The sequence below is a fragment of the Strigops habroptila genome, chromosome 11, assembly GCF_004027225.2.
Source record: "Strigops habroptila isolate Jane chromosome 11, bStrHab1.2.pri, whole genome shotgun sequence".
NCBI classification, from domain to species: domain Eukaryota; kingdom Metazoa; phylum Chordata; class Aves; order Psittaciformes; family Psittacidae; genus Strigops; species Strigops habroptila.
This window is the reverse complement of record NC_046360.1, coordinates 31,739,444-32,027,801: the sequence shown is the minus strand read 5'-3', so window position 1 is coordinate 32,027,801 and position 288,358 is coordinate 31,739,444. Positions and strand designations below refer to the sequence as shown.

General features: G+C 39.7%; 1 protein-coding gene across 1 annotated transcript; it reads left to right on the top strand.

The window, feature by feature from the left end:
- The first annotated feature begins 48,617 nt into the window (after nucleotides 1-48,617).
- On the top strand, nucleotides 48,618-276,238 carry TAFA1 (TAFA chemokine like family member 1). The gene is made up of 5 exons (XM_030501572.2): nucleotides 48,618-49,377; nucleotides 51,454-51,574; nucleotides 223,511-223,651; nucleotides 261,606-261,730; nucleotides 266,471-276,238. The coding sequence occupies exons 2-5, from the start codon at nucleotides 51,457-51,459 to the stop codon at nucleotides 266,486-266,488; spliced, it is 402 nt and encodes a 133-aa protein (XP_030357432.1). The 5' UTR covers nucleotides 48,618-49,377; nucleotides 51,454-51,456; the 3' UTR covers nucleotides 266,489-276,238.
- The last annotated feature ends 12,120 nt before the right edge of the window (nucleotides 276,239-288,358 follow it).

The following is a 288,358-nucleotide window of genomic DNA, read 5'->3' as shown; positions in this document are numbered from 1 at the left end:
ATCTTCAGTGTTTTCTGTAGAGTGGAGATGAGGCGGGTAAGACAGAGTAGAAATTGGATGCTTTGGTACATGACTAAAATCTGTCTGGAACTGGAGGGAAGGAAGGAGAATTTGTTAAGCAGATTTTTTTGTGGATCTACCAACCAGATACTTCAGCCAGACATTGTACAGCAAAAAGGGATACAATTTCTAGTGAATTTGATGCTTTTCTGTAGTACTCAAAGCTTGAATAAGCAAGTTGTCACCTGTAGTTCATAGGAACAGTGAAGAAAATTGGAAGACAAGACTATGACAGGTTGGGGTGTTAGGATTGAATACAGAAAGGGAGGACATCATGTGAGCTGAATTTAAACAGAGTTCAGGCAACTGAGATACAAGCATGTCACCTCCTGATCTCTCTCTCACAAAGGAACTTACGTGGTCAAAATCACCCGGTACGGCAAAAAGGTGCCCTATTACTGCAGACTGGCTTGAAGAGGTACAGTGTTACAACCTTTCTACCTTTCTACTTGGGAAGGCACAGATATAGCAGCTCACATAACCACTGTTCCTATTGCTGCAGTCATTCCTGTATCAAAAATAAATCAAGATTCGTGCTTATCTTTCTGAAGAACAATTTATATTGTAGTGGGAAGGGCACTGTAAATTCGTCATGCTTCAAAGACCTTATCTCTTTGTTTAGGCCATTCTCCTAGGTAAGTAATAAAGGGTATAATGCAGTCCCTGCAGCTTACAAAGTATCTGAGAGCCTGCTTTCCTCGTTGTAGGAAGAGGGCAGTGTTTCTTTCTGTTTTAAGCCTGCTTTTTTAAGAAAAGAAGGGGCAATATGAGCGAAATATCTAAGATGTTAACCTGGAGGAGGGTTTTTATTACATGTAGACATGCTTCAGGTGGGATAAGACAGAAATTCTCAGTCTTGCCCACATAGGGAAATATCAGAACCATAGGCTTAAGGGAAGTATGTATCAACCTTAGGTGCATTTCCTGGCATTTTAATTTTATGTCTATATGAATTTCTGGGTGCTTTGTAGGTAACTGCATCTACCCATCTGATTAACCCTTGGACAACTCTTACAGACAAGAGGATAATTATTTAGAGCAACACTTTGTATCAGGACTCTAGCTTGGCAATGAATGGGTATTGTGTGGATACTAAGATATAGGTCAGACTATACTACTAGATTATGTCAGATTTTAAGAATGCAGGTATATAGCCTCAAAGCATGTGAGTATTCTAAATATTGTGCTGCCTTCCATCTCAGTTTGCCTCATTAGTCATCCAGGGTATTTGGTAATATGAAAGCCTGTCTGATATTCATTTATTTTCCATTTCACTCTTGAACTTCTTCCCCTTTGAAATACAGTGTTAAGAAGAGGTTACTGGCTAGCTTTTCTGTCAGGTGAGCTACCATGCTATTTATACCAATTTATCCTGCACCCCTGTCCATCTAAATCATCCCTGACATAAAGATCACTGTTAAATAGTATGTTTTTGTAAAATGAAAGAGGATAGATTGCTATCTGGCGAAGTGGAACTGAAAGAACATCCCACAGTTATGTGATAATAGCTTCAGAGTGTGTCCTGAGGGCTTCTGAGCCACTGGAGTTCTATCAATTTCAGGATATTGCATACAAGTTCTTAAAATGTGTTATTAGATAGGATTTTATCCTATTACTTCTTATAAATAGAATGTGAAACATCCCACAGAAAGTCACAGTGGAAGGACAGTTAAGGAGGCAGGTGAATACGACTGGAGTCACTATAATACTGATGATGTCCACTTCATTCTAATGGAACCCAGGTTTGTGTAAAACACAGCCATAGCAGTTCACAGGTGGACCTCTCAATTTTGTTGTATGCCAAGTTCATACTCCTTTGACTCTTTCTTGAGATATTTAATCTTGCAATTTAAGGGAAATGAATTTCAGGCCCTGGCTTTTGCATTGCTTTCGAATAACTGTAAAATTGCCCAGGTTCTTTGGAAATTGACCAAGAAACATGAGCTACAACAAACCTTTGGAAAATATTGTTATACGTTCCAGATGCTCTTAGGAGTGTTTCCAACAGCCTTCAGTGATAAAGCCTGGAAACTTTCCAAAGATGGTGAATGCATCTAATTCCCTCTAGGTCCAGTAGCTACTACAACATCCCTTGGAGCCTTGAACCGTAAGCACACTGTACTTTTGATGGTAACTCAGACTTTCCTTTAGCAGATGATCAGAATGTAATCATGTTAGCAGTGAATTTTACATTAAAGCAATCCCAAAAATACTACCAATGACTTTAGGTTTATGAACCACATCTCTCAGAAATGAACCTGAGTAACAGGAATTGTGTAAGAGTCAGATAATCTTTCCAGCTGCAGAGAACTCTGCTGGCAGTTGTTTAAAGCTGTTACTGGAGGGGATGAAAGCAATGCTTTAGCTGTCAAACAGTAATAAATGGGGCTTTTTCTTACACAGCACTTTTTTTCCTTTTTCTTTTTTCTGGCCATCACCTGAGCAACTGGTATTTTAATCCCATGCTGTAATGGTTTACCTCAGTTTTTCTCTTACTGCTTTTCAGCCCTGAGGTGTTTTATTTCATTTCCGTACGTTCCCTAATATTTCCCTGTTATGTATTTCCCATTATGTTGATCACTATTCTTTTCAATTGTTCTTGATCTGAAAGATACAAAGATACTGCAATTGTTTTACCCACACGAGTTTCAGCTTTGATGGGATACAGAGCAGTATTGCTATTTTGTATAATAGGAGTCTTTATATATTAAATCCTTTCCTTTGACCTGTACCATAGAGCATTCAAAATTAATAGCTGTAAAAATATTTAGCTGTGGGCCCATGACTGATTGTGTTCTAGTTGTAACAGCTAACGAAGTCCTCCAGCCAAGGCATAGCTGGGGACAGTAATATCAACTCTGACAGGTGTATCCAGTTGGGCTATCTGTTGGAAAAACCATGAGCAAATATCTGTTTGGCTTCAGAGCTCAGCTAAGCTGTAGCTGCCAACCTGAGGTTTTTCTCACTGGATGGGGCAACCTAGGCAGTTGCACACTTGTACGTGTAAAAGTCCAAACCAGTCTGCAGAGGGTTCAACAGTCATCCGGAGGATTAAAATTGTGTTGCAAGTGCACCTAGACCTTCCAGCTCTCTGCCTGATCCCGGTTGGCTTGTGTTCTCATTCTATTTGCACGGACACCAGAACATCTTATGAAAGACTCCTAAAGATATCCAATTTCCAAGTCAGTACATTAAGTAAACCAATGTCAAGTTATCTAATAGACCAAACAGACAACTACTGAGTCTGAGGTTTTCTCACAAGTTACCCCCACAATGGTGACATCTATGATCCGTGCTACAGCAGAAAAGCTGGGGGCAATGACCTCTTGGTCAGGCAGAACACAACCCATTCTGTCATGTGGGGCAGAGTCCCATGGTTTACATTGACAGTTCAGGGGCTTAAGCATCCATATAGACAAACTTCCAAATTTGTAATCCACACAGGATCCTTTTCAGATCATGGGTTATGATCAGTTTCCTCCTTAAGGATTTTATCTCTGTGGGTCTACATGAGATTGTGAAGAGGATTTCTTGCTCCAGTGCCTTTTCTGGCAGAAACTTCAGGACAATAAGATGATCTGGCTCTAGTCTCATCCAGATGTTATTTTAATCTGTCCTTATAGGAGGACTCTAAAAATCACTGAATGTTAGGAAAAGAAATTACGACAATGTAGCATAACCTTTTAGGGACTTTTACTTTCACCTGCTCCCAATAACTCATTGCTATTTGGATTATTAGGCTTTGCAGCCATGTACTGGGATTTAGGTTTTAAATGTGAACAGGCTTCAAAATAGGGTGTTAGACTGCACCAACAATGTTTTTCATCACACGAACTCTAAATCTTGTGTGTAAAAGTATTTCTTTTTTCTTGCAATTTTTCTTCAGTGTTTGTGGTGACTGTAATGTCACCATCTGTTCAGGAAGAAACAGAATGAGGTGCCAACTCAGATGTGTCAGATAGATTAAAGCCCTGTAATGCTCCAAAATTTCATATTATGTTAAATCTATTTGGTTTCATTTAATATATGTCCATACTGGTTATTGTTTATAGTCAGAATGCCTAACTGTAAGAGTCATTTGTGAGAAGCTCAAGACTGACTGGATGCTTGGGGTGAAATATGGCTCTAGAGAGGGTGAAAACAGGGGTTTTTTCTGACTTCAGTTTGTAAGTTTCTGAAGTTAGCTCTAAAAATTACCTGCTTCTTTTGGGCGTGCTTAATAAAACACTTCAGAAAAGACATTGCCTTAGCAGATCAAGTTGCATTTGGCCTACTCCTGTGTTTCAGCTGTAGTAATCATCAAACTTTGATGCTTCAGTAAGAGCAATGCTATTTTATCCTTGTCTGAGACAGTCTGCCAGAGATGGGTTTATACAACGTATAAGGTCTTATACAATTTTCAAGTCCTTTTTGACTAAACAGTTAATTGTGCATACTTGTTTTATCAAGTGACTTATGAGTGGGTGCTGGCCCCTTTGAAAAATTCATCATAGACAATTTTTTTCTGCAATAACTGTATCTATTATTAATATATTTAGAATAGGAACTATTTAAAGAGGTCTCTTTATGTAAAGGGATATTTGCCAAACAGATTGCACGGGAAGCAATGATTGCAAGATCTATATGCAAGCTGCTTGTTTCTGTAAAAATATCCAACAGGACTGGATGTCCCCTTTGGAAAAAATCAAAACAATCTGGAACCTACAGGGGGAACCAAATCCAACTGCATTTTGACACAATCCTCTTCTGGCATTCAGATCCATTAATCCATATAATCTGCTAGTTTCTAAACTCTTCTACTCATTCAGCATCCACATACGAGATTTCTTCTGCCATGAAGAATCCTTTCCTCTGACAGTGAGGATTAGAATCATAGAATCTCAGAATCATAGAATGGTTTGGGTTGGAAGGGACCTTAAAGATCATCTAATTCCAACCCCCTGCCATGGGCAGGGACACCTTCCACTAGAGCAGGTTGCTCCAAGCCCCATCCAACCTGGCCTTGAACACTGCCAGGGATGGGGCAGCCACAGCTTCTCCAGGCAACCTGTGCCAGTTTGGATATTTCTTCCTAATATCTAATCTCAATCTCCCTTCTGGCAGGTTAAAGCCATTCCCTCTTGTCCTGTCCCTACAGGTCTTTGTAAAAAGCCCCTCTCCAGGTTTCTTGTTGGCCCCTTTAGGCACTGGGAGCTGCTCTAAGGTCTCCCTGGAGCCTGCTCTTCTCCAGGCTGAACAACCCCAGCTCTCTCAGCTGAATGCATTCCTTTGCCAAGGCTCCAGAGTTTGTCACAATATTAAATTTCAAATGACAGAAAAGAATGAAACTGTGGTAATGATGATACTTCCTATTCTGCTCCAAATAGAGTTTCAGCCGGCACACTATGATGTTAAATACATTCTTCTGCCAGCATGGAGCTAGTGCAGCTACTGCAAGTTTAGAAGTAATTGTAGACATCAGAACAGGGCGTGAAGGTCTGACTGAGGAACTGTTCAGCCTTGTGCATATTTTTAGATGGCTGAACATCTCACTTAGTGTAACTTTTAGAAATACTTTTAAGGAGATTTACATAATAGTTCACTTCTGCGTGCAGAAGGAGTATTTCTCAAGATTAATGTTGCAGAAGTTATAAATGATGCTTGTACTGAGTACCTAATGATGACAGCCAGTGAAAAGGTTAGCGTTCAGATTATTCCAAGACTCTTCCCCAGCATGTTTTCTTACCTTGTCTTCTGAATCTGGCCATTGTTGCACAGAAGGATCAGACCTACTATAGGAAAGGCTATTCTGCTTAATACTGACGTAATCAAATGGAAATTGAAAAGACACAAAAAAAGAAATAGGCTCCCATATCTAATGAAGAGAAGCAAAATATTTGCCAGTAAGCACCTCACTAGAAATTGTCATATGTTCTCATTCTCCTTCAATAACCAGTTTGAATTTAAGGTTTAAATTCAAGAAAGAGTTAACAAAATGGCCAAGCACTGAAGAGCCTGAAAATTTGACTAAAATAGCTAGGTAATAAATCTGCTTAATTTCACTCTAACATAAACCAGCCATCAAGTTCATAAATGCAAATAAATGCAGTAATTTTCCTTCGAGCAACTAGGCCAATTTGTGAGAGTGCTATCTGGGTAAGAAATGGATGTATCTTCATAGCAAGAACACGATAGTGAGATAGTTCCTCCTTTTGTGCATATAGCAGATTCAGCTGTGTAAGAAACCTGACATGTACTCTAGGATCGGACATTATTTGAAGACATAGTTGTGTTTTAGAACAATCTGTCTCACTTTTAAGAAGAATCAGTGCAACTGAAATGATCATTCGTTCTAGCTGGATGATAGGGTGAGCCCATTCCTCGTGAGAGGCAGCAGGTGGGATTCAAACAGCTTGTATGGCTTGGAGGGCAGGAATACTCCTGATAGACTGCGTCATGGGAGATTTTGTCAGTTTGGCACAACTCCTCTATTCAAACAAACAAACAAGGAGGAAAAACACAGTAGCAATGCTAATGAAGTGCAAATCTGTATGAGGTGTGGTATTTGAACTTCAATCTGAAATATAAAGCATGCTTCAGTAGTTTACATTAAATGTAATACTTCAAATCCAGATCCTTTAGTATCTCTACAAAATGGAAGTAGGAGATAATAATCTTCAAAATCCCTAAGGCTACTTTTCTTGAGCAATTTTAACTAAGAGCTTAATCAGTACAAGGAAATGGGTGAAAAAGGCTTTAGGCATATATGAGACAATCCAAAACTCATAGTGACAAATCTCATGCAATGGGCAGGATCGCATGATACATACAATGCTGTCAAATTCAGTGTCAAAATACACTGAATGAAACAGAAGCCTCTGGGCATGTGAACTCAAGCATGTAAAGAAGCAAGCAAGTGCTCCTAGAGCAGTTTAGTTTTGTCATAACCTGTTGAGTTTGTTCTTATAGTTCACTTTAGAGAACTTACTTCTTCTTCTGAGAAGGATACTTACACTTGTCTCAGGTACAAAGTAATGGGTGCTTGGAAACTGTAGAGTAATTATAGAGAAGACAAGATCTGAGGTCAGAGCTCTACATTTCTAAATATTTTTGTCTCCTGTCACACTCTCAGTCATCGCTCTATTAGTGGTTGGTACTTAAAACCAGAAGGATCGAATAAAAGTATAATGGTGTAAGCCAGTTGTTCCCTGGTGTGAGAAGGGGGGAATTAATGTTTGACCCCTGTGAGCTGCCTGGTGTATGTCTGTAAGTATGAGATTTAATTAAACAGATGGTAGCATACATTACTGCTTTAGAAATGTGATTAATCATTATGAATGTTCTAGGTCCTTTAAAAGAATGACTAGAGCATCTGGCTATCCACACTGAAGCAGTGTACACCCACCTGACAAGAATCTATCTCCATAACATAGATGATACTTGTGTTTACTTTAAGTACTTTGCATCTTTATGCTTCTGTTGAATGGACAAGTGCTGGCACATTCTTTTAAACAAGACAGATTCATTCTGAAGTTAGACTGCATTTATATTCTACCTACTGTTGAATTTTAGCATCAACAAAAAGCATGAAGCAAAAAAATCCAACCTGTTCCACCAGTTTTCGTGAAGCCTGGAGATGAAATTTGATGTAGACTTTTAGACTGGAAAAAGACAAAGTGCTTTTGCCTGTCATGGGGGTATTTATCTTCACTGAATTGTCACATCAGTTAGGAAATGCACCACTGCAAATCCTGGGCAAGTGCACTAACATTAATCCTAACGTGTTCTAGCTGAAATGCTCACCAACTTATTTCAAAATAGCTCTCATGTTGTACATACATGTGATCCAACTTTATCAGCAGTCAGTGAACAGAAAAGCTGCCTGTCTGAAGTTCTCTGCTTTTCATGTATGCCATCCTAACCCTCTTGACCACAGACCAGGTATCTTAGGAGCATTCCTTCTGCAGGTGCTTGGCAAGTGCCTAACAACTTGCCTGCTTTTCTGAGGGAACACAACATGAACTCAGGAGGAGCTTGCTAATGCTGGTCAGCCTCTTCTGGTAGGTACGTTTCCTTGGATGGCTATAAGCATGGTAATTTATTTGCTTCAAATAGATATTATATTTTTTAGTCCTCTATATTTATCCACATTCTGTCATTTAGTTCCATCTGCTGTTACACAGGAAATTGAGTCTTTATTTTAGAATCCTGTTCTGCAAACTGCTGTCAGCTTGAGGCTTTCAGAGAGTCACAGTGCTTAAAGCTGGACAGGACCCTTGGTTTTAACCTGTTCTCAAAAGTGCACGCCTCTAAATTCATCTGTGTTCTGCAATTGCACATTGCTGGCTGATTTCAAAGTACACAGCAATCGTGCAGGAGATGTTTGGTGCCTTGCAGGATGAGGAGATCCCTGTGTAGCTCTCTGAGGTTCCTCTTCTTGGGAATATTTCAATCACACTCAAAGAAATAAGAGATGAGAACAGGTTGAGTAGCCAGTGTTGCAAAACAAGTAAGACTTAACTGATAACCTAACTGTATAGGTTTCTATAAACCTTTTAATTTGCTGAAAGTCACATTAAGAACCAAAAATACTTGGGCAAGCCAGATTGCTCTGTTTCTCTTGTTCAGCAGATCAGTGGATTAATACTGTCTATCATTTTCATATGACTCTGAAGGGCTTACAGAAATAAACTTACTTCAGAGGATTACCTTCTTCTTTCTATGCATTTATAAACGCCATCTGTTCATATCTGAGAGCTGGGTGTTATGGTAACCCAAGTCTTTTAAACTTGAGCTAATTGCAGAATGCCCATACTCATGGAGTACATATGCATGTGGGTGCAGAATGCTGGCATGAGGATGGTGACAGGGAAAATCCAGAATATGGGAAGCCTTTGAATGGATCTCGCCTGCCACAGTGGTCTAGTTAGAAGCGAGGATGTCCTCTCCTCCACAAGGCCGGGAAGCAAGGAGGGTTACCTGTAGTAGTACAACATGCCCAGAAACCAGGTAACAAGGGCTCTGCTCTTCTGACAGTGTAAATCAGACTTTGGGGAAAAGATGAGGGCAAGGTGGAAGCCTCTGTGCTGAAAATTTCTTTTTCATCTAAACTTTGAGGTGTCTTATGTGTGATTCAGTGTGAAAGTGTCCCCTGTTCAACTCACTCCATCTGCACAAGGAAAAGCTCATGATTATTGCGGCCATGGAGTGAATTTGGATCGTCATGCACACAATTCCCTGTACATTTACTGAACTTCTTAGGTTATTCTTCATAGAAAGTGATTTGGCATGTGTACACAACATTTTATCAAATGGGTTTTGCTCTTAGAAGTGTCTTTCGGCATGTGGCTGTGTAGATCTAATAAAAGTTGCACAAAGTTAGACAAGTACACAGCCTTATTCCCCGTAGTTGACTGTTGTATTAGCTAGTGTCCTGCTACTGTTTTCCTGCTCTGTGCATCCATTAATTATGGATCAATTATTCAATTCTTTAGGAACTCAGGTGATGCCTGGGCTACTGAGTTGTGAAATTAAAGCAATGCCACAGTGAACAGGAAAGAACATGCATTTACTTTAGAACCATCTTCGTACAATATTGATACTCCTAGGACAAAAGTGGTTTTCATCAATCAATAATTAAGACAATTCGTATGAATATCGTTTTCCCCACACTGCTTCTAACTCATCTAGCATAGTGTTTATCAAGACCTTCTTTCTGGGTAACAATCTTTCCACAGTTTTTAATGGCACAATCAAAATCTGAAAGCTAAATGCCTGTTATCACTATAGGCATAATTCACTGCGCTCAGTATCATTTCCTAAATGAAGCACAGCACAATTACCAAAAGAACAACTGCTTTACAAAGTGAATCTGTAGTTCAGTAAAATTTAGCCACTGAGGATCAGCTCAGCAAATAAAGTATTAATTTGCTATTTGACATGCTGGAAAAAGTGTCGAACCAAAATGAGAGCAGTGATTTCTTGGCTGCTGGGACCAGGAGTAGCACTCTCCAACATGTTTTGCAGTGAGTGTCTTGCTTATGATTTCATTTAGATTCCCGTGGTGTTTAGCTGGTTAAGTCAGCTCCTCTTTACCTTTGGGAAGTGAAATTTCTGATGACAAGTCTTTTGTAAGTAAAAATTGTCTGCTTTAGAAAGATGTTCTCTAGTGTAAGAACCTGAATAAAATCGAAACTGAATATTTACACAAAATAAAAATGTGCTAACAAATAAAGATAATGGCCCATTTTTCATTGCCTTACCCCTTGTTCATCACATCAATCAAATTAAGCAGTTAAGCAAATTACAGGAAAAAAATCTAACACACTACAGCTTTTTTGCATAAGCCGGAAAGGGAAATTAAGCTGATATTGTTTTCAGATATCTATCATTTTGCTAAAGTGACAAGTCTTCAAAAAGTACTGCATTCAATGCTCAGCCTCCCTGATATCAACTGCCTTGTGTAAGTTATCTTTAAGAATGCAGTGCAAGGTCACATTTGTATATATAGGTAGGAAGGGTCTGCATATATGTCTCCATCAGGACTGAAACTGGTAGTTATCTTACCAGTTTGTTGCCTGTGATGTATGAAAGGCCACACAGATTGCCACTGGGGCGAGCACAGCTATAACTGTGGCTCCTAGAACTGTGTAAGTACCTTTTAGGTACAGCTTGTGTCATTAACTCTGGGAAGTGTGGCTAGAAAGGTATGTTTGTGATTCAAGCTCATTCAGAAAGAAGAATGATTTTTGGACTTTCTTTTTTGGTTTGGTTTGGGTTTTTTTCCAGGGAGGAGTTCATGACCACCTGTGATGGTAAACATCTTCTCTCATGTGGTCTGTCAAGGTGTGTCAAGGTGTATATAAAATGAAAGCTCAAAGTGTTTCTTTTTTTTTTCCCCTTTTTTATGTTTTAGCATTTTAAATGGCAAGAAAGCTTACTTCAGAGTAGTCACACAGCAATGATTTTTGGGTCATGTAAGAGACTACAATATTGTGCTGTTTTGGCTGGGCTTGTACATATCTTGGGTGACATGGTCTAGGTGTCCCTGCCCATGGCAGGGGGGTTGGAACTAGGTGATCTTAAGGTCCTTTCCAACCCAAACCATTCTATGATTCCATGATTCTGTATGCTTTCGGAAGTTCTTCGTGAGTGAGGAGCAACAGTGTGCACTAGGAATTCAGAGCAACTTTTTGGCATACATGATTTAACGTAGAATTACAATATAGACAAATTTTAAATGGTAAATCTTTAACCTTTGAAAAAGCTGTGTTGGAACATCAGTTTGTTAATTTAGAAATGAAGAGGTAAAGCTTCCCTTAGTTTATTTTGAAAGCTTCAACCTATATATATTTGCCAGTTGCTTCCCCAAAAATACTACTCAGGTGTAACAGCTGCCAAAGGATGGTGAGATGGTGCACTGCTCTGGTGGTTATTCATTCATTGACACACTGCCTGCTTTTGCCACTAGATTTATATGGCCAGGTAAAGAGAGAAAATTCAGACCTGTAGACTAGACAAGAGCATCATAACATGCTATTTCTCCATCTAATAAAAATGTCAGCTTCCTTCATCACTCTTCCTTCTGCCCAAGAAATTCTGCCCTTTGAAGGGCAGGTGTGTTCTATATAGGAAAAATCTAATGAAAAGAGCTCTTTCTTTCCTCTTAATGGAATATTTTTTGATGACAGTCTTATATTATCTGTCTACACTATGTTCAACCCCACTCTCAAGACCAGACTTTTCCGTCATTATTAATGGCCACATTGTGTCCACGTGTGGAGCTCTCGAGAGAGGGGCAGAGCTGGCAGGGATCTGAGCATTTGTTCATTCCTATCGTCTGGCTGGAAGGAACACTAGTGAACTCAAGTCCAGTCCCCTTCAGGTTTTAAGTCCATATCTTCCTGAAATGAATACAGACATCTTCAACTTACCTGTGCCAGAAGGCATAAAGGTCCCATGGATGAGCTTGCCCAAATCCATTCCCAAACCCAGGATTTATCTTGCAGCACAGAATCACCTGAAGCTGATTGTTCAGGAACCAGGGACTGCAGTCTTAGAACAGCTGCATCTCTGGACCTCAGTTCAGCAGTCTTTTTAATGAGACCAGTAATATCAGCTTTAAAAAGCAGCTAGAGCAATTTAGATAAGCTATTTAGTAGAAAGTATTATTAATAGACCTTTTCTGACAGCCAAACGGAGATGACACTTTTCACCGCTATATATTAAATGAGAGTTTTTCCCTTTTTCATGATGAATTGGAGCAGTGTTAGCAACCATGGCAAAAGCATTTCCTGATTGCTTTTTCCTTTCTTTCTAACTTCAGAATACATCACTTCAGGGACTGCGTATCATTTACTGAATTGCTTCTGTTTGCCTCCTCCAGCCGATGCCTGCTTTGTCAGCAGTCTGTGATCCAGCCGATGATATTTTTCACTCCTTGTCTCAGAGGCACGCGGTGCGAAGTCCTGCCCAGATGCTCTTGCATGCCTTTCTGTAAAGTCTAATGATAGAGCTGTTCAACTGAGTGATACTCCTAGCAAGAGGGGCAGGTCTTGAGAAAGAAAATCAGACAAAAGGCAGGCTTGCCTCGGATGTTGAAAACAGTCGGGGGAGAACTTGATTTCAGTTTAAAGGGCACTTCTGCTCTGCCAGTTCTGAAGTGCAGTATGTGGCAATAAGAGATGATTATGCTGCACAATAGCCTGAATATAGTCACTGAAGCAGGGTGAAATTAAAAAATGTTTCTTCATATAAGGCATGATGTAATGATTTCTGTCATGCTTGCAGCCATAAATGAAAATAGCAATTCATTACACACCAAAACTAAGCAAATGGTTGAGGCTTCAGGTAGTACATAAGTAATAAAACCAAAGCCAATCTAAGGACCTGGAGGCTGAGTGCATTTTCTACTTTATTTATTAGTTTTGATCTAGACCAGAATAGACTAGACTAGAAATAACCATCCACCTGCTCTGAGCACCCTGCCAATTATTTCAATCTACAAAACCAAAATGCAATATGAACAGCTCACTGCTTCTAGCAAAGTGCAATACTCACTCAGATATTCCTACTCATCCTTTTCCACCAGCACTTTAATTCACTTCTGTCTCTTTCAGTGCCAGGTCACATAGATGAATATTGCAAGCACTGCTGATAGATGCAATAGCAAAGTATTCTTTTATTTTCTTTTCCTGGTTTTTCAATGAAAAGTAGGGAATTGCTTAAAGTGCAATGAAAACACTTTGCAGTGTCTGGTTTTAGAAGCAGGCTTGTAAATTATTAGGCTTTTGTTCCCTCTTCTGAGTTTTCTTAAGAGACTGCCTTTTCTCTTCTTTTCTGTGCTTAGCTACTTTATGTAATATTTTGACCTAACAACTTCCTCTCTTTGCTCCATTCTACCTTTTAACTTACTAAAACTTGAGAGGATGAGTAGTGATACTGCTTTTAGTAGGAAAAAGGTATATGAAAATCTGCCAGTGTTCTGGCTATTTAACCATCAAGTCCTTATTTCTTTTTGTCTTGCTAGAGGTTAAATTCATGAGTGAATCATACATTATTCTAAAAGGATTAACACCTTAACTGTTAACAGTGAATTTCCTAACAGTGAATTTCACAGGCGTTGCTATTATTTGGATATAGACCAAGAAAACAGTTTGGTTTTCCCAGACACATAAGAGCAATACCGTGTTACAATAGTTGTGAAGCCATAGATGAAATCTTAGCACCCTGGAAATCAATGGCAGAACATTCTAGAGTGCCAGTAACTAGATTTTCAAACAAATCAAGTGCCCAAATCCCTTTGAGAATGTCAATTTACTCACAGGCAATGTCATCTCAATGTACAGATGTGCATTGGGGTTTGGGGTCTGTAAATCTGCTTACAGACTGCAAAGTAACCCCATGGCAGTAAGAGCAGACTTTAGCAAAGGACCACTGAAAGAATTTAAGATACTCTGATGCCCATATCCGTGATCATTCCTTCCCCTCCTGCTGTAAATTTTATTGGTTCATGTCTCATCTGGCTCCCCGCCACTGGGTATAAGACTGCAGACACACATTCACTCATATCTGTGCTGTTTAAAGAGGTTATGCCCCCATCCCACACCCATCTGTCTCCTCCATTCTTGTTCTCTTTTTAGTTTTAATAAGTCAGCTCCAAGTATCCTCCACGTCTTCTAGCTGTCTGTCCAAATCTCACTGCTATTAACAATAGCCACTGAAGGCTGGGTCACAAAGTAGGAAATGAGAAGTTCTTTCACTGAGAATGTCTCAATATTTTTCCTTTTATAATCAAGGAATATAAGTAGAAAAGAATGAGATGTATTTTTTTTTCAGCCCAAAGTCCAAGACAAAAGGTGGATTTTTCATTGGCTTCATGTTGTTGTTATCTTCATTTTTTTTATGTAACAGAAAAAACAGCATGGTGAATGGATGTTGCATTTCACATCTGCTCTGAGTTATGCTGCACAAGGCAGCCCGCCCCTCCTCTAGTGGATCAACAGGATCCCCAGGGATAAGAGCCTCTGTATACCTTTCCCTCTCTTCCCCACTCCTGCATGTATTCCTTAGGCTTTGGTACAATATACATCATATAAGCTCTGAGCTGAATCTTGACATATGTATTTTTTTGTTGTTTCATTTCAGGAGATGTGTTAGCTTGCTACATAAACAAATCTGAAGCTGACTACACCAGACAAATATAATAAAAACTCCTCCCTCCCACTTTTACCATATCTTTGCTGAGTGTTTGCATCCAGGCAAACCAGATAAGTGACTTTCTGAGCTGCAGCCAATGCTGCCCCTTCCCTTCCAGTCCCTCATAAGGCCCTGCTGTAATGCCCAAGGCCTTACTGGCTGCTTCCAATGATCTTGATCTTTGTGCGTGCTGCAGGCTCCTGGTGCCCTGCTCTGCACAGCTCCTTCCTGCTTGCCACATGCTGTATTCCCTGAACCCCCTTTCTGGTCAGGTTTAGTTGCTTCCTCAATCAGGAGCAAGGTTTCCCTTCCTAAGGTGACCCAATGGCAATGCCCTTTCAAAGGATCTTACTGCACTATACTAAGAATAAACAGATGCTGTCTCTCACGGGAAAACTGAAAGCCTTTGCTTAATTAAAAGGTGTTGTATGCCTATTTAATATAAATAAAATTGATTTTTAAGCATAATTCAAAGAGGCCTTTGGTATACTACTCACCTTATATGTTTTATAAAAAGAGTGAAAAGTGCTTCTGCATTTCTAGACTGTTTCCTTCCGTTGTTTTAGTAGCAGCAAACAGTGATGTGTTGCTCCCAAGTACCTTTGTTCGGATGCAAAACCATATTTGAAATGACATCAAGACCTCCTTTAAATACTTGGCAAATAAAAGGAGATAAAATCCAATTTATGGATGCAGATTCTAAAATTCCATGTTCAGTGCCCTTTAAATATTGCAATCCTATATTCTTGAGATTCCTTACAGATATATTATCTGCTTAGAACTGAGTAAAGGTGAACTTTATTAAATAAGTTCATTATAGTAGTATTTCATAGGTTTGGGCTTGCGATTAATGGATAGTAAATTTATACTTTAAGACTAGAAGAACATGATCATATAAATAGTCTTATTGAAGTTAACAGGGCTGTTCTTTGAAGAAGAATGCCATTCAGCAGAACACTTAAATGTATGCATAGCTCTAAGCATATGTTTAAGTTCAAATGAAGTCAATCTATTTGGTTTTAAGAGGACTTGACTGTGCTTAGGTTCCTTGAAACATTTATATTAATATATAGGGTGGCTGCTGTAGTAGCCTTGGGATGTCATTAATGTTTTAAAAACAATAGTCTTTCCAAGCACTCATGACTGTTAGGTAAGAGAACTGTTAGTTGGCAGCCAGCTTAAGGCCTTAAAAACTCTGTCATCTGATACGTTTATTAAACTTTCGGATGTATTTTACAGATGCAAAGAAGAGAATTTAATGGCATAAGAGTTGCTGAAGATCAGTCTCTACTGCCAAATGTTGTAGATAAAAAGTTGCCAGAGTGCCGTTCAGGAATGGTGGTAAGAAAAGAATTTGCTATTTCCATTTTTTTCTGCCTAAACATTCAGAAAAAGAATTTGTGGATTTCCTCTGGAAGTCATTTTCCTTGGGTTATTTTGGACTCATCCTCCCGTCAATAGCATAATAATACCTTATGGAGGGATGCGAAAGAAATCTCGGTGGTCATACTTCTTGGTAGTGGGCACAGCATAGCATGATGATGATGATGATGGAGCATCACTAACACAGCAGCCATGTTCAATGCACTTCCCTTACAGCAGAAAGCTGCACTGTATAAGGGTAGTTTGAAGGAAGAACTTCATATATTATATTTCTGTAACAAAGACATCTAATGTCTTAATTACAAGGAGGTGACAGAGAACTAACAGGAACATTCTACATTATTAAGCAAGGGTATAGAGGTTGAACATGTTTTTTACTCTATACACGTAGGACACTGTATATACAAAGGAAACTTTCAAAGTAAGCATTCCACATTTAAAGCCTTTATCATAGGTAATCTCTCAAGAAATGCAAAACAAACAGCACGCTTAATCCCCCTGCTTCTTGAGTGTATCTGTAGGTTACTTGGCAGCATAAAGCAATCACATGCTCCACAGAGCACCATTTCCCTGATTGAGAGGAAATCACCCCATAATTTTTTTCTCCTGTCGATTTCCAAAATAATTTTTACAAGAGACTAAAAGTCTTACCATATCTGCAGCCACGACTCTTTCCAAAATTGAAGGATACTTCTACCATCCCATTGGTGTCCATAGTCCAATTCATGCCTTGAATTGCCCCCAAACCTACTGACTTCCCTGTAGTAAGGAGTTTCATTGACATCAAAGAGGTGTTATAGTTCCTTTGGCCTTAGGATCCTTTTATCGAAAGTAAGAATAATGAATGAAAGAACAGCAACAATGATGATTGATCCAATCTGTCCCCTTTATATTTGAGCTAGCCTTCCTGGACATCGTTTTACATGGCCGAGATTTGTCATACTTTTGGCAATGATCAGGAACAATCATAAAACTAGAGAGAGGGAAGAAGTGTAAGCATACAACCCAAGAGTCCTTCCTTTCATTTCTCATCTGTAGTACGAACTCTACGATATAACACTTGGTTGGTTGTCTTGAATAACAACATTCTTATTTGCATAAATGAGCTGATAATCTGACTTTTTTCAAGTTCACTTCCACATAAATGCACAAAAGTAGCAGATTCATGTCACTATGTTTTATGCTGGACTCGAAATTGTGCTATTCAGAAGAAATTCAGTAGTGCCTCTTTTTTAAAGCCATGCATAGATACAGATAAATTGAAGATAACAAAAGTTCTTATTTTCCTCTTGGTATTGAGATCTAGTACAATGGGTAAATGTTGATTAAATGTCAGATACACTACACTGGACAGGGCTTTAATCAGTTTTTTCTATATATTCCAAGAAGAGATGCATACTTCAAATTAAAAGCTCTGAAACAACAACAAAAGACAGTAGTGCTCTCGACAATAGGATGTAGAGAAATACCAGAAGTCTTATTCAAACATTTTCAAGCTTTTGTTTGGCAAAGCCATGCAGGACTTAGAAAAGTATAATACCAGAAATGTAAGCTTTTAACATTGCTGTTCTGTTCCAGTGAATGGCCATAAATATCATATTTATAAAGTTTTCTGTTTGTCACTCAAGGATCCAGTCTAAAACCTATGAAGTTTATAATTAGAAATATATTCTGTTCCTTTGTCCAAATTCCAGACTGTACTCCAGAAGTCAAAGTGCAAACTTCCTATCATGAGCATTTACAATAATGACGAAAACTATGCCTTATTAGGCCCAAATTAATGCCTCAATAACTTCAGTTTCTTTAATGCACCTGCACAAGACTAAAACTTATTAATTACATATGGCACCATATGAAGATGGTGCCATTCCACTCTCACCTCTGATCTGGTTCTTAGGAGCTGAGAACAACCAAAATAATTTCTGTCATAATAGTCGGTAGGATAAAGCGACCAGTGTGTGAAAGGAACACAGGGCACAGAAAAAGGTGGTGTTCTTGTATGTTCTTTTCCAACTGGAACCACAATTTGACTCGCAGTTGATACCCTTTTTTTCCAATACAGAAAATTCTCACTGAGCTGGTGTAAGGGAGCTGTGAGCTTATCCTCTGAATATCAATGATTGCAACTGGAGAAATACAAGGAAGCTGTAGTCAACTAGTAGCTGACCAGTGAACAGAGCTGGCCAGTGTTAATCCTTGAAGTACACTGTGGCATGCAAAAATTAGGCAAATGAGATTTCCATTCCTTTCATCAAGCAATATTGCATCCACATGCTCACTGCTGTCAATGTTCAGAGTTGTCGTGGTCTAAATAATCTTGAAACAGAAAGATATAGATACTTGTTTTGGAAGATCACCTAGCTTAATGTTTGTCATGCTAACTGGATCATTTGAACAACATTTGGGAATCAATCTATTGGTTTTTTTAGATTAAAGTTTACAGAAATAATGTAAGGTTGGCCTGTGAGTCTTCTGAGCATTCCTATTTCTTTCATTTTCATCTTATAAATCTCTTCTGTTTTCATCTTAGAGATTTCTTTTGTTTTCAGTTCCTCCTTGAATTAAAAACAAAGTTCCCGTGAATGGAAATTTCCTCTAACAGTTGGTATTTAGAGAAGCGTTTCTCTAGCTGCAGCTTAGCGTGGATGTTAAGGAATAACAGAAACTTTTTAAATTATAGAACTAATTATCTACATGCAGCTGATCAAACACTTTGCACTTCTAGCTGTGAGCACAACTCACCACATCTGTTGGCCTCTCCCTGGGTAAGCCTATGCTGCAATCACTGCTGTGAATGTTATGGAGTGGAGACACACCAAAAGCAGCATTAAACTAACAAGACTTGGATTTGTTAGCACGACAGCACAAAGCTTAGTGGTGGCTTTTTGCCTGGAGTCTTACCCAGTCACTTGCTGGGTGTTGTAGCCAATGGAGAGTTTAGAGGTGCCACAGAGCTGGGCAGCTGCAACTGCTCTCAGCTGTAATGGTTAGTACTGCTGTCTCCTTCACAATCTCTTTCCTCTGCTGGGGGTTTTTAAGTTACTTTAGTTATACAGAAAGCTCACTAGAGCTACAGATTGCATTTAATGTTCTTAGAGGACGAAGGAATGACAGTGGATTGGCACAACATCAAATTGGGAAGAGTCTGGGCAGTCTATAAGATAATTTATCTCTCCATGAGAAAGCTGAGTATCCTTGAGCTGTAGCTAGGTGAATGAGGATATTTATTGACACAGGTACAATGTTCTCTTGAGTACATTGTATTGTGATTATTATTTAATTTTCAAAATATCCTTTTCTCACTTCGATGATGAGGACTCATAGAGTTGCAGAATATAAGCACTATTAATGTAAAATGTACTCACCCTTACTCATTGTGTGGATGGACTGTATGAATACTCTTTCATACAGTCTTTTAGACTACATGAATAATCTTTCTGCAAGCACAGAGATTTCCACATGCAGGAGTGGAAACACTGTAATCCATATGCCTTCGGAAATCCTCCTCTTGTCTTCTGTACAGTCACTAGCTTGTGCTGTATGTCCAGCTTTAGCTATGCATAATAATAGTAATAGAAAGGCATATGATTCAAGTTTGTGTATAGTAACAGTGCTAGGAAGCTGCATGATGCTCCATATTCTCTTTGCAAGCAGAAGTGAAGAAGCAGTTGAATCCTTTTTGTTCAGGCTCCTGCCATTTTTCACCTTTCAGCATCAGCAATTGTCAGCACATTGTTTAAAAATCCCTTGTACTGGTTCTGTTCGCGGCACCTAAAGAGTTTGCTTTCTCTGACTAACAAAAAGCTTCTTTTTATTATTATTTTTCCCCCCACTGAATGAGAGAATAAGGGCGAGCAATTTTTGATTTAACCTCCTGCTGCTGAGTTTTCAAATTTTAAAGTGTTAACAAAAGGGACTGCAGGTTTTCAGTGCTGAAAGCTCTGATTATACTGTAGCACAAATTCATAAAAATCAAACACAGGCAAAGAATAGCAGGCTAGAGATACGTGACTCTAACTGCTGGCCTCCTGTAATAGAAATTGAACTTTCTCAAGAAAACAAGCTGTAAAAAGAGACTGTTTTAGCAAGTCTTAGTCTGTATCCATTTTTGATAGATTTAGTTAACCTACAAGGGAACAACAGTATTGACATATATCACTTTGAAAAATGCCAGCTGAATGAGATATTTTTGTTTCCTGGGTTACATGCTGAAGCCATGTCATTTGTTCTGATTATTTTTTTTCTTTCTCTGCTAACACACTCCATCCCTGTATTTTATGATTATATGTTCACTCTCTGAACTACCCCAGAGATATTGATTACATTTTTTGGTGAGTGAACAGTCTTTCAAACAGCCTACACGAAACTCTCACTTCTTTTCCTATTTACGTAATTGTTTGGACTAGAAATATAATTAGATGAGTAAAATTATTATCCTAAAGAGCCCCTAATCCTGGTAAATAATTTTTGGTGAGAAGACTTCTGGTTCCATTGTTTCCTCAGCTGACTTCACACATGAGAAAGAGTTGCCCCCAAAGGAGAAAACTAATGAGATTAGTTAAATTTGGGTGTTGCCTCTGTGGGTTTTTCCTAAGAATTAATCACTGCCTGGTCCTGTTGCCTTCTGGAAGGATAAGAACATTAAGAGAGGGAACCCTTAGGTTTTTTGAGTCTTTAGTCAAACTACAGATACAGCTGTCTGCTGAGGCAGCTCCTGATGCAGACCCAAGTCTGAGATTTTAAGATTCAGATCTAATAAGATTCAGAGCACGACCAGAAAACCAAACTGATATGGACAGTGTCACCACTGCTTTTACTTACAGCTTGTTTGGTGAGAAGAATTTGGGTCAGGCTTGTCAAGAAAGTCTGTTGTGAACAAAGCTTTTACAACAGAATTGTTCTCTTTTTCTTTCATTCTCTTTTCTTCTGTTTCCTACATGTACAGGGAGCGGACATCTGTGTGGGCTAAATCTGTTCTCATTGCGGTTTGGTGACACCCCATCAAATTTGTGTGCACAAGGTACAAGCACTTTTATGATTCATACAGGGGTGGGTCAGGATGCTGATATGAGCTTACTGCTCGATGCTCCCTTCCCTTCCTGGGAAAGCCATCGCTTGTTATTTAGGAAGGGACTTGATAGTGTTGATAGCAGCTCAGAGCAGCTTTGCTCCCAGGCCAGTGCCAGAAAACAGATGTGTGACGTGCCATATCCTTAACAGATGGACATGCCATATGCCATTAAAGGTGGTTATCCAACTTTCTCTCACGTTGTGAATGAACAGCTCTTCTCTTTTGCATTAAAGCCTTAACAGGCAAAAAACGTGTTAGTTCTTAGGGGAGGTAAGTAACTCAAAGGAAGATTTCCCAGTCGTCTTCCAGTTTCTCAGTGTTGAACAGTGTGTGCCTTTCAAGGGTCTGTCTACCCGAGAGTCTGCTGTGCCCATATTCCGGGCTGCAGGAAGTATCTTCTCTAACTTACAGTCCTGGGATTACACTAATGCATGTCCAAGTCTGAATTAATTTACTTTGCTTTTCCTAAGGCAGGCTTGGAGCCAGGCTAACATGGTCATGGGGCATCTGGAATGGCTTGGCATACATGAGGAGCAAGCTCCCATCTCCACAGAGCAAAGGCAGGGCTTGTAGAAATAAACTTGGATTTATAACTGAACTCCAGCTTCCTGACAGGAAGGAATAGAAAGTTGAACAATGGCCTCAGAACATCTACATACATAATTTATATGCAAGTTAGATATCTCAATCAGGTGGGACACTTCCAGGCAATGCTTCTTGAGTATTTAGGGACTGAACCGCTCCTGTGTTTTAGACTCACACTTGGCTATGGACACAAGTGATGCTATGGCAGTGTGGTTAAGTGGTTTGATGAACAATTGTATAGGTTCTCTTTGATATGCATGAGGAAAAATTATTGACATACCACTAGTCACTTGTGGCCTTAACAACAGAACTGAGATGAGCCAGGTTTTATCATTTTAAGGTATAAACTGTATCACATAAGGGACTAAACCCATTTTTGGTGAATGGCTGAAAGTGTTTAGAACGGTAAAATGTTGCAATTATACTGAAAAGCATAGCTTTTATAAAAGAATTTGTTCTTAGAAGACTAGCTTCCACTGAGGAGCATAGAATTTTGCTGGAAATGTGATAAAGCAAGACTTTCAAAGCTGAATGGCATATTGGTTTGATTACTTCAGATGAATGACTGGGCTTTGGGCTGGTTGGTATTTTAGGTGAAGATGCCACCAAATGGGAGTTGAGAGGAAAAGATTTGGTGAAAGTCTTCATGGGTAAAGTCTTCTTAGACCCAACCAGCTCCAGAGGGTAGTTGTTTTTCTGTCCTAAGTTATTTAAGTTATTTAGAGCCCCAAAATGCAGGAAAACTACAATGAATGGGTTTGATTTGGAAAGTCTACAGCATCATGTGGGACAATGGCCACAATAAAACCTACATAGACTGAATAATGCAGAATCAATACACAAACAGAAGTGTGTGACAGGGGTTGCTATGGCATCTCCCTTATTTAATAAAGGAATAAATAAAGGAATGGAAAACTCCATAAATGGTCTCAGCACAAATTAGAGCTGTTCATAATGACTCTAATCTATGCAGTAGCATTTCTGAAAAATTAATTATCTTCCTCCATAAGCAAGAATGGGGTTTTTTGATCATGCTTTAATTTGTCTAAATTTATGCCAATTCAAGTTGAACTGTCCCTGAAGCTTCACTTGGGGAGCAGGGAAGTTATGAATAGAGAGATCTGTACATGTGCTTTGTTCATATGCCGTTGGCTGGTTTGTGCTGGAAGTGTAAGAAGACAGGCATAAAGACACCCCAAAAAGCAGTTCCTTGGAGAACATGGAGCCAAAATCCACAAGAACTTTAATTTTATTACTTAAGCGAGAAGGGACAGTAACAGGATTTACTCAATGTGGCAGAACCAGGCTGAAGGCTGTTGGTCAGCCTACCTGTGAGTCCCAAACTGTCTCCCAGGCCAGGATGCTCCTGAGCCAGGAAACCCACACCTGGATTCCAGATGGAGCTGCCAGATGATTTCCTCATGTGTTTGGAATCAGCGTGTCCAAGGAATTAACAGCATTAGGCAATTTGAGTGTGGAGAGATGAAAGGGCAAGCAAGTTATATCCAATGTATAATTAATCTATGAAGCGAAGATCTGGTTTTGCTTGTCAAACATTGATTTTCTCATTTAACCTTACTAGGATTTGATAATACCACACACATTTGAATAGTTTTGCCTGATATGTAACATTCAGTGTATGTTGTTTAATTAATTGTCATCAATCATGTGGTATAGTTCCTCATCTTGAAAAGGACAGTGCTGAAGCTGTGCATCACATTTTGTAGGTGTTCAGATATGTAATTTATAGACAATGAATATTTTCTTGGTAGCATATATTATTGGTAAAATCTCAGTTGTTCTAGAAACAGTTTCCTAGAAATGAATACCAAAGCAGCATATTATGGTAAAAGAAGAAAAATAGAAAGAAAATTTTGATGAAACTTCTTAAAATGTTTTTTCTTCCCTTCAGAGGTTGACTGGAGGTTTCTCTGTGCTTGAGCATTTGTTACCCCTTAAAATGTATCACACCCACCATATCTCCTACTGTTCCTGAAGAGTGTGTCAACTTTTAAAGGAATAATTTAAAGCTAACTTAACTTTCCTGAGAAGCAGTTTAATGAATAGATGTAACTGATGCCCACTAGTTATCACATTACAGGGTACTTGGTGAATAAATTATCTTTTCCCCCCTAGCATGAAAGAGACCTAATTTGTGGGAATTCATTTGCTAGTCACAAATATCCCTCAAAAAATGGTTGCGAACAGAAGAGTATTTGTTATGTGCAAAAGGACTCCACTTACTTGAGTCACAGGCAAGTTTGTACTTCAAGAACAAAAAGCAAATACCAAATGACAAATGATTAATGTTTGCTTAGGAGAAAATATCATTGTTTACTTGCAAATGCAGCCATTTTTTACAGGCTTGATGTAAAGCCTACCAGTAACCTGAAGGTCTCCCACCTCGTGCAGATCAAGCTGCTGAAGAACGTGTCTTTCCCCAGATTTTTGTGAAATGAGAAAACAACTTATGGAGATATTTAAAAATAGTCAAAAGTAACAGGTACAGACAAGCAAAATAAAGATAATTCAAATAGTTTCAGTTACAACGCAGGAAAACAGAAAAAATACATAAGAAAACACTTTGCCTGGGGAGCTGTGGGCCTGTGTAGCCTCCTGCTTATGAAGGGGACTGCACTTTCCATCACTTGGAGTCACTGAACTGCTGAAGTTAATTAAAAGTATAAATAATTTGCAACAAGAGGACAAATGGGGCTGGGAAAATTATTTGTCCACATATTGATTGCAAGTGCATTTTTCACATTCCTTGTGATGTGATAAATCCCACAGGTGGTAAAGAAATTTAGGCCAGGTCATTAGCAGAAAACTCATGTGCATTGAATTCAGAAGTTCTGAACAGTTCTGTCCTGCCACAGCTCCGCTCTGTAAATCAGCAAACAAAATTTGGCAACTGACTATTTTATTCTCAATAATAAACTATATTTGAAAATGTAATAGATTTGCACAGATACACTTTTCTTTGGCATCATGTCACTAAAGCTAAAAGTTGTTGATTAAATTATTAATTGCTTTTCACTTATCCATTAGGCTGCATTTTTGCCTTTCTGTAAGAAGATATTTAAACACTTTTTGGCCAAAAATATACAATAGAAAAGGTTATAGCCACTCTGATTCACAAGACGATTTTACATGTGCCTCAGGTAGGGAGAAATAAACAATTGTATTCACTATAATATCACTTCATGCAACTTTCTCTGCCACTAGTTAGGCCTTAATATACTTAGAAGGTTGCTCTTCTAATTTGATCTCTGTGAGACTTTGGCTGGAGGCTACTTCTGTGTCCCAGTGATAAAAGAAGACATAAAACAACCCAGTGCCTGATCATTCTCCCTGGCTGTCAGTGAATCATGTTTAATAGCATCTCCATTGCATTTTTGGCCAATTTGCTTGCAATGGCATCCTTTTCCATGGGCTTACTGCTCAGCAGGCCCTGAAGCAATCTATGAATAACTTCCCAACAGATGCTGTTTATGAATTGAAGCAAATGGCTTCCCTGTTTCTCTTTTTTCTCACTTCAATAATTTTCAGTTACATTATGATGAATATTTATAGTCCTATAGCAGTGCATAAAAATGGGAACAAGCAGACCTGTGCATTGTTTCATACGTGAGTGCTGTTCTAATGGGTTTTGGCTCAATGGTTTTAATAATGTTCTGTTGATGGACTGAAAAGAGAATGCAAATTGTAGATCAGTCTCTTCCATTCACTGTTTTAGCAGACTGGGCATTGATGGAAGACTATATTAGGAGCACGTATAGTGCACCTTATCTTCTGGAAATAATATATCCTCTAATACAAGCCTACAATACCTTTCTACTCAGCTTTATTTCCTGTGAGTAATCCCAACTGTATTGTTAAATGCAGGATCTTGCACTACTGCAGCTGGTTGTTACTGGGTGTATTGAGCTTGCATGACAAGGTTTGGGTAGCAGGGCATAGTGCAGGGATGGGCTCCATGAGAAAATGCCAGAAGCTTCCCCCATGTCCAATAGGGCCAATGCCAGCCAGCTCCAAGATGGACCCACCTCTGGCCAAGGCTGAGACCATCAGAGATGATGGTAGCACCTCTGGGATAACATATTTAAGAAAGTGGAAGAGTTACTGAGCAAGAGTAACTGCAGATGGAGAGAGCAGTGAGAATATGTGAGAGAAACAGCGCTGCAGACACCCAGGTCAGCGCAGAAGGAGGGCAGGAGGTGCTCCAGGCTCTAGAGCAGAAATTCCCCTGCAGCCCATGATGCAGACTATGCTGGGGCGGGCTGTGCCTTGAAGCCCGTGGAGGTCCATGGTGGAGCAGATATCTACCTGCAGCCTGTGGAGAACTCCACACTGGAGCAGGGAGATGCCTGAGGGAGGCTGTGTACAAGTGGGAAGCCCACACTGGAGCAGGCTCCTGTTAGGAGCTGTGGCCCCATGGAAAGAGAAGCCCACGTGTTTTAAGATTTGGTTTTATTTTTTCACGACCCTACTTTGATTTGATTGGTAATAATTACTTTCTCCAAGTCGAGTCTGTTTTGCCTGTGTTGGTAATTGTTGAGTGATCTCTCTCTGCCCTTATCTAAACTCATGAGCTTTCCGTGATATTTTCTCTCCCCTTTCCAGCTGAGGTGGGGAATGATCGAGTGGCTTTGGTGGGCACCTGGTGTGCAGCCAGGGTCAACCCACCACACTCGGTTTATCGAGCTCTTGCTGAAATGTCATGTGATTTACAATAAAACTAATGTCTAATGGTAGAAGTAGCCAGTGTTACACATATGTCATTTCTATGAACTAAGTTGGTAAGTACAAAGAAGAAACTGATTTGTGACCCACCATCATTCTGCAACAGAACAGCGCAAAATTCTTGTTCAATCCTAAAAAAGCCACTTTACAACACCTTATAATTCTCTAACAGTTCTTCAATGTTGTTTTGCCAGGAAAAGTGGTTAGATTTACAACTGTAGATGTTTATTTTTTTCCAAGGGAACTGTTCTTGTGTTGTTTCATTCATCTCCAAATGTCTGATCCAGTTGTCATTTCTGTTAAACAATAGAGAGGCTAAAGAAATAATGCTTTTACTATAACAGTAATTCCAAGATTAATAAACCCCTCTAACTTAGTAGATACACTTGTACAAACATCTTGTCTATAAATATATACTAGATACAAAGCATGCATATTTAAATACAAAATATGTCAAATTATTGCATTTTCCACTGCTCTACAATAAATTCATTTGAATGATAAAAATAATTGGAAATGTGGATGAGCACACACATTATTCATCCTGCACATCTTTAACACAACATTTTACTCCCCAGTACAGAATTTGGAAACAATCTGAACAATTTCTTGTATCCTGATGTGATGGTATTCATGTAGATTACAGCTTTTAAAAATCCATTGTAAATAGGGCACACTAAATAAATATGACTGTTGTGCCCATGAAACTCAGATCGTGTGATTTCATCACTTTCAGATTCCCATTAATGAATTAAAAGCATATACCATGTTAAATTATTATCAATTGCTGTCTCAGAAAAGTAAACTGAGACATGCACTGTGTCCTGAGTTCTAGGCCATTAAGTAGCAAAATAATACAATTACAGCCTTACCAACCTATGCTTTTAGAAGCATTTCTTTAACATTCTGAAGCCTCTTCTAAAAGGCACGTATTGTGAAAGGCTGGCATTTCTAATTGACAGGATAATTTGACATTTGAAAGTATGTATTTCATAGAATCATAGAATCATAGAATAGTTAGGGTATTTGTTCCATTTTCCATCAAATCAATAACTTGAAGAGTTGTCATGTTGGATTACTGAGGTGGCCAGATTCAGACATCAGGGTCAGGTCTGGCTCCCCACACTGCAAGCTGCTGGGTGGTAGGCACAGACCTGTGGCCATTTGGAGAATTTGGCTCCTGCCTTTTCTCTTTGCCTCGATCTACTCTTCTTCTCTAGTCTGTGCTTTCTGCTGCAAGTCCTTTATAAGTTCTTGGCACTTATTTCTTTTTCTTTTGCACCAGGAGAGTGCAATGTACCAGTGTCTTTCTCACATCTTTGCTAATGTTTTTTCTGGCCTTCTCTAAGCAGTCCTGAGTACAGTATAGAATCATAAACAAGTTCTTCCCTTGAGACTAGATTTAATTAAGAAAGGTATCAAAAACACAGTAATGGAAAGGCCTAATTTGAATTTTTCAGTATCTTCTAAGAATGAAAAAAATGCATTAAAATGTTGACCAGATATTCACAAAAATGTCTTCTTCCTGTCAATCACACACAGTGCTTTTTTATTTAATTATTCCATATAATTTATCTTCACAGTTCCCTCTATAATTCATTTCCACAGCTCCTCGCTTCTTGGACAGGTTATTGATCTAATGTGTACAGAGAAGGTTTTTCAAAGGCAGTCTTTTAATAATAATCACCTATGCGCAAAATCAAGGAGCTCTTTATTGTAAGCAGTAGTAGAAATCTGATCAATGTGAGCATTACAGCACTAGGCCTTAAATTAATTGTTTCAGCTTACACTTTAGGTAACTTCAACATCACTTCAATATCTGGTCCTTTCAGAATTTTATCATGTAGGAAAAATTATCTTCATAAATCACTGTGAGCTAAGAAATTTTGCTGGAGACATAAAACAAAGTAAGTGGTGGGAACAATCTTCCAGTGGAAGCTGGGGATGGAACTAGATACTGGCCCTGATTTCCAGCCTCCATGATAGTGATTTAATATCTCAAAAATAACCAGAGAAAGCAGTGAAAAAGCTCTGCCAAAAGGTTCAACAAAATGCTTATAATGTGTAACAGAAGCGTCACTCCTAAACTGCCATTGGGATGCAGACATAGGTATGCTTAAGAGGAAGATTTGGCCTGTAACTAAGAACTTTTTTCTTTCATTCGCCATAGAAATTCCTGCTGAGGAATATTGCTATCAGTTAAGTTTTCATTAAAGGTTGGTTTTTTTAATCACTGGACTAAGATCAAAAGTGTAGACCCAACACTCCCTTCTCATTAACCTCAATTAAGGGTGGTAAATAGATGCTTTCTCAGATTAGTCATAAAGAATGGATTTTTTAAAAGAAACACTTGAGGTAACATCTAGAGAGTGAACTGTGGGCAGTCAAGCATGAACACAGTTCAGATCACACACTGGTCAGCTTCCCACTGGACCTTGGGGACCATCACTGCCGGTCGTGAATCCCCTTCAGTGACAGGAATAACGGAGCAGGCAGTGTGTCCTAAAGAGACGTGTGGGAAATGGATGAAATGGATGTTCCTTCCAGGAGGAAGAGATACCTATATAAATGCATGTATATTCCTTAGAAGAGGTCTAATGATTTGCATGTAGCTGTGACCAGTTTTCTGTACATTTATACAATTCTAATGCTTAGTGTTTCTAATGAGTTGTTTATTACTGTGGACCTTCAACTTACCACGCAGTGAGCAGGCTATAAATACTGCTTCTATATGAATTATTAATAAAATCAACATCTTTTATCACTTTCTTGCCTGACATAAACTATGATGAGCTGAAAGTCCTACAAATGCTTTTAAGCTCTTTCCCTTCCCACCCCCTGGCACACACGAAGAAAATATTTGCTTTCATACACCAATGGAAGTGCTTTTTCTGTGGCTTGAATAAATTTCCTCAGTCTTTCCATAGTGGATACTAATAACCAAAGTGGCTTTGTTATTACCTAACAAAAGGCTAACATGCTTTATCTTAAAAAAATCATATCTTTCCTATTGTCCTTTTCATCTCAGCCTTGTTTTCTGCTATAGTTAATTATTTTTCTCATAGACGAAATAAACCCCATTAGTACTAACAAGGGAGATTAAGATTAAGGGCTCACAGAGGCTTGGATCTTAATGTTAACATTATTGTGTGAGCAGGAATTTATCAATTTGGGATTAAATATTAATCACCAAAAATGTTTTAGGAGCATGATTCATAGTCAAACCAAAATACCAGAATGTGCATTTGATTCCACAGATCAAGACAGATGTCTTTATCTTAACTCAACGGGAATTGCACTGGAAAATGAAAAGGAGCGTGTCTTTAACAAAGCTGAATTTGAACCATCACATGTGATAATTTCATTTCTGTTTTTTCCTTACTTCTTTGCCATTCTCGGTGTGACATGACTCAAACAAAAATAACAGGATAATATCACAGATGTTCCTTTACACCAATCACTGGTTATTGCTTATCCAAATGATGTTTTAATACAAACACACAACTGCTCCTTCTGCTTTATTGCTGTCAGAATTTTGTTTCAAATTTAATAAATGGAGAAGTGTGAGCAGATGTGTCATTGACAGTTTGCTTTCTTCGCAGGGCTGTGTGGCAAGCTAGAGGATGGTAGTCACATCTGCATCTTTAGAATATTTAATTCTGTGCATTTTCCACCCAGTCTGTCACTCCTCAGTTGGCTGTTGGGGCTCGTGCAAATGGGCTATGGCTCTGCAGTGGATCTGGAAAGCTGCTGCAAGCTCAGAGCTTTGCAGACAGTCAGCACCCATCGCTAGCTCCTGAACCTCAGGTACCTGACTGGCTTCTTGGAAAGCATGAACTCACTTTTCCAACTACAGATGGTCCCTGAAAACCTTATCAATACCTGCATTTATCCCAGATTTTTCCCAGTGTTTGACATAGCACCGTAGCATCCCTAACTGCTGCACCGTTTTGGGTTCAGTTCCAGTCGTGCTCTGGTAAGGCCCGTGGTAAGACTGACTTCCAAAAGGAATCAATGGGAGTCTGCAGCCTCTGGGATGTCTCAGTCATCAGAGAAAGGGCATTTCTTAGCAGGTGGAGGTGTTTAGGGGCATATTGCTGTATGGTGGAATTAGAGCAGGAAAGTTAGCTAGATCCCAGCTAGCACAGATCCCCTATTCTATTGAAATGGGTAGCTTATGATTCTGGGAACCAGGCACAGAGAAATCCCAAGGAAGAAACTATCTTAATATAACAACAGCTGAGGCTGTAAACCACTGTGAAATAAATATACTTTATAAACATAAAGTGAAAAAATAGTCTCTCACATCCATTTTTTATGTGATTTATGTCTTTAATTTATTTAAATCACTGACCCATCAGATGCAGACACAAAATTAGAAATTCGGCAGAAATTTCAACTGTCATAAGGAAATGCTGAGGTTTTATTTGCTCTCCCCCTGTAGCTGCCTCTCCATGTTACAGGAATTTATTTCAAAATGGAGCACAATGAGGAATCATCTTGCCAGAATATTGTTGATCTGCACTTCGGGTACCAGGCTCAATACACTGCAGGCACAGATGTGAAAGAGAAAATTTACTCCCTCTCACCCCAAAATTTTCTGGAGAGTACTTCATTTCAGGTATATAAATCTTTAAGCTTTTCATAGCGGTTTTGTGACCAAATATATGCCACATATTACTTAAGGGATTCTTCAGCAAACCAAGCATGAGTTGGTATCCTTGTATTAATCAGATGGTTATGGTTTGAAAGCTGCTGATACCCATGTCCCATGGCCCAAAGGGGTCCACACACAGCAAGTCTGGTCTGTAAGGTGCTGAAGTGAAGGGTTTCTTCTTTTTTCCCCCTTTCCTTTTTCCCCATTGGTTACAGTGGTATTTGGTTCAAGCTCAATAAATTCAACAACAAGTACCGGATCTTTAGCTGGTGTAAATTTCACACATTTGCTTCTAAAGCAGACGCTGCCTTTCACAGTGGGAATTTTCCTGCTATCTTGGGTATACACAATTTGCAAGTGCTGAACTTGGAGTGTCCAGCTCCATAACTTGGCAAAAGATACTGAGATTTTCCACACTTGGCTGGTGGCCGTACTCTGAACACTACTTTTCTCCTCCTTTTTACTGTCTTCGTTGCTGATTAGTAAAATGATTATTTATACTGATGTTTTCCGGAAGTATGTAGCTAAATTATGCCTGCAGCATTTGAGGAAAATATGGTCCATGTATGAGGACAAGGCCAAAAATTCACAGCATGAAATTTTCTTTAGCCAGCTGTGCTTGATTTCCTTTTAGGAAATGATGGTGTTTGTTTGTAACAATCTGGCCCTTCCTACCAAAATAATCCAACCTCTTTCAATATTGGCCAGGAAACCTACACCCACATATCAATCATTAATTATAGAAAACCTTCCTTGAGCACAGGAAAAAAGGGAGAGTTTTAATTCTCTCCATGATATTGATTTATTTTGTAGCCTCTGGGAAGCCAATCAACCAGCTTGCTCCTGCAGTAGCCACTTATTCAGAATATAGGTGGTACAGGAAGGAAGGGGTGACGGAGCAGAGTGTATCTGAGCACATGGCTTAAATGAAGCACCTCTATAAATTACTCCCTCAATAAAAATCTAGCTTACTTTTTCAGGCTTGGAATTGTACAAGCACTGCCTGGAAAAGCTCTTTTATCCTCCATAGAATAGGGTTAGTTCAACTCATGAGCGTATTTATTCCTTAGGAAGGTATCTTTAAGATTAGGCTCTTTGAAGTGCAACAAAGACAAGTTGCACTATCTAAAGGCTATGACATTATATGTAATAGCTCTTTCTGAAGTCTAGGCATTTAAAATATTTTTAAAGTATTTTTTGTTAATAGATTGAGCCATAAAGATGGGACAATGGCATTCAAATATTTGTTCTTGTTCCACAATTATTACCTTATTACATTATCTATGTCAAGGATAAGATCTCACATTCATGATGCAAATTTTCTGCAAGTGGTTCTTTATAGCTATGCTCAGCTCTGTGCAAAGACAGAGGCTTCTTGAAGGCACATCTGCTGTGTGGCATTCAGTGATGGTTGCAGAAGTGTCTCCCTCAGCATGATAGAACAAGATAATAGAATGAAACTAGGATGATTTCTGCAAGATAAGGATAAGTAACTGCTACCTGTTGTACTCTACCATACTGTACATCATGTGAGTGGTACTATACTATTCTAGGTGTGCCTATGCAACCTCAGGCTAGAGTTATGTGCTATAGCCACTAAGCATGGACCTTAGCAGGACCATATTACTTCTCATATTGCTCATAGCAATAGGAGAAAGAAAAGGCATGCTAGCTTGTCAGTTATGCTAAAAGAACTCAGAAATATTTAACACAGGTTCTAGCTTGAGTTCAAGGATCTTTATAGGTGTAAGGTGGGATACTGGAAAACATACTTTACCCTGTCTTTATCCAGAGGGTGATCAAGAAGTGGCTTGTGAGTCCATTGCTCAACCTGGTTTTCTTCTTTATTGTCTCAGAAGCTTCTCTGACTTTTCCTTCTGAACATGCGCTATTCCCAGTCTTTCTGACAACATTGTCCCTTGCCTGGTCTCATGCTGTTGTGCTGATGGCTTCTTCTAGAGCTCTAACGGTGATGGAAGAAGGCAAACATGGCATGCAGCTATGTCTCTGCAATTGCTATAGCCAAGTTTAGATACAGATTTAATCTCTATCAGACATAGACACTCCCTGCATTTGTTTCTCATTAACAGGATCTCCCTGATAGACAGCGTATGCCAGGTTTTTCTGAGTCCTGGGAAGATAGATGACAACTGTATAATATCAGATCCATCATTATATAAGAGAGAGGGATCTATAAGATGTGATCTACTCTTCGGAAAATCAAGCCTCACTCAAACTTTCTGAACCAATATGAACTAGTAGAGTGATATTATAGCAGACCAGCTCTTCACATTTTCAGCTGTGGTGCTTTTGACTTCAGAAGCTTCAGAAGCTGAATTTACAGTACCATCAAACCACAGCTACAAGAGGAGTCTATAATTCTCTTTCCAGTGTCATCTCTACTGACCTCAAAATGAGACTCACTTTTGCCATTACTCCGTGGATTATGGAGCCCTCTAATGTCAAGAAGCTGCACTGGGTGAAACCTGTCCTCTACAGCCCAGCTCCTCACCTTTGAGCAAGTTGTGGATACTGGCAGATTCGTTGTACTGTGTTGAAATGCAGGATAATATCCTTTATGAATGAGAGACATCTATTATGTATGCTAACTCTACGTACAGACTTCCAACTTGCACTCCTGTTTATCTTCTGATAACTGCTGACTCCAGTGATACTCAATCAGGCCAGAACTCAGCACTGAATCTTTCAGAAACTGATACTTTTCTTGTTATATATGTTTTTACAGCAGTGGTGACATACACCATTCCATCAAGCACTGATTGGAAAATGAGGTAAATAAGCACTCTGTGTTGCATGACAATTTTCTTCACAGAAATAGATACAAAGCGAATTTCTGGAAGAAGCCGGGAAGTTAAAGTTAGAAATTAAATCCTGCCAAACCCTTACATGGTTACCTAAGAAACAAAAAATATGAAGAGAGCCATGCCTTTTAACCTCAAATGTTGTCCAACTGCCAAAAGCAAGAGTAAGCTATATTAATAGTAGAGACTTTAGCATCTAACAATGAGAAAATCTGTAATAATGGCTTAAAAAGCCAGTCTAATTTTCCATGACCCTACATAAGCCTAGTAATACTACTTAGTGTCTACATGAATTTGTTAAACCTTCTCAGCGCTGAGGAAACATGACTTCTTTCAATTTGGATTTGTTTGCATCTGAAACTTTCACATGCTGTAGCTTCCATGGGAGTGACAATAACTTATGTTTGAGGATTAAGAAATGCATTATGTATTCCACATCTCAGTAAAAGTAGCTAAATAGTGTCATCTACCAGATTTCTAAAAGCAATCAAATGCACAGATTCCTGCCCTTTTAAATAAGCAAGCTTGCTTGGATGAAGAGCATTCTGAGTTTCATAATTAAATGAAAAATTAGATGAAAGCAAGGGAGGATATGAGTTGATGCAGCTGGATTGTAACAACAGGGTCATTAATGGTTATTAATGGTAACTGGGATAAACTGTCAGATATCATCCATGTGTAAGTAGGTAGACATGAAAAAATGATGAATAAATGCATCTTAAAGAAAAAGAGTCCTTGGCTGAGACTTTGGTGAACTTGCAAGCTAGGAGAGTTCCTAAAATACAGGAAATTCATTTTAATTTTGGATATATGGTGTTTGAATAAGGAACCCAGCATCACACAATGGCCTGCCATGGAAACTGCGGTGTTATGGTTTTTAGAAGTAAGTTGCAATGAAATGTCCCTTTTGGCTCAGAAGCTTATATTCACCCCTGACTAATTTGATTATGCTGCTTAAGCTGACATACTGATTAAAAGAAAGTCATTCCATTTATTGCTCCTTTTAATCATTAGGTAAACACAATACGGAGTGCTTGGTACATTTGGTAAATATGAAGCAGATCAGTTATTACTCCTCAGGTGCTTATAACACTATCATACTGGATTATCTCCTGTGTTATCAGCACCCCATTCTACCAGACGGCAACTTCTCGAAATTGCAGCATTGTAAACAAGAGGCCTCTGGGCATTTGCTTTTCTCTCTTTCAAATATACGTAATCACTCAGCAATTCCAGGATGGTTACATTATCCTTGGAGCCAAATGACTTTGAACTAGATTTCTTTCCTTAACGACATCAGTCTCCCATGTGCCACTGATATCTGTGGGATTAATACACAAAAAGTTCTCTGCTGGGGCCACATTTTGCCACCCATTTACAGGTTGAGGTGTCTGGAGTGTGTAAAGCCCCCGCAGTAGCTCATGCTCCTACACACAGACTACGTTGTTCTCCAAATGAAAAGTCTGCCCACATCACTGTTCATTTGATGGCTGTGAAAGAATCTTCTCCTGTGTCAATGCTATCACCCCTTGCTGAAGAGGGACGTTTTCGGCTTCCATGTGTGACTGTTTTCAAGGCAGGTGGAGGCACTACAGCAGCAGGGTGGGATTTTGCAGAACACTGATAGAGATCTAGCTCTTCTAAAACAATGGGAGCTTTACTATTGATTTCCATGAGAGTGGAATTAGAGTTCAGCTTTCCAAACCCCTTCTGTGCAAAAAATGCAGAACATATTTGAAAATTTAGGGATGCTCTAATGAGTGAAGCTGACCTAAACTCTGGCGGGCTTCCTCCCTGTCACCTCACTTTTGGCCACGGAGAACCACTCTGTTCCTTGCATTTGTACTGGCACCAGCTGACCTGTAAATCCAGGGAAAGCAACAGACAGGGCACACAGAGATGGAAGGGAAGGCATTATGGCACAGACAGTGTTTTTCCTTGGATGCAGCTGATCCTTTCCCTCAGATTCACAGGAGTACGGAGCCTTGCTATGCTGCCTTGTGGGGGTACCACACAGGAGGATGTGTCTAAATCCTACTAAAATGGATCTTCTGTCATTCTGCAAGAAGCAGCCTCCAAGCGTCCCTTGGGTGGGACTTCTGAAAAGCTCTAACTTTGCAAATTAATATTTTTCCAGGCAGTTCCTGTCATATTTATTATTACAATGACTATTACTACTATTGGCATTTTTGCCTATAGTTGCTCATGCATTTTCACAGAGTGAGGATAAAATTGGAACCCAATTAATTTTTCCAATTCAACTCTCACACCTCTGAAACCCAAAAAATTCTGAAGTTGTCACCAGTCTGCCTATTATTTTGTTTGCTGCTTCCCTCCTGAACAGTGGCATCAGGATGAGCTTATACTTGATACCCTGTTGTCATTTCTCTTTGTTTTCTGTTTGCGAGATGCTGATGGCTCATTGCAAATTGGAGAAGGCTCCCAGGATGTCAGCTGTCTGGAAAAATTGCAGGAGCAGGTTAGCTGGGAATAAAACCTCCCAGAGATGCAGGTTTAATACGTTTGCATGGCTTTGCCTCTTCAGTTTGCAATCACTCTGACTTCAAAGAAGTATTTCACAAGTTCCTACATTCAAAGCATTGTAGAGAAAAGTGTTTGTTCATTCTTCCCATCAGCTGCTCCCAGAAACAGTTGGTAAAGGGGAGAGAGACATTTTATTGTTCTGATTCCTTTAAAGCGGTAACACCTTGCAAATCTGCAGGACAATCATAGGTGCTGTGATTTTTGTGGCATCATCCTTCCTAGCTTGTGTATTCCAGTTTAATACATCTACACAAATGTGATTTTCAGTAAGCATAATTAACATTTTGCCTTCTGAATGCAGTAAGATGCATTTGCTGGTCTGTCTAGAGTCTGAGCCAGGAAGCATTGCTTCTCACTTGATAACATTTTAATGTTCCTGGGAAAGAGTGGTCTATTTGTTAAAGTTTTGTTCAAATAACACCTCAGCCAAAAGTGCTGTATCTCTTTTCACATGAAAGCATAAATTTTCTTCAGTTGTATTTACTTATATGTTTATTATTAAGGACATTGCAAATTGAGAAAAATAAAGGCAAGCAGGCAAACCTGCAGACTGCTGAGCTCGGGGACTCCTGGCCTAATAGGAACATACAGAGAGGTGTAGAGTCTGTTATTAGGATAAAAGTCTGGCCTTGAACAATGACAAAACTCTCCCTGTCTTCGGGAAGATCAGCATTTCTCCAGTGTCTGTCTTGTAAGAGCAGAGGTTCTCCTTCTTTGACTGAACGTTGTTTCTAATTAAGTCGCCATCAAAACTTTCAACCTCATTATGAACTTCATCCATTTTTTCCCTTTAAAACAAACTGAATTTTACAGAAATATTCCAGTTTAGACAAAATTGCCATTGAGTAACTACATATTGTGTGTCAAAAAGACAGTAAGACAGTGGCACTGATTTTATGCACTGGTGCTGTAAAAATTTACCCTTCAGGCCTGTGTCCAAGTCTTCTGTTCACTTGATTCATTGTGGATTTTTCCCTTATCAGGTGAGTAGTTTGACCATTTGATTTCATTGTTGGTTTCTTTCCAGATGCCAGAAGTACTGAGTATTTAAATATATATCTGAAGTTCAGCAGGAAATTGAAAATTGATTCTCTACAGCAGTTATCTGAGATATGGTTTAAGTTCTCGCTTCAAGTTAGCCAGAGCAAAGAGCTGGAGCAGTCTCAGGGGGATGCCAGCTTGACAAATATTCTGGAGCACTTTCTGTGCCATCTTTGAAGAGAAATTCAGAAATGATGCATTTGTTTAAACTAGTCTGCTGTTTGCTATGGGCTCTACTAAAACAGCACAGAGGGTAAGAAGAGAACAAAAATTGGTTTGAATTACTTGGTTAATATGCAGGCACCTTTTAGTGGAGACATAAGTGAAGAATTGTCAATATGGTGATGATCAGATTCTGACTCCTCATGATTATCTTTAGCTGTGCAATTGCATGGCCACGGGCTGTAGTCACAGCTCAGCTTTCTGGCGCTGGATCTTATAGATGCAGAAATAAAGGAGGTGGCTTCTGCCCAAAGTATTAACCCATAGATCGCAGCAGGAGGCAGCGGGATGGACAAGACAAAAAGGAGGACACACGATGACAGACCATTGCTGGAGCTTGGATATCCATAGAGGCAGACATCTGGTGCATGGATAGCTGACACATACACTGCTAACTGATGTTGAAGACTTGTGGCTTGACTTCTACTATGAAGCTGAATTTAATCTCCTTTAGTTTTCCAAACAGTTCCCAAGGCTGCTGAGTACAGCTGAAGCAGAGGAGTGCGCAACAGTAGAGCTAAGTGCTTCCTGGAAAGGTAAGTGGCATGACATAAAGTCATACTTTTACTAATGCTTCTAGGAACTTGATATACTAACAGAGATGTATAGATTCAAAATGGTAACCTTTGTCATTCTGAGTCATATATAAATACATGGTTGAAACAGCAATTCCGTGCAGAGATTAGTGTTGTTTTTCTCAGCAAAATCAATGAAACTAATCTTGAGTAAAATATTTGCAAGAATATAAAAGTGGCTTAGACACTTTTCTGCCTAAGCTTAAACTTGCTTCAGCAGCACCTCCAGTGGTCGCCTATTAAATGCTACTTGGACTCCAGAAGCTGTGGTATGTGAGAGAGCTCGAACACCTTTTTATGCTCTGGCAGGAGACTGAGTGCAATAATGATTCACTATTACAGGACAGTGTTAGTTCAATACAGATTGATTTGGTTCTGTATCTTTTTGTTCAAAATGCATTTCACACAAATGGGTCTGGAGTGTTCAAACTTCCTAAATCATAATTCCACCAAAGTTCTGGAATAAATAAAATATACTGGAATTAGAAATAAATCAGCAGATTCTCTGTTCAGCAGCAGCAATAAATCCTTCCTCTATCACAGCATACACTGTTTACATTTGCCTAGGGGCTCTAAAACATTATGAGATGAAATGATTTTCCTGTTCCTTGGTGTCTGGCTGCCATAGAATTTAAGTGTTTCATGAATTTAATTGTGAAGAGAACAGTTTAACATTTTTCAGCCCCCTGTGGGGAAATGGAAGGAGGAGCCAAGTGGATATTATGCTGGCTGGAAAATGATTTATATTTAAAATTCAGCTATGATGACTGTATCAGGTGAGATTGAGAAGGCCAGCAAATGACCCCATGTCCATTAAAGAGCCATGCAAACTGTCAAAAGAAGGATTCGATATCATAAGTAGGGCCTAGCACTCTGCTTGTGGTAGAATTTTATTCCAGATTGCATAAATATCTGTATTTATGAAACATTAAGCCAATTTTCAGCATTTTCCTGAAAATCTATTAGTTGCTTTCAGGCTTTTTGAAAGATATTATATTTCATTGCATGCGAATTCATCTGTCATACTTTGAAGAGAGTGTTTATATCTCTAGCAACTAAAAGCTTGTAAAAAGGCAGTTGCAACCTTTTGCTGGAGCAGAGATAGATAGAAGAAACAAAAACTACTACTGTTCCTTAGATGTAAAAAGAATTCTTTTTTTCAATGGAAAAGATCTTCCTGGCTTACCTTGATTACTGAGATCAAGGAAAACATATAACTTAAGTCTATCAAACCATTTTTGTACTATTTAGGGAATGCGAGGAATGCTGTATGAGCTGGAAAAAAGTCAAAACTAGTAGTTTGCGCCTCCTTCAAACATACACCCCTTTATATTTTCATTTTCCAATCCCTATTTTCTTTTCTTGGTCCTCTTTTATGCACTTTCATGCTTTGCCAGCAATATGTGAAGGATTTCTGTGCCATTGTGTATGCTCTTATTCTGACTTCTCTGCTTGGTGCACAGAAGTCAGGGTGTGACATGAACAACAATTTGATGTACAGAGCCTACGATGCCAAAAGAGTCTAGTATTTTATTCAGAAGCAAATGACAACAAAATCTTTGAGAACCTGAGAAGAAGGTGGGGTGGTAAAAGGGATGTGTGGGAGAAGAGGAATGTAAAAACAGGATCAAAGCAGATATATTTCAGTTGGCATGTGATAACATATTCCACAGTTTCCTAGAGTGAAATTTGTAGCTTCCAATATATTTTAGTGATGGATCCCGCACTGCAAACTTCACCTAAATTATCCCTTATAAATTTTGTTTCTAACCAAAAATAAATAGAATTAAATATCATCTTATAAATTTTGCTAATGTGCTTGCTAGTGAAGCAAGATCAGCAGTAAGAAAAAGCGTACTGCTGACAGTTTCAGTGAAGAACAGAATCAGTCAAGTATAATGTTCATCATTCCTTATTTACTATGATAATTAGATCCCGACATTCTGCACTGTGATGTGCATGGCTTGCTTTGTACAAGATGTTACCCACGTTATTTATTTGGGAGTTGTCTTTTTCCCTTGCCACCAACTTAATACACTTGCTTTTAGTATACACACACTGGAAATGAGTGCTTCAGAAATTCCTGATGGGCCCCGCACCTCTCTAGGTGCACAGCAGATGACACGGAGACGAATGAATCTGCTCCCAGGGACACCACTGCATGAAGAATTGCCCTTGTTCATTAAAGCAAATGCCTGGATGCGCATTCAATTGATGTTCTTTATCACTGAAAATTAGCAATGGTGTGAATGGGTCTCTTGAACTTTGTAACTACAGTCAGGGTTAAGAATGACAGAATCTGAACCTTGGGAATTGGAAGAAATAAAAGAGTAAACCTGAAAACTGAACAGACTGGAGACTGGATCCTGCATCTCTCTTAGGGTGGAACTGCGCATTAGCAGATGGCAGCCTAAAAACAATATGTGCTGAGAGAGCTCAGGATGTATGGCAAGATTTTCAACACCTACGCAAGCATTCAAAAGAATATTGTCTGTCAGGGGTGATGTAGGAATTTACAAGTTGCTTTTGTGTGGATTTCTGGAGCTATTATCTACATATGATCAGCTTGGAGATGTTGGAGGCAAATTCAAGGCAAATTTTTACAAAATGGAATATAAGAGCTAGTCACAATATTAATCCATATGTTTTGATGTGAGCACATAAACACATATAAAACAGACCAGACCCTTATTATTGGTGGATCATGCAGCTAGGTTGCTTGTGAGAGGCAGCAGAAAATTGCAACTGAAGAGCAAATCATGATCTTGCCATCTGCCTGGAAGGAATTATTATATAGGGTTTGCTGTCAATCAACCAACCTGTTTTGAAGCAAAGGCAGAACAGTATATGATTTTTTTCTCCATGCTCATTTCATGCACTAATTCCTTGCTCAGAAACGAACCATTTCCAGCACTAGTACAGCACAGGGGTCTCTGGCTGCAGCCCAGCCCTGCAAACAAGTAGATGAGGTGTGGAAGAGAGTGCCTAGAGTGCTATTCTTAAACAGCGACAAAGCCCATAGCTGTGACAAGGAATTAAATCTGAAGATCTTCTGTTTGTTAAAGTGATGGCATCAGGGAAGTATTGGCTGTTGTGTATCACATACTCATGACGATTCTCACTTTTTTTGTGTGTTCCAGTCAAAGAACTTTCCCCAATCTCTTGTTTCCACAAAAGGTGCCTTTGGTGTTGCTTTCTAGCTTTTTTGGGTTGGTTATTTTGTTTTTGATTTTCATGAACATAGCTAAAGTCAGAAATTGTCTCTGCTTGCTTCATCTATTCAAAGATTTTCCTACAAAGTCTAGGATCTAGATTGCACACTAGTGGTGTTTCATCCATAACCAAATTTCCCTGTGTAGCACCTCTAACCTGAGGATCTCCAAGCATACTAAAATAGGTGTGTTGAAGCCACTCTGTGCCCCTGCAGAATCCAGGGCATTTTAGAGGTAATATACTAATGTATAATTTAAGACTATATAGTGGCTGCATTATAAGAGTTCACACTGCAGGGGATAAGTAGCAAAGAAACCTGTCAATTTGTTAATGTTTTTTTCCACCACTGGCTTTCTTTGTGATAAAGTGGAAGCAAATACACAGGTTTACAAATAAGCTATTTGGTCAATCCCCTGGTGTAATATAAGAGCTGAGATTTCCTCTGCAGCTGAGGCCAATGCAGAGTTAGTAGACTTCAAAGTGCTATTTTCAGGGTAGCACCTGGAGTTATAAAGACCAGAAGTGCTGCACTGCAGAGCTGAATTGGCTCCTTGCATTTGCCTTTTGCAGAGGTACCAGCCAAAGCTTTCTTTCTAAAATAAGATGTTTCTGAGCACAAGGTGCTGTGTTGTGCCAGGATGTGCATTTGATGTGTACTGGAGCACCCAGACATTTCACAGCCAGGAGGGGCATTAAGCTCAGAGCTGAGCTCCATGCTTCCCTAGCACACAGCACAACCACCCTGGCATGTTTCCCAAATCAGCCTGATTGTGCCTTGTCACTGGGATTTACTCTAACCAAAACATACTTTGCACCTGATAGTCTTTTTGAGCTGTGCTAGGCTGTGAACCCTTAAAAGGCTCAGGTGGCTTAAGTTTGTAACAATTGCCAATCTGGAGAAGGAGGTGAGATGTGTGGGATTGGGTCATGGTGGTGTTTGCTCCAGAAGTGGAGGATGCAGCTGAAAATATAGAAGTAAGTTTCTGAGTTGGGGGAGATAGAAACAGGAGCTAAACCTGGTTGTGAGTTCTTATTATTGCTTAAGGTTGGTGCTTTGGAACTAGACTATTGGGGTTGAAGGAGTGGGTTCCTGTTTGTGTTCATGGGGTGTTGGGGAGGTTCTTTCCCTTTATGGTGGTGTGAGGGGTTGGGGGTAGCCAGGAAAGGGAAGGTGTGTTTTTGAGCTTTGATCTTTGTGGTAGCATTTTTGCTATGGTTTCTGCCTACTTTTTCTACTATTTTCCCTATGCCAGGAGGAGGTGGGAGGCTGGCTGGGTTGGGGGAGAGTCTGCCACAGTGCAGCTGGGAAGGAGATGTGATATCAAGATGGGGGTGACTTGCTGCAGTGCTATAGGGAGGAATTTATTTCCTAGATAGCTCTGTTTCTATGATGATGTCTGAAATATGCTAACTTGGACAGAAGAGGTTTATTTTAGCTGCTGTTGAAGCCTCCTTTTTTTTTTTATTACTTATGGATAATGGAGATCTATTGTTTGTTAAGTTTAACTGAAAGATAAGAACATAGCAAGCATAGAGGGAGTGAAAACAGCCCAGCAACCATGTCTGAACTCACCATAGTGAATTTGCTTCCCAGAGTGTCTCAATTGTTTTGCTTCTTTCGGATTTGTTTTATTTATGTCGTGACTATTGAAAACGCTTGTACTTTCACCTCAAAATTGACTTTTCAGCAGAGAAAGTAAGCACTAAACCTATGCTTGAGGACTGATATACTGCAACTGTTAAATTAAATACACAGTGTCCTCTCTGACTGTAGATATACCAATTTTCAGTTCATGCACTTTGGCTCATGATTTGTCTCCTGTAGGTGGGTCTTGGTGTGTAATGTGGTTTTAGCTCATCTGGAAAGGCAACTGCAAACTGACAGTAGTAATAGTTTGTTTTGAAACGAGGAGGATTTCAACAGTATTTCAAGTAATGGGCTCAACTAGACTAGTATGAGAATGCCTGGGCTGAAGGCTCTTGAGTTTGTGCTAAGTAGAAGTTAAGTATCAATGAGGAGAGTCTGGATTTCCGGATCAGGATGATCTCTCCAATTAATAGATATCTGATAAAGGCTAACAATATCACTACTTGACAAGAACACCATGGCTGTTTTAACTTGGATTTCTTTGCTTTTTGGTATGTCAATCGAAACTAAACAAACAACTTGTCTCTATGATGTGAAGGTTATGTTTTATGTTTATATTTTGAATATATCGAGTGCTATTGAAGTTTTGTTACATGATAACAATGTACTGCACAGATGATTTGGTTAATCCTTAGCAAGTACTGATATTGTTGGCTAATGGCAAGTTTCAGATAAGGGTTGAGATTTTTTTCTGTGCGTTGTCCTACATACTTTAAAAATAACTGGGACAAACTTTTGATATAAACTTGCTTGACAAATATAGATGTGTTCTTTTCCCCCCTCCCTTTTCTCCTCTCTTAGGCATGGAAAAACTGCAAGAAGCAGAGTCATTGCCTCCCAAATACAGTAATTGCAGAGACCAGACATCCCTTTGACAAACAATAACAGCATCTTTAAGGTAGGCTGGGAAAAAGACCTGTGAAAATCTTTCCTTTTGTGCTCTGTTCTCACTTCTCCTTGCTTTTGTCAATATGCAGACTTGTTATTTAAATCTTTACCGTTTTTCAGTATGAGCTACTTATAGTGCTGTTGTGGTTGGTTTTGTTTTGTGGCTTTTCTAATGGCCGTGGCTATGCCATCATCTTGCTGGTTGGATCTTCCCTGTGCATTTTGGAGTGGGGGGTGGCTGACAAAACCAAGGCTGGTGTGGTAGCAAGGAGAGAGATACTGTGGTGATGTGGCATCAGATAACAAGGTGGGAAGGAGCCATCAGGTTTAGTAAGCAGAGCTTCTCCACTAAGTGCGTTGTGCTGTTCCCTGGTGCTGCTGCCTCCTTGGCTGGTGTTCCAATATCTACATAGCTGCGCTGTGCTGGAAATGGAGCAAATTTCCCACGATCCCGTACTTGAGGTAGGACAAAAACTGTATGAGCCAGCCCCTGGGCTCCCATGGGAAATAGTTTCCACGCACATGTTGTTCAGCTCTGCTTCTTCAGGCTTATGGTGTGTGTCGTCTTTGTGTTTGGCCTGCAGAGGCTGTGGTCACAGGCAGAAAAATAGCCAAGTATTTCTTTTGAAGTGTTTCTTTCATGAAAAAATGATGTAACCTTCTAGCTGAGCTTTTCATGGTCAGCGTGGTTGCCTCTAGACAAATCAGCGCATCTTGTTTTGCCACTGGGAAAGCTAAAGGAGAAAGCCTGACAATACAGGCTACAGGATTTAATGCTGTTGGAGAAGTCCTAAGAAGGAAAGAAAATAGGTTCAGTTCAGTCACTGAGATTGGACCAGACTTTCTTTAAGAGATGAAGAAAAGTGGTGGGCACTGAGGGGAGTCTCAGGGCAAGGAGAGTTTTCCTGGCTGTATATTGAAAGCGTTAGAAAGGAAGCAGATCAGCGTGAGCATTTGGCTGAGCACTGTAAACTGTCAAACATTGATGCACTTCTATGCACTGAACGTGGCATGTAAGTGTTTGTCTGGGCAAAGCTGATTTCTAGGAAACCCATAGATCTATGTGCTCTTCCTTGTTCCGAAAGAATCGTGCTTTAATGCTTGTGCTCCCTGTACCACTGGGGAAAGAAATCAAGAGCTGGAAACACATAGGGAGGCTTAGGGCTCTGGATGAAGGTTGCTGCTTGGCTTGTTTTACTTTGGGCTTCGTGGTTGCTGTTCAGGCAACATGTAGGCAGATCAATCAATCTTCACATGCTCAGCTGCTGGCTTTCCATGTGGGCTGGTTTTCAATGGAAGACAAGCTGTGGGCAGGCTACAGGGCCAAGCAAAGCTTCTGTTCTCATACTTTAAAAGAACTTCCACAAATCTTGTGGGCATAAGACAAAAGAAGGTCCATAACTTGGCTTTCAGCGGAGGGAAGGTAAAACTTGCTGTTAGGCTACACTTGGCTCGTCTAGGGCAGGAACATGTAGGTGCTGAGGAGCTGCAATGTGCACTGCCTATTGCCGAGGCAGCAGCCAAGTCTGAGTTTGGCTTTATAGGAAAGAGCTTTGTAGGGTGGGTGGAAGCAGCTGGAGGGGATGGAGAACACAGTCTGTGAAAAGCAAAGCTTCATTGTCCCGGGAGCACTAGAGCTAATGAGCTTTGCATTTCAAAGGTGATGAGCCTTCTTTAGACCCTGCAAAATAGCGCCTGGGATTTGTCTTGTTAAATCTCTACATGGGGAAGAGGCGCCTATGGAGGAGGAGGGAGGCAGAGGAGGCAGCATGCAGAAAGCAGAGGCCAGAGGCCCTTATTTGGGTGCAAGTACCAATCTGCTGTCTGTATGAGTCTGCCTGAGTTGCATATGCTCTCCTCTTCTGTGTGCACAGAGAATTGTGATAAATAGAGGTTCAGGCAGTGAGGAGGATTTATTTTTATTTGCCTATTTTTGTCATTCAGTTGGCATCTCTAGATGAATGGTGGAACCAGGAGGAAAAGGCTATTCTCCTTGTGAATATAGTCATCTTGTGTGAGGCAGTCTGTCTCAAAGACAGTTTGATGCCTGCTGACCCCTTGCAAACTACCTTCACCTTGAAAAGATCATGCTGGTGTAATGGTCTGTTTTTGGCAATCCTGCCAGCAACCCCATGGAGTCTTTCAATCGGAGCTGTGGATAGGCAGTTTTACATTCTCTCTGACTGGGAGAACTCAGGTCCTAGTCTCTGTCCTTCTGGCTGCCACCATGCACAAGAGTGGAGGTGCAAGGACCTCCTTTTGAGGTCACCTCCCATCAGCATAGACCACATAACCCGAAGTCTATTCTGCCCTTCTGCAGAGCCTGGATGCATCCTGCCCCAGTGCTGGCAGGAGCTGCTATTGCAAAGGATGGTTGACCCAACCTTTGGCCCCATCTCCTTTCATTCTAGAGACAAACTACTTTCAGCCTTCTCTTTCCATGAGAAAGGATTCTGAAGTCTGCAGACTGTTCACTAGTGTCTTATTTTTCCTTCTGTTTTCTCTTTCCAATGTGTCAGTGTTAGTAGCCCTGCATTCAACACATGGGCACATGTAAGGCATCATTCCCTTCCTGTCAAAGCTAGTGACTCCTGAAATGGGGAGGCTAAAGTAAAGCCCCAAAGCATCAGGTGAAGATGACACTGTGCCCAGCTCAAAGCAGGGTAAGAGGAGCTGTTTCATGTCTCATTGGTCCACTGAAACTTAAAATTGGCAGCAAGGACATCAAAGCAGGTGTGAAGATGCTTCAGCAAGATTTGCCTGTCTGATGCTTAGAGGCAGGACAGGGAAGAGATGGCAAGCACAGCCTGTTTAATATTCTCTTCTGTTCCTCTGATCTCCCCCTTACCCTGCAGAAGCAACACGTCCCATGTTTCTGCAGAGCTTGTCCTGAGCAATAGCAGCATCTGTCACGGGTTACAGTGGCATTAGCCTCATGGAGCTGGGAGTTAGCAGTGCTTGGCAGAGTGACAGTTCTGCTGTACCTTACATAAATCTGTATCTTGCATAAATCTGTCTCTGCCTACTCTGCCAAGGTGTGTGGTCACAATTTGTCTGATTCCTCCTGCTGTCCACGAGGCCTTTCAGTTTCCTAGAAGATTTTATTTGCTTCTTGAGGCCTCTCTTTCCTCACACTTTCCCGCTCCCTAACTTTTCCCTCATAGTTTCCCCATGAGTCCTAGAAGGAACGTATGTTGTTAAACAGGTATTATTGTAAAGTAAATTCTCATCACCTGCCCCTCTGAAGTGCTGCAGAAAGCTTCCCAAAGAGGTTCCTTGCTCACAGTACTTCATGGTACTTGGTGTACATTGGTTGCCTCTCATCAGCTTCCTTGGACACTACTTTCTAAGGGCAGAAAGTAGCAGCAACTGCCCCTGTTCTTGGCCTTCTTCCAGTGTGTAGGAAATTCTTGAGGAACACAAGAAAACCTTTATTAAATGGAACATATCCCAAGCCATGCTTGTGCCATGTGTTCTCATACAAAGCACCTAGAAAACAAACGTTGGCCTCTTGAAAGCATCTCTGATCACCACGGGGCTCACCCTGAGCCACGCTCTTCATCGCAGCACTACACAGGGACCTGATGAGCTCCCTGCTGCAGTGATGGCCTGTGGAGGGGCCACTCGCCAGTGCTCTCCTATGTCACTTTGTCACACACACTCTACCCCCAATTGCTTTATTGCTTTAATGCTATAATAAAGAGCTGCTTTGAGCACTGCCAGAGAGCAGTGTAATGTTCCTGTCCGTCTGCAGGGCCAATCTCTTAGTATGTATTACCCAATAAAATGCAGTGGCTCCAAAGGAGTGTATGGTCTGTCAGGTAAACTCATTGCACCTCTTGGTGAGAGACTCCACTGAGATATATGTGCTTACATGCTGAGAAGGAGGTACTGAGAGTAAGGCTATTATTGCTGTTATTATTTACTAGGGTTTGGAGTCTGGAACTCGTAAGCAGGGAACATAGTACGTTCTTTTACTGCAGGTTATCAGTGGAGGAAAAAAGTCTCCCACATTGTGTTACAGCTTGTACCCTGGGCTCTTAAAATGGAAGTTTCTGTTTTGTCTCTAAGCCTGCCTTCTTTTGTAGGCAGAGCAGGGAGCTGTAATACAAGTGGATAGTATGTATTAAGTCTATGCAATGGCTCTTTAAAAAATAATTACATATGGTACAGGAGGGAGAGGAAACTATTCCATTCCTGTAAATAGCCACTTAAGATGTGGATAATAAATGTGATAAATAATGTGGCATATTTGAGATTTACCCCTTAGGAGGAGTAAATTAGAGCTCTTCTCTCCATTGTCTGCCGAGATGAATCAGAAATGGAGTTGGAAGGAAAGATTTCGGAGTTTTGGCAAGGTGTTGGAAAGCCCATGGGAGCATGTCGGAGTCTGCTGCCCTACCCTGCCTCTCCCGTGTGTTTTGTTGCACTTTCCCTTCACCACCCCTCCCCGTTCAGTCTCATTTGCCTCTTGCGAGTAAGTGCAAGAACAACGCCCGGGGAATAAAGCCTCTGCCGGCAGAATTCACGCATCTTCCAGATAGCTCATTGGGTGTTTAGTCCTTCGCCTTCCCACCAGCGCTCTGCCACCCTCCTCTGCCCATTCATACCTGCTCCTCGCAGACGAAACCAGCTGCTCTTGTATGCAAAGTCTGAGTGCCGGTGTTTAAACGCAGCTCCGGCTGCTAAGCCCTGGCGATGAGCGGAGTGCCAGGCTGGGGCTTCCGCTGAGGGGCTGTGTCGCTTTAAGGCATGTGATACTTTCCCGAGCAGGCATGTATTGAAATAGGCTCCGGTACTTACAGCACCGTATAGCAGTGTACGTACAGCTGCCTTACTCTGCACTGCCTGCGCTGGAGTGAGGCTGCTCTGTCCTTAAACACAAACTGCTTCTCGTCCTTAAGTATCCTGGAAGCTGCATATTATCTCAAGATCACTTCAAAGGTCTCATCAGGCAGAAGGTGATGCTAGGAGATGATTTAAAGGTGAAAATGAGAAGGTTTCCACCCCTCAAACCTTGGCCACTTTTCTGACGGCAGAGTCTGAGAGCTCAGATGTCTCCTTTACTCTGGAAACAGGATTTGTAACGAAAAAGATTCTTCTTTTTTTTTTTTTTTTTTAATCCTGATAAAGAAGATTATTGGGAAGCTATTAAAAACCCCTTATTGTGATACAGATGGATTTAAAAAAGTGTTAGATCTTTCCGATGAACACTAATAGAGTGCTCTGCTCTTGGTTGGATTACTCAGGTAAGGAGCTTCTTTAGGATTTAAGATTCAGAAAGCAGATCTGGAACTCATCAGATAATAAGTGGAGGAATACTCACTGCTATGTTTCTTTACTAGTGATAAGATGATCTGTGTGTAAAAGTGTATGTGATAGCAGTTTGCTGACAAGCGCATGAAGAAATGCTTGTTAGAAATGCTGAGGTTTGAGCGAAGGTAGCTTGAAATATGTAGTTTGAGAGATTTTTATTTAAAATAACAAAAAAAGACAGGGAGCTAATAATAAAGCTTGAGTGGGTTGAGTAAGTCTGCTGTCCATGTGGCTGAGAATATGATGCTGGAGGAAAGACACAGGAGCATTTAGCAGGCTGTAGAAGTTTGGCTTTGCTTTGCTGTTTTTTAAAGTTCAGCTTAAATAAACTGAATACCTGAAATGTCCCTATGCGAGAGTCGCCTTTCCCTCTTCCCTTGTATAAAAAGCATTGGAGCACCAAATATGACAAGAAGGCATTAATTCCTGAAGACATGGGAAGCCTACTGGGAGCTCCCTGATCTGAGGGGATTGAATCTATTTTGCAAGATAAATAGGTCTAAAAAGAGAGGAGGAAAAGTACCCTGTATACTGCAAAGTAAACAGTTGGAAATGAAATTAATTATACTCTAAGCAGTGTTTCAAACACTCGGTACAGAGAAAGGAAGAGCCTCATGCTGATAGAATAATGTTTTGGTATTTTCTAATAATTGTCAGTTTATGTGGTTCTCTTCAACCAATTAGACTAAAAAGCCTCCCGAAGACTATATGCTGCTTTAAAATCGAGGCAAAAGACTATTTTATATGCATATAGTTTATTACCACTGTATTTCACTACTTAATATTGTTAATCTCCTTAATGCAGAAAGCCCCCTGATATAGCACATAAAGACTTCTTATTGTTTTAATTTTTGTGTAAAGACAGGATTTTTCTCTGTGAGATTTAATCTTTCAGAGTCTTTCTTGCTCTGTGAAAATGATGTTCAGCTGATTGGATTATTAGATAGAAACCGGCATCCTGTCATTGGCTGAATAAGAAGAGTGCCTGAAGTTTGATTAATTTGGCAATATGAAATGCAGCAGAAGGTGTTGTTAAGGGAACTGGACGATGTGTAGCGTAGCTGAGCCTTGTAAAACTCTGGATCCTCGCAGGCATTGAGAAAGAGCTGTTGAAGTTAAAAAGTAAAAGGGAAATTTAGACAGTTAGTACAATAATGAATACAAGCATGAAACCCACGGTTGTCTATGGTGCATGTCAAAGTGTGCCAGCACCAGGAGAAAAAGAAATTGCTCTTTTCTTTTGCAATAGGAATATTGTTAAAATTTTGACACAATCTGCTTTGTGTAAAGATCAGATTTTCTATACAGTATATCTGAATTTCAGTCTGGCCATACTCCAGTCCCTTTACATGCACAGGTCAAACAAAAGGAAGCTGATTTCATCTGGGGATTAGAACAATTCTGAGAAACAATTATTTTGTTTAGCAGACAGCATCACGATTAAAAATTAATGATTGTAAAAGTAAAAAACAATCAACTGTTACCTTCTGGGCCAGTATTTGCCTTCCATTCTTGGGGATGGAGAGTTTTTGAAATGCATCTCAGCTATCTGAGGATGTTTTATGCCTATCTGTAATGTATTGAAAATAGTTTTGATACTGGCTGGGCATCATCTTTTTTCAGCTTCCTGTGATTTTATTTGTATTGTTATTTTTTAACTCCCTTGTAAATTCAGCTATGGAGCAGTGTGGGAATGTTTTCCAGCCTTCTACTTACATTGGTTTTTTTTAGTCCTCAGATCATTACAGTTTTGTTTTTTGCCACTGAATGATTAAAGTTATCCAGGCTCCTGTGTTGACATCTTGTTACCTCAGCCATCCTTTTTGGGCATGACCTTTGTTGTATGACAAGTGTATCCTGCAGGGGGGAATAATAACTAAGAGACAGAAAATATTTAGGCAAAAGGCATGAAAAGGAAAAACAACTGAAAAATACTGTTGTAATGGAAGCTGACTATTCTGTGTGCTGTAAGGCATTGGATAATAATGTCTGTCTAATATTTTGTTTAGAGAATGGCAGTGGTCTCTGCAATGTCCTGGGTCCTGTATTTGTGGATAAGTGCCTGTGCAATGCTGCTCTGTCAGGGGTCCCTCCATCACACTTTCCAGCAGCATCACCTGCACAGACCAGGTAGGACTGAGATCAGCTGTGGGATGCCGTAAGATTGCAGGCGCGCTGCCCATGCTCTTGTCTGTCTTGATAAATGATTGAATAATCATGAAATCCTTTTAATCTTATAACTTTTATAAGTTGCTTGCCTTCATATTGTACAGCATCTTGTTTTGGTTGGTCTAACGTGTTGTGGTTTGCCAGTATGATGTTGGAATATTCATCCTTTAACATCATCTTCCAATAACTTCCCAGTGCGGGAATCCTATTTTGGATAACCATGAAGTTTCTCTGTCTCTTTCTCTGTCCTTTTTTCTATCTTTGCTTCTCCCCATTTCGTGCAGTTCTGGAATGGTTTTATAACTCGGAAAGACATTGTTGCAGGTTGGATAACTTTGCAGTTATCTGACCCAAACTGGACATGGGTTTGTTACTTAAAATACTGGCACCAAATCTCACTCATAGTCACTAGGGTTTACTGGAGGTCAGGCATTTGCCTTGGCATAAACGAGAGACACAGTTACTCTAAGGTTCTCAAGTTTACCTATAAAAATTGATGGGCTTGCAGAAGTGCAGCCCAGAGGAGAATTTGGGACTGTCTTCCAGTGCAGTTAAATGCCTGTAAAGTCTGTAATAAATAAATCCCACAGGTTAGCAGCAGAGATTGCAGCTCACTTTGACGGTTGTGATCCACAGAGGCTGCACATTAGGAGTTTTATTGTGTTTTTATTAATATAGATGGATCGTGTAACTTTTTCAACTGATAATTGTCCTTGGAAGAATATCTTGCTATGTTAAAAATTGAGGAGTCGTCATATTCTGGCACAGTATTATCATCTGGTTAAAATTAGATGGTCCAAGAATGTTAACAAATTTGGTTCCAAAGAGGTGTGGGAGAAGTTTTAAGAGCTTTAGAAACGAAAGATGAAAAATGTTAACTCGGCGGTGATGAATCATTAAACAAAGTGGCAACTAATACTTTAATGGGTTTAAAACTAATGACATACCGTCAAAGATGGACAGTCTTGAACTGCAAGTCTTTAGCACCCTTAAGGACTCAAAGTTTTCCCGACTACTTTCATTGTCCAAAAGTCATAGGTATTGGCATTGTCTTGCTTTCTTGTAATAAAATGTGTAGTATAGAGGAATAGGTAGCTATACTAAAGCATCACCTTAACTAATTGTGTTATCTTTACTAGCTGGCACTAGTTTACTAGTTTACTAGCTGTCACAAAAAATGTTTGAGAGCATTTAAAGTTTGAATGGTGAGGTTCAGGACTTGCAGAGAAATGAGTGAAATATTTATTACAATCCAATTGTAAGTAATGCTGTAGTTATTTGAGTCTGTCCACCAGTGAAGGAAACAGGAAGAACCAGCCCAGCTAAACAGATAGGTAAAAGGAAAATGTAATCTTGTTTTGTACAATCAGTTGAAACAAGTGACATTATGAGAAAAAATGAGAGCTGGGCAGATTCAGAGCTCTGCACATTTGCGTAAGCTTGAAAAATCACCTTTTTTATGAAGCAAGAACAGCAAGACACTGGATGCATACCAAGCGTTGAGGAAATGTGAAAAATGACAAAATCTTTCACTCAGAGATGTGATACAGATAGAGTGAAGGTTTTACAGCTGCCTCATCACCTACTTAGAAACAGCCAAGCTTTCCCTCCTGCAAGCCATTCTCAGGCAGCTTCTCCGCACCCTACGTGAATAAGATTGATGGTGTTCTGATCCCAGGCAGCCAATTTCAGCCCCTCAAGACATAATCCACTACATTGACAGATGAGTGGAATTTGACATGATGTTCACCTCAGATTCAGCTTGTGCTGCACCTGGGAAGTACCAGCCAGTGAGCATCCTTTAGGGGAAACTATTAGAGATTTTGGACAATTTCTGCTGTCACAACAGAAAGTCAAGACAGTGGGTTTTTTACAAGGCCGTGAATTTGCAGTCTGCCAACTGAGTGTGAGAGGTTGTACACAAAAAGGGATGGAAATATGTTAAGTAGCAAACTGATTTTAATGTATTCAACTGCAGTCTCTGAGCACACCCTATTTTTCATATTTATAATATTAGGAATGCGTCATTTACTTTTAGTTAGTCACTGTGTAAGTAAGACTAAAATGTTCAGCCAAATAAAAGTGAATAAAAAATGGATGCAGATGAGCCAGCGCATAATTTCTGTAATATTTGGTATATGAAATTTCAACTTATTGAATCATGGCAAGTGTAGCTGTAATCAATAGCATGCTCAGCATACCTTTTCTTTCAGTGTGTGATCTTCCATAGATAATGAGGTGCTCTAAAATAAGAGTATTTGAGCTGTTCAGCTCCATCTTGGGGCTACTTTGGTACAAGATAATTAAAAAGGCAGGTTCCACCTTGTCTTGAGCTTCTCATACTTTACAAATAGAGTCTCACTGAGCACAGGAAGGTGCAGGTAAAAGATAAAATCCTCATAGAGTATACTTAGCATAATAAACTTGAACTGAGCTCAAGATTGGCACAGTGCATATACCCATCTGTACTACTGCGCTTAATCCAGTTTTGAAACCCTGGAAATCAAGGGCGATATATAAAGTGGTTAGTTTGTCATCAGAGATTTCTGAACTTGGTTTTTCCTCAATCTTACTTAAGCAAGTGTCTGAATGAGTTGAAATGGATTCCTACACACTTCAGAAATCACAATCATAAAGCTTAAAGCTTCCTTTCAGTGTAGTGTAATTGTTCAGTTTTATAATTCAGTACTTCCTTATTCAGTTAGACGACTTAGTGCAAGGTATGAACCTGAAAACAAATGTGATAAACCTCTTTAAGTGACAGTATTTGTAATTGACTGTAGCTTTATTTTCTGTGAAATGTTGGCAGTCGGGCACAGATAGTAAGGGCATAGTAAATATTGCTTGAATGTAAGATGGGTGATGCTGTGTTATTTGTACTTGTTCATTCTTTCTTGTCTCAGTCACACAATGAAAAGTTTGAATGCTGCTGTTAAGTGCCTTGAAGTATGGGTGGCTGTTCCTTTTGTCTCTTATGGGTGAGGTGGGCAGGGTAGATCTTCAGGCTTCTCCTCTGGGATCTGGAAGAGACCTTTGGAATAAGCTAGCCAAACACCACTGCAGTGTAATTCTCCTTGGGTAATACACATGGCTTTCTGCAGGATTTTATGACTATATTTCATTTTCATGAAAATTATGTTAGTCAAGGGATGTGTGAAAGCATTCACAAGAAAAAACTTTATGTGGAAACAAATCTCCATCTTTTTTCAAGCGTGTCGTTTCTATGTGATTTAATAAGAAACAGTGGTAATGAGAAGAAATTCACATTGGCTATTTTAGGCTCTAAGATACATACAGTTGTAGAACTGTTGAATTGGCCTGAGGGTTAGAGTGGACAGGTTATGATTTGTAGAGTTAGCTAAGTGTCTGTGATAGTCCATTGATCATCTGATTGACAGGATTGACCCTGGCCAGAGGTAAGAAGTAGATGCTGACATTTGGTTAAGATAACAAAATATTAACAAAGTAAAGAATTCAAGTTTAACAAATAAAAAATAACCGGCAGCCTTTCAATCATACCATTCTTAGCAAATTTTCTGGCTTTGTTCCACAATGAGGGATGTTTTGCCTCTGGTGAGGACTATCGGGTAGTATTGAATCACACTGGACAACACTGGCCATGTGTTGCTTAAAAATACAGGATTCACTTGTAAGTTTGTGAAAAAATAATTAGGTACACATTAAGGATGAAAGGTTAGTTTTGCATACAGTGTAAAGATGTGAGGCAGACACAAGCAGAAACATGCACCTACTGTAGCAATACTGACATTTGCAGATATGTTAATTAAAAATAGGTCTATTCAGAGGAAGAAATCATGGACTGATTCAAGGCTGGAATTGTGTCTACTAAACATGAAGTACCTTTTGTTATGACAGTAGTTAATGATGTACCCATTAAAAATCATCTCAAGAAGTGATTCTCTATACTTCATATAAGGAAGAAAATCGGTCTCGAAGCAATTCTATGCAAACTAACAAGCAACATCAACCCAAAGATGCTCTGAGCATGTTTCTCAGTAGACAGCATTTTGCAGAAACTCAAGTCTGTGGCTATGAGCAAAAAATGTCTTCGTTCTGATCTTGGCCTTCCCACTGATTTTTATAGCCTTGGGGGAAACTGCATGTTTTCACACTTCAAAAGGTCTGCTATTTTCACATGCTCTATATATGTGGCTACTAAGTTCAAAACAGCCTGGGAAGAATGTTGGTCTGGAACTAATTCCTCAGGAGAGTGTAAATAAAATATGTCTTTACTTTGTAGAACAATTGAGATTTGGTAGATGAATTCAACGGGATTTTTGCTCTTGGTATTTATAGAAGCAAGTGTAGGACTAGATAATATATAAATGTGTACAGTTTCCATGGTTAGCAAGTATTCCATTAATTGTACAGTGTGAAGGCAAACTGTTGCCTTCAGTACACAATGTCCAAACTGCTATGCAACAACTTAGCCAATATCCAGCAGATCATGTCATAGGGATAAAAGCTGGCAAGTGGTGTTTCTTCCTGTGTTAATTAAAATGAACAAACTTACAAGCTCCAAGGCCTGGTTCAGATTTCATTTATACCAGTAAATGCACAGGAAGTATGATATGTATCTTGGTTTGTTCATGATCAGAAAAACCTACGCACAGTGAGCTATTCCAGTCACTCACTGGAAATCATCTCTCTTGTGAGACCTTTCTGTTCTATACCTCTGGCCTTCACAGTCTGTTCTTGAAAATGGGAAACTGCCAACTTCTAAGTAAAGAAATCCAGGTTGGAGGTACCTAGTGTGTTCCTGATCATGTTCATAATATATTTGGATCTATGTGGAGAGACATTCATATGAATTTTGTGTAGGCAGAGAACTGGTGTAATGAAATCAACACTTAAGGATGAGGTAGGATTACTGGCAGCATGATAGTGATGAACTGCCTACTGTGCTTATGTGATGCACTTGTTTACAGTGTGTGTATATATATATACAGTATACAGTTTGTCACAAGTATTGCACCCTTATTTTTATTCTATTTATTCTGAAATGTTGAACCTCCAAAAGGAGAAACAACGTGGGTATAGACTATTTGCAGCCAGAGAGATAGCTATGGTTTTGGTGGGTTTGTTGTTTAGCTGTTTTTCTCCTGAGATCTGTAAGATGTTACTGTTAATAGGTCCTGCTTCTTAGGTAAAGGGAAAAGGCTAGATAGGCATTGCCAAGGAGCAATCACTGCTCAATGGAGGGTCAAAGGCAAGGGGACACCTCTCTTCTCGCAGCTCGGTTGCAGGTGGAGGAAAGCTGTCACCAGCCATGCTGCTGAATGTGATGCCTTGTTACTTCTGATCCAGGGAGATGAAGCAACCTGAGGGGGGAGCAGGTGTTGCAGCTCGATGGACTGTGAAGAACAGCATGGCCAAGATGTGCAGTGGGGCAGGGAGCAGACTGCTGTGCCCAGCGTGGCTCCATGGGAGCTGCGGGAAGCATGGCCGTGTTCCCTGTGATCACCCTCACAACACACCTTGTGTGGAAGAGCAATGGCAAGGCGCTAACAGCGGTGTTTCAAGAGAAAGGATGTGCTGTCTGTTCTGGCAGTGTCTGTGCTCTGGTCTGGTCCCCCCTCCTCTCCATGCTCCTTCCCCATCCCGTGCCACTTCAGCTCTCCTTCAGGCCTCTCTGCAGGCAGCCACAGAGGCAGGTGTAAAGCATGTCCCTCTCTGCATGGCAGAAGCTGCTCTGGGCAAAGAGGCACCAAAAAGTGCCTCTTGCTGTGACAGCCCCAGCAGGCACCTTCTCCTCCCACACCCGTGTGCTGAGCCTCCATCTCCAAGTGCAGCCTTGGGGCCTTGGTGAGTCATGAAGGGACCTTTCAGTGCACTGCACTATTTGTAGCTTGCTGTCATGGTATTAACGACTGTGAGAATTCATACTATGGTGGTTAAGTCCCAAGGAAGATTTCGCACCTACAAATATAAACCCCAAAGGCAAACTGCGTCGCTCTCAGCTGAAGTATTTCTGCTGATAACATCAGAAACCTGCCTTTAATGATTAGCCTGCTTTAGTCCAAGGCTCATTTATATTTTAAAAGGCAATATCCAAGTGCATTTCCTCATAAGATAGATGTGTTTTCTCCCATTAAGTTTCATATTGTTTTATCCTATCCTGCCTATAATCTTTACATTTCCTTTTGAATGTTTTCTTTTCCACTCTGCTGTGAAATCAACCTTTGCTGTGAGCAAGATTTATTTTCCTGATGGGATTCAGTATTTTTGCTATTTTCAGATGCTCTGTACAGAGCAGTTCTCTCCAGTTAAACTTATTTTTTTTGCATGAGAGCGGTGCTGGAGTATTCTTTTCGTTGCACTCTAGGAAGGGACCATGAGGACTGCAGCACAGTTGGACTCTTAAATTCATGGCATTCAGTCAATGATGCACGATGGGGAATTGGGGGTGTAAATTAAGCTGAATGAAGTTACAAAGCCCCATGTATGTATCTGTGACTCATATTTCTATGCTCTATTTAGAAGATTGTTATCTGACATCTCTCTTGCCTTCTGTATTGCTTTCAGAACAACAGTTTTCCCCTTCACAGGGGGTGAAGAAAGCAGTCCTGCCCTTCTTGAAAGGTCATTTCAGTGACAGCAGGTGCAGGATCACTGTTGCTATCATGATAACCGATAGTTGTGTCATAGTGTTCTATTGTAATCCTTATTTTTACTTTGAGAGAACAACTTTTCTTGGAACTGAATTGATGGCAGGAATCAAGGATCTTGTTAGTTCTTTTCTGATGTGAAAGTCATTCTTTGAGAACCACCAATTGAAGTGCAGTGCTTGGGCAATCTGTTACCTGAGATGGCTGAATTTCCTTCTGCCAGGGCGCTCTCATTGCTGTGCCTTGTCTTTGAGCTACAAGCAATCTGGGAATAGTCTGCTCTACAGTAGCAGCTCCCACCAACAGCCACTTGTGCTGAGTGCTTTTTAAAGTTGTGCATAAGCATTTCTTTTATGAGCTGTGAAGTTTTATTTGTATATCATGCACCTTACCTCTCACTAAATGAATGGGCAAGTAAAAGCCACTTAGATGGTGATCCTTGTTTCTTGATTGTTAGGAGAGCTGCTGGTTGAGATCAAAATCTATTCAATCTGTTAAATCTACATTTAATCTGTTCTTAATCATGATCCAGAACTCCTATGGGATTAATTCTGGTCTCTGTAGATGACAAATCTGAATTGAGAACCTTCATTATGAATCCATTAAACAATGAGCTTCATAACTTCTTGGTAACTTCTGTAGGTACCTTCTGTACAAGTGAAAGCTATATTGACAGATAACTTGAGCAGGAAACTCCTATGAATATTGGTTTATTTGAAAGTGGGAAGCTGGAATTGTGATTTCCTACATTGTAAATAATGTCACCAGTCAACAAGCTCTATAGATTGGCCTGAGCACAGGCAAGAGCCTCCGGATCTTAACTGCACACACGGATAAAACTTTACTATCTTTTCCTTTTAGTGTCCTCATTAATGTACTCAAAAACTGCCGTTAAATATTTCTGGCATGCAAAGCTTCAGTGTAATTCTACTGTATTGTTGAGGACTTATTAATTATAATCTTTTCTTGCAGAGTCTGTTTATATTTGATCATGACATTAATTGGTTGCCAAAACAAACTGGAGTTAATTGTGTTTAATTAAGTGGTTGGGAGCAGGCAAGGAGAGTTTATTTGGAAATGTTGCTTTCATTGATTTATATGTTTATTTTTTAAAGGAACATGAATAAATGAAGGGAACCTGTTGTGTTTAGCACCTTTTTTCCTACCTGAGTCATCAACAACAGTTGTGACTGAACAAACTCAAGACTGGAAAAGTATCTGTGTTATATGTGTTTTCCTATACAAACCTATTAAAAAGTAACTTTCACATTCTGAATGTCAATAAAACCTAAAACTAAACAGAACTGAGATCAAGTAACATTGAAACTAGCAGTGAGGTAGTGTTCAGAACAAAGCATTTTTAAATGCAGTTCAGAGAAGAACTTAGTTTAATTTCAGATTGGCTGAAGGTTCTTTGCATAAGGAAAGTAGGGCAAAATACACTAAAATATTTTCTATAAAAATATATTAAAATATGTAGTTGTATTTCTAGGATATTGTAATTTGTATATTTTCTAGCATGTGTTTCAAAATCAACCGATTTTACAGTTCAGAAGTGTTTGAACACCAGCCTATTTCATGTTTTAATGCTAAAATCAGAACTGAGTGGGAAATTCTGAGGACTTAATGTGGGGTTTATTTGAGGCATCAGTTTCCTAAGTTGAAACTGGAATTTAAAAAAAAAAAAAAAGTTTATCTTTTTGCCTTCCTCGTTTCTGCCTTGATATTCCACACTGAGGGAAGAAGTTATCTGCATAAGGTTCCTGTTATCCCAGTGGCTACCCAAAACAGCTCATCATCCTGATAAATGAATAAATCCTGTCTGGAAGCATATATTCAGATATGCTGTTGGCTGTCTCTTTCCTGAAAGAAATCAAGCCCTTACAGGCTTGAAATCCAATACCAGTGCAAACATGAGGAAGGTCTTGTGTGTCCTTCAAGCTGGTACTAGCCTTGTTTAGGTTTGCAGCATTAAAGGAGGTGTGTAATGTTTTCAGAAGTTGGCTTTTTACCCCAAAATCTCTGCTGTTTTATTAAAAGGCATTTCCTTATCTAAAAAAGGAAATGGTTAAATAATTGCTTGACTCATAAGCTATCAGGGCTACACTAACACTGTTTGGTGTGAATATCATTAACTCGAGTTCTTCCTTGTTACTTGCATAGGATGCTTTCAAATTTGGGTGGTCAGTCAGCCAGAAGTCACTGTTTTGTATTAAAACAAACTCAAGGCGTGTGGTGAAGACACAAGAGGTTTTTGAGCTTGTGATTGGTTTCAGTGTACCGGGGCAAGATCCAACAGAGCATGATTGTGTCAAAGCTGGCTCCCACATCTGAAGTGTAATTATTTCTGTAGTAATATTTTGGTGAGACTTTAAAATACAGCTTCCCTCCAGCCCAGGCAATTAGAAACTGTCTTTCCATGGCTGAAACCTCAGTGCTTTCTCCAAGTCAGCTGCCTGGGTGGTGTTTGTTTTAAATTTGTTTTGAGTTTCTCCAACAAATAAATGACTCCTTTAGTTCTAATTTAGTTTCCACTTGGTATTTCTATTATCTTTTTCTAGTTGGCAGGCAAGGAAATCAGATGTGTGTCAAATGAAACCATTTGTCATGGATTAGTGCATGCAAATACCTTGATAACAGCAATAGACGAAAGCTGGCGGGTGTCTGAATGCTAACTTTTTGGAAGAGAAAATTAACAAAGCCAAAATACCACTGACAGTCCCTAAATGAGGTTATTCAATGCCTAAGAGCAAGGAAACACTCTTCTGTCCCCTCCCTTGGCATTCTGGAGACAGAATAATGCACAGTGGACCCTGCGAAGTGGAGATGTGTCCATAGCTCTCCCAGTACTACGCAGTGTCAGGACCTTCCCTCTGGCTATTAAAACCCATCTGCATTGACAGGAGAGGAAAGGCATGGGACTCAGCTAGACAAAAGCAGAGAAGACCATTAATGATACTCCAATGTGTATATTCAAGTTTGTCACAGTATACTGGGAATCAGAAATGCTTCCAGTCAGGATACTGAAGTGAACCATGTCAAGGTGGAATGTATATTCCTCAGTGTCCTGGTGGGAAATGTTTGGCACTTCATTTTTTTCTCTGAGGACAGAATTGGTTAATTGTTTAATGCTGATCTCATAGTGTTGATAACATGCTGAATAGAACGAGTTTACAGTGGTTATTAGGTATCTATCTCATGCTTGTGATTGTTACTCCCATTTCTTTATGAGCCTAGTTTGATTCTTTTGAGTCTTAAAAGGCATGTGTGGACTCTGCCAAGTTCCCCAGTCAAAGATGTGAGGGGGAGCTGGCACACAGTTATGAGAAGGGAATTTTGAGATGCCCTGGCTGGGAGCAGGCTGTGGACAATGAGCATCCTTTGGGTATCTGCATGTTGTATTGTCCATCCTTCCCAAACCACCCTTAGGAGAGCACCAGACACAGAGGCTGTAATTTAGTGCAAGGTCCACAATGTAGCCAGATTACCTGCTGGTTTAGGTAGGTTTTTACCCCTTTTCAATCTCTTTCCCCCACTGTTTAGCCTATCTCTGGCAGTTTTTTCTCCCTTCCTTTAAATCACTTTTTCTTTTAAATCTTTCCTTATGTAAGGTATTATGGCTTTCATCTTTAGCAGAGGCTCTCTGAACCTCCTCTTAAAGTCAGTGCACCTTGATGTCATGTTTGAGCAACAAAATGCTACTTGATTTCATCCCAATTAGGACACCACTGTCATTTTGATGAAATAGTCCCAACCATTGCTATTTGAAAAGAATCAAAATGGAACCATTCAATAAAAAGATTTGAAATGCTAAAATACGTTTTCCACTTTCTGATATTCGCACTGTATTTTAAGTATTTTCTATCAAAACCTGGAGAAATATAATTTATAACCTTTTTCACCCATAAGAAAAACTATTTCTGTTAATCAGAGTTTTCCAGGGGCAAAAATTTTATAGATACTTTGTCCCTGTCTCTGCAACAGACTGTATGTAAGACAGTATACTATAATGGTTTCTGGTTTTTGTTTCTCCCCTTTACTTTTCCTTATGCTTTGGTTTTTGTGTATTTGTACTGGAAGGAGACCTTCTTCCCTTACACCCCCAAAGTTTCTCCCTGTTCTGATGCTGTGGTGTTGTCAAGACACCCTGTTTGGGATGATGTTACCACAGGCTCCAGCATGTTGGTCAGACTGGGTGATGCAGGCTCTGGAAAGTAAACTCTTGACTGGGCAGGACTGGTCCTGAAAATGAACAAATGCTGGTGATAAAAATAGGCACCAAGTAGAGGAAAGGGATTTCTGCTTTCGCTGTGAACTACTAGATGGTTTCCCAGTAAAAAGCAATTCCTTGACTGTTTAGATTGTACTTGAACTGGCTTTTGTACAGTTTTGAACAGTTTTGAATTTGAACAATTTGAACAGTTGCTGTACACTGTTTTGTGATGATGTACCTTTATGAGCAGTGTGGTATCAAGCAGTTCTTTGGTATAAGTCATACTCCTTTGAGGTTCAGGCTATGCAAGTTCCCCCTAAATTCTGTTCTTGTGTAAGTTGGATTATCTGCTTATGTTTTTATTTTTGTTTTTACTCTATCAAAGGAAATCGTGTAATCTGTAGTGTCTAGGGAAGGAAACAAAATAAAAAGCAGTATCACGTTTATAGTGAAGCTCTTCTGATGATGATTGTGTGTCTTTAATATGCGGCTCCCTACATCTGAGGAGCTGTGCTCTTTTAGAGGTGAGAAAAGGTTATCCCTTAGTCCTGACAGAATCTGTGAATCAAAGTCTGCTAGGGGAAATTCATATAGAGTTTAGAATGTAAACCTGCTTTTAAATGTAACTATAGCAAAATAATTTTCTCTGAATAATACATGTGCATTGTCTGAATTACAGAGGTCCTACTGTAAGCTGTGTCCTGTCTCCTTTTAAAGTGCTTTAATGTCCAGGTTTCCCATAGGAATGAAGCAAAAATATGAACAAAACTCAAAAATGCCTTTGTCAGGAGTGATTATTTCATATTCTGATAGCATGTACAGATCTGAGAACATCAGTATTTTCTGTAAAGAGAATTGTTTTACAGGACACCCAATCAACACCTACCTTTGATTCTTTTCTTTCTTTTTGAGCCCAACCCCTGTGCAGTCTGTACACAGCATCCAGCAGTGGAATAGATTATCTGAGAGATCACCGTTATAAGCATGTTTAGGGCAGCTGAGGTGCAAACAAGTGAGGTTTTGTTATTCTGTTCCTCACATAGCCTCTTAAAGTGAGGTTGGTGGCTGCCAGACACCATCCTCCCAGCTGGTACACGGAGCAGGCATCCCATCCTTAGTACTCTGTTCTTTGGCAAGGCCTGGTGTGGCAAGTACAAGTGCTGCTGCGAGCTGGGTGATGGATCATGGAGGCTCTGAGCTCGTTCTTTTCATGAAATCAAGTGCTTTGCTGTAAGCCAACTTCACGCCGGCTTAAACTTTCATGGTGGTTAAGCTATAATCTATCAGACTGCCCCAGCTGTGAGGTGTAAAGAGCCTTCACATTCACTTACTGTTACTCAATTGACAAACAAGTTGTACCGCTGTAGTGAATTTTTCCCGTGTCCATGCTCTCAGCTGAATCACAGGCTCAGTGCAGGCAGGCAGTGAGGCATTTGCTTCAAATGTGGAACTTCCCACTTCTTACTTAATTGCCTCCTTTAAGAGATGAGAAGGTTGGGCTTGTCTTTGGACAAAAAGGCTTCCGTTTTCAGCGTCTTTCTCACTTGAAGGCTACACTTCCCACCAGAGTTATGTGATGCTTCCAATCTTACACAGGCAATGTGATGACTCTGCTTAACTCAAAAAGCATATTTTTTTTGTAAAGCCTGACTTGCAAATCTTGTTAACTGCATGCTGTTATCTCAGTATACTTGCAGGCCAGCTAAAGCAGCATTAAAACTTGTGGCAAGATAGATCAGCTTTTTTAATAGGGAAAAGAAATTCAGACTATTTAATTTGCTACAATTGGAATAAACTAAATTTCTTTGTTGCTTGTGAAGACAGATTGCTCTGGGGAGGCACCTAGAAGATCAGTCCCAAATGGACTGTGCTCTGTGGGTTCCTAGATGGAAAATCACTTGTGAATAATGTTTGGCCCAGCCAAAGGTATGGGAGCACTTGTTAGGGCTATGATGCTGTTAGGGTCCTGCATCTCCTTGCCCACTAATGCCCCTTTTCTGGCTGCTGCTGTGGAGTTTTGAGCCACCTGCAGAAGTTTTGCTTCTTGCTTGCTGGGACCTAGAAAACCTCCAAGCTGGGGAAAGGTCTCTGTTATTTACCTCTGTTTTGGCAACACAAGCTCAGAGGTGGTACAGCTATTTACCAGTATTGTTATGTTTCCTGTCAGGACTTAATTCCAGCAGGATTCTTGTGTCCCATATTGGGGTCACCTGGCTGGGCTGGGTTGTCCTGGCAAGGGATCCTCTTGCACAGGATCCTTTTCCTTTTGTGCAATGAAAAGGCAACTGAGCTTCCTCTGATGTCCACTGCCTGGCCTGCAGAGGGTATCTAGAGGCTCTTTAGGCCTTCAGAATCAAACTAGGTCTTGATTCTATCTGTATTGACTGTAAAAATGTTCATTTTAACCTCTTTTAAGTGCTTAAGGAATTGTAGCAAACCTTATTTTCTATTATGACAGTTGCTTATTTATTTTTATAGGCTGAAGGAGTACAGGGTAACACTCCATGTTTTGTGAAGCATTCTTTCTTTTGCTGTGTGACTTAAAGCAGTGTAAATAATTGAAGTTTTCTGATTTGACAGCCAGAGCAAGATATCAAGTGTTGGTTTGGTGCAGCATTTACATTTTGAAATTAGTTTAGAAATGGGAAAGAAAACAAAAACTGAAACAATTTGTTTTATTTCTAAACACTGAAAGAAAAGCAAGGAAAAGGCCAGATTAATAAAAAAAATCTAGAGAAGACACTACTTCTTTTCATAAACAGATTTAAATCAGAGTATCTCTAATCAGAAGCTATGTTCTGCTGTAGGGGTTAACCCTTCATCTTTCTCCCCAAAGTAGAGCTGGGATGTTAACATATTGCTTGTAGGGAGAGTAACTTCAGAACCTCTTGAGCTTTCCATTTTGGATAAAAAGTTAGGTAGTCGGGAGAGCAGAGATGGGACATGAGGGGTTTTTTTCTCATGTGCCTTGAGAGGGCGAAAAAGTCGGCCAATTGCTCAGTGTCCATGGCTAAACGCAGTGTTTTCGATAAGGTGGAATGAGCTGCCAAAAAGTGAGGTGATGGAAGAGTCAGTGCCACCAAAACTGAGTGCACAGCTCTCCTGAGCTCGTGGGGGCTTTCAGGAGGTGGTGACAGATGCCAGTCATTAGGAATTAAATGCATGTGTAAAGGGAGATTTTAACAAGCAAAAGATGGGTGTTTTAAAAACAACTTGCTGCAAAGCTTAACCTCTGGGAAGGGCATACTTTGGTTTTCCTTTTCTTTCAGCAGAAAAAGATGAAATACTGCCCACTAACTCTGTGTGGTGCAGATGGCATATATTTTCTGCCATTCTTCTGCTGTGTTTGAACATAAGGCTTGAACTGTGGCTTCTTTCTCTCTGCATTTTGGAGGAGGCCAAGGCTGCACCCCATGGCCTCTGTTCATCTCTTCAGAAAGAAGCAGAAGCCCAGGGGGAGAGAAGGCAAAGCTTTGATGTTTGTCTGGGGTGATGTTGAGGTCTTTTGCTGACTTCTGAGTCATCTCAAGATCTTTGCTAATTTAATGAGCCAATTTCACTTGTCAAGGTGACAGTTATCCATGTCAGAGACCAATACACATCTGTAGCAGTTATTTTGCTGTCCTTGAAAAAATAGGCTGGAATGTCACTGTTTTGAGAGATCCTTCTGTTTTATTGTATTTTTTTTTAATTGAGGCTTAGTATTAGAAATGTGTTTCTTTAAGTGATAGCATCTGCTTTTGTCTTTTTAATGTAAACTCTGCTCTGCTTTGCAAAGCACCACTGTTCTCTTCCAAAGAAAAAGTGATCATTTATCAGCATTGAAGCTCTGTGTGCTCTCTCTAATATTAATCATTGAATCAGCAGTTGTTTAAACTTATATCTACTTGTGCCTTTTTCATTACAATTTCTTGGGAAGGTGGTGGGATTGTGGTGGCATTTTTAAGTGGCCATATTGGATTTAAGTAAGACTAATTACAGTGAATGCATTGGAGATTATGTGACAGAGGAGAATTTTAGTGAAATCTATAGACTTGTCAAAAAAATAAATCTTCTGATAGGAACATACCAGTTTTAGCAGGACCCAAATTTCAGTAAAACAGAACAAAAGAGAGGTTGAGGTTTTATGGACAGTATGAGCAGTGGTATGGTGCCCTGAACATTTCTGTGGAAGCTGCTGCAGATGGAGGCGTTGAATCTCAATCTTTCACTCAGCTGTTGAGTTTGTCTGAATCTTCCCTTTCCTCAGGAGAAAGTCTGATTCAACCAGTGAGACAGTTGTTCAGCACACAGGGACCTGACAGCATGACCTGGCAGCAGCATAGCAAGTGGATTGGGTTTGCATTGCAAGGTTTGGGTAGTGAGGGGGCTATAAGGGTGGCTTCTGTGAGAAACTGTTTGAAATTCCCCCATGTCTGAGAGAGCCAATGCCAGCCAGCTCCAGGACAGACCCGCTGCTGGCCAAGGCCAAGCCCATTAGCAACAGTGGTGATGCCTCTGGGATAGGTAGGAGGTAGGAAGGGGAAAAAGTTATTGAACAAGAGCAACTGCACATTGGAGAGAGGAGTGAGACTATGAGAGACAGTCCTGCACACCCCAGCATCAGTGAGGAAGAAGGGGAGCAGGTGCTCCAGGGGAGTGATCGAGTGGCTTTGGTGGGCACCTGGTGTTAGCCCACCACAGCAATGATAGCTTTTCACCAGCCCAAACTTCTTTCCAAAGCCTTGTGATTTTGTGAAAGTAGCAGCCTAATTCTGTGTGATGTCTTTTCACGTTGTTACCCAGCTCAGTAGATGATCTGTAGCTGTCAAATCTTGCAGAGCCCCAACTTTCTGCCAGCAGAAATAGAATGGGGTGTAAAACACTTAGAATAGGTTTTGACAGCCCTTCATGTGGAATAGAAAGTGTAGATTCGTTTCATAGCTGACAAAGAACTGATTATTTATGTTTCTTAGAAAACAACTAAGAATGTCTAAGAATCTTTTTTTACCATTATGGATGACTTTCCTCATATTTTCACATCATTCTTTTTGAATCATGACCAACTGAGATTAAACAACAAAAGGCCCCAGAGATCTGTCATTTTCTGCAATGATTTACGTAGGATGGTACCCATAAATTATGGAGGCAGCTACTGAATACTGTGAATGAACAAGTACTTGTGATGTAGTTTTGAGAAACATCCTGCGAATTGTATCTGGAGAAGATAATGGTCCCGTTTCATAAAAAGCTGCTTAACATTTTCAGGACGCTTTGCCATGAAGCAAAGGTGGTGTTTGTTTATTTTTAACATAAACCCATGAGGTTTTTTTGCTGGATTATATCACTCTCTGCCTGTCTCATTTCTTTTACGGTGTCATCTAAATTTCAAAAGAATAAAAATGCACCTCTTGTAACAGTAAAAGGATGAAGTTTTTTTCATATTTCTCTGGTGCTCTGAATACTTTGACACCTGCAATATAACTTTTTCAGTAATTAATTCACCCCAGCTTTGGACACTTTCTTTTGTCTGAAACATCTCCCTCTTCTGAAATGGGAAATTTTGGAAAGATGCTGTAAGAAAAGGAGGCTTAATTTAGCTCTGCTGCCAAGTCTCCTTATTTATGGCTGCTATTATTTTATATATTTCCTTCCATTATTCCTTGAGGAAGGTGGCAATGGATCATCTCCCAAAATTATAATGTTGGATATGCATATGGCCAGATATCTTTGTTCTCAGTTGTGCAGGCATATTTACATACAAGCCTCTACCTCACCTCATCGTGTGGTGCAGAAACCCATTTTTAGTGTGCAGAGCTGGATTCTGCACTCACTTTCTTCACAGAACATTGTTCTTTGCCCTTCCCTTATTTATCTTAAAGTAGTCCATAGTGTGGATGTTCAAAGCAGCAAGGTCTTGGTCACTCTTGTGGATAAGTGATGTTTCCCATCAGCTTACCAGGTCTTGCAGTCAGTTGTTCAAATAGTCACAAGGGATTTGGATTTGGCTGTGTTTCGATTGGGTCTTGATGAAGACTGAAATGTTTTGAGCTTTGCTATTGTGGAGAACATCTTTCCTCATTGTGCAAATGCCAGTCTGGAACGAGATGCTTCCCCCAGGACCATGGCTTGTCATGGGCCAAAGTAGTAATGGGAATAGAATTGTAAAGGGCAGTGGAAAATCCCTGCGATGCCATGCCTAGGGGAAATTAATGTTGCTGCCTTCTTCAGACTGCTTTTCCCCACAGAGCATTTCTGCAGCTTCCCTAATAGCAGTAAAGATATCTGTTTGCAGCTGCAGAAGCAAGATGTGTCAATAGCTGCCCTGGGTAGGGCAGCAGCAGCAGCAGCAGCAATGTCACTGCAATGCAGGCAGCTCACCACACATTAATGTTCAGTGTTTCCTGTCCGTGCACCCCTAGGCCAGCCTGGCTTTGCCTGTCCTCAGCACTCCTGGGCTTGGAGTGGTGCTGGAGAGCTGTGGTCCTGGTGGATTGGACTATCTACATGTCTCCTACTACTGCAAGGCACAGGGCTTGTGTTGCTCTCTTTAGTTTACATGCACTTGAGATTTGCTTTTTTCTTCCTGTCAGTGAAAACCTAAAGAAATCATTCCATGGGTTGGAAATACTTATCAAATTCCCTGATTTTTCATTATCTGCCTACCCCAAAAAAGAAGATAACGCCCTTCTAATATTTTTTGACTTTAACTATCTATGCTCTGGTAGCCACAGTTAGGCAGGCCTCAGTGCTTGTGTTTTCTAAATGCAGTATTTAATCATAAAGGATAAATGTATGAAACCTGGGAACAATATCAATTATCCTATCCTTCTCTGGAAACACTCTTATTACATTTTGAATTATTTTAACAGATTTGAATGTATATAAACAAACTCAAGTGCAGAAAATGCCCAAACTGTCATTAAGTTTGCCATGACTCTTTCTGTCAATATTTAATATTTGGGTAAGTGCAACTCATATTGTAAACAAAAAAAACCAAACCATGCTAAGTTGGTGGAAGGTAATGTTTGTATGAATACATATCCATACCTTTACTGCAAGCCAACTCATTTCCCACTTTACATTCCCCACTTTCATATGGATTTCTTTCATGGGGATTTTGGGCACTATCCACTTGTGTATGTGTGGTACGATTTGGAAGCTTCAAATCCATAAAATAAACCCACTTGGTGAACATCTAGTAAATAACACCCAGGAGCTTATAGTTTGTTCACCTTTGTCATAGGTCGTCATTTGGATTTACAGCTGTTTGCCACCCTGGTGGGCAGAGGGGTAAATGTCATAGAATCATAGAATGGTTTGGGTTGGAAGGGACCTTAAAGATCATCCAGTTCCAACACCCTGCTATGGGCAGGGACACCTTCCACTGGACCAGGTTGCTCCAAGCCCCTGTGTCCAACCTGGCCTTGAACACTGCCAGGGATGGGGCAGCCACAGCTTATCTGAGCAACCTGTGCCAGTGCCTCACCACCCTCACAGGGAAGAATTTTTTCCTAATACCTAATATAAATCTCCCTTCTAAATGTCTAATCTAAATGTACTCTCCTCCATGAGCCTCCAGCCTGGCAGCACTGGTGTGTTATGTTCAGAGCCCAGGAGTGGGAGGATGCTCATGGCCTCCCTGGAAGGGACTGGTGTCTCACTTCTCCTGTAGTTGCCTGGCTGCCCTGTGCTGCAGCTGCCTTCTGAGATGGGGTGTAAAGACCTGGTAGTTAGCAGTGAGTGGGGATTTGAGGTAGTAACAGGTTTTCTTTACAATAAGCTTGCCAAACATTTTGGTTTCATCACACTTTTTCTGACAGTGATGGATATATTAATTAGCATTTTTATCACATAATACTTTGTTGCCTTAAAATGTCAAATGGTGAGCACATTTGTAGATTAGGTTTCACTATTAGTGCTTTTCCAGGAATTATATATAGATATACTTTCTTTATTGCCAATATTAAATCATCTGTTCTTTATTCATTTTTCCCCTGCCACCAAAAACACACAGACACCACAGCATCTCACCCAGCTGTTAGTATTTGAAGATGTTTTCTCTTTAGATCTCTTCTATAGTATATAATATGGAGGAGTAGAGGATGTAAAGGTTTAATCAGTATGCTTTTCTGTAACTTCATTTATATTTATTATTTTTTTCGAGGAGGGGAACTTCCCCATGCATAAGGAGAAAAAGAGGTTGACTATGAGACACTGTTCTTAATGGCAGCAATGAGAGTGTTCTGTGATTTGGGATGCCAGAATAAGTCTGCTGGGAAATGGATTAGTAGGCCAGGAGAGGGTATTGTGATCAAAGTGCATAATAAATTAATTTACCTCACACTCCTGCAATTTATCACATAGATATCACCTCTACACATGAAAAGATACATGAGTATGGATGCAATATTGCTCTAGTACTGATATCTTATTCCAGAACTTAAATTATTTAACACTCCTGCTTTAACCTTCTTGAAATATTAAAACCCTGCAATCCCTTAGATTTGCTTTTGTTTCAACTGTAACATCACCTTTTTGACTCATTATGACACCAGTTCATAATTGCAGCCCAGATGGGTCTTTGGTCATTTGTATAGAAAGCAAAACTGGTTTTGACTGGTAAAATGCTAAGCAATTTCATCATGGACAAGGACACATTATAAAGAAGGAGGAATTACAGATTCACTGACATCAGGAGCTCTTTTAAAAAGAACTTTTCATTTGCTTACTCTTTGCAACATTTGGCTTGCAGTCATTTCCCATCTATGTAGCAGTTCTGAGTGATTTTTCAAGTTGCAGGAGTTATGCTTCACAATTAGACTTGGCTGGTAAACAGTTCATTAAAAATATCTAGTTCAAAGCAAGATGAAGCAAGTCTTTCAGAGGTTTTGATGGAGAATGGAATAAAATAAAGATTCAGTTATTGTTGCAGGGCCTCTAGATTTGGTGGTGGTGGTGCAATGAGGCTGAGCACAGGAAGTGCGGTTATGTCCTTGCCTAATTTATGGGTGTTACGAGTCCTTGCTTGCTACTCATGGTCCAGGAAAGTCTTCTGGCAAGGCTGTTCTGGTCTGTCTCTGCCTTTGACCAAGAACTGCCTTGCTCCTGAGCAGCTTTCCTTACTGCCAAGTGGCTCTCCTCCTCCAAGACTTTCTGCTGTACAGAATATGTGCTATCAGATTACAACAAATTTACTCCCAAAGATGTCCCAATTAGCAAAACTCAGTGTGCTTAATTCAATTAAGCTGAGGTGATCAGTGCTGCTTGTGGAGCTGCAAGCAGAGTGTCTCAGAAGAGAGGGTTTGCTCCTCTCCTGCTGTCCCACATCCTCTGTCATGCTCGGCTCCTGTCTGCAGAGCCACCAGCTTCTTTAGCTGGAATTCATTTATTGCCTGGGTTCCTCTAATTAATTACTTATCTCCAGGTTTTTAAAAGATCTGCTAATTGGTGTATGTAGCTGTCTGTTTTCCCCTAAAGTCTGAAACCATTTAATGTACATCTTATCGAAGTGTACAATCAGCTAAATTAATACTAATTACAATTTCTAAGACTCATGAATTCATTTTCCAAAGAGAGAAAAGTTTTGATGGTTATTTATGGGTAGAGGTCATGAATATCACTGTGGTAATCTTTTGATTGCTAACACCTGATAACTCAGATTGCTTCTTCCTAAAGTACTTTCGGTTCAATTAATTTGTTTTTACTGTTGGATCTAACACATTCTGCTGTAGTAAATCACCTGCTAATGAAACTACATCTTGTTTTAAATCAGTTCAGACTTGCTTGTGAATGTTTGTTCTTGTTAGACTTCTATTCGAGGAAAAATGTGTACCTGAAAATCATTATGGGAAATTAAAATAAAACCCACAATTATTCAGATATTTCAGTTGACTTGAAATTACTGATGTGAAATATTTTAACCTTTAATTTTCTTGAGATTTTGATGCCAACATGAGTGGGTTTGGCCATCCTTCGTGTAATCTTCTCTAAATGTTTCTTGGAGATCATAGTGCTCAGAGCCTTTATCTTTGGTATGAAAATATAATGCACTTCAGACATTGAGGCAGATACGCTAGGAGTGCTCTTTTCATCTGGCAGTGATGCCAGATGAGTCCAGGCTCTCTTAGCGTGGCTGCACAAAACAAGGCAGAGTCAATCAGCTGAGATCAGGCGCAAGGAAGTGTGCAGGAGAGCAAGTGAAACCACGAGGGTGGCAGCGTTTCTGAAAGCTTCTTGAATGATGAGGTGATGTAAACATTGGAGCTCAGACTCCAGCAAGAAACTGGCAAGAAAAAGGTGATGGAAGAAGTTGCTACTCAGAAAGAAAGAGGAAATCTTTCCAAAACAGGCAGTCAGCTCTCAGCTGAGTTTCCATCATAGTGTTACTCCATCCGCAGATCCCAGGCACCAAGTAAGACCACACTGATTCAGTGGCGTTTTACAAGCGTTGCTCAGAAGACTTGAGGCAGTAGATAACTCTGTTCTAGGGTCATATAAAAGTACCTTTAGACCCTTTTACAAAGTAAGAATCATTGATGGCTCATGTGGGGGATTTCAGAGGAGCTAAGTGATCCAGAATAGAAAGGAGTAAATGGTCTATCAAGACACTTGATCTTAACCAGTGCAAAATAAATCTCTTCCACTGAGGTAGAAAATTTGTTGTGACAGTTCTTGTTCAGGTCTACAACAGTGAGCAGTACATAACTAGGTCTGCAGGTGACAAAGTATTCAGGTAGTCAAAAGGGAAGAAAGGTGAAGCAATCTTAGATAAGAGGAGGCCAAAGCTACAGAACCACTTCGCAATGTGTTATTCTAATTGCAAATCATCAATATGCTGGGATTCAAAAAACAGATTAGAGACTTGAATGTTTACTGAAAATATCTGTAGATATATTCAGATACACTTTTTGGTTATAACTCTCATTTTAACAGTAGAAGCTTGCTATTCACCTATTCACCTCTTAACTTGATGTCTCTAGTGCAAATCCTAGTCATGCTGGCACTAATATCTGCACCTGTCTCCCAGATGTCCATGACATCTGGCTCGTAAGTCTGAAGCAATATAGCTAAATAAAACTCTTATCATGGCTAAAGAAGGACTCATCATTGTGTCAAATCTGTTTTCAGTATTGTCCACTGTAAATAATTCCATCCTGTCTGTAACATGAGTGTCATCTTCAACTCCTCAGTTTGTGTCATCCTGGCCACCTCTGAATCATGCTGCATGAGCTATCTAAGATGCAATCATTCAAGTTTATATGTGCAGGCGGAAGTCTTAAGGCTCTTGTCTTGTGCCCTGAGTATTTCCACCTTCATTCGTCTGTTTTTAGAAAGTTATACTGTACTAGTGTTTATCTGAAATAAGGTATAGACTGTCCTTAGCCTGTACCTTGTCTTCCCTTTGTCCTGGCATTCCCTTTGCTACTGCATCAATTGTAAACTACTTGTTTAGATTTTTTTTTTAATAGCCTTTTTTGTCTATTCCCAGCAGATTTTTCTGTGTTTATTACCCTGTACAGGCTTTCCTGTGTACCAGGTTTGCATATTGTTCATTCACATAGCACTTGATGTTCTCATTTCAAAATACCAAGCCACTTCAGTGTTAACTGCTGTTGGGATCCTAGATTAGATGTGGCAATTGGTCTGATATAATAAATTCCCTGTAAATGCAGAAAGAAAAACTTTCTTTAGATATCCTAAGTACAGATCTTTTAAGATAGATAAACAGATAAATTATTCTTAAACTTGGGTGACTGTATCTGGTCTACGAAGGCACCTTCTAGGACATACTGGTTTAGGTGCCCAAATGCAGGTTTGTCTTACTGTGATTTTCAGCCATGTGTTTTCAGGCATCTAGTTTAAAAGATCCAGGTGCATGAGGCTTTCATTTCAGTGGGTGTTAGTCCTCTGAATATTCCTTCTCTCACAAAAAGAAGATTCCAGGCGTATTCACAAAATGCAAAAGAAAACGGATGTGTCCTAACTGGAGCTTGTACTAGCTCCAGAGCCAACATAGCTGCACCAGGGTGTACTAGTTTGAACCAATTGCTGTATTCATCTGGTACCCTGCTTCCCTAGCTGGGCTAGTCTCTGTGCTGCTCCAGCACCATGCATGTGTTGATTGCAAATCTACCCTCTGTGCTCAGGTGTCCACTGTGGACTAGCTTTAAGCTATAATTTCAGTTTAGTTGCTTATAAGACCAAAATCCAATATTTTAAAGATTATCTTAATTACACACATTTGTGCTGTTTCTTTTTTCAATAATCTAGCAATCGTCCACAACAATTATTAAAAGGTGTAGCTAAACTTTAATATGGATTGAATCACTTATACATGTGACTCTGCACAATATGGAGTGCCCCTGGTTTATTAATCTGAACCAAACTGTGCTGCTCTGAAAGAAGGAACATACTATTAAAGTGAAGTATATGTGTATAGCCAGGCTATTGCCTTACAAATAGTGGTGATAAACCTGAGGCTTAGGTACTCTTGAAAATATGCCCTATGGAGAATTACATGCATTTGTTTATAATAAGTCAGAAACTTGGAACAGGATTTTTGCTGTTTGTAGCCCATGGCCTGTCAGCAGTCAGCAAACACTTGATCGGCATCTAAACCCAGTGTTAGGGCCTCAAGGATGACCTTCAATAGAGGGGAGCAATCAGACAGTTTTAACTTCCAGATTACTGAGTGGGGCTAATGGATGCATGGCAACACCAATTCCATAAAAACTATTCTTGTTCCTTGTGGGCTCCTTGGAATCCTTATATCGATTGCATCTCTGCCCTAAAAAAAATGTATAGGCAGTGTGAAAGAAAGCTATTTTGGCTTGAGGGGTTGCGAGAACACTGTCACAGAATACATAGTGATTTAAATGTGATATTCCAAAAAGAGGACAAGATATTGTGCTCATCTCCACTGAAATAATGGTTAATAACTGTGTTCTGTTTTTGAGGAAGTAAATGTGGAGCAGGGAATTCCCTCAGGGTTGAGGAGTTTAGATTGCTCCAGTCAACAGTATGTATAATACCATCAGTGATACTTATTAAACGCAACTCTGAAAAGGAGAAGCTAAGTGGGTACTCAGTACTTCAGTAGCTCAGCTGCTAGCTTGTACATAGAGCATGCTCACAAATTATCCCTTATTTATCGAGGACTGCTTATTTAACAGATGAAGGGACTTAGGCCTGGTGTAGAGCAAGCAAGTTCTGGTTTCAAGCCTGGCTGTCAGCCGGTGTTATGAGTCAGTGACCTGCTCTTGGATTCAGAGGCCACAAAACAAATCATTTCCTTTGCAGCACTGGGATATGGGGTCCTGCTTTTCCCTCTCTAGGTTTATTACACCTCTTTTGTAGCATAGCTCAAGCTTGTGTAGTGACCTAGAACTAATTACTATTCCCGAAAATACATATTTTTATTGGGGTAAAATACTAGTAAATATGCCATATAGTAATTATACTTAGACAAAAATTATTTGTCTAAGTCAATTTGATACATGATGTCTTTTAATGCTTTTCACAAGACTTATACTATGAAGAATGGTAAATAACTGGAAATGAATTGTTTAAATCTGTTTAGTGCTCTTGATTCCCTTTGGTCTGTCTCTCTCCTGTTTTTCACACTTTGCTTTTTACAAGGTGGAGATCTTAAGTTTTACCCCTTTTTAGTGTGATTTGACTGTACTTCTTCTCCAGTAATTTTTTTGGTAAGCTATTAGTTTTCTAGCTCCCAAATTGTCTGACACTGTGGCTGAACTATCAGTTTTTCCCAACCTGACCTTGTTTACTTTAGACACATCTTGGAAAAGGTACAGCTACTGTTATGACTTCAAATGGAATTGCATATGTCTCGTTAACTTTCTTACAATGTAATGATTTTCCCCATTAAAAAAAAAAAAAACAACAAACAAACTGAACAAAATAAATCAGTTGAAATACAGTTCAACAAATCAAAATAACAATTAATGTTGGCCTTCGAAGTGAAGCAGGGGGAGTTAATGCCGGTATTCCCTCTAGAGATTCAATCCTACTTTTCTTCCTTTGCTAATACCAACAAAGTGGAAGCAGCTTGGGCAGATTTGTGTGGGGAGGTGTAAAAATTGTGGGAGTGTGGAAATAGCAAAATAAATTTATCCTCATCCCACTGCAGTGTGTCATTGCAGCTGTTTATTTCAGTAGTTGTTCCACATGAAATACCAAAGCAGGGTCAGCTTCTCCGCTGCCTCAAACTGGCTGCAGTATATGGATATTTTCAGGTAATGTAATCAACAACAGACCTGTATTGCCATGTGTGCAAAATTCAGGTTCTGCTTCTTCATCAGTTGATAAAAAACAGTGCCAGGAACTATGTCGGTCAACAACAGAAAGTGATGTTCCTTTGTTAAGGAGCTTGAGGTTGAAGGGTGCTCTTGCAGCACAGGCTTGGAAACCAGTATCCTTTCAGTTTTTTCCCCATGTCCACATTCCTGAGGGGAGCAGTGGGATAAATGCTGAAAAGGATTCCCCGCTTTCTCAGCTACCTTCTCCCTCTCACTGGGAAAGTGCCATAGTAAGTCCTCTATTTTAAAAACAAGAGGTGACTCTAGGAGTGTTGCTGTTGCAGTTGACTGTATAGGGGGTGAGGTCTAACACCACACTGATGAGCCAGTGTCCCTGCCTTTGCAGGGCTGTGTATTTTGGCTCTGGTAAAAATTAAAGCCATTATCTCTTCCCCAGGTCTCCTATGGCACCTGTGAGTTGTTGCGTTGGAAAGCGACTTCACCATCTGCTCCCAACTTCTCATTGTACCTGGCCAGAGACAAACTTTTAGCTGAGGTTTGACTCTGGGTAGAAAGGGGAGAAGAGACTTTGGTCAATTAAATGTACAGATTCTTTGGTATTTATTAAAGCCTAGTAACTCTGAAATTTAAATAGAAAAATAGCAGTTGCAAATGCAAATTTTCCCTAAAGTTCAGCTGCTTCTATATGAGATTCTGGTGCTCCTATACTTAGAAATGCTTAACATAAATTATGACCTAATTAACATTTGCATGGTAATCTAGACTTCCTACAGCTTATTCTGCTAATTAACACATGACAAATGATCAAGAATTAATATCTCATTGAAACACAACTTGTCCGAGAGACCGTTAATGCTGTAGAGAACATTCCATTCCCCTATAGCTTTATACCTGAAAAGCATTCTAAGACTTACATAAATTTAGCTACTAAAATTATTTGTTATTAGAAAAATTAATGCAATAAAGATGGCTTCAAGAATACATGTCCTGACATGAGCAACTGGGCTAACTAGGGTTTGGGGTACTTTGGATTCTTTTGTACCGCCCCACTGGACTTCAATCTGCTTCAAGCAGGTTGAAACCAGTATAAAATCCATGTGCTGTTCTGTTCTTGTTTGTTTGTAATGTGATAGTACTAAAGGGTAATATCCATTCTGTGCAATGCAGTGCTATGAGCGGACCTCCAGGTAAGCTCCAAGCAGCCCAATATCAGTACAGAGCACAGCACATTGGCATGCAGAGATACCAGCTTGGGTCCTTAGCTGCTATTGCCTCATTTGCTCTGCGTTTCATGTTTTCCCCTTTTTAACGCTGCAGAATATCCTTGTGGTTATTGCAGCTGCAGTAGGGCCAGGCTTCCAGCACCCTCAGTGGGACACACCTCCTTGTCCCACTTAGAGTTTCTCATCTTAAATGGGTGGCAAAGTATGGCTAAAACAGAGCTTACTCTTCAGAAAAACTCCTTTCCTCAGATCCACACGAAAAGGAAGAGAGCCTAAAGACTTCAGTAAATGTGTATAGGCTAAGCGTAATTAACAAATAATAATTAACTGCTAACTCGTGGAACCAAGAAATGGATGTTTTGAATCAAGGTTGTAATTAGGGTTACTTCATCAATGCAGCACAAAAATCCAATGAGCTCATTCCTTGAGTTCAAAGTGATTAAGAACTGGCCATTCTTGCCATGTTTTTTCAAGCTTTTCTATTTCTGAGCACTGCTTACCCAAAATTTGAATACAGCTGTGTCTCCTTGGGCTGAAACAGGAACTTTGATTACTCTTAAAAAAACCCCAACAAATAAACGCAACAAAAAAACAAATCGAAAAGAATCAGATGAAAACAGATTTTCCTCTGCTTGTATTCCTATGTAAATAATACCACTTAAAGCAATAGGTATCATTTTGCAGAAATGTCTCATCTTCATTTTTTGGTCATCAGAAACATCTCTAAGACACCATTTGCTCCATTTCTTTTGGATAATATATCATCATTTGTTCACTAAGCAATAAATCCTTAGTGATTAATCAAAATGCCTGTTGGCTTCAGAAGGAGTCTCAACTGCTTGCAAAATAGAGGATCTGCTCTCTAAGGAAAGAGCAGAAAACATGCACATATTAGACTAACATTTGCTTTGTTTTAAAGTCAAATTAATTTTGTGTTGCCTGAAGCCAAGAAGGAACTTAATCATATATATAGAGTCTGTAATAAATCCTGCTTGACATATGGTATTTCCCTATGAGCTTCCAAAAAGGAGGGGGATGCAGCAGGTATGTTGTTCAGGGACAAAGGCCTGGTATTTCTGGAGCATCAGTTGAACTCCGACATTTTGTATTTGCTTTTGTACTCTAATTGTGTGTGCTTTTCTTGGAAAGAGCTCGTAACTCAATTCTGTTGCACATGGCTGCTTGGCACTATTCTCAGACAGAGGCACAATGCAGAAACGTGTATCTGTAAAACCTGTTTCATGAATTGTCAGAGAGCTCATCTCAGTGTAGAAAGTCAGTGTCTAAGGTTTGAGCTTGTGTCCATCATTTTACAAAAACTTGAATACTTCTTATAAATCACCCAGAACACTTTTAATTCAACCCAGAGCAATAAAGATATTTGGGTCTATACGTTACCAGTTGTGAGGTTATGAATATCTATCTTAACAGTTCAACATGCTTAAACATCTTCAAATTAAGAGTGAATTTGTCAGGACTATAATAATGAGGAATAGCATGATCAGCCTGGGGAGTCTGTTTTATTCCCTACCAAATGAAAAACACAATGCAAGAATATAGGTGTTTTGGACAAAAGGGGAGTGACTAGGCTTATATCTGAATGGTGGTGTTACCTAGCATATTATCTCAATGATCAAATAAGTTATTCTCTCATTCCCTTCTTGGGAGAGTCCTTAGTGAGTACTGGATGTAACCCAATGTGTAATTAAACATTATTGCTTTAATATTATAACGATCTAAGTATTAGCAGAGTCATATCTGAATCTTCTTGTAAGGGTGTTAGAAGAGTTTCCTTTGTCCAAAGATGGGAGTTCACATAGAAATTGGTAATATTGATCTGCCAACAGCGATATATTTTACAACTGAGTCTGAAGCATATCATCCCTTTGAAGGTCTCTTGTTTAACTATTTTACTTTGTTCCAGTTATTTTTTATGTTCTGGCATTGATGTCTACAATGCTAAGAGAAGTAAATGAAAAACCCTTCAGAAATCTAGCAGTTCATGCTTGTTTACATTCTTCTGTTCTACATCAGAGATACTCAAACACATTTGACCCTGACAAAAGGCTTCCTTTAAGGCTTTTGATTCACTGTGACATGTTATGTGTGTCTGCATTATGCAGGTGGCATCATGGCATTTGTCCTCTACCATACAGCTTGAGGAGAAAAGTAATAACACAAAATTTCATGTCAATCAGTTCATCCGTAGGTGGCCTTTCAGTGCTCCCAAAACCCTGAAGTGCGTAATTTCCCCCATGTAACTTCATAGGAAACAATAGAAGATTTCTAGTGTAAGACTTGTTTCTAATTCAAAATATAGTGCTGTGTTGTATGTTTTCTTCAACTAATAACGAAACTGACTCTTGAGTTCGGAGAAACTTTGCATCTCTTCTAAAACTGCAAATTTGCTACTGTTTTTCCAGGACAATCCTCTTGAATTTCTGTTTCCTTGAAATCTCAAGGTCTTGTTGGGATCTTGAATTTGCAACAGTCTCTGAACCTTCATGATTTGCATATTTAAATGATGTTTCAGTGTTTCCCAAGAAGGGACAGCACCTATGGCAGGACGCAGCTGGGATGGGCCATCTGCGTGAGCTCCAGGCTGCTCTGGGTGCAGGACCATATTGATGCTGATGATGTTCTAAAGGCCTATAATATTCCCTACTTGGATTCTACATTTTGGATAAATCCACATTTGCCTAGGCTTTTGTTGCATCATATAATTAAAGCAATCTGATTCTTGAAATGGCATGACACTGAAAGCCAGAGGCTCACTTTTATAAAGTAGTTTCCTTTGAATTCAAAAGAAAACATCTTTAATGACTTTGATCTATGACCAAAGATCAAAAGGTTGGGATGCAGGAGAGATTGCGTATTACCCATGGATCTGGGAATGGCAGAAATGTCAGTCAGGCTCCTCATTGTTTTGTAGTAGAGCAATTTTATGTCCTCAGTGGTCTTACATCCTCTAAATATAGAGTGGTTTCACTTGTATCCCTTAGCTTCTTGACTTTGAACTTCTGGAGGGTGACTGTAACTTGTGAATAATTCTTGGCTTATGTAGTTATTTTGAATTAAACAGCCTCTGATCCATACAGGTTACTCAGGTTTTTTTTTCCAGAATTTGGGGAGTTGAGTGTCTTGGCACAATTTTATTTCTTCTACACAACAAACATCAATGTCTTGTTTCTGAATTTTGTTCTAGTTCCATTAGATCTGCAGGTGAAATCACAGCCCTGCTTCAGAAAAGGCTTTACTTCTTTCCAGTTGTTTGAAGAGAAAACCGTTTGCAAATAAACAGCGAGTCATTAACTGTGTTCTCTAAGAAATACTGGTCAGTGCAGTAAGGAAGGAACTGCTCTTGCAATTTGGCTGTCTAAATGCAATTAAATGCTGCTAGATTTGCCATAACAAACTGCTAAATTGTCACTGTCATCTACTGAAAGAGACACCTCAAGCTATTGAGGGCAGTGTTCATTTCCTCCTCACAGATAAGGGATCTGTCCGGCTGTCAAGTGTCAGTCGTCATCAGGCAATGCTGCTATGTGCCTGGACTTTAGAGTGTGCAGAATGGTTAGTGCTTCGATGGCATTTTTACTTATGCTTCTGCTTGGGTTTGCTGTTCTGGGGGTGCATTTGAATTTTCAGCTTCCCAAAGGATGGCTTCAGGTTGTAATGGGTGGGGGTAGTTGCTCAGGGAAAGAGCAGAGTGGGAGCAGTCATTTTAAATGGGTAAAAATTTGGGTTGGGATATGTATGTGAGACAGGTCACAGGTCAGTTCCCTGGCCGTTGTGAAGGAACAAGCTGCGGTTTTGTCATTTTGGGTCTGGCTGCATGAACTGGCAATCACAAGGTGGTTCTGTTTTCTCCACTCAAACTTACGCAGACCATCACGGTCACAGCAAAGGTTAAAGTGAAGGAGAGGAAAGTGTCTTTTTATTTGTTGAGTTAGCAATGAATTCATTATGAGATAGTCTTTTCTTGCTGAGAATAGAGGCCTTAGAACTTGAATTTGGTCTGTCTTTAGCATTGAACTCTGTTACTTGTTTTACCTTTGTTGCTTTTCATTTGCTTTTTGAAATGCGAAGAGCCCACCAGAGGCTGTTTTCAGCATTAATTAGTTGGCATAATTTGAGATGCTGAAGAAACTCATGGTAGTTCAGACACTTTATTTTGGGCTACTGCCTCTCTTACTGATTGATGTTCCTTTTTCCTCACATACTAATTTAGTGGGTAAAAAAATCACCCCCTTTTCAGTTTGTTGAACTGGCTCTTCTTTGTTTCCTCTCATCCAAAGCATCTGGAGCTCTTGGAAGCAGCTGCCTGTGTGCCAGGTTACTACCAAGGCAAAGCGACTGTGCACTGATGCACACATACATTTTTCTGATGTGTTTAGTTATATTGGTGATGGAAGGCAATATTTGGGCCACTGGAGCTGGTATTTACATTTAAAGCTGAACAGTCAGTTTGGTGCTGGTTTGGAAATGGGAGGTTGCCCGTCCATAGACTCAGCACGAGTGTTGGAGAGCCCTTCTGCTCGTAATGACCGTGAAGGGATTGCTTTGCTGTGAGTCATCCAGTCATATAATCAAAATGTTTATAGCGTCTGTGTCTTGGCAAGGCTGTCTGCGGTGCCCCAAACACAAATCTATCAAGCAGATTGTTGCAGAGCAGCCATGTGTATTAACTCTATTTATCAGATAATTAATTTCGGTAGCTGGGAGAAGGGATGACCATAATTTACAATGCAATTGAGGGCCACGTGGAAGAAAGAACAATGCTGTAATATTGTGGGCTGTAAATAGAAATTCTAAAATACCCCTTAGTACTTCAGTTGAATATACTAAATGCCTTAGGCAACCTTCTAACCAGAAGGTCATGATAGCAGTTGAGTCTGGTTCATGTCCTGCTTCTTGCACGACAGGACTAATTTCCTCTTGAAAGTGTTTGGGGTTTTTTTTGTTTGGTACTTTTGGGTTTGTTTGTGGTTTTTTGGTTGGTTTTGGTTTGGTTGGTTTTGATTTTGGTTTGTTGGTTTTTGGTTTGTTTTTGGTTTGCTGTCTAAGGTTTTCTTTGTATTTTAGTATTGCAGATATCTCAAGAGGTGATATTACTGGTTCTCTGGCAGCAGTCACTTTAATGTTTTCAAATGCTAAGGTGTTTATAGGCCAGCAAAAGATTTGAAAATCATTTTAAACCAAACATCCTGGTTAGAGTAGGAGATGTAGAATTAAATTGTCCCAGACAGGACCTGTACCCTGTGAACATGTAATTAGCCCCACTGCTTTTTTCTGGATGCATTTCGTTGCCAAATGCCCTACTAGTGCCTGCTCATGACTTTCATAGAATCGTTTGGGTTGGAAAGGACCTTAATATCATCTAGTTCCAACCCCCCTGCCATGGGCAGGGACACCTCACACTAGACTATGTCACCCAAGGCTCTGTCCAGCCTGATTTGGAACACTGCCGGGGATAGAGCATTTACTTTACCTCTGTTTTCTTGCTCCTTTCCAGAGGAGGAGGAGCAGACATCATCTGTATCTTCTCCAGAGCGCATGGAGTGCTTCTGTCTTCTGCCCCATAGCAGCAGCGTGGATCTGAGGCGCATGGACAGGAAGCACATTTATCCTGGCTCTTTCCTTATTTCCTTAGTATCGTCAGACTGAGTACTCACATTTGACAAAATGTGTACAACATGCAAAGCTTCACCTAATGTTTTTCATCATTGGGGTGACTTCTGTTTATCACTAGTTCAATAATTATTGATATTACATTTCCTACAAAGCAGGTAACAGCTTTTACAATTTATTCTCCCTCCTTGCCATTGTCCTCCATTTCCCACAGTATCTAGCTAGAGGGGAGAAAACCAAAATGAGCATTCAGTTTTATTTTCCAGTTCAGGATCCCTTTCATTCCTGCAAGCAAAGCGCAGGTCGCACTGCAAGCACTAGATAAATGGCTCATTTTACCTCATCACCAAGTGAACTGTTCTTGCTCACTTGGTTTTTTTTCTGCTGTTACAACATGTTTAGTGTTGTTCCATTTGCAGCATTTGTAACAAGTTCCAGTCTGATGACCTCCAGCAATCCTCTCAGCAATGCTTGCCAGTGATATGTTGTTATAGCAGAAGAAGGGATGGGCAAATTTCTTTCACTGCTGCATGACTCTTTTCAGAAACGCCAGTACCTTTGGAATATACTTCATTGTTACTTTGCCTTTTATCTTGGGTAGCTATGATCAGTTGTACTAACTGTTGTGAACAGGCAAGAGGAGGCAAGGCTTACACTAGTTGGTCTGTTAGCACAGAGGAGCTGGCTGTGCTGTAAGACATGTCCTAGGAAGGAGCAGCTGAGAGGGATGCCCTGGGCTCGGAGGTGCTGGGGCTCAGCTTGTGCCATGTCCAGGCTGACTCTTGCCTCTTCCCCTTCTTGAATGGTGTGTGCCTGCAGCCACCCTCTTCCAACAGGATACGAGGACTGGGGCTGGTTAAAATATGGGATTTAAATTTTTAAAGTGCTTTTGTTTTCCCATTTTTCTATTTACCATTTTTTGATTTCCAATTCTATTTCCCATTTTTTCTATTCGTTAATTTGGCAGCACTTTTTTAGGAGTAGAGGTTCAATATTTCAACTCATCTTTCATGTTGTGTCTTCTTTCATGTTGTTTTATAGCCTTGCATTGATCAAATCACAGTACCCTTTATCTAGAGCAAAGTGTCTGCTTTGAGGTGCTATGTAGGGTAAGTTTGACACTTGTACAAGAAAATCATACAGTAAGGCATATTAATAGTGAAGCAGTGCAGGATGATACTACCATCACATTGGAAAATGTGAGAATAAGAACAGCCATGTATATTATAAAATATATCAGATTATTTTAATACTCTGCTTAAAAAAACCCTAGATTTCATTAAAAAAAAAAATCAGAATATATTATATTCCACAATATCTTTGTTGAAGTTGGTATTGAAATTAATAGAGTTTGTAGTAAAAATATCTCTCTTTTTGACAAAGACCAGCACTTGGATCTAGGACCCTACAAACAAACTACAGTGTAAGGGAGAAAAGGCCCTTCATGGTCCTTACTAAAAACTAGTAGATTGGTGCTAAACACACTTTTTATTCTTGCTAGCTCTTTCTCAATCAGTCTCTATTGTGGGAGAGAGGGAAGGAAGAGCTATTCTTTCCTAAAGCCCTTTCATGATGATCTGAAATCCAAGACACAATCAAATCCTAATATACTAGAAAAGTGGGTGGTAGATGTCAACCTAAATAGATGAGATGAATTATTAATGTGCATATTTTTGAGATTGACAATAATCAGTTGAAGAGGACAAATCTATTGTGATAAGCAGTGTGCCTTCAGACAGCACCAAATGGAGGGGCTGGGGCCCCTCAATTTAGAGAGAAGATTATTGAAGGGGACATGGACATGCCTTGCCGAATCACAGCCTCAGGAGAAGCAACCAATGGGGAGCTGTGAATGAGCAGGAAACTGGTTTTAAAAGGACATTTGTACCCAATTCGGGGCTGTAGGTGCTGGCGAAGGACAAGGGCATGGCATGGCACAAAGAGGAGGAGGCTGCCATGCTCCCCCAAACAATACCTAATTGCTGCTGTGGGAGAGAGAACACTGACCCACAGAGTGATTCCTTTGCTAATATGTAGTCAAAAGTCCTCAGTCTTTACTTATTTTCCTGCCTTTTCCATATACTCTGGGAAGGGAGAGGGACATACGAATTTAAGCTGAGAGAGGGGTCTGCCTTGGCTGTTTTCTCAAGTCCTAGGAAAGTACCATTATAGTGGTAATGTGGGGAAAAGAATCCTATCCTGATTTTTCCAACTCTTCTCCCTTGCCAGGGACCACACAGACTCAGCTCTGGTCATCACCAGAAGCCAGATTGTTGCTTTTGAAGAACTGAGTGAAATGTCAATGATATGGACAAATACATTTGAGATTAGTTTGCAATGTGCTTAGCTTGTTTCCAGAGTTGCTTAATCTCAGATTATCCAATATAAAACATTAATTTTCTGTTTAGCTTTCGTTCCTCTTGGTATCCTATGTCCAAGCTTTCTGCAAGGTATGCAGCTTTTTAGGCTGTAATGCTATCATGATAAATGCATGCATAATGTATTAAACCTATTCATAAGCAAATACTGGATGATATTTGTAACCAAGCCAGTCTTTTCACCTCAATTTATATTGATCTTTAAGCCCGATTTCCACCTTTCCCATTAGTTTTTTTTGAACCATTGATCTTAATTTTGTCCTTTCGAACTGTAAGAATGACTGAAGTGATGCTATTAGGTTGCTCTTCAGAGAGCTGATCGTGACAGTGGCAGCTTTCATTTCAGGTCTGCAGGAATCTTCAGGTATGTGACTGATGTTCCCCAATTATTTTAATCTCTCAGATCAATTTAAAAAATCAAAAGGAGCAGTTAATCCAAAAGCTCTTATCACCCCCAAAATGAGAAAAGCATACAATGGAGGCATGGTGGCAGAGCAGACACCTCTGCTGCATTTTAGATCTTCTTATTTTAAATTACATGGAAGCAACAGCTTTACGCTTTGATCAGAAACACGAAGGTTAATGTGACTGAACACTATCACACTTGTAGGGTTGTTATTAATTTTACCTGCAGCCTGAGAAGGGTCTCTTTGGCAAGATACCCTCTAAATCCCAAGGCTGCATTTACTGTCTTAGAGGTGAGATTCTTTGATGTTTGCACATGTTTTCTAGTTTGGTACGTATGGCTTTAAGAACCATATGAAATATTTATGTGTTGTGCAACTGGTGCTGTTTAGTTACTATTGGATACCTGTTGTGGTACAAGGCTTGAATTGGAATTACACAAAGTCTGAATCGCAAGATGCAAAACAAACCTCTGAAAACAACCCCATTTTGTTAAAGAATCCAATACTTTGAGGCTGAAGGAAATTCCTAATTCTGTCCATTTCCAGAGGGATTGTGCTTTTGTCTGAATTTGCTGTATCAGGAGAGATATGAATGCCTGGCAACATATTTTGTGAGAACAGTAAGAATGCATCTTGGCTGGTGTAATATATATTCTTAGATCTACTCCACAGGGAAGGGCAGGTCAAAAGGACCAACCTGCTGGCTTTTAGCTGAGTCTCTCGCAATTTGGTTATCAGTTAACTGATGAAGAACCACACTCTGCAGGATGCAAGATAATTTTTATGAAGGGGTGATTACCTTCATTCTCCCCTGGGAGCTGAAAATACCGAGCATCTCACATGTTATGCTCAGCACTTTGCAGGACTGGCTCTACAGGTGACATAAGTATATTAGGATTAATTTTAGAGGCAAAGACCCACAGAAAGAGGCTAAACCCTATGTCACTGAGATGATTATCTCAGCCCTGCAGCTGTCCTACAGCACCTGCTTAACTTCTTGGTCTTTTGTGGACATTGGAAACAGGGACACAGCTACATAAATATCTGTGGGTACCTAAAGATACAGAAAGATGCTACCAAAAGTCTCCCTGTGTCTCCTTATTAGCAAAGGTTTTACTGTTGCAAATCTGGCCCTTGGGTTGTGGCTCTTTTCTAAACCTGTCCAAGCCCTACCTGAAGTAATCTGCTTTTGTGGCAGTGGTTTGAGTTAAATTTATGTTTTCTTTGCCAGTTATTTATTTATTTATTTATTTATTTTTAATACTGTGAATTATTTCCTGCCAACCCTAAGGTGGTGTTTTTCTTTGGAGCCTTGCAAGATTGACAGGCTTGTTGGCGTTTGATGGATATGTACAACTGTCAGTGCAGCTTGCTTGTTCAGGGATGAAGAGACTCTTAATAATGATAAATAGTTAATAATATTGGCTTTTAAGGTCTACTATCTGGAATTAAAAATCTTATGAAAGGTTTTACATGCTTTCAAGTTGTGGTCATTTAGTGCCTTTGTAATTTTACATGCTAGAAATCTAACAGCTCTCCCCTTTGTGCCTGTTAGATACAGAACCACAGTTGTCTGACTTCACAGTTGTTAGAATGAAACTGCAAAAATTGCTAGATCTCTCCTAAGAATTTGCTTAACGATTTATTTTCAGCTGTATTACTTAGTGATTCTAATCTTTGTTTCAATTACGTTAAATGTGTTGATAATATGATACCTGGGTACAGATATAAACCAAAATTACATATATGTAAATGTAATAGATCTACCTCCTTATCTGATGCAGAAATATTTCCATGGGTATTAGTTGTGTATACAAAGTAATATTCCTGCATAGTTTTCAAAACCAATTAATGGTATTACAATGCACATCTTTGGTCACCTACTCTACGGACTCTTCCCAAACTTGTTTGTTGTGCAATAATGCTGGATAGTCTCAGCCTTTTTCACCTGAGCTGCCATATTTAAATCAAGATGCCCTGGAAAAGGTCTCTGGTATCTCTCTGTGTGGAACAGCAGGTGGAATCCGTCTGAGAGGTGCAAGATAGATTGCTTCTGGGTTCACTTTTTGATCTATCAGAGGGCTGAGGTGCAGCATCCGGTGTCCCTGCTGTATTAGCAGATGGAAACAGGTTCCCAGAATGAGAAGTCATTCCCAAAGAGTCTTTAAGATGGGTGTCACACTACCCCGGTACTAAATTAGACAAGGTGTTTAGTTGAAGCAAAAGAGAAAATGACCACAGTTAACTTCAAGCACTCTAGTTATTTTCACGTTGAAGTGTATTGCTCATGGTAGTGTGGATTTAAGGTACTCCCAGGAGTTCGCAGACATCTCTTTTTAGGATGACCTTCAGAAGTTCCTCGGGAGTTTACGATCTGCAGTGGAGACATGCCCAATGAGCACCAATTAAATATTTATACCACAACATAATATTGCACAGATACAGTGGTCACCATTAACTTTTCAGAACTTGTTTACAGATGCTGTAGTCTCACCACAGTTATTTGCTAATTCAGGCATATGCACAAACAAATGGTACCTCAGATAACTCTAACTGTTGGAGAAAACACTGAATTTTTAATTGAGCACTGTATCTATATGTGGCAGGTATTTTTACTAAATAATTAGTACGAAAAGTTCCAGCTGAGAATAGCAATCTGTTGTACAAATGTGTATAGAAATCTGGCCAAGTACTATTACAGTAGAAGTGAGCTGCTATTCACAAGACCTTTGAAGATTGTTGGGTTAATGAAGGTATCTGCTAATTGAAGGTAAACTGAGGGCATTCATTCACAGACTGTGGAGTGTAGGATGTGAATTTAGTTAACAGTAGCATTACTCCAGTCATGTTAAAACAGAAATAATGCAAGGTTGGAAGAAGTTACTTTAAAGCTAGTAAGTGATATATCCTTACCTAGTTTCTTCTCACTTTAGATTCAGAGTTAAATTCAATTTACAGTCCTGTGCTTGTAGTGGAAATGATGTTTCTTTTAAGATGCAGTGACTCCTGTGCTTAAAGGGTACAGCTTAATAAAGCACAGCTTTGCTTTGAAATGTCTCTTGTCACAACTAAACACTTCGGAAATTTTTGAACAAACATCAGATGAACTCAATGTAATTGGTACTGGTGTGTTGAATATAAAGTACCTTACTCTTTTGGATATGTTTCACTTTACATTCATTTCAAGGTATTGGGTTATTCTGCATGTAGAAAATGTGATGAATGACATCACTAGTGGCAATAATTAAATGTGCTAGTAAGTGCATTTGCTGTGCTACTATGTAAACTTTGTTCAGGTTGGATAGACTCAATCAGCACATACTTTGCTGAGCACTGATCAGATTCAAGATTTTGGCTACTTCCTGTTATATATTCTGGCCAATGGAGAGATCACATCCAGCCTAGTGATAAGTTGCGGATATACAAGTCTCATCTATTTTGACTCTGATTTAGTCCTCCCTCCAGGTTTCTCAACAATATGGGTATGGGATCACTCACAGTATCTCCTCTTGATTTCTGCTCTGTCAGTGGGACTGACTCCAGCTCTTACTGTTGCTGGATGCTGTAAAGGTAAATGCCTGAACTCTTTTGAGGTGCTCTCATACTTTGGGAGCAAGAAACACTGCATATATCCTGTCCGTATGTCTACCTGCAAAGATATATGCCAGTTCAGTGTTAATACTAAATTGCCTTTGGTTTAATAATTCATACGTATAAGTAGCTGTTATTATTTCTGGCTATATGGCTTCCAGGTGAGAGCTGGGTCACAGTAGAAGAGCTCAGGTCCACCCACACTGCCCAGACAGGTATGTCCATAAGTGGGCAGAGGGTATGGCAAGACAGGTAAAAGGAGATAGAATGTGGCTGAGAAAGGGCTAAAAAATAATAGCAGAAAGATAAGATAAGCAAAACAAATCAAACCAACACACAGAGAAGTGGAAAGAAGATATAGCACCCTAGAGGCAGGGACATAAAAACTGAAATTAAATTAACTTGCTATAAAGTATTACACCTGGAATATCCCTACTATCTAGTCAAAGAAAGAAGCAATGTTGCAAGGAAGGCCAGCGTTGTTACTGAAAAGGAGAAACAAAGAAAAGCCCAGGGTCCTGAAAAGGAAAGCCATGGCATGAATACCTTCAAGTACTTCTCTGTTGTAACTCAGGGATGATACCGCCTGTGCCTTCAGAATATAATTCAGAAGATGTTTTCTTTTTTTTCCTTTTTTTATGTATCTTGTAACTAAGAGGTTCCCGCTCTGCATGCTTACCTTTAGCTGCTCTTTTCTGTTCCCTCACCCGTGGGATTTGTCATCCACAGTCCCAGTCTTTAAAAAGCTGTTGAGGGCAAGTACCTTTGTGGACGCACGTGGCCTCTAGTGAGGGCAGGCAGAGACTTATGATGAGGGAGAATTCTTTCCAGATTGCAGATCCTGTGTGCACGACAGGACAACTTAAACTTTCTTTGAAAATGGAGACATTATAAAGGGACTGTAGGCCAGCTTCTATATCCCTTCTCTACTGTGCCACTGCTCTGCTTCCCAAGAAAGACCTGTTCTTTGTTTTTCCTCCCTGATACGTAGTATAAACAGAGTGCACATAAACCACACGCACTCCCTTTCTCAGGAGTATCTTTCCTTAGGGACAGACAAAAATAACAGTGAAAAGAAACGCTACCCATGTTACCGAAGGTATGTCACAGCCCCAGGAAAGATGCAATCCTGGTAACTGTGTGTTTGCTGACTTTAGTCTAACTGATGTGGGGAAGGTGTAACATAAATTCCAGTGCTGCCCCTTCTGTTCCTGGTTATGTATTTTTGTTGCTGACCTGTGTTATTCTGCTGCTGGGGTGAAAGCCATGCTCTGCCCTGGGTGCAGAAAGGCAGCCAGAACAGGGCTCTCTGTTAAAGCTGAATGAATTTCTCTCCTTTGCAATTAATCACTTGGTTCTCTGAGAATAATACAAATTATGTGTGTTTGCATTAAAAAAACCTTCTCCTGACAGTGCTGTTTAGAAATATGTCCAATGTTCGAAGTCACTGGTTGGGAAACCCTCCTTTTCTGAGATCTTTTCTTGCTACAAGACTGTATCAAAAGCTGGCATCTTAACATGTAACTAATTTGCTTATAGCCAGTCAAATGATGAGTTTAGCTGAATTCTTTTCCCTCATAACTGGCAGCATAAGTTAACATCTACCTTTTCTTCCTACACAAACCTGACACCACACAAGTGTCTTCTGACTAGGTGTATGTACATTAAAAATACAGCTTCTTAAATAAGCTGTTATCTAAAAAGCAGTAAAATCTGCTGCTTGTAGAGTTTCAGAATACTTATTTTAAAACTCTTGATCAGTCAGCATCTGGGTTACAAGCATCTGAAGGATTTGCTTCAATAAAAGTTGTTCTTGGAAAAATTGCAATGGAAAAGTGACACCTTCAGCAGTCCTACTCCTGGGATGTGTTCAGGATCATCTCTGCTGAGGATGGCCACAAAAGGATAAAATAAGTTTATGCAGCTCAAAGTCATACCTTTTCTTTCCTGTACAGCCATCAGGAATGGGGCAGAAATGCTTCACTCAGTCTAATTACTCCAAACAAGCATGCCTGGAGTGGACAAGATTGCAGGTATATTAGGAAGGGAAATCAATGCTGGTGCTATAAGAGAAGCCAAGCACTTGGTACGTTTTTCAGCTCAGAAGGTGCATTTGTGGAGTTTGAATCTGGGAGGTTTCTCAGACTGTTCCTGCCTGGAAATTACTGACTAGTGAGGTGGAAGTCCAAAACAAGAGTAATTTTCATTTGTCAGAGCTTTGAAATTAGTTTGTTTATCCTCTCTGTACATTTCTGGCTCTTTTAGAGGGCTAGGGAGAGGCACACACAGAAGAATAATTAGTTTGCAGTGCATAGAGCATTTACATGGTGGAAGGAGGCAAACGAATGCTTCAGGGAGGATGTGGGATGCACCTTAACTAGCCTGCGTGTCGCATGTTAATGATAAAGGTGGCCCACGCCTGGCAAAGGGTATTAAATGCCCATCATTGCAGAGAGATCAGGTAGTCGCACTGCAGTTTGCTACAGTAAATCACCCGGTAAATGAGAAGCAAGCAGGTAAGCAGGATTTACACAGCACTGGTATGTCATCCTTTTACATGAATAGGCACTTAAGATGTTTGGTGTGGTTATGTCTTGTTCCCCTGGGAGGCTGTAGTCATTTTTTGTGGGGGTAGTTTAGTTGAGCTCTGAGGAGGTTTGTCTGTGCTCTTTGTTTTATGGCACAGCGAAAGCTGCTGATCTACGTTAGCCTGTCTTCACTTGCTGTTGAGCAAGCTGTTGCAAGTGCTTGCTGTCGAGCTGCATGGTACCTCTGTTTCCCCAGCAACTCCGTTAATTCATTTAAATCTCTCTCAAAGAGTAACTTTTGCTGTCTACCTTAGGATGGGGAATTGCAGGGGAATTACAAAATCAATGTACAAAACAAACCTGAACTAAATTTAGAAACACCTCTGAAAACAATGTGTGTTTGTGTTCCTTATCTAAGAAAGATTTGCTTTTTGCATTGTTTGCTTTGTTCTTCCTACATCTATTTCTTTATCCAGCATATCAAACATAGGAAAAAATGCCAAAGCTACTAATGTGTGAGTTTATGTATATATTTTGGTGTGTGATAGGTCCCTGTTGTTTTCTTCATCTAGCTATTTCTGAAGAGTAGATCCCAGTTCCTGTAGTGTATAAGCTGTATGGCATGTTTAATGTGCCATATAATGGCCACAAATAATGGATATTTAGGAAGTACAGAGAATACTTTGAAGAGGTGGATTCTGTTTGGCTGGACATAGTGCTGGATGGAGATGCAATCCCCAAGTCCAGCCAGGATGATGTGCCTAGTTACAGCAGAAATAGGGATGTCTGAATCAATTTTGTTAGTGATTAACTTAACTAGAGGATAAAAATTGCAATTCAGGGAAACTCTGATGTTTGGTGGATGCACAGTTAAGTGCTCTGCCTTTCGCTCTGGTTTAGAAAACATTGGTACTGAGATGATAAGTTTCCTCCACAGTGCTAAACTCCCACAGCCTGCCCAGTTTGATTCCTTAGCACTCTAAATAAAACCCCCAGGACGCTGGCAGAGTGTTGAAATTTCTTTGGAACTCAGGGAAATATGAAAAATAATGAGAAAATAATGGGCATTAGCCTTTAATCAGTTGGCACAAACCCTTAAAAATCAAATCCTTTCCCTTTCCAGACTGTGTAACAAAGCCTCTTGGGTTGCAAGAGCTCTTCCAGTCCAGACCTTCTCGAGGGCTCAATTAGAACCAGGCTGTGAAGATGCAGAGATGCCTTCTCGTGCTGCGCAGATCCCGGGCCTTGTGCTGTCCATGTTTACTTCCCAGACACTGGAGAGCAGTGCCCAGGACACAATCCTCAGTTTCACACCCTGTCCCAGAGCAAGTGGCATTTGCCAACTTTTCCAGTGTCAGTCACGGCTGCTCTGCATTTCACAGGCGTTTCCAATGAAAGCAGTGTGGGGTGGGCTGAACTGGTCTCGCTGACAGGGAAAGCTGGGCCGTGTTGTCTCTGCATCCCCTGTCTGCTTCTAAGAGATGAAAATTAAACTTCCAATAGCGTATCAGCCCTGAGAAAGTTGTGCACAAGCTTATTGCCTGTAGTCAACTTGGGGGCCAACTTCACCCTGCGTTTCTTCGTAGCCCAAGGATGTCAACTCTGTGCTTTCCCTGAGCTATGGGGATTCAAAGGAAAAATAAGATAAAGAAAACTGCTTTGATTTTTATATTTTTGCTACCACCACTGAACAGCATATAATTAGTCTTTCTTTTACATATTAAAGCTAGTCTGATGATGCAATATCCATTATAGCTCTAAAAGCTTAATCTTAAACAGAGCAAAAAACCCCAAACCCCAGAGGAGTATCATATGCATGGAAATTAGCATAGGATTTTTTTCCTCTTCAGAGGAATGCCTGAGCGCATGGATGCTGAGAGGATGTGACTCACGCAGAATGAGAACGAGTTGTTCTTCAGGCTCTTGATATAGTGCCTGGGATATCAAATCAAGTCCAAGCCCTGATTTGAAAGTTCCTTGGAGGACTATTTTTTAATTGGATGCAAACTACTTTTAATGATGGAAGGATACCTCTTTTTGGTGTTATAGGAAAAAAGAGAGAGCAATTTTATATAAGGAATAACATACTCCAGGGCATGCAGTTGTAAACAGGTAGACGTATTTCCTGATTGCTGGATTCACAGCTGAAGCATGGTGTATAGACTATATAGGCTACATGCTGCATCTCAAACAGTGCTCAGTCCTATTTATGCTGTTACTGGCATCCATCTCAGGACAGAAGTATTTTGCCATGTTTATCCTAAGGAAAGACTAGTTCTCCCTCGAGTTTCCTCTGTCAGCGCATGTGAAGAATACATGTGAAGAACTGACTGGCTCTCAATTCTTTTCCCTTTGTTGGACCCAAATTTTTAGCTTACTGGCTGTGATGCACATTTCACCTCTGCATACACTCATTACCTCCCTTGTTACTACAGTGTGGAAGTCTTGGCACCACCGTAGGGGGAATGGCGTAATTCATTTGTGACTTATTCCTGTGCAACTCTTCTACTTAGTGGTTTTAACTATATGATGTTTTGGGTTAGCTTTTCTTTAGTGCCAAGGTGCTATAGGAGATGCTACCTTCCATCCTGTACTGCGTTAGAGTGCAGGCAAAGCAATCTTTCCACCCACCAGTAGTAACCAACATATGCAGTTTGTCACGTAACTCATGGGTAATTGTTACTCTTAGAAATCAGGTTGTGCTGTTGGGTTTTTTTTTTTTCCCCTCTTAACCACCTGAATAGTACCTTATACACACCAATATTTGGAACGCCCCTCCTTTTTCACTGGTCATAAGCATCAATTTGAATTGCAGAGCACTGGTTTTGAAAGGCAAAAAAATAACGCTTTATCTTTGACTTGTTCCTTTTCCCTTTATTCAGAAATAATTAATAAACAACTACCTGGCTATTTAAATAACCTTTCATTCCAATAACTTAATTATTTATCTACCACAACTTCATTATTTAACGTTAACAGAAGTGTTTTGTTTTGCAAAATCCCAGTGCTCTTTCTACTCATTGCTGCTGTTCTATCTGATACCAGCTGATTTTCCATCTTTGTTTTTATGGTATGAGTGAGTTTAATATTCTGCCCTATGCTTTCTGTGCCCTGGATGTCCTCACAGAATTGGTACTGAGCAGCTAGGGAAGGCAACATTTTAATTTGCTTCTCAGTAATCTTCCTTTGAAGGCAAGCCCTAAAACAATTATTTTGGTGCTAAAGGTCTTGGAAACTTCATTTGACTATTCAATAAACAAAGACCTGATCGCAGGGTTGACTGCATCCATATGATTTTTCATATTCTCTACAGGTTCTTGTAGCCACACATCCATGTCTGCACCTAAACACCTTTCAAGTATGTATTATGCAGCATTGTTGATATCTGGTACGTATTTTTCTTCTTGCCTGCTCCTTGGGAAGGGAAATGTGAGTTGCAGTGTGCCCAGGTGTTTGTTTGGTTTATGCAATATGCACATTTCTCTGAGTTTGTTCAACTCAAGTGAATGCTCTTGAAAAAGAGATGTTGAAGGGCCTGTAATTCCTGTTTCAAACTAGGAACTCTCAGCATTCTGTGCACATAAGCTGAATTCTCTGTTCAGCATTTCTTTTCCACACAATTAAGTCCTGAAACGTGGGTTCCAATCTACCCACACCATGTGCTGGTGTGTGCTGCAACCACAATGGAGCTCAGTTTTGTCAGGAGAGCAGCGCATGCTAGTGTCTATTGGGTGGGCTCTCCAGAGCATTGTGGCCATGTCACAGAAACACCCTATTGTTTATCCTGTTTACTGGGGAAACTAGTTACAATACTACGCTGATACGGGTATGTAATTTCTAGTCTAATCAGTTTGGTGGGCACTGGGTACTGCGGCTTCACATCCTAATGTAGGTGGTTGAAGGGGAACTGGGCTATCCAAGAAGGACTTTGAGCCTTTCTGGGGATATTGCTGTAGGAAACAGAAGACTAACCCAATTTAGTTACAATGAAAGCTAAAGGGCTTGTTGCGGCTTTCTGTCCTGGATGGGATTTCTCTAATCAGATCTTTCTGTCCAGGATCCTTGAACCACATGCAGACCTGACAAGGTAGGACCAGGCAGGGTCTAGAGCTGTCAACTGTGCCACCAAGGGGGACTGTGAGCAGCCTTTGAGTGTGCAGACACTTGTAGCCTTGGGCTTCTTCACTCTCATAACCACTGTGCAACTCTTGTCAAGGCAGTAGGACCCTTGAATCTTATTACATACTGGCTACAAAGGGGAACTCTAACAAATTTCATTATTTCCTCATGGAGAATCAAATAGACCTCATATTAATTGCGACAGTGCTTCACATTTTCCATTAGTATATGCTGTATCATTCTTTCATGTCAGTAATTCTTTGTTCAGTCTGCCTCGCTGCAGGAATATATTAAGAATCCTTAATTTAGCCCAGATTTAGACATGCTTATGCATGATGATTTTTCATTTATTGTTGCAGAATGAACATTGCAGAGCAAGCAGGAGGCTAACCATTTAACACCAAGTGTCTTATTAATCAGCTTTTGTTTATTTAATTTAATAAGCAGCTTTCGATAGCTGTTAGAGTCTGCTTGTGTATTTAATTTAAGCAGCACTTACTGAACTCCTTGGGTCTTTGAAACATATGACTTTGGCCTTCCTGATACTTCACTGCTGTATGATGGCCTTTGGTTCTCAGAAAGTTTGTTTCATTTTTCCTTCTTTTTCTTCTGAAAACACAGTAAGCACTTTCTCATTAAGATGCCAGGGAGCTGAAACTTCCACACTGCTTTCCACTTAATTTTGGCAGGTATGTGTAGGTACACAAAAGCCAGGCAACTGCTTGCCTTTTGGCATTAAAACCCAGAGAAGCAAATGCTAGAAACTCCTGCCTTTGAGTTCTGTCTGGTCCTTTGGGAAGTTATGGAACCTTCTTACTATCATCCTCTCCTTGCTGACAAAAATTATCACATTTCTGCTTTGAACAAGTCCCAGGCTGTTTCAAACCCACTACTGTAGGAGGTGAGGACCAGAATCCATGTCGTAGACCACTCTCTGGCATTCCTCTAGTCACATCAGTCTGGGTTTTCTTGTAAGTTTGTTCTTAGAGCCATTTAAAATGCTTCCCAGCATGTAACATGCTTCATTGCTGTGCCTGGCGCTGCAAACCTGTCTCCTTAGGGATCTGGAGTCCAGGAGATGATTGTCACTCTGGTCCCACTCCTCAAAATTCACCTGGGACAGAAACCAGAGACCTGCAGGGTAACAGGGCGGTGGGAAGCCTTCCTCTAGTTTCATTTGCATTTCATGTAATCATTATTTATTAATTAATCTGGTTTTCTTTTTCTGAACGAGAAGAATGCCATGTGGTTTTGTTTCTTCCATTAGTTCAATCATGTCACATTAACAGGATGGGTTTGCATGTACAGCCTGTCATTCCAAGTGGCCTTGGGCATTTTTTTCATGGATCCAGTAACTGATGCTGGACCTTGCTGTATGTAATGAAATATCAAAAATTCTCCTTAATATCTAGTGCAACTTGATTCAATAACATTTTGATAAATTGAGGACATAATATTACTGAAATTAATTCACATACATGTGAATTCCATGGTGGGGAAAAAAAAAGGGATATAAAAAAACCCTTCTGTTACCAATGATAGTCATATTTGTGCATTCTAGCAGCACTAGATTGACATGGAGACTATGTATTAAATTGACATGTATATGCCTAATTCTATTCACTGTGCTGTGGGCTACAATACAGTGTTTTGAAAGACTGTTCAGGATTATATCTCTAACTTCAGGACTCCTTGCGCAAATGATTTAAATACTGAGGGGTGGGGAAGGGAGTTTCAGAAAAATGGATAATTGTAATCATCTTGGGGAAATATATATTGACAACATTAATGTTTAACTATTTGATAAACCCTTTGAAGAAAGATACTGTCTGCTGGAACTGGCAGATCCCAGTGTAATCTGAGAAATAGGGATTGATACCTGACTGCAGAGTGCTGCATGTCCTTGGCTGTAGTCTCCATTACTGCAGCCCCTGTAAGTAGCCCTCATTATGCCAGTCTAATACCTAAACAGGAAGGTGAGGGACAGTTATTCAGTGCAGAAAAGCTAAAAAATCCAACTCAAAACAATAACAAAAACCTCCAAACCTGATACACAACTTGTTGTATTGGCTATTAAGAAAATCTAACACCCACAATTCCATGCTTGGCAGAAAGCCACAGGCATGGTCCAGTTTGATTTTCAAAAGCATGGGTATGCAAATAATTAACAAAGCCAGCTTTTATACCCAATTTAAAGGGAAAGAAGGGAGAAGAGCTTTGAAGCACATATTTCAATTTCTCTTGCTGGTGTTTCCCCCCCCATGCATTCATTGATTTTTAGAGGCTGTTGAGTAGTTCTGTTGTAGTCATTAGGATCCTAATTCTTTTACGTACTTATTAAGCACTAAATTGCTTGCTTGTGCCAGTTCTTAGCAATTCATTGTCCTGAAATAAAGAGAGAAAGAGCAAAGATTGGCATCTGAGTTGTTGTTTTTCCTATTGTGTTATCTGGCAGAACAGTAAAATCAGCATTTTACAACCTCTTCTGCACTGTAATTGGAATGTAAGGTATCTCTAGTAATGATGGAAATCTCATCTAAATGGGAATACTTAAGTGTCTGCTCGCATGTTTTTTGTTTTTTGTTTTTTTGTGGTTTTTTTTTTTTTTTTTTTTTTTTTTAATCCTTCAGGAACAGGCATTCATATAAAATTCTTTGTACCCAGCTCCCTTTATTTCCAGATTTCCAAAGAAAAAGACCACTGTGCTTAGGATGTAATATTCCAATAACTGTGGGACCTTGACATGTTTCCAGATAGTATCTGAAGCAAAGACCTTAAACATTAATGTGGGAGACAACTCTTCATTCCTTAGGGAGGCATAAGCACAAACCCAAATGCTGCTGTGTGCAGTAGACACAGCAAGTACAGCAGTGATGTTTTCAGCACAGATAATGCTGAAGTGGGACGTTATCCCTCTGCCAAGTCTTGGGTACCTTGGCTTTCCACAGAACAAGTGGCCATCTGCAAATTAATCTGAAATGGCTCTGCATTGTAATGGAGTAGCTGATATGCAGAGACATCAGTAAGCACTCATTGACAGAAGAGATCTTTGATAAAAGTCAAAATAGTCCCTGGCGAGAAATCAAAAGCTCAGGTTGGAGGAAGAATCAGCTTCGTACAGCAAAAGGGGACACCAAGCTCTCTGCATGGGGTGACAGGCAAGAACCAATCTTGAAAAGAGCCAGGGCCTGTTATCCTCTAGTGACCCGAAGTGATGTTGGCATGAAGAAGTATTAAATGGCAGTGAAGGCAGAGGAAAGATACTCCTTTTAAGTGAGAAATGAGTCATTTGAGAAATGAGTTGCTTTTATTTTTTTATTTAATATCTTTTCTCCCTATTAGCTGGATATCAGCTCTGAGAATGTGCTATTTGGGCTGCTGGGGATTCATCAGCAGTATTTCAAGTTTGTGTATCGGCTTCACAGACTTAGTAGAAAGTCATGGGAGAATGCAAACCAGGAAATCTTTAATTATGTGTAACTTATTGGTTCATTTCCGTGAGTATTGCTCAATAATCTTATTTCCACAACACTAAATGTGTGTATGCCTTGTATTTTCATTGTACTTATTCACTGAATAACTGTTATATGTAGAAAAGTGCTTTCCTTGCTAGCATTGTGGTGTCATGTCTTTGGCTCTATTATGCCAGTGAGAGTATTTACTACTGCCAGTTCAAAAAATAACCTGTAAGCTGCTGCTCCCTGCCTATTTCCTGTATTGGGCTGTTTTACCTCAGACATGCATAGAACTCCCTCGAGAGCTTTGCCTATCCTCTGCATTTCTGGAGCCCATCCCTGCTGTTTCTGATCACCTGCCATACAAAACTGCCACATGAATCAAATTGCCTTCTCTCTCCTGGTGATACCTCCATAGTCACTACCTGGTAGGACACAGAGTGCTGCTCCAGGCTCAGTCCTTCCCTCTTTGCTTTTCTTCTCATTCTCCCTCTGCCTCTTTTATTTCTCTTACAATTTTTTTTTTCCTCAATGCTGTTTCTTTTCCTTGTTCCCATCCCTTTCTGTCCTCTAAGGCAAACAATCGTGTTTCACCTGCCCTGACGTTTGCTCTCCCAGTGATAACCATCCTTCTTTCCTCACCCTCCTACTCTCCTCCTTTTTCCTGGCATTCCAATTTCTTTCCAGGGCGATAGCTGACGAATAGGTTTATAGCACTTTACCCAAACTTAGACAAAATGAATGTGCAGTGATTTCTGTTCATAGCAGCTTGTTTCAGTTTACTTCAAAACTGCTCTTACACTCCACCATGGTGGAAGCAGCACAGAAAAAAACCTCTTTCTATTGCCGAAAAACCCACCCAAGGTGTTTTGCTGGCTGATCCCTGGTGGCTGTGGTTAACCAGATGTGGGAGCATGTGGGCAGGCTCTAAGGACAGTGCTGTAGTTCACAGCAACTCCACTATCTGCTGCTTCTTCAACTGGTTTGTTTTCAAAGAGGCACTTTCCTTCTGACTTGACCCTCTGGCTTGGTCTTACCACTCTTTCTCTCTTCTGCCTCTAAATGGAGTTTGCACCATCTGGACCTTCCCCCTCTTAGTGAATGGAATTTGTAAATATTGTGATGAGGTTTCTGGTTGGTTTCCTCATGATTTCCTTCTTTTAGGAAGAGCGTAGAATTGGCAGAGCAGTTGCCTCATGGATATTAACAAAGCTGCCCTCCTCAGCACCTCTCTTGCCCTGTCTTATCTGCCTCAATTTGTGTGCTCGAACTGGGATGGCTTCCTCTGTGTCTGTGCAGACATTACAACATTGTATAAAAATAGTAGAGAATAATGCTGTTGGCTCCTCCTCACCGTGGTTTGATTTCCTTTATTTTAAGTGTAGCTCATTAAGACTGTAGTTCATTCCTTTTCTATCTCTTATTATCCATTATTTTGCAGCTTAGATACCATCCTGCTGCTGATTTTCTTTAACCTCAGTGGCTCACTGCAGCTCTAATAGTGTCTTACTCTCTTTCTGGATACTACTGGGGGCTCATCTCTGACAGCAGCCAAGCCTTTAACACTCTGTGATCATATAAATCAGCCTGATATACCTGATTTTTATTGCTACTGATGAAATTCCATGTCTTCATTTGTAATGATAAAATATATATTTGTACCCCCACCCAGTGATGTTTATTTCTCACATCACTCAGCTTGATGTAGAGGGCAACAGTTTTGTCTATAACTCTGGTTGTGAGGCGAATATAGAAGACACCTATAGGACACTGGATTGTTTGCAGAGGGATGGATTAGCCCAGCTAGACTCACTGGCTGAGTCCGATGAATGGGCTTTATGCCTCCTTCAGCACTAAGTATTTATGGCTTCACTGAGCTGGTCTAACTGCATTGAGGGTTTTAAAATAAGTATCATTGCCTTCAGCTTAATTAATTAAATTTTATAATTGTGCTTTCCCTTTACTGCTGTATGAGGTAATAACTGGTGCTTTAATTGGGGTAATTCAAGAAAAAATCATCTTGTTCTTATTACTGGGTTCTGTGCTTTGTCTGTTTATTTAAGGTTTCCTTGACACAATACTGTGATGTTAAATGGCTTAAGACTGTGGGAAAGCATCTGCTGTATACAACACAGGAAGGATGCTGCAAGTCCTGAGTGATGTGGCTGCTGGGTCAGGCCTGACTTTCTAACAGCCCTTTAGTTGGCAATGCTGGATTTCATACCACTACAGGGAACCCATACACACCAAATTCCTTTTAGGATTAGATTGCAGGATGAGGTCTATGGGTCATTTAAGCCTGGTCCCAGTTTGTAATGACTTTATTGTTCTTCTGAAATGGATATTGGAGAAGAGAAATGGGCCCATCAGGCGTTTTATGATCATAGGGCATATATACCACGATCCAATGCTTGTGTAGTCTGTTTAATAGAAGAAAACACAGCAAAAAGATCCATTTGAATGGTTTTAAGATCATAATCTCTCTAAGCATTGTCATTATTTTCCAGAGGTGTTTCCTAAATGGCAATTGCTGCTTTGGGAACAGGCCGTTGAGAGTTTGTGGATATTTGGCAGTGACTGGAGTCAAGAGGCTTTAGGGCTTTTCCACATGGGAAAATTTACTGGTGTAATTACACCAGTGTAACTACACGGCTCTAATTGTACCAGTGTAAATACCCCATGTTTTCCAGGATGAGGGTTACTTCTTGTTTATTGTGGTTCCATCGTGACATGCTTTGGGTAAAAGAGAGCAAAATTTGGCAGGTGCGTTAACCCTTGCCAGAGGGCTGGAGCTCAGGCTGTGCCAGGCCCCAGCAAGTTGTCAACGAAGGGGCATCCCATCATGTGCCATACCAACAGCATGTGGATTTATGTCCCAACACCATAGTAAAATTAGGAAGGCTGTGTTGCATGGCCCAGCGGGATTATTTTGTCCACGGGCTGTGCTTCAGCCAGCTCCGTGGTAGCTGTTATCCTACTATTCTGCTGAATAATAGAAAGGAGCTACGTAGCAGTGACATGTCTCTTCTTGTACCACAGATTCTGGAAAGGGATGGAGCAACATGTACTTTCAGCAAGATGATGTTACAGTGTATTATTCAACAACTGAGGAATGGGAGTCTTGAGAAATGTAAAAGCAGCATGCTCAGTGTGTATTGCCCAGACTCAGGGCTTGGCTTTGAGGCTCAGTAAGTTAAAGAGTAGAGGAGGCAATGCAGGTGAGGGGGGATTAATTTGCTGCAGCTTTTGTGCAAGGTGTGATTAAAAGTATTAGGACTTTTTGTGTAACCACTATTATTTGAAAAGGCAAAACTCTAATTTTGGAGTTGTGTGTTTGGGACAAAGAAATGTTGCTTCTTTCTGCAAGTCAGCATCACTTGCCAGCTGGAACCTGCCTAAAAATGTTTCTCTTTGAATTTGCAATTATTAATTTTGATTAAATAAAAATGAGTGACCTCATTTTGTTTTAAGTACACATTTTGCAATATTTCTGATAGCATGGGAAAGAGCATACTACGCACTTAAAAACTACTGCTCATTAATTAGCTTCTTTGATCCTAAGAGTGAAAACATCCCACCTATGCTACAAGGTGGCTTGCAGTCTTTGGTAAAAAGGCTTTTGCTGTAAAAGTCTATCCTCTCTGCTGTGTTCCACAAATAATCTTTTTTTTTTTCCCTTTTAGTAGGAGTGAAATATGAGTTCTTTTTCTTTTCCCAACTTGCTAAAAATGTGTGATAACAAGTTGACTTCAGTGGGAGTTTTGCATGGGTAAAAGCTGAAGGATCAATCCCCATATTGTATGTGATTTTGCCCTAGTAATTATTCTTCAGTTGAACAGCTTCTCCATGGCAACTGCTTCAAATAAATCTTGTATCTTCACCTATTTTTAAAAAAAGGACTTATTAGGATGTATGCTTTAATTTTTTTTTTTTCCCCCACCCTAAAAAGAGAGACAGGAAAAGAAACAGGGACAAGTAGAAGCATACAGGATATGGCCAAAGATGTCCATTCTTCCACCCTCATCCCTCTGTTTTCTCTGCCGTAAGAGGAGAAAAAGGAAAAAACATATAGAATTAAAAATAAATTCACTTCCTTGTCTTTCCACGTCCCGTTTCTGAACCTCTGAGACACTATGATGCTGACTTGATCAATCATCCCACATTCACCCTGACAGTTTCTTAACATAAACTTTCTTCTTCCCTCTTTTTTATCAGCCATAGTCTGCTTTCAGTCTGGCAATTAATTGTTCTCCTTCTCCTGTCCTCAGAACTGCATTTGTGTCAGAAGGCTCAGCTTGAAGGTCATAGCCTGTTAGCTGATTGCTTTGTTTTGCATGTTTTGCGCCCGTTTACTTAAAAAGGTGAAGGGAGCAAAATATTCTATGGCTGGATATTCTCTTTCATAATGGGCTCATCTCATAGACCATTGGTGATGCGTCCAGAAGCAGTTCTAATCCTAAAAAAAAAAAAAGGGACTTCTCTAATCTTTTGCCAGAGACTAGTCAGTAATACAGTAGTCAGGAAAACCATCCAATTATTCTAAACTTAATTTTCTGTTTTCATTTTTGTCTTGCAACTGTTCTTTCTAACAAAGCTCCAAGAGCAAGGGTTTTGTAAGAAATTATCTTCTCTTTATAGTTTTATATTGTTGGATGTCACTATCAACTGAAATAATACAGCCTTTTGAAAGATCTGTTTCTTTGATTCATTTCCAAACGTGGGGTTATTGTTGCACGCTTGACATGGAATTTTGTATTCAGTTCCTTATGCTTTGTTGCATTTTAAAGGCTAATAGGATAAAATGAGGCCCTCTCTTTTCTGCTGAACACATGAATATGGAAACTGGCAGACAAGTTTACCTGTCCCAGTGATATGATTTTTGAAACACTGCTGACTGATTTTCATGCTGCAGGTTTTCATACATGGCTTTTTTTAAACTGATATATAAAGCCATGTTACATTTGCTTCACCTGAAAACCCATGTAATGTGGCATACAAAAGATGTTATCTAATTGGTTTCAGCAGGATGACATCCTGTGAGAGCTATTTTGTCATTTTTAAGGTTGCTTCTAAAGGTTTTTGCAGCTTAAGTCTAATTTTAAAATCACTGCTCTTGTGGTAAAGATCGTCTAATGCTGTTGATTTTTAGCTGGTTTTTGGCAAATCCAGGATGATTGGCACTGGCCCTGAGTTTGCCTTCTGTAGCTACTCTCATTCTCCCTGCAATGCACATTGCTTTTAGAGTTCCAGTCTATATTATGACCCAATAAAGAGTTTTATTTGCAGAACTAAGATGGCAACAAACCATGGCGAAAGGTGGGAAGAATTTGCTGGAGGATGAGAAAAATGATAAATGAGCTTTCTCATTTAACCTGATTTATCACTGTACCCTGAGTCACAATACTCATGCATGTCAGCAGGTGCTGCTCAGCTTTCTTCTTTTCTTTGCAGCTCCCTGTCAAAAAGAGGGCTCATCAGGCAGCATCCATAAGTTTGCTGGTACACTATAAAGCATTGCCTTTTGCTGTTTTCTGACAATCAAAGTAGAGTGAGTGGTTAATAAAGCTAAACTAGTATTTTTCAGTCAAAGTGTTGACAGCCATTTTGCAAATGCCACCTTAGCTCTGACATCTTGGGAAACAGCTTAATAATTAACGTTACAGTGGAGATTTAACTGTCTGGCAGTTCTCACTATCACCAAAACAACACACAAACTCACTAGATGTAGTAGCCGTACCTCAGGTGGGCTGGACATCAGGCACTGAAGAGCAGCTGTCATGTTTGATACAGTGCCATCAGATGGAAGAAATCCTAACTGAATCTTAAACAGGATGCATCTATTAAGTTTTCATTGCATATATTTGGCTTGAACAGCTACAACACCAATTTGATTGTCTTTTGTTGGCATTAAAAAATTAACCCAGTAATGAGAAAATGAAATAAATATAACATGTCTGGGCTGTAATAGCAATTAAATGGTATACTGTCAGGCTGGGAGAATAATTTGACTCTAAAAAGCTGTGAGACACAATTTCTTGTTACCCTCAGTTCTGCACTACCTGTTTTGTCACTTAGTCTGATACCAGAGTAATTAATTCCAAAGAGCTATCTTTGAAAAACAAATAGCACTGACTTCCTGCTGAAAACTACAGATAGCGCTCTACAGGGAGAATAAAGAATAAACAATAGTTTATATTTATCACAGAAATTTGCACCATTCTGTTTAATTGAGAAATATCTAAATTCTTCAAGTACTCTCCCATTAGTGAGTTCATATGTATACTTAATGGGTAAAAGCTGGTGTGATTTGGTACCATTCATCACTGGTTGTACCAGTCTTTTGGCCAACAAACCAAAAATGATAGGGGGCTCTCTGCAATGTACCTCATTACTAAACTATTAATAATAAAAGCCCCAAACAACTAAAACAAAACACAAACCTAATCTCTACATTTTACACCTTAATGTGTTTCCACAGACCAAAGTGAAATGCTTACTAGTATCTTGTGGACCACCAGAGAAAGCTGGGACAGTAGGTGGGATCCTCGCTGTGTCCATTGAATGCCCTTGCTGAGAGTGCACAATTTCCATGCGCAATGCATTTCAGCCAGGATCAGTTTCCCCACGTGGCAATGAGAAAAACCTTTCTGCTGAAGCAATAAAATGAGTGATGTTGCTGGGTTTTATTACAGCTAGGTCTTAAAACATCCATTTATCCCGATCATCCATCCCATGCAGATTTTAGACAAAGTGATATCTTCTCCATGAGTCTCCTGAGCTTGCTTCTCTCCCTGAGGCCGGGCTCCTTTAGTGCTTGTATTTTCCTCAGGACACCCATCTCTTTGCTTGTGTAAGCAGGATAGTGAATGAAGTATTCTTTGGTGGGGAATTCAGCAAGTTTATTGTTTCATTTATTGCTGGATTTGGATTTTGAGCGGAGAGTGAAGCAGAGGGACTGCACATTGAATGCTGAAGGGAAGAATAAACACTGCACAGTCTGCATCTCTGGCTGAACTACATACTGATTTGGGCAGGGTCCTGAGGAGCAGGGGACGTGGAGTTATGTACAACTTGTGCACAGGATTAATGTTGTAGGATTAAAGCTGACAGCAGATTGGATCCTGCTTTCTACAAACTTCACTTTGTAACTTTAGCATTCTTCTCAGTCATTTGTGTCATTATTGCTTATGAAAGAATATCTTCAGAGACTTTCTGGCAACTTTCCTGGCACAAATCATTCTAGTCAAAACCTTTTCTATCCAAACTAGATCTTGCATGTTCTGTATTACAAGAACTACGCTTCCTGATCTCCACTGACACCAGGATGTGGCTATCCAAATGATGGAGAAATTACTGTGTGTCAAATCAAGAGCCAGGGCACAAGGGAGAAGAATAGGGCATGATTTTCATGGTTGGAGGCAAAAGGAGAAAAGGTTGTTATTCCTACCTTGCTCTCAGATAATAACATGTCACCTGCTGTATAAGTTTCTGTAGGTCAGTTTCTTCTTTCTTTCCCCTTAAAGCTGTTTGTATTTGCAATGTACAGCTACTTGAAAAGTGGTATTATTTAAGATAATATGGCAAGTGGATCTCTGTCAGTTGTTCAAATAGCAAGAGATATAAACAAGGAGGCTAAAAATACTTTTCCCATGTCATCTTCTTGTCACAATTAACATTTAGTAAACGAGGTATTAGGTCTTTCCTCAGGTCTGAGCATCCCAGTTCTTATTACAATTTAATGGCACTAGGGCACCAGACTAGATGGGAAAGCTAATTTATCAGGAATCCAGTTTACAAGTTTAAGACTTTAAAAAGAGAAAGCAGAGCTTTGTATGTGTTAATACCCTCTAAACTTAAAAATGCCTGTTAAATATGGTAAACCTAACACATGCTTCTGTCAAATTATATTTCTGTATGGAAGGTATATGAGCAGATTACAGCTGAATGCTTTTCTCAAGGTATGTTTGTTTAATCTCCATCACAATGTAACTGCAAAGTCTGCTGTCTACGTATGTTTTGTTATGTTTGTATCCTATGCTCAGATTTAGGTAGCACATAAGTGAAATTGTCATTTATTAAGCAGTTATAATTAGCCCAATTTTCAAGTGTCTATTAGAATGCAAAAGGAGTCAGGACATTTATCCTTCAGACTCATGCTTTGGAGATATAAATATATATGTAATATCTAGTAAAGAAGTTTTGCTTGCTGGCTGGACTTTCAGGTCATGCTGAATTTACACTTGTGTAATCTTTTCTGAGGGGAAGAGCCTTTGCTTATATCTTTGAAGGGATGTGAGATAATGGACTTTTACACTGAGACATTTGAATTTCCAGAAAAGCTTTTACTGACCAAGAGCAATGCCCTGGGCACTCCTGTGGCTTGGATAAAATTAATTGGTGAAAAGGCATTCTACATTTAGTGAAAATGAAAAAACAATATTTTGATAACTTTAGAGACTTCCTTCCTTCCTAAAAATTACCATTTCAGCATGCTGAGGAAGGTATACCATTATGTTGGTACACTGAAATAAATCTCAGAGAAATGTATTAACAGGCAAGGCAATGTAGTCGTGGATGTGGGTTAAATTATATGGTTGTGATTATAGATATGGAGGAGAAATCCATGAGGTGAATTCTACATGTATCTGTGCATGCCAAGTTAAACCTTTACAAAATACTGGCAAAAGGAGGAATAGTGTGTGCTGTGAAGTCAGAGTTGAAAAATAGTCCTGTGAGCTGCCTCCTTTTTGGTTAATGAAGACAGAGGAATCTTTGTAACATATAGAAAATCAGGACTCTGTAATGTGTTGATTATCCTCCCATTAAACATTATCCCGAACATAGAAATAGAATATAAGCTAGCTTTATGGGGGAAATATTGACTAGACAGCCTGCTAACACAGAGATTGATTTTATTATTTAGGAAGGCAGAATATTAGGATACATGAGTGTTTCTTTTTTTAAACAAGATGCTATGCTGTCAGTGGTGAAATATTACTGCAGGAGAGTTTTCTTTTTATACACAGTGGTAAGAAGTATGGCTTCCTTTCTCGGCACTTCAGCCACAGATGCTATCAGCTAGACCATCTGTGGTGACAGATTTGTGTTATATCACTTAGAACCTAAGCGAAGCTGGTAAAGCCTCCTACTACAGGGTATAAGTAGCTCCTGCTAAGGCTGGGATGTATTACAATTCTGTCTTTCTTTGGGGGGTAGAGGAGTGGGAGGATTATGTGGATAGAGGCTCACAATAGCTTTCAATCATGTCCTCACCAGGTCTTGAAATGCTGGTGTGGATCTTCTGGGGCAGTGTCTACACAAAGCTCCTTCCTCTGTGTCCTCACATAGGATAGATCTGGACTCTTCTAGGTCACTCTGAGTCACTAGCAAACCTAACCAATCTGTAGAGGTCCAGGGGACATTAAATCTAACCTTAGAGAAAGTCTATGTACGTGGTACTTACCAGGCTCTTGTGTGGCCCATATCTCCTCTAGAGGAATGACACTGCAAAAAGCACAATGCTTCCTCAAGGTAACATTGTCTTGGAGATGGTGATGGTTTGGGTCATGGTAGGTTTCTTCCTGCCTAGCTGTAATTTTGCCTTATCATCTTCAAAATGTTCTTAATTGCTGTTCTGAGATTTCTCAAGGGGATGACAAGCTTTGATGAACATTGTTGTTAGCAAGTGACCATGCTGACCATGAACAACACTGTTTTAGCACTGCTAGGACCACTACGCCACACCAGGGACAGAGTTTTCCAACTATGACTATGCAATAAAGGGATGTTGATAGCGTGAGGTGCCACGCTGCTTTTCTATGCAGTGAGATGTGGTACAGGTAGGTCTTTTGGCAAAAACATTGCGGAAAGCTTTGCTGAGCCAAGAATGGAAACCTTCAGTCTTCACATCTGTGACTGTCCAGTTGAAGGTATTTGGTGATATATTAGACTGGAAAGATATTCTTTTCATGTGTCCATAAGCACAAAAGAAATGTGGTTTTAGACTGAGGAACAATTTTTGCTGCCAAGAACATTGCAATATCCTTGATCTACGTTCGGAAACAGTGGGCCATACTCAGAAACCAAATGAGCACAATAGGGCTTAACCGTATGAAAACTCTTCACATATCTTGTGCTGAGAATTACAGGTTCGTCAGCCCACAGTGTTATCCACTCATTCCTCGTCTCAAATTCTAACAAGTAACAACAAAGCTAAAGGAGTTGAGCATCCTTATGGGAGTTTGCATTTCATGATCTCAAGTTCCTCACCTACAAGGCGGAAGAGATGATCCATTTGGTTCTGTAAGAGAACTGGCCATGACTTCTTTCGGTAATAGAACCCATAAAACAACCGAAAATAAAATGATGGCATTCTACAAAATCTAAGTGATAACAAACACCTACTTGTCAGTATAAATTTGCAAAACTGTCCTTCCGTTCTTTTAAAATAAAATCCTACAGATAACTTATACTTTAAATCCAGCAAAGACATTTTCAAACAGATGATGTGAGGAAATTGTTTTTTATCTTTGTCTTTGGAAATTTAGGCTTGCTACATTGCCACATTAATTTTGCAGAGGGGAATCATACCAGTGGTTTTCTGGGTACTCTGCCCGCACACAGTGCAGCCAGCTAAAATTTTCCACTTGGTAAGATAAATACTGAAAGAGTCATAAAATGAACAGCCCTTTTTTGTGAAGTCAAGTATTTCCTGAAGGATAAATCCGTAGTCAGTTAAGTCATTAGTTTGAAGACATAGCTTACATGTGGTAGCTTATTGGCATCTTAGGTGTTCCTACCCCTTTTCTTAATTTGTCTCCTTTTTATTTTTTCGTTTATCCTTCCTCCCTTTTTTTATCCCTCTGAGCATTTGGACCCCAGCTTTACAAAGACTTAGAGTAATGCACCCGGACTAGCTGTATTGATTGCAGTGGTTACTGCATGTATGACATCTGCAGTTGCTGTACTGCCTCTGAGCAAAATCTCCAATCAAGTTTTCTTCCTCCTTCTTCAGAAAGTCCCAAAACACTACTGCAGGGTTGAGGGCATAAAAAGATGTTTCTGAGCCTGTCTTTTAGGCATGGTAACACAAAGGGCACGCAAAACATGGGTCATGCTCTGATTTTGTCAGCTGGCTTGCCAGCTAGACCCCTGCAGACCCAGGCCCAGGCATGTGTTGTCAGGAGGGTAGGCAGGCAGTGGGTTTGCTACACTTATACTTAAGGCAAAGGATCTCCTGTGTGTGAAGTTATGCAGGCATCGAACTGCTCCTCCATGAGGATCTACAGGTGCACCAGAGTAGGAAATAACCTTGCCCTAGACCCAACACCCTGAAACCCGTCTCTGAATAACACTGCAAGAAGATAGATCTGGAAGCCTTGGACCCTGTCACCAACCTCTAGTCTATTTTAGGCACCTGCTTCTCACCAAAATCTGCTGGGTCTTGGTGCTGAAAAACTTTGGAGGATTTGAATAAAACTGCTTAGTGTAATAAAAAGATGAGATCAACCAGTGTGCCACTGAGAAACAGATGAAATTATTTTTTTCCCTTTTTGATTTCCCAAAAATACTCCTTGCTTTTAAAACTGTGACCTGACTATCAGGCATTTTAAAGCAAAACGAAACTAGCAACACAGACTGCTGCATGTAATTGTTTTTTTTACATAGCAAAAGTATTGCCTAGAACAGATGTGTATTATTAAAAAAAGAAACTGTGATTGGTTTTTCTTCAGGATTATTGATGTCCCTTTAACTGGGCTTTTTTCTTTATTAGGCATTTGTCAGGAAGGTTTGTCATATGTATGCCCATAGTAGGATTAAGCTAAGCTGAGACACAGCAGATTTCTTCACTTAACAGGTTTTCTTGGTTTTTTGCAGTCTTCAGTATAATTAACTAGTTGCTCACTAGCTCTCTGCCCTCCTGTCCCCCATGTGAAGTGAGGGAGCTTTGTCGTGTCTTTGCAGTACCTTGGCACTCTAGAAACACAGCTTTGTGATAAAGTCAAGTCAGGTTTCCTTGTCCATCCTGTTGGGGAGCCTTTCTACAAAGGCCTTGAGCTCCTGAGCACTTTCTTGATGCCATCATCCAAAATCCTGCCTTAGCAGAGGTTCAGTGGTGTCTGTGTTTGTCTGATCCTCTGGCCAACAGATGGGTGCAGGATGGTGGGTCTCAGGAGGTCTGCTTGAGTTTGTCTACAAAACTGAACACCATTCCATACTGAACACTCTATCTGCCAGCTTGCACACAAACATATTTTCTTCCCAGTAACCCTTCATACAGCTAAAGTGATTGATACTGGAATCTAGCTGTCCCTGACCCCTATATTCAGTATGTTGTTGACTGGACAACACATAGCCTTGGTAATATATTGCTACAGGGGGTGTTACAAACAGATAAACAGAGAGTTGAAGCATGGGCTCTTGTCAATTGGAAAGCATCATCCAGCCTAGATGCCTCTGGGCATCATCTAAACTCCTGCTCACAGCAGGACAGGTAAAGCATACCTCTCATGAGATTCTCCAGTCAAGGACTGAATAATGCATGCTGTATGAGGTCCTAACAAGGTCTGTGGGTGAAATTAAAATTAAATGTAGGCAGAAGTTACTGCAATAGAAAAGGTCTTGCCAAAAAAGAGATCATCGCTGTGCTGCATGTAAGAGGAGAGACAGAAGAAAACCAAGATCTTTGGCACAAATTCTGCTACTATGTCCTTGTCATGTCCTTGAAGCCAGAAAATCCACCTACCATATAACTTGGGTCAGAACCCTGTTCTGCAGCAGACATGATGATTCTTCTGCAAAGAAGAATACTTTATTAACGATATGTTTAAGTTATGACAGCTATCAGCCATTCATGAACTTTTATTGACAGTTAAATAGAACCTGAATGATTTGGGGTTTTGGCTGTCATTCAGGGGTGCTTTTGCTTTCAGGTCTGTCTCAACCTGAAAGCATGTAATTTGTTTCATTTGTGGTGCTGCATAGGAAATGAACCTAGGTCTCTAGTGCTCAAAGGCAAATGCAGTAATCATCTGCATGACTTGATTCCTTATTCCGGTAATATGAAAATTGTCAATTATGGATGAATTATGGGTGCTACTGATACCTGTAATTTGGTTCTGCAGTTTTGTAAACATATGCAGCTGCATTTAATTGTATTTTACTAGTCATGTAATTCATTAAGGTGCACCTGCAGTCACCTAAGATACAGATATTAATGAACTGAAAAGCTGTATTTCATTGTCTGCTGTTTATATTGACATCTTACAACTGTTTGTTTTTAATCACGTATCTGTGTATCTGAGATGCTGATACTGAAAAAATGAAATTATTGTGAAATAGACAACATAGCTAGGTGCTGTATTTTAACTTCCTGAAAGGACTTGCTAAGTAATTAATTTAAATAATTGCTTTTCCATGCAAAGCCCAAGACTGGAGGAAAGCTGTAGAATTGATTTTTGCAACAGTTATTGTGGCAAAGATGAATCGTTATCTAACTGATTCCAGGGATGTGAGCTGCTGTAGCCCTTACTCTGTATTTCCACACTTGAGTGGTGATGGATGGTGTTCAGCTCTGCCAAAATACAGTACCTGTACCTTTCATCTCCCATTCTAATCTCCTGGAGAAGTTACCTTCAGGTTTGGGAACACACTTAAAATAAACATTATATTTTGCACAAATGTGTTTAATATGCATAGCCTTCTCTTCTCTTCTGCTTCTAGATATTCCTATCATTTAGATTAAATCAAAAAACAAGTAGGTATATTGGCCATGTAACCAGTATTTGTTTCAGTGCATTTTGCGGGATGTGCAGGTAGAGCACTGAGAATCAGATGATACAGGTCATGCCCCTGATTCCCTTTTTTCTCCTTCTTTCAGCATGTCTCATTTTGCCTATTACAGGGTAAAAAAATGTTGTTATGGTAGAAGCCTATGGTTTCAGCAGGTCTGGGATAAACTGGCTCCATAGGGAATTGTCATAACTTTGCTGCACAGCATAAAGGTGGAAAAGAAGGCAATACAGAGCGCTTCAGTTACTGTCTGCATTGCTGGGAACATTGCTCCTTGGCTGCTGGCTGTATGGGAGCGCACGGAGAAGAGTGATGAGCCCATTATCTGCAAGCTGCTTAGGGGAAATTCAAACCTCTCCATCAGTACGAGACATACTCTGCTAACCTCTCAGTGTTGGTCTTTGCCTGTTCCTGCTTTCTGTATGAGCCGTCTCTTATCTCTGACAAAGTACAAGTCAGATACCTTCTTTCTGTCGTTACTTTCTCCTTGAACAGAGTTTCAGTTTTCCTTTTTCCCTCTACCCTACCTCAATGGATTGTCCCCAGTCCACCATAGCATTACATGCATGAAAGAAGCCACACCACTAAAGTTAAATAGCATAGTGGCTAAACAGAATATAATTAATAACTCTGAGAAAGATGTAGACTTGGTTACTACGGGTTACAAATGTTGTAGTTCCCATCCCTGAATCAAACGTATTGTATTTCATGAGAAAAAGCCTCTTGGCCTTGAAGAACACATTGGTTGGCTGAGGATCTTTCTTTCCTACAATTAACATTAATTTGTATATTCTATTTTCAGTGAAATATTTTTTGTTAGAAAATTTTCCCAGCTCTAGCTATTAGAACACACTTTCTGCCTCACATCAAGTTGGTCATCCGCTCTGTAATGTAGCTTCTGGGACAAAAATAGAGTGAATCCTTTCCATACATCTTGACATTTTCAAGGATGTGTAAAATTTGCGTTGCAGGTTGGGGAGAAGGTGTGTTAATTCAGTATTTCAGAAGTTTCTGTGATCAGAGTGAGTATGATGACATTATGCTAAGACATATTTTCTGTCCTTATCATGACATGCTGTGATACAGGCTTTTGCAGTTGCAATATTTGTCACAAAATGGACTAATCCCATCATTCAGATGATATACTTTGTTGCTTGGCAGCTTTTAACTTCACAGTGAGGGTTATTGTAAGAGCAAGCTAAATACTCTTCAGCCTATCTAGGTTATTAAGTACTACCAAATATCCCACCTTCATTTCTGGAGGTGCTTATAGATACAGTTTTCTGCTAGGATAATGTCGAGCAAGAAGATGAACTTGAATTTGAATAACAAGACTTGCATAAGAGGACATAGGCTCCTCAGATGCAAGAGGCAGCTATCAAGACAGATGCCTTCAATTAGAAGAAATTAAGGATTAATGTTGTAAATAACTTCCAAAAAACATAGGAGTTGCTGGAGTGAATAATCTGATTATGTCTGTCCTGACATCTGTGCAAGTGTTGGAGTGTCCAACAGTAGGAACATTTGCACGGCAACAATCAAAGTACTCATGATGTTCTTATGCTAGAGTCTGAAAACAGATGAAAAAGTTAACTGCATGTTCCTTCTGTTTCTTTGTTATGCTCATTAAGAACATTGCAGACAAATGAAGGGGAAAGTAAAGAAAAAGGAACCGCCATTGTTGGCGAGAGGACTGGGAGATAAGGAAAGGTGGACAGGCGTTTATTGTACATTAGATTAGGGAGGGTATTATTCACTGGTGGAAATACTGTTCAGAAATCTGAGTTAATATGGCAACTTGGCTATTTTATGATACTGTTCTACTGACAGTTTTGAAATGAGGTATTAAAGTACAACTGAAATGTAGACAAATGTTAACAGTAGGCTACATTTTGAAATCACTTTATTCAAACTATTCTTTCCAAGGAAGTATAGAATAGATGAAGCATAGTTCCATTAAATTAATGTGTCTGTTGAGTCATTTTGAAGTCCTCTTTCTGCATAATAACAGGATTTGTAAGGATAATGAGGTGCCCAAATCTCACAGGTTGGTTTATCTACTAGGCCTTGCACTTCAGCCAGTTCCAGTTAGGGTCATTTTCTGCCTTAGATTCAGATGAAATCTCCTCCAAAGCTTGGCTTTCACTGGCCTTTGGAGATGTTCTTTGCACTATTGACATCTTATTCACTTCACTGTGTGAAGGAACAAGATTTAGCTCTTATCTCTGCCTATACACATCATTTAAAGTTTTCTTTAAATGAGATACTCTTCCAAGTACATAGGAAGATCTAATAATCTAAGTATAATATCGACTAATCTAAGTACATAGATACCTAGATTAGATGTAACATATCTCAGTCATTAAATGGTTCCTTGTCTTGCTGCAAGTCGTGCAATGTTGGGGAATGGCTCAATTAATATTGAGTTTGCAAACCTATTGATTTTGCTCTGCTTTCCCCTCTGTCAAGCAGTGGACGCTAGTTATGACAGCACCTATCTCTCTTTTTATGAGAAAGTTCTAGGCATAGCAACAAACTTCAGAAATTAATGGCTTTATGACAAACACATGCTTGTATGATTGCATTCACTTTGATCATTGATTTGTGTACAGTCTGAAGTGTTAGAAGAGAGGTGTATCCAACTCTCAGTTGACCAGTAAGTGCCATATCTAATTGATTCTTTTGTACCAAGTGGAAATTGAGTTTTCTTTGCTCAGAAAGATACCTATTTCTGGAGTTTGCTACCATTTAAAACACTTCTGTTTATGCTCACGATTGCTGTTGCTACATAGCATTGTCATTTGCTTTTTGCTGTTAATTTCTGAGCACACTGAACTAATAAGTTAGTTTATAACCTTAATGCTTGTTTGTATAATTGGTTCTTGCTACGTTGAACACTTACTCTTATATATCAGGTCTTTTATTGCTGAACTCCGCTCAAACCCTTCCGTGAGGTAGGCTTATCCAGACCATGGAATTGCTCAGTACACAACACGGGTATTTCAGTATTTGGTATCCTACAATACGTATCAAGGATAGTTACTCCAAACTCAGTTTGTCTTGGACAAGAACAGAACCATGATTATTTCTGGCATCAATAGAAGGCCAAAGGCTACAAAAATTGGAATTATTTTCTCCTTTTTAATAGTACTGGCAATTTCAAGGTGCTATAAGATACACCTTTTGCTAACTTTCAGCTTCCTGCTATCCACTGGTGATTTCTGAATGGCTCTTGGGACAGAATCCGCAGTATGAAGCACACAATGGCTGTGTATTAAACACAACTTTAATTTAAAAATAAGTGTGGGATAGTTCGTAGTTTAATTGGTTTGTGGCTTTATCTGTCTTGAGAAGGTTGGAAAAGGGTATATAAACCATCCTCCGTTCTGCAGCTTGCTTAAACCTTCAATCCTGGAGAGTAGACAAGGAGATGGTGGGTAGCTCCAAGGGCTTGGTAACACCTTGGCTCAGCTCTCCCACTCACTGGGTCAAAATAGCTGAGCTAGCACCTGTGTGCGGGGAGGCTATAATTTAGTCCTGTTATAGGCCAGTGGTAAATCACTACCCTTTCCCTCCCACGGGGAGTAGGTGATTGTGATTCAGAGATGCATCTCTGAGTCAGGTGGCCTCCCAGGGCTCATCGTGGGATGTTTGGTCCTGGTTTAGCGTGCAACAATGCAGAAGAGTTGATGCTCACCAAAACATTGCTGGAGAGGGATAATTGCATCCAGTTTGAGGAGGAACTGCTTTGCCTTTTGGCTCCTTCTAACCAGTGTCCCATCAGCCCTGCAGTGATAAAGAAATGTTTAACATCCTGAAGTTAAAATTTTACATCCACTCTTTCCAACTGTTTGCTTTGTGAAGAATCTGTTATAATGCACAGGAATGTAATCATAGTAAAGAATGTGCACCTGTGGAGATGTTATAAATGTCTTCTCAAGCCTGCATTTCAAAAGCACTACCAAAGATGAAGGAAGAATCTGAAATAGTTGAGGTAGTAGGAATTTTCTGGCAAATGACTTTCCAAAAGAAAATATCTTTCTTCCCAAATCTGAAAATGCCCATCATGAAAAATATCAGCTTAATACAAATTGATGGGGAAAAGAAAATTGAAAGTTTTCTCTGTTGTATCGCTGAAGGCTCTCCTGAAGGACCGTAGTGTTACTGTCACTGCCCATCTGCTGGAGAGAAGTAAAAGGACTCTCTACTTTCTGGTCATCTAAGCACCCTGGCCAAACCAGAAAAGTCTAGTCAATGGCTTTGTTCTGAATGTGTCATGGGTTATTCTGCTATATCCAGGCTTCCAAGTTCTTTTTCCTAGCATAGCAGCAAATGTTCAAGCACAAGCAGAAATGGTTGTAGTACTGCAGCGGAAGCCTGCTGTGAGTGAAGATGTGTTTCCTCTGCATGTTGCTCTTTGATGAGGGTTGTTTCTTAACACAATCTATTTCTGATATTCTTAGCAAAGATAATGATATATTCTTGTTTCTGACCACTTCTGCTTCAAGAATGGCAAACAGACATGAATAAGGTGACACATTTAGAATGCACGCAAATATCAGAAATTTCTTCTTTCTCGTTTACTGGGCCCAGTTATTCTTGAAGTGTTCCTAGACAGCGCCTGGTTTGCTTGAAGAGGACAACAATACTGTTACTTGAATATATTACTAGTGAACACTTTATTAGCTAAAATGAAAGTGTACTGAAAAAACTTCCTTAAGCAGGAGTGAACGCAAATGAGAGATTCATGATTTTGATGTCTTAACAGTAAGTGACTCAGACTTGTATAAGGTACCTTCTAGTCTGTTCTTTTGTGCGCTTATGTCATGACAGATACTCATGTCTTGTTCTCTTTGTAAAGTGGCTGTGGTACTTGTGAAAAGGCTGTCATCACTGCCAGAGGGAGAGAAATGCTGCGTGAAAAGTGGCAGTGAAAGTTTTCCTGCTCCGCAAGTGTCGTTGTCTTGACTTTTTAGGAGCCATCTAGTTGAATAAAAGTAGTACCTTAACTGTTACAGGCATTCAAACAAAACTGACTGTGAACATCTCTTCCAGCTCCAAGTATAGCATAGTTTTTCACTGGAACTGTTTTTTCAACCAGTATTTCCTGACCATCCCCAAGCATCATTGAGCACTGTCTCTGCAAGCCAGGGCTGTTCTCTGGAGGAACACTTGCACACAAAGCCAGGGAAGTCTCTTCCATCACTTAAAGATTCTTGGTGAGAATTATGGTCACCCCCATCTGCTAGTGTCCCAGAAAGAATGGCTTGCACCTCTGAAATTATCTGATTGTTGATGGAGTAACAGTACTGTTGGCTAAAGGTGGTGTTGGTGAGGGGATCTGGTGGTGTTCCCACAGCTATGTTGTGTCAGGACTGCTGACTTCGCAAATGATTGCACAGGGGATCTGTGCAACCCCCTTGCAGATGATTTGACAGATGTTTCCAACTTTTCTTACCCAAGGAAATTATTTTTACCCTCTTCTGTTAGCTGTGAATGAATTCTGTAGTTCTAATCTTAAAATTCATGTTGAACATTAGACTAAAATTTCCAGGTAATGCAATTGTTTCATGTGAGATCATTCCACTTCATAAGGGTCCCTTCTGATGGTCTGGAAATAACGTTATAAACCAGGAAGACTCCAGAAACACTAATGCAACATCATCGCTAGAATTGTGTTATCTAAAAAATACTTGAAGTGCCTTTCTGCTGTGTACTGTGTCCAGAATCAAAATGAGGAAAGACAAATTTTTAAGATAAATTGGTTTGTGAAAAATTTATGTGCACTTTACTAGTGCAGGCAGGATGTAATCTGTTTTGTATTGAATCTGCTTGAAAAAAACCCCACAATGATAATGAGATTTTTTTAAAGGCACTTTTAAATTCATGCTGGCAAAAGACAAATAGTCATGACTTTTAATTTCTATAAACTTAACAGCTGGGGACAAAATAAAGCGTTATTAACTTAAAGGGTGTAAAGAAGTTGCTTTTGTTTCAAGGACAAAATGTTATTCTATTCTCAGTGTTATTCATCTAAACTGTCTGTCTGATCTCTCTACTGGTACAACCAGGCCAGTGAGTGATTTTATTTATGCTGCTTTTACTGTTAGTAGTGAGAGAAGAGGGGCTGCAAATATCTCCTGTGATGTCCATGTTCCCCTTGCTTGGTAATGCCTGTAAAAACATTGGTTATGAAAGAATTATGCTTCAGAACAAGTTTCTCTGCTACTAAATGGGATATTCCTCATATTTAAACCAGAAAATGTATTAGAAATTAATGAGAATCTTCTTAACCTCATTTTATTGTTTGGAAAAATATTATTTGTCTCTTCTATCATGACATAGAATGATAAAGACATTTGTCCTTGTCAAACTGTGTTCTTACAATAATTTTAATTATTGAAATGTAATTTACTGTTATCAAAACATGAATAACCTTTATTTTTCTTTGTCACTATATGTCTTATAACTAAGAAGTAATTGGTAATCTTTTGGGGTTTCTTTGTTGTTGTTGTTGTTTTGTTTGTTTTAATTTTGATTATAGTGTAATGGTAATTCAAAGACCAACCACATCAACCACATTTTCTTGGTATACTTATGTGCCTGCTGTTTCTTTTGCCTCTTGAATTCAATTCCATTTATGTCAGTGATTTGTTTTTCACTGTGAATATCTTTGTTTTCCACCTGCAGACTCCTCCTGTGTTTTCTCAGACTTCACTGTTGAAGTTATAGAGTATATTGTGTTAATAGTAAACCACAAGTTCATGTTTACATAGCAAGGGGTTTCCCTTGAGTCCTGAGTCTTTACTAACAGATTTGTCATAGAGGTGAAGGGCACAACCTCTGTGTTTAGGAAATCAATAGCAGTTGCCATTTCCATTAAGGAGCCTTGGCTGAAGTTGTTCTATCTTGCCTATTGCACTGCTGTCAGTATATGCTTTCGCTTTTCATGGCCCAAAGCTAAAAACAGGGGCAGACCAAAAAAGGTAGAGGTTTTTTATCAAATAAGCATAGCCTTTCCATAGTATTGGGAAGGACTGATCTGAAGATGGCTTGAGCACACAGGGAATACAGGAAAACTAGTGCGAGTAAATGTTATAAAAGGGTATACTTTACATGCTCAGCTAAACCCTAACAGTGGAACAAAGTATAGTTTGACCTAGTGTAGAAAAAATGAGCAGAAATGCCAAAATAAAAAAGAAATTAAAAGAAAAACAAAAAACCAACAACAAAGAAAGATGGATCCTTCTGCAGGGAAGATTTCTTAGTACATTATAGGGGTAGCAGACTCATGCCTCTGTTCAGTAGCTGTTGAGCAGCATCTGATAGTATTCCCAGGCATCTGGAAGAATGACTAGTGTTTGAAATAACTGTAGGTGGAACAGTTATAAAGTCACATGCCAGTTTAGGAGCAAATGTATTTCTGCCATTGTTTAACTACCAAATTATGGCTTCCCTCAGGGGCTGACTTGGATTATAGCCTTTTATTGGTGCCCTTGCTGCTGTCCTTTTTCATTACTTCTGATCATTAAGACACATTTTGTTGCTGCTTACCTTTGAAGCACAGGAATGCTTGCGAATGCACCAGCATGATGATGTCATTACAAAATGAACTTATGTCACTGTAAATTCTGGGGAGAAAGTGATCTGAAGCCAACCATAAATACTGCCGAAGTCAGCATGTGACATTACGAAACACGTTTTTCATTATTTTGGATTGGCACATCCCAGCTGGCATTAACCATTTCCTCTAGGCACGAGTGTAATTTAAAAGAGGTTAAACTGCACACAACAAGGATAAACTCCTCTTTTCCTCCCAGAGTCCTATTCAAAGCTTATCTGCTTAATACCAGTGTTTGTACCCTCTTCTCTCACTCTAACATCAACTTGATTAGACTCTGAAGTCTCCATGGTAGGACTAGAGAGATGCTCACTCTATGGAGGCACCATCAGCCATGCTCCTCAAGACTCTGCTGGAGCACTGAGGCTGTGGGAGTCCAGTCCATGCGTAGAATCATAGGATCATAGAATAGTTAGGGTTGGAAAGGACCGTAAGATCATCTAGTTCCAGCCCCCCTGCCATGTGCGGGGACACCACACGCTAAACCATGTCACTCAAGACTCTGTCCAACCTGGCCAATGCATACTTGTCTAGAGCATCCAACAACCAGTTAACAACAGGAAAAGACTCGTCCCCCGTCATAGAGCTAAATTTGCAGCAACCACAGTGGTGTGGAAGTGATCTAGAGGAAAATTTGGTAGCCCTGCTTGTGTGTTATCATATTTCTGCCTGCAGGAGAGCCACTGTGCTATTGCTAGGTCTTATGCACTTATGCACTTATGTCTGAAATGCACTCTCCAGTGTATTTCAAATACTCTACATTTAAATACTGACCACCAGCAGAATGATGGCAGTGTTGAATGCTGTACTCACAGATTGGATAATCTTAGAGAAGTTACACTTCTATTAAAATTATTAAAGGGGCATCTGATAGCAATGTTTCAGTTAAGGCTTATTAAACACTCTTCATTTTATGCTCCATTTTCAGGAATTTATAATTTTGCTATAAAAATTCACTCAACCTTGAAACTTGGCATCCATGGTTTCATTCCAGAAGGTATTTTTAAAGACACAAAAGCAAAAATATCCCTATTCTGGCAATGGCTTAAATGGATATTAACTTTTAATCCTGCTGCACAGCACAGTGGGAAGTTGAAAAAAAAAAAAACCACCTGCTAAAATTACTGCTTAAAAAAATAGAAAAAAGAGCCTTTGCAGCAATACATATAACTTAGATTATCCACTGTAATCTTGATCTTTTGAATGTGATCAGGTACATTTTGAGGGTTGCTCCCCAGTGTCAGAGGGAGCTGCTGAGGTGCAGGTACATCTTCACTGTACTTCTTGCAGGGGCTGGAGGCACTTGCTCCCTCTTAGAAGGGCCCATGCCAGTGAGAGAAGGCCTTTATCAATAGGGAGAATGCCCAAGCACAGGCAGTCCTGAAAGCAGTGTGAACTAACAATTTTAGCAAATGAGCTTCAACTTTGAGGAGTGGGAAGTCTTTTGTTATGTGAATACTTGGGGGTTTTATAAGGTTAGCAATGGGCACAGTTGCGCTGAGTTTGAGTGGTCTGGAGAACTACTGGAAACAACTTTCTAATTGTTAAGTCTTGGAATAAATTGCTTAAGGTCATTGTAGGGTCTCCATCACCAGATGTCGAACTGGACAGGCGGGGCTAGGCGTGTGTCAGTAACATTTCAGGGGCAGTTAATTCTGCCTTAGAGCAGAGGGAGAGATGGACTCTCTCACATACCCTCCAGACCATTTTTCACTCATTTTTCATCATAAATTTGCTATATATTTGTCATTAGTGCTTCTTCTTCCTTTTCCTATTTTACTATTTCAAGGTGAGTGCTTTACAGTTGTCTTTAGAGGGTCCTTATTTCTTAATGCAGAGCAAAGTTTTTTGTTCTCAGCAAAGGTCTCCATTTTCCTGTCCTTTTTGCCTAAAACATCTGAGCCTGGTGTCTTCTTGATTTCATTGGCATTTAAACTGCTTGACATCTTTAGCCCTCAAGGATGCTCTGAGCTGTAAAGACTCCTTGCTGAAACTGCTGTTCTGGAGTTATAGGTGATGTACGATTGGTTGGCTGCTTCATGCACTAAAGAAATCAAGCAGCGTGTAGCTTCTCCCATTAAAAATTAACACTCTGCAGTAGGCAGTAAAGACTTTAAATGTTTTGTTGTTAAGGAGCAAATAATGGAAAAACACCACCTTTTTGTTAAAGAATGAAGGTTGCTTCAAGTTAGGAGCTTTCTCTTCTTATGTGGCTCTCACCACCTTGACTCTGGCAACTGGAGAATGATGTCTGTGAACGTGTGATCGTGCATGTGGGTTGCTCTGATATTATTTTACCATTCATAATCACAGTGCTTTCACCTGAAATAGCCAATGTGTGTATGCTGTATGTTAAGAGATGGATAAGTACCTGTGTGATTTGATAGTACTTTGGGTATCCTTTCATATACTTTGTGTGCATGTAAAGCTTCACATGGCTGCAGATGGCTAATTTGAAAAGGGGCCTGTGGGAAATTTGGCATAGAGTGCATTTGCTAATGCAAATAACAATAATTCATGTGGGAAAGAGTGGAATGATCATTAAAATTGAGCACTGGTTCCAAAACTTCCCAGGCATCCATGAATATCCTGAGTTAAGAGGCTAAGCTCATGGAGAGGGAAACTGGGGATTTGGTAGTCATTTGAGGTTATGTGAAGATGTCAATGTGGGATGTCAGTGTTCGTGTCTATTTTACCCACTCAGTCTGTAACAGATTTGTCTGATGCACGGGGTTCTGTTGCCCTGTTGTAGCTGTCTCAAGCTGTTCTTTGCTCTGCAAAACAGTGATAACTTGAAGCCTGAGAAATGTCCGTAGAGTGAGATGCACTGATTGGAGCAGACCTGTGGAAAGCAGGCACGTTTTGTCTCTCTGCCTGAAATGGCATAATGTTTTTGGCAAGGACCACAGTAAAAGAAATAAGAGGGGGCATTCTGTCCAGCCAACTGTCACTGCTCACGTCTACCTCCCCTCCGCCTATCTGGTACATCAGCCCTCTTTCAATTGAACCATCTAAATGCTAAATAGCAGGGCTGTTGCATATCTGTAGCTGTGCAGCGCTCTTTTGTTATGCTTCATGCTGTTATCAGATGAGAAAGAAAAATAGTTACTAAGTAATTGAAGATTTAGGAAAACTGAAGCCATGCAAATAAGAGGGCAAAATATAACGTTGTAAGAATGAAGCATTTGTCTGAGGAAGCTCTCTGGAGTAATGTAAAATGAAGCCTATCTATCAAACAGGGTTGCTTATCTATTAAGCAGATGAGATGCCTTCATCTCATCTGGGATGTGGCAGGGGCTTTACTGGGTATAAAAGCTGGTGCTCACAGTCTCTGTCTAATCGAGAGTAATTGCAGTAAGCTAGTGGTATAATAAAGACTAGTTAGAATAAATGCTACTAATGACAATAACACGTGTTAAAATTGATACGATGATTGTTGAGTATTATTGGGTAATTGATAGTTTTAATTTTAATTTCCCAAAAGAAACTACCTGTTGTCAGCCATTCACTTGTCCAGTACAGTGCAAAAATAGTTAGCTAAGACAGACACCTGTATCCAGACTCTGGTTGCTTTACCCATGTTGCACTAGCCTCTTTAAAGTGTGTCCACAGCCTCCAACATGCATCCTCTGTGGAAAGAAAAGTGCAATGTCACTTTGAGACAGATCCGTGGGGTTTAGACCAACTTTCCATTTCCTCAGTTAATTACCAATATAATCTCCAGATAATCTCTTCTGAAGTCTATGAAGATTGGCTGCCTTTGAATTCAGAGGACACTGGGTCTTTTTGGATCGTAGCCATAGATTAAACTTCTTCAAAGTGGAGGTAGCTGTACTTTCCTGCTGTTGATTGAAACATGGCGCTGAACACTTCTGAAGTTGGATAACCCCTCCAGAAATGCAAACAATTGCTGGCCTCCCTGTGTCCTCCCAGCTCAGAGGTGCCAAATCCCATTATAACTCATTTCTGTGCAGTCAGTCAATCATAGCCTTGTTGTTCAATGTGTAAAAGGATTTTCCAGTTATGCTAGGAATGCTTTATCAATAGGTAATCACACATTATTAAACAGCTATTTCCACCAAAGTTGCAAAATTGTGTCCATAATTGTATTGTTATGCATTGTTATTGCATAACCCTAAATAGGAGAATTTTCTAACTATGTTTTTTAAACTACCTTCATCGTGACTGAATTCTTGCATCTCCCATGACAGGAGAAATCTCCCATCTGCAGGAGACTTACCACCATCATTTGCACATCTCTGCTATCTTCAGGCCCAGGCATTTTGGCTCTGCAGAGCATCTGCCTACAAAAACGCTCACCAGGTTTGTCTGATGGTATCTCTGTGAGCTTTATAGAGGATCAGAGAAGAAAATTACATATTCTCCTGTGGTAGGGGGAAGATTTCTTTGAATGAACAAATTTACCCTATCCTGCAGGCTTTCCTTCTGTATCACCCACATCACCTCTCCAGTTCTGTGCAGGTATACATTATCTAAGGAGCCATTTGCCTACTTCGTGTGTATGGCTGGGATTCTGGACTCTAAGGAACTAACTTGAGTTTTGTGAACCACATAAACATTCCAGCCTGTGCTGGGCTGTCCCTCAGTAGCCTCTAAGATCTGTTTTGACCCTGCCCTTCTGACTATGCACTTCTGATCTCAATGAGCTCACTAAAAAACTGCTAGGATCTGAAAGCATAAATCCATTTTGTGGAGCTATTGGAGAATAAAACCACTAATTTTTAAAAAAACATTTAATAACTTATGAGACAGTAAGAAAATCAGATGCTTAATATATGCTTTCCTGTAGGGCATCATTTTAAATTACATTTTGCTTTTGAATGGGCCTTAGACTTCCAAACTATTTCGCATCAAAAAAATGCAGATACCTGCATAGGCATGTTGGTGAGGTTTTTCTCTGGTTTAAGATCAGGTCTCTAGCAGCAAGTCTGTAATTTAATTTGGTGATGTTTATTTACAAACTAATCCGTAGCCATATCTCAATGTAACTCAGTAAATGTCTGTGTGGTTTCAACACAAGATGTGACCCATCGCTCACATATCCATACAGTAATTTCCCATGAGCTCAGCAGAAATCATTCCATCTCCCAGTGGACATACAGCACCATTTTCTATTGTACTTGAAATTTCTTGGCTTATGAGTATTGCATTGCTCTCCCTCCCCAGACACACAAAGTCATTCTAGTTTCTGGTAACAAGTTTTTGATCAGGTTTTCTTTGTACTCTCAGCTTTTGAAAGCCCACCATTGGGGTAAATATCCCTTTCATCTTAATGTAGCTTTCTCCTCCCCTTTTTTCTCTGAAAACATCTGAAATTGGTAAGGAAAAAAGTTGCAGTGCAAACAAAATTTGCTTGTTTAGTTTGAAATTGTAAATCCCCTTTTTAAAAATTCTCCTTACAGTGAAGGAAAAAAAAAAAAAACCCATCAACAACAAAACTCTCCAAACCCAGTTTTTTTAATCTTGTGACATTAAAATCTGGAATTTCTACTTATGAAGAATAAGACAGCTCTTTCGTTCACCAGCTGTATGTGTTTTATAAATGTCAGGCTTAGTTTTGAATGAATGAATGAATGTGTGCATGCAAATATAACTGCATACTTAAATATGTGCCATAAAACCATCTGAAAAGACAGAGTAGGGGTTCACACTCTCCAGGTAAAGCGAATGGTATGAGATTTGCTTCTGCCCCATTTAGGCCTGTTATTTTAAATGTTATCTGCAAAATACAACTGAAGAGTTTGCTAATCAAATACTGCTGTCTACCACAGTAAAAAAATGTTACTATGGCTAAAATATTTATGGCTATGTGAAATGTGGGGAGGGGGTAAGAAATAGCTTTTAGAGAATGGCAGTGATTTTGGTTTAAGATATAGGAAGCTCGGACTTGGCTTTCTTCTGTGAAATAAGTAGAAAATGGACTTAAATGCGACCTCTGATGCCATGTATTATGAAGTGTTAGAAGTCTTGCCTCTGTGGAATACCACTTGTGACCAGCCACCAATTGGATTTAACTTCATTTACCATCACTCACTGATCGTGCTGGCACTGGAAATGCTTTCCTCAGTGACAGCATTCCAGTACAAAATGCTTAGAAAACGTATAAACAGGCTACCTTTTGTTCTCTCTTCCCTGACTCTGCAATGGAGCATCAATTATCTGCAGTTTGAAGAGTCCATGTGAAACACTGTTTCAGTAACTTGCTGCTGGTAGTACCATATTTGCTATCTTCTCCTGCCATGTTCTTTATTTTCCTAGGGCTGTGAACAGTGTCCAGAAATCCCATGAGCTGGGCCTGTTCTATTAAGGACCATTTTTCTGAGACCAGAAAGAATAAAGGCTGTAGCAAGCAAAGGGCTTTCAACTCAGCTCAGGCAGATGAGCTCTACTGGCACTGGTGCAGCCATGTAAAATGCCACCAGATAAAACTCTAATCCAGAGTAAGGTGTAAAGCCAGACATTTCAGGCAGGGGTGTCACCTGCCTTTATTCTGAAATAAAGACTGTGAGTAATCTTGAGGTTGCCATCTCATGAGAGTGTCATGAGTGGATTTAGTAAGATTTTGGAAAGTAGTCAGTGTGTATGAAGGTATAAAAATCATTTTTTCTTGTGTTGAGCTTGCTGAATGTAAAACCTACCTGCTTCTATCTGGTTTGCTACACAAATCACAGTTTAAAATAGAGTGTATGTTTTACATCTACATATGAGTGTGTGTGTACTCTGAACTTTTTAGAATATATGAATTACCTCCATCTGGTGGTCAGTAAATTCTCAAGAGACAAAGGACCTTCCTGAATTTCCATACTAAACATGATCAGTTCCTGTAATTTATAAGGTGAGCCAGATCCCAGCTGATGTAAACTGGTATAGTCTCAATGAAACAAAAAGAGCAGCTAAGATCAGAGGCAACAGAGAATTCAGCCTGTTTAATAAGCAAGTTTCAGAAATAAACCGTTTATCTATTTTTGCTTTAGAATATTTATTGTGGCAGCATATTTTCAGGCAGCAAAAATAAGCAGCTCCCAAACTTGCTAAAAATATAGAAAAGACTTGAGCGCTGCTAAAAGGTGTTATTTTTACTGTATGTGGTTTATTACTTGCATAATTGCATAAAATAGAAAGCAGTTCACAATGGTATTGTTCATACTTCTGTAATTAAGATTGTATCAGTATTTCAAGAGCGTAATACCCAGTTAGAAAAATGCATGCAATTATAACATTAAATCCTCGGGAAGTAGGTCTTTAGCCAATTTTTATGGGAAAAACACTGCTTCGGTTGGTTACCAGGTAGAGGAGTCCAAAGAAAATGATTCTGGGCTCCAGTGTGGCATCAGGTGTTTTGCATTCCTCACATAATTGAAGCCTAATGTTGAAGTGATGCCTTAACAAACTTAACTAGCAGAAATGCAAATATTGGACCGACTTAGTATGTTCTACTTTTACAATGTATTAATTGCTGTAAATATGCAAAGGTATGCAATTAAAAGAGCAAATGAGTATTTCTAATTAGGATGGAATGGTAGCACATTTCATCAAAGTAGGACACAGTGTGCTACTTAGCTGTGTATACGTTTTTGCCAATTAGTCAACAAGGGATTCTCGTATGAACAATTGAGCCTATATAATTGGAAAACAAGCACTGAAGCACCAAAGTCCAAAAACAACATTTATATTACCCTGTAACACAACAGGGTACTTTTGGCCTTCTTTGTATCTGGGGAAAGGGATAATTCATTGACAAAAACCTGTGCCTGCATGTTGGAATGTGGCTTCCTCCTCACCATCTGCACTGGAGTGTGCTGATGGGGCTGCAAAGATGTGGGGAGAGTCCTACTTACAGTCAGGCAGAGCAATGCACGTGGGACAGGGAAACCAGGTCCTTGAGCAGCCCAGAGGCAGAGCTGCGTTCTAACCTGTTGCATTTGTTCATTCAGATGTGTGTCTCAGCGTGCTGAGCACTGTGGCAAGTGTCCATGGTACGTTGCAGTGTAACACTGAGGATTGGAGCCTGGCTTTCCTGGCAGTCCCAGCAGTGTGTTACAACTAGCTTATTCTCAGTGGCAGAATACCACACAAACGTGTTACCAGCACTTTCCTAGAAAGCATTTAGAAACAGGTCTAAGCTGGAAATGTAATGGAAATACAACTCTTGGCTAAAAAACATCTTTATCTGATCTTTTTGTGGATGTACATGTGGGAGAGGGGCAATTCCATAGGGCAGCCATGTGTGGGATGTGCCAGGGCTGCACATCCGCTTGGACCATGACAAATGACCTGCTAGAGGCTGGGGTAGCCTGAGTGCCATGCCCGGCATAGAGCTCTCAGACACAGATACCGAATTTGTATGCTGAACCTTACACAATGGGGAAGCAAACCAATCTTCTGTATAGTCAAGAATACCGCAGTGAATACTCCACATTTTGGACAAGGCGGCACTCAGAGCAGGAGGAGTTTCTCTTAGTTGACACTAAGCAGCACATACACTCCCATGGGAAGATTTGTGTTTGGCTATTGAGCAAATGAAATACTTGGAATTATCAAGACTAGACCTGTTGGGTTTTTTTTCAGTGGAGGGGAATAGTATTAGAACGGGAATGACTTCTGATCTTGATCTTTGGGGGGGAAGGATACTACTAATAGAAATTGGAACAACAAATATATCAGTCAAGATGTCAGTTCAGACCGATGTGGGGTTTGCAGGACTGTTTATTCTGCCCATCATAGGGAGCTAAAAATCTGAAACTGCTTTGAAAAGCCATTGAAGGGGCAACAGAGCATGAGAAGGATGAGGGCAGGAAAGGTGGAGCACACAGAAAAGACCCCAACCCAAGCGCTCATGGGAGTGAAGATGGGAATGTGCCTCTAGTCTTTGTAATGCTTTTCTGGGTTTGGGGCTGCTCTTGCTTTGCTTTTGGATAAAGTTTCCTTGCATTTGTGAGAGTCTGGGATCTGTGTTATGGATTCAGTAAGTTTAGCGGGTTCATTATGGGGAAGGAAAAGGCATTTCTCCTTTGTATAATAACACAAATGCACTTAGATACAGGCTGTACTTGAACTGATTGACAGCTTCTGTGACAGACAAAATAGAACATTCTGGGTTGCAGAATGAAATAATATAATTCATACTGTACCGAGCAGAATCCTGCCCTGAGCCCTGACCCCTCACAGATATTCTTCCCATAACCTCCTGGAATATTCCCAGAGCCTCTTTCATGGTGAAAGGTAGCTTGCTTAGTTCTCCTATGCTCAGAAGCCGCTGGCCTGTAGCTATAAATAATTACTGACTACTCACACTGCCTGGCACAAAGTTCGGATCTGAACTTTCATTCAGACACCTCTGTGCCTGTTCATGCTTGCTGTACGTGGTAAAAGTTATATTTTCTACATCCACCCCTTTTGCTTCAAGTTAAAGTGATTCTGTAGTCTGGTTGAGATGCTCAGACAGGGAATTAAGATGGGGACTTTTTTGGTGGTGTGGGTTTTTTTTTTTTTTCTTTCTTTTCTCATCTTCTTTTCCTGAGGATAGTTTCTAAAACCTTGGGTTTTTTACAACAGAAAGAGGGGTGTTAGGCACCTAACTCCAGGTCATCAACATGTCTTTAACTCCCTTGCTCTCCATTGTAAATTACAACCAAAGGGTTGAGGTCTGCCTTACAACTGCCTTTCACAGCTTTGTTCAGAAATGAGGGATGTCCCTTGACACCCAGCTGAAGCAGAGGTGAGGATGAGCAAATGAAGGTGGGGAACTGCAGGTCTGTCTGTCCTGAAAGCCTCCAAGTCCTGGCAGCTGCTCCAAGGTGGGACATCGCCCTTCATGCTGTCTTTGCAGGAGGTCAAGCCTATGGTTGCCCAGCCATTAAGGATCCTCCCTGCTGGGCTTAGCTAGAAGGGACCCTCCAGTCAGGTCTCCATTGAGAGTGCGCTTACCACTTCTTAGTAGCATATAAGCTTTTACACACACCCAAGGTACTGCACCTCTGTTTCCTTTAAAAAAGGATCTATTATATATAGCAATGGTAACAAATGCCTCTTGCATTATGGCTGAGTCTGATAGCTTGATAGCTGTACTCACAGACGATGCTTCAGTGGAGCAAACCGTCTTCTCCAGCTTTCAACAAACCTCAAAGAACTTTGCATCTGGTAATTTGCATGTCATTATTTTGGCAGACCTCCTACCCAAAATGCTCTGCATCACTCAAGCTTGCCAGATATTGAGCTTCACATTTTGAGTGAGGGTAACTTTTCTGATGTATTGAAGGTGTTTAGTGTTTTCATTTGACCTCAGCTTTAACTTTTTTACTTGTATTTGTCACTGGAAAGAAAGATGATTAGGAAGATACATGGCACTCTATACTGATTGCAGACAGTGGATCTGCAGCACTGTCAGAGTGGGCAATTGCTGTTAGACCTGTTTGAAGTTTAGTACAGTTTGGATCTCAGGCTCACATCTCTGTCAGCTCTACTTGAATATCTCCTAGCACAATTTCAATATTTACTTCAGGCAGAATAGACAACATCTAGGATTTATGTGGCTGCTCACTGGAGTAAAAAAATAAAGAAGTGATTCTGGGGCTTTGCCTACAAAAGCTTCAACTTTCTGAGCAAAGCCAAATGGGTTTTGGCAGTAAAACATTAGAATGAAAATGGTATAAAGGCTCCTGTAAGTACCAAAAGAACTTGTATTTCTGCAGAATTTGGCATAGTAACATCCTGCATTCCCAGAACTCTCCCTATGTATTCAAAAATAATGAAGTGAAAATAAATTGGGTTTGTGGAGTACATTATATGTGCCAGCAAGCTTGTTTGTGTGTGTCAGAGATAAACGTTTGTGTGCCTATGTGCATGTGGGGTAATTGTTATCTGCTAAGTGGTGTGTGATCCCCCTCCCTCCACAAATTCGCATCTCTACTCTTTGCTGAGAACAGCAAAGAAATACTGGGTATTTCACCAATTCCACTCTTCTTCTGCTTTTCTTTCTTCTATGAATCCTGATTCCTTACCTAGCTAGGAAAAACTTATTAGCATTGGGTTATCCATGAGCCAGCTGATGTGTGTGAGGTAAAGTTGCTCAACACAAGAGTTCTTGCAAGAAGCCACAACACCTTGCTGCTAACTCAGAGCTGCTGATATTATGAATTTCCAAATTCTACTATCTACCTCCATCTCCTATATATAAGTCAAACTTCAGCATACCACGTCTGAAGTCTTCTCTGCTTCTTTTCCTTTCCAATCCTATAATTTTTCCTAAGTAAATTTTGGCTTGTATACTGTATGTTTTTATACCTACATAGTAGTTTCTATATCCAGTTAATTCCTGAGTATCTTACTGGTGTGTGCCAAGGTCAGGGGTACTGCAGGTATGCAGTAAGTCAAACTAACCCTTGAAATGTTGCCAATAAGGTGTATGCACTGTGTATTTATCACTAACCCACTTGCTATCATAAAGCAAGTCCTGGACTTCATCAAATATTTGGATTTACTTTGCATGTCTGCAAAGTCAGTTGTGTATGAAAGTGCTACTACATGTGCACAGAGCATCTTTGTTCGTACGCATTAGTAGTGATGTTTCCCAGGAGCATGTGTATGTGCAAGACATACATAGGGTAATGGTCAGTGAGCAGGAGACTTGGTCTTCCAGGAAAGCCTGCTTGGAGCATATGGCTTGTGGTTCCATAGTGTGGGGGACTCCCAGGCTGGCCCCTCTTTCAGAGTGGCCTTTTAAGGAAGACCAGCCACATTTAACAATGGACTGATCACTGGGAGGTCGTAAAATGTTCATTGCTGGATAAAAAAAGAAAAAAAAAGTAACTTATTAAGAAAAAGGTGTATAATCACTAAGGAAAATTACCTCTGCTCTGGAGTTTTCTATAAATGTATCCTTATACTTGGGAGTTATCTAACATTTTTGTAATTGCTATGCCACTGTGTCTCATATTGCAGTGGAGTAATTCTGCATGTGTAGATGCATATAATGAAGAGGGATAGTTTCATTAATGTCAAAGGAAAACCAAAAGTCTAAAGCACTGGTATACATCGGTTCAGTGTTGTCCTTTCCACATAGTCCTCTCTCCTGTTTTCCAAATAACTCTGAGACAACCCCTTTTGTTTTGTTTTGTTTTGTTTTTAGACACCTTTCTCCCTAAGCACAGTAGTAAAATGTACCTTCCAACACGAATCTTGGTTTGTAAAGACTTTCGTACTTGGATTTCAACATAAATTTTACCTTACGACAGTTGCAGGTTGTCACTGTGCCTAGTCTAGGTATATTATTTCCATACCATTTTGGTGTGGTATTTACTCATACACAAATAAAGCACATATCTAGTGCATATTTTATTACTAATGTAACATTTACAGCACTTTATTGTTAGCATAAAGTAATGGTACACATATAAAAAGCAAATGTTTCAGCATAAATCACTCTAATTGTTCAGCCAGCATGACCATCTCATATAATGTTGCCATTTATCAATCAATATGTCAACATGCCTTGATGCATCAGATGTAAATTATCATCTAAGGTGTCTTTAACTCCTCAAAATGTCATCCATTGAACTGAGCTCATTCAAGTTCACCTTTTAACTTTTTCCCCTGAGATGCTCAGTGTCCATCAAATGTGTGAAGGAGGTCAGAGGTTAATGAATCTTAATTGGTCTTCATTATGTGGTAATATAGCACCTCGAGTGCCTAATTATGCCCTGGTACTGCAGAGCAATGTCATAATGTGAGGATGTAATGAACTAGAAGCCATGCATTTTCATGCACTGTAACACTTCATGACTTGTTATGGTTCTCTGCATTGTCTCCGGTGAGGTATGAAGCTTGGTGCATACCAATGCTGTCAAATTTCTGTTCTGAGAAGTACTTAAAACACATTTGTAAGTATGAAGACTTCTGATTGATTGAATTATGCTGTAAGTCAAGCCCAGTGCTATATAACTTCTGTCATTATAGTAATCTGTGGTTCTTCATTGCCTGTGATGCTAGAAGAGAAATTGTATTCGTTCACTGCAGGTAGGGCAAGGCAAGTTGGAAAAAAAATCTTTCACTCCCAAATTTATGGTGTTAATTTGCCATGTGTTAGTTTTCACATATCATTTGAGAGCAAACAAAGAATTAAAGTAATTCGTTCAGTAATAAAAGTATTTTATTCAGAGTTGTAATTAGGCTATATTATTTTCAGTTTTCCTTTGGAGGATTGGAGGCCATGAGCAGAAAAAGATTGCAGTACTGTTTCATATGTCAGACAGTGTGCTTATGCACTGGCTTTTAGCGAAAATGCATGTAAGGTACTACTGACTTTAGCAGGGCAGCTCAGGATCAAAATATAGTGAAACAGCAGCATGGTTTTGCTACATTGTACCTACTGGCGTTTGTATTTCTGTTTCCTTCCCAAAGTTTACTGTTCTGCATCAGGTGCATTTTACCAGTTTTTTAGCAGTTGTCATTTAAAGAATCACTTTGTCCTCTTAGCAGCCAGGTACTGTGTCTGGTTACTAGAAACAATACTCTAGCAATATAAATGGTAGTAGAGAGCTTGCAAACAGCTCTTTGTAAATAGTTGATAGGTCTGTTCGCTAGCTTGGTTTGGTGTTTTGTTTGGGTTTTGGCTCTTTTTTTGGTTTATATTTTTTAGCCATTGTGGAGCAAACTATTTTTTCTTAATAAAAACAAATCAAGTGTGAACTTAGGTTACCTGATACATTTTGTTCAAATAAAAATGATGGTTTGAATTTCTAAGGATTTTAAGGATTTAAAGCTTTTTTTTTTTTCCTAATATCTGTCATTTTTTAGAATGACTAAACCAGATTTTGATATGAAACAAAAAATCAAAACATTTCATTTTGAACATACTAATTGAGTGCTTCAGCATTAAAAAAGCCAAACATTTATTTTGCCCCAAAGTCTTTATGGACCTTGCCGCGGAAAGGCGACTTTCTGCGTGTAAAGTATTCACTTTTCAATTGTGCGTTTCTTGGATCATTCATTTTTCATAATTTGTTTCTTTTCACCTTCAGAGATTTATGGTTTTTTGTAGGGAGAAACCCAACCATCTTCACTCCTAACACTATCTGTTAGGGGTAAATATTGCTTAACAGTGTGTGTTGTCATTTGCAAAACCAAAACAAATTCACCCCAAAAGATGACAAATGGTAGGGCCACTCTAAACATCGTTGCAGAGAGAGATAACTGTAGTTTGGCTTGAGGATGATTTTTCCTGGTATTGCAAATGGCAGCTAATTTAAAATTGTTTCATAAATAAAAGATTTTCAGTTAGCCAAAGAGCGTTTTCATTTCTAAGCTGAAACTGGTAATTTTCTTGTGGACTTTCAGTTGTTATGAAAGGAAACCTAGTTATACGCTGCTGTCTGTACTGTCAGGTATCCTGCTTTGAATCCAATAACTGAGCTCAACAGCCTCTAAAGGGTATTAACCATCAATATCCTCTCCTCAGCAAGAACTAATCAGTTCCATCTCTCTAGCTTTTGGGATAAAATGAGACTGCCTGGTTGTTGCAGGATTTATAGTATTTAAAGCTGCATTTTATATTCTCTATTTTCATCTGCTTTTGTTTCCATCCCTCTTCACTTTATTTACATAGGACATGTATACTCTGAATGTAACACTACAAATGGTTCAAGAAACCAACCTGCAGGATGTATCTGCCTTAGGAAAGGCTCCAGTGGTTTCACTCAAGAACAGAATCATTCATCTATCTTTATTCCTTATTTTCCGTTTATAAGAACGGCCCCTGGGGCTAAATGGCCATTGGGGAGGCTCTTTGGACACAGCAACGACCAAGTAGTCATCATCTGTCTGGAGGGGCCCATATCTCGTGGCAGCCTGGGCTGCAGTGAAGGCAGACCTCTTTGGTATTCACGGTATTTGATATGGTCAGATGCTTAGGGATGGTGGGCAATGCAGATTTCTGCTGTCACTACGTGAAAACTGTGTCTGCTTTTCCTCTTTTGCGGTCTGTTCTGAATTAAATCCAGCAATGAGCATTGCTGGGTAGCCAGCCTTCGTTTTGCTAAGTTCTTACAGACCATAACACAGTGGGACCCTGGTCCTGTGAGGCTGTCACAGCACTCATGTAATGACGTGTCTATTTTTCATTGCATCAGCTGATAACTTGATTCAGATAAATGATTACATGAAGAAAACAAAAACAAGCCCCCAAAATCTCCAGGCACATGTGGTATATGAAAGCAGATCTCAGCTCCTATTAATTTTTAGGCTGTTAAAAAACACTTTCCTAGAGCATAACAAGTTACCATAGTCCTTAAAATGTGAAATATAATACAAATAACCAGTGGCAGCAAGGGATATATTTGCTGTATGTTCAGGTAGGGTTCATGTGGTGGAGTTCTATGACATTCTGATAGATTTATGACAGTTCAATCAGAAGTACAAGACTCGTGTGCATGTGCTCCATACCCGCAGGGACGCTACAGATTTCAGGACAAGCAACGAGCATTCCAGCAACAGTCACAATTCAGGCCAACAGTGTCTTCACTCTAGATATCAGTAGCAACTTCTAATTATAAAGAAGAAAATGTCAATGCTTTCCCTTTATTACTAACATTGTGGCTGCATTAAATCTGACTTTATTTGACAGGGACTACTCAAAATTATCTCCTACAGAAATGTGATATCAGACAGCAAGAGTATATCTTTGTCAAAACAGCACGTAGTAGCTGCTGTTAGGCAATTTTGCAAATATGGTACCTTCAGGCACATATACTATATTTCATTCTGCATTTACTGATATGACAATTAGCCTTCAGTGTCAAGATAAAAAAAATTATGAATGCAAATATGGCTATTTCTTTTCTTTCAGTTGATTGTATCTGATCACAGCCAGATACTACTTCTCAGAGTGATGAGTTTAAATATATTTTACTCTTTTCTTAAGGAAAAAAAATGGAAATTGACAGCAGAGTACTTAACTGCTGAGATTCATATGCTCACTTTATGTATATATGAAATGTAATTCAAGTAGCTGCAAACATTGACTAATCCAAGAATTCAAGCTTACTTGAGTTTTCTGTAGAGAAGCTTAGATTAGATCAACTTGATGAGTTCTTTTGAGTTGCATATTACAATGTCATAAAAGAGTAACTGAATTCATACCAAATGCATGCTGGGCTCCTGCATTCAGCACCACCAAAGAACAGAATCAGGATTTGCATCTTCTCTTCACAGACAGCAAACGATTATCGGAGGAGTTTTGGAAGATTGTCTCAGCAGCAGAAAAACATGAGAAAGTCTTATTATGGAGACAGTCCTTGCATGTGGATTTTATTATTGTAATTTTCTGAATACGAGCTATTCTTCAGTTCTGCAGCCTGGAGGTGGCTTAAAAAACTTGCTTGGGAATTTCAGTAAGAAATTTGTCATAACAATATCCTGGAAAACTAGTTGGAATTATAAAAACATAGTTAAAATTAGTCACTTTGGAGTCATCTGTCATACAGTTCAGCCCTGAGGAGCTCTGCTGATGTCCTGCGCAGTCTGAGCTTGACCTCCTGCTTCACTTAAACCAAGTGTGTCAGTGAAGGGCAGAGCCCCAGCTCTTTCTGCCCTCCTGCTTGTGATAATGGAGACAGCAGACATTGTTGTGGAAAACAGGCAGTCATGTGCACAGTCTTTGTAATGAGAGCCTTTTGCCTTTGTATCTACACCAAAAACCTAGCTGCATTATTTTTTTGTAGCTTATTACACGAAAAACAGGCATAACAATTGAAGGAGTGCATGTGATAGAGTCAGTACTTAAATAAAGAGAACAATAAATGTTCCTGAGATTATGTTGTTGGCAAAAGAACTGGATGCAGTTAAAAATCCAGCAGATCAGTTCAGTAAGATGAAATTCATTGAAGGAAAAATGCGTTCCAACCACAACAAAAGCTCAAAAGAAAACACCGAGACTGCCACAGCAGGTGTACCTTATACTGCTGGCACTTGTGAGTCCTGCTAGAGAACATTATAGACGTGTGGCAGCAGAGCGTTTGAGTATAAAAGGAGCATAAAGTTGCCTTGGCATTCACATCCAATTTAAAAGAAAAGCACTGCTTGGATATCTAGAAAATATGTATCTTCCAAATATTTCATATGGAGATTGTGGTGCTTATGCTGTTCTAATCAAGAGGACATTCATGGAAGAAACCAGTAAACAGCAGGCTTGAACAAATGCTTTCCCAGCTCCCAAGTAGGAATTATTTTTAATCATAAGACATAAAGCACCCTTTGGAGTAAACCCCTGATCAATGTCTTGCTGTCATGTGAGTTGTTTCATTGATTTCAGTGGAGCTATTAAAGACAAGCATGTGCTTAAGCACTTGGCTGGGTTGAATGATAAAGAAGGTACGTTATTTTTGCAAGGATACCTGACAAAAACTGCACTCCTTTGAAACTTAACTCCCATTTCATAGTTCTGTCATTTAAGAAAACATTAATTCACTGAGAATAAGAATGATGTCATAGAGCTAAACTGCACCAAAACAAAAAATGACTGTTTTCCTTGCAGATAGTTCAACAATGTGCAGTGACCTCCAACAACTTTAATTAAAGACAAAATGCATACAGAAGAAAGCAGTACAAAGATAGAGCTAGGGCTAATAATTTAGTTCAGCATTAAAAGTCAGTAAATCAGTGCACTTCATGAAAAGCAACTGTCAGTCCTTGGCCAAAAACTAAAACATATGATGTTGTGCACTGAAACATTAGGGAAAAAAAAAGAAGGGGAAACTTTTCCTGACTCCTTAGAAGTGGGCATGCAGTTCATGTTTCTTTTAACTACCTGAGGGAATGCATTAATGAGGGAAAAAACCCAACAACAACAAAACCCACTACAAAATCAAAGTCCACTGGGAAGTTAATTGCAGGTATCTGCTTTCCAGATCTCCAGCTGCTTTGGCTGTTTCTATCCAGGACTGCCATCGTTAGCTGCTGCTGACCTCACCCTCTGATACAGTTGTGCAGACTTGCATCAAATTCAAGATACTGTAACCCTGTGTGGCATTCACCTGGGCTGGCTTTCTGGTGATTAATCCAGGGCAGGTGATTATCAGAAAGCAGCCACTGTTCCTTTCACATTAGCTGCAAACCTGCAGAATTTTCATCTCCGTTAAAAAACATGGGGCTAATGGACTTCTCTGCTGCAGGGTTTCATTGTGTCTCTGCCCCTCCAGCTGCTCCTTTCATTGATTGCACCTCAGTCCTCTTTAAAGATTTCTTTGGGGACTTCTTGCTTCCCCCCTAGAGGGGTGGAAAGACTTAAGCTGAGCAAAGGACGCTGTGGGTGTTTAATCTTGACCTTTGCTTATCAGATCTTCTCAGGTGCTAGCCGCAAAGAGCCATAGCAGTAGTACATCTTTCTTGAGTTCATCTGCAAACGTCTTCTGCTGTTGAGGTTTTTCACCTTAAGCAAACGTGTCATTCAAGAAAGTGGTAGGGCATGCAAATGTAGATTGCTTTGTAGGGTTTTCTCCCATTTTCAGGAAAAATCTATGGATTCGTAACCCAAACTCACCTCTGTATTTACATATTTATTGTTGGAAACTCCTGTGAGGTGTGGTGATGGTCAGGACGTAAAACTCTGCCTGGGGTGTGTAAAAGTCACACAAATTCAAAGACGTAAGGAGACGGGTCGGCAGCTCATGCACCAGTGTCTGTTCTGCTTTGGTCCTGGGCAAAGGCTCCTGTAGGTGAAGAGATGTTTGTTTGTGTAGAAGGGGATGGGTACTGCCAAATTAGGGAATTAAACTGTAAGTAATCAAGTTGCCCAAATCATCTCTATGCCTGAGAGTTTCTGTTGAATTCAAGGCATGTTTGCTTGTTGGAAGCTCTCAGTGGAGATACCCTTTCTAGGCATTAATGTAACTGATAGCATCACTTGAGTTGGTGTCAGCTGAAGCGATATTTCTCTTTCCTTCACCTAATAGAGACTGAAAGGGCCCTGAATTAAGGGATTTAGTTGTGTGAAAATATCAGGTATTTAGGAAGGAAAAGGAAGATAGATGTAGGAACCAAAACCACTACAAAATCAACACAGTGTAATTTAAAGATCATGCAGGGTTGGAGCCTGCCCGTGTCAGACCTGTCTTGTCCAGGCTAAACCAGGACACAAGTTTGAAGAAATACTATCAAAAAGCATGGGTGAAGTTTGGGCTTTTATCTATGCTATTGCATTGCTTAGCTACAGATATGCATGACTGAAAATGTTCTAGTATGAACTGGTATTTTCTACAAGGAAGCCTAAAGTATGTAATTTTGAAAACATAGATGGCTTGATTACAGAAAAGTAGATGGAGAGACCTATTAAGAATCAGAGCAGGTAGCAGCACTGTTGAGACTTGCTGTACTCTTTGTTTTATTTACAATGCAAGGTAAATTTGTTTCATTTGAAAGTATCCTTCCCATACAAAGTATTACTGCAAATACCATGACTGAATCTGAATAGCCAATAAAGTCCTTGAAGTATTTATTTGCCCTTTTAATCTATGCATGTAGATTAGAGTTTACAAATTAAAACATTGAAGAAATGTGCTTTATTCAGAAGAAATTTCTGAAATTAAAACACCAAACTGTGTTTTAATGCAACATTTCACTTTTAGTTCCAAGTAATTTTGTTGAAGCTTTACCAATGTAAGGATTCAAAATTGAGCTCACTGATTGCAGACTCACTCCTCTGGTAGGCATAGTGAGCTCAGAGAAAGTCTTCTCACTGTTAGTTTGACATCTGTAGTAGTACCACCACGTTTCTTGTTGAAATGTGTTTCATCTAAACTGTGTCATTTAGCAAGTAAAAAAAGTTTAGTAAGATACAGTAGACGGATGCTGAAATTGGCCTATTAAAGACGCTTTAACAAATGGTGTAATGAAATTCTCTGCAGCTGAGACACTAAACTTAATATGACTCAGAATAGGTAAAGTAAATAGTGACTAAGAGTAAAAGCACTTTATGGAAGATAATTATCATTTAAGTAAGGTACTTTGCAGATGCAAGGAATTTCTGCAATGTACTTCTCTTTCTGCCAGCATTAAAGGTAGTTTCCTCCTGGTAGTGACTCAATGTGGAGCAATTTGTTTCATAACCTGAGAGTTTAAAGGGTAGTTTCGATGTTTGCTAAAATGTTTCAGACTCTTCGTTTTTGTGACGCTTTGAAATAGGCTGTGTATTTATGAATGGTTTTCCCCTGAGTCTTTATTAACTAGCAACCACAAGTCCCCCACATCTTCCAATACAAACTCCTGTGAACAGTAGATTTTCTTGCTGCCTGCATAATATTTTCATATGCTGCAGGAATATTTTCATATGCTTCACAGACTGGTACTTTAGTAAAATTCTGGCTGACTAATAAGCCATATGATTTAAGGTCAGATTTCAAGTGCAGCTTGGAGCAATCCCTTTTTTTGATTACATATAATAGTTGGATGAGTGTACTTGGTCTGGCTGGGTTATAAATAAGTGTCTGTGTTATAAATATGTATCTGTTCCCACTGTGTTGTATGATCTTAGTAGCCTTGTAGCCATGCTTTGATAGCTCTTTGAGAAACATGGAGAATGTTGTCAATGAACCAGGTTTTGATTTCCAGAATCAAATTGACTCTAATCTTGCCACTTTTTTTCTCTCTGATGTGTGTTCAGATCAATGACTCGGAAGTTATCTTCATGTATTAGTGACTCCTTAATTTTATCTGTAGATAATAGTCAACTAAAGGTTCAGAGAAAGGCTGTGTCTGGATTATACATGGTCAAGATCCAAAGCCTAGCCTAATCCAAAGTCAAATGAGGTAAGATTGATGCCTCATGAGATGTTCTTCACAGTCCTTTGAAGTTGTTTTCTTCTGGGCAGACGGACTACTCCTGGGTAGTGCTTCTGCAGGACAAGCTTCCCCAGATGAGGTGGAGGAGGTTGACACACATAAATGATTTTACCTGCTTAAGATGTGTGCTAAAATACTTGAGTCCTGAATCACTTTTTAAGTAGGTGACTAGCTTGATTAATTACTTTTCTGCAATACATATTATTCATGAGCAGTTAGGAAGCCTTTCCACTTCATCACAAAGCACTTTTATTTGGGCAGACATTATTTTTGTGTGATATGCAGCCTATTCAGCAACTGATGGCAATGCCCCATACAAGATTTTTATAAGTGTTGCTCTATGTTTTAGTAGTCAGTACGGTTATTGTAAGGCTGAATGTTGGCAGCGCTTCCGAAACAAATGGCTTTTCAGTGTCCATATTATTTTATCATATCAGTAATAAGCTATTACATGAATATGGAACAAGTTTTATGTGACACAGCAGACAAACAGTATTAATTTCCCATACCATTACATTCTCATCTTGAATTAGCAGAGGTGTGACAGAACCATTTGAAAAAACCCACTGTATTATTATGTCCTGATAAGGAGTTGCTTCAGTTATAAAAAGGATAAATGCACCTTTACTTTTAGATGAGAATCCCTTCTTTACATATCTTTCTCCATCTGTGATGCTGCAGAGGAGAGAGAGACCATGCTATTTAGATACTGGCCAGGTGGCCCACAGAAGTCCTGCAATAGTCACTTGTGCATTTGATTTAAGATCTCTTAGGCTGAACCCCATAACATGGTCACTCAGAGGTCAGTCACTCTTACCCACTGTTTTCACATCCAACTGGTCCAATTTTGTATCACTGCCTCTCATGTGTCTCCGAATGTTTCAGGTTAAGATTAAATTTAGGGTTAGGCAATTTTTTTTCAGAATAAAGTTATTCACACACAGTGGTTGGAGCTGTCCCAAAACCCCTCACTGAGTGGTTAAAATCAAATCTGCTGAGTAGAATATTTCAGGCTAAATCCAGCTGGGAGCTTGGGCTGTCAGCACACAAGGAAAACTTCTGCATTTAAATTAGAGCACAAGGCAGCATGAAGAGGGGGGCCGGGGCTGCCCTGTCCTGCAGGCTGCCCAGGTGAGCATCCTTCAGTCATTGCTCCATGGAGCAACCAGTGCTACTCTGCACATGCTGGTCAGTGATGTTTCCACAGGTCCTGCCCTCATGCAGGTGCCCACTAAAACTGCCACAGTCTTCCTGCATTTTCAGTTTTGCATTTCCTGCACTGCACTGTTACCTCCAGAGCCAGCTTGCGTTGGCACATCTGATTTGCCTTCCACACCATCGCACTTTGCACTTGCCTTTCATTTTCTTATTTCAGTCAATTTCTCCAGTTTATCAAGACTGTTTTTCTAAGCCAGTCCCTGAGAGACTTCCCCTCCTCAACCAGCCTCTTGTCAAGTGCGTGTTTCAGCAGCGGGCTTTCTTTTCTAATACTCACCATGTAAAAAGCAGTACCATTGCCACTGATAACAACTAGTAATCATTACTCTGCAGCCTGCAGAATTTAACGAGTGTTGCACTTCTGCTCTAGAAAGCTATAAACGGGCTTAAAAATCTCCAGAAGGTGTGTAATTATTTATTTAAATGTAGCGGGTTTATCGATTCCTGTGGAATCCAATTTGATTCCATCCCTGTTAAAACCCAGGTGAATAAAGAATGAAGCCTCTTTGATAAATTAATAATTGAATGTAATGAATCATTAATCATGGCTCTTGTTCTGCCTTTGGTGACACAAGGTGCAAAGACCCCAATTAATTCCCTCCCACCCCCATTTCATTCAATGAGCAGTTTCCACACCAAATACAGGTCTATTATAAATCTAGAACAGGAACAATATTAGATAAGCTGTTCCATTTAGCTTGTAGAATGGATTATATACTTGCAGCTTTTGAGGCTTACTGAGCTTATTTCAGGGTGGGGGTTTCAACATACATATCGTCCAGTTTTCAGCAGAAACTTTTCTATTCCACAACTGTGAGTTTCATTACATGCATGCTACCATCGGGTGTGAAGATGTGCATTCATTCACCTCCAAATTACAGATAAAAATCACAAGCATTCTAAAACAATCATTAAAAATATAAATCAGATATTTATGTAGCACAAATAGCTGTGTGGGAAAAAAAACCCTGAAAATCAAGTCTCAAGACATTGTGTAGGGCAGTAATTGGAAGTCATCCATGGTACAAGAAAAATTGGTTTAAGGAAGCATTGCCCGTGTTAGAGGAGAAATCAGCCAAATGCACTGCACTCTGCTGTTTGCTTCCATTTCACCATTACTGTCCACTCTGAAGACCCTATTTAATGCAGCTGCACACATAGCTTTTTCTCACGATCTTACCTTCTTATTGACCCAATGGAGAGAACATAATGTATTTTCTGGAAGATAGAATTACAGACAACACTGGACAAAGCATCAATCCTTCTCTTACCCCAGCCTCAGGTACCTGGTGCCTCACTGGTCTAGTGACCAGCAAAAGCTGCTGGTCAGCGTCATCTCCTTGCCTTAGGAAGTGGCAGCCCTCCTAAGTGTCCTTGATCTTGCCAAAGGATTTTTAAGCAGAAGTACCTCATTCTTAAGATTCTTTTTCTTCCCTGCATTATTTTAAACCAAGATATTCTCTAAAAGGATTTATAACTTACTATTAGAAATCCTCTTCGTTGCGTTTTAGCCCTTTAGGATTCTGTCAGGATTACTGTCGGGATTTTTATCACTAGGGAAATATGGCTTCAGACATTATATCTTAAAAAAATAAATCTGAAGCATAGGCTGTCAATGAAGCAGCCAACGCATTTATATTCTTCTCCAGAATAGCTTGTCTTGTAAACCAGAGGATTCTTTAGCAAGGGGTTTTAATTTTTTATGTGTCAGAACAAAGCAAATTTCTGTCTGAGGAAATCCATCCATATATATGACAACTTGACCATCGTGGCTTACCATTTTGCCACCATGTATCTGCTGTACAGGTTTAACCATGTTTTCACCACATTTTGCTACAGCTGCATTCTTATTCATTCTGGTCCCATACTTAAATATATTCTTAAGTCTAGCTCTTCTCAGCTATTCACTCAGGATTACAAGCATGTGCCAAAGTAAATCAGACAGCCTCTCAAGTGTTTCCCTGCATCAAGGTCTCTCTTCTTGTGTATAGAGGATGAGTAAAGAAGGAATCAGGGACATGAGTTCCTCCTATGATTAGACCCAAGAGGCACCATAGGGTAAAAAGCTTTCAAGCCCTCTACCCTGTGTTTAACTCCAGGCATACAGGTCATGCAGTACACAGGGGGTAAAAACTTGGGTGGGCTTGAATACCAAGGGAACTGTATATTGGACTTTATTTAATGCTATTTTAATTTCATATCAACTAGAAGTATTTAAATTACCTCTAATCTGTTATATCTGAAAAAGTCTAAAAATGCAATAATAGGAATGAAATCCTGTGAGTATGACCTTTCTAGCTTCTTACAGGATTACCCTTAGCAATTCTCCAGTGCTTTCAGAGGTGGGGATGGACAGACCTTTCTGTTTTCCTTTTTGATTTCTAAGAACTTTCTGGATCACCTAACAATGAGTTTGGATTCATTAACAAGTGCACAATACAGAGATTCCTGGGAATGACAGAAAATCCAAGCAATAATAAGTATGATCTGTCCAAGTACTGAGGGCTTTGTCAAGCTGCGACCATATGATGTCCGTGAGCTGCACGCTCATCTTCTTTTTACAGCAGTGTTTAGGATGCTCTCCAGCTCATCTTTATTTTCCTAAAGAGTATGGAGATTTTGGAAAAAAAAAAGTGCTCACAATAAAATACTATTAATTTTTAAACTGATGAGTACAATCCTCACAGCTGGTAGCTCTATGCTATTTACAGCCGAATGATCTGTCTGTTTATATATTTATAACAGGCGAGGCAGTGATTAATGTCTAGGGGGCCGGTGGTGCAGCTTGCCTCTGCAGGCACTTCCATCACAGAGTCCCTCATGCAGAGTCCCTGCTTCCCTTGCCTCACCCAGCCCAGGTCCCCTTTGTCCCTCTGTGAACTACATGTTCTGCTTCTGCTCCACTAAATTATGTAAGTCAAATATCATGCAATAGGATTAAATATGTGTGATCTTTAAAAGAAGTCTGTGTCAGGTAACTTTTATTTCTCTTCTTGGCTTTGACCCTTCTGGCTTTAATCGTCTTTCATTTTCAAGCTCATCTTTGAACCCACAAATGCTCTCCCTGCTAAAGGTGAGATATTGTTTCTAATCACTTGATTTCAAGAGCTGGGCTTTAAAATTATAATACCAGATACTCAAGTTCACGATGAGGACAGGAAAAGTCACCCTTAAAACAAAAGTTAGCCGCATTTCTTCCTTCCTCTTCCACGTCATCCCTGAACCCGCGGTGCAGCCCTGCCGCTGGAGCCAGCTCTCAGCAGCACACCCATCAGGAGCAGGCGCAGGGCAGCTCCTTTCCTGAGTCAAATGGCACAAATACCAAACTTGGCAGCTTGCCTTATGCACATTGTTTGTTTTAGCAGGGGAGCAAACAGTGTAATTGCTCAGATTCCAGGCCCTGACCTCAACTAACCTTAGTTAATTAATTAGATATCGGCACAAGTTATCAAGCCTGTAGGTGAGGAGAAGAAAAAGGTTCTATTTTGAGGCCTACTCTAGGACTTTATTTGCCTTTGCCAGAGGAGGGGAGTTGGGAATGTGCTTTCTATTGCTGTTAAAACAAGACCTGGTGTGGCTCAGATGAGGGCGATGTGAGCAGCAGCGAGGTACAGCTTTGGACAGCACCCATGGACAGGAGTCCATGAAGCTTCTGTCACCTTGGGAAGGCTAATTTCCATGCCCAGGCTTATCTGCAGATCAGCTGAATTGATTTTTTAGAAACTAAACACACATCAAGGCAGAAGAACTGCAGTTGGAATGAGCATCAGATACTATCTCACAGAGGGGCTCGTGGTAGGCTGTCCGGAAGAGGCTGGGTTCTTACTGGGCAGACTGAACCCCAGGTAAAGGATTGTAAATCCCTGTAGGCTCTCCAGACAGTGAGGAGAGAAAGGTCCATCCAGAGGGCAATTCAGGAGGGGGCTTAATTGGACTCAGATCCCTTCTCTTGCTTACAAGAAGTCCCTGGGCTGCCCTCCCCGGAACAGTAGCCCCTGCAAACATTTAGACACGTGCCAAGAGGGAAGTGGAGCAGTCGCAGCAATTGCTTTCATACAGCTTGGGGTGGCTGTAACTCAGCAGGACACAAGCTTGTTTGTCTGCAGCCTCGGATTTGGGATATAACAGCTTCCTCTGGGAAGGGAAACACAGCTCTTGTGAATAATTCATGTTTTTTCCTTAATTATTCAGTAATAGGTGCCCATTCTTTGGTATTGAGATCCCAGATAAAATGCCAACAGTATATTATGTCTCTAAATCTCATTTTCAGGAGTAGTTTAAGGCCAAATTTTCAAGGTTATAAAAGAATCTTAAGATAGAGATAGCAATTTTCAAGACTGGTAATTAAGCCAGGCATCCAATTCCCTAGGAGCACAACCTCTGTTGGCATTTTGTAAATGTATCTTTTGACACCTAATGACCTTGGCATCTTTCTCAAGAACAGAGAATGGAGGGAGTTTGGATGACTTCCTATGGCTTAATTGCAGTGGAAGCTTTTGTTAAGCAGAAAATGCAAAAAAGGTCTTTCAGAATGCTTATTTTGTTAGCTACTCTCTTATGATGCAGCAGAAAAGACAGGTCTTGTAAAAAGCTGAAGTGGCAACCAATCTTGTTATTGTGGGGGTGAAAAAATAAGTAATGCCATGTTTTTCTTCTAGTTCATTCAAAATTTTATGTCTGAGACTATGGTACCAACTTTATATGACATCATTAGAATTAAAATAAATTTACGCTATTCATTTCTTAAAAGACTGAAATGCAGCTGACAAATGCTAGATCTTTTAAGCATAGTCCTCCTAGTTGTATGATGCTACACTTGTTTTGGCAGATCCCCGGCATGATCCCCTCTCTCTGATCCCCTCTCTCTGCTTTCTGTCCTCAAAATGTTTTCTCGATCTGAGCTTTTGACAAGTAGAGAGTGTGGGAGTGTCATGTTTGAGGGCTCCAAATCATTAGAAAGATGCTGAAGTGGAGTAAATAAGCATTCCTGCACTGACCATGGTAGTGTTATGTTTGCTTTGGTTAGTTTTGATCCTGATCCATCTAAGAAAAGATTAAATTTAGATGAATGTTTTAAAGTTTTAATTGAGGGTTTTTTTACATAAATGATCTCTTTTGTAATGAAATATTGCTTTTGATTTATACATGTGCATCTTTTATTTTATAGTCAAATTGATACCAGAAATTATGATAACTTTATAAAGTGATTTAATAAGTAATAGAAAGTAGTGGAATTTGTGATGCTTTGATTTCCGTTAGAGTGGAGCCTGAGCACCTCACTGCTATGGTTCAGCCTGCTAGCTGCCTTGTGCAGGAGGAAATCCTATCCCCTCTGCCTTTTGGGGACAGGCAGGGAGTAGTAGGGTAGCTTTCTGTATTCCCAAGTCCAGCATGGTGAGCTGCTCAGTCCCAGGAGCAGCACGGCCTTGTCAGCAGACATCGAGAGCTGAGTTAGTTCTGATGGTTGGCCGCAGTTTAGAGATCAATGTGTTGGATATTATCTATAATATATGAGGCTCAAGTCTTTAAATGTATTTAGGAACCTACATATGCAAGTGATTTCCTGATGAACTTGCCCAGGGTCACAAGTGAGGACTGTGACCAAATGCTGTAACCCTTTCTAGTCCTCAGAAAGAGAGAGCACAGTTCTGGAAATGGCAAAGTGTGTTGGACTGTGCTGAGATTCTGGGAAAAGAAAAATGTTTCATTTGTAGAAGAGAACAAGAAGAATTCACATAACCCTGACATGAAGATTATCTAGCCCCTGCTGAGCCATATCCCATTTCAAATTCTCATATTATGAACTTGTCACTGATCACTTACAAATAAACTAAAAAATACTAATTATTTACAGGAATTATATGGTAAATGACTGTGCACCACAAATATACTTGCTTAAATGGTAATCTGTTTGTGGATAATTCACAAAAAGGAAAAATGTGATGCTTTATTTATGTCAAATTATTCACTACTGTGACGGGATTTGCTAGTGAAATGCTGATTCTTGCCAGATATTTATAGAGCTGTGTCCAAACTTATTAAATACTTCAAGAAAGAATCATGAGAACATTGCATGGCATAGTTAGTGTTTGTGTGTAAAACATTGCTAATGGTTGATTAGCATGAAGGTTTGGCTCAAAAAAACCAGCTAATATTCTACACTGGTATTAGATTTTCCTAACATAAATTTCAGATTGAACAGCACTGCCTTGCTAACTTGAACTTGGATGTGGAAACGAGGGGAAAGCAAGTGGAATGGCAAAAATAATTGTTTGCTTGGCTCTTGCTTCAGAAGAGCCTTTCACAAACTTCAGCCTTTGCAATAGGATTTTATGGTGCCCAGATAAACAGCAGCAATTCCTGGTAGCTGAATTGCCCTGTGTGTTACTTGACAGCTGTCAATCAATCACTGCTGAAATTTACTTCTTTGTTATATATGTTTTATGGAAAAAAAAGAGACCATTCACACAATCTAAGTGAACTTCATTAGCATAATGATAATAATGTAGCACTTCTAGAGAAAAAAACAGCTTAAGGAAAGTTTAACCTGCCTTTCCAGCCCAGTTTCTGCATGGAATGAGAGTTTTCTAATCAGTGAATGTAATCTAATTTCCTGAATCTCTAGACTGGTAGTGGAAATAGTACAGGGAATAGAGAAGCGATAACTTCATGTGGCTGGTTATTGCCGTTTGAATCTGAGCAGGATGCTTGCAAGATGCATGCAAACTGAGGCTGGCTTCTTCATTTGAGCAGTTCACCTTCTTACTGTTAGTCTTGATTATGTTGGTCGGCTTTTGTCTCAGTTTTACTACATACTCCTGGAGAGTTTGCTGAAGAGGCTTGCCTTGACTCAGCATTTATAATCTACTTGCACAATTCAGTTAATATTATCAGGATGTTCAGAATTAGTACTATAGCATTTTTGTTATATACAGGAGTTTTTGTCACTAGCTATATCAGCAGCATTGAGGCAGTAACAACAATACTGGTGATATCAAAGCCCTGTTCAGATCTGTAGCCATGTAGTCTTCAACTGTAGAGACCCTTGAATTTCAGCTTGTGTGAATTGGTATTTGGTAAAGCTGGATTTTTAAGGCTTTAACTACATCAATCAAACTGTTTGTGACTCTATGCATTGTAGTGAATACAGACCTATGCTGATTTTTCCCAGGTAAAGATGGAAAACCTAGTCCCAGTGCTTTGAAACTGCTTTTCTGACTTTTTACAAGACTCCAAGGGAAAAAGCCTATGATGAGAAGCCCAGGTTTGAAAATGTAGCAGGATTCCTTTTCTGTGGTAGCTAGGGAACAGGCTTGAAAGTCAGGTTTATCCATATATGTACATATATCTGTGCACACTGGAAATGTGTATATGTGTATTTTGAAGCTTTTGAATATATATTTATGTAACTACAAACATATATTTTTGCGTATAGGTTATACATATATATTAAAAAATCAGTTCATGCTAAATCATTTAACAATTCTTAAATGGAGAACCAAAGTTTTCTTCCTTGCACGAGACATAACCTCTATAGTGTGCCAAGTAAAACACCAGTGTTTGTCTGCCAAGGTACTGGAGTTTTTGCTGGTTTAAGGAAGTTATATTTAACTGATTTCATAAGATGTTGTTTAATGAAAATGCTTACTTTCTTTCACACTGGTAATGTTTATTTTTGCCAAACCCTGGCTGGTTTGTTAAATATCACTAAATGATATTTACAAGTTTGCAGTGCTCCCACGGACCAGGTGCAAGGATTTTTATGTCTGTATCTATCTAAATATTACACATATATATATTCTTGATTATACATAATCAAAAGGAGAGATTAATGACAAATTCCCACCTACCCATCATTGGGCACATCACTGCACAAATGTCATCTTGTTTAATCTCTGTACAATTTAATGCTCAGGGAAATGGATTAAGCATTACAGCCCAAAAGACTGAATATCAAGTAGCCGTCAATGAAACTTTCCCACAGATTAAGATTTACACACCTCTGTCATGGACTCATCCCTTTATTTTACCAGAAACTTCATTTTAATTCCCATACAAACCCACAGCTACTGGTGTTTGAATTTCCTCCTCTTTGCAGTCCTGGCCATCTGGAAGAACTTGTGTGTCTATCTCTAGTGCAATAACTCTCCATCTATTTTCAAATATCAGCCATAAATATCTTCCTCCTCTTGCCCACAACCCTTCATTTCTCACCCCATCTGCAGCCACATTTGAAGTGTTGATTTTGCCATTGGGCTAACTAATTGTGGATTGCACTAAAATGGCATTTTCAGCCAATTCCCTTTTTTGTCCTGGATTATAGAGAGCAAATAATTTTAATATGATTTTCCCCAAATTGCCAAGTAAAACTATTTCTGAATTTTCTCATAAAACTGATGTAAATTTAATTGATTACAATATGACAACAGTTAAACAGTAGTCTTGAAGTATTTTCAGATGCCAAAGAGAGTAAACATAACCATTACGTACCTTAGTCTTTACTTCTTCAAAGAACAATATGGATGTTACTAACTGGCATGTTAGCCTGGACTGTCCAGGATCATAATACACATGTACAACTTCATCAGCATTTATTTCTTAGCAAGGTTACAATACATTATGGGATGTACATAGTGGTCAGTGCCACCTCAGAATACCTTAAAGCACACCAATGACCAGTCTGTGAGGTCAGAGTCAAATTTTTCTGCTTAATTCGAAGGCATTTTATATGATCCACAGAACAAGGTATCACATTCACCACATCAGAGAAAAATTCTTAATTCTTGCAGGAAAGTGTAGTTGGTATATCAAACAATGAAGATAAAGTTATGAGAGCAATTCTAATTCAAGCCACGTTGTTGAGTTCAGTCCACCCGAGCACAAAGACTATTTGATTGATAGAAAAAATGTGTGATCTATGTGTCTCTAGGGTGCCATCTTTTCCCATTGTCCCTTTGAGCTTTCAGTTCTGACACAATTGAAAACAAGGGGTCGGGTTACTGCTCAAAACAGAATGATTTTATGCCACTTACTAATGCTGTTTCCTTGTAGGCCAGCCAAAAAAGATGGAAAAGTTTGACATGCTTTTATGTCCCTTGAAATGTGGTACTGAAGACCATATTAGCATACACATATTTGCTCTGTCTCTTTCTTTAATGTACAGCTAACATGTTCTAAAATTAGTCCGAAGCAGATTTCTAATAGAGTAGGAATATGCTTATTTAAAAGATTTCCTGCCTTTATTTCTGACATAAAATAACTGAGCTATATTTTAGATTTAGTTATGAATAGATACAGCTTATTGATAGACAAATGATACGCCTGATGCTTTGCCTTCCTGTTATTTTGACATTTTGCTTGTAATTGGTGATTTTGAAACATGAAAATTAGCAAGATGGAATTATCTGATACAAACAGAATACATTGAATTTTGTGATACTGAAGTGGAACAGAAATATATCCACCACCATTTTTCTCTGTGTGTTTTTTTTTTTTTGTTTTTGGTTTGTTTTTTTTTTTTTGTTTTTTTTTGGTTTTTTTGGTGGGTTTTTTTTTTTTTGGTGTATTTTTTTGTGGCTTTTTTTCCCATAATCATTTCAGGTGGGTGTTTGTGTTTCAGAAACTGCTATTTATTCTGCATAGCTCCTTTTATCTAGAAGAAATGGACTACAAAGTGTTTTATAGACTGTAGTAATTTAACTTATAGTGGTAATATAGGCACAACATGGCAAACAGACCTTCTAACTGGCAGAGGAATTAATTCATGCTGAACATTAAGCACCTCAGTAGTCCCATGATGAAATCCACTTTGAGACTGCTGACAGGCCATTTTAATGTTAATCACATGCTTTTACAACCTTTGCCATATCAAGGACTTTATTTACCAATGCTGGAAAAGTATGCAGCAAAAGAAGGAGAAAATAGGGGAGATGGTAAGAGTTGCTCTTGTGGCATTAATATGTTGAATCCTAACATCCTTGAGCTCATTCAGAATAGTCACATCCCAACTGTTTCCATGTAGCTCCACAGGCAAATAAAATAAAAATGCAACCTGCTGTCAACACAGCAGAAAGGGTTAGAGTCAGCCTTTTCCTTCATGGGAATGTGGTTGTCACCAATCAAGAGGAATAGAGGAAATTCCCTAAAATATCTTTTTATTTAACATAGGTAGGTGAGAAATTGTGTCCTTCAATAAGTGATTGCTTATTGATGGTGTTAAAACTGAAGCACGTTGAGTTTAGTGCTTTGGTGGGCAAATTGAAATATGGTGAATCAGGATAAGATTTCAGGCAGTGTGTGAGATTTGTGCACAATCAGTTGCTGCTGAGAGATTTCTGAATCCTTAAGAGATTTCAGTGATAGAAACAGTTTGGGATCTGTTTTGCATCCTATTGAATGTCTAATGGGAGTTTGGTATTTTTTTCCTATCTGGGCCTTGGATGACAGATTGTCTTCAATTTCTGAAAGAGAAATTCAGTGGTCTTGGCAGTTTCTAACTTGTTTCCTTTTTAATATAAATATATACATTTTTAAGATACAGAGATGAATCTGTTGGGGGGAAAAAATACCCCATAATATTTCTTCTCTTATCATTATGAATACAAGTGCAGGCTAAAAGAAGTATGACAGAAAATGAAGGATGGAGAGATGTGTGCTGACTCTGTGCTGACAGCAGTAAAACTTTCACAGAACACATTGAAACTTCTGTCACTAAAACTATTTTATTGCAGCTGGGAGTAACAAGAACTGCGAGAACTGATCATTAGAGACAATAAAAACAATGCTTATTTCTCCAGATAGGTAAATCACATTTTGAGAGGTAATTGATAAACTAATGCTACACAGTCAGCTGTAAATAAAGCATCCATCCCAAGGATGAAATATATATTTTCTTCAGTCACAATCCTAAACCTCCATCAAAGATCTAATTTCCTCCCTTTAGCAGGGGAAAATACAAACCTTTATCAAACAGTAATCCTTTTAACAGAGATGCCAATTAAAGCTACCCTTTTCTTTATACTATATGGGTTTTTACCATCTGTCTTGCAACTCTGTACTGTAAATAAGAAGGAAAATAAAAGGATTCTCAGTTTATTATAGCTTTAACTGTAGGAAACAAATTTCAAGCATTCCCTTGATGTCAACAAATATCTCTCTTGGCACCCAGTGGAAACATGATTGTACGCTTGCACTTCTGCTGGAATTAATGAGTTTGAGCTTAGTGCTCAGGGTGCAGAGCTGAGAGCCAGGGCCTTGTAACCTATAATCCAGGGCTGGAGAGACTTCTTTTTGCTGAGGGCAAACAGGCCTTTGTAACACCTTTGGCAGACCAGACAGCAACACCTAACTGGAGAGGCAGCAGCTCTGAGAATACACAACAAAAACTGTGGAAGTGGGGGCTGCAAATTGTAGTGTTGCATGGAAATGCACTGTGGTGTTATTAACAGCACTTTGCACTATTGATTAAAGCTTCCTTGGAATAAATCAGTAATTTCTCAAGAGCTACAAAAACACCACGCCGCCTTCTTTGGAAATGCAATGTCTTTCCAGGGTACTCAAGGTATCTTTTACACTTTTCTATGGAATTGTAGAGCAATGTCCTGGATCATATTTCAAAGTAATATCTCCATCCCTCCTTCCTCTATCACGCATACTTAAATGCCTATCCCACTGCTGAAAATAAGAAGCTATGAAAACCAAGCCCATCCAAACTAATAGTAGTTTCAAAATCAAATCAGAGTCACTGCTTCTCAAAGCTGCAGCCTATTTTCAGAATGGTACCATGAAAATAATGCAATACTTTCTTAACATGCTCAAGGACTTTTTCTTTAATGTGTAAACCTATTAAGTATCCCATGACTCCATTTTCTTTGATTTTTAGCTAGTTGTTCATAAGATTATTCCCATGTCCTGTGGGACTAATGTTCTCACAAGTTTTTTGTTCTAGCAACAACCTGATCAGTTGGCCAAGAGGAATCTGTGTGCAGAAAAGCTGCAAGCCTCCAAATTTGCATGAATCATAAACTGTGATTAAAGATGGCATTAAGTGTTATTGAAAGTGGGGTCCGGAGATTTGTTTTTCTTCCTCACTACATTAATTCTGTTTCCCAGAAGTGCCGCTGTTATTTGGCAGTGGCAGAGAGTGGTGGTTTATGGTATGGTGTGGGAGTGAGTGTGGTGGAAAGAACTTAATGGGTGGCCCTTGCTTAGGTTGTGACATTAATATTGTTTTTGATAGATGCATCCTATGGATGCACTGCAGTATGATGAATACTGAAAGCAGCTTATTTTGGCACAGTTCCTATGAAATTATTATAAATTTGCAGACATAGGGGCAGGGAGGGCAGGTTGCATTTGATTGTGTGATCGGGTAGACAACTAAACATATAAAATAACTCCTTTCAAGTAAGATGAAATACCTTTTTTTACCAAAAATGCATATTTTTAACCCTTTTTTTAGATCCAGGAACACAGAAAATATGTGTTGCACCAGGCATTAGCCTGAATGTTAAGGAAAAAAATATTTTTTCCTGCCTGCATGTAATGAGAGACCCAAATACATTTATTCAGGACTTAATTAATAATGTCCTCATCAGTGTTATAAATCTAAACAAAATTACCTTTGTTTTGTCCTGATATTTACTGTTCTTCCAGCTTTGTCTCTGCTGGTTTTATAGATTATTAACTCTGCTTCAGATATATGTTATATAGACCTAACCATCTGTTTCTACAAATTCTATGTAAGTCAGTACCTTCTCCTCTGGGACTGGAGTAGCAATGCTTTAATTCCCCTTTGCATTCAGGAAGTACACGAAAAAGGCTTGCTGTCAAACTACTTCTATCCTTTTAATAACTCCTTTAACTGTCCCATCTCCAGCTTGATGGCTTGTCTTTTATTGCAAAGTGAGCTTTCCTCTTAAAGATAATGATACCCTTTGGTTTCCAAGTACCTAGTAAATTGGTTTCAAGGTGTCTTATGTCTTGTTGAAACATCCACCCTATTCCTTGTACAGCTTCTCTCTTATAAAAGTATCCTTAGCAAGTTTGTGACAGTGATGGAGTTTCCGTGTTACGCTCGTGATCATGTCGTTATTGATAAATAATCTGCGCATCTGCAACACTGAGACGTGTTTCCTGCCATGTATACACACAGAACTCCAATCAACATGTATATCTAACACAGACAAAAGTCTTATTAGTGTAAAAGACATTATTTGCAACATAGAAATTGCTGCTTGAACTATGCTAGATGTTCTTCAGTATAAATTTCAAAGAAATGGGAGAAAAATAAGATAAACTATTCAATGTAAGAGGCAAGGTATTGAAATAAATGAGTCCTATCTATCAGATCATAGTTGCTTTTCCACCACAGGAGCCCAATTGTTGCAAGAAGCCTGAGGAATATTATAAGTTTTTCAGACAAAACCAGTCTGAAATATCAGATCCATATTCTGGTAGAACTGTGCTGCCTTGGAAGCCTGATGGTTTATAAGGATCAATGTCATGTGATCCTAGGTGGCAATAAATGTGAAGATGATACTACGCCAGAATCCATGAATGTGTGTAACTAAAGATAATCAAAACTGTGCTATATTTGTCTTCAGTTCCTTTTCCACTAATGCACTAATCATTCATGGAAAATGTGAACCAGAATATCTCCATGAAAAAAGTACTGTAGAATAAAAAGGATGTCTTCCTATGGAAAAATTAAGCCAACTCACAAAATTTCCAAAAAAGCAGATATCTCCTTCTAAATGTTCTAACTTCCATACAGGACACATAGGTTTTAATTCTGTAAGTATTTCATAACAATTGCTACAAGTGTCAATTCAGATACATGCAAACAGAAGTTGGAAATCCTCTGGCAGAGTACCTGTTCTGGTGAGGGATACTACTGTCTTTTTGGCAAATTTCACCAGATCAGTTAGCACGCATAAGTAGTAATTAATTAGAATAATTTACCATATAAAAAGGACAGTGGCTTTCTTGTGAATGCTCGTGTAATGAATATAAATAATACCATACTGAGATTTTTTTCCATTTTCCTCAGTCCCCCTTCGTGAATACTTTCTTGGAATGATCTACTTGGCCTGTCATTCATATGTTTTTTGAAATAAAGCAATCTTCCTTATGCTAATGCTCAACGTAATTTCTAAGGCCACTTCTTAAATAACTCTGCTGGAGTGACTCCATCTGTGAACTGCATGAGCCTACGTAAAGTAATTCACTGCACATGTAAAAAGAAAGGGAGAGACGTACAGGAAAATTGCAGATAACCTCAGGACTTAGCAGAAGGTCCACTACAATTAAATAAAAGATTTTTCTGAAGGTGACCTTGCAGATGTTCATTTCTTACTCTTGTCAACAGTGGACTGTGATGACAAGGCGGGCAGAAGGTAGTAATGAGACAGTTTGATTGATCAGTGAATGTCAAATTAATTCAGCTGGAAGCTTGCCAAAGCAAAACACAAAACTGCATGGTGGAATAAATAGAAGAGTGGATTTGATGCTTTGACTAGAACAATGCCCTGAAACCACTGAAAAAGATGGCTTGGGCATGGAAAGGTGAAAAAATGTATTCTGTAATGAATTATTTGTCATTCAAAACAAATTTGGTTTTACAACAGGAGATAAAAACTATACGCAAATCTTAGGAGCTTTCCCAAAAGAAGCAGCAATATATTAGAAAAATGTTAGTGGGATAGATGACAAATATTCATTTATCTTCAGGCAATCTGAAAATTCAGCCTCTTAGATTAAAATCAAAGCAACCAGTCTAGAGAATTCAGTAATTTAAAACATGAAGGAAAAAAGAACTTCTTTTACTTCATTTTATATGTACAAGCACGTATCATTTTATAGAGCTTCTTCAGAATCAATCTTGAGAAGATTGGTCTATTAAATATATTTATTTGGATTTGATTGCAATCATTTATGAAATGTTTATGGTCTGCTGTATACAGAGAGGGAAACCCTGGCCTATTGAGTGAGTGGCAAAGCATCTCTGACATCACTAAGTGCTGAGTATTACTGCTACACGTATAAGAAAAAGTTGTCCCTACTGAAATCAGTTTTTTATCTGATAATCAAATATAGTGGCTATTTTCAAACTTACTTAATTCAACCCATTTCACTCCTATTAGTGTGAGAAATAACATTCACCTCCTTAATACTTTTCTTTAGAAAAGGTATCCACATAACTTACACCTCCAAATAGCACATTGCTACTATTGGGCAGCTCCATTTCCAATGTGGCTGCACATCCAGAGAACCTTCTTGCTCCTGAATGTAGGTATTTTGGTGTAACGAGGTTGGAAGGGAAGTAGAGGTGTTATGGAGAGATGAGGGCAAGAAGTAGGAAAACCTCCAACATAGCCATATGAACTATATCATCCCATTCTGCTTTTCCCCAGAGCTCTTTTCTGTGGATGTCCATGCTGTTGTCAGGCCTGTCTTTATTTAAAACCATCTTTCTTTAAAACCAAAAAGCTGGCACAGTAAATGTGAAGACCAACTGCCTGCAAATGAGTTACATCAGCTGCTGGCAGCCTAAAAATTTAAAACTACCTGTTGCTAAATGTTCTTCTTCATAAAATAAGTAGTATTGTCCTATTTACACTGTAGAGGTACTTGTCTCAACTTTGTGATGTGAACATGCATCTTAGAGTGGGAATTTGCTACAATTTCACAGAGGATCAGTATTTATGCTGCAATTGCAAGACATACTTTCGCCAGTGTAGAAAGATGTCTAACTCGGCTTCGTTATTGGCCCTTTATGCATCTGCTGTTCTGCTGAAGGTAGAAGAATTTTTCTTCTAAGTGTGATGCTGATGTTGAAAATACAGAGAGTGCTATTATAGCTAGGGTTACTTCAATTGCTCAGTGTCTCTTAGGAATATTCATGCCATCACACTTATAAATTGATTTCCTTTGGCTATTCTGTGTTCCACTTGTGTTAATTTTCTGTGAAAATTTCTACAGTATGCTTTTATCAACAGAAATATTCATAGAATGACTGTTTCTAAACCAAAGCATATTTGCAAGGGCTGCTCCTGGTGTTTGCTCATTCTGAAATGAGCAAAATTCTGAAATCCTGGTGTAGTCATTCTGAAATCATGGAATGCTCTTGTATGGTTTGTAAGAAATTCTTGTTTTTAAAAATGCCAACTGAAACCAATAGCAGCTCAGGCAAGTAATTTTGCACAAATGTTAACAGAGTTGTAGGGCTGAAGATGTATTTGTTGAACACTAGGAAAGCCTGATGGTAAGGTTCTTTGTGCAGTCACAACTCCACCATCTTCGGTGTATGTAATATAAATCAGGTTTTGTATCTGGAGGGATAGAAGCAAAGTCCTCGAGGTGAGATGCTCATTCTTGTGCCTGTTTGCACCACAGGAACAAGGCAAACCTGGAAGTTTGACACTGCAAAGGCTCAAACACCAAGGCCTCATTCTGCACAGTGCAGAAGGATAAGGGGAGCGTATGCAATGGTGGGACATGGGCACTGCTTGACAAACCTACTGGTGCCAGCACAGTTATTCTGTCACAATAGGACTGCTGTGAGCACATCTGGCCTCATGGCACAGACTGGAAAGTGGATAAGAATAAGACATGGGAATTTTGCCACCAACTTCAGTGGGAAACAGACTGAGGTGTTGTCTTTTTATGCATTCATATGCAGTGATTAATTTTTTAGGGAGTTGGGGACAGCCAGCTGCCACTGAGCTATCTGTTCCTAGGCTCCAACTGTTCGATTACTTCCCAGCTGGAGAAGCCTTTGTCCCCACCTCATCTCTTTGGTCGTTCACATTATTACTTGATAAATATCTCATGACACGATGCTCTGTTTTACCCAGGCCTGCACCTCAGAGACCTCCTTGCAATTTCTGCCATCCCAACCCCAGGAATGTAAGGCATCAATAAAAAAAAATAATGACTTGATGGGACATGAAGTGAGACCTGAAATACCCTTGATATGGCGTGTTCAGTACATTGCAAATCTTCACACACTACAGGGTTTAATGGCTTACTACAGTTCTATTGAACAACTTTTTTCATCTGAGTAGAAATCTGTCATATACAGAGGAACAATTAGTCAACCTGGTTGACAACAGTCTCTTGATCTGATCTATATAATTATACAATGCCCACTAAGTTCTTAGCCCATTCTTTTTCTGCAAGTATAAGTGTATCAAAATACTTGTTTGAGCACTACCTGCCCTTGATGAAAACTGCTGTGTTTTTTTAATAGAGGTCAGCACACCCTGTTAGCACATTATCACAACACCCTGTGGATGAGAAACTTCAATGCAAGACTTTAGGCACCCAGTTTGAATGCCCTGAGTTAAGAGCCTGAGCCTGATTTCTGGTGAGCAGAACCACCTTCAGAAAGTGCCAATTTCTTTCCACCTTATGGGAAGCTCATGAGTCATTTGGGTGCCTGAGCAAAGTGCTTACATTCTCTACACGATTTTGAAGTGGTCTCTAAAACTACACAGCCCATCTTTCCTTTAAAAGCAGACATTTGCACATCAGTAAATCTTACTTGACTTCATTTTGGCACAGAAAAGGTCTCTGTTTTTAGTGATGCAGATTACTTGCGTGTGCAGGGGAAAGCACAATCCTGCTGTTGCACTTTCAAGGATTTCTACAGAAAAGTAATCCCTCAGAGGTTCTGTTGTTTAATTCTCAAGGCAAGAAATCCACTATTTTTCAAAGCAATCAATCTGTTGGTCTGAGTTTGCTCCTCTTGAAGTCTGTCACTGAATTCAATGGGAAGGATCTCAGCCCACCCACTGCCTTGAAATTCCACCTACTCTTTCTTGGAGTAGTGAGAATTAGCTTTTCTCCACTGTGATAATGTTATTTAACACTCAAATTAATTTTCAGTAATATCCTCCTCTAATATTTATTGTACATGTTGAAAACTTTTACTTGATTTTCATTTCCAGATAATGGCCACATGTCTATATGTTAACATTTAGATTTTCCAGCTGATGTACTTCTCTCAGTAATGCAACACTTGAATGCATAGCCTTTACTCTGAACTTTGAAGAGGTATCATAGGGCTGGAATGAACCTAGAAGTTGCTTTAAAAGCCTCTCTCATCTTGAAACAATTCACACAAAAAAACAAGCACAAAACATTTCATTGATTTAAGATTATTTGGCATGTTTGAACAGCTTTCAAAAAAAGCCACATACCTAAATAACTTAATCACATTTCTGTAAGCCTGTGTTGGTGTTTCTGTCATGATTTTTATTAATGTTAAAGAGAAATGGCTTTGATTTTTCCCAAAGGAAATACCAGGTTTTAGTGTGGTGAAAGGACAACCATCTTTTGCTGAGATTTCCATTGCTGTGACTCATTTACTTGTCGTATTCTTCCAGTAATTAGCCTAGATGAGCTCTCTTTTTGCCACTTGGCATTCCCAGTGTGTCTGATGGGGAATGGGGAATCCTGGTGCTTTCTGTTTGCATCAGTTGAAACGAGAAAGGTCTGGGTCGCTCCTGAACACAGACTTTGGCATCGTATCCCACTGTGCAATCAGCCCTGCTCACAGGGCTGGCTGCCTGAGCTCTTCCCTCACCTCCCTGCTAATTAAAGAGTCGAGTCAGAGCAGCTGGGTTTGGTAGTGTTGCGCTTATGCCAGGGATATGGCACCTCAGAAGGGTCACCTTTGGGGAGGGGGAATATTTAAAACCATATGCGAGGAACATGCTACTTTGGAGATTTTGGATACCTCGAGTTTCTAAATTGGTGCTTGGATATGACGAGAGATTACTGCAGCGAGGCTTTTCCCTTCTTCCCAAAATCCTTTGCTGCAACATTTTGCAGTACAATGCATTTTTTAAGTGGAGGGAGAGAAGCATTAAAGATAAGGATTATATTAAGCAAAGTGGACAACCTTGGAGCCAAGCAGCATGACAAGATTGAAGTAGAAGAGCAGAGTCTGATTTTTGGTGTGGGATAATTTAACTTAAGACCATGACTATCACTCACAGTTTTACACATCATAATGAATGCAAGCATGTGGCAAGAACAGTTTGGGAGCATCTGATACATGAAAGCATGAATATGATATTAGGCACTTTTAATTGCTGGATTTTTGGTGTCTCAGGCTCTTTTTAAATAATTTCTATTGTTGTTATTCTTTCTTAAGAAGCTGTAAGGGTGCTCCTTAGCTTTACAGAATGCATTGGACATGGAAATGTAGAAACCGATTGAATTGTTTCTATACTTTATGCTAATAAATGATTTATTTTGTACGACAGCAGCTTTTGTCATACATCTTCCTAATTAAGCTACTTCAAGCACCCTTCTAAGTACAGTGTATGTTGGCTAAGATTCAAGATCTCAGCACAGAGGAGGGTACCAGGGAGCCAATTATGGGTCTCAAACTCACAAACCCCATCTGCCCTAGCCTTGATTTCAATTACACCATCTGAAGGGACAGCTCCAAGTTGCCCCCAGTTGTTCTGTGGCCTCAGAGACTCCCAGCTAGCTGGGAACTGAGAAAATGGAGATTTCTACCCAGTACACACATTGTGAGAGCTTGAGTGTTTCCCCAGTTGGGGCCATATTCTGTCCCGGTGATGGTCTTTTAGTGGTTGGGATGAGTGGGAAGAAATCTCTCCAGACTTCCATGCTCACAACAACGTAATTACAAATGGTTTGAAAGTTTAGTCACAGTACTGCAGAAGTTTCCTTAGGATTTCTAAAGGAATTCTTTAATAAAAGCAGAGAGGAAAAAAAAAAAAAGTGATAGCTTCACTGAATTCAGATGGAGATCTTTGATGTGTTGGTATTCTTGGTAGATTTCTGTCAAAAGCATAAGTTCAGTTGTAATTATTTTTGCCAAAGAAATATTTGAGCTGAAGTGTTGGGGAGGCCAAAACCAATTTTGGGACTGGGGGAGGATTAATTTATATTCTAAATAAAGTAGAAATCTGCAAATATCATATGAAATTTAAAAAAAGAATCTGTTGTCCTTGCTTAAGGAAAATCAAGTAGCTGGTAGGATGCCTTTTTGTAGCTCATTTGCTGGTACTTGAGACGTTTAAACTCACCTGTAAAGGATTCTTGTGAAAAGAGGGGTTGTACTTGAGCAGCTCTGAAAGCAGTGCTAGTGATTTGAAATTGTAAAATTGCTAAAAGGAAATCTTACTGCTGGAAGAGTCAAGGACAAACCTGAAGTTAAAGGGAATTGAGTCAGGGGTTTTTTTGTAAATTATACTCCCAAGCTACTTAATAAGAAAGTTTTAGGGCTGTAAGGAAAAATAACTCCTTGAGCTTGATAACTACCATGTCTGAGATAGTTGGTGAGTGCTTTTATTGTGAATGTGTTTATGTTTTTATGCCTTGTGAGGAGATTCAAAACTTTGATCTAGTTTAACAAAATAAAATCATAGCAGGAACACTTGCGGAAGGTGCAGGGAGGCCACCGGCTACCTTTGTCAGCGGTGGTGGGTCTACTGGAGAGTGTACCTGCACAGTTTTCACAAAAAGCAGCTTTGGTAGCAGTGAAACTTCCAAACAAACATCTCTTTCTGATCTCCAGAAAGCTTCTTTTGGGTAGGGCTCCCAAGTGCCTCATGATACAATTCCCCAGCAGAAACATCTAGGGTTCTGACTGAGTTTGTTCTCTCTAAATACTAACAGATTATCCTTGCCAGAGACACCTTACACTTGAGCTTGGAAATAAGGCATCAAAATATTTTTTCTCTCTCTCTTTCCCCCCCCCCCCCCATTCTTCAATGATGTAAATGAAGGATATTTACGGTAAAATAAATCACCAGTAAAATAAATCACCAGGAGAAGATGCTTTCAGTGCCATAGTGCCCAGTTCTCTACCATTAATATCTACAGGATGATACCCGGGTCTAAAATACAAATGTCAATGAAAAAGAAAATCATGAGAAAAACAGCTTTTTTTTTTTTTTCCCCTTAAGTCACAGAGTTATTGCTTTGCAAAAGCTGTTAGAAAGCTCCTGTGACTACACTCTCTTTTGGAGAAGGGTGTCATGTCTAAAAATGTTGTCACCTTTAGAACACTGTGAAAGTTGGGCAAATTATTTTAGTAAGGTAGGGCTAGAAGTTATAGGTAGAATCACAATGGAAAAGCAACATTTTCTTTATATGGCCAATGCAGAAATCTCAGTATCTCTGGGGAGATTGATAGGAATTATGTGGATGGTGAGATTAGCGTATTAGAGCAAGAAATGCTACTTCGTTAGCTCTCTAATACATTAATAATATTTAACTTTCCTGAGTTTCATAGCCCCTTTCTTTACTGGTTTGTTGTACCTATGCCACCTTTTCCGCAGTCAGCTTTAGCTGCCTTGAGAGATGGAGAAATAGGAAGGCTTTCTTAGGGCAGTGATTGATTGGGGTGAGACTGGGGCTCCTGCAGGAAACGATGGTCACTGCCAGGCCTTTGCCTCAGAAAATGCCACTGAACCACAGCGAAGTTTTCATAAATGGAGAGACTTTCTGGTTCAGGAGAGATGTTGCATTGTGCTGGAAGAACCTGATAGTGGCTCTGGGAGAAAGGGTTAATAAGAGTCGTTTTGGTAGCCAACATAAAATTCAGCTTCTATTGATGGCTTCTTCACTTGGAAAGCACTTTCTTTCTGCAGGGGAAATCACAATAGGTGAAAGTGCAAATAAAGGAGATTTCTTACCCATTCTCCTCTGACTGACCCTAGGCCTCACAATTTGTGCATTGTGGTGTTTTCTCTCCTTTGCTCCATTAGCTGCCCCCGCCAACTCTGATAGCAGTAGATTAACTGCTTCCAGTTCAGGTTGTTTCACAGGCTTTGCTTTAAAGTTTCATCTCACATGTGGAGATTTCCATCCCAGATTCCTCTCATTTATTTATTTATGCATGAAAGCTGCTTCTCAGCAAAAGCACAGACCTGGGTAGGAGGCACAGTGGCATGTCTGATGTTTCCTCTACCTGATAGCAGGATTGCTGGAGGGGCCAAGCCATCACAGCAGATGCAACACACTTCACACAGGGCCAGGAGGTACAAGGGAGAGCTCTGCTCAGGCTTGGGTTTATTTGCAGTCTCTGATTTACAGCATTGACATCCGAGCCTCCTGCTGTGTCATGTCTTGCTTGCCTGTCTGCTTGTAACTGAGACCCAATGAGCATCATGTACTCACACAACTTTGGTAATTATCCCAGATACCTTGGTTCTTACCTCCCAAACCAAGGCTGCCAGTCTCTTTCCTACTACTGACCAGCCAGAATTGCATTGTAAGTCCTTTTCACTGAAGTTTATCTGTTCTGCCTGGCCAGTTTGCTAACAAGGCTCGCTGCCTTTTCTGGGCCTTGACAGGCTGGAGAAAGGTGTTTCATGGCTTGGCTAAGCTCAGAGGCTTAGGGACCTCAGCTGCCAGGGGTCCCTGAGGGTTGCTATCAGTGGCCTCACCTCTTCTGTGAGATGCTTCTTGTGCATATCCAAAATGGGGAGTTTTATCATTGAAAGAAAATGGGTGAGCACTCCTTCATCAACCCTTAAGCATCCTCTTCCCCTTTCTTTCCTTTCTCACAGAACTGCACAAGTAGTGTGTGCCAAGGAAAATAATGAACCTGTATGTGTTTTACTGCTAGTTTCTATCTGTATATACTATGTCAAGTATATCAAAAGTAATGGGATTTATAATACTATTATGGTTCTTATAGTTGGTCATATCTATGGCTGATATTTTTTTTCCCTGAGTTCCCCTGTCCTTTCCTGCACTCTGGTTTGATTTTTTTTTAATGTATCAATCTCTAGGAGTCAGTGTTCTGTCACAATTAGAGTTATTAGATGGCACTGTATATAAAAAGAGGCCAAAGTGACTTGATAGTTATTTCCTTTTTTTTTTTGTTGCTGTAGACTGTAGCTATAGAAAAGCATCATCCACTTGTGGCAGGCAGGCCAGAGCACACCTTATTAGTGTTTAGTATGAGAAAATCCTGGCACGCAGCAGCAAAGGTTAGTTACAGATGTATTTCATGATAGATCTAAAGCTCTCTTATTTTAACGCTTGCTCTAAAGTAAAGCTACTGAACCATGGCTCTGTATTGCAGTACATTAAAATGCAATGATAATTACCCTCATTATGAAAACATCTTCTCATAGCTCTTGCAATACTTGCAATTCAAAAATGTATTAAGGGGGAGTACACTGGGGACTCAATCCACAGAAGCCAGAGGTGAAAGCTAGGAAAGCAAAAGTACGCTTATGGGCAGGAGAGGTGGTGAAGATCTCCCTGACTGAATCCTACTGCAAACTGCTATTTCTCAGATAAGGTCTAATTCAGCATGAGGCTTCCTTTAGTCCTTGCTGGAAACAGCACTTGGTGAGTCCATTTGTCTTAACACAGGTCTGGTATAGGACCGACAAATTAAATGGGGTTTGTGTAGGTGCGTGCTTACCCGGTGTTCCCTCACACAGAGTTTCTGCTTTTAGGAGTTTTGAGGTGACAAAGTGAAAGGTGCTTTAGCTGGAAACAGAACTCATTAAAAGTTAGGTTTGTATCCCTATCCTGTCCGTGTACACAGGGGAAAAAATAATTCTTGTGCATAATGTGTAACCCACAAGATTTGGTTTGAAGAGCTGTATTAGCCTGGAGACAAAAGAGAGAAGCCTTAATTAGAGATAAAACAAGCAGGGTTTCAACCACCCTGAACTTGGTGGGATGCAGAAGAGGCCTTGCAGGAGGAAAACTCCTTGATCTACCAAGTTTCCACAATTACTGCTGCCTAGAAAAGTCGTTTTATTGAGTATGAGAAGAAAAATAGGATATATCTCCCCATCCCAAGCAGTGGCAAGGGTTTCTGCCATGTGCTTCTTAGCAGGGGACAGCAGTTTGATAAGTATCAACATCTGATCCTTACTATTCAGTGGAAAACTTTGCTGATGCATGGATCTCTTACAGTTTGTTGCTCGTTTGTAGCCTCCAGGAGGCATATGAGCAGAAAACCAGTCAGTTGGGTAATAGTTGTAGTTAAAAGAGATGTAAACTTTCAAAGTAGCTGACACTTAGTCATTACACCAAGCTGTCATGCTTGACTGAGCTAACGTTAATTCCGATATCCCATTATATCTGGCTGATATCAGTTTAAAAGATAGCTGCTGTGTTTCTTTAGCAACTTGCATCTGCACTCATAAGAGTATTGATTGTAGTGCACATTTGACAGATGTGAGATGTATTTAAGACAAATCGTGCTGTAGATGTTTTTTTTACTTAAGCTGCTCGATGCTGCATGGGTTCCAGATATATCCTTTTGGATTTCACTGGCAAAGTCCCATGGAATCTGCCTGAGAGGTGCAAGATTGAGGAAATACCTTCTTTTGGGCTATGTTTTTAGTTTCTTAGCATAGATAGCTTTGATTTGGTGCGTAACTACAGATGTGATGGAGAATGGGAGGAAAAGGAGTTTTTTAGGCAACTTCACCATTTTCTTTGAGCATTCACTGCATGCTAAGTTATAGACCTCAGCCAAAGTAAAGTCTAATTATCTGCAGCAGGCTTTGATGGAAGGGCTGAGAGCTGAAGTTTTCTACTCTTTGGGAATAATCTACATATTTAAGAGTAACTTTATCTTGTCTTTCTTGCTGGCATCAAATTGATTTCTCAGTAGTGCATTATATTTTGAAAAACTTGGTAGGTTTCATTAGATACTAAAATCCCAGCTGGTGGAAGCTGCTTGGGAGCTGTAAGGGAGAAGGGAGAAGATCTTGCTCCATAGAAGTGTCAAGTGGGGTGCTCACAGCAGATTTGCTCTTACAGGTGGCTAGAGGACATGTAGTTTCCTTGCTCAACCCTTAAATGATTTTTATTTTCTTTTCCCAAGTATCCCACCCTTTGCTATCTTGTAAGTTAAAATAAGCTTTTCTTAGACAATACATTTTCCATTTCTTCATTTCTGCATGCAGTTTTGAATCAGTCCATTTGCCCACATTGAAGCCTGAGGAAAATGCTGGTGACTGCCCAAGGATAAGAAAGCATAAGAAAAGAATTTTTTTTTTTTCCTAAAAATAAAAAGTAAAATCTAGCAACTTGAAAACCCCAATAAGCCTATTTACTTTTATCTCTGTCTTTAAAATCATGTGGTAGCTTATTGCGTAGCAGAAAAAAAAATTGGGAGCAGGCCCACCAACTTGCATGAGACGTGTGAATAGCAGAATGAAGTGGCAAAAGAATTATTCATAGATTTATTTATCTGTGTTTGCCAAAAAAAAAAAACCAACCCAAATTGTGACTCTGAGGGCTTTCACAGAGACAGGCATGTTGGCATTATGAAAAAAAAAGCCAAAGTTCAACTCTATCAAAAGATTCAGAAGCTGTCATCAGATCAATGTATGCCTTACAGTGTTGCTTGTGAAAATTGTTTCTCAGCTAATATGCTCAAGGACAAGATGTAGTTTGATTTAGCTCTTCCAGGAGTTATTCCTCATTGCTTTGGAAAGCAGTATTTTAAAAATGGGGTAAGGGAGGGTGGTATGGATTTTTATTTATAAAGCTTTGTGAATCACAACGTCAGTCGGCTGTGAGGATGGAAACTCTCCTGCTTTCTTTAGAATATGGATCTCGAAGCTTCTGGTTTATGCCTAATTGAGAATTGTTTTAATGAATTTATGAAAATCAGTCTGCCCTCCAAAATATTTCAGGAGTTGTTTTTGTTTGGGTTAGTGCCTTCTACTGTTTGTTGGTTTCTACACTGTAGTATAGAGGGATTTTGGACTTTTTTATTTTTACCTTTTTTTTGTCAACGTTTGCATTTAATTCATATGCAGATAGACCCTTAACACTGTGTAAATAGATTAGATAGCAAATCTTATCAAATCCTGGGTAGAAAGATGCTGGAGACAACAACCTAGTAGTTCAGTATTCCTGTACTGAGGCATTGTGGAGACCAGCAATTTCTCCCCCCTACCCTAAGCTGATTGACACAGAAAATGCAAATGGTAAATAAATGTTCATGCTAGTTTATTTAAAGAGGTGCACAGGCTTTTGGCGTGCATCCCACAGGTTATTTAATAAGATTTGTGCACAAAGCTCCCACACAGTGCTTACCCCCTGATGGGCAAATATGCATGCTACATGGCTACTTTTAAATGCAGGAGCCTAAGAGCCTAATACCTATTTCTCTATTCAGTCAGCAGTGCCATTATTACTATGGAAGAAGGGGATCTTACATTTTGAAAAGCCACAGTCTTCCTCCCCAGCCCTACCCTGGCAGCAGTAGCTCCAGTGGATCATACACAAAGAATTACTGATGGAAAAGTACCTGCTTTAAAACTTCTCAGGAAAGTACTTACAGAGATGCTTTTGCACAGGAGACCCTACAAAGATTGCTAAAGCAACAGGCAACCATTGAAGGCCAGAGTTTTGTTTTACTCTTGGTCTGAAGGAGATTTGGTCAGAAGGCAAAATAAGGGTGTGCTGCGAGTTGACTTCATTCGTGAAGCTAAGTATTAAAAGAGTCAGGGTCCCAGCTGGCGTGTGCTTAGCTCAAAAAGGGAAGAGATCATGTGAATTTAAAGTGTTTTACAGCATAGCCTTGTGGATGAAATAAAACCAAGGGCAGGATTTCAGCACACCCGTAAATGGATGCTGATAGTGGGAGAGCTGTTTTCAGGGGCAGTGGCAAACATTTTTATCACGGAACAGTTTGGGTTGGAAGGGACTTTAAAGCCCATCCAGTTCCTACCCCCTGCCATGGGCAGGGACACCTTTCACTAGACCAGGTTGCTCTAAGCCCCATCCAACCTGGCCTTGAACACTGACAGGGATGGGGCAGCCACAACTTCTCTGGGCAACCTGTGCCAGCACCTCACTACACAGTGAAGAACTTTTTCCCCAATATCTAATCTATATCTCCCCTCTCTCAGCTTAAAGCAGCTTGAGTGCTTCTGACAGTCTTTTTGCTTGGTTTGCTCCCACAGCTGACAATGTGGCTGTTCTAGCTCAAAGGATGTAATGCAAAATGTATCTCATAACTGGAATGTTTGAAAGATACATCCAGGGTATGCAGGTGAACGTCAGCACAGGGAACCAGAAAGAGCAGGTCCTGTACAGCAATCTTGTTAACCAGTTAAGGTACTGGTAGACTGTTGTATCGGGACTGGGGAAGCCAGATTTGCAGAGCTGTCATTTATAATGTGAAATGCAGAAATAGCAAGCAACTTAAAGGAAACAGCAGAAGAAAAATTCTCTTCTCTCTCTTCTCTTTTCTGTCAGTATGTAGCCTACAGTGGCACAAATCAACATTGATTTTTCTATCTAAACTGAGGTGGATTTCATCTGCCTTTTGCTAAGATATGGAAGTTCCAAAGTGCTCGAGGATGTAAAATAGCATGGAAAATGTGTCTGTGAGAAAATGAAACCCATGGTTTTTATGCCTCTGTTGCCTATAGGTACATGAAACTGTATTTATTTCATTTAGAAAAACTTTGAAATATGTGCTCTATTTGGATAGTGTTGTGTATCAAGAGCATCCATGGAAGTGAGCTGGTTTCACCTCCAGTCCTGGCTTTGTCACATTAACGCAGGCAGTAGTATCCTGAGTCCTTGGAGCTGTGTTTCAGTCCCTCTACCACGAGGCTTTCCCCAGGCATAAGTTCCTAGGACTCTCAAGCCTATGGTGCTGTTGGTTAAAGAAAAAATCAACTTTGGATCGAGCTCAAAGATGGTGAAAGTTACTGGGAGAGAAAAAATTTTCAACTTGTCAAGGGATTTTTTAATAGACACTTCTCCAATGGAAGCTTCACCTTGCTGGTTTAAAGGACATTTGTCCTCCTGATCCTGGTGCTTTTATCATCTAGGGAGAGTAGAAAAGCAGATTTTGTATGACTCAATATAAGCAGATATAAGCAACTGTAAAAAATGCAACCTTAAAGATGTGGGAATCTTTCACTTAGTGTCCTATGCAATGATACGAGGCTGATAGTTGTAATTGTTTATCAGTCTTTAACATGATCGATACGGTAGCTAACCACAGTGCTCTTTTTCAATACCATTGATTGTAACAGCTCTGACTGGCAATCACTTTGTACATTACAGCTGTAGCAACACATTAACATGACTTCTGAATGGCTGAGGAGATTGAGACTCAAAGGATGCTATTCTTCACTGATTTACAGCCCTTACAATAGTCCTGAGGCTACGTGGAATGTAAATCAATGGAGAAGTTGGCCTAGGTGATGAGCTATTCTATTACAGAGAAATATTTCCCTTTTGGTGTATTTACAGCATACTGCACTCAGCTCCTCTGGTGCTACCTCTAGAGTGAAGTAGAGGTGCAATATTTGGATTGAAAATTAAAACCACTATTTGTTCTTTGAACACATTCATTTACAAAGTCATTACTTGTCTTTTTCATAGTGACTGAGTTAGCACAAGTGCACAAACATTAGAAATCCACTCTTGGCAAACTCCATTTTGTCTGATACTAGTTCACTCGTGTACCTTACTTGTATGCTCTGTGCATTGCACTCTTGCACTTGGAGGATTATTCATATGGGTGAGCTGTGAACCCTCTTGACCAGATTGCTGTCCTGAGTATAAATAGTAGTAGTTAATTCCCTACCAAGATGAAGCTGCTGTTGTGCTCTCTCTCAAGCCCTGATCATTAACTGAGCTGAATGAATTAATGGTAGTGCTTCAGTTGTTTATCAACAACTGTTATGCTTCTCCTCAGTCTATGCATGATGCTTGTCTGAATTATTGGCAGGTCTACTAAATAAACGATTAACGCTTCAGGTTATTGAAAGAATACCTTGAAGCACTCTAAATAATGTCTGTGGGAGTCAGTCAAGAAAGAAGTGGACTATCAGCGTTTAGAAACAAAATGCTCCCCTCTCACCCTATCCACTACAATTGGTTTCTGTGCACTGGACAAATCAAAACAATCAGAATAATATTGTGATGCCACTAGCTGACAGGCTGGTTGTAAAAGAAGTTTGTGTATGCGTGGCACTGCCAGGGCCTTGGTTCATACAGCTTATGGTTCATACTTCTTATGAACTTATTATGTATGGTACATACAAGCTTATGTACCCTTCCCTTTGGTATGATGCTGTTCTTCCCTATGTGCCAATATAGTTTTCAAAAGGTCTTCAGGTTTGTCACTGAAAAATGTTATGGTACACATCCCCTCCCTTAGTGCTGGGAGATGCAGGTTTTGCACCACATGCAGGTGTTAGAAGCCTTAATAGGGGGAAAATGGCTTCAATTTTGGTGCTGTTGCCACGAGTCTTAACTGATAATAGAACAAGAAATGAAAAATAGATTTGCCTGCACCATGGATGTCGATATAATCACGATTTCTTTTTACAATGTGCCTTTTCAAAACTGGTCCAAGTCAAAGTTGGAGCCATGGTACTCAGTGGCCCAGAGCGTGAAAAAGCATCTGTCCTACATAAAATAAGTTTTGTTTCTTTTTCTTTGCCCTTTGTACCTCCTCAAATCGCTAATCACAGGCACAGAGACAAAATCTGCCCATGGCTGCATCTATAGACTCCCACTGACTTGTAGTGAGAGATTATACAGTGGGACCTGAGGCTAGAGGTTCTGCCTTAGCTTTATTTTTCATTCTGCTGAAAAACAAAGCAATGGACTAGTCAGAGCTCAGAATTGGAAATTAAAGACGCCAAATGAATTATTTCTGTGTGCCTACAACTTGAAAACAGGTTGTTTTCCTACTTCTTTGTGTTGATGTCTCATGCTGATTGCCTTATTAACAATCTGACACGATCTCCGCTGCTTGAACAACTGAGCAAATTAGGATAGTGCTACATGTGTGCTACTTGAAGGACATGCTTCAGTTCAGATTTCCTTCAGCATCTTGAATCAGTGAAAGCCTAATGAAACTGCTTTATATTTAGTGCTTGCGATGGTGTTTCTGACCTTTTGCACTTTCTCTCCCTTCCTGGATAAGGCACCTGCATTTTGGGCTGACCTGCCATACATGTAAATCACTGTAAGTGGTGAAATGACTTTTTCTTGATTTGACAGAGAGCACTAAGTATTGTGCTTTTGTTCCCTACGCTACTGAATATGAGTTGGCTAACTATTCATACTGTGAGAGCTATTGTATCACGCTGTTAAAACCTAAGGAGCTTTTTATTGGACTTTCATGCTAAATAACTTTAAAGGTACCACCTGGTGGTTTTATATAAATTATAAATGTTTTAAAAATACATCAGAAAAAATACTCTAATAGCATAGTTTCGCACTGCGAAGTCTCACACTACGTAAACTTTCCATTACGGCTATTTATCCCTTCCCCCACCAATGACAGTCTGTTTCGCAGGATTCAATTATAGCTGTTTATTCAGCTCTAATAAAAGATTTCTTTAGATATTTGGTCTTAGACTATTCATTTTTATATTGTAGGTTTGGTAGTAAACACCCACAAATACAATTTTTGTTGCCGTCCCCCAGTAGTGGTTGTTTGTGAAACTTGACATAAAGACCATCACCAAATAAAATCACTGCAGTTTTAGAGAGGAACATGGAGTTTTCCATGAGTTTGATCTTGTTCAGTTTTACTGGGAGCTGTGAAACTAGTAGCTCTGGTACTCAGAACTACTGTGCAAAACAGCTTCTCCTAAAAGCCATTTCCCTGAGAAGCTGCATCACCTTGCACTCACTGCAGGCAAAGAGCATGTACCTACATGGTTAGTGTACCTCTGCTAGCCTGGTGTAACTTGTTAAGCTTCAGTAACTTGACTGTCAGTCTAAAATGCAAGTCACTGGTGCTCCTCAGTGATAAAAGAAATGTCCCAGGGTCACGGAGTGTTTCCTATTTCCCTTTTATGTGGGAGATTTGTTATCCTTCTGCTAAGGATTGTTTCAGAACTGTCTCTGATAATTCCTAGGACCAGAGAAGCTGAAAACCTTGCTGCTTCAGGCAAGGGAGGTGGGCAAGCCCTTTGCCACATGCGGCTCTGCATGCGGATGAGGGCAAACAGCATTGCTTGTCGCCTTACCGCAGGCACGAAGAAGGGGTTTGTATGTAAGGTTCTGTACTGACCCATGCTGACCTGGAGTGAATATTCATGTTGGCAGTTCTGAAGATGGCAGAAAAAACCAGGTTCACAAAATGCACTTGGTGTGCTTGTAGGTGACATGTAACAGTCTATGCTGCTAAGGGTAGCACAAGGATGATGCTCTCCTGTGAGAGGGGCTACATGGGGCCAGTGTTCAGTGTCTCCCCTCCTAAACAGGATTGAAGTACTGCCCACAGGGCAAAAGTTACTTGCCTTTTCAACTTTATTATTATATCTAGGCGATCTTTCTTTCTCTATTTTTCTGCTTTCCTTATTAATGCTGACTTCAGAACAATTCCTTATAAAGAATATAAGGTTTTTCATACAAAAGTCGTCTTGTGTTCTGGGGTTGGGTATATTCAACTGCAGTTCGTAACGGAGCATCAGCAAGGAAAGAGGATACTTGAATCCATCCTTTCCAATGTGGTCCACAGCCTCCAGGTGGAATTTGGCTGGTGATGAAGCCAGATCATTTCTATAGTGCTGAATTTGGTGGCGAAGTCAGTGGTGACCGGTGATAAAACTGGAAGGCAGAGAAAGGCCTACTCCCAAATATTTGTGTATTAATGGCCTAGTTGGTCTTGTCAACTCAACAATAAAGGATATTTGCAAGGTAGCTGGGCATTTGTTTCCAAATAAGGGTTATTCCTAGAATAAGTAGTTAGTTTCTGTACCTTTCTGTACTCTTGACCATCAGCTGTGCTTGGGCTTACAATACACTGCTGCAGATGAAAGTATTATTTTTGATGGCCTTAAAGCTGCTGCCTGGAGTGAGCTGGTATCTGCAAGTGATGCACTGTAACTGTTGACATGGGAAAACTGTTTTGCAATCTAGTACAGCAAAAATTAGTTAAAAAAGCAACCGCAAAACTTGCAAATGTAACAGTCCTGGAAATACTATTTTTCTTTGCCTTCCTATTTATTCATACATTTGTAAATGCCAAAATGTCTTTTATCTGCCCTTTCTCAAGGGCAGTTCCCTGGTGTCATAGTAATTGAAAATTAAGAATTTACAGTATCGTAATTAAATTCTACCCTTTGAACTCTTGTAGACTGTAGCTGCATATTAACAACATCCCACTCAGATCATGAGTGGCAAGAAGTATTTTGAACACCAACTGCTGCAAGATAACATAACAAGCTCTGACAGTTCCCTAATTACCAGACTACCCACTAGTTAAAGACTCTTTAATACTGTAGCAATTCTCTTCTTTGCACATAAGTCAAAAGGTATAACTAATTTGTCCTTTAATTGATAGCTATATTGCTGTTTAAATAAAGGCCATATACTCCCCCAATATGCTTAAGCATGAATTTGTCACCTGTGAACTGAACTTGGAAAATAATTGGAATAACTGTTAAAGCTTCTTGCATTGTTTTGGGGGTCTTTTTTTATCACTTTCTCCAGGAAACTTTTACCTCCAATTTGATCATTAGTCACATTAGTGATCAGCAAATCATATAAAGTGATCCTAAGCAAAGCTGAAATTCAAATACTTCTGTACATGTAAAAGATTCCCACTATGCCATATCTCGCTGCTTATGGCTGAGTTGTAAAATAAATAATTAAGCTTAAAACAAAGATTGCAAAGCCGTGATGTGGGCAGGCATATCACCTGAACAACAGCAGAAGGAACAGAAGCAGAGGTCCTGCCTGCAGTAGAAGACCCCATTTCTAGTCTACAACAAGCAGCTTGCTCCCCACATCGAATGGGTAATGGCACTGCTGAGCTCATCTACTCCAAACTGCACTGAAACTGGGCTGCTGACCAATACCCATTGCCTTCTCTCTGTTTTTCCTGTCGGTGGCTATAATTTAGGAAGAAGAGAGGTTCTGGTGGCTTGCCAGCATGGAAGGAAGAGTGGGAAGGTGATAGGGAAACTGCTGTAGCTAGCTTTTCAGCACAGACACAGAAAGTGAATTCTGGAGGGCTCTGGAGGTGGAGGAGGGTAAAAACAGGATGTCCTGCTCTTAGGAATTTAGTTATTTCCAGAACAGATGAGGACATTTGGAAGATGTGACCAGGACTGCTGTGCAGCCTCTGTGAAGGAGGCAGCTTGCAGAGATCAATACATGTGTCTGCCTGAAAAGCTGCTGGAGGAATGCACATCTCTCCCAGGGCTATTAATGAATATGCTGTGGGTTTCTGAACAACTTCTGCCTTTGTGTTCTTCATCACTTTGTGATTGTGTCATGATTGAAGTCTTTCCTTAAATTGCAGCTAGAGGAGTGGGAGACCACTAATGAGGCTGTTTTTTGGGACATTCCTCATACTGTGTAAATACCCCTCAGAGAGCGTACTATAGGCAAATATAGTAAATGCTGGTTTCATTTCTGCTTTTCTCTTTTGTTCAATACCTGGCATGAATTTAATAGAAATGTTGCCTTCAGTGCATATAAATACAATGTGGTGTTTTGATGATGACTAAGGTTATAAGATTATAGTGTAGGTATGTTATTTAGGTAGCTAAAGATGCAGGCAAGCGCTTCTGAGAGCATCACTGTGTGCCTTGCTCCCATCAAGGCTCCAGCAAGACCAGAGGTTGAAATGAACTCATGTGTCCTAGGTGTACCTTAGGTTTCCACTCCATCCTTTTCCTCTGTCTTTCATGATAGAGAAAACAGACTCAATTGTTTGTATGGATCTTCTTCTTTCAACAATACCGTATCCTTTGCATGTATTCTTTTAATGTATCACAGCTGAATTCAAACTGCTTGCATTCAGTCAGTGAATGGCACAACAGATCTTACAGTACGCATAAAGATTTGAGTTCTCTGAAGCACAAAAAAGGACTCAAAATGTTTTTCAAAAAGAGTTTTTTTTCATGCTTCAGTTTCTCAAAATGGCAGGGCAGAATATTATCAGCCTAGCTAAGAAAAACCTCCCTGTAGTGGAAAAATAGCAGGTTACTCAGAACAAGAAGATGGTGACCTGTGTATAGGTTATTCAAAAGAATCATTAGTTAAAACTTTGAATTATTTTGGCAATCATTTTGTCTTTGTAAGGAATTCCTGGGTCATGCTTTTAATTCTGGCCAAAGCAGAGACTGAGCTGACTGCAACTTGGGACTGCAGCAGTGGGAAAAAATGTAATTGGTAAGAGGAGCAACTGATGAGACCAAAAAAAAAAAAAAAATCATTGTGGCTGTGTGTAACATCTGTCATTAAAATACTTTTAATAAGCTGCATTGCTAGTAGGCAATACCTTTGTATGCTTACTTTTCACTGGAAAGAGAGAGAAATTAGAAGCACAATATAACAGGAGAAGAATGGCTGGCAATCGTTGAGATTGTGGTATATATTCACTCATGCTAAACAGCAAAAAGTCCCCCAAATTCATTCATGAGTGAGTCAAAAGCTAAAATATAGACCTGACACTGTGGAGAGGAAGAGTGGGTGCTCGCTCAAGTAACAGACTTACATGCGCATATTCTGAGATGAATATAATAATAGGAAATATATAGGGAGAGGAATAAACCCCAAAAAGTGATGCACAGTACAATTGCTCACCGCCTGCTGACTGATGCCCAGCCTGTTCCCAAACAGCAGACGGTGGCTCCTGGAAAACTCCTCCCAGTTTCTATACTGAGCATGATGTTCTATGCTATGGAATACCCCTTTGGCTAGTTTGGGTCAGGTGTCCTGTCTCTGCTCCCTCCTAGCTTCTTGTGTCCCTCCTCACTAGCAGAGCATGAGACACTGAAAAGTCCTTCACTTAGGATAAACACTACTTAGCAACAGCTAAAACATTAGTGTGTTATCCATGTTATTATCATCCTAAAGCCAAAACACAGCACTGTATCAGCTACTAGAAAGAAAATTAACTCTATCCCAGCTGAAACCAGGATGTATGTGTGGGACCAGTCCACTGGGCTTGTTACAGAATATTTAATGAAAGTCGTCTTTGCATCTCACAAAAGAAGGAATATTTCTTTATAATCTGTGGCAGAAAGTTTATGTTCTTGTGGTTTTCCCACTACTACTGTGTTTGCTTTGGAACTTTGGAAAGTCCCTTTCCTTCTTGTATGCTACTGTGGGTCATGTGAAACTCCTTATGTGAAAGATATGTTGTCTTAATGCCTTTGTAAGGTGACAAATTGGTCATGGTCTGTCAAAATAGCTCTTGTTGGAACAAAACCAGTAGAACCAGATGGAAGAAGGGGAGTGAGGGGATACCACTGGTTTAATGAAAAACCCAATTCTCTCTGCTTTTCTGGATACAACAACCTGGCTTTTTGTATTGACTGCTGAAATGTGCTGTAATCATGTAAAAGGGACCTCTAGGCAGAAATCTATTTTTTTGTTCCTCTTCTCCTTTGTATTAAGTGAGCTCTTTTGTAATGTTACTTTTTATAGCTTATAATCATGGTAATTATGTTTTGTTGAATCTTTCACAGTAGTCTAACATTTAGTAACATTTATCTCACTGTGCTGAGGCTTGAAATCTTCCCTGCCATCAGATGGTAATATTGTTATATTATTGTGGCAATATGGCAGCTAAGCCGAAGTACAGTTGTTACTTGTTACTGTTGTTACCTTTGGCAAATTACTTCTGGTTATGAGTAGCTGAAATCAGAAGGTCAGTGTTAAGCAAACCGTGAAGAAGATATGAGCAATAGATATGTTTAAATATCCACACAAAGGACATAATTGTTGGGATTGCTAATGCATTGGTCAGCATCCAGCGATCAACAGGGCTCGCTTTCAGCATTATGCTCATTGCAATGATTATTTCTTGTTGAAGATCCCCTCGTGTGCTTTTTCAACAGAATGCACATGTGTCCGAAGCTAACTCAACCAGATAAATTCTCCTAAATACTAATATTAGTACAGTCCTGCCAGTTTATTTCTATAAATGCTGGACTAGACAGCGCTCTAGTATCACCAGATCAATATAAGGAGGTATCTTAAAGGAAAGAAGTTTGGAGAATTAATGCTTTAGTTTCTGTAACATGCTCTGGGAGAGGGAAGTGCATATTCCTTTCTCACCCTGTCATCCGCTAACTTGTTCTCCCACTTCCTGACTAGTATTGCACTGTCAGCTGTAAACAATCACCATTAAACTCAATTGAGGCACTTGAAGACAACAGCCGAACTTACGCCGACTGTTTATTTCTCATTATGTTCCTCCAGCCTGGCTTGCTGTCGTCCTTCCAAGGCAAGATCCTTAGCTGGCAAAAATCAACTGAGTAAATCTATGTCAGTTAGGAAGTACCCTATAATAAATATACGTTTATAAAATGTCTATCGGGTTGTCAAGTGCTTGAGCTAGTTGTTCAGAAGTCACAGATCCTGGATTGTCAGTGGGAGAGGCATTATTCACCCCAGATCATGTCTGCTACTCGTAGCTCAGTAAGTTACAGCATGAACTTATTGTTAACATCAAGCTGGAATAAGATGGATCAAATGACTGATATTTAGATAAAAGCGTTGCTGCTGCTTCTTTTTCTCTTCCTTGTACAACCTTTTCTTAGATGCTCATTACCTAGGAAATGTAGTCACTATGGTCTCTGCCCTAAGGCAAATCCTGTGATACACCCTGAGCACTTAACAGAGAGATACTGCTTCAGCAGGAGAGCAAAGTGCCTTAAATAGGATGACACAACAATGGTTCAGAACAGTATCATTTTGAGCTTTTGTGGGGTTTATGTAGCAGAAATTAAAGCTTTTTGGAGTCATATATCTGTATTTCTATGTGGACCCAAAGAGTCCATGGTGCACGCAGAAGGGCTAGCCAGGGGCAGCTCTTCCTCGCCTTGCAGAGTAGGGCTGACTTGTACTCACAGCAGCACAAGAACTCACAGAGGGATGACTTGACATCTCCTGTAATTTTAAATGATATTTAAACTACTGTAAGAGAAATGGGTTTCAATGAAAGCAGGTTGCCATGGGTGGCGTATGCTGTGTCATGAGTGTTTAAGAGCGAAGAGTAGAGAGGAGTGTCTCATTGCCTTTTGCAGCTCCTTCCAGGCATTGATTGGGATCTTTTTCACCAGGAAGTTCCTCCTCCTCCAGGTTGTTTTGAACTTGTCATCCTTTTTGTCTGGAGGTGCCACCACTTCTCCCTGTAGGCTTTGGTTCCAACTCAGTGAGGAGAGGGAAAGTGAACTTCATGTTCCCTGAAGCTACTGGAAGGAGCAGGGGAGTTGGTGGCATGTGGGCAATAAGATGATCTTTGCAGCAGAGCTCTAAGGAAACACAGCAGAATGAGTCCTGAGATGCAGTGTAACCATGGTAGATGGTTTTTTGCATTTATTTTTGTGTGTTTTTCTTTTCTTTTCTTTTCTTTTCTTTTCTTTTCTTTTCTTTTCTTTTCTTTTCTTTTCTTTTCTTTTCTTTTCTTTTCTTTTCTTTTCTTTTCTTTTCTTTTCTTTTCTTTTCTTTTCTTTTCTTTTCTTTTCTTTTCTTTTTTTCTTTCTTTTCTTTTCCTTTCTTTTCTTTTCTAAGGACATTGTTCTGATACCTTGTTGCTGCTGCTTTCAAAAGAGGCTCATGGTGCCATAGGAAATACAACTTTCTTTCCCCTAGAATAGCTGGCTTGGCATGAAATCTCCCATTGCCATTAAAATCCCCATGCCTCCACATTTTAAAAAAGAGCAGTATGTGCAGCATCTGATTGCAGAGCTTTGTGCTGCGACAAACCCGTAATATAAGAAAAGTCATTATTGATTTGTAGTGCTATTGGAGTTTTTTTGCCTTCCCACTGCTCTCCGTCAGTGCTTCTGTCAAGGAATTGGCTTTTGGGTCCTGGAGTAGGAATGAGCAAGACAAATTCAATACAGGATTTGGGCATCACTGTAAGGCTAGGACAAAATTCAGATTCCTGTGCCTGAAATTGTAACTCTGAAAGCTTATCAAGCTTCTCACTTCTGGGGATACCTAAATGCTTTGGTTTTAACAGCACGCCTCAAGTGACCGGATAAAATATGCCAGTACATTTGGAATCAGGGTCTGGGATTCAGGGCTTTTACCTTTCCAGAGGCAGTTATCAGCTTTCTTGTTCTTTCCACTACCCAGCAGCATCAGGTTGCTCTGCCTATCGTTTAATGATCAGGGTGCTCAGCAGAGGTGGATGATGAGGGCATCTGTGCCTCTGCTTTGCTGGTTGAATACTTTAGCTACAAAACTTCTGTGCAATAAAAATGAAAGCTCCAACACCAACAACTGCATTTTAAAAGCTAAAGGACAGATAGGAGCCCATGTTTTGATGGAAAGGCTGTGGGTACATGTGTTCAGAGAGGGTCCTGGGTGAGACCTTTCCAGAGAAATGAGCTGAGAGTAGGGCATCTGGTGAGTGGGAGTTAAGTCCTGCATTTGACCCACATCTGCTGATGGCTAGCTAGACAAGAGTGCTGATTTCAGATGTTCTGTGCCGCGTATTCCAAGCATGGGATGTTCCATACTCCTTTGGAGGCACTGTGTAAGTGTAGGAGGTGTAGCACCAAAGTACTTTGCTAGATCAGCTCAGAAAATTCAAATATTCTTCATGGATTTTATCTGTCCAAAAAATTCTTCCTCATTTCATGCTTCTAACTGTACTTTTTAAAACATCTGAAAAACATTAACTACCTATGTATCAGTGAAGGACAAATTCAGGTTGAGCATCAGCCATAATTATTTGCTTGTTTTGCTTGAAATGCCATTTTCAGCCAATTTTGCACATTTTACAAATGTCTTCCATGCCAAATCATCCATGGAACGTACAAATCATCTCAATTGTTAAATTCATTAACCTAACAAACTGTGGACTAAAAGCCACATTTAAAGCATGCATCCTAAATAGTATTCTCATTATGTGGAATCAGATTAGTCCCTAATCAAATTTGACTTGGAGCTTGGAGCAAAAGGTAATGGAGTATGACCCCTGATGTAAAACAAGGATAGGTGAAGTAAGTATCTAGCACCACGCTACCTCCATTTTGTGCTATTCCAACTAATTCCATCCTTCCTGAGCATTTTCCTCATTTTGTAAAGGGATTTGTAGTTGTTTAGCTCCTTACCTCAGCTGCTCACGCACACATGACATCTGCTGAGATATTTACAGATATTCTTCCCAGCAGCTTGATGGTTTTGCACATTCATGTCACTGATGTAACTTTAATAGCATGGACCTATAATAATTATCAAGTCTATTATTGTTCTGCCAACAGACCAAGCACTGGTGGGACATTGTGGTTTGAGACACAATACAGACAGGAGAAAGTCTCTGCTTCAAAAAGTTTGCTGTATAAATAGAAAAGGCAGGATGGGGTAGAGCATGCAAAGGGAAGAAGGGAAAAAAGACTAAATGGAGACAAACATCACAGTCAATTATGTCCATCCCAGAAAGAGAGACCAGGAGAGAAACTCACAATAGTAGAGGACATACTGAGAAAGACTGACCACAGCCATTTTATGCATTTGGATAGTGCATTTTCTCCAGGGATTTCCAGCCATGTCTTAAAGATGTTCCTTACAGCACCCTTTGAAACTGTCCCATTTCATGTACCACCATAGGTAATTCTTTCATTTCCAAACGGTGAGTTTGGAAATGAACTAACTACAGCTAACTAAAGCTGTAACTTTAGTTCATGTGATAAGCGAATACCGTACTCCAAAGTTGGTTTAGCTCTTTAGTTGTGTATCAGTAGTAAGGAGGAGGAATGGATTGCATCTACAAAGAAAAAATAACAATTAATAAATCTTTAAAACCCCAAAGTTCTCATATTCAGAAGCCCCAGAGAAGGACTGTCAGATCTTTGGGAAGCAAGAGATAAATACTTCTAACAGTGTGGTCAAGGACATGAGGTGAGGTTACCGCAAAGCAATTTAACAATAAGAGTGTGTGCAATGGTGCTGAGGTCATCGTAACCTGCTCATGTGCTCTCACCAGGCTGATTTGTGATAGAGTTTTAGATATCTCATATTTGTTGCTGTCCGTTTTCAGCATTTAATGCTCTTTCAAGGTCCTATGCATTTTGTCCTGCATTAGTGTAATGTACAGTTTCTTATTCTACATGCTCACTGCAGTTGACTGACAGTGTAAATGTTTGTGAATTTGCAATTGCTTATTCCATTTCTCTATTTATTTTTTTTTTTAATTTTTTGTTATTTCATATAACATTGACTTCAGTATATTAACAAATGCTTCCAAATCCTCTTTGTTCTGGAGGCAGCTTGCATTATTTAACCCAATCAGCAGTTGCAATACAAGGTAATAGCTGTGTTGTGTGATTCTAAAACCAATCTCAGTATGACGTTTGGCGGGTTTGGGTGTGCTGCAGCCACCACAAAGCCATCATTAGTAATCTGGTGCAGAAAGCAGCCTTTGCTAATGAAAAGGTAAGGAATGAGTTAGTACAAATTACAATGGTTTGTAATTTATTATAAATAACTTGCACATAAAACGAAGATCACTTTTTAGCTCCAGAATTAAAAAAGTCAACCATTTGCTTTTCTTATTTGCAGATAATTTCATTTCTTAAGTCTTCTCAAAAACATTGGAGGATAAAAAAAGCTTTTCAGACCAAACTCTTCAGAGAGATCCAGCAAATGAGCAGGGATATCTGGCTTACTTATGGTTCTCCTTTTTAAGCTACAAAAGTTTTAGATTTTTAACTTTTTGGTCCTTTCAAGTAAATGGGAGGTTTGATTTTTGACTTCAATAAGGTCTGTCTTTGTCCTTCTGGAAGAAAATGTGGTTATATAATTTGAACTATATCAAAACCTTTCTACTTGCTAAAATAAAATAACCTGTTTCTGCCAGTTTAGCAATTACCCACAAGTAGTCTTTGCGGTGGTGACTTCTGGAGTGCTGTTTGGTGTCAGTGTCTGGGCAAGAATTTGACTCCAATAAATTGCTTCAAATTGAAAAAAAACACAGAGCAAGCATACCTCAGTAGCTATTCTGCAGCTCATATCACAGCTCCTGAGCAAAATGCATATATATCTGGTTTAGTTGACTTATCTGCTAGAAGAAAACTCAGTGCCTCTCATATGCCAAACCCCTGTGTCATTAGCCTTAGAAATTCCCACCCAAGTCCTCACCTAGTGGACAAGTTGCTGTTTAAATGCACAGAAATCCATGGGAATTAGTTGCATGCGTTGCAAAGGAGAACACACAGCTCCAAATCCCAGCATCAGGGCCTGGAGAACGGCAGATCAGGAGTGCTAATGGGATTTCCTAACAAATACTTGGGCTTCAGTATATGCGCGAAGCATGACAACTGTTCCATCCGTGCAGGCAGACATGGGGTAAGGAATATGTTGTCAAATAAGAAAAGCTGCATTTTGAAGACGCATTTTGTCTGTTTTGAGGGCCCCTTCTTAGGAAATAATTTGAAAAATAGAAGTGCAGTAAGGAAAGGTTTCTCTTCCCTTTGCTCTCCCTTTCTGAGGTGTTAAGAGGGGTTTTTTTACTGCATTCTTTGATAACTAAGCTGGTGCTACCTTTAGATCCTGGACACCACTGGACAACTAATAAATTATTCGAAAAATAGGAGCTAGCTGAGGAGGAAAGAATTTGGGTCAAATCTTATAAATAGCTCCTGATGAAAAATATAGGAACAAGAGAGAACTCAAAACCAGTTCATGGGAAATGCCAAAATGTTTCCTTTCAGCGCTTTAATGATCCAACTTCTTTGCTTTTTGCTTCAAATCAGCAGTTTTTAGGGTTGTTTGGTTGTTTTTTTTCCAAAGAAAAAAAGCTCTACACACTAAAAAAGGAAACAACCCTTTGTTCAGGAATTAAATAAACCAAAACCATAATAAAATACTTTATTTTAGGTTAAATGAAGCATTTCACATTGTGTCTATGCAAAATGCAGAGGTTTTGTTGTTGAAAAAGCATTTACTTTTTGACCTAAACCAATTTCCTTCTCAATCTTGGCATTGTGGGAAACTGAAGAAGCTGTTTTTCTCTCTCCTTCTCCCTGTTCCAGTGTCCTTGAAGCATTACATTTCTTTAGCAGACTTTTTGAGAGTGGACAGGATTTCCTGGAAGCAAATCTGTCTGCGACTAGCAAGAGAATTTCTTCTGCTGAAATATTTTGCATCTGTGTTCTCTCTGAGAAAGCCTGTTGCTGCAGAATACTTTGCAGAGCACTTTGCTTGGACATGCACTCAATGAACAATTATTCCACGTGTTTTTATTATGGCAAATGTAGAATTTAAATTCCTGTAATATTTTATGAGCAGTGGAAAAATATACGTTGCCTTTGGACTGCAGACTTAGGAGTCAAATGATGTGTGCTTGCTAAACCTCCAAAGCTCACAGGTTAGAACTAGTTAATCAGGATTGCTGCAGAACCCCTGCAACTACCTTCATTTCTTTTCCAGCTAAGTTAGCTACTCGATGGAAATTACACCTCTAAAAGCTGCACTGACACTTTCAGTGATGTCCAAATGCTATAAAATTTAGTGCCACACTACGGTATCCTTATCTCTCACGCTGGTAACCTTATTGCTTTCAATAATGTTGAAAAACACTCCAGGACTGTGAAGAGCAAGTTGTTGCGCAGGGATAGAAGGCAAAAATGGAATGTTTTTGCCCAGGGTGCAGCTGTTCAAGTGGTTGTCACATCTATTGCTTTGTCTGCAATAGAGTGAGAAGCCAGGCAATGCCTGTCCTCTGTTCTGCAATATGTAACTTGTATGCTCTGTAAATGGAGGAAAAACAGTGCACATGTAGGACCCCTCTTAAGGTCCTCTTATGATTGCTGAGAGCATCATAAGAGGCAGTAGCAAAGTGGTGGAAAGCAAGGCTAGATAACTAAAAAGAGGGCAGCTGCTCTTGTTGTAGTTACAATATTTGCCTTTTCAATTTCCTGTATGACCTGGGACTGAGTGTGCTGGAGGATGTGGTGCAGGGAAGATAAAGTCACCTGGGGTCCAGCATCAAGCTCACAGCCAGCCCCACCAGGCTCAGGGTCATACCCAGAAGGTCTGACATAAAGATGAATTAGCCCAAAACTCTAAGTGATGTCGATGATGGGGTATCTGTTGCTCTTCACTGGCATAGCTGAACTCTTAAATACGGCCCTAATCATTTTTTTTTTTTTGTGCCATCTACCATTTCTGTTTGAGAAGAGATAGCTTCATAGCTGAAATCAAATTTCTGCCTGCTCTTTGCTGCTTTGCCCTGATTATGTGTATAGGGAGGAAAAGAGAGGAGGGAAAATCTAGACTCTTGTGATGTTATGGGGGGAATGAAATAAATAGCAAAAATGTTCCTGTGAAAAAAAAAATGTGTGGATTTACTGTAAATTAGAGTAAAACATTTTCTAGATGTATGAATGTTATTATCTAGATTGAGAATATTATATGGAAATATCATTTAAGTTTCATGCCCAAGTCCCAGTTTAACTTCCACTAAGTCAATAGAAAAGATTGCAATGTGTTGAATGGAAGTGAGATGTAGGTCTATAAAGGAGGTTTTCTTTTCACAGGGGACATTGCTTTGCTATTTGTACTCTTTGTTTCTTAGGAACATCTCTCAGAGGTACTCCTTCTCTCATTTCTCTCGTCAGAAACATGTGATTAATGATCTCTTTTTAAGCTTTATTATTCAATTCAGTTCACTAATCCAGTACACATGTGCATAGTTCTGAAAACGTGAATTGTCACCACATTCATCCAGGCCGGTATAGGTAGGCTTGCAACTATCCTGGAATCTGACAAATCAAATCGTTTTAATGAACCACAGCAAACAGTTCATGTTGAAACAGCTGTAAGCACAATATGCAAATCATGTTTACTGGTAGCTTATGCTCCAGAGAAATAAGCTTTATATGACTGCTGTATTATTTACAGTAGTTCCAAAATTTAATTTTAGTCAACATTGACAGATGCCATCCATGTTAATACTTGGACTGCTATATATGGAAAATGCTAAACATATGCAGAGATCTCGTGTTTGTGAGTTGATAATGTGGTTGACAAATGGGTTTAACAATATCCACTCATTTCTGAGTAGTCTGCTAAAATTCACCTGAGGTCTGTGGTAACAGAGTGAAGAAGAAGGTCACAGGAATATGAATGAAGAAGAAATAAAGGAATGACTCCAGAGAGCAGTGGGTATAATAAAAGCATGACAGAGGATGATTAATTATATTTTAGAGTCAGATAATTCCCAGAGAATATGTGTACGTGATAAAACTTTCTAACCTTTCAAGTTGTAATTAAATGAGAGGTACACTAATCTGACCAAGTAGAGACTATTCTGTTCCTAAACCAGCACTAATGCACGTATTAAAAATGTGTTACTTTAAGTAAGCAATCCTACCTGGCATGAATGAAGTCAGAGGCATTAAATGCAAAAGACAGAACTGAGATAAAATTAAAAGAAAATTAAAAGAGATTTTGAAATGTGAATTACGATGTGTAAGATGCAAGGAATAGAATTAGTAGGAACAGCTGTTGCTGGAAGATAGGGGTGAAACCCTCCAAGCTTCTCTACCAGCAACAAACTGGTCAAGGGTCTAGAGCACAAGTCTTATGCGGAGCAGCTGACGGAACTGGGGTTGTTCAACCTGGAGAAAAGGAGGCTCAGGGGAGACCTTATCACTCTCTACAACTACCTGCAAAGAGGTTGTAGTGAGGTGGGGGTCTGTCTTTTCTCCGAAGTAACAAGAGATAGAGCAAGAAGAAATGGTCTCAAGTTGTGCCAGGAGAGGTTTAGATTGGATATTAAGAAGAATTTCTTCACTGCAAGGGTTATCAAGAATTGCCAAGGGAAGGATGGTGCAGTCACCATCCCTGGGGGTGTTTGGAAGACGTGTAGATGTGGCATGTAGGGACATGGTTTAGTGGTGGGCTCGGCCGTATTAGGTTAATGGTTGGACTTGAAGATCTTGAAGGTGTTTTCCAACCTCAATGATTCTATGATTCTATAACACAGGGACTTTGTAAACCACATCTGCAGTGGGCCGTCTATTTCCTGAAACACTCAGCTTGTTCCCTGGCGAAAGCTGGTTTCAACTTTTATGCCCTCTATCGCACTTCATGCTGAATCTTGAAGGGGAAAGACTATGAAGTTGGGGTCATGTTGTTCTGAGATGCATGTGCTGGTGATAGACTGGTCTTGGTCTGCCTTTGTAAGAAACTGTTTATTGCCTTTCTTTGTTGTCTGAAAATGTGCTGGGGAAAGTGACCATAGCGAATGACTGTAGGATTTCTGTTGTTGCTTCATTCTGATTTGTTAGGGGTCCTTGAGAGAACAGCACCAGAAGGAGCTCAGTAATCCCTCCCTTTTCCTCCAGCTAATCTTGGAGCTATACCCGTTCCCTGCTGTGGTTTTCTTTCTTTCTCCTTGCTCTTCCCCTGTTGGCCTTCCTGCATGAGACACCACCCATGGGTAACAGTGCTCTCTATCTTGTTTTCCAAGTTGTCTTGCTCATCCTCTGAGCAATGTTTGCTGGAAGCTCAAAGCTATTCCAGCCCTGCTGTCTGGTTATGGCTGAAGGTCATAAAGATAAAGCAGAGATGTTTCTAAGACATTTACAAGAAGTGAAGAGTGTTCTTTTGGGCTTTTCTTCTTATCAAATGCTTGGATTACTTCATTAAGAAATCAGGGTGACTTCTGGTAGTAAAACTCATGGTGAATTAGGGACTCTTTCCGAAAGAAGTAGTTGAAGAATTATGTTGGGTCCTCCATTTCTCTTTCAAATTAATATTAAAATACTAATTTTCTATTGACTTTTTTTAAATGTGTATTAAAATAGGGAGCATTTCATTAAGGTGCTCAATCACACCATAAAACAACCGTAAACAAACCAAATCACAACACCCCCAAAGCTCTGAACAGTTGGATTTGATCAGGAAGATTTCCTTTTTAATAGAATTGGATGTATCACAGAAGCACTAACATACAGCAAACCTTTATATTCATGGTCTGCTTAACACAAGCCTATCATTTGGCATTAAAATCTGTATCTGTGCAATGGTTAAGCACATGTTTAATCATAATGGATTGCGGACCCACTCATTCTAACATTTCTTCAGCTTTCTAAAGCACATTTTTCCTTAAGTTTTAAAATACTAATGCAGTGAGTTATGCTGATTTCACTTTCACCCTGATCTCACATTTTTAATGTTGCAGGCTTGATCAGCAAATTTTAAATCAAAGCATTTCCTCTGGCTTCTTAGATTAAAGTAGAAAAATGCAGCTCAGCTGTTTATATACAAACATGCAGCAGTTATAATGAAAGAATTACCCACAATGCCAGTGTAACTATAGTAACCTGCATTCATAAAGATCTGCATTTAGTGGTGGTTAAAGACAAACACATATTTGTTTCACATAGACAATATCACCCTTGTAATTGAACACAACAGCAAAAAAGGAATGGATGCAAATGTCAGTTAGGTGTGGAGTTTCCTTAAAAAATAAACTCTACCTTTGGTAACAATATGCAGATTCTCAGGCTGCATGTCAGAAGACAGAGTCGTTCAAGGGGTTATTTCAGCACAAAGTCAGCTGAAACCCCAGTTCTCTAACCCTCATCTACAGTAGTATCCCCTGGCAGAAGTCCCATTCTGGCAGAGTACCACTGACTTCAGCAGGATGGTGTGGGACTGATGCTTTCTAATCTGCAGCAACTCCTGCATCTTCATGCTGCTATAAATATAAAAAAGAATCAGGTGTTTGACAGTGGCAGAGCTGTTATTGATTCTAAGCAGTGGAAAAAGAAAACACTAAAAAACAAACAGAAAACAGATAGAGGAAATAAATTTAACGAGTGGATGTACACTGTAATCAAAAGGTCCTCTCTAGTTTTGATACACTTTCAGATGATGTTCTGTTAAAGAGATGTGGGGGTTTTTCAAGTCTATGGCTGATTGCAAGCAAAAATAACTACTGATCAATAAAAACCTCCACTGGGAATGGAACATTGCCTGGAAATGATCTGAGCAAAACTGTCTGGCTTATTGCCTTGCAAGTTTATGTAGCTACTACTTTACATAGCTGTTTCAATTTTTCTTGTATGCAGAAAAGTCACTTTTGGCCTATATCCACCTTTGAAGCTTGGTCGTTTCAGGGAACGTAAGGGTACTAAAGGTGACTGTTTGTTCTACTTTGACTGCTCTTATACTCTGTGCTTTTAGTTTTGTCCAAATATCCCGTACTGAGACTGCAAAGCATTCAAGACACTGACAGTGTGTGGTGGGCAGATAGGAGAAAGGTGGGCAGATAGCAGAAAGAAAAACCAGGCACATTCTGAAGTAGGAGGTACCTGGATGATCCCCCAGGAAAGCCTCACCTCTCCTAAAAAGAAAGCCACATCCATCCTGCAAGCCCCGCGGATCTGACACATAAGTAAAAAATCATTCCCAGCCCCAAACCTGGTGGGGAAAGCACAAGAGGCAGAGACTGTGAATGCATGTCCTCTGTGCCACCTCCTTTGTCAATCCACAGCAGCCCCTCTTCAGCAGCTGCAGCCCTCCACTGATCCTTCAGAGGAAGATAGAAGAAAACCCTCAGCTTTTATCTAGGCAGTTGTTTGGTTTGTAGAAAGCAAGCAACGTAAGTATGAACAGGTTTATTTAAGGTGAGTGATTTCAAGCCTGGAAATACCAATACAATACTGATCAAGGGTTCTTAGGGTTCAGAAAAATTCTGAACCAGTGTTTGTTCCAGATGAACTTAAAGCACCCTATGTTTTCTCACCAGACCCGGTTGTTACAATATTATATTGTTAATGACTGCTGTGAGATTCATGTGTGTGTATTCCTTTGTCCTCAGAGGTTGGTTTTCTATTCCCGTTTAGGAATTGGGTACATGTAAGTTTAAAATCAAGCATTTGTATTGTGGGTTAGTGCAGGTTTTTACCAGAGTTTGGTGTGTCAACCTGTATGATTAACCCAGTTTCTTTAGTGGGCTAACATGTAAGATCATGGTAGCTGGTACCTTACCCATCTTCCTGGTCTGGCTGATGTGGTACCCATTTACTGCCTTAGCTGCCAACATCCCTGATGCAAGGAGGCATTACCTGTACCAAGAAGCTGTGTCCACATTGTCCTTGTGACTTTGACATAAAAAGCAATATAAAGCAGCTTGAAATTAGCTGCATTTTGTTATAGCTGAAAACAAGAACATAATTTCAAATGAGCAGCACAGATCTGTCAGTTGCTATGTTCTTTGCATCTAAAAGTTTAATGTAATTCATTGTACGTGGATGAAGAAAAAAGAGAGAAAATAAGTATGAGTATGTGAAGGGAGAGCTAAGGGTGGAAGTGCCCGGGTCATTAGTACAGTTCTATTGGATCTGAAGTAGAACTGAGACAGTGAGTAAAAATGTGAATGAGTTGTATAAATAGGGAATTGAAAATAGAAAAGTAGGCAACCATATGTTCTCATAATGACATATTCACAACATAGGACAAAAGTTTAAAATCTTGTTCCTAAATCAATAAAGCATAAAAAGTGGCATGCTTTACTCCAGTCAAATAGCTCTTTGAATTTCAATTTCAAATACAGTGAAAACAGGTTGCCATGGCTACTGAGTGTTATTGAATGTCTTCATATCTCTATAATTGCTGAATATTTGTAGACAAACAGTTGAAATGCATCGTTCGCTTTCACTTGAAAACTTGGAACCTAACTAGTTGTTAATGTGAGTCCCCTGGTATGTTCATGAGTAATTGGCTCAACATTAAAATACAATTATATCTACCCAGACAAAAAATCTACTCAAACAGCCATCAAACATATATCAGACCCGAATGCCATTATGCGTTAACATACAGTATATCTTAATTTTACAGAGCTTTCCCCATTTAGATAAATCAAGGGCTGCTAACATGGTTGACGTGATTTCCTGAAGCTTGTCTTTGGGCTGTTTAATCTTTGCTTCCAAAACTTGACAGCTTTCCACAGAGAAAGTGGATCTCTTTAGCATAGCTGCAAAGGTCTTCTGCGTGGAGAGCTACTGGCTTCCTTGGGCTTGTCAAGGACCTGCTATTTTATACCATATCTGCCCATAGCATCTCCCTTTATCTGGTAGGTGGGATCAGAGCCAACAGGCATTGCTTGTGACTTCTTTTTTTCTTTCTTTCTTTTTACATTTGTACTGAAGATTTCAGTTAAACTGTTCGCATGCAAAATGAGATGTGGAATTTCTACTGTCTTCATATATTATGCATATATACTCCACTTGCTTGCTAAATGCAGCACTTCCCACTGTCATAGAACTAGTTGATGTTTAATCCTGCATAAGCAAGAATTGCCCCCAGTGAGGCTAATTTAGACAGTCATAACTTTCAACAACATTACAAACCTCAATTTTTTATTAACTGGTAATCCTCTATAAGTTACCTGCACAGTTTGTGCTTAAGAAAAGCATTCAACTTTCTGTTTTGTTTGATTTGGGCTTTTTTGCCTGTGGCATGTCTTTGAGAGGATCTGGTCCTAAAACTAGAAGGAAAATATTTGCAAAACTAAAATAAATCCTTAATTTCCCTGCTTTTCATCTAATTTAGGAATATAATTAAATGTTAGGAAAACCAAAAGCACTGGTACTCCTGTCTCCCTTTTCTTTTAACTGCATCTTCAGTAGCACATATGTGGGAGTAAATAGGAGGAAGGTGGTCCAGAAAAACAGACTTCATGTTGTATTGAACAGTTGCCTCTGTCATACAGCACCTGGAAAAGAGTTAAGAAAACATAGGATAATAGGGCACAGTTCTTTAAGGTACCAAGAGCTTTAAGCTCAAAATTGTGCAAGTAAATCCCTAAGTAATAAATGTATACGGAAAGCAAACTCAGAGGGAATGTGGAAAATGCTGAAATATTCTCTGGCCCTATTTCGCTTTCGATCCACCAGTACTTGTCCTGTCCTAGGAACTATGTCATTCCTCATACAAAATCTTTGAACCTGTACATATATGTTGCTCACCAGCGCTGAAAGCAATATCGGTTTTGGTAGTTAGCTGGTTCTAGAAAAATGGCAGAACACCAAATTAGAGATCTCTTAAAACTCCTGACAGCACCTCACAATGCAGATGTGGATCAAATTTTGCAGCTTGACATGCAACTAGTTACCAAAAATACAACTTAGACCGTACCTAGTTTTGGAAAATAATTTAACCACATGCTGAAACGTAGGAAATTGTTACCCGCAGCTTGCTTTCTGTTAAAAATAAATAAATAAAGCTAACCTTAAAGTCAGAAAGCTTAATTTATTTCCACTAGCTATACTAAGATTGGTTCAATTTATGTAGTTATCAGGACTTGAGGTCCATATATAATTCAAGGTTACATTTTACTCTATTTACATAGTTCCAATCAACTAGTAGTAGAAAAGAAGTGCAAGTCTTTGGCGTTCCTACCAAAGATCATTATGCCCCTAAAGAGCTCTTGGTTAGTCCTCTAATCACTTAGACATTTTCTGTCAAGCTGTATTTGTCTTTGTTCAGATTCCACTAGATTAAAGGTTCTCTTTCTTGGAGTTTGCTTAACTGTATGAGTGGAATTTCCTTCCCCTTGCACAGCCTTTGGAGAAAGCTTCACACCTTCAGCCTCAGCATAAAATAGCCCAGTCATCCCCTGGTGATACATATCTTATTGCTTCTTTGACTGTAATTCTCTGCTCTTTTTATTTGCAACCTTTTCCATTTCATCACTGAGCCCACCCATACATCTGGTGTGAGGCAAATGGTTCTTCTGTGGAAGAATAATTTATGCAAATAATCTTGTTAATTTTTCTGTAGTTTCTTCACAGTCATGAATTTTCCCTTGTGACCCTGCAGAAAGCAGATTGGGTAGCTCTATGTGTAGTGTGCCTTCCAACTCATAAGCCCGTATCATCCCCTTGTAGCTCTTGAAAGCCACTGGAATATTTTTGTTGGCCTGGTTTTGGCAAAGAGAAACTCAGTCCATTGTACTTGGAGCTGAGCTATGAAGCTCTCACTATTCAGCGCCAATTTGTGCCAATACCAACATTTTGTATGTGTAACTCAGATGAGACTGTGGAAATCTTTTCCCAATTATTGCCAAAAACGCTATACACCTTTCCCTTTTCATAATAAGCAGCCTCTGCTGTATCATTTTAATGAGCACAATTTAAGGTATTTTAAAGTTTTTTTATTGTATTATATACAGTGAATTAGGTGGAGATAGAATTAAATCAAATTATAAACTATCTTTTATGTATATAGATGTCTAACATCTGAACAATGGAAAAAAGAAAATAAAATAGGGAATACATGGGCTTAATCTTTTCAAGATTCATAGACTCAGCAGTTCAAAGATGTTTGAAACTTTTCCCTTTTTTACAGAGTTATTCCATTGACTCAAGGATTTTTGAGGTCGAAAGTGTCACTAGAATTATGTATTCTATTCTCTTGTGTAACATAGGTCACAGGATTTCACCCAGCTGTTTCAGTGCTAAGCCTCATAAACTCTGTTGAATAAGCATATTTACTGAGGCAGAAGTCAATGAACTGGAGAAATGAACTGAGTTCTGCCCTTTCAACCTGGCAAATCCCCTCTGTCCCAGACCACTTTTACTCAAAACACCAATCTTTTTTTTTAAAAGTTATTTACATACATAGAGATTATGTCACTTCTTTACAACTAGCATATAATACATTCTTTATAGAGAAGAAAATGTATCTCATGTACTCCTCTGAATACACATGCGCACACACAGTAGTCTCATGCTACTTTGTCTACTTTGTAAAGTGTCCCTGAGAATAAATAGTATTAGTCCTGGAAACATTTGTAATCCTTCTGTCATGATCATCTCTACATCTGTAATCCATTTATTTCAGCCAGTGGAAACCCTTCAGAAACTTCATAAATGCTATATAGATCAAGTTTAAAAGCGGGAGAAAATTCCAACTTACAGAAGTAACAGTGCTGGAACAAAGAAAGAAATTGTGTGTGGCCTGTGTTTATTTGTATAGTTTTCTGGGAACAAACCTTTGGTAAACTGTTTAGGACATCTGCAGCTCGTCTGCCCACCAGCCTGAAACACTGCAGTAAAAGGCAAAGAGAAAGATTTTACTCTGTAAATATATAGAGCTTCAAACACAGTAGAAAAAAATGTGTTTCTTATCGAAAGTGCTAATCCTGTGACCTGAGAGCTCCTAAACACTTCTGGAAGCCTCAGCATGGTTCCCTAGGTGCCATAGAGGGACACACATCCCCTGTGTGCCTGCTGGCTGCCAGAGCTGCCCAGGATGCCAGTGGCCAACCTGATGCTTTCCAAGAGGGTGAGGAAATCTTTGGACCCTTTGGATCCTACCAAGCCCACTCCATCCAGGGGGATGGTTGTGATTCATTCGGTGCCAGGCTGGGGTTTGAATGGCGTAAGGTGAGGAGCTGCTTCTGTAAGCACACAGTGCAGAAGCTCAAATGTGACTGTTGTGTGACCAGTACAGTGCACTCATGCTGCTGCAGAAAAGCACACACAGGAGCTTTATTTACTTCTAATGCAGAAGGAATGATAGATAACTTGAAAAAGTGTAGTGTATCATCTACACTGCCAAATGTATTGGTTGTGCATGGAGAAACTTGGGGAAAAAAAAGAGAAAATGTAGGCCCTGAACATAGCTATGTCTGTAGAAACTACTGTCAAAACTCTCATTTTCATTAAGTCGGGACAATTTCAGTCCAGGAAGAGCTTGTAAGCTCTTTTGTCCATAAATAAATAGGTACCATACACTTCTCGAGGATATTATTACACAGTGTTACACTATAGCACTGTATGTATGTTTGAGAGATGTGTTTGTCCCTGCGTTATGCCCCAAAGGTTGTAACTGCCCCCTTGCTATATGTCTGCTGCAGTGGCTCATCCTGGAAATAGGGATGTTTGCCACAGCAAACAGGAGTGGTGTCAGTTTAAAGGAGCAATATTTGTTTTGGTGAACTGAAGCTGCCTTGCAAAGGCTGGCAGCGTGCTGTGAATAGCGATCCAGTGCAGGCAGGAGCAGGTCTCCTGAGTGGCTTTCCAGTGTAATGGTGAGGTTCTCTACTGAACTGGCTGCAGTGTGTGAGAGGGAACCAGATCATTCCTTGAACACACAGGCTGAAGTTTAGCTGGTGCTGGAAAAGCTGACGTCAAGTCTAAGCACTATTAAAAAAAAAAAAATCTTCTCTTGCTTTAAGCATAAAATCTTGTTGAAAATAAGATTTTCCATGTCTTAATTGTACTACAGAAAGTGTCTTTCATTCTTCCTATGCTTGAGATAGCAAGGTAATTTCAGAACTGAAACTGATTGTCTCAGACATTCACGACTCAAATATTTAATCTAAAGGGTAAAATTCCCAGAGTATTTGTCTCATCATTCCTTAGTTCTATAGAGAATAAAAGCTTCAACTTTATATGATCTGATATTATTTCCATTATTGGTATTATGCTGGAGGCAAATATCCTTCAAAAAGCAAAATCTACTTCCCCAGTGCTAAGTTGTGCACCACAAAGGCCCAATCTCTCCTCTGCACTGTGTTCTGGAGATGCCTTGTAATCTCCTGAGAATTTAATAACAATTATTTTACTTCTTGTAGTGAAGGGCCTTGAAGACGTAGTATAAAATATTCATCTGAAATCCGATGTATCCAAATTTCAGGGGCAGTTTAGTACTGAAGGATGATTTTTCCACCTAACTGAAGAGTTTAAGTAGTAGTATGCCTTACGTATATGCATCTGTCTACCTCTCCACATGGGTGTGTAAGGACTTTCTTTGGCACCACTCTGATTTTACTATTCTAATATATGCAAAGACTGTGATAAGTAATAGCTTACTCCTAGTAGTTCACACATTTTTGGAGCTCTGCCTCTGGAAACAGGAATAAAAATAAGCATTTGCCTGTGGGGTAAGCAAAGACATCAGATTAATTTTTTTCAATAACCCCTCAAATTCTTTATCTCCTTAATAACCCCTCAAAGATTTTCACATGATCTGAGTCCAATTGCTTCCATCTGAAACCGGTAAGAGCTGCTGAATAAGAACTTTTAAACAGCATGCAGTGTAATATAACAATCTGTAAAATATTCTGCAATTGAAAACAGTGGGTAATATAATGCAACTTATTTGTAACTTATGGAAAAGACCTCTTAATGATATCAAATGCCTGATGTCATTTCTTCAGTTCTTGCTGAGTAGAAATCTCTTTGACTTCATCACCTTAGAGGAGCTGCAGTGTTTTGTCCATCCTGCCTGAGATCACAACACCACGAATATGGATTGCTTTGTATATTTATTGCAATACAAGGGAATATGCTTTGTAATTATGTGTAATGAGGTCTGTACAGCTATGAGGTGTGTGTGTCTGTGCATTAGCCACAGGCACACAGGCAGGAGATGGATACAATTTCTCTACTATTGCTCATTCCTAAACATAAACTGAGATGGTAGCAAAGATTGCTTACTGCAGTTGCACAGAGTGGTTACTGCATCTACAGGAAGAACGTGTGCAAATAAGCGTTTGTGTGACTGAAAGAGTGAGAACTAGAATACATGAGAATTCAGGGACACATGGATGATAATTGTATAATGGTATATACATGGAGCTGTAAGATCAAAGATTAGACTGAAAAATGGAAGTAGACAGGGTCTTTGCATCACTAACATTTGTTGGTTTCTGTATCCAAAATATCTTTGAAAAACATTATTTTCTGCATATAACTCTCACAACTAATTTGTAGATGACACAGTTGGGCTTTGATCAAATGAAGAAACATGGGAACTGAAGTCCAAGAATAAGCAATCATGACTCAGGACTGTGCAACAGACTGAGAAAAGAGAAATCACAACTTGTGCCAAAGAATGAGAGCATTAATGTGTGCTCAGTCAGAATTTTCCATAGAGGTCCAAACCAGGAAAATGAGAAGAATTCATGCTAGATTTTAAACAGTTGCACAGAAAAAAGTAGAACCCCTTCTCTATTATAATACAGAAAGAAAGGTTCCTTTCACAGTGGTTTGAATGGTTGCAATGCAAGTGTTTACACATGAGCTCAATGATCCCCTTGCAGTCAAAAGCTTTGCATGATCTAATGCACTGAATGTGACTGCCAGGCAGCAGATGCTTGACAGTGTTGATAATATCATGTAGATAATACATGACAGCCAAATAAGCAAAATAAGTTTTAGATATATATTGACATGCTAAAACAAAGACCTAAAAGACAATAATAAAGAACAGAAACACCAAATTGTGTTAGAAAAAGGAATCATTTTGCAGGAGATACTGCGTCTAGTTTATGGCAATGTTAGCTTCGTGGACCAGACTGTAAATCATTGAAGCTCTATCAAGTAGACATATCAAGCAATAATACCTGTGATGATCCACATTAGTTGTGGGTCCATTTCAGGATGCTAATTTTGGTATTTGCAAACAGTAGAGAATGGAAAAATAATCCAGTGAGTTATTAACTCTGATACAGTTAATTAACATAAGAGATCATTTCTATCTGGATGTATGTGAAATTAGCATTCACAGGGTGAACCAGGATTATCACCAAAATGTGATACTTTGTTTTAGAAAATGATCTGTATATTCAATTTTTTACCTAACTTGCAAATAGATAGTAAATGTCAGAATATGCCAGATGACATTAAGAAAGCTATTCAGGCAGAGATGGTTTAAAACACTTACTAGTGCCTGCGGTGTTTTTAGATGGAGAGTAGAAGACATCACTCAGTTTCCTCTTGTTTCCTGATAATAACAGCAGGTAAAGGCAGAGCAGTTGTTCGAATGTACCTAAAGCTATCTGCTAACCGCATATATCTTTCAAGATAGTCAGGGACTCCTGAGGAAAATACAATTGAATTTTAAATTCTAAGCTAGCTGAACCTTTATGCATATATATGTTTAAAAATGAGTTTATGTTTATACATATGTCCGTAGATTTTAGAGATGTTCACTCTGAGCATGTGCAAATACATCCTTAAATGGCATTATAATCTCCACTTAAGTACAGCATATGCTGTACTTCAAAGTCAATACATAAAATTTTTCTCATTCTCCTTTATTTGCTTTTTTCAAAGAAGATTGTAGGAGTGAAGTTGCACTCAGTCTCTGATTTTATAGGTGAAAATAGATACTATCATTTAGCATTAATTGATGACCCTTTTATTATCTTCTATTGCCTGGTCTTTTGAACAAACATAATGCAGCCTACTGTTGCATGAAAATTGTAATAATAATGGCTATTTGGTGACTTGAAATAGGTTTCCTCAGCTTCAGCAGAGCTGGTATTTCTCAAATGGTTAGGTAGTTAAGTATTTTACTCTGCATTTTTAGCAGCTATGTGCTGCATTATCTGGCTTCTCAAGGGACAAAGACTTTAGGAAATATCAGTATTCATGAACAATTGTAGGATAGTGCAAGGATTAAAAAAGAATTAGAAGAACAGCAAGAAAGCAGTAGATAAATAATAAGAGGCATAGTCACTAAGAAAATGGGATTGCCACCTGTGATGGGAAGAGTGATGACTAAATATTGTGCTTCACCTCCAAAAAAAACCCACGCAAAAAAAACCCACACAAAAAAACCCCCGCAAAGCCCCAACACAAACAGAAAGGCTCATTCTGATTTTATTTGGTGGATAGGCTCTACAGTGACTGACACCATGTGAACAATGGTGATGAAGCTAAAATATCTAGTTAGTGAAATTACAGAATAATCTCATTAAGTTCCTGGGGATAGGATTGTATTAGTTGTGTGCATGTTGCTGTTAAACATCTTCATGCTCCCCTGGACCATTTCAGAAGCTACTCACGAGGGAGTTTATGGGGCTAGAGAATCAGTGGACCCACTCAGCAGCGAAGCAACTTGCCCATGCTGAGAAACACTAAGAGCTAAAGAGGGTCCCAGCCTCAGGCAGGAGAAGGTCCTGCAGGGAGATTTGAAGTTTATAGGGAACCTTCCAGGCAATGCAGTGCATCAGCCACCTTATGAGACAGGGCTTTTTAACTGGGCTCAAAATAATGAACAGGGTGAGCCTTATAGAAACTGTAATCAAGGTTCTTGTTTCTCTAAGTTAAGATTATTACTTTATTATAATAAAGACTGTTTTTTGGACATTTTCTAAATGAGCTTTAATAGTCATTTTCTTGAGCTGGAAAGCAGTCAAAACAACTGAAAAAACATTCACTTTTTTAACATTTTGCATTACTGCCCAACTCTTGTAGTAAAAGCAAAAATCTCAACCATACAGGCTAAGTGCAGGAATCCAAAAATCAAGTCCTTTCTGAAATTCTGTTTTCTCTCCAAAATAAAACTATCTGCCAAGCAACTTCCAGTCAGTCTTGCTGTGGCAATAACCTTTATCAAATAAATAGATGCACTGTAACTTTATTGACTCATCCAGGTAGGAAACTGCCTCCAGCCAGCCAATCAACCACCCTTTTAAGAAAATACAATAAATTTAAGCATATAGCAGGGAGTTTTTTGGCACTACGATGGCCACAGTAGATCACTGGGAAGAGGTGATACAGTTGTTCATAAAGCAGTTAGTGCTCGGTTAGTGTGGGGTACCCACTACTAAAAATGCTCTTCCCTAGCAATGATCCCACCTTGCAGCCTTTAGAGATGTGGTGGAGCTCTTCATGTAGGGATTTGTATGATTCTACAACATCAGAGCTAGATGATTACATATCGTTATTTCTACTGAAAATTAGATGTTAGGGGTTTAATGAGAAAGATTCCTGGTTGTTCATGACATGTTACTCAAAAAGCTTTTTGGAATTATGATTGTATAATTTTGTCCAAAGATGTAAATACATCATGCAGGACCAAGTGGTTTCAACATTTTATACCTGAAAACCATGCAAGGCTGCCTTTAGTAGAGTAGGTGTTTTTTTTGCTGGATCCCTTCAGCCTCAGCAGCCAGACACAATGATCTGGTGTTGCACGTTCCTTTGAATGTTTTATTTCATCCTTTCTCTTCCTTGAACTATTTTGCTAGAAAATCAAAACAAGAAACCCATCCAATCTTGGAGGTTAACACGCATGGAAAGATAATTCTGTATGGCAAAATTAACTAAAGAAAGACCTGGATTCCTGGCAGTGTGGTGGATAAACTTCAAAGACTTTTTGATGATGTCCTAGTAAATGAATCAGTTACAGTTCAGAACAGGGGAAAAAGGAACAATTCCACCAAACGAATATTCAAATTCCACTTTACCGTCTTGCATTGAAGGCAGATTAATTTTGTGCAGTCCTCATTCCATAAGAAATGCAGTTTTCAGTTTAAATAATTAAGCAGATAGAGTGAACTCCTGTCCACATTTGCCAATTTCTTCAGTGGGACCAGGATTTTGCCATGAGATTTTGTGTAGCATACAGGGACCAAATCTCCTGTCAACTTTATCACTATGAGCTGTCTTGATGAGTTAGGTTTCTTTTCAGCTACATTAATTCCTGAGACGCATCTTAGAGGTACTTCAGCGGATTTTGCTACATATGCTCAAGATAGTTGAGGAAATTCAAAGTGAGGGAGAGCTGAGCCAGAGATGGAAATGTTTGTTTTCTTCAAATTCCTAATGCTACTGAATCATAACTTCAGCTTTTTTTCTTTTTCCATTCCACTTCTGTATGTTATTACCATCTGATTTGTTAATTATAGCTATTGATTCTACTGTGTTATCAAAGAGAGCTTTTCCCTTCTGTTTTACCTGTGAATTATGTTTAGACACCCAATAACTATTTTGATAATAGTAGGTATAGGAATGAAGAAATACCCCCTCACTCCATATGCAACACCTAGCTTGAGACCAAGAAGTTGAAGCTGAGTTGAGTGCTACAGACATTTATCAGTGTTGCTGTTCAGTTAAACTGATGGGCATGTGATTTGCTGCAATCAAAGAAAAAATCAAAATGGAAAGGAGGTAGTTTGTGAAAAGGCCCAAGGATAAGGGCGTTAACCTGTTACCATATTTAGGAAAGGGAATCAACATCTCTTATCCATGGTCTAAAATATATTTTAAAAACCATATACAAGGATGACAGCAATTTGCCTTTTCTCTGGTTGCTTTTTGATGATTGGCATCAAGATTCTAGCAGTGTGGTAAAAAGAGCTTGACATACCCCTTAGTGACATACAGTACCTTGTAGGCATGGATGTTATTCAGCAGAATTGACTTTTTAACACTTCCATACAAACCCACTGATATCAAGTATCTACCTTCCACCACTTCAGATGTAATACACTGACTTCCAACAATGTCCTCAATTCACAACTCTGAAATATTGTCACTCTGGCAATTAAGTTTGTGAAGCTCATGGCAGGAATAGTAAAACACAAAATATGCAGTACACAGTGTTTAATATTGCTTAGCAAAACTGTAAGAGTAGCCTGGTGGAATTATAGATATGTGGGCATGTTTGTGCATGTATTTAATGAACTGAGCTAAAAATATGTTACAGAACATATTTTAATGCTCTGAAAAAAAATACAGAAAAATGTACTGCTCTTCCTTAATGAACACAGATATTCTGTAATAAACCCTATGAGTAAAGCATGGATAACTCTTTATGTCTGCACACAGAGACCACAGTCAGATATGCTCAGCACTGTTGGTTGCAGACCTGGATGGATGCTGATGTGCACAGTTGCCCACCCTGTGCATTCACATCCAGAGTTTATACAGGCTGACATGCACAACCACTGCTAAAAAGTGTGTGTAGTTTGTGGTCTCTGCTTTAATATGAAATTCTTTCATACTGCATATAGACTAGTCTTAAAATTAATGTCTCCTTATCTTTGGGCAGCTGAGACAAAGTGAAGTTAAATAATGCTCATGTAGCAGTGTGTGTACATGTAAGGGTTTCTATGTGCAAGTAATGGAATTATCTTCAGTAATGCATTTAATGTGCTAAATACTTTCAAGTATTTGCAGAGGTACACAGAAATATTTGTTACAGTTGTATCTGACTTTTAATGTTAATCAGTTAGCACTAAGAGATATGTTTACCTTAAATTACATTTACCAAAGGTTTGCGCAACGATTTGGCAAGTTTGGAAAAGTAAGGCATAAAAAGTAGTTTTTTATGAAGCACATGGAAAGACTTAGAAAAGACTGAGACAGTTGACAGTCTTGAGTGATGGAGAACATGACAGTTTCACAGGGACTAAGAAAATTAGATGAATGGGTAGAATAAGGTCAGATGATTTCTAATATTGATAAAAGCAGGAAAAATAAAACAAAATATGTGTACACTGAAGGAAAATCATAAAGGCTAATTTTAGCCTTGGGGCATTATTCTCCCTTTATATTCAGTGGAGGGAGAGGGGCATTTAAAGTTCCACTTAAAGAATCATCTCTGGGCTAAAGGTAGTCATTGTGGATGTCTCTCACAGTACTGGACTCTAATTAAACCTAACTACTCGATTCAAAGACCCGATTCATCTCCTGAGCAGCACATTTTCTCACTCTGTGCTACAGTTAACATGATCCAGCATGTGATTTGGTAACAACATTGTGCTCTGAAAAATGAATAATGGATCTGTGAAGGATCATGTAAGTAAAGAAGTAGGGAAGGTGGAATCTTGATGTTGTCAAGATGTAAACTGTGGAGAGACAAGAGCACCCCGGGGAATGTGTGGTGAATTGTTTCTACAGGATAGCAGAGACTGCACAATAGCGTAACAGGAGTTCAACCCCAAGAGGATAGGAGGAAAATAGAGAAAGAGGCCAAGAATTATTGGAAAGCAGAGTTAGAATAGTCCCAAGGGGGAGTCACCTGTGGCCTCCTACTGCTCTTGTAGTGGTGATGGAAAAATCACCTATTTGGTGAAACTGCAGGGATGATTTATTATGAAAGCATTGGTTGTTGGAAAAAACAGTGTCAAAGTGAAGTAGTTGTGGCCAAACTAGTAACATTGAAATGCTTGCTCCAGCATACAAGGATAAAAATGGGCCGGGCAATACTGGATTGAGTACTGGATTCTTGAATGTCATTATGGATTCCCATCCCTCCCTTCTATGATCAGATCCAAAGCACCAGTGAAAACTCAAAGAGAAGCCACATAATAGGTTAGAGAGACAAGGAAACAGCTGTATATAGGTAAAAATTGACTTAGTAGTACAAGGGACATAAAATAATATGGATACTTTTTCTGGATGATTTGAACATCATGAATTTGCCTAAAATGAAAAATGCTTCCAAAGAGATAGGAGCTCTTATTCCCTGGAATGTAAGTGTGTAAGCAGGCTATATTGTAATTGTCTCATTTAGGGTTGTCTTTATCTTCTTTGAAGCCCTTTGTGTTTCATCTGTCAGAACGAGTGCAGGACAAATGATGGACAGCTGTTCCAACCCAGTTTGTCAGTAGTTATGTTCCAGGTTTGTACACATTTAAGGGCCATTTAGCAGTGAAGCTGGGTTGCATCCTTGAGTGCATCGGAGATTGATCCTTATTTGAAGCCTAAGCACAAAGAAGTTTTGGAAAAGGAGTGGCGAACAGCAGAAATCAAAGAATTGGGGAGTGCTGGTGACAACTTTCACCTTTGCTTCCCTGTGCTGTCCTGTAGCAGTGACACTGGACAAGGCTCCATGAGGCAGGCTGTCAGATGATGAACGAAATGAATAAAACTCTGAGTGTGTGCTTCTGATGGCATTTCATAGCACAAATCTTCTTTTGAGAGAGCACGTCAAAACTGATGTGGTTTTAAGACAAAGATAATACAGGAGATGGAAGCGTGCAAGAGATTTGTTCTGGATAAGAACAGAAAAAATGAAAATGCAAGGCCTGCAATGGGATATGCAATTCCCAATATATAACTTATGTTAGGAATACATGTCCTAAATAACTTGGTCATGGTCTGTGGTGGGTTACTATTTTCAGATGACTAGAAGAATGACTTCTGGGGCATTGGGACCATCTCTGGAAATTTAAAACCAACCATACTTGGTCAGGTCAGGAATCCAGTGTCTTGCTCCAGTGGCAGGCGAAGCACATGCTAAGGCAGAGTATAGGGTTGATAAAAAAATAGGGAGAATTTCCCGCTAGACTTTCCCAATTTTTGGTAGTTTGTGATGTAGGGATTGTGTTTAGTAACCCTGAAAAGAGTTTTCTCCCGTTTGCTTGTCTAACCACTTTGTGAGTTCATGGAAAACCTTCAGTTCATGTGTCTTGTGTGAGAAAGCATCCCTTTTTTGTTTAAATCTTCAACTGCATATTCTGTCATAACTCCTGGATTTGGTAGTGGAAGATGCAGTGAAAACTGACATTTATCAATGCCCTGATTACACGTCATCTCAAACCACATCTCTTGTTCAGCACTCCTAACAATAGTCTTTTTCAGAAAGTCATTCTTATTTTGGTTAGAAACATGCAAGTTTGACTGATATTAATGTCACTGTGAGTTTAATATTTACTTCGGTAATATAAGGTTATATGTAGGTTGGGCAAACCTAATGTCCTTTTATAGGGTTTTGGGGGTTGTGTCAATGAGTTGCAGTTGGCTTTTTTTGTCCTCTGCTATTCAGTTTATATTGCTATTTTACTCGGTTTTATTAATAAGTATTTATTGGTTTCATCATGAATAAAGTCAGATCTAAGGGAAACACCTTCAGGAATAGCAGATGATTTTGGAGGACTTTGTTTTGGTGCCAAAATTAAAGTTTCTGAAAGTTGCCTGTTTTTCAGGATATTTATCTTTAACCTTTTCTAGCACTCAGACCTTTTAGCACATTTCCGTATAGCCACCCCAAATCAGAAGGTATTGTGGAATAACTTGATTTAGATATTCTTTTAGCTAGCAGGGTCAGTGGAGAACTGTCTTGTTCATAGGAATTAAGTGCTAACATTGTACCCAGGCTGAGAGTTGCAGAATTGCTTGTTGTATATCAGACCAGCTGTTCAGAGGACTGCCAGGTGCCCTTATAACTGTCATTTACTATTCCTGAGAGACTAGAAGTGCGTTCAAAAGTTCTTTAAACACAGAATTATGAACCTTTCCTTAAAGATATATGTCATTTCTTCCAGCTTATATTATTTCTTCATGAATTTTGAATGAATTGTAAGCCCTTATTTTTAACACTTCTCTAGTAGTGGTTTCCATACTAAAAATCTCAGACCTCTACAAATAAGAGACGAAGTATTTTCTTTATATAACTTCATTAATTTCAGAGAAATCACAGCAGGATATGTTAGGTCCATTTGCCAGGGAAGCATCATAAAAGGTGTTCTACCTCATGCAAAGGAGTAAGAAATACGTAACACTATTGTGAATCATGCCACAGTGCAATCTGGGGGTGGGACATGATGGCATACAGTCAGCATTAAAGCAATTCCAGAAGTGAAGAGATTAGTGTATTCATCTGCAGCACGAATTTAAGTGCAAAACAATTATCCAAGTCAGAATCCTGTCCCTTTTCTAATGGCTTATATTGGCATGCACCATCATAGTGTTTGGATATCTTCCATGAAGTAACATTCCATAAGGATGTTTCATGAGGAACATAACACTGCTATCTTTTTTGCCTAGAGGATATGAGCTACTTGTATTTTGGTTTTCTTAATTTCAATTCTTATACAGAAGAGTCAGTGGTATCTGGTTTAGCTTTATGGTGGGAAACTGGCTTGAGAGGTTGACTCTTTTGTGACTGTGAATGGCAACTAATTTTACAATCTGATGAAGCTCTTCAATGTTTGCATTTCCTCTTGTGCACACACCAAAGCCACCTGTTAGGAAGCAATGAGTGAGGCTATGATGGATGTCATGGTTTGATAACCAGATTAATAAAACCTAATTCTGTGGAGGGCTTTCAAAAATCCGCAGGGTGTCAGCCAATAATTAGACCCTAGCTCTCTTATGGGACCAGTACAAAGAGCAGCAGATGATACTTCTCAGAAAATAACCTTGATGAGATGGTGTCTGCTAGTTGTGAAGTGCCTGGAGTTTTCTTAAGACACTGTTTCATTCTTACCCAAGGGACTTTGGTGGAAATGGAAGATTTTATTTCGTCTCTTGCTATTGACTTTTGCATCATCTTGACTGCCATCATCTTGCCGAAATGACTTTATTTTCCTCTCTCTCTCCCCCTTCTTTTTTCCTTCATTTTTTTAAATCAATGGCCGAAAGTATCTGGGGATTTTGGTTTAAACGTTCACTTCAAACCTGTATTTCTTCAACAAGTTTCAGTGCAGTTTTACACTTTTCTTTTTCACTATGTTCTAATGCCCTCTCTCTTGAGGATCAGAAAAAAAGCCATAAAACCAAGAGCAGTTGACTGGAAAGCCATATGTTAGATAACTGGCCAGAAGGGAGCAAAGCTATCATCAGTCCATTGTGCTGATGACCATCTGATGAAATTCACAGCATGATAAAAAGAATTTCTTAGCGAGTGAGGGTCAGTGAGTGAGCATCAACAGCTAAGAGCTTGTTTGTCTAGGGCATTGATCAGGGCATATTTTCAATCATCTTAAATATCACCCCTTTTGAAGCAGTCACAATAATTTATTAAGGACACAAAACCTCTAACATAAACAAGGATTAATCTTGGAAGAAAACTAACAGAGACAACAGCTTTGTGCCATTTCTTTTGTTTGTATAATTAATGTTCAACATTAAGTGTTCACTCAGCTGATACATGCATGGTACCAGCAAAGCAAATTCATTCAAACGCAAACAGTTTCTCTTGTATTGTTTTTGTAACTATACGGTACATTTGTTCAGCTCCCTGGTAATACTTTAAGAGCTAATTACTTTGAAAAGTAAACAAGTATGCAAATATACGTCAAGAAGTGCCAATTGGTTGTTTTTGAGGTTTTGGGTTGAAAGAGACCAAAAGGAGAGAACCATGAGCTTGCTGAATTACTGACAGTGCTGTATTTTCTATTGTAGTTCTCTGCAGTAGTTTGTTCTATTGTCAGTCTCTACAATACTTTCTTTATCCAACCTAGTTTAAAAAGAATTGGAGTCAATGCTTCCAAGATCATGCAAATTTTCAGCTGAAACAAGTCAACAAAATAGTGATGGTGGGGAGGAGACCACAAATGCTCAGGAGATTTGATCTGTTTGGAAAGCAGCAAGCAGTGGAATATTAATGCACAAATTGAATAGACCTCACAGGTAGCTCGCCTACATTGGCTGGGGATGGTAGGCTTTTGGTTGCTGCAATGACAACATGAAGGAACAAAGCAGGAAAGATCTGAGGCAACTGCATCCCATTGTGCATCTTTCCTGCCCAGCTTTCTCTTGTGCTGTGCACTGAGCTGAAAAGTCTTGGGATTAAGGATTCCCTTCCTGACTCTGTGCTGCATCTCAGGACCAGGAGCTCAAATGTTACAGGCCAATGTGCTTTCTGCTCCATGACCTCTGCACTGACGCCATTGTCTTCAAGGTAAATGTGCAGGTACTTTCACTTTTCACTTCAGTAGTTGCTAGTTATGCTAGACGTCTTCGTATTCCACTGTGCCAATGAAATATCTGTGCTCACGCACTCCTGCCTGGGTAGAAGAGACGAGGAGCTCATCTTTGCTCCTTGCTGGTCATCATCAGGAGGACAGGAACCACAGTTTCTGGATGCCATGCTGCTGGTACTCCGTGAGGCTATTTCCCAAGCATAACTAGTAAGCGAGAGGACAAAGTTTAAGCCTTCCAGATCTAGCCAGAACCTTAGATTTTTCAATGATATAACTATAGACATAACACTTGGTTATAGACTGGGCAATGTCCAGTAACTCCTCAAAGGCAGATAACAATAACAACAATAATAGTAATAATTACTCATCAGCTTGATATAAGGAAGATCCTGGTTCATGTTTTTAAGGGAGCAGACAGATTATTAAATCCCTCATTCAAATCTTGTTCCCAGCAGCCTCAGCATCCTCTGACATGACAATTATTTAGGACCTAGTGCTATCTCACTGAGCTAGAAAATTTCTAAAAAGACCATCTCCTGGTCTGCGAAAGTCCTTCCATTAGATTTCTTTTCTAGCACAGTTGAGTCACTAGTTTGCCTCTCAGTATGATTCTGTGCTTGCATATCAATCCTTTAAAATGGCCTTTAGTCTAAAATTCTGGTTCCAGTACGGCTGAATACCGTTTATTGACGTAAAGAGAAGTATCCGATCCTGAAAGTATTAACGTACATATTCAGATATTAAAGAGGTGATTTGTCCCACAGGGAATTATACTTTCTAAATAAGAGAAGGGCTATGATGCATGAGGCTGAGAGAAGGTGATTGCAATATCAAAGGAGGAAATGCAATAAATGAACTTTCCAATTATTTCAGTAACTTACCTGCTTGATAGAGTGTGCAGATTACTGCAATTTATTTAGATGAAATTTGTGTAAGCAAAAGTATTTTTCTAGATACACTATGTATCAGAAAAAGAATGTTTTAGATGTTTTCTCTGGATTTCTTTTTCTAGTGATTGAAATAAGAGCCACGTCCTAAAGCTATTATTGTAGCAACATGGATTTTCTGGCTGCATTACTTGTTCACAGATGGTTAGCCTTTGACATGGCAATGAGATTGTTCACTTCTGCAAGATGTTAGCACAGATCAATAAGAAAACTGTCTTACTGAGAAAACACCTGTTTGTCAACCAAGCCTGCCTTAAAGGTATTTCTGATATTACACTGTTGTTTGTTCAGTGGAAAGTCAGTAGTTTCCTGGCTGCAGGGTTTAAATTCCCTTTTTGTTAGTGTGCAGTTTGATAGCAGTAAGGAGAAGAGTACCTTTGGAAAAAAAGGCAAACCCACATCTTTGCAGTGCTGGGTATCTTAGCAGGTTGGGCTTAAAAATGTGTTCCCCTTACCCCTTGTTGGGCCATAGAGGTATTGCAAGTGCTAGTTTAGTTTTCTGTCAAGCAAAAAATCACTTTCACCTTTCAAGTTTTAGAATAACTATTTGGGGGCTGCTTTATCCAGGTTGTGGCTCACAAAAAAACAGGGCCTCTGCCCATTTACTAGTGATATTAAAATATGTGTTTTGACAGATGTCATGGAAGTCCAAAACTCGTAACAAAAAAGATCAGAAAAATTTGAAGGCCAAGGATATACTGTGAGTGGAACTAGAAAAATGTGAACTAATATAGCTGGGGAAAAGAACTATTCAAGTATTAATGCTGGAAAATTGCTAGCTGCTATAGTGGGGATGGAAAAAAATAGGAAAGTGATGGCATTTTCTCCAAGAGCAGAAGGTAATAGTCTCCGTCCTTGTTGAGAGCACTGCTCAAAAGTGCAGAGCACCATTTCAATTAGATATGGCATTCCTCTTCCAGTCTCAGACTGTTGGCTGGATTTTCTATTACATGGCATCTGTCTCTGTTTCTATCTATCCACTGTTTTTCATTCCCTGTCTATCTCCATAGTGCCTGTGTGCCTAAGCAGTAATAGATAAATGCCTGTGTAAAGAAACTGATGCTCAAATATTCTTGAAACTTGATTAACTTGTGTTGGTTTCCTGTGTCTTAGTTAACAGTACTGAAGAGCAGACTAGAGATAAATGCTGGATTGGGAAAACTGGGCAGATTTCCTCTCTTAAATGGAGATAATGACACTCATAATCTTAAGAGCAGAATTTTTATCACTGTTAATAATAATGTTATGGTTATATAGTGGAATTTCAAAAACATCAGTACCAGTTAGGTCGATGATGCAGAGAAGAGCTGTAGACATAATTAAGGTGATGGAGTCAGGCTTACGAAGAAAGATGAAGAGAAGCAGCAAATACACAGCTTGTCTAAGTGGTGATAATGATGATGGGGGATGTGATGACCACCTAAAACATATCTGACATCTGTAAACACAGAATAGGGAATATCTGTGTTCAGTTGGTCATAGCATTACGATTAGGGTTAATGAGGAAAACTGAGCAAAAAAACCACAGGACCTTTTTTTTTTGCTGTTCACCCCAATGGTAGATCACATTAAACGCTAGAATGGTATCTTCAAAGCATCCGCTGTTGCACCAGCATAAGCCCAATTGCTTAAATAATGTGAAAATAAATTGAGAAGATGCTCATGAGTGTGCAGAGGGAAACATTTTAATACTGGGAAAGGATTGGGCAAGATGACCTTTTCTGCTTCTAATTTCCAACACTATTAAAACGAGTTGGCAGAGATGCCCTATTTCTAGTTTGCAGGCATTTCTCTTTTTTTTTCATTTGTAATGAGAACCCAGTTTATATTCCGTATTATCCAAAACTTTCAAGACTGGAAATTCAGGTAGGATTCAGAGTATTAAGGTAGTTTCTCTGGCAGGGCTCACCTGGAGCTGCACACCCTAGATGCACATGAACCCCATGGGATGTCAGTTAAACCTGAGTTATCTGAAGCAAAACATTTGGGGTTGAATGAAATGGTGTTTTTCCAATTAGCTTGAAAATGGACAAGGCTGGACATGCATCAGGACAAGTCTAAGAAGAATCGAGGGAAAGAGAATCACTAGCATGCAGTGCTGCAATTAGCACAGCATCTGCAACATGTCAGACTACCTGTTTCCTTAGGAATTTGCAGTACATGCGTAAGGACACATGCATATATCTTTTTTCTCTTTTCATGATTGCCTTGAAATATATCACTTGGTTTATTTCAGGCTAAAAGGTTTTTAGGGTTTTTTAGTTTGTCTGTTTGGGTTTTTTTTATGTAAGATGTGATCATAAGAGACATAGTTGAAATAATTCCCTATTGCCTTCTCTGTCTTGAAAACTTCAGTTTTCAAGATACTTTCCTCGCTTTGATGAGCATGTGAGTAAGACACAAAGTTTCTTGGCTATAGTACTACATAGGAAAGAAACTGGAAATCATTAGCTGAAAGTAGTTGAGTTATATGAATTATACACCCCCTGAGGCATAGAGATTTTATCTTGAATTTAAATTTTTTGATGCTTGCCAATGAAGTGTCAATGTGTTTCACCAAAGATGTTTTAGGAAAAAAAAAAATCTGTTTAAAAAGCAACTTTTAATTAAAAAAACTGATTCCAAGTTGTCAGAGATACTATTTGGGTGAATACTCATCATTACCAAGGAAAAACAGGAGACAGAAAGCTACGTGCATTTTCTGCCTGGCCTCTTTGGTTCTGCTAACTGCAGAGCTCCCTGCATACTGCTGCTGTTTAACTAATAAAAAAAAAAATTAATATGAATTTCAAGCCAATGCTGTATGTATCACATGTTGCTTTCAGAGGAGGAAATTATTTACTCACTAGACTTCATGTATTTCCACTCAAGTATGTAGCCATTTTTATTCATATTATAAGGGAACAGAGTGAACTGAATTGCACATCTATTCAAAGACACAGTACAAATCTGAACTGGAGACAGATGATCAATTATTAGGAGGTAGTATTGCATTGTGTTGTTCACTAAGAGCTTCAAGAGAGAGAGAAACATTCAATGCAGTAACAAAAAGGGTACTGGAGGCGGAACCAGGATAAATCAGGGTTAGAATTGAATGCTGAGAGCTGGGGCGGAAAGACAGACCAAATCAAGGTGACAGGAAATAAGATACTGCTCATCAACAGAAACAGGGAGGAGAAGGACATCAAAACATGGAGACTCATGGTAAAATTGACAGCTCAAGATAGTGACTGTGGGAAAATGTAGGGGAAAGGAGGTTTGGGGAACGTTTAAAGTAGTTTACAAAAAGACAAGATCAGTCAGACTTGTTTGGTTTGAGATGAATGTTAACAAAACAAAACAAAAAGAAGAAAATAAGTTAGTATGAAATAAAGTACTGCTGCTGTCCTCTGCCTTAAAATTTTGGTGAGCAGGAAGCAACCACCCTCTGCTAAAGCCTCCCCTTGAAGTGGCCACAATGAAGAGTTAAATTTTGAGAACAGTAAGGTTTGAATCCCATGTCATCCTCTGCTTCCTCTCCCTCAGGCATATTTTGGTCCTGACCAGTAGTAAAACAGCTTAATCATGCTTAGATCTGGATGAAATGGATTACTTTGAGAGAGAATTTTTTAACTCATTGATTTATAACCACAGTGTAGTAGTCTGAAAATTAAAATATTGCCGTTCTCATATCCAGTCCGTAACATTTACTAAAGTGTTTGACTGTGCTTAAAGCTAAATGAGGTTCAGTAACGAATGCTATAAATTCCTTAGGCTGGAGACTACCAGGTTCTTCTGCTGTGGATAATGTATGCAGTGTAAAACACTTTCCATGCAAAAAGAACTGATTGCTTCTGTTCCTTCAGTTCTATCCTCTGTCCTTCTGTACCGTTGTACAGTCAGTTCCTGGCAAAGCTATCATTTTCTGCTCAAATGCAGGACCAGCTGCTGGTGGTCACAGTGTGAATGACTCTAGGAATATATGGGGTGGGATAACGTGCATACTTGTCCACAGGAAAATGACAGAGAAATGATTGCTTGACATTGCTTAGCTGCAGCAGAGGATAGAATTTACTGCTGTGGCTCATAGCATCCAGCACCTGTACAGTGACATTTTCCTTCCATATGCTGTAACCTATGGTCATCACTTTGATCCTACCCTAACATCTCAGTTTTACACATTGGCCAAGTCCTTTCAGTCCCTTTCCTCCTTATTATTTTATTTATTGCCATTCTTTGGAAGATTAACGCAGCTTCTGCACTGGTGATAATTCTCTGTATCAGTCTGTCTATAGTATCTCTGCAATCCTAGCTCTTCATCACTGTACATTCTTTATGGATCCCATTACTTTCACCGCCCCTTATCTAACTACTTCGTAAAAACCACCTCACACATTTATAAAGCATGACAAGAGCATTACCATAAACTATGTTACTCTGCTCAGTAAACACATCATAGACTCTCCATAGGCTAATCACCTTAGTGGATAAAACTATCTGGGGATGAATTTATCTGCAGCAATCATATCAAAAGACAAATTGTATAGAACAACATCATTCTGTTTTTCCACAAGAGTTTAAGATCCCTGCATCATTTTGTCTTAACTTACAGCCTGGATTTTAAAGTTGCTTATTGCTCATCGTCTTTGTAATCAGTAGATTAATTTACGAATATTTAACAAAAATCCTAGAAGTATCATGTATCATACGAAACAATAAAGGATGTGTTATAGGTGTAATAAGCAATTTTGGGACTCGTTTGAGGTTGATGGGAAAAGTAATATAGTTTCCTAATTTGGAGAGTAGGCTGAAGATAAAGGCATTTAATGAAAACCACAGGCAGTTTTAGAGCTCCAGAAGCATCAAGGTGTTTGGGGAAAGCCTGTTGGGCAAGAGCGAGACTCTGGCAGGACCAAACAGTGTTCACATGGTTGACATAGAATAATTTCTAAATCCTTTCTTAGTAACTACTTCTCATGCACACTTCTATATTCATTTCTCATCATCAGCTGTGCCTAAATCATATTTCTTATCAGCCTAATTGTTCCATCTGAAAAGAGAGTTATCCTATTTTTCTTTCACTGTGTGTCTTTTCTGAGATTCATTTAACATTCATTCTTTGGATGCCTTTTTCTGGCAGCATTTAGAACGACATTTTGAGGCCCCAAGAACAATATTCTGTACTTCACTCAAATTTTAGGATATTTTCAGCCCTAATTCCACTTTGGATTTTCACTGCACTCTGGCAAAGAACTAGAGATGCCAATATTGGAAATGTTCATTTCTGTTCAGCAGGAGCAATGTTCATTTCTCCACAGCTTTGATACCTAGAAAATTTGTTCTGTGGCAGAATTGTGCAGCTGTAAAGCAATGATCAGAATAGCATAGCAGGTCTCTTTAATCTCTAGCTTATACTGCAGTGTAAGTTATAGGAGGAGCAATGCTTGAATGCAGGCATATTACATCTATTTTGCCCAAGCTGTATTTTTCTTTTTTTTTATCCTCTCTGATATATCAAATATTAAATTTTCCAAACCACCCAAGTGACTAAGGGCAAGATTTCTGAAAAGATACTTCCATATTTTATGCTCAGCCTTACTAGGCCTACATAATTTAGACCAAGAAATCCCATTTACAACTGATATAGACCTTTAGGAGCGTCATATCTCACTGAAAGTCAATGAAATTTGGAGTCATAATGCCTATTACTTTTTGATATGGAACTTATTTCTCAAAAATCACATTTTTTCTCTTCCTGGAATGTTAAAGTCCTGCCTCTTCATATATATCTCTCAATGCTATTCCAGAGCTGTAAATCTCACCAAAACTTCTAATTTCAAACCTCCATTTTTTAAAGTTGCTGCAAGTTGATCTCATTTGAAGTAAAAGAAATCTCATTAAAGGACTGAAGATTCCCACTAAAAGCACATTGGATTCTTGACTGCCTCTTGGGTTGCATATCTGCTTTTTGTAGTTCATCAATACAAGAATCCTAATAGTACCTATTACAATTAACTTTCAATACACCCTGTAAAAAAGCAATCAAACGGACAGAGTATGTGTATGGGTATGTGCAGGCAGCTCTACCCGCCTGCTTTCACTGCTGTCTTGTCAGGAACAGCGTACACGCACAGTAGGTGGGATTTTCTCATAAACTCTGTCATTTTTGTGTATGTGTATACTGTACACGTACACAAAATCATAATTAAAACTACCCGTAACTCTGCTTCAATAGCAGCTAGAAGCAAATTCCTCATCAGCATTCCTCTCCAGCCACTCTTGCCCTGGTGTCCTCTTGAATACCTCAGCCGACACTGGTTATTGCACTGCCATTTGAGATGCAATGTGCCGGAGGCAGTAGCTGCTAGAAGGCTGGCTTGTTTTTCTGGGTACCATTTTTCCTTTGATTCATCTTTAAGAGAGTTTTTTTTTTTTCTTTAATATGCATAAGAATAAGGTCCTGTGCAAATTTCTCAGGAGATCAATTTGCAAGGCTCTTTAGCAGAAAGACCTATTCTCTAGTGTGTTTATTGGTTTGATATGGAAATCCATAAGCCTGCCCTAGATCCACCCACATCTCATACACTGGTGTGCTCTGGGTTTTCTTTGTGAATTCAAGAGTAGAATCCGTACCATTTCTCCTTTACAAAAAAACCCCAAAACTTATTTTTAATTTCTGTGAATAAACCAGTTCTTGAGTATCAGAGTCTATTCTGCGTGTAAGCGTAAGAATCTTTAAATCCCTCAGATAAAAAGCCTCCTGTGGCTGATGGCAGAGACCATTAGTAGAAAACTGTAAAAGACTACAAATCCATGTGCTAATTAGAGCTTTGCATATCGCTGCTTCCCCTATTATACTGAATGGAAAATAAAATACAAATGAAGAAGAAAAGAGAGTTAGTATTCAAATAAAATATTAACATTCTGCTGAACAAAAATATTATTTTCCTCTAGAAATTCTTTTGTTACCTATTTTTGTAGAAAAGTTTAATTTCATGGAAATGGCCTTTTGTGTTGAAACCACTCTTAGAAAATTAGCTTATAGCACCATAAGTAACCAGAGATGCCTGTGCTGAATGCTTGTTGCTTATGAATTCAGACTCCAGAATCTATCAAAACTTTGGATTGTATGAAATGAATTACCAGGTGTATCTGACCTGCTTTGTCGAGCAGTTCTTCTCCAGAAGAACTTTGACCATGTGCAACACAAACCAAGACAATAACATTGCTCAAAATAGGGTCATTGTATTAGCGATACAGGAACTGGGGCCTGAACTGGAATGTTGCACCACCCACCAGGGAAGAGTTCTGTGAGCTCTCAACTGAGCTGTGACCTCCATCAGTACTCTTTTAAGTTACCCAGACATCAGAAGAAGCTCAACAGGACTTTTTAACCACAAGGTGCAAATCCACAGGAAACTAAATTTTGCTAGGCACACTCCTTATGGAACTACTTGTTCTCGTCTTTTGTAAACAAATACTATTTTCTTCAGAGGAGGGGACTCTGTCTCCACAGAACCCTTTCATACCAACAACATTTGAGGAAACAATATCCCAATCTATCCTCAACTTAATGACCCACAGCGGGAATCAGTTGTGTTGGTGTTGTCGCATAGATTCTTCACAAACTCAAAATAATATATATCCCACATAATGAACAATGAAAACACTGAATATTAATGAAAATATAAATAATAATAAATTTAGGAAACAGACGACCACTGCAGTCTACTCTGATTCACTGGGAAAAAAAATCTGGGATATAGCCAGGATGCTTGCAGAGCCCACTGTTACTGTAAGTCCATATATAATAACTAGCCCATTAATCTATTTGTATCAGTTATCATAATGGAAAAGAATTAAGTATGGCTTAATGCTAACTTTTAATCCTTGGGTCCATTTTTTGATAGTACCTTTTAGTCCAGGGGCCAAATTCTGCTGGTAACTTCATTGGAACCAACAGCACTCTGGCAGCCTTAACCTTACAAAAATGAGTAAAAACCCTAAGCCCTGTTTGATTGCTGTGCAACCATTGTCACCCTGTGTACAGAAATGCATCCTGTAAGCTTGATCCTTCTCCTTCTGGAGCAGATACAGAATGTCAGTGGGTTAGATGTCAAACAAAAATTGGAGTGTAATTGCACTGTGATTATGAGGAGTCTTTTATTTTTTCACTTATGAAGTGGCTCGTGGAGTAACGTAGGACTTTGTGTTTCCATCTGTTACATATTCCCGTCAGAAGCAAAAATGTTATTTTGTAAGTAACGTAGTAGTGGCTTATTATTTCTTAAAGTAAAGTATAGTATTTTCCCCTGAGCACAATGTAGTCTGTAGTTCTGGCACATTAGCTGGCATAAACATTTTGATTAAAGCTTATGAATGTATTAATTACACCTGGGAAGTTTCCAAAGCTTATTCAAACTGCAAAGTCTTCAAACTGCAGCCCCCAAATCTGAAGTCTTTTTAGTAAATGTAAAAATGGCTATCACAAGGTTGCCTTTTCTTTCTCTAGGATGTTTGTATACGGACATGAGGTGGCAAGGATGCAGTTTTTTTCACCTATTTGTTTCTGTAAGCATGATTTCAGAAAGTCTTCATGTGTGAAGAATTTTTACTGTCATGTTGTTAAACATTTGCTTGAAGTCTAAAGAACTTCAATTCTGTTTAAAGTTTTCTCTGATCTCCTGAGTCTAGCAACATCTGCATATACTTAAGCATTTATCAGAATAACATATGGGTATGCAACCCTAAACAGGATAACAACACTGGAACATTGACTCTCCAGTAATGTATAAAGCTGTATAAATAAATAGAGCTATCAAAACTAGTAATAGTCCTAATGAACTGCCTGTAAATGGTGATAAAATAGTAAATGGTGATAAAATTGGTCCATATGATTTCCTTTGCTTGTGTTCCCGTGGTGGATTGCTTATGGTGTAACAGGGGGCAGAATCTGACCAGCAAATCTTACAAAGTTTTTTGGGTACCACTATTTTTTTGCAAGAAATACAAACAAGTTCTTACAACAACCTTCAACTGGATTAGGTTGTGTGGTGCACTGACAATGAGATAGAAACAAATGTAGAGGATCTGAGTTCTAAAATCACTGGGCATATGACCCCCAAAAGAAAGGCATCTCTTATCTATCAGCCGTCTGTGCCTCTGCCAAACAACCCAAGAAGTCTCACCTAAGCGGTGCTTTGCTCATGCATTCATGCACGCATGCATTCATTATGACTGACCTGCCCTAGGAAGGTCCATTAAGTGAAACTCATTTCAGGCACAGATGGTCCTGAATAGCTTAATGTCTGTCTGGTGGCCAGAATAAGTGAATTCTTGATGGCCTTAGACTTCTGATCACATACATGCAGCCAAGGAGGAAATGAAAACATGTTTATCATTTTGATAAACAACCTCTCTCATTGCTGCAGGATGCTCCATGTAACTCAGCAGAGTCAAATACTATTAAATTGTCATCACTGTCAAAGAGAGAACGTATAAGTTTTGCTACCTGAGTCATAGTTAATGACTTCCACAATGTATAACACAAATCAGTACTGCTGTTTGCCTTTTTTATGTTTGTTTACCGATAAGTTCAGTCTTGGCTAGAATACAGAGGCGAGTTATAATTTTGAAGTGCGAAATATGCTTTTATTATTAACTCTCAGCTAGAGATATAAAAAAAAAAGAGATGACTGGAAGATGGCTTTTTGGCTTCTGTCTGGCACACACTCAGACCGTATAGGTGATTAGATATTTTAAATCACAGCCACCCACAGTAGGCTTATACTTGCGATAAAATATCTCACTCTGCAGTGTGTTAAGCTCCAGGTGGCTTTATAACATAGACAAAAATGAACATAATTTCTGGAGTTTAGTCTCCTTCAATTAGAGTTAAACAATTTGGAGGAGTAACAAACAGTTGTCCCCGTTTTACAGTGAGAATGATATATTATTTCTGCAGTTTCATATTTTAAGGCTATGCAGAACAAAGACTTCTGGAAAGCTAGAAGACATGAACAAAGTTGGAATGCCACAAATGCCATCTTGAACAGCCCAGCATTCTTCCCAGCAGCCAATTCTGTCCCTCTTGCTTTGATAGGCATGACATTTCCTTCAGGCAAAGTTGAGAGCATCCTGTGAACTGAGTGCTCAGAAACGATCAGCTGTTCTTATTATCAGGTCCTGGTAATGTTTGGTGTGAAGAAGATATAAATTATGTTAGGGCATTTTCATTCATCTCTGAAGCTTCTTGAAGAAAGAGCAAAGCTGTTCCTGATTTGCAAGTTCCTATTCCATTTCCTATCTCTTTTGGATTTTCTTGGGGCAGCAAGGAATTAAGAAAACATAAGCTGTTTTTCTTGCCAGGTGGATAAAGAAGCCACTTCATGAAATGTAACTGTCAACAAAACATTCAGAAGACACTTGCTTGGAGGATTTTAGAGCCCTTTCTTCTCGTTTTAAGATTAATGGTAAATCCCCTATTGACTTGAATGAGTTAGATGAGGCTGTTATTGTGGAAACAAAGCCAGAAGCTTCCTTAGCTCAATAGACCATAAACTTCAAAAAAAGATATTTCTAGGTTTGGTGACGATTCAAACTTTTGCTGCACTCACAGCCTATCAGGTCAATAGTTCATAGTTCTTCAGGGCTACCAGCACTGTAACATCTCACCTGGTCTTCCCATAATCTAGAATCACTGCGAAAAAAATCACTGGCTCAGGAGCAGAAGCCCTCAGATATTGGTATTGCAGCATTTCTTGGTGCCCTCCTACTCACCCCACCCCCCCCCAAATTATAGGAAATAACTAAAAACCACAGAATAAAAAGGTACTTCACATATATATATCCGAATATGTTGAATCTTTTTTCAGTGGAAACTGAAGATTGATTCACATTCCCCTCCCTGCTCTAACTTGTTTCCTCATTTGTAGAGCTGAAATAGAAATTTAAGTTGAAAACACAACCTTACCCCCCAATATATTTCTGATATATATGTATATTTCTGTGGATAGCATAATCAAGAGCATGTTTTTTGAATGACTTTTTTTCCTACTCTCACTGTTTCCATTTGTATTTGTCTGGATACCTCTATCTATGCCCATTTTGTATATGGCTTTTAAAAAGCCTAATGTGTATATGCATGGTTGGTACAATAGATACCAGCAAAACACATTGCATGCAATGCTATCCAGTAGTCATTCATGGGCTAATGAAAAAGCCTGATCGTGCATATCACATTTTCCGGGAAAACTGTGTGCATAACATTCAGAACTTTCTCCATGTGAGATGGATTTTTTACTTCTGTGTCAGCATTGGGAAGGATCTTTTTATTATTGTTATTATTATTTGGATTACAGTTATAGCTCATGCAGATAAAAGTTCCAATTAATGTATTTAACTGTCTAGCAGTAAAAGAAGTGTTTTTTCATTGCTTTTATTGTTTCAATGTTTTCCACTCCTAAACAACTATGCACTTAAATTCTTTGTTGCTGCAGCACCTTGAGCTTCCACGTAACAACTAAAGGTGTTATAAAGCTCATCCACCACAACCCATTATTTCGCATAGTTAACCAAATAAGCAAGAGTAACTGATGTGTTTATTAGTACTCATACAGTAAATTAATAGAGAAAATTAAACATTTAGCTTATTCACAGATATTTACCACGCAGTCTATGTAGTCTAAAATTAGAAATGCTTATTACTGCGTACATTATCTTTATTGTTGAGGTTACAATCAATAAAATCACAAATCTTTCTTCTCTTAGGGCATGACCATAAGATGAATTAAACCAGTGAGAACACTTTCCTTGCTTTCAATATGATTTGAATGGGGGAACAGGGATTTTATCTGAGGAATTACTTCACAGAAAAATACAAGCATTTGGGGCTGAGCTGGTTATCACAATTCCTCTTACTCCTAAGAGACACTTAAAAGACCGTTTGTCAGATGATGGCTTTCTGAATTGTTGGGATCTCTCTTCTGTGTCACCCATTGGCTTTCAAAAAGCTTGTGTCAGCAGGTTGAATGCACCTAATAACTAATACATGAAGCAGCATTTCTCTCCAGACGAGTTAAATATTTACTGCAGAATTGGTCTTGTCTCATGCTTGCAAACTCATCAGTGCTTAACCCCATGACCACGCCACCTAAGCTCGTTTACCCTAATGGAAGTTCACAGGCTTTCATCTACTGACTCACCCTGGAAGGTCAGTGGTTTGAAAGTTTAATATTCTAAATCATTTCCACACTTTATGGAGTTCCTGTTTATTGGTAGTTGAATGCTTAATACTGTGAGTACAACTTACGGCACACCACCGTATGACCTTAGCTACATATAGCCAAGGGAGATTCTCCCTGTCCATCTACCCCAGTGCTTCACAAATGTCACAAATGTCACATTTGTAGAATCACCAGTTAACAGGACTTGCTTCTGAGCAGGGAGATGCCACTGGACTGCCAGACCTTTTCCAGCATCCCTCGTTCACAGTCATATGATTATCAACGTCTCCACACTGCTTATTCTCCAACCTGGCTGCAGGGTTAGGGTAGCATTCAAGAGGTCTCCAGGTTGTTTCAAAAAAAGTGAAAGCCAAAGACAGGAATAACGCTTTTTATGCTATAGTAAAAGCAATGTACAGTTAACATTTCATAGTGGCATAAAGAAAACCTTCTTACACATTGTGTTCTTCAGTAGGCTGTACGTGACGTTTTGTACTAAGTTTAAACAAATCCTGCCAAATTTATGCTGCAGTTTCATAAAGTAGCCAAATATCTGTGGGGAACAGACTAGCATTATAAATACTTGGTGATTATGAGCTGAATACAATTTGAACGGAGGAACTGGAAAATTACTTGGGCCGTGCATTAGCCCACTGTGGCATCTCATCTCCTTGCCCTGCGCTGCTAAGGTGAATGGAAATAATACACTTGACACTTTGTTTCTGTGTATAGCATATGCCACAAACATCAAGTATTCATAAACCCTATGCCACTGTCTATCTGTCTATCGCTCCTTTGTGTTCTCCACCTAATCAAACTATGGCAAATGTTCATAAAGAACAAATACAGACAAATTAAGCCTGGTGATCTTACACACAATGGGAATGTTTCCTGCCTTAAAACTGCCAATTTAGTGAGTGGGGTAGCAAAGCGAAGTGTTGTTGGATCATCCTGTAATTCAGAGAGGCTGATTGTCATTCCCTAAGGGCTGAGTACTGGCATAGAATCAAATATTTGGAATAAAATCTCATTTTTACATGGATTCCTTAGCCTCTGTCCTTGTACAATAGAATATTTGGGGGAAGAGGCCTCCAATATTACAAGCATAAAATCAGCCAACAGTTGTTGCATGTTTTCTGTAATATGTTACTTACATTTCCTCAGGCCCAAACTTTGACACAGTCATTTTTAGGCCAAAAATTCTGCTGATGCCAGAGAAGATTCTAATATAAGACAGGCAAGCTACAGCTACTGTAGAGAGACATTTATCTACATTTCCTATTAAAACTGCACCTGGCTTATGTAGGAGCACACATAATGGGAAAAATAACATTGTAATCCCACCTGTATAGAAGCCGTGCAGACAAAGATAGGAGCATACCTGGGTGCTTTGATTAGCCACTGCTACTCTTCCTAATCAGAGTGTCAATATTGTCTTCTTTTTTTTCTTTTTTTCCTTTTTTTCTTTTTTTTTGCCAGAAGGAGGAACGTGTGAAGTTATAGCAGCACACAGATGCTGTAATAAGAATCGAATTGAGGAAAGATCACAAACAGTAAAATGCTCCTGTCTACCTGGGAAAGTGGCTGGGACTACAAGAAACAGACCTTCCTGTGTCGATGGCAAGTAGCTCCTCCTGTATATATGTCTCTGTTTGTGTACTGTTCGGTAAATAGCTTTAAGTCTATAGCTTATGCATAGGAACTTTGTTGTGTTTTCTGTTTAACATAACAGAAAAATACTATAAGCATAAGCATACATTTACACCTCCTTGTCTGCTACTTTAGTGCATGGTTCTGCACACATGGGTCATGTTAACATTCACTCAAAAAGTGAGACTATAGCATTCAGTACAGGCACTTAGATAAGTATAGCAGATTCTATGGCAAGATCAAGCCCTTAAGAAATAACTAGACACAATTACCCCTTGCATCACTTCACAGGGTTGCCCCTCGTGCCACGGTAGTTTTGGTTCATAAATATTTCAAAGGACAACAGCCATTCTTTTTGATTTAACCAGACATTTGAAAAGTCAGTGGCAAAAAAAAAAAGATAAGTAAATCCTGTGGTCTTGCCCTGTAACAAATACGACAGAAAGCTAGGAGAAAAGAAATCTTTGTCTTTTGAAATCACTGGTGCTGTTGCTTGTCATGGGAATTGTTTGGGTTTTTTTTTTTTCTGAAGGAAAATCACCGTGTTATTTGTGCCTGGGTTTCATATCAGGTCTAGCTCCATGGGGTGTATTCCTCTCTGGGGCTCCCCTGCCACTGTTGCGAAGTAAAACCATGCAGCAGTCAGGGAGAGAGCCGCAGCTTGGAAGCTCTTAACAAAATATAGATCGCATAAAGAAGGCTGGGAGTAAAAGGTACTAATCCCATTAGTTACCCTTCCCAAACAAGCTGCTCCATGTTGCAGAATCCCTCTGTGCAGCAGCTTTGTGAAATGAGTATCTCATAAAAATTCCTCGCTGTCCTTTATGGTAAATGTCTGCTGCTGTTGTTTATATCACCCCACTAGCCAAAGGTGCTTCAAAGAGACAGGTTTTGTTCTGGCTAGAATCGAGGTGGGCTCTGCCCTGGACTCTCTTCATTCTTCCCATTTCTGGATTTCCAGGGGTGGTGGTATAGCTGGGGGTTTTGGAAGCAGCCAAGCTTTTCTCTTCAGGGCTGTCTCTTGGTATTCAGCTTCCCTGCAAGGGAGAGAGAGGGGGCAGCTCTACAAGCAAACATTGGGAAATTTCTTTCTTCTTTCTTTCCTCAATCACATGCTGAAAAGGCACTAGCAAGGTAGCAGGGAATGGTCCAGTTGTAGCCCAATGTGGGGCAGGAGTACTGGTGGGTGGAGGATTGTATAAACAAAGCTCCGAGGCTTGCACATTCAACACCAAAAAGACGAGAGATTGGAGGTGCCTTGGAGGGACGAGAACTTCGTGTTTTCTCAGCAAGTATTTGTGGTGTGTGTGTATCTGGTTTACATATTAAAGACAGAATGAAAATGCTTTATTATTTCAAAAAGGCTTTCAAATTTTTAAATCATGGTGCAATATTTCATACCTTGTTACACTGGGAATGCAATACAGCTTCTGAACTTGTGACTAGAAACACGCTATGAATGCATCTATAAATGATTGCACTTTAATCCACATTCTGTCATTCTGTTATTGCTTGATTACCGTGATAAAAATAAGCTTTTCTTTTTCTGTTAAGCGCACTCATAAAACCACAGGTGAAACCTGCAGCTGGTCTTAACCAAAGCTCAGCTGTACAAGCCTTGAAGAATTTCATGTTCTTCAGCAGGTCATGAAAAACAGAGGCACTGGGTAGAGCAGAGAGACACCGTTAATTCAGATCTCATAATTCTGCTCAGAGAAGGGGAGCTCAAAGTATGCTGTGTTAAGAAAAAAAGTTGGGTGCAGGTGTGGACTGGAGCCTAATTGCTCTGTCAGGATTACAATGAAAAGAAATGTTATTGTGTGGAATTTTGAAAGGAGTAGGGATAAAACAATGGCTAATATAAAGCTAGTCCCATTGAAGTCATTGGTAAGATTCACAGTGACTTCAAAGACAGCAAATGTGAACTACAAAGGAATGTCTTCTGCTTTCAAGTTTAGTTGTTGTAGTCAGCCCATAGCTTCTTTTGTAGATGGCTGGTGCACGGTTCAGAAGTCCAATATGCAGTTTGTAAAAATTAATAAAGGGGCATTTTTTTCTGCTTTTGTTTTATCCCAGACTTTGCTTTGTGACTTTGACATACTGACCTGTTTCAAGTCAAAACTTTGACCTATTTAGTAGTTCTGTTCTTGCTAAAACTCCCAAAACCTCCCATGGGTGTCCCATTAACATCAGTATTTTAACTCACACAAAGATTTGGTATTTGCTGTTTCTTTTGTACATGGGGACATTTCAAATTGCCATCTATGACTTTTTACCTCCTTTACCTACCATATTGAATGGATTAAGACCATTTAATCTCACACTGGGTTTTACACTGTGTATGATTTCAAGCCATAATCTGTTACTAAGAAAGCTTGCTTGGGTCCATTAATTAAAAATCCATGGGTGTTCAGGTACAGCAGTAGACCCCCACCTGAACAGACTGATCATCTTTGAGAGATGACAATGAGTGGGAGATCCCATGTTAGCAGTTTGACTCCCATCTGTGGTTGATTATTACCTTGAGCCATCTCCACCTACAGATGATGGCTGCTTAGTAGTGTGTATAAAACAAGCTGAACCTCAGTCTTGCCCTGTTTATACCATTGACCAAACTGAGACTTAATGGGATCAGAATCAAACTTTTGGTTTCTCAGTCTAATTTCAGCAGCAAAATACCTCATCAGGGCTGGTGCTTTGACAGTTTGAGTTCATGTTACAGAGGAGGGGTCGCATTGCCTTCCACTCCTACCAGCTATTGCTCCAGGACACAGCTGGGCTGTGTGGGTGACACTGTGTGGAGAGCTGGCTTTGTTTTCTATTTAATAGAGAATACAATTATACGTAGGAGTCAGCTTAACCTTTTAAATAAGTATCAGGAGTGATAAATGGTCCTTTTGTCCTCTTGCTGTGAGATCACATCACGGGTAGCACACCACAGGACACCATAGTACACAGAACTAATGTATGCAGCCCTCCTCCTGAATGAGCTGACATTCAGGCTGAGTATGTGTTTTTGTACTATGAAAACTATGAAGTGCAGGAAGTTGCCATGTATTACCAAGCATCACTTCCTCCTAAGTCCAGCAAGCTTGAAAAAGTATAGTGAGGCCAGGCTGTGGCAGCCTCAGAAGTTATAAATTATTCCTTTCTACTCATTCAGTAGACACTCTCCTAAAACCTGCCTCAGTCACCAATGAATTATGTAGTAGCAACAGTGAAAGCAAACAAAAGCCAAATCTTATCATGGAACAGAGATGCCAGTTTCTGTTTCTTTGCCTCTTGTGTTGCACATTTACTTTCATGATTCCCTTCACTACTTCAAGGTCTTTTGGTTTGGTTTTTTTTTGAAGGATGGTTTTGAATAGTCCCTTCCCTTCCTACAATTTATCTTGCATGCCACTTGGCAGTAGCACATACCATGGGCATCAGTCTGTTCAACTTTGTGTCATGGCTGTTATTATTTTCTCCATTTGTCCAAATACATCTCCAGAGCAAGTCCAAATGGATGTGTGCTACAGCAGCTTGGGAGCGTCCCTTTTTCTGGGGAAAGCAATGTCGAGCATGTCTAGGGAGTCCCCAGCCCTCTGCCCTCAGAGCACAGGGGACCTGTACAGCTCAAAGTGTTACTAACCTACCCCACAGTGATGCTGTTGGACACAGCATGTGCACTGGCTGTCTGAAGGTACCACATCAACTCCTGATCTAATACCCTGCCCACACACTTCAGAGACAGTTGGGACCAGCAAAGGGCTTGAATTTGCAGCTCAGACTAGTGCGCAGACCCCTCTAGCTTCACGCTTAGATGGACCCGCTCTCTCTCATTTTCCCGTTACTGCAGGTGCTTTTGTGCGACATACAGGCTGTTTCTGCAAGGGTTTCTTAGCCATACTTCTGAAATCACACCTTCCCTCTCCACTGTTCTTACAAACAGCTTGTCTCCATCGTTTCAAAAGCCCATGAATTTTCCTCCTCCTGCAATAAGACCTGTGGGTCTACGAGGGCATTCAGGTGTCAACACAAATAGCTGGGATTTGTCCCCTTGCTAGCAGTTGCATGGCTAGTACAATTTATCCTGTGGGTTGAGGTTCTATTCCTTTGTTAACTGCTTTCTTATTTTGGTACTGTGGTTATCTAAGAGAGATGTTCCCAGTAATGTCCTTTGCTTCTTTACAGCAATGCTTCTTGCATCTTCCTGGTAGAGTCAGTGTGCACATGACAATTGTCCTCTCAGGTGTCAAGCCCACATCCTTTAGAAAGTCTGTTTGCCTTCGTACATAAGGATCAGTTGCTGGCTCCAAAATTGCAGTTGTTTTTTCTTAAGTTAATTTGCTATTATTCCACATAAAACTAAAACAAACACAACCCCTTCATATATTTCTCTTTTTTAAATAGATATTTGTCTTTTTTAGAATTTTTCACCATTCCCAGTACCTCTTTTACCTTAAGTGGGACAAAGATTTCTTCTATTGCTCATCTTATTCATTACTTCATCTCACTGGTACAGAACAACAAAATGAAATTAATCCAGTATTTCCCTTTCTCCCAAACTATCTTTGGATAACATCACATTTCAAATCATACAATCGTAGCATCATTTAGGTTGGAAAAGACCTTTAAGATCATCAAGTCCAACCATTAACCTAGCACTGCAAAATCCACCACTAAACCATGTCCCTAAGTGCCACATCTACATGTCTTTTAAATACCTCTAGGAATGGTGAGGTAAGCCTGTTCCAGTGCTTGACAGCCCTTTTGTCCTATAATATATGAAATATTAACATGCATGTACATACTTAAGATTTCTATTAGTTTGAGGATTATCCATCACTAGCCACTATGTGACCCTGTGATTTACATCAGACCTCATTAGGACAGCATTAACAAATTAAATAAAAGTCTTAATGACCATTGGGAGCACTGTGACATTTAATGCCTCTGTGTGCCAGCACCTCACAACTCTCCACTCATGCTACTGGATGGTTGATACTGCACATCCTTATTTTTCCATGTGCAATAGTGGGACCAGGGAGAGGACAACATTTATCAGCACATGTTCCCTTTGCTGGCATTTGCTCTCCTTTCTCTCACCCAAGACCTGCAAATGAAAACATCATACCGGGTATGTCACTCCTTGGGCAGACAGTAAATGCAGCCACGCTGTTGACATGAGCAAATTTATTTTATTTTTTAAATTATGAATGTCTACTGTACAGTGAGCATTCATTATTTGAGTGCTGTGTTCCTGCAGTACAGATATGTAGCATATCGCCCCATGAGACCTTGAGCTGGTGCTAAGCCCAAGCATCCTCCCGTGCTACCCCAGCTTGCACTGGCTATGAGATGGGCATGGGAAATACAGAAACTTCCGGTCTTTCCCTGGAGTGAGTGCAGGATTCAAGTCCTGTAGAGTCAAATGAAAGATTCCTATTGACTTTGGGTCAGGTCCTTAGTAAATGCTTTGTTAGATATAATCCTGTATCTATCAGCACTTACATCAAGTGAAAACGGTTCACAGTCACAAAGCCAATAGTTTTCTATTTATCTAATATGTACTTTAGGTGGTATCACTAGAAAGTCTTTTTTTTTCCCCACTCTGAAAATACTTCCAATCAATTCTTATTTCTTGAAAAAAGGGACGAAAAATGCTTTTTGAAATCCAAGGAGTCAGCTTTTCATCCCTCTAGCTGTGCTTCGGCCTAGATAAGAAGAGATCTCAGGGTCCCATACTATTAATGCACTGTCTATATGAATAACGAGCAGGCTTGGTGAATTATTCCACACTCCTGGGAAAATCTATAGTCCTGTCCTTCTGCAGCACCACTGGAACTGAGCAGGAGACTAGTATTTTTTTTTGATTTGGTGAATTCAGATTGCTTCGTTTGTAAGGAGGAAGAAAAATGTTTCTGTTCCCCACTGACACCCATTTAATAAGCTCAAAAAGAAATTCAGTATATCACATGCACTTTAAAAAAGGATATATATATATAGAGAAGCCTAACTGTATAGTGGAGTATTTTAAGACTTTGCTTTTGTCCAGAAACATGAAATGCCCTTGCAGCCACCCTGAAATTACAGCCAGATTCTGAGAGGTGCTGACTTCAGGGGAGGAAAAGCAAAACTGGCAGTGATGAGGCAGAGTAATTAGTTCATTTACCAAGGCACAGCAGCTCTCATTACCAATTTGCCTTCTAATCTGCAGGGCAGAAGCTGAGCGGACCAGAGGGGAGGTATGTGCCTGACCCTGCTGATGGCGGGTGAGCTTTTTTACTGGAGCACAGTAGCATTTCCTGAACCCAGGAGCAACCTGAAGAGAGCAGAGAGGCCATGCTTCTCCCTGAATAAGTATATGTACAAGCATATATATGTGTGTGTATACATATATACATATAGCTGCGCACATGCTTCAGAGTCATCCTGCCATAGGTGGTACATCAATGTAGTGCTGTTCAGACATGTATGTATATTTCCAGTGATTAAGGTACACAGGGGAGAGATATTCAGGGGTCAAATTCACAGCTAACCTGAGCCAACGTCTGCAGCAAGGGCTGCCGAGCCGAGCGCTTTCCATCTCTCAGTGAGGGCTGCATTGTTTGTGCAGCATGCAAACATCTACCAGGCATTAGGGAGAAGCAGATGGATGATCATGTCTTTTTGGTGTGAAGATGGTGCAGCTAATGAGATCGTCTGACTGTGGGTTTATGTGAGTACATCTTCATCTCAGCTATAATTTATCTCCCTACCTATGTCTTATGTTTCTTTCTTTTCCAATTGACATTGCGGTTTCCTGCATAGCGAAGCAACCACCCTTTTTAATATCAAGCCTATAGAATAGCTGACTAATCCACCCCTGATGAAGTACAGAGAGCTCACTTAAATCCCAATTTCCACAAGAAAAACATTTTCTTTTTCTACTTAAGAGGGGGAAAAAGCCATAAGTCATGGCATTGTCTCCATCTGCATGAGGAGTGGTCGTTTTTCCAGGCTCCAGCTGACGGGTTTCAGTGCAGACTCACAGGGAGCAGAGCCCTCGCAGCCAACCAAGGTGTACAAGCCGCAGCCTTATGGTGAAATTAGAGAACGTCATGGCTGCATAGCAGTGTGAAGACATACAGGAACGTATAATTACTTCACCTCCATACAGAGGAAAGTAACGTTTCTCTCAAATACTTGCAATAAGCCCACTAGAGACTAAATGGAAAAACAGTAGGAGTTTTCTCCTCTTAGAGGTAGCTTGAAGTGTTAATCACAGCACTGGAAAGAGCCTGATAAGGGAGTTTGGAGGCACGGAGGGCAGCTGACCACACAAGTGTGCCAGGCACCACAGGGAAACAGAAGCACAAGCTGGGTGGGAAAAGCCAGAGGCAGGACCACGCAGATGAGCCCTGTGAATTCAGGTAGCATAAGGATTGGGCATGCTACCTGGCAAGCATGAAGGACAACCCAGAGAAGGGGTTTTCGTAGCTTTTGCATACACTGATCTACCTCGGTGAGCCCAGAGTAGCCCTGAAGAGGGGCAGCAGCCCTCTGTGACCTATCTGCAAATGTACAGATGGTGGATGTAGGGGCAAAAAAAGCTTCAGGGGTGCTCTCACAACCAGCCAGCATCCAGCAATGCTGAGGGAGAGATCTCCAAATGTCAGGAACTAGATGGAAGAAGCCTTTCCAGGAAGAGATTACAGGGCTGGAATGAGTAGCAATGTGTCAGAGCCAAAAAGCTTTGCTTGAGGGGTAGCACAGAAGTATCTCAGAAGAGTAAGATCTGTATGTCTAGGAGGCATTTGTGCATAAGACACTTGATGTAATCATATCCGCTACACCTACCACAAGTTATGGAGTCTGGTCTGTATCTTCCCTATGTGGCTGCAGCAAGGCAGCAAGCAAAAGAGCTTTGCTACCATTTACTGCATCTATATAGAGTGATGTTGCCAGGTTTTACATGTGTGGTAACTCAGGAGTAACAGGTTTAAACCATTACACCATGCCTTTAAAAAACCACTGGATTTATCTGTGCCTTGTGCGACAAAGCACACGTGTGTGGCCCAAGTACAGCATACAAAATGCATTCAGAGAGTGGTTTGACACCCAGAGACAGATTTTCAGCTGGTGTAAACTGGCTCTTGAAATCCAGAGAGACCTGCTAGTTTCTGCCAAATGATGGCATGGTTAGTTGAGTTTAGGAAAACAAACAGAATGGCAACTGGCTATTAATCCTTGCTCACAGTCTTCAGGGAATATATGGGACCAGCATTCAGCTCATCGGTAGCCAAGAGGAGCTTAGAGAAATGTTAAGGTCAAGTTAGCATCTGTGCTGTATCCCCTTACACCAAATCTTTGCAGTAATTCAGATAATCTGTCTCTGCCAGAAAGACTGTGTTACTAAATGGGTAATTCTGCATAAGATCATGTCATACATCTTTTCTGCATCAGATAGTGCGTTTTCAGTGCACCAGGGCTGTGAAATGCTGCTTGCCTACAGGTGTCTTTAATACAGTGCAGAAAATACGTGATCAGAGTATTGCAGAGTATTAAGTCTTTTTTTCTTTTCCTTCAAAGCTACTTTCTATCTATAAACATGGAGCTAGTTCACAAGGCTTGAATGTGGTTTGCAGGATTAGGATTTGAATAAGAAAGAAGTGGATGATTAAGTAAAAATGGGAAATGCTGTCACATAGTGTGCTCTCTCTAAATTAGGAGACAAGAACCTGACGTTACTACACACTGAAATTTTAAAGAGGAAGCAATGAAATCTTTGTAAGAAGAAAACACATCATTAATCCTTTTACTGTTGCAGTGAGTTCAAAAAAGAGTCACTGATTTAGCACTGGGATTGTCCACAGTGTTGAACTACAAGAATTAATCTGGCAACTGCAACTAGAGGCGGACAAGTCAACAAGTGTTTAATTGATTTCAGAGAATTGATTATCCATAAAATTGATCACAGACACATTTCCAGTTCCTCCTCTCAGAATACAGCCAGGCAGCTGTAGGACCCAAACCCCTCAGTACTTTCTCAGCCCATAGTCTGTTCTGGGTGATTTTCAAGCATTGACATTGCAGAATTGCCTTACGTTTAGGAATCAAGTAAGTACATTGCAAGCAACAGATTTATTTCAAATCTTAGACTTTGTGCTGAGGGAAGGTGCTATTCAGCACCTACATAGCCTGCAGATTTTGGAACAGGTCTCTATATGTAGGTGTCAGAAAGCAGTCTCAAAGAAAGCATTGTTTCTCTTTGGGAGTTGTTTTCATAGACCATTCAGTTTACTACAATAACTGTTCAAGGTTAAGCAAGCACAAGTGCTGATGTAGGTTGGCAACATTCAATAATATTTAAGAAATTGCTGCCTCTCCCTTTTGAAACTATCATGAAAAGACAGAGGTATGGAAAGGAGCTGTGCTCTGCACTCTAAGCATTCTTGCCCTGTGTCGTTAGTACCTGTTTTGCAGGCAGATAGATTGCTTTTAATATGTGGTCTTGTGTAATCATTTCCTTTTGATTGCAATTCTTAGGCAGCAAGCATACAGCAGAGTTTTCAAGATGCATAAGCATGGTCAGTACATTTTTTTTATCTTCCTAATGTGCCCAGGACTCACAAACAGCAAGGTGAAACATCAGCACAAACCATCACTCAGGAATGAAATTGAGAAGCAAATGACACTGTCCTAACTGAGGACAGTGGCAAATCTCCCATTAACTCAAATGAGAGTAGAAAACATATCTCTATATTGGTTTTATTATTACAAAATGCCCTCTCCTTTTTCTACAGACCCCTCCACGAAATACCATCAAATGTGGTTGCATGTAATACAGTTATGCAAATACCAAATGAACTCTATTTCCTTTGGAAATTTCCTTTTGTCGTCTTGCAAATTGCTAACTGGATGAACATATTTTAAAACAAGAGTACCTGTAGTCCCTGTTAAATAAAAGAAAGCAAAGTCCATTAGTGTAATGAAAATTTGTCTCTCATTTGTGAGATCATTATCCAGGGACACAGATACCTCTTGCCCTGAGCAGGACAGGGGACAGGAGGGTGATCACTGCTTTGAACCATAGAGCACAGGAATGAAACAGTAAAGGAAATCCATATAGTTTTTGGCAGGTTGTGTTTCCTCTGGGATTCAGCTGAGCAGCAAAGGCCAGGCCTCACTGTTGCACTGGTGCTGTTCATTTCTCTTGTTTGTCTTTGTATTGTGATGAATTTGGTTCGTGCAAATGTCAGGCAGGGAAACAGGCAAGGAATTTGTGGCAGAGCTGGAGAAGCATCGTGCTTCTCTCTAGCACAGTGAGTGGTCCCTTCCTGGGATGGATGTACAGTTCTGTCCACTCAGTTTCAAGAAAGGAGGTGAATTAAGTTATGGGATCAGATGAGGAGAAAGGCTTTGGCTGTTCAGGAGAACAGGAAGCTTCTACTGAGAGAGAAGAGTTATAGGGCAGCAAAGCAAAGGGTGATATTTTCTCTCCCCCTTCCTGCTGAGGAGAGGAGTGATCAAGCAGCTCAGTGGGCACCTGGAATCCAGCCAGGGTCAACCCACCACAATGCTTTGCCTTTAATATAGTAAGAATTCATTCAGTCTGGGGAAAAAAAAAATCTTACAAAACCAAATCACATTAGTTTCCAAGCGACTCCATTTCATATCAACTAAAGGGTGAAGTCTGGGGGAGTTGTGTGATAGTTTCTGAAAGGCAATTTTTGAAAACAAAAATATTTTTTCAATGTTGTGAATTTATTAATATAAGAAGGGGGGATAAAGTTGCCAAGCAGATATATGGAAAAGTTTCATCCCATTTTGAAGTCTTTAGTTACAGTTTGACTTTATTCGATACAGTAATTTTTTATTGTTTGGCTGGCTCACATTGATATCTTTTTTTAACCCATTTATTTGCAATAATATGCTGATGAATCAGTTTTAGCAGTGGAACCAATTAATTCTGCGTTGTGTGTATTGACTTAGGCTTTTTTAATCTGTTCTGTTTGTCAGAGATGGCAGTGCTGGACTTCCCTGGGTAAGCAATAATGACTAAGTATTGCAGAATCCATTTCTGCTGCTCCTCTGAAACAATTCTGTGTGGTCATTGCAAAAAAACCCTCAGCATTTGCAAACACAAATTAAGTATATTATAGCCTTGCTACCTGGCTTCCATTCTTCAAACGACCCCTGGTGCCCACAAGTGGGGATTCTAGCAGAAAGTATTACTTTGAGTTTGCAGATTTCCCAGCTGAGTTTGCTCATTAGCACATGGCAGAACGGAAACTATGATCAGAAATGATCTGGAATTACAGTGGACATGGTCTAGTTGTATTGTGTGTAGACCGGTTTGGTAAATAAAATGAATGGGGGAGGTTTTGAAATTCCTAAAATTCAAATGTAATCACATACCACCCAGATCTGTGTTTTACAGTTACTGTTTGCTGGCACTGAAAACCTTTTGAAACCTGATACAACTTCCTAATAAAAGGAATAAATTGACAAACCAGGCTAAATGCTTATGCTCTGAATGTAGCAACCCTTATACAAAGGCCTTTAGTGAAAACTCCTGCAAGTGTGTGCTGTATTGAATCAGTATAAATCTGAAATAATCAGGAACACTCATTTGTAACAAACTTTGGGTTAAGCCCTTTCCATGTGAATGACTTGCATTTAAACTCATTATTTATGGTAAGCATGGGCACACTCTTCATGCATTTTGCATATTCAATTTTCAAGCCAAAATATAGGAGCTGCCTTAGCTTCAGTGTTCCCAGCAGGTAATCAGCCTCCTGCAATATCAAACCTTATGTCACCAACAGTAATAGGCTGAAATAGTCAGAGCCTCATAAGGACTGTGCCTGCCCAGTTCCTATTAAAATTAATGGGCACTGGGCATCCATTCCCTCTAGGCAGCTTGGAAAATATCAGCCAAAATGTAGTTGTAAGTATTAACCTTTAGGAAGTTAGTGTTGGCAGCCTCCCACTACTCTGTACCAGTTTCCAAAATCAGTAGCTCTGATGAGGCGTGAGAGCCTCAGTTTGATGGGACCATGTCCTTAGAGGCTGCTCGTGGGGAGCAGCTGTGGGCAGTTCTCACCTTCAGGCTGTTTTGGCTGAGCACAGAAGGCAAATTGTGATGTTGCTTTACCACTTGTACCAGGAACAGCCTGAACTGAGTGTGAAGGGCTTTTTTTCCCCTCGTTTTCAAAGAAGAGGAAGCCAGTCCCATAAAGGTCAGTAGAGGCGGTGTGAAAGACTCTAAATATGATGCAATACAGAAGTCTGGGGCAGAAATGCCAAAAATATTACAGACTAACTGTTAAAATAAACATATTTGGTATAGGAAAAAAACCGCCTGTGAATGCTTTTATGTATTAAGCCCTGTAAGGAACTTCTGCCCTGCTGATTTAACTTTCTTTAATTAGGGTTTTTTTTATCTTTCCTGTCTATATTTGCGAAGAAAAATAGTCTGGCATTTGAAAAGAAATAGGGGATTAGAATAATTTATTATTGGATTACTATTAAACCAGGAGAAATAGCAATAGGAATTCATGTTTATAAACAACCTCTTGGTCTAACCCATACAGATGATGACCTCTGAGGAAGTAGTGTTACAGGAATAAATTTACTGTGGTTTAGACTGAAGGATTTCAACCCAGCGAATAAATTCTCAGTAGTGCATGCCTGAAATATTAACACAGTAGCTGGAGAGTAAACTGTCCCCTTTTAAAGTTTTTTCACCAGATACTTCTAAAATAACCAAAGTGTAATCAACACACTCTGCTAGCAGATTGTTCATGGACACAGAATACATTCCTAAATCAAATAAATTGCTAACTGTGAAGCATTTGCTAGGTTCTGCTTTACATAGTATGAGATAAGAAGCAAATATAACACACTGGTCTCTGTTACTGACTGCTGCTAAAAATGCAAAGCTATAAATGTGCTCTTTCGATTTCAACAGTGCATCATTAGTAGGAATCCTGCAAGGACCACCTGGATCTTAATGACCTGTTACACTGCAGCTTCACCACCACTGTGAGTGCCAGCTCTGTTTTTTTGGTGGATACCTGTGCCATTTTAGGAAGTAGTAATTGTATTTTGCTGAATTTTGCTGCATTTTTATTCTGGTGTTTTTACTCTTTTACTTTCTCATCCTAAGTATGACTGTCTAATAATCATGGACCTGGAGGAAATGTGTAGCCAGGAACATTAGCAGTGCAAAAAAGAAGCAAAAGGGCCAGCCAGACCCTTCCTGACTCTGCTGAGTCTGCACGTTTTGAGTAGAATTATGGGCAAGGCTTACTGCAGTATCCCTGTGCTCGGGGTATGGATGGTGTGCTTGTTCTGCTAGCTTTTCCTGAAATATTAGGTCTTGCTAAATGTAGCTTTCTGTAGAATACAAATCAGCTACGACAGCGTAGTGTCCTGCTTGTACAATGAGTTTTGGTTATGTCTACCTTTGTATTTGCTCACTTCATGGCATTCTACAATATGTCAAAGAATGTAGATGCTTCTGCTTCCTACTGCATTTTTCAGCTAAAAATGATAGGTGCCTGGAATTATTACAGTATGGGTTTTGTTTGGTTTCCTACTAAGAAAACAACACCTCAGTTGTTGAGAGGTCCTTGCCAGGAGTTTTGCAGAGTCTGGGGGGCTATACTTGCACTCCGTAGTCTAACAAAAACCCCACAATCTACTAGTTTATGCTGAAAAAAAACAAGGCAGGCATCCAGCAAGGGCAAGAACACAGGCTTTGAGTAGTGGAAAACAGAAAACTTGGGCTGTGGGCAACACAGGAGCGAAGAGAGGTTACACTGCAGAGTGGGAGCAGACTTGCTGTGTTTGTAGGTAATACTGGATAAAGTAAATAACCTCAAACATTTGGAATGTTTTTCTTTCTTAGAAACATCAAAGAGTGTGCAGTAACTAAACAGATTAAAGATGTACACTATTCAGATTGCTGTTACTGTATCTGTGAAGGGTGAGATAAAAATATATAGCATGGGAGGTAGAGAGAGGGCAGACCCACAGGTTCTGTTCCACTCTCAGTCTGGGGAAACCATAACATAAAAGGAGGTATTTCTACAGCCTGTTTTCCATTCCCATCTAAAAATACTCTTCCTTCCAATTTCTCTTTGGTGTCAAAATAAATGAAAATGTTTCATAGTGATTAATGGTGTGCTGGCTTCACAGTGAATGCTGGTGGGGATACAGCCGATCAGTGGAGAGGATATTTTCAGAAAACCTCATCATATTTTGTTTTCACTTTATGCTGACATGTTGAATTTTGGCAAAAAAAGTGATAAAATTCAGCCAGTTACATAAGCATCCATGTGTGCACATAGCACGCCTGAGGAGGGGAGAACCACTTGGTGATTCTGCTCCTGGAAGGAGATACCTCTTAGGAGAAATGCTTCATTGCTTGACACATGCTGGACTTTGGTCACTATTTGCGCCTGGGTTGTCCTCTTCAAGGATTATGTTTACGAGGCAGGACTGTGGGAGCATCGCTGTGGTCATGACAGCATCACTGTGGTCATGACCACTCAGTGTTGCATGGCAGTGTGGGAACAGGCAGCCACTGAGAGGCAGGTTGATGGGAGATGAAGGCTTACCTACCCCTAACCCTATCTCTGTACATGTCCTCTTGTGCCACCTTTCAGAACAAAAGGAAGTGGCAAATGCCACATAATCCCTGTTTCCTTTAGGAGATTGGCTTAGTTATTTAAAAAGTGCTTACAAGGTTTTGGGGAGAGGATCAAAAAAGCCTGCACCCTAATGCGAATCAACTCAGAACATCTTCTAGGTTTTGATAGAGCTTGTTATACATAAAGCCTATATGGTATTTATTCACCCAGAGACTTTAACTATTATGTACAAAAAAGAATGACTACAGCATAATATTGTTTCTTTCACTACCATTGATCTTTAGTTTCCCACTTCAATTTTGCCCTGTAAATTAAGGATGGGTTTTATGTACTGCTGTGTATATGAGATGTTTAAAACTTGCTTGAGATTTCGATTTCCAGAGGCTTCTGTAAGGCTGAGGTTGTAGCTTATCTAGTATTTTAGCACAGTCTAAGCTCTGTGCTGTAAAAGTCAATTTAGTTTTAAGCTGTTGTTTTCACCACTACAGTGAGTAATCCAATTTTTAATTATTTTATGTAGTATTTTATTAATTTTATGTATTATTTACTTAAAATTTAGTTATGTGTCATTATTATAATTTTAGTGGAAGGGACACTGGAGGAACCAAGCATTGCTGGAATAGATTGTTATCCAGTGTAATGTATTGATCAGGTTAGGCAGTAAATTAATAGGAGCAGAACACCATTAAATTTTGAACTTAATTGCCTTCTACTCTTAGTTTCTATTGGATATAATCAATAGGTGCCAGAGGAAAGTTTAAAGAGTTATTTAGTAAGCTGCTATTTCCTGCGGCATAATGGAAAACTACTGTTTCATCCTCTGGTTGATGCGAATAATGTGCAGTTAAGTGTGGTCACTTAAGCATGTTATCAGACTCACTTTTAGTTTTGTCTTGATTAATCTTCATCCCTTCCAGAAAGCAATGTGATTTAGTGACACAGCTGTTTTGGTTTAGCTGCCCCTTTGGTCATCGAACTTACACTGGGGTTGCAGCAACACCCTTTTCCTCCAGGATCTCTCCAGCCTATATTCCTGTCTCTAGCCATGCACACATAGAGTGTCTTCAGGGGGATAATCTCAGGTCAGTATCTTTTACTATAATTTCCTTTTCCAAGTAAAGACCATAGCCTTGGTCTTGACTTTTCATCTTGGTTCTTCTGCTAGCTTTTTTGGGCAAGTTGTTCATCTTTCTTATTTTCTCTTCCTGCAAAATGCTAACGTTAATCAATCGCCTTCACCAAGGTCTGCTGTCAAGTCGATGAAGTCTCTTCTAGGACTTCCTGTGCTGATGATACATCTTGTTCTGTTCTCCAGCCTACTGTTCAGTTTGTTACTCCTTGTGTCTCATGTTTCCCTCTATAGGAATATCTTACTTTTTTTTACTCGCTGTTGAATTTAAGTATTGCTTATCCTGCTGTAATTTAAAACCAATTCCTTATAAGTCAATATCTCAGTGCTGTTATTATTTTTACACCTCTTTGAACACTCTTTCCATTACCTTGTCTTCTGCTAATAAAATGCTGCAAAGGAAACACCATATTTCAGGTGGCCCCCTGCCAAAGCTGTATTCCCAATATCACTGCCCTGTGGAATCACAGGGACATTAAAAAGCCATGGAATAGAGGATAGACATCTGATGCAAATCAGAGTATTATTACAAACTTTGATGGGCCTTGGAAGCTGTATTACTGAAGCAGCATGTAGAATAAAACAGGCCAAAGTAATCATACCTCATATTTCACAATAGCGTCAGTTCTGTGCCAGTGGTGCTATTCCATATTTATAACTTTATATTGGCATAAGGCAATTCACATTCAAGCTAATGGGAGTTTTCCAGGAGTGTTGATTCAAGTTCTTGATGAGAAATGAGTATAGCCTCTTTTGCACATCTTTACAGCAGAAATAGCAGTTAGAGTAGAGAAGAGTCTACTTGAGATTTTATGAAGTGGTGCATAATGATGCACTAAATGGACAGACCTTCATAGAAGTCTCAATTTTCTAAGAGATCTGACCTACGCTCCCTTTGAAAACCAAATATCTTCAGGGAGTGGCAGTGACCTCAAAATAGAGTCAACACATTCAGTGAGCCTTGCTCTGAAACCTGGACCTACATCTGTCCACAATTCTCACCATCATGAAATGTGGATTACAGGTATTTTATTGTGAGCACGCTTGATTTTATTCAGGTCCACTATATTTGAAGAAAACATTGCTTGCTGTCTATGCAAATTCAGAAACTGCTATCATCAAAAGAGCTGAATATGGATTTACCTCTGACAATTATTCCTTGTCACATTATTTTGGTTAACAGGGAATGCATCACAGGGGAGAAGAAAAAATAAAGCCTCTTGACAGTTACAAGGAATTAACGGTGCTTACAACAATATATTTTCCAAGGGAAGGCTAGAGGGCAGAGTTTGACAGCACTGAAGCTGTACCACATACAGTAACATCCTGTGACCATCGTTAGCCTGGACTTTACCTTTACAGAGTGAAGACTTGCTCGTCTGTGTTGCTAGCATGAATTGTGCAAGCCTTTGCAGTCCCAGCTTGCAGGACAGGCTGAAATCCTTCTGTTCTGGTCATTCTACCTGTGCTCACCACACCACTGCTCCTTATATTTTCAGGAGACAGAAGAGTTGGTGTTGTGCCTATGGTATATGTAGGGGACTAAATCAGAGAGCCCGGGTGCCCATGGAAGCCTATGGCCAAGGAGGGAATCGGACATGGGACTAATTGAGTATCTCTGGCCAGAGCGGTGTCAGCAATTACAATAGCATTTCCCATGGAGAAGAGCTTCTGCTTGTGTTTCACACTTCTGCCAAGAAAAGGATAAAAGGAGATTTTTCTCTGTGTCACTGAGGAGAATCCCCTTTTCATCCAAATGAATTATGCTGTCTTCAAGACGCCAGATTAATCTGTCTGTGATATCCCTTGTGTATTGTTTCTAGACTAACACATATCTCTATTTGTTCTTTCATTATCAAATGAAAAGCTAACTCACATGCTAGTCCTTTGCTGCTACCACTTCCATGAAAAAATCTACAGAAACAGTTCATTCCAGCTGGAGAGAGGTGCAAATAGACTGCTCACTACGCAAGCAAAGATTTGCTGCGCATTGGGGTAAAGTTTCACTCTTGAGTTGCCTCGTAAGAAGCCTCTGGAGGAGATGCTTTAAGCATCTGACACGGTTCCCTAAAAAAGCAGCAAAGAGAGGCAGCTTGGATGCCATTTTGATGCTGTGCTCAATCCACTCTTGAGCCTTTCTGTCTTCTTCTGAGTGTCTTGAAAGGGAGGTAGCCATTCACACAATGCGGCAGCCCAGGTTCTTCTTCTTCATGAGATCTCCATGCAATGGTGGATCCCCAGATGTAGCTAGTAAGACAACATTTATGTTAAAGTTGATGATGATTATAGTTTGGCTTAGTTGAAGCTCCCTCTCTGACTTGCTGTCATCATAAAAACCTTGTGACCTATAGATTATTGCATTATAGGTAAACACAGCAGGAAAGACAGACAAGGTAGGAACTCCAAGACACACATGAATTAGAATTAAATGGAGCAAACTAATTCTCAATCAGATCCAGTCACCATTAAAACAAAGAAGACAGAAAGAGACAGAATCAAAATTAGTGAGATAACAGATTGCATTTCTGGTTGGGAAGAAGACCTGTATTATGAAATACTGGTGAATTTAATGTTCAATTCTAGCCTTATTTGTTATGCATATTGTAAAGCATATTTGCAGTCATCACCTTCTAGCTGAATCAGGGCAGTGAGTTTTTGTTTTTCTTAGAGTACTTTATGATTTATAGCTTAGAGCTTTGGCAGAAGTCCATCTATGGTGATAGATGATTCACTTCAGTGTTAGGCTGGGGACTGCAATTGTTGCTGTTCTGTCTACGCTCTGCTGTGTTTGTGGAAGGATCAAGATTGGAGCTGTGAGGTTTTTCTCATGATCCCTAAATCCAGAAGTGCATTTGCACCGGTTTTATCCCTAGAAAGTCATCCACTGCTTACAGCTTGCTTTCCTGAGAAATAATCAGACAAGACATCCTGTAAAGCAGGCTTATTTTGCTTATGCTAGTATATATTGTGTTTGGTATAAGAATTCAAACCAGACAGTAACTCTAGTTATGACCAAAAAACCCCACCACAGAACAACAAACCCACATCTCGCCAAAAATGAAAGGAAAAAATCAACCAACCAAACAAAAAACCCCAACCCTCTTTGGAGCTCTTTGGAGGCTTTTCAAGATAGTTCTCGGACTTTCAGATAAAAATAATATATTCTTTGTGTAACTGCTCAAATCGAATGTATTGGCTCCATGCATAAACTGTTTTCAACTCCATCTTGTCATTCAGTCTAAAGAGTGTTTCAGTGCCACCTTGGTGGAGTTTCTCAAAACACTGGTGCTGGCAGATATAAGATGGCCTACTTCAGCTGAACGGAAGCTGAAGGGAAGCTTTACTATCAGTTTCCTGGCCAGCAGAACTAACAAATTATGGCTGCAGGAAAACTGTATAACATGATGCAAGTGGAAATTTCTTTGTGCTGCATCACTAGACATAAAATGTGAGAGTGAAATGCTGCCGCTTATATGCACACATCTTCCAACAGTTTCAGCAAAATCAGATTTCCAGATCTTTGTCCTGAATAATAAGCAAGTGCATTTGATAAAGATACGCTCAACATCCCTATAAATAACAATTTCTCTTTTTGCCTTTGCAAACCATCATCAGGTTATTCTTCACTTCCTCATTCCTATCCTTCATCTACCCACAGAGCCATAACAGCATGCGTGTAAAAATGCATAAAAATTTCAGCCTTGCAATTTAAATGTCATGTCTTCAATCTTATTGCAGTAAGTTTTGACCCTCTTTTGCATACAGTATGGTTGACTCCTTACAATTTTAGTTTCCTTAAAAATGACAGAAGATGCATCTGTGGCCCTTTCTCATAGTCCCATTTGTTACTCTATCCTTGCAGAACAAAAATGTAATGCAGCATGCTATGCTGAGAGATCAGTCACAGACAATCCCTTAAGGATATTAAATAGATAGTTATGTTGTCTTTGTGAAGCTCATCTGACTCCCCTTCACTTCACTAGAGTTTAGTAAGACCTCACTGACATGCTGCTGAGATTTAGCTTCACTGTGGTATAACAAGGCATCTCTGCGTAGCTAGATGATGTTGCAAAGGTGTGTCCCTATTGCCCATCTCTTTCAGTGCCCTAAAAAAACCAAAAGATGGCAAAGAAATATAGAAATGAGTGTGTATATATATATGTAATCTATTTCACAGCTATCTGGTTGTCTAGATTTTTATTTTTTTTTCTCCCATCCTGTATAGTTTCCTTGGCATATATCAAGAGGAGCTGTTTGCAGTCATGCTAAGTGATGATTTGGAGGATGTTGCAGACTGTTGAAGAAAGACTCATAACGCACACACAGCTGCACTAATGAAGTTGCAGGCATAGCCTGCTCCTGCTCCTCTGTCTCCCCCTTTAGCACAAACTAGTAGGATCTCACTTTCAAAGACTGAGGGCTTCTAGTGAGTCCTCTAAATTCTGCTTATGGACACCTAAATTACTTGCCCTCAGTGGTTTTCTAAATTAAAAATTACAATTTAAAACAAAAAGCACTAACAGCTGTACCATTTGTTTTCTCAGAGCCATTCCATTTGAAAGTAATAGCAGATGCAATTACTTAAATAAGTTTACATAACTCGTTAGCTTTTGAAGAATTTCCTTCCAAACAGTAATAATAAATGTACATGTGTACACTGAGAGCTCTCTTGGGTCAGATTTTTTGTTATTTGAAAAACCTTATTTTTATAGCTATATAAAATGTTACAGCCATTCCTAAAGAATTCATGAGTGCCTTTTTATTCCTGTGCCCACAGAAAGTGGAAGGGAATTATTTGCCACTGACTTCTTTCTCAGGCAAAGAGAACACAAATGCAACCCAGTTTTTCCACTGAAGGATAATGGATATTTTTACCATTTCTGCCGACACCCTTCAGAGCATCTTGTACAATCCATAGTGATCCTGGGACAAGAAGGTACTTTCCCTTCCCTTGGCAGGGCTTTACTGTGCCAAGTTAGGGCTTGGAAACTGCTTTGAGATCTTTGCAGTGGAGGTATTAAAAAGAAACAGGAACCTGCTATGGTGTGATGATGCACTGACTATGCTGCAGCATGAGCCCTCCCTGTTACTACAAAAGCCTTTGGAGGTCAAAAGCTGTCCTAGTTCGACTATTTTTACATGCTTTTTAATGAACAAATGCTGACACTGTTTGAATAATTCAGTTATATTAAAATACAAAATCTTGAAGCACATCAGCCACTAACACTTCTTTCCGGAAGACATTCTGCATTTCCCTGGCCAGGACTGGTGCTCCCTGCGAGGCAGAACTGGAAAGTCTCCCCATGAGCTTCCAATACAAAATTGAAGTCTTGAATGCTCCCTGGCCATGAATTGAGTCCCTGAATGCACAGTGACTGAATATTCATTTTGTCCATTCTTCAAAAAAAAAAAAAAACACCTTACAATTTAAAGTACAAGAATAGCTCCATTCATGAGCCGCAATGTGAGACAAGACTCCATCACTGGTGCCATATCTACATTTCTTAATAAGAAGCGAACAAAGCTGATGTATTACAGTGTACAAAAATAATGAAAAAAGAAATCCAGAGAGAGAAATTACCTTTTTGTCATGAAGTGACGTGGGTTGATTATAAGCATACACATTATTTCTCTTTGTTCACTTCATTGTGCAGCCCGGGAGAATAAGGAAGCCATGTGCACCTGTATGGCTGGATGATATTAGGTTTTCAACATTTAGAACAACAGATACTTAGGGTAAAACTTTCCCCTGATTTGAGCTGAACTATTCATCACACACGTAGCTGTCATTAATCTTACATGCAGAGCCAGGCTTCTCATATTTCAAAATCTTTGGAGAGGCAGCTTTTTAATCTATATTTGGTTCTTCCTTTTTTCCCCTCTGAGATTGGTTTCTCTTTGCATATAATGCTGTACTAGTTTCAATTTAAACAGAACCCTGAAATAAAATAGTTGAATATGAAACCTTGGCAGAGAGAAAGGAAACAATTATCTTGAAATTCTTTTTTTTTTTTTTTTTTTGAGGCATTTTAACTTCTGTTTCAAGCAACGTATTATCTTAATCACAACAAGATGGTATATACCCTTGGATGGGGCATAAATTCAATTAATCTCAGTCGTAATTCTCAAAGCAATTCATTTCAATATAATGTAACACCTTTAAGTATCTAAATTACATCAGCTGAAGGTGGTTAAGAAGAGAAGCAGATGCAGAAGATGCCCAGCAGTTCCTGGTGGGCAGGTCTACCTCTGCTGCACGAGCTCTGGCAAAAGGCAGATCTGCAAGCCTGGACACAAAAATGAAGGAAAAGGACAAGGAAAGGAAAATGCTAGGGAAAACAGGAGAAAAGGCAGAATGTCTATGAGGGCAGCAAGTGGCAGGGGTATATGGTCTAAGCTTATTCTCAAAAATATATGAACTATGACAGCTGCAGGATATGAAGTATTTCCATCAAAAGTTTCTGGTGACCAAGAGCAAAAGTTTAAAGTGGTTTGCATATCTCTCTGGGCACTTGAGATAATGATACAGCTGTCAGTTCCTTATTTTGTAGGTCACTTGTACAGCTCATCTTCTAAACCCTTCTCTCTGCTAATACTCAAGAAGGATGTTAGTGGAATCCCAAACTCCTTGCCATTTTGCAGAGTTGAATCTGGACATGTAACGTTATAAATTCAGCAACATGTGTCACTGTGGGAACTGTTTCTCCTGCCAGACAGCATTGGGAATGGACTGGGAACTGACTGTTCAGACTTGTGTGTGTGTGCGCGCGCGCGTGTGTGTGTATCTGCCAGTCATGCATAAACTATTTGAATGCAGATATGTAAATTTTACCATTAGGTGTGTGTATTTCTTTGCTGCACCATTTCTTTTTATTTTGCTTCATTTAGTATAGATTATCTCTGTAAGTTTGGCCACCAGTCAATTACTCAATTCCTTTTCAAAGGAAGAAAAAAGGAAGATTACAAAATTTATCAGACTAGCATAAATCACCATATCTTCCCCACCTGAGAATCTGACTCTCTAAAGGTAGTTTCTTTCTTCTTTATAAATGTAATTATTCTATTAAAATTAATAGTAAAATGAATACTGCTGTGACTGAATTACATGGGATAAGCGTGAAATACTGTGATCTGTTCTGCTATGAAGTAGTAATTATAGTGTGCCCAGTTAAATTTGCATACTTTCCTCTCCTTCCCTGCTATCCACCTTGCTTTTGTTGCTAAAGCTTTTTGCAGGGTTGGAGCTGGAGATTGCTAGTGGATTATGCAAAGAGGAGCTGTTTGCAGAATATAATACCCCTGAGTTTTAAGATAGCAGAAGTTACAAGAGAAGCATGGTTTCGTTTGGTGTTTGAAATATCTCTGATCACCTTTCTAATGTGGTGTGATTATATAGATGAGATGAGGGAAAAAAAAAGAGGCAAAAAAATCTGTCTCCTTTCCACCTGTTATTTCTGTGTGAAAAGTGTGGCTTTGCCATATGACTTTGAGTTCACACTGCCTGGAGCAGTGAAAGTAGTTGGTATCTCAGAGGGGCAGCACTCAGAATAAGGGAGACCCAGAACTCGTGCAGGAGCTCATGGACCTGCAATAGCTTCTGTTTCAGAAAAAGCTGCCTGCATCTTTTTGCATTTAGGTGGTTCATAGAAAGTTTAGTTAACCTTAAAGAGGATAAATGATAGTGGGGTGAAAGGCAACCTTTCCCACACACATATTGAGAGGCATGCCTTGAGCCATAGAAATCATTAACTAGAGGATGTCAGGAAACAATGCATTTTCAGTGCTATATGGGTGAAGGGCAAAAGGCAAGTATGAGGTCCAGGCTGGTTTCTGAGGATGAGAGCGAGCCTGCCCAGCACTAGCGGGCAGATTTTGCCCTGCAGCCTGTACAGCCCTATTATGCCTGGGTACACGCTCGGCTCAGCAAAGCGGGCTCATCACCTCAGCACAAGCTAAATACCCCACAGTCTGATAGAAAGGGATATATGGAAAGAAACTGAGATAGAGAGAGCAAATGCCCTTTGACCTGCAGTAGCCTGAATCTGGCACTCTTGCAAGTGTCCTACGAGAGCCATGTGTTCAACTTGGCTTCAGAGGCAGAGGAAGGAAATCACTGCTGCCCAGGCAGCCTGGGAAAGCCCTCGCTGGCTGGATTCCTGTGAAATAATGGCTTTGTTAAGAGGATTTTATTGTTATTAGCCATATTAGGATGGTCGCAGGCTGGTTTAGATAACTTATGCTTGGTTAAGTAATAACATGCTCTGAGTGATAAATGCAAACTTGTCCCAATGTATGAAAACCTGTTTTAACTTTCCTGGAATAGCACACAGCCACAGTCCCCTTCCTAGGGACTGAGGTGCCTATAATTTCCTGGATCTTCCTTTGAGCCCTCGACATCTCTTGCCAATTTTAATTTTATAGAAGGCTGTGCTTTTTTCCTTCCTAGAATAGTCTGTACACTGCATAGCATAACCAGCTCACTTTTTCACCCCAGGAAGGCAACCTTAGACAACTTGTAAAAGGGTCACGTAAACTTTAGGTGCAAGCCATTATTTTTAATTCATGCGGTCTGTCTGTGTTTCCTAGCACCTGAACAGTCCTTCCTGCAAATTACATTCTTTTGGTGAATATAAACAGTTTATTAAAACTCCTGTATTAATTATTTAAATGAGTTTATAAATATTTGAGGAAGCCTATGCAAAAGGCACTCATAATAAATTATCGTATTCCAACTCAAGTTAAATTACAAAACTCTGAAGACTGCTTTCTGTAACAAAGCCATTTCTGCTGCCTGTTATCACAAGGGACAGAGCATTATACCTAGGAAGCAAATATAATAAAAATCAGCACCTAAAGTTTAAAGTGAAATAACAACATTTCTGTCTTCGAGTGTTTGTACTAAATATGACACACAATCAAGTACGTGACTCTTCAGTCACCCATGATCAGTGTCTTATGAGAGGAGCCATCAGTCTGACTTTGAGATTGCAGGTGTGGAGTCTGAATTAATAAGCAGAAGGGGAGAGAGGTACTGAGAAGACTCCTGGAACAAGTGAAAGAAGGAATCACTCACCCAGATCGATTGATTAAATGAGAAGTCAGATACTGTAAGTGGTACTGGAAAGAATATCAATCCTAAAGCTCTATGGCAGATCAAGCTCAATAATGCAAGGGGATTTCTTATAGGTGAGGATAGGTAAAAGCCCAAATTAAATAAAAAATGGCAGCAGCAGGATAGCAAAAACTTCTCTGGATAAACTTTTCTGGAGATTCTTTTCCAGATGGGAGGAAGTTTCTGCTTTGGAGTTCTTAGTTTTGCAATGTTGGTTGCTAAGGTAAAGACTCACTTTGTAGACATTCCCATCTTTTGAGTCCCAGTGCCCATGGTCATGTCTGGCTGTCAAGGACACTGAACATTATAAATGGCAGGTGCCAATCAGGACTGAAGTGTGTCTGCAGAATTTGGGTAATGGATAATTAAACTGATTAAATAGAAAGAGATATCCAGTGATGATCCCCTTCATTATGTGCTTCTTTCTTAACTGTCCTGTGTTCAAGGAGCCTCTCATGGTGGATACATGAATTTCTTAAGATCTTGTTAAAATCAGTTTGTGGTCATGCAAAATAGACCAAATGCAAAGCCTCAGACTGCAAACTCATAATGGTTAATAAAAAAGAAGCACTTCTAAAGATGGACTCACCTCTGAGGGTAATGACAGTTCAGATTAGCTCCACATATCCAGCCTTTACAGTTGTCCCAACTGCTTCTCTTCATCCATCATCTCTTCCATTGGTGATCCCTGCTAAAGCAGAAAATCAGAAGTCTTACTAGCCTGAGGACTGCAACATAAAGTCCAGAATTAGGCAGTCCACTAGCCAGTTATCTTCCGTATTTGATCTACTTTTAACTATCAAATATTTGTGGACGTGACTATTTAGAAATAAAACCCAGCTATTTCAATCTTACGTTGTTTTAAGTGCTTTAAAAAGGTGAACAAGGAGTAACACAGAATTCCATCTCAAACAACTTCTGCTTCACTTTGCTAGTAACTATAGCAATTCTCAGTGCCTCTGTTTAGCTATTCATCTTTGGAGAGTTTCTGCTTGCATACACTTTACAACTGGCAGAGCTGAACATACTCTGCAAAGCATTTTAAGCTAATTCATGCTCAGATTTGTAAAAGAATATGTGCTGCACATGCTTGGGCTCCATTTACATTCATTTTGTATGAGCATTAATGAGATCAAGTAGAACAAGGACAGATGTTTGCGAAAAATGAAATGTTAAACTCCTATTTGTTGTGATGAGAATAGAGCTTACGGCTTCATAGCTAAGAATCATCTGAGCGGAGTGTGCGTGAGATTCCTGGAGTATCTGGAGTCTAAGACTCACAGCTCTTTCCATCTGGTTATTTTTCAAGAGCACATCTTGTGCATTACATAAGAAATAATGATCCTTGCATAAATTCAGGATTATTCACTCCAAGGACAACAGAGTAAGGTCATCATATAAATTATTTGTAACAAAGACTTACCTAGAAGCGCAATCCAGGGACTCCTCCAATGTAAAAAAGAGGTGGAGAAACCACTGCAAATGATAGTGAATTTTCATCTTTTAAAATAATACAATTCAGAGTTAAATTGAACGGAGGCAAAAAGACATGAGCTGTGCCAATACCAACATGGCCATGAAATTTCAAGTATCCATTAACAGACTCCTCAGCTCTGTAAAATGTTTCAGAGTAAATAAGCATTATGAGCACCGAAGGAAAACATAATTTCAAAGAAAAGCTTGTCAGTTAAGGTCAGTTTAATATCAACTCATGAATTTCACTGTTTGTAAGTCTTGCTGATAAGCTTTTATGATTGAGTTACTTCTCTTATTCCATGCATATTGAAGCAGTAATTAAGCTATGATATGAGATACAAAGTATTGTGTGCTGGATTCATCAATTTTTGTTCAGTCTCGCAGTTCTTGTTCGATTGCACTGGCATTGTTACACTGAAATATCTCCAAATCTATCATGTCAAGATTATGCATGATGTAATTTGTAATAGTAGCTAGGGATTTGTTTACAAAAACAAATGTTCCTTTAATCTTTAAAGCAAAATTAGACTTGTCTTACAGCACAGAACAAAGAGATTTGAATGAATACAACACTTTTAATAAATCAGTAATTACCTTGTGGAGTGGCAGTTGGCTCATTTAACCTTTGAAAACAGCTTCCTCCACACAGATTTTGAACTGTGCCCTTCTGAGATAAATTTTGAGAGCTGGTCTGTGGAGATTTAAGTGCTCTAGAAGTGTATTATTTATACCACAGCAATCCTCTATTCATGGAAGAGAATTTGGAACATGCTGTCTTTTCACAGTAGAGATAAATGCAAGTTAACTAAACTACATGCTAAAAACATTTGCAAACTCTGCCTCATGGTACCTCTGTTCATAAAGTGGCACACCATGTACAAGTTCACAGTACCAACATTAGGACAATAAAACCTCTTTTAGTTTATCTTTTCAAACCGAATCATCCCTGTGATGCAAGCACAGCGATATGCTAGTTTTCAGTGCAAGTCTGTTGGCTGGAAGGGGTTTAAATAACACTCCACCAGCTGCAAACTAGTCTGCCATAAACAAATTTCTGTAGTTGATATGGTCTGAAAATAGCTGGTGGGTACAGACAATGGCAAAAAGCTATTCCCATCCTTTCCCAGAGTACCCTGGATCATCCATGGATTACGCCCATCAGGGCTTGGACCCACATCACTCTGAAAATCAACCAGCTACATGCCAAGAAGCAACTAATGAAGGCTGTTGTTCTTCGGCATGTGTGTCCATTGATAACAGATTTGTGCAGATTTTATTAGGTTGCAGGACGCAGCAGAACATTTCAGGGGAAAAAGAACACACCAAGAATGTATTACAAGTGCTTTAACCACCAACCATGGGCCAGTTAGCTTTACTGCTACTACACAGGCCAAAGACATGTGATGGTGGGTGTTAGTATTTTTCACAGAGAAAAACAGTGACAATATAATAGCTTGCATTTAAAAACAAACAACAATCATTTTCCCCTGAAAAAAACATGTACAATGCTAAAACGTGTATTTCATTGACTAATAACACATAATTACATTATGTGTTATTAATTTCTGTAGATTAAATGGAAGAATTTTCCTTATATATTTATTTACTGTAATCTTTGTAGACTGAAAACAACAAGAGACAAATACTACACTATTTATACCCAAGCAGTACACCAGAATTTAATTTCATAATTGATAGCTATCCGATATATTATGTATGCTTTGTTATGCCTTATAAATACATCAGAGTTATATAATTTATTCATTTTCAGTGTTCTTTCATAGAGTGCCCTGCTGCTAAGCTAATTCTGGCACTTCATTCAGTCAAAATCTTGTCACAGACTTTCACCCTTCAGAGCCCATCTTGCAGCTTTTCCCTTCCACATCACTAAACCCAGTCTCCTACAGCGCAGGGGATTCACATTTGAGCAAATGCAACTTTTACAGGCAACAGTTTTGGTCTAAAGCCTGCAAAAACTAATGAGGATTATTTTTCCTGTTTCTTCAGGAACTGCTGGATCAGAACCTAAACACAGATCATTAGTTTATAATGCAAAAGCAGGCAGTAATTGTTCCTCTTGGGTGTTTCTTCCACCAACATGAGGGACAAAGTCATAATAATTTTATCTTTGGTTCAACGCAATCATTTCCCAGAAATCCTTGGTCGTGTGAGGAAACATCTCCACAACAGCATCAGGACCACAGCAGGTCATCATTGGTGTATATTTATATACACACACACACATATATATATGTGCATATATATATGACTTAGGGTCCCTGCAGCCACTGGAGGAATAGCATTGCAAGGCCACCCACACATCTCTGTACCTTCTGCATCCTTATCTTAAGGCCTGGCTTTTCTCCCTCTGAATTTCAACTCATTCATTTACTTTATTAATGAATTATTGTTAATGAAAAATTAATACTGCATGGAGACATTTTTTTCTTTGATGGCACACCAGTCCTCAACCCTGGCCTGAAACATGTGTGTGAATATTTATAAGCCACTTCCTATTGTCTTTGCAAAAATGTATAATTATGCTGCAGTTCGTTGGCATTTCATTAAATATATAACAATAAGATTAAGCTTTCATTAGGCTATCTAGAAGCCGTTCAAATAGGGTGTAAATAACACTGCTACACTGCACAAATATTTTGTCACTCTGCTTTCAATTTTGTTCTGCAGCAAGTGATAGATTCAGTTCCAAACTTCAGTAATAAATAGCAGCAATGGGTCTCCCTTACCTACAAAAGATCAATATTCCCCATACGGGTTGCATTCATTTCAGCTCCCTGAATGTAAGCATTTCATGTTTTCATTAGTCTCATTAGCACTCATTAGAGTCAGCAGGTTGCTCTCCAATGGCCCACTGTCTTTGCAGTGAGGTTATGTCAAATAACAATAATGTCATACACATAAAACTATAAATAAAGTTGGGCGGCTTGACGCTTGCCTTAGATGTATGTTGCTGTGCATGAATTCAAGAATTGCCAAGAAAAAATGTAAAGCTATGTCCTAGCACTCTAGAAGGTCACAGAATACACTATGTACTTTTGGGGAGACAAGTTTATCAGACATGATTTATTTTATCATTTGATGTCCTTCCTCTCTGCCACAGATATCTGCAAAAACCTGTTTTGTTGAGGCTTGCTCTGCTTTTCATTGTAGAAATCAAGTTTCTGCACAGATAATGCAATGAAGGTTCAGTTATAATATCAACTATGATCCATAGCTATCAGAGAAAAAATGTCAAGCACTGGTCATGTCCGAGCTCAGTGGAATGTGGAATAATTAGAAAAGCTGACGACACCTTTTGAGTACAGTATTAGCAAATGAGAGCAGGGGCTGAGAGCCAGCTACCAAACACAATTCGACTCACCTGAGATCTGCTGACATCTTCGGGAAGGAGGGCTGCAACCCATTGTCTTCCAAGCCTGACAGCTTCTGGTGGCTTCATTTTTTCTTCATTACCTTAAAATCTGAGACTTTTAAAAGATCTCACAGATTGAACTGTAGGGCCCAAGAAAAATGTGGATTGCTTTTCACTGGCCTGTACTTAGTGCTGCTGAGATCTCTGAGATCTACCCAACTCCAAAATAATCATGCAAATTCTACAGTTCTTAAAATCTGGACATTTTTATCTGTGTACCTAGCTAACAAAACTGAGGGTTTTTACCTCTGAACAGCTGTACACACTTTATAAGTATTCAGAGGACTTGAGTAATTTTTAATGTACTCATGGAAGTGAAGATGCACGTTCACTCACCATGAAGGTGCAACCCATGAGAAATTGTGGTCCTACTTCAGTTATGGATGTCCCTCAGCCATATGTCTAAGCAACATTTGTTTCCAAAGGTGCAAAGAGAAGGACACGGAAAAATGACAAAGCTGCAGCTTTCAATCCTCCCAGACTGAACAGCATTTCATATGAAATCCCTTTTTTAACAGACCTAATCAGGCATATGCTTAAAAAAGTATGGCAGAACACAGACTTCATATAATATTAATGTTATTATTTCTTACTGTAGTCTAGCAAAACCCGGGTCAGTCCAAGACACTGCTCTACTAGTTATACAAATGCTGAGAAAAAGGTCAGTCACAAACTGCTGCAATACAGTGTTGGAGCTCAACAGGTCAGAGGGGAACATACAAGGAAACAAGGCAAAAATAACTCATCCTTTTATGTCAACAAAATTACAAATGGAAAAGTGGTATATCAAGGAGATGGTTTACCTGTACTAATGGAGAAAGTCAAATACAGAGCTGGGATTAAACAAGCCTCAGGAGTTTCTGATTTTCAGGCCATTAGCCAACACCATCTCATATTAATCGTATTGTTATGAAGGAAGTATACAACATGCTTATGTCTTTTTTTCCAATTTACCTAACAGTATGCCAACTGTTAGAGAGTGGCAGTGGAAGTGGTTTTTCACTAATGAGTCTTCTCATGCTGTTGAATTAGCACCCTTTTTGCTGGTTTATGCAGATCTCAAGTGGAAATTGCTCTTGGATTCTTTGTGTCTAATCTGCCCTTTCATATCTTATGGGTATATTTTAGTGTAGCCCATAGGGTTGTTAATACACATTACACTCTTAAAAATACCCTACTCTGGCTGCTGAATATGTTGCAATGAAAAACTCAAGGATTCTGGATGGAAAAATATAGAAAATCCTTCAATTCATTCTGAAGTTTCTGCCAGTGAATTAATAAAACATTAGTTTAACACCTGGAGAATACTGCAAAGATCAGAAAGTTCTAAAGGAAAAAGATTAGTATAATGATCTCTTTTTAATGTTTACTACAATTAAAAAGTATTAAATTAACTCAGCAAGACTATATCTGAGACAATTAGGAGATATGAGACATCACTTGACAGATTGCACTGTGCTTGCATTTTAAACTGGAGAAATGTCAGTTTTCCCCAAGTTATGAGAGGTCTGTTATCAAAGTCAGCAAAGTATGACACTGCATGAGCATTAGATTGATACTTCTAAAATTGACTAAGATTGAATTAAAGCAGATAGCTTGATGGACTCTCTGTAGGAAACATCCCGTATTTCTCCTAGATAGCATTATTCGACCTGAAATCTTTTGTTTCAGATTGTATTCTTTAACTTATCAGACTACTGCTTTACAACTCCCAGAGTAAATAGTATCTATGTCTGTTTATGAAATATATTTCATATGGCACTTTCTTTCACTGGGTTTTCTTATCATCCCAGAAAGTGTGTTCCCACACCCGTAATTCATTCTGCACCCCATGACATCCCCATAAAGTAAGAAAAACCACGTCTCATTCAATTCTCTGAGATTTTGTTTTATAAGGAATAGGTGGGCACAGGGTCACAGATTCTCCTATTCCAGATAATATCTTTTTTAAAGAAAAACAAACCCCAAAAAACCACCAAAGTGACCTGAAAGATTTTACCTACTTCTGTGCTATTGCCATTGACAAAAGTTTCCATCAGTGCAAGAGTCTCTCATGGAGAGTTTGAACTTCCCTTAAATCTAATCCATTTAGAAAATGACTCACAATTTATTGAATAACATAGAGAAAATTGATATCTTTTCATTAAACTGACAAAATCTTTTTCAGTGCTGGCATCTGTGAAATGTGTTCTCTATTTAAATTTTATTTATATCAATCTTCTGTGGTGGTAACTAGATTAAAATGGAATGCTTTATACTTACAGTAAAAAACTTTCCCATCCTACCAAGAGTGTCATACTGGTTTTGAAAAAGAACTCTGTTTCTTATTCCTTGGAGTAACATGATACCTATGATCAGGAGGAAGCACAATCTAATAGCTCTATTCCTTTGTATTCTATTTCTATAAAAACAAAATGTGTACACTTTATCACAAGCAAAAAGAGATAGCTGCTGTGGCTTTATAATGGCAAATGCAGAAGCAATCTTGGAACATTTTAATGCATAGCATGTTCCCTCTAAAGTGTTGAAAAATGCACGATGATATTTTGCTCTGTTTTCAGATTTCAGAGTCTTCCATAAACATGAATTAAAGTTATATATTACTCTGTGAGTATTGTCATATTGTTACACTGTTAAATATAATGTCCTTGTATTTATTGTCCTATATAGTTTGTCATACTGTTAAAGCCACTTCCTAAATACAAATGCAGAAAAGTTAAAGGAGAATTCTACTTGCAAAGAAGTCTTTGCATTTTTTATACACACTAGAGTAGCAAACGTGACACAAGCAAGTGCCTGCGAGTCTCAGGGCTGTGTGTACGCATTCTCTCCCAGACACCCTCTGCCTGTGTCCTCTTAATCACCTGTAAGAGGGTAGTTAGTCACTGCTTTGAACGGCTGAGGAGCTTCAGTTTAATGCAGAAACTTAAAGACTGAGAAATGTGAAACATAACAAGCTGGGAGTTTCAAAAAGTAAGGAAATTTTAATCAAATGGATTGTGTTTTTTCCAAATATTGGTTGATTTAAGAGGAAGATGATGGAATGGTTAGTGTTTCCATGTTGATTTGACCTCAGTTTAGGTATAGATATTTGAAGGCATTCAGTGCATTTTTACTGTCCCATAATAGAATAATTTGTTACTGAAATTGAAGGGGGAAATGTCCCCAGCCAGCTCTCCTCATGCATCAAACCTTTGTGTTCTAAGTGATGCACAAGAACAAGTCAAAACTCAGTCACTGTCCCTACACAACCTAGAAGGGTTCTTATGAACTTTGCAGGCGGAAGCCCACTGAATTCAGTCAGAGCTGGAAATTCCCTGCAAGCACGTAAGATTTGGGCATTATGTTTGGCAACAAATGCATTTTAAAATGAAACACAATTGTGTAAACACTAGTAAATATAAGCTATTCCCGTGCTCTTTCCTTACAATCAATCTGATCCCCAGATCTCTTGTCTGTACTTTATTTCTCTGGTAAACATGATTAGCAAATGCCATCTCAACCAAATGCTTTTTTCTCTGTTAATTTCATGCAGACTAAACACATGAAAAGTTAGATATTTTGGTAAAAAAATTTCTATAGCTTTGCAAACAAAGTTTAAAAAAACCCAATGTGAATTGAACTGGAAAAAAAATCCCAATAATTTTCTGAAGAAAGTTGCTTTTCCCCTCAGCTCCATTAGTTACACGCTTAGAGTTTTATATTCTTATAAATGAGACATTTTCTTGGAAAGAACTCAGATATAAGCAATCCCTTATTTACACTTGCAGGAGCTGGGGAATAAAAAAACCAACCAAAACAAAATGAAGCAGGAGTAGTCAAAGCTCTTTTCTATCATATACTTTTCTTTCTCCATAGCTGAGGATATCTGTCTCAGTCAAAGCAGACTTGCATGAATAAAATCCATGTTTCCTGTATTCCCCAGACAGCGAGAAGAACACAATGAAAACCACTCCAAAATGCTACAGGTGTCTAATTCGGCATGATGTGAGCACTCAGCCTGTGAAGCCTGGTGACTAACGGGAGTCTGTAATTCTCATCCAGAATTAGCACTTCGGGTCACGGAGAAGCTCAGGTTTATCAGGTTCTGGGAGATCTTGAATGCAAACCACCTGAGGGAAAGCATCTTAACTCTAATAGTTCTCTCTCATACGACCACTTCACCACATCTCAGAGCAACATAACCTGAATGTAGAAAAGCTGCATTGTATTCCCTAGGGAAGCTTTTCCCCTCCCCTCCCCATACAGGTGTACCTAATCTCAAACACAGCAAACTGTGATTCATTTTAAAGCTTTTTTCTGCCTCTTTGAACCAGAGCTGGAGGTGTAAAGCTTTAAGATCAAGTAGACCTCAAAGGATCAGCAGTGCCCAAGAAGGACAACTGGTCCTAAAGATTAAAAGGCTCTTAATAGAAGAGAAAATATATAAACACAAGACTCAAAGGAAATAATTTTCATTAAGCTCTGGATGCCCCTGCCACAGCATGGTGCTGAGGACTACACCGCGGTGAGCTTTGTAGTGCTTCAGACTTACAAAGGATTTTGCCTGCTTACAGATTAGAGACAAATAGGAGCTTTTCAGCTGCAAATAGCCTTAGTTTCCCGCTTTATAAAAGGAGCCTTGTCTCTAGCCCAGCTATACTGGGGAGGGACAGGTAAGGGTACTCACTGGTGGACCTTGGGTATACTACCTTGTGATTGTAACTGTACTGTGATTTAAAAAAATATACATATATATATATATAAAATATATATATATAAAAAATACTACATATATATACTAAAACCTGCACACTATCGCATGAATCAGTTGATATTCAGGTTCAGCAATGACTTTGCATTTGATTATTTTTCAAGGTCAGTATCCAAATACATGGGCTACATTTAACAACATCAATAAGTAGTTATATCATTTTAATTGCTGTGAACAGCATTGCTTCCCCATGCCTTCTCTCAGTCTGTATTCATCTCATACTGTTGTTTTACATTGTAAACTCTCTAGGCCAGGGCATTCAGTTGTGTGGGTTTTAGTACCTAGCACCATAGGATCCTTCTCCATGGTTATTTAATGCTACAGCACTGCTACTAGTAAATAATTATGATTGTCGCTTCTGATTCCATATCACAGGATTCTTCTCACGTATTCTGAGGATGCTCTGCTCTGATGATTGCTGTGAAGGCCAGTATTTAGCAGGATATTGTTTTACTCAGTTTGCCCACTGCACAATTTATTATTAGAGCACAGATTCAGCCCTCGTGCCTTTTCATGCATATCAAAGAGAGATATCTCTTTCTCCACTGTTAATAACATCAATGATATCCTTCTGAAAAGGACATGTGAGCATCATTAAATTGCCTTGCAAGCACAGATGTAAAGGGTTTTTTCTTGTGTATTGTACATATGGAGAAATGTTATACTACATGATAAAAGATAGGTGTAAAGTGTGAGAAGAAATAGGAAAGACCACAGAGAGAGATAGATGATTGGTGTAGGGCTCCTGCAACTGAACTAGTCTAATCTAGTCTGGTCTATTCAAAGCTTAGCTCACTTGCTCCAACTTACTCAACTCTTTAAGACTAAAGGATCTTTCAAACACAAGGTGTTTCTCCCTGTGTTTAAAGTAAACTCAGTGGGTGAAAACCATATCCCTGTTGGGACAATTGTTCAGCAAGTCCGCTTGTATAATCATATACCAAGCCAAGGCCTGTTTTGAAAGATACTAACTTGGATTCCTGAATTGCAGTAGCTTCCCATTAGAGTTAATTTGCTGGCCAGAAATATTGCTTCTCATTCTGGTTTATTTTGCACTATATATATTTTTATTTGTAATACTTGGATGCGCTCCATCATGGCCCACCAAATATCTTGACTGTATGCCACTCAGAATAACCATGCACCTCAGCAATGGTTATTCTGTCAGGGACCGGTTTGTCCAGCTTATCTGAGGAACAAATATCTCAACTTTCCAAAGGAAGTCTTAATTGCACTTTAAAGGAAATGAAAGTGAAAATTAATGAATGTATAATTGATCTTCTTTACAGGACTTCCCACTCTATATTAAGCATTTTCCAAAGTTTACTACTAGCTTTACTTAAAAACCAGCCTCCTTTCTGGTTACATGACGCATGCCTTTGTGATCATTTAAGGAATCTAAAATATATCTGTTACATTCTTACCTAAAGAATATGATATTTGTCTTAGCTTGGGTGTAAGCGTGTGTACCTAAGTCTCCCATTTGGAAATACACATTTACAGTATTACATACCTATGCTATGTGCGTGCATCTGTATGTGTGTTTATTGTTAGTCAGCAGCAAAGGAAGATGGATCAGAAAGTCAGGGGAGCATTAAGGAGAAGAAGTAGTCACATGAGGCTGCCAGAAGAATCCAGAGTGGTTAAGAGTTGACTGTGTTGGCAGTGGTTCATTTTTTCGTGGGCCTCACTGGAAAACTGATGCTGAAAAAAATGCTGAATTGGAACAGTCCTGTGAAAGCTAGTTTTCCTTTCAGAGCTAGGTCAAAAGGGAATCCTTTCCTAGTAAATTAAGATCAGAGCAATAAAATCAGCTGCTTAGGTTGGGACAACAGCATGTCTGGTGAGATAGTGTGATGGGTATAACTCTGTGTAGATAATGCTGATGATACATAACTTTGCAGCCATGGCCACCTATTGTCCACCTCTCTTAGCCTGAGAATAAGAATGCAGTTCAAGCGTTATAGAAACTAATTTGTCCCTTGCCGAGTCTCTCTCTTCTTCAGTCCCCTGCTCTCTGGGCCATGCAGAGCCTCTTCTTGCATCTTGAAATGGAATAGTGATACACACTTTTTAGTCTAGGAGTATCTGTGGGTTTGGTGCATTTATTTTTCAGTGTGGGTTGATCATATGTCAGAGATTAAAGGGACTGGTAGCTGTGTCTGTGTAGCTGTGAATTAAGGGAAAGGACATTAGTAGCAGCTGCAGCAGATATGTCTTTGGGTGTCTCCTTAGGATTTTGTGAGCATAAACAGACTACAACTAGGTAAAAAATCAAGAATTTAATTATAAACTCTGAAATGTCCTGAAATCAATGCATGCACAACAGGGCATTTTTCAGAGCTGAATGGTGTGACACAAGGTAGTCTACTGTTTCAAAGATATTTTATGAGCTTGAGGCAACTATGTGGGGTGATATGGATGGATTAAGCAACTCTATTTGAGTGAGTGTGCAAGAAGCTTTGATAGTTATGCTTCATGAGTGCAAACAGGAAATTAATTCTTTCCAGGGAAAACAAACCACAGACAGAGCCACTTATGCACCAACTAGTCACAGTTTGCAAGGTTAGCTGAAGTTGATCAAAATCCCCAGACAAAAAATGTCATTAAGATCCAGTTATGGATATAGACAGATATCAATTCCCAGGCAAGAAACTTCATTAAGGTACACTCAAGGTTGTAAACATATGTGCGAATTAAATTCAAACAACAAGATCCAAACACCGTCATTATTTACAACATTAAATATTTGGAAATTGAAAGGTTACTGCTAGAGATAATATGGTTTCTATAAAGTTCATAGTCATGTTTCAACAAACTGAACTGCTGCTCTTCAGCATTTCCTTACCTTCTGTTGCTAGTTGGGATGCTCCCTCCCACTGGACGCTGTGAAAGCTAAGAGTCTACATAGGTTCCAAAAATTCTGCAAAAAGAAAGCTGTAGGTACTGAAAACAAAGCAGGCACTGTTTATTCTGGAGTACCCTGAGCCACAAGTCCTGAAGATGTGGAGAACATTCTAAGAAAAATCTTTCAACTTGCCTTGTTCTTGTATGTATCCAAAAAGGCCAGATTGGTCACTCGTGAAGATGGGCTGTTAGAGTGGATGGTCCTTTGGTCTGAAGCAGTACTGGTGCCTTCACAGCATTCTCTGCAGTCATAGCATGAGAGTAGATGAGACCTCATGTATACGGAAGCTATGGGAAGCAGTGCACTGTCTTAGAGAATAGAAGATGCAAAACAAGTAATTAAATGTGAAATACTTGCAACTAGATTTCAATTGAAGGGTTTAGAAGGGATGTTCTGCTTCTTAAATGCAGTGTTGGACCCTTGAGAAATTATTTGATTAGATTTCTCATTATAACATAGTTGTGAACATTGTCTTTTCTCTTCTAGCTTCTATAGTGATTGGGAAATGGTGGTGTGAGATGGAGCCCTGCCTAGAAGGAGAGGAATGTAAGACGTTGCCTGATAATTCTGGATGGATGTGTGCAACTGGCAATAAAATCAAGACCACCAGAGTAAGTCACCTTTCTGTCTATGCTCACAAGGTCTTTATAGGAAAGGGAGTCACTAATGATTGCTTGCCCGTATCTTTTCACCATCATGTCTGCTGTAAAAGTCTTATAGATAACTGCATACCTCCCCAGTCATCCAACACTTACTATTTAGTGAAAGTTCAGATGGATTCAGGCTGGTCATCTGGATTCAGGCTTGACAACCAGTAGGTTGGAGCTGCTGAATCACCAGGACACTTCCTTACAGATACTGTCACCTCAGAAAAAATCCTGGATCACATCTCTGAGTGGCTTTCTGATGGCTAAATGGAAGAATATTAAATCAAAGGGATCTGCTGGATCCTACATCCATTCCTTGGCTGTTCCAGGCCACATCTGCAATAGCAGCTGTATAGGTGCTTTGTAGCATCAAACAGTGCGGAGGCCTCAAGTCACTATCTGCATTCGAGGTCTTCAGAGCAGCTCTAGCCCCACGCACCCGTTAGTGACATACCTTTGAGATGCTGAAGATTCAGGTAAAACAGGCCAACTGGTGATGCCAACTTTCACCATGCATTGCTAGGAAAATGCAGAGATATAGCTGCAAAGATAGAGAGTGTGAATCAGCTGGCTAAACTTCTCCTACTATGAGATTACCTTTGGGAAAAGAAGTATGTTTAAAAAATGGATTCTAGTTTTTTTCTTGCATTGTGCAATTGTTTCACAACTATCTGTGTAAAACTGCCACCTATACCTACTGTATTCCACAAATGTAATTAAATTACGTTCATACCACAAGTATTTTTTTTTCCCTAGGAAAATTACAAGGTGGTCAACTCAAAATATTTTTTATGAATTAATAAATTTTGTTTTTCAGTGAAGTGGAAAATAACTTTTGAAACCTGCTAAATAAAAAAAAAAAAAAAATCAAAAAATGTTTCCCTCTTTGAGAAGTTCTACATATTCATAACCAACTACTAATTCACAGGAATGTGAAGCTCAGTGTCATGATTTCCTGACTTCTTCCTTTTTCTATAGTCCTAACTTTAGCAATTTTTCATGTCTTCTAGACCTTTTGTTGAAAGAGGAGATTCTACCTCAACTAATCCCCATGCTATCTGAAGTCTTTCTTACTGTATGATTTAACCCGGAATGAATGATTTCTATTGCAACTTTCTTGAGCAGTGCCTTCTGGCATGGCTGATCTCACCACCATATTTAGTTACTGGGCTACATACTAATTTAGGAGCTTTTCTTTGCAGAAGGCAGTAAGTGGCCCCTGAAAACAGGATGCATGTTATCTCTTTGTCATCTCCCAGAGCAAAGGAGAAAGCACAGAGGGCACTGTGGTTCTTTGACTCACACATGAATTTCTTCCTGCAGCATCTTTGTAGCTGCAAACCACTCTATGTTCACAACTAATCTGTCCACAGTGAAACACCACTGCAAGACTGTGCCTTAATGTATGCGCCTTGCAGTGCAAGTAAAAAACAAAACCCCAAAACCCCCACAAACTTACTGTGTGTCCTTTTCACTGAGGCACCATCTTTCTCACTGGCTCAGGGAATTAAAATGGAGGAAAGTGATATTAAAGAAGCAATAAGCAACATGAAGTGTGTTATACTTTTGTTAAATTACAATAATTCAGTACTGCTGCAGTCTGTCTGCAAATTATATAATTTAGGAATTGCATTTGCTTTTTTCTTGTGAAATTGTCCTGCTCTTAACTCCCCCAACCCTCATCATATAAACTAGTTTTAGGCAATAGCCTGCATCTAGAAGTGATTGCTAGAAATGTAGCGGCTTCATTAATATGCAGATGTATGGTCCAATCTATTCAGTATGCATCATTGTATTTCATTTAAATTAAATACTTACAGAGTGAGTGCTCATAACTGAAAAAAATATTTCTTCATTTACCCACAGGAGTTATTTTAATTAGCTTGTGAGGGGAGTACCTTATGGTGCCGCTTCCAGTAGAATTTTGCTTTGGTGCTTTAAAATATCATTACAGAACCCAATTGACAAAGGCAATGTGACATGATGTGCTTAGGAACTGTCTCTTGCATTTTCCAAGCAAAAAATCTACTTCATAATCCTTGAAACTTTGCTTGAATCCAAACTGCTGCATTAAGTCTGGCAACATAAATATAAAATACTAGAAGCAATCAGATCCTGAAACAGGCATCTTTTTTCTTTGTTTTGTCATTTCAGATGGCATCAAAGAAAGAGATTACACTATAATCTGTACTGACCCCAATCCAGGCTGCAAGATTGGGCCATGTGTTTCTAATTTATGTAGTTAAGGAAGTTAAGAAAGCAGAAGAAACAGGACAAATCGGTCAACATCCTAGATATATCTGTGGTGATTAGCCAAAAAGCTAGAGAAAGCCACCATGGGCTGTAAACTGTAAACCGTTTTAATGAAGGCTTTTCCTCATACTAAATACATGGACATTAAGCAGCTGCTCTTGTCCTGACAGGGAAAACATTCGTGTTTATGACTCGCAGGATTAAAATACCTATTAGTATATTCTCCAAGACTCACAGTAAATCACATATAAGCATCTCTGTATGTATATATATACACATATAAATACATGAATATTCACAATATATCTAATTTTACAGTGTAGTGTATCACTTCTCGGTTAGTTCTTAGATGTAATAGTGATTAGTATCACAAGAAGGTGGACAATGGATGCAGCAAAGGCTTTTTGCCAGCACGTCCTCCATTCCTTACTTTTTATACATTTCTTCATGTGTTTAGTCCTTTAGCATAGCTCACTAATTAAGTTGCTAAAGCCAAAGATATAAAGCTCACAGCCTCTGTAAATCGATTTGTTTTCTATTGATGGTCAGAGCAGGTGACAAACACTGGAAAGAAATCATTTTGTAATTCAATTTTTGGAGCAGTTTCAATGTTGTGGTTTTTTGGTTTTTTTTTTTTCTCCTTTTTTTTAAGAACATAAGTTTCAATGCTTGCCTTAAAAATGTGGGGCTCTTGGAGCTGCACTAGGACCTGGCTGGAGATCACATCACTACATTTCAGCAACTGGCACCAGGGGAAATGAGAGCACAGGCTCAGTCTGGATGCTGGGAGATGGTGTCCACAAGGGCACTTAAATGCCTGTAAGAACCAGAGGTGCTAAAAACCATGAAAACATGGCTCTTCATGCGTCCCATGTTTTGTCACTTCCCATTTGACTGAGGGAGTCACTCGCAAGCTCTTGATGTTGGATTGTTTCTGCAAAAATGCCCTTTTTATGTAATCCACAATAACACCACCTCTAAATACTTTAACAATCTGTTTTTCTGCTGATACTATTAAAGCATTGAGCACTTGGGGACTGGCAGAGCAGGTCAGCTCTGAGCATCTCTCCAGTTTCACAGCCTGTGCCTTCCATTACAACCCACCCACACCTCCAGTTCCCAGAGTAACACGCACCCTTTCACCATGCATTTTGCCATCATAGAAATGCAGGCCATTTTAGGGTGCCCCGAGAGACCTGAGCATCACATTTCTTAGCAGCCATTGCTCATCTCATGCTGCAGCAAACAGCAGCTGCGGTGTCCATGACCCCGTGGTCCCTTGTCATTCCATACTCCTACACCAACCACACCAATAGCTGAGGCAGTGTACAAACAAGAAAGGGATGTACTCATCCCTGAGAGAGAAAACGCATCAGGGTCACTTGTCGGTGGCAAACCAGGAGAGCAGAACATGGGAACTGGGGTAAGGAAGGAAATGGTAAATGAACCGAGAGTCTTATTTTCTGTTTTTAAGCTGTCCAACTATGTTAATATGTCAAATGATTTCCAGATTTTTTTCTTTAGAATGCGGAAGAAACCCCTCGATTTTTGTGATAACAGTCTCTGTAATTAAGAAAGTTGTCAGTTCAAAGCAGTAGAGCACAAGATGATCGTAAATATCTCTTGCTATGAGACTACATTTCAACATATCACCCAGTGCTTAGCTAATAATTTGTAGCCTTGATTTAATGCCTGAGCCTCCTCATATTCAGGTCAATTTGAGTTTCATTGCTGACCTAGTCGTCTAGCAAAGAATTGAACCCCTTGTGCAATTCATCTTGTTTATCATTGCAGGAAAGAAACAAAAACCTCTCCTCAAGAGAGCTATTTTTGCTTCTGGTCAGTTCTTATTTCAGCATCCTCAAAAACTGTCTAGGCGGTGGTGTTTCCTCTTCAAGCCATTAGCGTGCTTGCTCAGATCAATTGAGGTGGTAGTCATAAAGAGCGATGGTTTTATGGTCTGTTGCAGGCCATGTTGTCTCACCCAAAGTGAGTAGATGAAGTCAGTCAGACTTTCCGGTCTGTTATATAACTAGTCATTTCCTATCCTGCCCTTCTTTGGGTGAGTGGGTTGGTGGAGATCCAAGTGAACCTGAAAGATGGATCTATCTACATGTCTTTGGATGTCCAGCAGAAGCTACTAGCATCACTCTGAGAAGGGGAGGGTGAAAGGCTGGAGTGAGCATGGCCCCATGCCCAAAGCTGTCCTACACCACCAGCCTGAGTGATCAATGCACATCCAGCATCTCCCAAGGCACAGGCAGGAGCTCACTCAGGGTCTGCCTCTTGCACATCCTTAAATCCCTGCAGCCCCAAAACAAAGACCCTTCTCCCCCAAATATTTCAATTTAAACTCAGCTGTATCATGAGTAGGACAAAATGCTACGAAGCCTGTGTCTGTCTTTCCTCTCATATTTTATATACTGATGCTTTTGCACTTTCTTACTGCAGATCCACCCAAGGACCTAACAGAGCGCCGTCTGCAAGGAGACAGTGAAAGCCCTGCTGATTTTTGAGGACAAAGTATTGAAAGTTTAAAACCATCTCAGCATTTACAAGCCAAATGGATTTCTTATTTGCACTTTGACTGTTTACCAGATAACAACAGTGGCTTTATTGTGTGAAAGCAAGTATTCGGTGGAAATAATGCCCCTGATTTTTGACAGCTGAAAATAAAAAGGAAGAAAATGGTTCCTTTGGTAAAGTTTCCAAGATTGCGAAGTACAAACAACAGTCTAAGTTTGGATCTACAATTTACTTTATACCAGTTAAAGTATATATATAGAAATATATATATATTAATATATGATATTTTGAAATAAAAGCCTCACTCTTCAAGAAATTGAATAGTACCACACTTTGCTGCAGCTGCTGTAAATTTTTTTCTTCTTTTTTGTAATGGTCTGGAAGATCCCTACGTGTTTCAGAGAGAAATGTGGCAGTGAAGAGGCAAAGCAAACCTGCTGCGGTACAAGGATGCCTAAGAGCTACCTGAATCCTACCGATGTGGCATCCAGAGCTTCCTGTTCCCTTTGGCAGAATGTTGAGGGCATTTGTTGTTCCACTTTGTGTTCTGGAGGCTTTTCCCCTTGTGCAATACTAGCATGCTGGCTTTGCTTCATTAACCATACTTGATTGATATATAACAATGATAATTCTATCCTCTTCCAAGAAAATATTTTTAGAGCTGTTAGATATTCCATGAAGAAGAGATGGACAGCTACTGAGTGAAGTACAGTATGTATTAAAGGTTTATTTGGCAGAGTTTGGTAGACTGTGAGCTCCCTTCTTATTAAAGGTGTACTGTACGTACAATGACTTCAGACTTTGTATAGCTCATAGAGACTACAGTAAAAACCCAGTAATCAACTCCAAAGCTTTGCGTTGTTTGCTCACTAATTCTTTGAAACAACAACAAAGCTATTTCTTTTCAGACCAACATGGGAGAGGGTTTTTACATACGGTTTGTTTTTTTACAAGCCCATTTGCAATTGGTGAACAAGCATTTCAGGTTAAGCAAATGCCTCTGTGGACACCTCGAATGCTCAGGCACACACACGCGCAAGGGACTGCCTGGCTGTGTGCTTTTATCCCACAGCACAGATGGGAGAAAACCCTAAATTTAAGCTTCCCCTGTTGCAGGCCAAGCTAATTCTCATTGAGAGCATCTGCCACCAGCTAAAAGTATACACATGGGCAATTCCATGGCACAGCAAATGCACAACAGTTTGCAGTAAGCAAACTGTGTCTAAGCCCTGTCTTAATTTCAAAAATAGTTTCTTTCAGATTAATTTTAATCTGTTTCTTACTAATGTGAATTCAGCTGAGTTGAGATGCTCTTCAGCAAGGATGCGTCCACAGAGACATTGATCTACTCACTGTGAGTGGTTTGAATTCACATTTCTAGCTAAGCTGTTGCTGTTCACCATGCAGCCTGGCTCTTGCATTGCTGAAGAAAGATCACATCTGAGGGCTGACATGAGCAAGCCAAGTTCACATTCCCAGGCACTTTTGCGAGCAGTCCAATTAATTTCAGGGGGTTTATTCGTGTGGAAAAGTATCCTACGGTCACGCATAAGTCTGCACAATCTACCTTTCAGTATGCCTAATGCTACTGAATCAAAAAGGAATAAGGAACTGTAAAACGTGTTCTACCCCGTACAGCTTAATTTCTTTAATATTTCCAATTCCCTTTCAGCCTGCTTACCTGTCTCTCACAGGACCCCTTTGGCCATGCTGATCACTTTTAATCCAGTGCAGAGGAAGTGCTGCATTTCCCAACCTAGAGTTGGTCAAAATTCTCACGCTAACTTTCTTTCTCCTTCAGGGCAACCACTTCAGTCCCTTATGCTTCAAGAGGCAGAAATTTGTCACTGTAATTACACTGTATATTAAAGCAGCTACATGATGTGTCACGCCATACTCCATGCCAGCTTCCTGTGCTGGTCCTTGGCTGATGCTCACACTGGAAAAGGACATGCTATTTCCAAGTACCTCTATTATTTCCCTTTCAAAAGATGTAAGAGTGAGAAGTGTTCAGGGAAGAAACTTGGTTTTCTTCTGTGCACAGAAAGACTAAATAGGAGCATGTTATGGGTCATAGCACGTAGAAACCAGCCTCACCCATGGTCCAGCAGGAAGGACATGTGTTTTCTGGCCACAGCCACCTGGCTAAACCACAGAAGATACCTGGACCCTAGTCTATGTTTTACATATGGTCCGCCATGGCCATGTGTGCTTCATTCCATCATCTCAATGTGGAGAGGACCATTGCCTGCCTGGTTACCCTCAGATAGATGTGATCCCAAAATGAGATCTCAGACTAGCTCCAGGCTCACGTACCACAAGTAAGGAGAAACTCCTCCAGAATAAATCCTTAGCAATTCTTCATTTTACTACCACAGCACTTTAAAAAACCCAGGACCCTCTAGGAAGTAGGAAGCCCTTGGTGCACTGGGAGATAGATTCTGCCACCTGGCAATAAATTGATTAAAGGCCAGGATATATTATCATCCCTTTAACAACAGGAACTGAAGCACACAAAGCTAAATGGCCACTCAAAATCACGTTGGAGGGTATAGAAAATCGAGCAGAAAGTGAACTTTGGTTTCCTTATTCCAAGCCTACTGATAACCCCACACAGCAAACTAACCGGTGGCCTCTTGTGCCCTTTGCCAAAAGCCCGAGGTATCACCACTGAGAGTTACTTTCCCCATAGCAGTGTATCTGACATGGCTCAGACTGTGAGTAGATAACAATGCTTTTGCCTGTGTCTATGAAACATGCCTGTTGAGACTGGGAAATATTAGCCTTGCTAAAACATTAGAAGGAAATGTTATCATTACCACAGCAAAGTTTCTTAGAGATGTTTATGAATTTTTCTTTGCCAGTAGGCAGCCTTAGATATCACCGCACCAAGTAAACATCTGCATCTCTTTGAAGTTGCTGCAAAATCTGCTCATGAAGTGTGGCACTGAGAAATTGATGTTTTAATAAAAATGTTTTAGAGGGGAATTAAGGCCTTTGCAAAAATAATGACTAATAAAACATGAAGTCAAATTGAGAGCTGGATGCAGCTCCAGTGAACCAAATTGAAAACAATAGTAAAAAACCCAACCAGTTTGGAGTCACAATGATCATGTATTTCGGTGAGATGCACAGTAATGCAGTGTGTGGCAGGAAGATGGCAGAGCTGCTTACCTTGGCCAATGGAAACACAATGTGTTTCAGTGGTGGAGTAATGGGTCCCACATCCTCATGAGAAAGTGACAGTCATGCCACTCTCTGCACAATGTTTAAGGATATTTACATCCACAGAAGAGAAAGTTGAAAGTTCCTGCTTTTTGGCAGAAGTCTAGACAGAGACATGGCAGGCAAAAAAGAAAAATAGTTGTAAATGCATCCAAGATAAATTTAGATTTCTGTCAATGTTTCTTCAGATGTGTGAAAAAACAAGTTATGTAAATCTGAAATGTACAAGTTGGAAAAAATACTGAAAAAGAAAAAAGTATCTACCATCTGCCTATTGATTCAGAAAATCTAGATTATATGCTTCTGTCCAAAAAATCTCTGGTAATAAAGAGCTCAGTGTGGTATGACTTAATATTGCTTTGAATATGCTACATGCTATATTTGAAGAAATATATGGAGACCCATGGAGAAAGTCCACTCCTATGGCCAACAATTATGAACAGCATGATGTGCACCCAAAACTGGCGTTACAGAGAGAAAGGACTCTGAAGGTGATACAGTAACTGATGAGTGATGCTCTTATCAGACCTATTGATCGACAATTTACAGAGTTCACAGATATTTTCAGTGGTGTACTCTATTATCACATTCTAAAATTATTAGTTATGTTCCTAACTTTCCTCATTTGCCACTTTTCTATTCTTCTGTACGGTCCAAGTATAATTACAGATAGTAGAGAAGTTGTGGAGATAAACATACCTTGGCTTGGAAAGCACATCCATTTCATCTGAAGGTGGCAGTATTTGTTTCTTCTTAGTGGCAGGTTGAATATTGTGGTCTAAAATGAGCTTCTCTTTTATCAATACCTCAGTCATATCCCAGGAAGCAGGGTTTAGAGCTTGCCTGACAAAGAAATGGGTCATGCTTCTTTGCTTGGTATTCTATTTTTTTGTCAGTGAAAAATAAAAACACATTCCACAAGTAATCTTGCAGGTAGACAGAAGGAGATGTGTGTGCAGGGCAGTTGGTTTAAGGCTGTCAACAATTTTTCTAGTTCACAGGTTTGAATTCAGATCATAAGCCTGACACATATTTATGGTTTCTTCTCTGAAATGCTCACACAGTCAGAGCACTTAACTTCACAAATATTTATAAAACTATGCCACTCTGAGGAAAAGAAACTGACTCTTCTACTTTGCAGTTGGAAAATAAGACTCATAAGACTTGGGACCTGTCCAAGGTTATCCTAAAGAACTGCAGCAGAGCCAGCAGTAGAACTGAGGACTTCTGGATTTTAAGTCATCGTTGCAGATGGTTCATCTACAGTTCACATCAGTAAGATTTCACTGACTGCAGACCCTGGCTTTTAGCTCAAGTCACAGAGAGCAAAATTAGGGTGCCTGCAGTCAAGTGTGGACAATCGTCTGCAAGAATCAACTGCTCAGAGCTTACTCACCTCCATTCAGCTGGGATTTTCAAACCACTAATGCATGGAAGACCACCACTAGACTTACTCCAACATCTTCTGCTCCCACAGGGACAGTGGCACAGTCCTGCTGCTGTCTGGTTTCACAGCTCCTTAGTAGAAGTTGCTGTGAGCCTTCCAGATTAGATAGAGAGATGGAAAAAAAGCACAGAAATGGCTGTGCTTAACTGTGGTGGACTGAGAAACAAATTTAGCCAACAGTCCTTTCAGAGGTCATGATTTCTCAGAGATGCCCATCAGATAGAATGATTTTCATGTAAAAGTTGACTTTGAGCATAGAAAGCACACATTCCCTTGCACCACGAGGTGCCTGAACCAGCCAATAAGAAGCACAAAGAAGCTCAAGCAAAAAATGTGAGCACCGCTGCCAGCGGAAAGGATACCACACAGGGTAGCTTAAGTCATGGGGAAATAAAAAACCCCACTTCATTTTTGATAAATAGTCATCTGTGGGAACACTTAGCAGATCTTTGATTAAACTTTTTGCTGTTGCTTCACAAGTACCTCTAATTCCTGAATGCAGCTCAGAAATGTGCAGAGGTCTTTCCTACATGACAGGCTTGGGTACGATGTCTTTTCACCCAAGACTCATTGTCAGATTTTTTTTTGTCTTCTCACCATGTGGCAATATGGTCAAATTTGTATGACCAGAAACAACATACATGTTTGAGCATAAAGTCACTAACCCACTTCCCATTGTATCTCATCTGCTTGCTTCTTCAGATGGCTGTCCTTGATTCGGTTAGAAATGAGGGCTAGAGACCCATTCAGATTTGAAGCAAACTACCTATAATCTAAAGTATTGCTCGGGGGAATATGCAATTTCTTCCTCCCACCTGCCATTCCTCTTCATTTTCTATTTCATTTCATTTTCATTTCATCTCATCCGCTCTCTTTCATACCACAATTATTTTCATCCATCTCTATTAGTCTTTTATCGCCACTACTGCCCCACAGACAGAGAAAAGCAGCTATGCCGTCAAGACCCAATTCAAGGAGCTGTCCCCTCCAACAGCTCTGATTTATGTGATGATCTTTCTTTGCCTTTTTCCTGTGTACTTTGGAAGGTGAGATCCCAACCCCACTACAGCTGTTACACCAGCAGCTCACCGTATTTCAGTGCCCACAACAGCAATCCACAGCTCAGGGCCACAGGGTCTCTCTCAGGTATGCCCTAGTGTGTAAAGCATATGCTACTGATACTTGATTTGCAGCAGAGGAGTTAATTGTCAGCTCCTCACCTTCACTGAACCTGTCCTGTTTGTTGCTTCTCCTACAGTCTTGTATACCTTGACCAGAACCAAGAAGTCAGCACACAGACTACTGGGGGTTTGTCATTAGTTTATGCCTCTGCAAGAGGAAAATTTATCGCTATTGATTTGATCAGATTTGAAATAGAGAATGAAGAACAGGCCAAATAGCTGTTAAATGCACAATATGGGATGTAAGCACGGACATGTTAGGTTTTTTTCTGGGTACTTTTTTCCCCAATGTTCTTTCAGTTACATTTCTTTTCTGAAAGACTCTACTATTTAGACTTGCAGAGCTTATATGGTATCTCATGTAAAGTGGCACAGAGTTTTTACAAATCTGACACCAAGTCCCTAAAACCCTCCTAGTATCTCACAGACACCGATGTCAGGCAGAGAAACAGTTAGGAAATGCTACCAGCTGAAGACAATGATCTCTCTGTCCTTCCTCTGCTTCAGAAAACTCTTCTCAACAATAACATCTCAGCTGTGCATCTAGCATCAACCTACAAAAAATACTTCTGATGGGATCACAGTACATCCCTTTATCACAGAATAAAGCTGCGAGAGAAGGATAACAGGATTTCTTACAGTCAGTGCTGTTCAAGATCTGGGGGCAAAATAAGGAAGAGCAGCCCAAAACTTTAAAAATTGTTTAGCATATAATTGTCATTGATTTCTAGTCCATGCTCTCCTCCCTTAATATACTCCACACATCTACCTGGAGACTACAGTAATTCCATCTTGAAGCACCTCCTGTAACTATACCATTCAAAATCTCAATGCTTACAAAGGAGCCCTAAAAGGCAACCACAACACACGAAGTGAGTAGACCTGGTCAATGTGTTGCTGTCTCCAGTTTCCCTTTCAACTGCTGCCCTTACCCTCCCAACAGAATTTGACATGAATACCTATAAGAGAATTGTTCTCCACAAATTGCTGTGAAATGTGAAAGTCATCTTATGCCTGAATAATTAAGGCACTCCTCTCTACCAACAGCCAGTTTCTTTCTGTACTCTTCATTAACCCACAGCTTTCCTATTTAAACTGATCTAATTAGTTCCTTACAATTAAAGGCAGTGGTTTGGTAGAAGACTTGAAAAATGGGAGTTCACAACAGGTAAAGTTCTTGATCAGGATTATTACTATTTTTTGAAATCAAACCCAAAGTTTGCATAATGAAGATTTCTTGGAAGATACGATCTATTAAATAGGAAAACCAGTTGTTCCTCACTAATTGGCTCCATCCTTCTTGGACACATTTTCACAGACACCTAGAATCTGGATTTCTGAGCACATACAAGCCTAGCATTAAGTCAAATGAAAACTGAAGAACTGATCTGAAAGCAAAGATTAACAACCTTATCTTTCAATTTATCGAAACCTTAACCACAGGCTGTTCTGCTGTAATACAGTCAGTTTCCACCTGCAGATCACGATTCTCTTCACTGCTGTACAAGGCACAGGCTAAACTGAATGTAGAACACTACACATGTGAAATACCCCACACACCTCAGTGGTAACTTTCCTCACCTGTTAGCACTAAGATGCCCTGGGACACAGGTGAGCTCATCAAACATAACCCAGCATTCACCAGTGTGAACGATAGTGGCTATTCAGTTTCAAGTTTATGCAGTACAGAGGCAAAACAGACTCATAACAGGAGCAAATTGATATTAAAACCAGTGTCCGGACAGCAGAAGATCCACATCTCACAGATTACTTACATATAAAGCGAACATATACAATGGCCATGTTGATAATTTCCTTAGGATTTAGAGAAGAGAGCAACTTCAGCTTTACAAACTTCATGGTTGCTTGATCTCACTACAGTAAACAGCTCCATATTTTTCCTTTTCATGTTTTATCCTGAAGCAACAGAGCATTACATTAATTGACTTGTCTTATTAATTCAATAAGCTGCTTCCAAGATGAAATGCTTAGCTATGCTTGCTTGTTTTTGGCACTTTTTGGTTGTTGGAAGAAAAGCTTTAAGGCTAGAATTGCTCTGATGTTTTCCACAGTTCACTGAGTAATTTTATGCACTACTGAAGATTTGCCACATTTGGAATTACTGCAAACTGCTGCTTTTTCATCATATTATAATTTAATTCACACTTTTAGTATGATAAGAAAACATTTAACAGTTTGCATATTAGAGAAGTGTATTTGTTCTGCCATAAAGTTGTAGTTAAGAATTCATTATAGGTCATTCCTTTCTAGGATTTATAATTTGGACATAAGATGCATTTAGAAGATTAAGGATGACATAAAAGCCACCCCATTCAAATGAATTATATGCAATGAAATTCAGGGAGAAAAAATTGACCTTGCTGTAAATATAGCAAAAATAATTTACTGCAAAGTTGAATAAGATTGAGATATTTTTACTATTTCGGCAAGTTATCGGAGAAGAGGTGAAAGTGTTTTAAACTCTAAGAAACTTGAATGCCAATAAACATACCTGATGCTTCCTTAAGGGAAAAATACTCATGCAACTATGTGGATTCTTAGATTTCAACTTCGTTAGCAAACATGAACTCTGGGTTTTTCTTTCAACTGGTGAAAAAGATGATGGTTTTGGTGTGTGAACTGAGTGAAAATGAAATTTCTTTTTTTCACCGAGCTTGTACTTTTTCAAGAAGCTGGCCAGGGGTTGTCAATGCTCTTACCTTTGGGAAATCTCCTTCCATTCATTGCCCAGCTCTAGGCTTGCCCATATGGTCTGTTTTGAAGCAAGGTACAGCATCGTAGTGGTTTAACCCCAGTTGGCAACTAGGGACCATACATCCACTCACTGATGAAACTGAGGGGCTGTGGGCACCTCCAGTCTCTCTGATGAGGAAAGGGGGTGAGTTCTCATCAGTGATTGCTTTTCAACATATAGATACTACAACTCCCTGTATCTCTGCTCCAGATCCTGACACTCACTAAAGTCCCTTACAGAGCTCCTGGCAATAGCACTGCATTTAAGCTGCTTCTAGGGTGATGCCTGGCCTGGGCTGGTGCTACTGCAGAGATCAAGGGCTGTACACAAATAGAGTGAAAACCAGAATGCTACAAGAAGGAGCCAGTCCCTGGAGAACCAGGTCAGTTGTTCCTGCTCAAAGGGATAGGAAGGCATGCCTGCATAAACTGTTCTTCACACGCTCCCTCATCTGCAAGCTATATTTTGTAACCCAGCGATAAGTCTGGCAGCTTGGTGCTCAGAGGTAATGCTGGTGGTCAAGACAGCGGTTCCCACCAGCCCTGCTATGGGTTGGTGCAGTGGGTGACAAACCTTCTCACCACAGAGCCAGTTACACTCACTGCTGCAGTAAAAATCAATCTGGTAATCAGAAGGCTTTGAGTCAAAATAAAGACATCCCTGCAGTGAGGTCCTATTTTTAAGTGAAGGTTATTGATCAGGTTTCTGGCCTTAAGAAATCAAAACATAGTTTATGCTCAGAGTGACCTGTAGGTGTTTGCACAACAATTAATACCCGCAGCTAAAGGTAATGCAGCTGGACACATGGCAATAGGTTTTTTCCTTGAAACATTTTACCCTTACAGCCACTACCTCTAACTCTTCATTATGTGTCCCCACACTCTTTGCATTTCAAAATTATCACACTAAGCAAAGCTCAATGCACTGTTTAAATGACTAAGGAACATCTGGTAAGATGAGGCTGCTGGGACTCCATGGACAGATAAAGTTGTAGCACTTTTCCTCTGTATATGGAAATGTATTGTAAATTAAATCTACAAATCGTCTGAAAAGGCACAGGTCAGAAAGGAAGTGGAGAAATACCATCATTTGTGCCAAGGTCAAATTCCATGCAGCTTAGCTTAAAGTCAGTGCATTTTCAGGCATTGTAGAGTTCACTCATTGTTTTGTATTTTAATGGTTTTCTAAAGGCACTTATGACATCATATTTGCCTTCACAATATATGTCCCAAATATACTACAAACCTAACAAATCTTGTGAGAATGAAAATATTTCTTTCCAATCCCCCCCCCCTTTCTTTTTCTTTCATTTGCTTTAAAGAAATGTGGGATAATGCTGAAATCTCAACCCAAGACTGAACCACTGCCTGCTGATCTACCTTAGTTAAAAAAAAAGAACAAATTGTGCAGCACTCCATCTGCCGTGAAACATAAATGTCTTGTAACAGCAATGAGCCGAGAGCCATGAACCACTTAGCCTGAGGGAGAAGATGTTTCAGCAGGGTAAGCAGCAAGGAAAGCCTCAAAGAGAGGGGTGACGCTCCCTTTCAGCTCTAGCTGCCGCAGCGTTGAAGGCCAGCTCTCCACAGCCTGCTAAATTCCTGCACAGCCTGATAGCTCCTGCTGTGTCACCTCTTCACCTTTGCTTCCACGCAGAGAGATTGAACCGCTGGGAAGATCAGAGTCATTTTTGTTAGTGTTACGCTGTGGTCAGACATCCTCCATATCCCACTGTGCCAGGAGATGATGTTACCATAGCTGGAGGTTATCGCCACCTCCCTGCCAAAGATTATCTGCACGGATTAGGGAGTATATTCATATGTTGGTAGACCTGAGGTCCTTGCAGGAAGGCACTAAAAGCTGGTTGGACTATAATGTTCTGCAGACCAGAGCTGCATCTGGAAGGCAGTGATGCCATAGAGGTGCCAGTTAGCACCGACATCCATCCTGTCACTGTTATTCCCATTGCACATGAGACCATGTGTTTGCAGTACATTCATGCACATTTTGGCTTTTGCGTTTTGAAGGGGCAAAAGGCATCTGGGAGGGCACAGCCTACATCTTTATCATCATTTTCTGCCAAACCCCAAAATACCCTTTGTTCCATGTAAATCTGTACGTAAGAAATCATTCTGGCGCACCTTACAACCACAGTCCAAATGTCAAATGGGATTAATATGAACCAGTAGGACATTTTAAACTGTTAACTCTGGAATAGAGCTAATAACAAAAAGACAAGCAGCTTTCAACACAAGGTAGGGTTATCTCAGGTCACAACAGCTAGGTAGTATCGTTTTAAAAGCCCAGAAGAGATATTTAAGAAAATATCTCCCAGAAAAATCCCTGCTCTTATTACCATTTCAGGAATAAGCATCAGGAACGTGACACCTTTGTCTTGTTGGTGTCATAATGGTGCTAAGTATACAAGAAGGTTGAGTGCTAATTGTTTATTGGATGCTCTGTGATATTCCCAGGTGGATGCAAAGGAAGAGGTTGAAAGAGGATAAAAGATGCTTTAGATTTCTCCTTTCAAGAAATCATTTAAACAGAGGCATGAATAAAAGGAGTGGCAGGACCAAATCTGCAGATGGGTCCAGTGTCAGGGAATATTTATCTGAAAGCCAATAAAAATGTGACAGTCTACTGTTTTCCCAGGCCATATAACTTCGTCTTGAATGACTGGTTTGAGATAAGACAATAATCAATGTAGAAAGGCACATCTTTTTAGCACGACAGTGGGCACCAGGAGCACAACACTGCCTTGATGGCACATGGTCTCCCATAGCTTCCTGCCCACTGCTCCTGCTACTCCTCCACCCACTAGTGGGGGAGTGCAGTTCCCCTAGGTAATAACAGTTCTATTACGTTGTCCATCTGACTACCCCAGCCTCTTCCTCCTCCTGTCCCCGTTACCTTCATGTGGCTCATCATTGTGACTAATCCCTTTCTCGACCTGCTGGTAACATCCATCTCCACAGCTCCCTCAGGAGCATGTGCCAGTGCCTCACTGCCCTGCATGCAAAGAAATTTCCTCTAAAAATCATGCTCATTCACCAAGTACCCCTATCCTGAATATTGAAGGATATGGTTAACAGCTGCATCTCCCATCCTCATGATTTGGTAACCCACGGCCATGTCACCCTCATTCTTCTTCCCTCCAAAAGGAAGATTCCCAGCCTCGACCCTCGACATGGTGTTGTGTCTGAGAATATGTTAGTTTTAAGCTACAAGCCCCAAATCCATCTGAGCATAATCCTTAGGTTTGTGCCTGCAAATTTCTCAACATATGCCCTATCTCAGGACACCCTTTACCTTCCTGAAAAAGATGCAGCCCTGGAGCATATTTTTTGCTTCCTCAACATGCGGATCTGTGATATGGACCAATAAAGATTCCATCCCTTTGAGCAGGGCCCAGTGCAGCTCAGGAGAAAGGAGAGCAAAGATGCCCCATCTCTGGACAAAACACATCTGGCTCAGAAAGGTCTGAAACTCATTTTGTTCCAGCAAAGGGCTACAAAGTATGGTGGAGAATCACTTTGGAAGTTCCCTTATATGAAATTATCCGACGTAGCTGATACTAATCAATACCCAAGGGCAAAGTGACTGGTATTAACCAAGCTACCTTCTCAATGCCATGAAAAACAAGTCCAGCCTTCATATATTCCTAGGAGAAGGAAATCAAGCTAGAAACAAAGTGCTTAAAAACCCACATTTGTCAGACTGGTCCTGTTTAATTAAACAGGAAATTGCAGGGCAACTAAATCAATCTTTACAAAGAAAAGCTGTTTCTCTGTTTACAGAAGAGAAACTTGTGGTGATTTATCTTTAAGAATGTAATTGCCTAATGATTAATAGTGACCAGAGCTAGTCAGAGGGAGGAAATGAGGAACAGGAGTGACTTCTCTTGGTGCATGTTTGAAGCATCGCAGAGATATATGCCCCTGTCACGATAAGTACTAAACAACCAAAATTTCCTTGTTTATACCAGGGAAGTGCTGTTTTTCTTCTAGTTTCTTCTTTTGACACATAAGTTATCACCACTAGAGAAATCCAGATGTGCTGGTAGATCTTTGGAGATTTGGGCCCAGATACACATTTGGGTTTTTTTCTATCTGCTCAATAAAATACAAAGTCAGATTTTCACCTTCACAGTTCTCATCTGGGCCCACTGACTTTTTTAATGCCAGACTGTACAAAAATAGGTGTCTGCCTGGGTGTGAGACTTACTTGCTTTGCCCAACTTTAAAGCAGACTTGGAGCTGCGGCAACATGTAGTAAGTACATAAAGCTCTCAAAAGCAGAACAGCTCTAATGTGCTGGCCTGCAGGCAGCCTTTGTCTGTTCACAGCCTACCTATGGCTGTCCATAGGCAAGCTACAGCTGTGTAAAGATTACCTATAGCTGCCTATGCTATGGCAGTGCATCAGGGACTGGAACATGCCGGGGTGTGTATACATGCTCTGAATATGCATAATGGTGCTGGATAGCCTTAAATCTGGGTATATTTTCTTTATCATAAAGACACTATGAAGAAGCCAGAAACAGCTCCTATTGTTCCGAAAAACAGATAAGAATTAATACTTGAGGGATACTTGGCCTTCAGATAAATCTATCACCTTGCTTAAAAGGACAGCCTGTGCTTTTCATAACACAATCAGGGTCTTTCAGCCATTCATCTCAGGATATCCTCAAAAATATAGATCACAGGTGACAGGATAGACAAATGAGCATGCAAGGGTTATTTTTTCATTATATTTATTATATTATTTATTTGTGCACTGAAGTATTCCAGCCTGACAAAAGCAGTGTGAGTAGAGAGTGGCATGATTTGATTGTCCAGAGAACAACTAGTTCACGGATAGTTTCTAATAAAGCTGCTTTATTATACCACTAATACAGCACAACTTTCCATCTTAGGGATCCTTGCTGTCTCACAAGGTCTCTTCATAAATTACCATTCAGTTCTGTCACTGTCTATCAGAACTGTGGTTTCCAGGAATGACTGTTGGGTAACTGCTTTCATTAAAAATAAGGATTATTTTCAGAGTCCAAGTCATATATTTGGGGGCCTTCTCTCTCTGAGATATGGCTAGACCATGTCAACAGAACCTCAGTGTCCAGTTGGCACCACCACGTTTCAGAGGTGCCCAAGACTTATCACATCTCAGGAGCTTCTGACACTTACCTGCCCAGTCTGAGGAACAGGAGATGCACATGCCTTGTGCTGTAGCTCCAGCATGGTTAGGTCTCCCCTAGGAAGCACATCCCGAGGCTGCCCCATTGAGACAGGTTGAATGTATTCTAGTTTCCTGAGGTGCTGCTGTTGGCCTCCATCTTCCTGATGAAGCTGAGCTGTAGTGCAATGAGGAATGCAAGAGAATAAGCAGAACCACACAGGATCCTGACTTTGTAAGCTCAAGTGCCTTTACAGGAAGTATTGAAATTTCCCTGTGTATTTTCAGGAAAACATAAATTTCCCAGGAACTGAGAAAAGAGCCTGAAGGTGAGGCCCTCCCTAGGTTGAAGACTCAGGCTTCATCTTGCCTATTACCTTTTCCTGACCCCACTGATCTTCTGTCGTAACTCCCCAAGTGTCCCAACAGGAGAATGAGCAGGTGGTCTCCCATCCCTGTTCTGCAACCTGACATAGAAAACAGTGGACTTTGAAATACATGGTACCTAAATGAGCATAGAAGGGTCCTAAATCCTTCTGCAGTCCCATCCTTGGAGGTTGCATCCTGGTTCTGAATATTGCCCTGGCTGCAGGACACCTGTGATAAAGGCAGTGGCTGAACTCAGATTAACTGTATCTCAGTGCAGGACTTCAACCACTAAACACCACTTTCCATTCCAAAGTGTGTCTGCTCACAGCTTTCCAAGAGATAAATTAAATTTGCTGTTCACCACCGACAGCTGGCAGGTCTTAGAAATGTGGATTTCTCACACAGAAAATAACAGATACTACAACTGCAGAGTGCTGGTAGGACAGTAAGACATCCTCCCACCTCCAGGATTACATTTGACCATTTATCAAAGTAATACCCTGGAATTTAAATAGGAAACAGATGTTGCCAGTACCATCTGTAGGGAAGGCAAAAGGAGGCACTGCCAATTTATCGGAGGAGCAGCATACCCTTGGCTGCTGAGCACGCAGCAGGGCTTCCCAAACAGCACTGGGAAGAGGGTTCTGCTCAACTGTGTGCACGTAATTCAGACTAAAACCACTCTTTTGTGGGACCGAGCAAATGACATGAGAGTTTGATGAGTCATGGTGCAATTTGAGAGCATCTGATAAAGTCAGTAACAGTGTCCTCTGCAGCCACATAGAGAAATCCCATCTCAGCCACGCACAGAAATGCCATCCATACTATCCTGCTCTCCTCATTAAGCAGATTAACACATGGAAATGATTTCTATTCACTTGCAACTGGTAGAGGGGAGGATAAGACAGTAACCTTTTAATGAGCTGTAGGGTTTTGATTGCTTATAAGTAGATGCAGGCAGAAGTCTCACAAACCAGTTAGAAAGCACTGATTAGTGAAACCTCATGGTTTAAGCAAATGAAGAATGTTTATTAATTACTTTAAGGTGGCTTGCACTGAGATAAAAGTTTGAAAGATTGGTAAAGCTTCTGAAAGAGGTGTCTTAAACTTGCCCAGCCTGTAAGAGGACTAACTAATATTACAAGTGTTTCATATTTTGCTGTTGTAGCTGAACCGAAGCAACATACTGCTCATTTTTTCAGCTCAGTCATGTTTCATCCACACCTCGAGCAGGACAGTTCTGAACCCAAGAGTTAATGCTCTTTCCCTAGGAAAGTGCTTTGCAAGCATTTCAGTCCCTTACATTAAAGCACACGTTATTCTCTCAGCTACATACTTTTTCCCCATTTCCTTTAAATGACTCAAAGAAAATTCGCTCTCAGACTCTTGCAGAAAGGAATGCATCTGGCTTTAACCCATAACCTTTTTGTGCTTTACTGACTTTACAGGCTGCTGGCTATAAGACAGACTCACATTTTAGAGCACCTATCTCCATAATTTAGGGATGGTCATAAAACGCTGTTCAAGCATATCAGCTCTCTTTTCCCATAGATCATTTACTGATTATTTATAGGCAGCATCCTAGCTACCTGTTTGATGAGTGCTTTCATTACTATGCCTCCATATGAAGTTACTCAGCTAGACTAATATCCACAGATTGCAGCATAAATTTCCTATAAATCCTAATTCTTGTAATTATTCAATCCTAAATACTCTCATTTCTTTTTCTGTAGGTTCCAAAAATATCTAGCACATGAGGATCTCACAGCCACCCTCATTGATCCCCTGCCACCACTCAATTGAATTATTACACCATAAATAATCTGGAGGCTATCTCAGAGGCACCCCATACAATTTTCAGGGATGCTGACTGGTGGGTGACCTATTTGGAGAGGTGCAGACAGGTTTCTCAGGGTTTTCTTCAAGCTGATTATTTCCCTATTCCCTGATGGGCCTTTCCTGTTAAAGCATTACCAAAAGAAAAAAAAGTGCTGAACTATTTAATTTATTAACAGCTGGTCCCAAACCGAATTCCCAAGGTGGAGAAATACTGAGTAGAACAACCTCAACTTCTGGAATTGAGAGTGCCAGGACAGCAAAGTGTTTTAAGATAGAGATCTGAATTTTGCAGCTGAAAACCATCTTCAGGCAGTGAGTGGATTATGGAGACTGTGCAGAGAGCCAAAGGCAGAGGGCACTTATTGCCAAGTACCTTCTGGCATCCACACACATAATCTCCCAGAAAAGAAAATTTCCACCACAAAGAGATGCTTCACATTTACAGCCAGAAACATGGTTGCTTATCTGAATTAAAACTTCCAAGGGCATTAAGGCTAATCTATTGGCAGCAGTGGGTCTGCACTTCAGGTAGATGGAGTACTTGTGCTGTATTGTAGCCCTGCATCCACTTTGCAGAAGGCATTCAGAAAATTGCTCTTCTCTTTGCTTACCCAGCTGCTGGATAGATGCCTGCCACACTTGTAAGACAATAAATGCCATACGGGAGCAGCTCGCCATTGCAGCCACATACCCACAAGTGCTATTGCATTAAGCTGAGCTCTGCAGAGTGGATCTACACAACACACGTCTCCTTTTGTTATCAGCCTGTGCAAGTCTGCAGATGACACCAAGCAGTGATGTGGTTGATGCACTGAGGGGCAGGATGCCATCCAGAGGGACCTGGACAACCTCAAGAAGTGGGCCCATATGAACCTCATAAGGTTCAACAAGGCCAAGTGCTGGGTCCTGCACCTGGGTTGAGGCAATCCCTGATATCAATACAGGCTTGGGATTGAAGGGATCTAGAGCACCCCAAAGAGGGTAGTGGCGCATGAAAAGCTGGACACAATGGCCGACAGTGTGTACTTGCAGCCCAGAAAGTCAACCACATCCTGGGCTGCATCAAAAGCAGAATGGCCAGCAGGTCGAAGGTGCCCCTCTGCTTCACTCTCATGAGACCTTGCCTGGAGTACTATGCCAGCTCTGCAGCCCTCAGTACAAGACATGGACCTGTTGGAGCAGGTCCAGAGGCAGGCCACAAAAGTGATCAGAAGGATGGAATACCTCAGTTCCACCCAAATAGTATTTCAGCTGTTTTCTTCATTAAACTGGGAAGACTGTCAGCCACATTTGTAGAACTGAAAGACTGGGGAGATGTCATCTGGCTGGGTAAAACAAATCCATAATAGGGAAGCAGCAACTTAAAAAAACACCGGCAACATCAGAATGCCAAACCTTTGATCGGTTGCTCCTGCATTCTTGGCAGCAGGTTCTACCAAGACCTTTCACAGCAAGGCAAGCTATCTACTGCAAGAAATTCCTGCTTTCTCCACATATGCATCATCTATGATGCATTCAGCACAAAAAAACATGCCCCCCAGCTAGTTAACTCACCCATAACCACTGGGAGTATTAATGGCCAAGGTCTGATGCTTGGATGTTCACAGATTTCAATAATGTTGTGCCACAGCTGAGCAGTGGCACTAATAGGGGGTAGCAAGCAAGGACCGACAGACAGACAGGGTGAGCTTCCCGACAGGAACTTGTCTGGGCAGGTGTGTGAGCATCACAAGGCACTGCTGAAAGGGAAGAGATGGTCTTTTAAGCCAGGAATAGGGCTAGGTGTTGCCACCTTTGCTACGGATTTCTTCCAGCACATCACTTAACTTCTTTTTAATATTAACAGTCTTTTTGGTCTCTTTTCCTCTGGTTAGTATGTAAACACTTCCCATCTGCCTTTCAGTGCTCACTCTCAGACAGTAGAGAGGCTGGGGAGGGGGATCACACACTGGGCTGTGGCTCACAGGGGCTGCAGCCAAAAGGAGCTAGAGGTGGTGTGTCCCCTGTGTGAGAGCCACAGTCACTACCAGAAAGGAGAAATAGGCTTAGTGAAGCTGCATTAAAATCTCTGTATGAACACACCTACCAAGCACTAAAATTGGCCCAATTGTGTAAGCATTTGTGTGCTTGCTCTTAGCCTATAAATAAACTTAACCTGGCCAGTGAAGACTAAATAAAATCAAATGACATTTTCTTTGCCTCTCCTTGAGAGCATTTGTATAATTACCAGCTATCCATTAGCCCACAATAACTGCCTTTCTCCAGCCTCTTCCACTTGCATTGCTCCTACATGCTCTCCACATGCATGGCGCTACAGTTTGCAGCTGGAAGGGATGCTGCCTTCCTCCTCAAGACATGGTGGCTCTTGCTGCCATGACATGCAGCTGAGGGTTTTGGTTTCCTTTTTTCCTTCTCCATGGTCCCAAGTGTGCAAGTGGGGACATGTGTGTGCTGCCAGGGATCACAGAGGTGTTGAGACCCGATGTTATTCCCAGCCCCTCTGTTGCTCTGCGTGTGTGTTTTTCTGAAACTGTTGAAGCCTGATGTATTAATACATAATCCCCGGGAAGCACTATAAAAAATAAATAAACACTGGGAAGCAGCTAGGTCTCCCCTCCTGCTGCTCGTAGAGCACCTTTACATCTTCCCTGCTTCCCAAGGAAGGGTTGGGGAAAAAAACAAACCTCAGGCAGGGGTCTGTTCTTTTTGCCTTCTTATCATGCACAGCTCTCTGCTTGCAAGGTCTCACAAGGGGTGTGAGCCAAGCCTTATCCTCACCCCAACCTTCAATTAAGGAAAGAGTGAGCAGGGAGCCTCAATGAGCACCAGCACCACTCCAAAGCTCAGAGCTGTCAGTGCGGCTCTGAAGCAAGCTCCCAGGAGCTAGCTACTAATACTAAGAAAGCAAGGGCAAAGAAACCTAAAACAAACCCCTGAGCCTGAATTTCTCATTAAATAACACTAAAGTGCCTACTGCAAACTGCTGCATGCAAATACACCTGGAAGGTGGGCAGAGTCTGTGCTGGGAAGGCCCAGATGGAGCATGGCTGCAGGAGCATCGTGTGCTCTTGGCCAGGAGATGGGGAGAGAAGTTCCTGCAGGAATGGCTATTTGGGGTCAGAGAAGGAAACCAAATACAGAAGAGCTCAGAAGGAAGCAGAGCCTAGAGCAACAATACCCAACGCTCATCCTCACCAGCAGCTAATGAGCTCCTGCTCGCCTGTTTAACCAACTTCCTGTTAACTCCTCCCAGAAGATTTATCCAGTCAACCGGGCAAGCCTGAGCCTCTGTCCACTGAGCATAAGACAGCCGTGGGGAGCAAAACCTGGGGCCTCAGCCCTTCAGAGCCCACAGCAGATGCAGCCTGGCATTTTCAGTTCCAAGAATTTTTTTGTTGTAAGATAGGACCAAGTAAGTGGCAATTTATGTTACTTTATCTACTAGAGTGTTACAGTGTCAGGTATCTAGTTAACCTCAATATCATAGCAGGGTTTACAACAGACCAAGATCTTCTTTCCAAAGTTTCAGGGATTCATGGAATGCAGCTGAGGCTCAGTATAGGGCTGACCTGCCCAGAGCGGAGAAGACATATTCAAGTGCAAATTCCACCTATTCAAGTATCATCCACCCTGGAGCAGAGCTCTGTGATAGAAAGGAGGAACAGGAGGATGCATGGTGCTCTGGGTGCTGGTCCGGCCTTACTTACCTGGAGCAGTTTAATCCAATCACTGCCTCTGTGCTCTGCATCACCAAATTCCCAACAGCAACTGGGTCAGACGTGTCTGTAGCATAAAGGAAAATTAAAACTAGGTTACCAATAATAAAAAAAACCCAGTCTCCTTGTTAAAGAAAGTAAGTAAGCACCCTCCACTGAGTGATTGATGAGTTGGAAAGTTACACAGCCTAATGAAGAGCCCTATGAGCTGTTGGCATTATTACATTTGCTGTGACCTTAAAAAAGAATAGCTCCAGTTGTCTCTGGAGTACAGCGTTGTATGTTCTTGGATTTCTAATACTAGTGGGAGCACAAAATCCAGCACTGATTAAAATCATAGAAGCTTTTGCTTTTACACCAAGGAAAGAGTGAGAATGGATTGTATTACAGACATTTTGACAGAAAAAATATTTGCTTTCTCAGGGGGAGATATAATGTGTCAGTCATCTAGTCAAATAGCACAGGCTTGCTTCTACTCAAACACAGTTTCAGCAAAGTCTGGGTTTACTCCGTTATACCTTTCACAGTGCATGAGCCTGGGCTCTGTGCAAACACCTCCAAGAAGCCCCTTTGCAGATCCTCCTGGTGCAAATGGAATTGATTTGCCACGGCTGGGTGGATAGGATTGCAATTGAAAAAGGGGCTATTGTAGCAGAGGTGGCCTCGGAGGAGCACATCCATGATGAGCAAACAGTTCATGAACCACGCATGAGGCTGCTGTGTCGTGGCTGTGGTGCCTGTGTAGCTGTAGACCAGCAAGGGCTGCAGACGATGCTCTCAGTAGGTTTTCCCATCTACCTTGATGCCATCTCCATGCTGTCCCACAGGGAAGAAAGTGGATTGCTAAGAGCTTCCCATGCATTCAACCACTCCTAGCCCAGTTCCCTGACACGTATCTTGTACCATAACTACCAAAAGATGTTGATTTGTGACTCAAAGTACCAGAAAAACTGGCTGTGTAGCCTACATGAACATGGGTTACGCTTACATCAGGTTACTTAACCTGCCTGGTCTAAGAACATTTAGCAACAGGATTGCTGTGAAAATAAAACAGATTCAACAAAACCAGATTCAGACAGTAGCAAATTTCAATTGCACTTTCATTTCTGTAGAGATGCTGATGGTGGGTATTGTGCCATCTAACATCAGCATTCAACAATATGTGACTAATTATACCAGAAATGAAACAAAGTCAATACACTTCCAACTTCCTTGGCTTCCAGTAGGGCTTTATTAAACAAAATAAAAATAACAATGAGGTCTGTCTGTTTGAGATTGAACCAGAAGATTTAAATCCACATTCTCAGACTTTATACCATTCTCTCATATTTAATCTTTCTTTTTCAGACATGGTTATAAGTCTTCAAGTGATCAAAATGTTTTATTCTTCAGATATCCATTTATTTTGGAAGGTATATGGGAAGATTTCAGGAAGGAGAAAGGCTTCACCTGCTTTCACCTAGACTTCATGAGACAACGAACAGAGTGTCTTAATTAAATGTATTTATAGAGCAGTGTCTGGCAAAGCATGTTTCTCCTGTTCTTGAGAAAACAATGGTGGTTTTCTCTCTTTTTTATATTACCTAGAAATTAATAATTTCTCTTATCCATTGTTTTTAATAAAATGTTTATGGTTTTGTCCATATGAAATGTCAGATTGAACCACATAGCCATTTGCTTTGGAGTAATCATATTAGCCACAGTTCTGTTCAAAGCACCAAAGAACATAATAGTGTTAACTATAATTAGATTATTTTCCAGAGAGTTCGAAAGATCCATTTCAGAGCCAGGGTTTTCATAGGGAAACAGAGTTACTTTGCTGAAACCCTCATATACCTCTGCGCGAAACGGTTTTGGAGAATTAACTCCCATTTGTGTCTGGGCTTTAATTATTGTCTTTTTTCCTTGATAATGCGTGGATTCTAAGTATCACATTTTAACAACATAATAAATGAATCAATAGACAAATATGGTTTCAGAACACAGTATTGTCTTATCCCATTCTACTCTGAACCTCCTAGCTCAGAAGCTCATAGTACAACTACTCTTGAAGACCACCCATTACCTTCTGCATGGCCCAGTAGAATCAGATGCAGATTCCCTCCAG

Excerpts from the sequence above, each read along its gene's own strand:
- TAFA1 (XM_030501572.2), top strand. The coding sequence starts at position 51,457 with ATGGCAGTGGTCTCTGCAATGTCCTGGGTCCTGTATTTGTGGATAAGT. Across the intron at positions 51,575-223,510 it reads GCATCACCTGCACAGACCAG|AAGGAGGAACGTGTGAAGTT; the intron begins GTAGGACTGAGA and ends TTTTTTTGCCAG. Across the intron at positions 223,652-261,605 it reads CAGACCTTCCTGTGTCGATG|CTTCTATAGTGATTGGGAAA; the intron begins GCAAGTAGCTCC and ends TTTCTCTTCTAG.